The sequence below is a fragment of the Podarcis vaucheri genome, assembly GCF_965113315.1.
Source record: "Podarcis vaucheri genome assembly, chromosome: Z".
Classification (NCBI taxonomy): Eukaryota; Metazoa; Chordata; class Lepidosauria; order Squamata; family Lacertidae; genus Podarcis; species Podarcis vaucheri.
The window spans coordinates 49,455,721-49,724,617 of record NC_138758.1 but is presented as its reverse complement, the minus strand read 5'-3'; the positions used below and the strand labels follow the sequence as shown (position 1 = coordinate 49,724,617).

The following is a 268,897-nucleotide window of genomic DNA, read 5'->3' as shown; positions in this document are numbered from 1 at the left end:
CTATGGTTTTCCCAGTAGTGATGTATGGAAGTGAGAGCTGGACCATAAAGAAGGCTGATCGCTGAAGAATTGGTGCTTTTGAATTATGGTGCTGGAGGAGACTCTTGAGAGTCCCATGGACTGCAAGAAAATCAAACCTATACATTCTTAAGGAAATCAGCTCTGAGTGCTCACTGGAAGGACAGATTGTGAAACTGAGGCTCCAATACTTTGGCCACCTCATGAGAAGAGAAGACTCCCTGGAAAAGACCCTGATGTTGGGAAAGATGGAGGGCACAAGGAGAAGGGGAGGACAGAGGACGAGATGATTGGATAGTGTTCTCAAAGCTACCAGCATGAGTTTGACCAAACTGCGGGAGGCAGTGGAAGGCAGAAGTGCCTGGCATGCTCTGGTCCATGGGGTCACGATGAGTCGGACACAACTACATGACTAAACAACAACAACACACTTGATGGGTGTTTGGTGGAGGGCAAGGGGAACCATGGGGCAGGGTCCAGGATGCTCAGATTACTGCCAGCAGACCTCCCCTTTCATGATGTAACCTTGATGTATGAGTGATGTAATTTGGGGGGGTAACATGGGGATTAGCAGCTAATAAAAGTTTGGGGGCTCTTTTGTTCCGGGCTTCCATCTTATTTCACCTTGTGGCAGGTGGGAGTCCTGTTGCGACAGTCTTCGGTAAAGACCAAGGCTACTGGCTGCTGTTTTGCTCTGGTATTCCTGGGTGGTGGTCTTGTTTTTTGTCCAAGGGAACCCTCAGATTTCTCCGTTAACATCCCTCTCGCGGTTTTGTCCTCACAACAACCCTGTGAGATCGATCATGTCGAGAGAGTCTGGCCTGAGTGGGGAGCTGAGCCCTGGTCTCTCCCAGGTATCTCCAGCGCACTCTGACCACTGCACCAAACTGGCTTACGGAGAGATGGAAGATGTGTGAATATTTTTAAAATAAAAGTAAATGCAACATAGATTCATCTGCTTGTCTTTTACAACTTTTATTTCATGGAATTGTAGTGTTGGAAGGGATCCTGGGGGTCATCCAGTCCAACACCCTGCAATCTCAGCTATTTTATTATATGCCTGTGTTGTAAACAAAATAGCAGCCAGCTGCAACAGTTTAATAAAGATCAGGATTACTAGCTGCTTTGTTTCTCAATATTCTCTGGTTGGCCTCTGTTATTTTCTCCTACCGATGGAGAACCTGCAAAGGACTCTGTAAGGGCTCTTGTATACCCCATAAGGGAATAAGGACAGATTTTGTTTACTCCTGCTACTAAGAAGTATCTGAGGCAACTTGCAATATTAAAGTGCTTTTAATTATACAGTGGTATCTCAGGTTAAGTACTGAAACTGTTCTTAACCTGAAGCACCACTTTAGCTAATGGGGCCTCCTGCTGCTGCCGTGCCGCCGGAGCCCGATTTCTGTTCTTATCCTGAAGCAAAGTTCTTAACCTGAAGCACTATTTCTGGCTTAGTGGAGTGTGTAACCTGAAGCGTATGTAACCTCAAGCGTATGTCACCCGAGGTACCACTGTATATATCTCAGAAAACTCCCCACAACATGGGAATTTACCATGTTGATAGAACTGCAAACCTCAAAATGGGATTTTGGATCACGCTGATTGCTTTAATATGACACTCAGCACTTTATGTTTATTATCTGTTAAGACACTTATCTATACCCAGTCTTTCATCATAAACCAGGAGTGACTTATTTGTGGCCCTCCACATGTTGGACTACAATGCTCATCAGCCTCAGCCCAAACCTGACCCGTCAGGGTTGAAAAGAGCTGTAGTCTATAACATCTGGAGGGTCACACGTTAATCCTGACCTAAAATAAGTTATTATTGCCCATTCCATCAAGCAGCCTTATGTTGACCAGAAAGCATGGGCATACATGCCCAGAATTTTTTTTCATCTTTGGCACTATGGTGGAATGCTGCTAATTAGCAGAATGCTGCTAATTGGCTCATGGAAAACATACTGCAAAAGAAATCGGACCACTAATGGACAGGAAGGGCTCTGGATCCGTGTTACAAATCGGTAACTCCTCAACTCTTCACATGGCACTGCAGTGTCTGACCTTTAAAGGACCTTAGTTTTCCATTTGCAGATCTTCTGATATTGCTCACATTTAAAAGCTTTATTTTGGCAACTAAAATTTTAAACTTTAAAAAGTAATTATGGCTGCAAACCTTTTTTTTAAAAAAAAAAGCTCTATAAATGTGGGCAGTATCAGCTGATATGTGAAGACAGAAGTGGCAGAGCAAGATTTTCAGTGGGCAAGAACCATCAGAAGCCTTGCCCTTCCGTTGGCTAGCAAGAAGAGAATAAGTTGCGCAAAAAAAACAACAACAAATACATTATGCAAGCTGTCATGATTTGTGTCATTTACACAGCTGAGCCTTTCCTTGCCACCCAATCTGGGAAGGCAAGTGATCCTGTGTATATATAGCTTCCACCCACCCACCCTGCATCCACGTCTAGGGAAGGAAACTAGTAAACTATGGAAGGGCAACTGATTTGGGGGTTGCTAGGGCTGGGCATTGCAACTCCTCTTGTTGCATTTTCTATCTGTGTGCCAGGTCTCGGGAGTAGGGCCAGTTTTGAAACACAAAAGGCAAGCTAGACTTTTTAAAGCACTTTTAATATGCGAAAATTCAGGCAATATAGGGTTTTCATCACCTTCTTCCAGAACATGTATAAAGCAGCTTTCCCCAATGTGGCACCTTCAGCTATGGTTGGATTTCCATCAGCCCCAGTCAGCATGGTCACAGATTAGAGAAACTGTAGTGTCCTAAAACAACTAGAGGGTACCAGATCAGGGAGGCCATTAATCAGTATCAAAAGACGGTTTGGGGATAATTAAAAAGGAGAAAGAAAACAATGCACTCTGCTACACAAAGATGTGTGAAGAGGGAAGCTTTCAGCTCAAGCTGAAAACACCAGATTCAAGATGGCACTGCCAAAATAGATGCAATTCCGATCCTGTCTCTTCCGCAGTCAGGGCAAGACTTCCAAGATGAGGCAAGAGATTCTGGACACAGACAATGCCTTTAACTTTGAGTGCATAAAGTTCTTGCAAATGCAGATTTAGGTAAGCACCGTTTGCTCTTCACTGGAAGCTTATCTCCAAGGTCTGAAGCAGAGAGCTTTCTCCAGACCTACCACCTAACATCCTTTTAAGTGGAGTTGTCCATAATCAAACATGGGTCCTCCTGTTTGTTCTGCCACTGAGTCATGCTCCTCCAAGATAATACAGAGCCCCTTAAACCAGCATTGGTAAATCATATCTATGGAATATGTACAGCACTATTTAGAGGTTCCTCTCAGCTATCTCCTGCCTCTCTGGTTCCTTTGAGTGTTGACACCAGCAAAGAATTCCATCCCCCGGGGCTGCCTCCAATTTCAGCATTACACACAAGGGGCCTCTCAGCCATAGTAAGGATGGTGGGTCTTATTTCAGACAGCTCTTTGAAAGTTGCAGAGAATGCTATTGGGACAATCAATAGGCAGAAAACCATCAAGGTTTTCAGAATCAATTGGGACAATCAAGGGCAGAAACCATCACTCTCCAGGCACAGTGTGACCTAACAACCCCGCCCCAGAAGCAGAAAAGTTAGAAGATTTCGGCTTTATAGTATCATAAACACTGATAGTTTCTCAAAATTATTCTTCTCTTAATTACAAAGCAACAGTCAAGCAAAAAGATGGTCGCAGAGGACAATCTTCCAAGTTGGGTCTTCATTCAATTTCTTGTTAATGTTTCTGCTTTGGTTTCATCGAGTAGAAAAGGTGACTGGAGGTCTTTGGCTTTCAGGTACTTCTCTAGTCCCTGCAAAAGAAAACAATTTTGAGCCGAAGGCCACATTCCCTTATGGACAAGCTTTCAGAGTTCACATGACAGTGATGGTCAGGGCCAGAGATGGAAGTGGATGGAGTAACCAATGAGGCTCTTGCTTTTGTAGCTTACTTCCACGGAATATGTCAAGAGGCATCGACACAGTTCAGCATACATTCAAGCCAAGGCAAAGCACTCACATCAGTGGGGCAAGTAGCTTGCAGAGAGTCCTAACGGCCAGAAAAACCTCATGGGTCACATTAAATTCCCAGGCCTGAGGTTCTCCACCCATTTGTAAATCTAAGCACGACTTTTGCCCCTAAGTCAGGGGTATGAGGTATCTGTGGCCCTCTAGATGTCAGACGCCAACTCCCAGCAGCCTCAGCTAATGGTTGGAGATGAAGTCCCGGGGGCCGGATCCGGCCCAATCGCCTTCTAAATCTGGCCCGCAGACAGTCCGGGAATCAGCGTGTTTCTACATGAGTAGAATGTGTCCTTTTATTTAAAATGCACCTCTGGGTTATTTGTGGGGCATAGGAATTCGTTCATTATTTTTTTCCAAAATATTGTCCCACAAGGTCTGAGGGACAGTGGACCGGCCCCCTGCTGAAAAGGTTTGCTGACCCCTACTGTAACCCATCTTTCAGCCTTTATTTCCTGTCACATACTTATTCTCCCTTACGTCCCTGCTACCCATTCTGGATTTAAAACCTCTGGAGACAAGGACCTGCCTAAGCTGTTAACTCTAAAAGTGACAGAGGTAAAGGGTAAAGGGACCCCTGACCATTAGGTCCAGTCGTGACTGACTCTGGGGTTGCGCGCTCATCTCGCTCTATAGGCCGAGGGAGCAGGCGTTTGTCCGCAGACAGCTTCCGGGTCATGTGGCCAGCACGACTAAGCTGTTTCTGGCGAACCAGAGCAGTGCACAGAAACGCCGTTTACCTTCCCACAGGAGTGGTACCTATTTATCTACTTGCACTTGACGTGCTTTCGAACTGCTAGGTTGGCAGGAGCTGGGATCGAGCAACGGGAGCTCACCCCGTCATGGGAATTCGAACCGCCAACCTTCTGATCAGCAAGTCCTAGGCTCTGTGGTTTAATCCACAGCGCCACCTGCGTCCCAAAATGTGACATACATACACTTATAAAACAATCAAAAAGATTTTAATAGTAATAATAATAGGGAAGAAATTATTCTTAGCTGCTTTTTTTTTATTATTCTGACACAACAGTATTTTGTGTTTTTTGTAATTATATGTAACCAGCATCACAAATTCCAAATGGAGGAAAGCCTATATAGCTCTGCGGTTCCAGGCTATGGACTCTGCCACAGTTGAAAGACGCTATTGCCTGATCCCTTATGAAGGGAGAGTTTGCTCATGTGGAGTTTTATCCCATATTTGCCATCTTGGCTGAACATTCTTCAATCGCAGGGCTCTACAACAGGCATAGGCAAACTCTGGCCCTCCAGATGTTTTGAGACTACAGTTCCCATCATCCCTGACCACTGGTCCTGTTACCTAGGGATGATGGGAATTGTAGTTCCAAAACATATGGAGGGCCAGAGTTTGCCTATGCCTGCTCTACAACATCTCCAATATTCTTTGCACTGACTCAGAAATAAGAACTTATTTCCTTAGAAGCAGATACTGAATCCTTAACAGGAGTTCACATAAAATGTTGCCCTCACCTCCCCAAAGTAAGAGACTAGAGGTGAAATCTCACATACAGCGGGTGGTTCGTCATCGCCTGATAAACTGAAAAGAGAGAAAAATGAAAATAATGTCTTTCTGCAAACATATGACAAGCCACAGAAAAGAGAGGCAGGCAGCCCAAGGCAACAACAGAAATTGCTCAACGCAGCCCCAGGTCAACTTCACATTTTATATCATCTGTTTGGTTTTGGTATTTTAAAACTGCAATCTACCATGGGTGCTTGGAAGACAAGTCATACATAAATGAAGTAAACTATAAACATAAGCACCAGAGCATTAGCCGAGTGTTTTTCCCTTGCCACCCGAATAATTGCAACCAGAATGCATAACTGCAATGTACTTCTGTAAGCAGGAGATTGGACTAGATGACGCTTTGGGTCCCTTCCAACCATACAATTCTATTATTTTATGGCCTCACACACCTGGGACGGGGAGAAAGGCACCCCAGATCAGAGAGGATGACCTCAATAAGCTTTGAATGCTGAACCCTGTGGTTTATTATTATGCCCCACCTTTAAAATAAAACAAAATAAAACCTCCCCTGTGCCATATTAAGAGTTTGGTCACAGCATGTTAACACAACTTCTCCTAATCTAGTGCCTTCCAAATGCTGCTGGAATACAACATCCATCTTGGTGGTTGCAGCAGATGGCTGAAATCCAGCCCCATCTTGGAGAAAGCTGCTCTATTGCACTCTTCCCCTCCCTGGTATAAACCCCAGAAGACACAATTTATCTCCACAAGAAGATCTCATCTGCGCTATACATTTAAGGCACTATCATACTACAGTGGTACCTCGGGTTAAGAACTTAATTCGTTCCAGAGATCCTTTCTTAATCTGAAACTGTTCTTAACCTGAGGTACCACTTTAGCTAATGGGGCCTCCCGCTGCCGCCTCATCCTGAGGTAAAGTTCTTAACCCAAGGTACTATTTCTGGGTTAGCGGAGTCTGTAACCTGAAGCGTCTGTAACCTGAGGTACCACTGTACTTTGAACAGCCATGAAACCTGGGAGCTGTGGTTTGCTAAGGCTGCTGAGCGGTGTTAGGAGACAACCCCCCACCCCAATTCCCCTCCCAAAGCACCAATTCCCACAGCGGTTTGACAATCGCCAGGGAACTATCTGGATAGCTCAGTTGGTTAGAGCACGGTGCTGATAGTGCCAAGGTTGCAGGTTTGATCCCTGTATGGGACAACTGCATATTCCTGCATTGCAGGGGATTGGACTAGATGATCCTCAGGGTCCCTTCCAACTCCATGATTGTATGAACTCTGGGAATTGTAGCTCTGGGAGCGGGGAGGGTCTTCTCTGAGAATCCTTAACAAACTACAGCTCCCAGAATCCTTTGGGAGAAGCCACACCTGTTTAAAGTAGTATCATAGTGCTTCAAGTGTATGGTGTGGATGAGGCCAAAAATCTGTTGCAAGGATGTTAAACAGATATTTAACGGTTAGTCCTGACCAGACCCCCAGCTATTCCCCACTCAGAACTACAGCTCCCAGAGTTTCCTGGGAAGAGGGCTTGACTGCTAAACCACTCCACAAATTGTAGCCCTGTAAGAGGAGTAGGGGGTCTTCTAACAACTCTCAGCACCCTTAAATAATTCCCAGGTTCCTTTGCAGGAAGCCATGACTGTTTAAAGTGGTGTGATACCGCTTTACTCATACAGTGGTACCTCTGGTTAAGAACTTAATTCATTCTGGAGGTCCGTTCTTAACCTGAAACTGTTCTTAACCTGAGGTACCACTTTAGCTAATGGAGCCTCCCGCTGCCGCCGCACAATTTCTGTTCTCATCCTGAAGCAAAGTTCTTAATCCGAGGTACTATTTCTGGGTTAGCGAAGTCTGTAACCTGAAGCATCTGTAACCTGAAGCATCTGTAACCCGAGGTACCACTGTAGTGCCAATGGGGCCACACACACAGTGTTCACTGTGGCAGCATTCCATGTCACAAATTCATCTAGTGCTCCCTGGCGCCTTGGGGTAAACTACGGTTCCCACAATCCCTTGGGGAGGATAAATAGGAGGAGCCTTCACAGACCTTGGTTCTTCAGGTATCCTCTGGCCATTGCCATTGACAAATCTAGCTCCTGCCTTCACAGCCCAACGGTAGTGTTGGGAGAGGAGTGACCGGCGAGCCGTGATGGGAGTGTCTTTGTCGGCCACATCGGAGTTCTTCAAAGGCGAGAACTCCTCTTCCCTCGGGACCTCAAAGGCTACGAACTTCCTGTTAACAGAAGGGAGAAACTGGAGGCTTAAAAGGGGAGTTTCAGTTGCGGTTGAGCCCTCCTGTATGTGAAGCATGGAGCCATTGACGCCACGGCACGTTCCAGAATCCAGGAAAACGTAACTTGCCATATCCATGAAAGGAATGCATTTGGAGGGAAGCAGGGAGACCTTGCAGCTGTTCTCCAAGCTGCCAATTCCAGTTGGACTTGACTGCAAAAGCAAACTAAAGCCACATCCACACCAGACATTTAAAAGCACTCTTATACCATAGGAACCAGTCTGCACCCTGCGGTCATCATCCGAGGCCCAGGAGGTCTGGAGAGTGGCAAAAGGAGAACAGGGACTTTTCTGTGGTGGCTTTCTGCTTGGAGAAAGCTCTCCCCAGCAAGGCTCACCTGGTGCCATCATTACGTATCTTCAGGCACCAGGCAAAAACCTTCCTTCTTAATCGGGGCTTTGGCTTTTAACCACCTATGGCCTTTTAGAGTGGGTAGGATGTTTTAACGTATTTCTTCTTCCCCCCTCCTCCGGTTTTAATGTATGTACGGTGTGGGCTTTTAAAGTTGCTATGCCCCCCCCATGTGACTGATAAATTTAATTAATAAACAAATAATTTAGCCACCATGCCTTCCCCACCCCAAAAGTAGTCTAAGGGTGCTGACTTCACAGGTCTATAATTCTCAGCACTCTTAACAAAATACAGTCCCCATGACTGTTAAAGCAGAACAGTATAAAAGGTAAAGGTAAAGGTACCCCTGCCCGAACGGGCCAGTCTTGACAGACTCTGGGGTTTGTGCGCCCATCTCACATTTATTGGCCGGGGGCCAGCGCTGTCCGGAGACACTTCCGGGTCACGTGGCCAGCGTGACAACGCTGCTCTGGCGAGCCAGAGCCGCACACGGAACGCCGTTTACCTTCCCGCTGGTAAGCGGTACCTATTTATCTACTTGCCCCCGAGGGTGCTTTCGAACTGCTAGGTTGGCAGGCGCTGGGACCGAGCAGCGGGAGCGCACCCCGCCGCGGGGATTCGAACTGCCGACCTTTCGATCGGCAAGCCCTAGGCGCTGAGGCTTTAGCCCACAGCGCCACCCGCGTCCCTTTTAGAACAGTATAAGGGTGCTTTTAATTTATGGTGTGGATGTGAACTAAATATTTCTAGATAGGTGATCCGAAAAACATGCTGCATTCAAGCTGGGTCTCTGGATTCTGGCAGAATGCAATCAATCACTATCTATCATCTATCTATCTATCTATCTATCTATCTATCTATCTATCTATCTATCATCTACACACATACCTCTACAGCACAATTGGTGTAAAGCACTGCTCAGAAAGCTTCTAATAAAAAAGCTTAAAATTTCACTGTTGTTGGCGGAGCCATCATTGTTATTAGGAGCACAGGAAGCTGCCTTCTACTGAGTCAGACCCTTGGTTCAGCTAGCTCAGCATGGCTTACACTGACTGGCAGCAGCTCTCCAGGGTCTCAGGCAGCGAATCTTTCCCAGGCCTCCTTTGAGATTGAACCTGGAACTTTCTGCATGCAAAGCAGATGCTTTGCCACTGAGCTACCACCTTTTTCCAATTCATGGTGGATTGTCACATTTACAAATTTTGAAGTGTTTTCTTTTATTGAAAGTACCGTATTTTTCACTCTATAAGACTCACCTGACCATAAGACGCACCTAGTTTTTAGAGGAGGAAAACAAGAAACAAGAAAGCAACGCAAAGCCTCCTGAGCGAAGAGGCAGGAGAGCTCCCTCTTCGCTCAAGAGGCTTTGCATGGCTATCCCTGAAGCCAGGAGACCAAGAGGGATTGGTGCGCACCGATCCCTCTTGCTCCCCTGGCTTCAGGGATAGGTGCGCAGCCTGCATTCGCTCCACAAGACGCACACACATTTCCCCATAATTTTTAGGAGGGAAAAGGTGCGTCTTATAGAGCGAAAAATACGGTAATGCAGCCAGGTAAGACGCGGGTGGCACTGTGGGTTAAACCACTGAGCCTCTTGGGCTTGCCGATCAGAAGGTCGCGGTTCGAATCCCCGTGACGGGGTGAGCTCCCGTTGCTCAGGCCCTGCTCCTGCCCACCTAGCAGTTCGAAAGCATGTCAAAGTGCAAGTAGATAAATAGGTACCGCTCCGGCGGGAAGGTAAACGGCATTTCCGTGCGCTGCTCTGGTTCGCCAGAAGCAGCTTAGTCCTGCTGGCCACATGACCCGGAAGCTGTACGCCGGCTCCCTCGGCCAATAAAGTGAGATGAGCACCGCAACCCCAGAGTCCGCCCCGACTGGACCTAATGGTCAGGGGTCCCTTTACCTTAATGCAGCCAGGCAAATAAATTCCAAATGGTTTTCATAGGCAGCCCCACATATAACTCATGGTAGTAATCTAGAGGCTACCGGGGCACACCATTCTGCCCTGTTACAGCAGCTGCACATGTAATGTTCTAATCTACTGACTGCAATAATCAATCCCTCAAAAAAAGAAAATGCTCTAGGGTGCAGCAGGTAAGTGTGCCTGCCATTTTGATTCAGAAAACAAAACCAGAAGCTATCAGAAGTTTGGGAGACACACTGTGTTGTCACAACTCCCTACCCCGTAGCAGCCAGTTCCATTATCATTTAGCAACCTGGTGTGCTCCAAATTTTTTGAACTACAGCTCCCATCAGGCCCAGCAGAGGCTGATGGGAGGTGTAGTCCAAAATGTTTGGCAGGCACCAGTTTGGCCAAGGCCAATTTAGTGAGTCTCCCCAACTCCCGCCCAAAAAAATAGGATACACAGAAATAAAAAAAAGGACACATTTGGTACTAACTTAGAAAACTGGAACACATCAAACACAAACTTCTCCAGCTTTATCCCGTTGGGTTTTAGCGGCGTCACCCGATTGCCCTCCTGGTCGACGAAAGGGACTTTCTTGACAGCCACATGGCGTTTCAAGCGGGGCTCAAACTTCCTGGTGGGCAGGAAGGACAGAGACGTAAGCACACAGGAGACTTCCTCAAACTCTGCTCTGCTAAAAAATGTTGTTGTGCAGCAAGATCGCTCAGGGCTGCCCCAGGTCATTCCTTGCACTGCACAGCTGTGAGGGGAAGGAGCGGCGCCTTCTGCCTTTTCACCTGCCTGAAATCTACTGCCACAATCAATGGATCACCCTTGGATGATCCGGGGTTTCAGTGTTCCATCCAACCGTCTCCCTGCTTCTTTCTGCATTTCAGAGAGCTGGACCTGGTGGCCTTCCCAACTCTACAATTCTATGATTGACAAGTTTAATTTAAATGGGGGGGAGGGAAAGTGGGAGGAAAGCTTCACCCCCCTGATTATTTTGTTTCCCCACTTTTCTGCAGGAGGGGTGGTGTGTCTGACAAACTGCTTGTGGGGACCTTTCTGCTGAGCTGTTTTCATGGAGAAAGGGGGGGGGGACTCTGCAGAAGTTATTTTTGGCAATTCGCTGAACACTTCCTGGAAATCTTTGGGCAATGATTCACTGGTATATTGGGAGTTGTTTCTGTGGGTTTTCTGAAATTTGCCTTTCAAACAGAAGGCAAAGATTTGTCCTAGGACTGCAGTTTAAGAGCTATATGACAGAGGCCGCGGTTTACGAGAGCGTGTAGGTAAGCCGTCTCTTTTTTGGGCTGTCTGGATGACAGCAACCAAGTTTTTGAGTTCTGCTGTTTTCCCAATTACAGGACTACAGTCATACCTCGAGTTACAGGCACTTCAGGTTGCTTTTTTTGGGGGGGGGTTACGGAATGCTGAAACCCGGAAGTACCGGTAGGGTTATGTGATGGGATGATGAGCTGCTTGTGCGTAAAATCGTAGTCCCTCAGAGTTTGTGCAACTCCACAAACCTCTGTGTGTGACAGAGCTCCTCAGACATGTCTGCTCTAGTCACTTGCAGATTCCGACAGTGGTTGTTTTCGGAAGCGCTTCCGGCATAAAAGCTCCTTAACGGAAACACGTCTTCGGGACTCGCGGCGTGACAGCTTCCTGCGAGGAATGAGTCTCCCTATGGGAGCTTCTGACACCTCCCCACTGTTCTCGCTGGACGTGTCCCTGAGCCCTCCCTCTTGCTCGCTTTCCCTCAGAGATCCTCCCCTTTCCCTGCTAGTTCCTGCTTTAGCTGCTGCGTCTCTCTCAGCCTTCGTGAGACTTTCCTCCAGAGACCCATCTCTCCCCCTGCTGGTCCCTGCTTCAGCTGTTGAGTCCCTCCCAGCCTCCGTGAGCCCTCTCCCCACCTGATCCTCCGATGGCAGTTCCCTGACAGATTACTTCTGGGTTTCGGCGGTCGCGCATGCACAGAAGTGCTAAATTGCGCTTTGTGCATGTGCAGAAGCGCCGAATCGCAACCCGAGCGTCCACTGTAATTCCTTTGCATTAGAGTTTCTTCAAAATAAGAACCTAAGAACAGCCCTGCAGGATAAGGCCCATGGCTCCTCCAGTCCTGTTCTCACAGTGGCTGACCAGATGCTTGTGGAAAAGTGCAGGATCTGAGCACTTTCCACTGCTGTGCATTTTCCAGCAACTGATATTCAGAAACATTAATGTGAAGGCAGAGCATGGTCATTGTGGCTGGCAGCCGTTCCAAGCTTTATCCTCCATGAAATAGTATTCATTATAGATTTTATCTTCTGCATGCAGTATTGCTGAATAAAGTGAGCTTAAAAGCCTGCTGAAGCTGCCTGCTATAAAAATGGAAAAGCATCGCTTTAAGAGCTATAGAACGGGCAACCTCTGAAGGTGGTAGATGTTCCTTCGCTGGAGGTTTACACACGGAGTTTGGATGGCCATCTGTCAGGGATTCCTTAGCTCTGATTCCTGCATTGCAGGGGGCTGAACTAGATGACCACTGGGGGGTCCTCTACCAAGTCTAAAGCACTATGATTCTACAGCTTCTAACCAGAAAACTATGTAATAGAATTTTACATATATATACACACATATATATAGTAAATGTTCATAAATGTACCAAGTCTGGAGCAGAACAGGAAGACCTTCCTGAAACCATTTTAACTCCCAAACTGACCAAATGTTTTCTCTGCAAGGAGAGAGGGGGTGAGGGAACCTTCCCATTGTCTCAGGAATTGGGAAATCACCATCTCAAAGGAATGGCCAGACTGCCAGGAAAGGCGATCAGATAAGGCATTATCAGATAACCTGGCAGACAGGAAAAACAACAGCAATCAAATTTCTGTTGTAGACCACCTTTTCTGTGATGTAGGTATGATGTTTGTGGGGGTTGGTCTTGGGTTACACCCCTTCTGTGATGTATGGAGGTGTGGTCTTAAGCTCCAGGGAAGGCAATTTAAAATGTAAATATAAGGGCAGGCACACCTTTGTTCGGGGTCCTCCTCTGTCCTCCTGCGTGTGAGGGGAGCACCCTGTTGCAACAGCTTTAATAAATTTCAGGCTTACTAGCTGCTTTGCTTCTCAATATTCTCTGGTTGGCCTCTGTTATTTTCTCCTACCAATAGGGAGCCTACATAAGGACTCTATATGGGCTCTTGGATACCCCATTGGGGGAAAAGGGCAGATTTTGTTTACAACAACTAGGAGCTCAGTTTGTCACAATCCTGATACAATGCTCAGAAATGCATGCATCCCTTCCCACCCGACTGACTTCCAGGATGCAGATCCCACACTCATAAACTCAGGAACAGGTCATGGGAAAGTGAGCATGCACAACTGCAGGACTTACTCTGTGACAGCCTTCAGGAAGTCAAGACTAAAGAAGTGATTGCAGATATTCCCAGCGCTGTATGTCAACCGTCCGTCCGCGTTTCTCCTCTGTGCCGTTTCCAAGGAGATCTCGCTGTATTCCACCACCTGATATACTCCGTCCACAGAGCAAACCACCCCAACTGGCTCTGTGGGGTAGGCTTTTTCCACTACCTTAACAAAAAGAAACAACAACAACAAAAATTGGGCCAAAGTCAGGTAGCAAGTAAAATAACCGCAGAGTGGATCAAGCAGGTAGAGGGGCTGGGTAATTCTTTTTTCTTTTTAAAAATAATTTTCATTAGAATTTTATTTACAGCAGAACATAAACCCCCCACTCCACCCCAATACAAAAATCCACCCTCATTAAACATGAACATACAGTGAGCATAACATACAACAATACAAACGAAATAAAATACTTCCTTTATCCTGTATCTGGCCTCCTTATTTACTTCTTATAAACTGTTTCCTTTATGAATAATTACTAAGATTTTTCTAATTATAACTTTAATAACCACAAAGTCTCCTGCAGACATTAATCAAAACAAGCCCAGGTATGTATTTTAGGGCACTGTTTTGTGAAGTATTCTCTGCATTCCCCCCATGCTTTTTGAAACTCTTGTCTAGTGTGATCTCTAATTGCCTCTGTTAATCCAGCCAGTTCAATATACCCTAACAGTTTGTCTCTTGCTATACCTGTGTCCAGGTAATTCTTGATTCTACAGATCAAATCCAATTCCGCTCAGAGGATGCTGGATTCAGAAATTCACATGGTCAATTAATTGGGTGCATATGTTTGCCTGTTTAGAATGAGATTACTCAACTGTTGCAGGCCCAGCGAGTAGGGGGAAAGGATCTCTGCCAGTCACCCCCCAATACCCTTCTAAGATTTTACCTAGGCGCTGCCCATAGGTGTTCAAAGTTCATCTAAAAAACTCACTTTTCATGTTTTGTTTCATTTTGCTTTAAGGGTACTTAGAGTTTCATATACTGTCCATATCAGACACTATCTATATTCAACATGTTTATGGTTCAGAGGCAGGCGGAAGACACGCAACACATTACATGGAGGCAAAAGCAGATCTAGATGAGAGATGCTCTACTTTAAAAAAATGCAACAACAAAGAAGAAGGAAGGTTCATTTGAGCAAGAAGGGATTGTTAATCAGATTCCATCTGCAACCTGCCAGACACAAGCAATGCTTTGGGCTCTTCTTTAAAAAAACAAAGATGGGAGGGACATGTGGAAGGACCAAATTGCATTTCCCGCCCCCAATCCACAACAGTTTTATTACCATATTTTTCCATGTACAGTGGTGCCTCGCAAGACAAAAAGAATCTGTTCCGCGATTCTCTTCGTCTAGCAGTTTTTTCGTCTTGCGAAGCAAACCCATTGACAGCTTAGCGGATTAGCGCTACAGCGGTCTAGCGGCTTTTCGTGATCAGCTGTTAAGCGGGTTATCAGCGGAACAGCTGATAGGCGGCTTAGGAAAAGGGGGGGAGCGGGGGAAAACCGCGGGGATGCACAAGATTTTTTCGTCTTGCGAAGCAACCCCATAGGGAAATTCGTTTTGCGAAGCACCTCCAAAACGGAAAACCCTTTCGTCTAGCGGGTTTTCCATCTTGCGATGCGTTCGTCTTGCGGGGCACCACTGTATAAGACAATGCTTTTTGCTAAAAAAAAATATTAGGCAAAAATTGGGTGTTGTCTTATACACGGATAGTGAATGCAGAGGGGGGACGTGCGATTAATGGCAGCAGCAAGCAGAAGATTGGCAGCGGCGATTGGGCAGGTGATTGGTGGCTGTGGCAAGGCCTGCTGGCGATTGGCTGTGGCAATTGGGCAGGCAATTGGTGGCTGCAGCAAGTGGGCTATTGGTGGTGGTGAGCAGACAGACAATTGGTGGCAAGGTGTGCAATTGGCAGTGGCTGTGGCAAGTGATCGGCAGTGGCGGGGAGGCAGGTGAGCGATTGGCAAAAGTGACCTCCCCCACACCCCACAACTAAACAACTTAATTTCTTAATTTTGGGTTAAAAAAAAATAGGAGTTGTATTATACATGGGGGTGTCTTACACACGGAAAAATACTGTAGTTTAACATGCAGTACGACTGCATCTTGTGTTGGGAGCACATTCTGGGAGTGGCGCATATGCACAAAAATGTGTATACCCAAAGCGCCCCCTTGGAATCACCACTGCACAACCATGCTTACCATCCAAGCAAGGAAAACAGCTTTGAAGATGGGGTCTGGGAGGCTCCTGCAAAATCCTACAAAACCTCACAAGAGCCTTCCGGAACCCAGTAAGCAAGAACTTAAAAGCATTTTCCTTACCCCCAATGCAAATTCAACTTTTAAAGCCTTGCGTGTGATTAATTTGTGGGATTTCAGCCAGCTGGCTTTCAACCATGTTAGGTTAAAACTGCACAACTTAATCAAGCGTAAGATGCAATTGTCCTTTACTTACACCCCACCTTTGGGGTCTAGGTACCACAGGGCATACCATGATGAGCAATGGAATTGTCATATGGATGCTGAAAGAACCATCAGATCATGAGTCACTTCTAGCAGAGATGGAGATCTTCTCTCACACACACACTTGCTCATCCTTAACCATGACAGCCCTCCGCCCTGCACACAAGGGAATTGTGCGATCATCCCTGCCCAATGTTTTGTTCTCTTGTCACCTTAGCACCACAATCAGCTCCTTTCGAGACACAGAAACCAATGAAGACGGGATCTGCCATTTTGACAAGGATGTTGTCCACACAGTACACATGGATGTACTGGACGCCACGCCGCTCCATGTGCTCCAGGATCTTGTTGTCCATCAGGGCGCGGTACAAACCACCGTTGCCATCTGCGACATACAAGGAATGAGTTAACTACTAGACAGAAACTGGGTTAGGACCAGCACCAACTGGCCAGCACCCATGCTATCAACCACCTACCTTTGCCTCTCACCTGCAATCTCTGTAACTAGTTTTACCACTGCTGGTGGTGGAGGAATGCATAACCAAACAAATGCACATGTGGCACTTGCAATTTTAAAAATATAGGCAGCTCACCTTCAGGGGTGCAGGTCAAAGGGGAAGATGGTTCCCTGATCTTTCAGGCTGATAAAATATGGCCTTACCCTCGCCTTTGAAAGCTGAGATATATATTTTAGAACACATCCTATCCTCTTGATTGTAATATTCTGTTTTTTATTTTTGATTGTAAGCCTGCAGGTAGGGACTATCTTGTTTTGACTATAAGTAACCTGCTCTGGGAGTCAATAATAATAATAATAATAATAATAATAATAATAATAATAATTTATTATTTATACCCCGCCCATCTGGCTGGGTTTCCCCAGCCACTCTGGGCGGCTTCCAAAAGAATATTAAAATACTATGATTCATCAAACATTAAAAGCTTCCCTAAACAGGGCTGCCTTCAGATGTCTTCTAAAAGTCTGGTAGTTGTTGTTCTCTTTGACATCTGCTGGAAGGGCGTTCCACAGGGCGGGCGCCACTACCGAGAAGGCCCTCTGCCTGGTTCCCTGTAACTTGGCTTCTCGCAGTGAGGGAACCGCCAGAAGGCCCTTGGAGCTGGACCTCAGTGTCTGGGTAGAACGATGGGGGTGGAGACGCTCCTTCAGGTATACTGGACTGAGGCCGTTTAGGGCTTTAAAGGTCAGCACCAACACTTTGAATTGTGCTCGGAAACGTACTGGGAGCCAATGTAGGTCTTTCAAGACCGGTGTTATATGGTCTCAGCGGGTACAAATACTATAAACAAGGCTGAAGAGCAGGGTACAAATACTATAAACAAACAATTTTAATAAATAAATAAATAAATGAAACCCATCCTAGAGCTTCACAGTGAGGAGCAGGTAAAAGATCTAATAAACAATTATAACAGTATGTTTTATGTGGCATGATTGTATTCCCTATACCGTACAAATATTGAGGGACATGGTCACTCACTACAATCAGTATATGCAAATGTCTGGCTCACTTAAAGCTATATAGAACCTTTCAATAACAATGCAACTCACAGGCGGACAATACTTTTATTTTTATAAATCTTCTTTATCTGTAAAGGGAATCTTTGTATGAATTAATACTGTATCAACCCTTCGGAGCTGTGCTTTAACTCTGTACTTTTTTATTTCTATTGTTTTCTTTCCTTTTGTTGTGGTTGCATTTAAAAAAATAATAAATCAATTCTGAAAAAGAAAAATGATACAGCTGTACTGCTACGAGAAAGCTCTGCACCCGCCACATGTGAAGGATTTGCTACACGCAATGTCCCTTTTCACTCAAATATTCAAAACAGTGCCAGTGAGAGGCCTTCAGAAGCTCCCAAGCGGGACAGAACACTTCCCCAAGTTTAGGAAAACTGCTGTATACCTGGCGCCATGGCAATCTTGCCTTTCTCTTCCAAGATCGCTTTCCCATCAAATGCCACGGCCGGGAGCATCCTCTGCTCAAACATGATGATGTTGGACTTCTCCAGGTTAAAGTAGTTGTGCTCCTGGAAGAATTTCTCAGTCGGTCCCAAAGTGAACTCGCTGGTCATAATGTACCTGCAGGGGAGGCACACAGGGCACTGAAATTAGAAGCACCAGCAGGGTTGGATTCACACAACCAAAGCAAGCAGAGAACGTTACTTTGAGACTGACCCAGAAACTCCAGCGGGTGCAGAATGCCGCAGCAAGACTCTTTACGGGGTCCTCGCTGTGAGATCACATTCAGCCAGTGCTATACCAGCTGCACTGGCTCCCGGTGGAGTACAGGGTCAGGTTTAAGGTGCTGGTTTTAACCTTTAAAGCCCTATACGGCCTAGGACCCTCGTACCTACGGGACCGCCTCTCCTGGTATGTCCCACAGAGGACCTTACGGTCTGCAAACAAAAACACCTTGGAGATCCCGGGCCACAGGGAGGTTAGGCTGGCCTCAACCAGAGTCAGGGCCTTTTCAGCCATGGCCCCGATCTGGTGGAATGCTCTGTCACAAGAGACTAGGGCTCTGTGGAACTTGACATCTTTCCGCAGAGCCTGCAAGACAGAGCTGTTCCACCAGGCCTTTGGCCAAGGCACAGCCTGACCCCCTCCTTTGGTAATCCTCATAGAACTCTAGCCCAATGGTTGCCATTAATTTGATTCTGAATTGATTTTAGAATGTATTTCAATTAACAGATTGTGATTTTATGAAAACTGTGTTACTTTTACTGTTGCTCTGGGCCCAGCTTTGGCTGGGGAGGGCGGGATATAAATAAATTATTATTATTATTATGCAGTTGGGCACACCCAGGGCATGACAAGCGAGCATGTCAAGGACAGGCACAAAAAATTCAAAAACACAGAAGTGAACAGCAGTGCCATGCAAAGATCACATCACAGGGGGGGGGACACACCACGTGAAGCCAACCAATGCCTCTACATAGCTCCATCCTTATTTCAGCTATTGTGATATATTTACACATTGTGATGTTTAGGTGGTGGTATATGACAATGTTAAAACCAGGTATCGCCCAGCCCTAAACAGAGCCCTGTTTTCACAGGGCCCAGCCACATGCCTGTGGGAAAACCCCAAACAGGACTGAGAGCCCAAAGCCCTCTCCCCTTCTATGCTTCCAGGAACTGGTCCAGAACCCTTGCTGCCTCTGACTGTGGAGGCAGAGCAGAGCCACTGGGGCTAGGAGCCATTGATGGCTCTCTCCTCCGCCACGAATTTGTCCAGTCCCCTTTTAAAGACACCCAAGTTGGTCACCATCACTGCCTCCTGTGGGAGGGAGTTCCACAGTTTAACAAAGCGCTGAGTGAAGAAGTCATTCCAGCATTCAGCTTCATTGGATGTCCATGAATTCTAGTATTATGAGGGAGGGAGGGAAACTTTCCCCACACCATGAATATGTCGTTTTATAAACTTATATTGTTTCACCCCTTAAAGGTAAAGGTAAAGGGACCCCTCACCATTAGGTCCAGTCATGGCCAATTTTGGGGTTGCGGCGCTCATCTCGCTTTAGTGGCCGAGGGAGCCGGCGTACAGCTTCCGGGTCATGTGGCCAGCATGACTAAGCCGCTTCTGGCGAACCAGAGCAGCGCACGGAAACACCGCTTACCTTGCCGCCGGAGCAGTACCTATTTATCTACTAGCACTTTGATGTGCTTTCGAACTGCTAGGTGGACAGGAGCAGGGACCGAGCAACGGGAGCTCACCCCGTCGTGGGGATTCGAACTGCCGACCTTCTGATTGGCAAGTCCTAGGCTCTGTGGTTTAATCCACAGCGCCACCTGCGTCTCTTACTCTCCTCTTAAAGTGAAAAGTCCTGAATATGCTTCTCCCCTTCTCCGGAGGTACTGTTTCAGTTACATGCAAATTTATGTAGGGTTAACCAACTGATTAGCATTCAGTTGATTATCTGACAAAGATTTCAGGGGACGGTCCTGATATTTTTGGAGCTTTGTAGATATCCTAGTTAAATGATTAACCAGGGATTGGCAAGGTTTACCTCGCCTGGGGCAATTCACTCCAGCAGAGATCCCTCCGTGGGCCGGATCTCCCGCCCGCAATTTCCGGCGTCTGCGCATGCGCAGATGTGATTTCCGGCGCTACAGAAGTGAGTCCCAGCTTGGTACTGCACCGGTTTAGCACAGCAGGCGGGGACTCACCAAGTGGGCAGCTCAGCTCGGGGGCGGCTCAGGGGCCAGTTAAATGACCCCCGTGGGCTGGTTGTGACCCATGGGCCAAAGGTTGCCGACCCCTGGTCTGAACAGACTTTGCCAATGGGAGTCACACTGCAAACCAAGAAGAAGAAGAAGAGTTTGGATTTGATATCCCGCTTTATCACTACCCGAAGGAGTCTCAAAGCGGCTCATATTCTCCTTTCCCTTCCTGCCCCACAACAAACACTCTGTGAGGCGAGTGGGGCTGAGAGACTTCACAGAAGCGTGACTGGCCCAAGGTCACCCAGCAGCTGCATGTGGAGGAGCGGAGACGCGAACCCGGTTCACCAGATTACGAGTCCACCGCTCTTAACCACTACACCACACTGGCTGCAAGAAGAGGACATCAGATTGGCGTAAAGCCACCCTGCCACTCAGCAAAAGAAACAACAGCAAAGAATTCTGGGACACCAAGTGACCACAAGAACCATTGGCCAGTGCCTTAAGACCCAGGAGCCAGCTACCCACCAAGGGACTGTGCAGCGAGTTCCAAACTTATCACCAGCCAGCTGCTCCACTCTGCGGATCCGCTCTGCCTGGATCTGATAGAGGGTCTTACGGCTCGGCAGCCCCACATCATACATGCCCTTCGGGTAAGGCACCCCGAGGCGTGTCCCTTGCCCTCCAGCCAGAAGGAGCACGGCCACTTTGTTCTGGGAGATCTTACGGAGCCCTTGAAGGAGACAAGAGAAAGATCACTGGAGGAAATATATATCTCGTTCAAATCACAGTTGGAAGGGACCACGAGGGCAGTCGAATCTAGTGCAATGCAGGAATCTTTTGTCAAACCCACAACCCTGAGATTAAGAGATTATCAACTGCAGTCCGGGTGGCTGCCCTTGGAGACAGTGCACAGGGCCAGAGGCTCCTTTGGGGCCCCGAAAGCCCCCCACCCACACCCCAAGCAAGAATCATCTGAAAGAGGCACAGGGGTGATGGTGCAATTTCTGTGGACCCAGCTGCCTTCTTTCCCCTCATGGCTGAACAGGTCTGACAGCTCCAGAAGAAGCTTGAAAAACTGAGGCAATGCCTAGGAATTTAAATTATTTGAAGTACTTTTACTCCAACTCGTAAGCGCCCAAAGCAGCTTAAGTCTGTTTCTTCCCTCAGACTTTCCACCAAAAATATACAACACAAAAGGAAAAGGAACTGGGAAGGAGAAGGTAAAAAGCAATCCCAGACAGTACTACTTAGTACAGTGGTACCTCGGGTTACGTACTTAATTTGTTCTGGAGGTCAGCTCTTAACCTGAAACTGTCCTTAACCTGAAGCACCACTTTAGCTAATGGGGCCTCCCGCTGCTGCTGCACCGCCGTCGCATGATTTCTGTTCTCATCCTGAAGCAAAGTTCTTAACCCAAGGTAATATTTCTGGGTTAGCGGAGTCTTGAAGCCTATGTAACCCGAGGTACCACTGTACTTAGTACTTAGAGGCAGGGGGCAAAGCCTCTAGTAGCCCTCGGTCCTGATGATGTCAGAGTGTGCTTTACTTCATCTCTACACATGCCCAGAGGTTCTTTGGTCTTCTAGGCAGTTGGTTGGAATCCTCAGTCCCAAGTCTCTTTGTAAACTGCTCAGAGGTTTTCTGTCCAATAATCAGTACAGTATTTAAATTTTGTTAAAGGTATTAAAGTTATGTAGCACAGGTGCACAAGTACTCTGAACGCAGAACTGGTGTTTGCACGGCACCCAAGGCAAGTTTTTGCCCACCCCAAAGCACACAACATACGGACACCCAGGCATGCCAAACTGTATTTTGCAAACACTGAAGGCTTTGCCAACATGGCGCCCTTAATAAACAGGTGGACTACAACTCCCAACAGCCCTAGCCAAATATTGCCACCAATGGCAACGGGAGATTATCAAGCTGGAGGAAGAAGACTGGCTTACAGGGGGCATCACTCCTTAAAATGTTTTACCCAACAACAGCATTTGGGGCCACAGACAATGCAAGGGAACAGTTTCCTGGTGTCTAAATGTACAATTTTAGGTGGCACAAAACTTATTTTACTGTGTGCGAAAGTTGTGCAATCTTCCTTTCTTTATTCAGGTTGTTTCTACATGGAACAATGGAGAAGAAAAATATGCCGGTTTGTATGTAGTCCACTACAGTACTGTATGTATTCTGCCGAAGAAGGTGCGGCCAAAGGGGCCGGTGGGTGTGTCTGATTAAGTGGGCGTGACCGACCAAGGAAAGGCGGGGTTACAAGAACAGCACCAATAATGTACAGTAGTCCGTTCTCCACACGCCCACTCTCTGAAAATTAAAACGTAGTTAAAGCACTAATGGATAGGACCAAAGGTCCATCATTATCCAACCAGGTGCCTCTGGGAAGCGCACATAGGCGGGCAGGTACAACCACACGCACCCAACCTCCGGCAGTCTCAGGTAGACTACCTTTGCCCCGAGGTTCCACAGCGAGAAATTAACACAGTAACCCACAACGTTCCAACTGCTTGCTCATCCTCCTCCACCTGCAACCCCCAGAGGTCAAAAGGGCTACCAAAAGCCAGGTCTCTCCTGGCCTTACCCTCTTCCTCCCACTGCTCCAAAGTCCGCGGGTCGCTCCTGCAGACGCTGCCGAAGAACTCTGGAGGGACGGGCTCTATCCGGCAGCCCAGTCTTTCCTGGCGCGGCTCTTCCTCCCGCGCGCAGGCCTCCGCCGCCCTCCGGCAATGCTCGCCCAGCTCCTCGGCGTCCAGCTTCGCCAGCGACTCCAAGAGCGAGTCTCGCTGCGCCGTGTCCAGCTCGTCCCAGAAGCGAAGCAAGTGGGACTGGCCGGCACGCTCCAGCCGCGCCCGGATCTCCTCTTCCAGGCACGCCATCACCTCCTCTCTCTGCGCTCCTCGCTGAGCTTTTGCAAAGGGGAAAGAGTCTTTTTTGCAATTTGCAACAGCTGCAAAACTGTCCCTGGGGGAGCGCGCGCCAAAGTTTGTGGAGCGTTCCCCGGTAAGAAACGGAACGTCGCCTCCACCTAGTTCCCCCTGTGAAGGTCGGTTACTTGCAGGATCCTCTCTTGCAACCACAGCACGGAAACCCGTGTCACTTCCAAATTCCCGCCCCGCCCCCCCCCCTTCGCTTGAGCGCACTGATTTCAGGCGTGCACTCGTCCAACCACGCAGGGTTCCCCTTCCATTAGCCAGAGGGGGCGGGGAATAAAACAAAACTGCAACCGATCAAACTTTTAAAAAAGCAACTGGTGGGAGTCAGGCCTCAGGAGGAAGGAGAGGAATGGCTGGAGGAAATTGCAGCCAGCGCGCAGTCCCGCCCCCAGGCATAAGGAACGCCCCCGCTTCTACGTCCTGTTTCCCGCGAGGATGCAAAACTGTTAGCTGTCCATACTGGGCGCTCGCTTCGAACTTGTTTGTCTGAGCTGAAGCGATTCCGCTTACTTGCAGCGTAACGCTGTGTATGTTTATGCACCCTTTAGAGCCCCTTCTCTACCAATCTATGATTCCACGGCTGCCCCAACGCGGTGAATATCCGTGACTCTCTCCTTTAACCTCCTGCAGAAACCGGAGGCTCTAACGGAATGGTCTTAGTAACGCCAACCCCCGCCCTTCCCTGGCAGCCTCACCTGCGGGCTCCACCACAGGATGTCCAAACACAGCACGGCGTGTACTGTGCAAGAAAATGGCCTTGTTCCAGCAGGTTGTCCTCTTTCATAGCAAAGGAACACTTTTCCTCCAAAGCCTCTATGGAAACAGCACTATTTCACGTTTGTCTTTTAGATACCTTTATGCTTGTTTACCAGGTATAATGGGCCCGAAAGAAAAAATCTGTTCCCTGAATTGACCTCACTGCCTCTTTCCTCTATGTAGTTTACATTACTGTACAAAGGATGTTGTAGGGTTGGGTATTGGAAAAGTTCAGAGAAGGGCAACCAAAATGACCAAAGGGGTGGAGCAACTCCTCTTTGAGGAAATGTTGCATTGTTTGGGACTTTTTGGTGTACTATTATTATTACTATTATTACTATTTTTTAATTTATATACCACCCAAATCTGAATGTCTCAGGGTGGTTCACAGAAAAGAGAAGTATAGAGAAAAGACAAGTAAATAGGTGACATGATAGAAGTTTTTGGATGGTACGGACTGGAGAAAGTGGTCAGAAAAAAAGATTTTGGAGGAAGTTGGAGACAGGAATGCTTCTGAATACCAGTTGTTTGAAGCCAGAGGAGGGGAGAGGGCTCTGGTGCTCTCAGTGCTAGAGACTCAAGATATATCAGCTAAGCGCAAAATGGCACCTTAGCTCCAGATTGCAGTTTACCAGGGGGTTGGTCTAGAGGACCCTCAGGGTCCCTTCCAATGCTACAGTTTTATGGCTCTGTAATCTCAGCTACATTGCTTGACTGTATCTTGCTCTTGCAACAATTCACTTGTCCCAGTATGCAAGAAGGTGAAACACACGCAGTGCAAATGGAATAAAATATGGACTAAATTACGGTTACCAGATTTTTTTCAAGGAATCTGGGGACACTTTTTTTTTTGGGGGGGGAGCTAAGTAGCAACAGGGAGTCAGTAGTGGGGATGGTGAGGCAAAAGACCCTGGGCCCAAGCACACATGCATATTGTATAAAGGTGCAAAGGCCTTCTTTCGTACGCTGTGAAACATAAATGCGCAGAGTTTTTAAGAAACTGGGCAACAACCACCCGCCCATGACTCCTGAGCCTCCCCCAATCAGTCAAAACAAAGGGGAAGGGGGCAGGAGACCCGTACTGCCGGACGTCCCTGGTTCCCCTTTGGCAGTGGTGGTGGCAGAGACAGTCAGCAGCCTGGACCCAGCCTGGTAGCACAGTTGGCTCTGGCTGGCTTCAGGAGCTGTTCACTGCCGTGGCGCCCGCCATTTTTCCTCTCCGGAAGTCCCCGTATGATGGGTTGCGCACAAGATATATCATATGGGGACTTCCGCAGTGGAAAAATGGCGGGCTCCACGACAGCAAGCAGCTCCTGAAGCCAGCCAGAGCCAACTGTGCTACCAGGCTGGCTCCGAGGCTGCCGCTGCCACGTTTCCCAGGAACAGATTTGCAGATCTGGGGACATTTTGGGGACGGAATTTGTCCAGGGACAGATTTGCAAATCTGGGGACTGTCCCTGGGAACCGGGGATGTCTGGTAACCCTAGACTAAGATGGAGGTTTTTAAACTGTGGTCACCAACATGGTGCCCAGAAATCTCAGCATAGTTGCAAAACCAGTAGCAAAATGCACCTGATGCATGGGGAGTTTTATATAGTGGTTCAGATCCTGCTTGAGGATTTCGCAGTGGGGCATCTGGATGCTAGACTAAATCGGCCATTGGCTTGCTTGAACAGGCTCTTCTTTTGTGCCTGTTGAATTGTAAGTTGTTGTTTTAAACTGTGATTGCACTGGCAGAAAGTTAGTTCAGTAACCTAATAAAAATAATTTTATTATTTTAAATTATGTATTAAATTTATATACCACCCCATCTATACCTAGAGGTCTCAGGGCCGTTCACAGAATAAAATCAGAATACAAAACCACAAAATACATCATAAAAATAACCTCCCCCCCACACATTTTAAAAGGGCATAAAATAATAATAATTATTGTTTATACAGCAGCATCAATGTAGGAGATAAATTGATTTGCAGGAGTCAACAGAGGCAAAACAAAAACCAGGTCCCTTGAGGAGCTTACACAACTGCACGGTGCCTCATTAAGAGTGATGGGGAGGGAGAGAGGTAGAAAAAAAATCCACAGCTGTGTTTTTTTCTGTAATTTCCCCCCCACCTCCATTATTTCCTAGAACCAATGCAACCACCAACCCAGTTGCTGTGTGGAATTGGACAGCCAAGGGAGGAGTGCCCAGTAATGGCTACCATATACTGAAATTGGAAAGGTATAAGGGAGGAGGTCAACAGTAGGTGGGCTAGAATAAGGTTACCAGATTTTTTTCAAAGAATCCGGGGACACTTTTTTTTTAAGAGAAAAAAAGTTATTAAAAAAGAAGAAGTAATACCTTCTCTTCTGTGGTCTCCTCTGTCGCATGGCCTTCCTGTGGGCCCTGCCTGCTCCCTCGTAGCACTATCTGCCATGGAGAGACTTATGTCAGGCCTGGGTTTGGCCACGTGTCCTTGCCCTCCCAGTGTTCTCCTACCTCTCCTCCTCAGCAGCGGCAGTGGTGCGGCAAGGTAGGGGCTCCCCTCTTTTCCCTATTTTCTCTTTCTATCTCTTCCTTCTCCTTTCCTCCTCCCTGTGTCGGCTCTGGGGTTTTCCTGGCCCCGAAGCGCTGCTGGGCAGTCGGCCAGGCACTCTCCCTCCCAGCTCAGTTTGGGTCATGGGGGGGGGCGGAGTTCCCCCAGTTGACACGCTGGGCGTCCCCAGTTCTCCCTTGGCAGTGGCAGCAGCAGCGGCAGTCTCAGCAGCTCAGAGCCAGCCTGGCAGTGCAGTTGGCTCTGGCTGGCTTCAGGAGCGGCTTGCTACCTTGGCACCTGCCATTTTGCCTCACCAGAAGTCCCCATATGATGTGTCTTGTGCCGTTGAACCTATCACACAACATTCCCTACTAATAAATCTGCAACACTTAAAATATAAATCGGGGACATTAAATGAAATCCGTGGGTGGATTTTGTCCGGGGACATATTTGTTAATCCGGGGACTATCCAGGGAAACGCGGACAGGCTAGAACCAATGGCAGGTATAGCCAAAGTCTGCTTTTCAACCCATTTTCCTTCCTGCTGAGTTCTGCAAGGGCCACTCTGAGATCAGGGAGGAGGAAGGTGGTAGACAGGGTCTTCCCCTGGATTGACGTTGGTGGGACAGGGCCCCATTTGCCTAGGGGACCAGCCTCCACTGAGCAGGGAACTGCCGGGAGGTGACCTTTTTGCTGACAGTTCCCCCAGGATGGCTGCCTTGGGTCTCAGTAAGGGGCAGTGGCGTAGCGTGGGGGGTGCCAGGGGTGCCAGCCGCACCAGGCGCAACATGGGGGGGGGCGCTCGCTGCCTCCGGAGTCACCGAAGAGCCTCGGGCGCAGGCTGTAGCAGAGCCGCATGTCTCGCGGAACCGACGAGCTGTGCGCGCGTCCGGGCTGAAGGCGCCCGGCAGGCAGCGGCTCTCAGCGCTCGCCGCGGAGGACGCGCCAGGCAGCCCCTCTTCACAGCCCCGCCTCCGCCGGTGCTGCTGCAGCTGCTGGGCAGTTGCATTTTCCTCGCCTCTCTGCCCCCCTCCTCCTCCGGGCAAGCGGCGTCATTTGGGCGGCAGCGCCAGCGGCAACTCGCGGGTTAGGGGGGGCGCAAATTACTTGCCTTGCCCCGGGTTAGGGGGCGCAAATTACTTGCGTTGCCCCGGGTGCTGAGAACTCACGCTACGCCGCTGGTAAGGGGCACTGTCTCACAGGCAAGAGATGCCAGGGTGGAGCAGTGAAGAGTGAACTGGCATTACAGACCTCCCTTGGTTAGATTTCCAGCACAATGCAAGTCTCTGGCAAAAAATTATGCTAACACCTTAAAGACTAGCACATCTATGATAGCGTAAACTTTAGTGAACCACAGGTGAACCCTGCTTCCTTGCATGTACAGTTCTGGTGGCCTCACTGCAAAAAGAATACTGTGGTACCTCGGGTTAAGAACTAAATTCCTTCTGGAGGTCTGTTCTTAACCCAAAACTATTCTTAATAGTTAAAGCTATGGTTAAAGCTATGGTTTTCCCAGTGGAGATGTATGGAAGTGAGAGCTGAACCATAAAGAAGGCTGATCGCCAAAGAATTGATGCTTTTGAATTCTGGTGCTGGAGGAGACTCTTGAGAGTCCCATGGACTGCAAGAAGATCAAACCTCTCCATTCTGAAGGAAATCAGCCCCGAGTGCTCACTGGAAGGACAGATCCTGAAGCTGAGGCTCCAAGACTTTGGCCACCTCATGAGAAGAGAAGACTCCCTGGAAAAGACCCTGATGTTGGGAAAGATGGAGGGCACCAGGAGAAGGGGACGACAGAGGACAAGATGGTTGGACAGTGTTCTTGAAGCTACTAACTGAATTTGACCAAACTGTGGGAGGCAGTGGAAGACAGAAGTGCCTGGCGTGCTCTGGTTCATGGGGTCACGAAGAGTCAGACACGACTAAACAACAACAACATTCTTAACCTGAAGCACCACTTTAGCTAGTGGGGCCTCCCGCTGCCGCCGCGCCGCCAGAGCACGATTTCTCTTCTCATCCTGAAGCAAAGTTCTTAACCTGAGGTAGTATTTCTGGGTTAGTGGAGTCTGTAACCTGAAGCATCTGTAACCTGAAGCGTCTGTAACCCGAGGTACCACTGTATTGTAGAGTTGGGAAACGGTCAGAAAAGGGCAACCGATATGATCAAGTGCGTGGAGTGACTCCCCTATGAAGAAAGGTAGCAGCGCTAGTGACTTCTTTGATCCGACAAAGGCAAGTAAGAGGTGGTGTGAAAGAGGCATATAAAATTATGCATAGCGTGAAGAAAGTGGAAATAAAAAAGGTTTTTCTCACTCTCTCTTGTGGATATCCAATGAAGCTGAATGTTGGAAGATTTAGCACAGATAAAAGTATTTCCTCACACATAGTTATAGTCTGGAACTCATTCACCCAAGTGATAGCAATGGCCTCCAACCTGAATGGCTTTAAAAGTGAGTTGGACACATTCATGGAGGAGGAGAGGCTTATCAGTGGCTGCTAGTCATAACAACTACGCTCAGACTCCGCAGCTGGAGCCAGCAATGCTTCAGAATACCAGTGCTGGAAGCCATAGGGGCAGAGGGCTCTTGTTGTGTTCGATTAAGATTGCAGGTTTCCCACAGGCGTCTGATCCGCTACTGTGAGAACAGGATGTGGGCTAGATGGGCCACTGGCCTGACCCAGTAGGCCAGGGGTCTGCAACCCGCGGCTCCGGAGCCGCATGTGGCTCTTTTACACCTTTGCCGCGGCTCCAGGGCAGATACTAGCGAGGGGAGGAGGCGCATTGTGCGCCCCGACACTCCCCACTGTGGCGGGCGCTGTACTGGCTGTAACGTCGCATGGGGGCAGTGCGTGCGTTAGTCACGCACCGTCCCGACGTCACCTTCCCGCCCGCTGTCAGATCGCGGCTCCGGAGATATATTTGTTTTAAATGTTGCAATGGTTTTGCGGCTCCCAGTTTTTTTCCCTTTGGAAACGGGTCCAAGTGGCTCTTTTTGTCTTAAAGGTTGCAGACCCCTGCAGTAGGCTCTTCTTTAGGTACTTTGAGAGCCCTTTCCCACCCAGCAGTGGAGCAACAACTAACCATCCCCTTTTGAAGGGAGAACTCTGGGACCCTCATTTGTGTGGCAGGGCTTGTTTGTTTCATTCTTGTTGTATGAACACATTTTATGTTTTACTATGTGCTTGTTCTATGCATCCGATTCTTAAATGTTTGATACATGAGTCAGTATTTTTAAATGTTGTGTTAGAAGTCGCTTTGAGGATCGGGAGCAGGAGAGGTTTCTTAAGCCATGCGTCTGAGTGTCCCGATCACTCAGCCGGGGCTAGTCCTGGGGGAGCTAAGGGGCCATTTCTGCTTCTTTGTAGAGAATGTAGAAAAAGGGAGAAAAGTATCGTTTTAAAGCTGCTTGAGGGAGGGGGGGCATCGAACGCGTGGAGGCGAAGAAATCAAACCAGCTCGCGAAGCGCCTCAGCCAATCCCCTTCCAGGGCGCTGAGCCGCCGGCCAATGAGCGGGAAGATTTGGTGCCAGTGTGGCTGACGTCACAGACCGGAGTTCCAGCCAACTCTTTGGAACGTTCGGAAGGTAACTTTTGTGTTCCTTCGGAACTTTGTGTAGCAATTTCGGGAGCAGCGATGGCGCCTGAGCGCGGAAGTGATGGGCGCTCGCAGCCCGGCGGCAGCGCTACCGAGGGTCTGCCTCAGGCTTTCTTGCACAGCCTGCGGACCCTCTTCGACATCTTGGACGACCGCCGTCGAGGCTACGTGCACTTGCGGGAGATCGAGTCCCGGTGGCTGCAGCAAGGGAGCGAAGCTGGGGAGTTGCCCCGTGGCGTCTTGGAAGGGCTGCGGCGAGCCGCCCCGGCCAGCGGCTACCTCACCTTCGAGCGTTTCGTGCTGGGCTTGAGATCCTCGCTCCTCAGCCCAGACAAAGGAGGCACCTCACCGGGCCCCGCCAACAAAGGCCCCGGGCGCCCCGGCGCCCCTGCTCCGAAAAGCAGAGGAGAAGCGGAGAGGGGGTGCGGACGCGGCGCCGGCGAGTGCGCCTCCCGGTCCCAGGAGAAGATCGCCAGCGCGCCGGCGGAATGCAAGAGAGCAGGTAAGGCGCAGGAGGCTAAAGGGTCTCGCCCTCCCGGCGAAGACTGAGAACCCATGACTTTTAATTCGCGGGCACAGAAGTGCCTCTGAGCATGTGAGGAATCCCTTTCCCTCTGCCCTAACAGAGAGCCGGTGTGGGTGTTGCGGTGGTAACAGACGGGCCATGGAGAAGAGCCCAGTTCAAATCCCCAGTTGGCTATGGGTGACTCTGTGGCGGGCGCGATATCTCAGCCTAGCGTACCTTGCAGGGCTGTTGTGAGGAAGGTAGGATTGAGGTAGCAGGGAGAGTTCTGTGCGCCACTTTGGGCTCCGTAGAGGAAAGATGGGATAAGAATGTAGATTAATAAAGGAGGATAATGCATGTTTGCCTTGCGGAATGTATACGTGGGTCCAATGATACTTACCTGCTAGTATACTTTTTGGGTGGATCGCAGCCTAACTGCACAACCCTGTGCTTCTTTCTTACTGAGAAATGCATTTCCTGGAGCCTAAGGCACAGTCTACCCACTACCTTCATTTTATCTTCAAAAAAGCCCTGTGATTGGCCCCAAAGTGGGCTACTTTTAGGTTAGTGCATGGGTAGGCAAACTAAGGCCCCGGGGCCGTGGGGGGGTGCAGGGGGGGCCCGGCCGCACCAGGCGCAACATCTGGGGGTTAGGGTTAGGGGGCGCAAATCCACGGGTTAGGGGGCGCAAATTACTTGCCTTGCCCCGGGTGCTGACAACCCACGCTACGCAACTGATCCAGCCTGCAGACGGTCCAGGATTCAGCGTGTTTTTACATGAGTAGAATGTGTCTTTTTATTTAAAATTCCTCTCTGAGTTATTTGTGGGGCTTGCCTGGTGTTTTTACATGAGTAAAATGTATGCTTTTATTTAAATGCATCTCTGGGTTCTTTGTGGGGCATAGGAATTTGTTCAATCTTTTTTTCCCCCTTCAAAATATAGTCCAGCCCCCCACAAGGTCTGAGGGACAATGGACCGGCCCCCTGCTGAAAAAGTTTGCTGACCCCTGGGTTAGTGGTTATGGGTTTGCAGCCTAAGCCCCCTCCCCACACATTTACCAAACTGCTCTCTGTAGCACCTTCCTTTATGCATCACACCTATTTCAGTTGCTCACCTAGGCTGCCTGCCACCTGCATTCCTTCCTCACCTGCCTGCTGCTCCATCCTCATGCTGCGGTTACTGTGGCCATACTGTTGGGAAATACAGTACAGTGGTACCTCGGGTTACATACGCTTCAAGTTACACACTTTGCTAACCCAGAAATAGTGCTTCAGGTTAAGAACTTTGCTTCAGGATGAGAACAGAACTTGTGCAGCGGGAGGCCCCATTAGCTAAAGTGGTGCTTCAGGTTGAGAACAGTTTCAGGTTAAGAACGGACCTCTGGAACAAATTAAGTTCTTAACCCGAGGTACCACTGTATAGAGGGAAATAAATGATAAAAAAGTAGGTATAGGGTTGCAGGCATACTTTCCTGAATTTTAGAGAAGGTTTGAGGGAGGCAGAAATAAACTAGAAGCGGTTTTTCCTTGGTAATTCCCCCCTCTCTCCTCCTGGTCTGGGGAGCGGGGGAGAGGAGACCCAGGATGGCTTAAATTGGATCACTTCCCCTTTCACACTTCTCTCCAATCTACAGCAACCAAAGGTGGCAGCGGTGGTACCCGAAAGCTGGCAGGCCACGCTCAGTACGAGAGCACCTCCAAGCTGGTAGCAGAAGTGCGGAGGCAGCCAAGAGGCCGTGGCGAGCACAGAAGACACACCATCACCAACGGGGTGGACTACAGCATGGTATGAGAGCCCTTTCTTGTCACACATTGGTTGGACGCAGAAGTATGGTGGGAGGCACCAGCTAGGAAACCCCCAAGGAAAGAAGGCTCAGGGCCTGGAGATTGTTGGTGGGACAATGACGAGTGGTCATAGGGGCAAGAAGAAGGAGACTGGGTGTTGAAAGCTGAAGAGGTAACAGGGTTTAGTGAGCAGGGTGAGTCTGTGGCAGAAGGAAGTCCAGAAGCAGAGGCTGGCGAGGAGGGAAGCCAAGAAACCAGGTGGGTAAAGAATCCAGGGGGTCTCCCCCTCCTGCTGTGACAAGCTCCCCTCCCCTCTGGTCTCTTAGACCCAGAAGAGACATGAAAAGGGCAGAGCAGAGGTTGGCTGCACACAGGTGCAATCTCAGATTGCTGGGGGGAAGCCCCTGAGAGGAGGGGACTCAGAAGGCTGTGGGAGGGGAGGGATTTTCAGACATGGCAGCTGATCCAGGGGGCAGGACCTACAGGGAATGAGATGCTCTGCATGTTAGCCCTGACACTCTGCCATGCCTGTGAAGGTTGTGTTTTTGGCAACTCCAGTTTGCATGATGCGATTACTGCCGGCTCGCTCTTGTCACCTGGAGGAGCTCTGAAAACGCTGGAAGCAGTGACTTACTGGATGGGGGCCAGTACATTGAGACTGAATCCTGATAAGATGGAAGTGCTGTAGGTGGGAGGTTCCTATGTCCAGAAATTAGGCGCATAGCCTGTTCTGGGAAGGGTTGCAGCACCCTGGAAGAACACATTCACAGTCTGAGAAGGCTTTTGGATTCCATCTTGTCCCTAGAGTCTCAAGAGATATCTTTGACTAGGACTGCTTGTGCCTGGCTTAGGCTGAGTTGCAGCTGTGGCTGTTCCTGGGATGGGATAGCCTGACCGCTTCTGTCTGGACTACTGCACTGTGCTGTATGCTGGGCTGCCTTTGAAGACAGTCCAGAGACTGCAGCTTGTGCAAAATGCAGTTGCTAGGTTGGTAAGTTGGACCGCCTGATGGCGCTGTGCGTAACTGGTCCTCAAAGTACCATGTTTGCTTCCGGTGAGCTACCAGACCCAATTCAAAATTTAGTTCAAGCATATAAAGTCCTAAGTGGCTTGAGGCCTGGTTTTTATCTTACTACTGACTTCAGTTAGAGATAGCTGTGCTGACTGGCGAGAACGAAATCTACTGCAGAAAGATAATGAGGCTGCTGGCTGAGAAAGGTGCCCCCCCCCGCCACCCCAACCTTTTGGCTTAAAGCCTTGTCCTTCTCACTGGTATGCTGAGCCCCCTGGTCAACAAACCTCATGACAGCCTCAGATCTGTGGAACTCTCTTCCACTGGAGAATTGTCAGAACCCGGGCTTTGAACTAAGGGTTTGTTTGGGGCTGACTTATAAACTGGAGTGGGAGATAATCTCAATTATAGGGTTTTCTGTTCAATCTCTCTCTTTGCTCTCTAGTTGAATATGTGTGTGGATTTTAAAAGGGGGCGATGTTGAAATGACTGGCAGAATCCGAGACCAGGGAGAGGAAACGGTGGAGGAAGATTGGAAGAAATTTAAAATTTATTTGCAGAAACACTGTAAAATTTATGAATGTTAAGGACATTGAAATGAATTGCAGGGGCTTTAGCAACAAAGTAAAATGTAAGATTGGACTAACAACAGATAAATTAGTAAGATATGAATTTGCTGAATTAATTTTTTAAAAAGGGATACAAGAACGGGAGACGTGAGGAAGTCAGGAAAATAAGCTAATTGAAAATGAGAAATTAAGAAAGGGAATTTTTGTTTTTTGTTACTATATGTGTTTTTATCTTTTTTCCCCTTGATGTGTTTAATGTTTGTATTTTTGTATTGTATTGTTTTTTGTGATTTTGTATTTCTTTATGTCTATGTATGCTTGCCTATTGTGAAAACTTAATAAAATATTTATTAAAAAAAATAAAATAAAAGGGGGCGATGTTGACCCCATGAGGAGGGCTGGGAATGAAAAGAAGATTGGAGACCTGCCTTTGCCCCAGATTCTGAGGGGGGGGGTGCCCTCTCACCCCTCTTCCATCAAATCGCCCCATCTGGAGAGCACCTCCTGCATGTTTAATGGCTGCCTGTTTGCTTCCAGGGAGCAGGAGGCATACATGCACATCCCTTGCTCTGATCCGCATTGATCTCCCTCGTGGGGGTCCCTCATAGCTCATTGCAGCTAGGCTGGTCGGGTGGGGGTGGGGGGAGACAGCTTCGCTTGCTCGCTTGTTTAGGTGGCTGCTTCTCCTTCCCTGCCCCCATCTTCTCTTCCCTTCCACCCCCCGGGGAACCTTCAATCAGCTGCAGGCTCGATGCTCCCTTGCCAGCTTTGGGGATGCTGGCCTTTTCTACCCCCCGTCGTCATGGCAATCACCCCCACCTCCACCCACGAAGGCCATTCTGTTGCGGGTGGCTGAGCGAGCCGGATGAGGGCCCTGGCTGCGTACTGCACCCTCGTCGTGCCTCTGGCCAGCAGCCTCCACAGTCCCAAAGCTCTGGATTTCTTCCTGTGGGTATGTCCTGCCCCACGTGGGCTTAGGAAGGCAGGTGCTTCACCTGGTGCATGCAAATCATTTGAAAATCATTGTAATCTGGGGTTGCTGCCTTGAGGGTTTTCTGGTCTCGGTTCTGGATTTGGGGGACAGGATGGCAGAAGGAGGGAGGGAGGGAGGGAGGCGGTTTATGGATAAAGGATCAGGAACACAGGAGGCTGCCTTATTCCCAGTCATGCTGTTGGCCCACCTAACTCAGTACTGCCCAGTGGCATAGCGTGGGGGGTGCAGGGGGGGCTGGCCGCACCGGCCGCAACATCTGGGGGGCGGGGGCGCTCGCACTCGCAGCTCTCTGCCCCTACCTGGCTCGAGTGCTAAACTCCACGGGTTAGGGGGCGCAAATTACTTGCCTTGCCCCGGGTGCTGACAACCCACGCTACGCCACTGGTACTGCCTACACTGACTGGCAGCAGATCTGAAACTGCAGTCTCTTGCATGCAAGGCATGCTCTGGGTGCCCTTGCTGGCACCGGCTTTCCAGGGTTCCAGGCTTTGCCATCAATTTCTGCTGAATCTTCTTCAACCAGAAATTGAACCTAGAAAGTCCTGCTGGCAGAAGGGTGTGGTCTACCTCTCCCGGAGGACTGTGGAAAGACTCCCTCCAGGTGTTTAGAATTACAGCATCTACATTGGCAAAGGGTGTAGGTAACCTCTAAAAATAAAGACTGCTAGATATCATGGTGTATGCATGCATGCGATGTGAGGGAACAGAGCAGCACAGTGTTCAATGCAGCACTTCCTGGGGCGGGGGGGAAGGCTGCTTTTTTGTTTTCATTTAAAAACCAAGCTTGTAGTCCTCATGTTTGTAAATTTGTTTCAAGCTGAATATGTGGAAGGCAGGTGACAGTGAGTCTTGGGAGAAAAGCACTTTAGAGCAAGTTCGGAGGTATGGTTTTCCTGCGCTAGACACAGGCTCTGCTCAACTTGAGTCTTTGGAACATGATTGGAAGTCAAGAGTAGGGGCTGTGAAATGTGGAACCCATGGCCCCACAGAGTTTTTAGCTGAAAAAGATGGGACTTGGAGTGGCGGCTGCTGTTTGTGTGTCGTTGCATTTCTCTTTCCTCCAGAATGGAAACTCAACGAGGAAAACAAAACATGAAAAGGCTACGGGTCACTGTGGGGTGCTTGCTGGCACAGGAAAACCCCTAGAAGTCACAAACCAGGACTTGTTACCAAGTTCTGAGATGTGTGGCTTAGAGTCCACCTTGGAAATTATTCTGGAACTGGAATAAGAGGGGAAAGAGAAATCAGAAATGAACCCCTTTTAATTAATTTTTATTTTAATGCATTTTTATCCCAACTTTTTCTCCAAGGAGCTCAAGGCAGCATGCGTGGACTAGGTCTAGCCGCCTGAGAAACAGTTTCTATTCAAATGCGATTTTGGTTTTAAACGCAGTGTAAGGGACACGGGTGGCGCTGTGGGTTTAACCACAGAGCCCAGGACTTGCCGATCAGAAGGTTGGCGGTTCGAATCCCCGCGATGGGGTGAGCTCCTGTCGCTCAGTCCTAGTTCCTGCCAACCTAGCAGTTCGAAAGCATGTCAAAGTGCAAGTAGATAAATAGGTTCCGCAGGAAGGTAAATGGCATTTCCATGCACTACTCTGGTTCGCCAGAAGCGGCTTAGTCATGCTGGCCACATGACCCGGAAGCTGTACGCCGGCTCCCTCAGTCAATAAAGCAAGATGAGCGCCGCAACCCCAGAGTCGTCCGCGACTGGACCTAATGGTCAGGGGTACCTTTACCTTTTAAGGTAGTCTCTGTGGGTGTATTTAATTATGGGATATCAGAGTTTTTAGGGGGTTAACCAGACTGGGATAGCAGGCTTGTTGGTTTTTGAAAGTCTGATGTAGATTTTTTTCAATTTTTTTGTTCTGTATGGGACAATGACAATAAAGATTATTGTATCGTATCGTGGTTCTTCCCATCTCATTTAATCCCCATGACAACTCTGTGAGGTAGCTTAGGCTGAGAGGCAGCGACTGGCCCAAGGTCACACCCAGTAGGGACTATGTACAAGATGTTTCCTCCCGCCCCCCCCCCCCGCCGGTCCTACTATGGTGGCCATTTTTGTGAGCAAGCAAGGACTCACTGCCTGTGCCTGGGGTTTGTGTCTTGGCAGCTGAAGCAGCTGAAGGAGCTGGAGAAGGAGAAGGACTTATTGCTGCAAGGGCTGGAGTTGGTGGAGAAGGTGCGCGAGTGGTACCACCAGCAGATCCATGCTCTCCAGGAACGCCAGAAGCAGCTGGGCAGCGGCAGAGTTCACATTGTGAGTAACAGGTTGCTGCTGGGTTGCTTTTGTTTTTTTTAAGTGAGTTTCCTTGATTGCTCTCCAAGGAAGGAGAGCAGAACTTTCAGACCGTGTGGAACGGTCACACAGCTCTTACCATCAGAAAATTCTTCCTGATGATGAGTCGGTATATCCTTTCTTGCATTTCCCTTTGTGGCTTAGGGCCCTCGTATCTACGGGACTGCCTCTCCTGCTCTGCCCCACAGAGGACCTTAAGGTCCTTGAATAACCATAGTTTAGAGGTCCCGGACCCTAAGGAAGTCACTATCCTCCACCAGGGCCAGGGCCTTCTCAGTGATGGCTCCAACCTGGAGGAATGCTCTGCCCCATGAGACTAGGGCTCTTCAGGATTTAACCTCCTTCCGTCGGGCCTGTAAGACAGAGCTATTCCACCTGGCCTTTAATTTGAATCCAGACTGATCTTTATTTCCCTTACCTTCTCTTCCCTCCCCCTCCCCTTTTATGAAGATTACCTGCTCTGTGACCCCACAGCTAATTCTCCCCTGGCCTCCTCGCTGGCCCAAGTAGGACCAATTCAGCCAGCTAGTCCTGGGGATTATCTAATGCTTATTCTCCCTAAACTGAATTTTGAATTTTATTGCTATTTATGTTTTTATACTGTATTTTATGCTGCTTTTATAATTAAGTGTTTTAAATTTGTTATTAGCCACCCTGAGCCCGGTTTTCTCATCCGGGAAGGGCGGGGTATAAAAATTATTATTATTATTATTACTATTACTATTATTATTATTTGCTATCTGGGGGTGCTGGCTGCAGGCATGAAGGAGCTATGGTGGAGTGCTGCTGTGGATTGACAGCTGGCCTCGCTGCTCTCTTATATTGCTTTCTCCCCCCTGGCTTTCTCTCACACAGGACTTGTTCGCAGAGGGCACTCTGAGCCACCATCTCCTGCTCAAATTGCAAGCGCTGAATCACTACCTCAGCGAGCTATTGTCTCTCTCAGCAAAGGTGAGAGCTGCGGTACCGGCCAGGGCCAAGGAAGTGGGAGTGGTGGGAGTTGTTAGGTCCTGAGTGGGCTAGCAGAGGCTACTAGCCCTGAGGGCTAGACTCTGCCTTCATACTCTTGAGGTGCAATGCTTCTGAACACCAGAAGCTACAGGAGAGGAGAAGGATTTTGTGCTCAGTTCCTCCTTGCAGGTTTCCCATGGGGGGGGGCATCTGGTTGGCCACTGTGAGAACAGGGTGCTGGACCAGATAGGCCATTGGCCTGACACAGCAGGGCTCTTTAATTAATTAATATCCTTTATTAGGCATAGCAAACCACACATTATCAAACAGACACCGTATACAAATTGTGCAAAATACAAGCTCAACATAACAAGTTTTGTCCCAGTCAGATCTTTAACTCCAGAGAGAATCAATTTGCGCAAATAATACAATGCAACACTTAACACATCACCGATCAGTTAAGAACCACTAAATCTCTTTATAATGGCCCCGTATTTCTACATGGACAGCACTCAAAAATTCAGCCACTATTAAGGTAATTTGATCATTCCTGTCCGAGAGCAGGTCCTGAACTGTGGTACTGTATACAGGTGAAACTCAAAAAATTAGAATATCGTGGAAAAGTTCCTTTATTTCTGTAATCTAACTTGAAAAGTGAAACTAATATATGAGATAGACTCGTGACATGCAAAGCGAGATATGTCAAGCCTTTATTTGTTATCATTGCGATGATCACGGCGTACAGCTGATGAAAACCCCAAATTGACCATCTCAGAAAATTAGAATATTCAAGGAAATCAGCAAAACAAGGATTGAAAATCGAGCAAGATTGGACCTCTGAGAAGTAGAAGCACATCTCACTTTGCATGTCATGAGTCAATCTCATACACTAGTTTCACCTTTTAAGTTGAATTAGTGAAATAATAAATAAGTTTTATGGCAGTCGCACAGAATTTGGCCACCCTTAGCGTAATCTCCAGATCCCTGTCCTCTACAAGGAGTTTTAGACATTGAACCCATTTGGAGATTTTTGTATAACAGGAGTGATAAATACCGAGCATATATCCCTGTAGAAACGGCCGCGTAACAAGACATGAGAGACAGTTTCTACCTCCATCAAGCCACAGGGGCAGACTCGTTCCACGTATGGTTTACCCTCGAATCTGCCCTGCAATAAGGCAGATGGCAGCACGTTCAATCTAGCGAGGGTAAATGACCATCTATATTTGGGTATTTGTAATTCTGACAAATAATTTGCTGGGGTAAATCCTCTCCCATTAACTTTTATTGCTGGGGGTTTATTCATCTTGCTCATGTGGCATTGCAGTTCCACATCCCAAATTCATTGGCGGTTTAATGCTCTAGCAAACATCACTTGGGGGCATTCAGAGTGCTCCCCACTGGGTGACAACAAAGGAGAGGGTATTTTCTGTTGTGGAAACCCTCAATCTGGACCCAGGCATAAGAGCACCCTCTGGGCCCTGTGGCTTCAAGTGACTGTGGAAGCAAAGCATAGCTGCCATGGTTAGTAGCCATCGATAGCTCAGTCTCATCCATGCATTTGTCCAATCCTCTTTTAAAGCCATCTAGGTTGACAGCCATCACTGCCTCTTGTGGGAGGGAGTTCCACAGTTTAACTGTGCTCTGTGTTAGTTAGACACGGGTGGCGCTGTGGGTTAAACCACAGAGCCCAGGAGTTGGCGGTTGGCGAATCAGAAGGTTGGCGGTTCGAATCCCCACGACAGGATGCGCTCCCATTGCTCGGTCCCTGCTCCTGCCAACCTAGCAGTCCGAAAGCATGAAATGCAAGTAGATAAATAGGTACCACTCCAGCGGGAAGGTAAATGGTGTTTCCGTGCGCTGCTCTGGTTCGCTTAGTCCTGCTGGCCACATGACCCGGAAGCTGTACGCCGGTTCCCTCGGCCAGTAAAGCGAGATGAGCGCCGCAACCCCAGAGTCGGCCACGACTGGACCTAATGGTCAGGAGTCCTTTGGTCAGGTGTCAGTCATAGAATTGTACAGTTGGGAGGTACCCAAGAGGACATGTAGTCCAACCCTTTACAATGCAGGAATCACAGCTAAGTAATCCCTGACAGATCAAGGAGTCACCTAAAGACATTCTCGTGTATGAGAATGAGGGATGAAGTGCATTAAGAAAATGGTGGTGGTTTGTCTTTTTGAGAGAGAGTGTGAAGCACATGCAGCCCTGGAACAAACCGCTTTTCTTTGTCTCTAGCCACTGAACCCCAGTTTTGCAATGGGGCATGCGCCACCCTCTGCGCTCACGACCTCCCCTCCTCTCGTCGGATCTCAGCAGGCCTTCAACATGTTGAAGGAGCAGAACCGTCAGCTCACCATGGTGAGTCTGCTATTAAGTCCACCATCGTAATATTGTGCCCCACATCCCTGGCCCATTCAGTCATTACAGATTTCACCTGTCCCCAGCCATGTGGTGGTCTTAACTCTGCCTTTACCCCGCAGGAGGTGACAGACAAAAGCGAGCGGATCACCCAGCTGGAGCTGGAGAAGTCTGCTCTGATCAAGCAGCTGTTTGAAGCGCGTGCTCACAGCCACCACGAAAGCAACCTGCTGGACTCCACCTTCATCTAAGACCATCTTTGGACATTGTGCAGGGCTGCAGGGAGCCACCAGCCCCGGCGGCAAGCAGCTTGCAGGATCCTGTGCAGCCGCAAACAAGGTGGCGACTTACACCTTGCTCTCACTCCTGCGCCATCGGGCCTTGGATCCCTTTTACCTTGTGGCCAAGGCCTGAAATCATGACATTGGGTGCAATTTACTCTCCTGACGGTTGGGGAAAGGAGCGTTGATGTGCAGGCCTGCATTGCTCCAGCCCAACCCATTTCAGGATCCAGATTTGGATTAGCTGCTGTTCCACCCCACCCCACCCACCGGAAATGCTGGTGGTGTTTGGTGTTTTTATTTTAACTCCTGCCCTATGACTCCATTCCACTGAGTGTGGATGTGGATTTGGGGCTTTCACTCCAGTATTGATGGTCCGACCCATTTCCCATGGTTAGAAGTCTCTTCCTTGACGTGAGAAAGGAGATTAATGGTATTTATCTTTAGGGTACCTGCAACTCAATTATCTTTAGAATATCTACAACTCATTGACAAGCATTCCACATTGGGGGAACCGCATGTACTCCATGCTGGACCCAGCGGCAGAATGTAAGCATTCACACACACCCCAGGGTGTTTGTGTGGGGCACCCCCCCAAGGGGGCCTGGGATGAAGGAAGCCCGCTGCGGCTTGCTGATTCTTCTCCACTCCACCCCCGGGTCAGTCCTGACCTAGGAGCAGAGCTTCAAGCTGGGTGCACACTGGAGCCAGGCTCCAGTGGGAGTCTGTTGTGGGGGCACCTGGTCATGCCTCCTCCCAAAAATGTGCCTGGGGAAACACCCCCCCCAACACTCTTTGGCTTAAGGGGAGAGTACTTCTGAGTTCATGCAGAGTGCTCTTTCCTCCTTTGCTGTGGCTGGGCTTTGGGCAAACCTCTGAATCCCCTTCCTAAACCTGTGCCTGTTTTCATAAGAGCATCTCTGCTGAGTCACAGCAGAGGCCAAGCAGACAACATTGGGGATTATACTGCCTCTTATGCGAGAGGATTGTTTGAGCTGTTGCAGCTAATAGACTTCTCATTTCATATCAGGTGGTTGGAGGTTCTCCAGGACATAGATGAAGTAGGCTTATTTTATCTTGCTAGTTATTTTAACCAACTATTTGCAGGAGGTTGGACCAAATGACTCTATAATTTTGTGAACAAAACTCAGCCATCTTTCAAAACTCTTAAATTCTCCCAATTTTGCAAAGCGCAGTTCTCCAGCTGAGGACTGCCTACAAAGATGCACAAAGCGAGAAGAAGTATACATAGAAATGCACTTATTAGTGAAAATAACATACAAAAGAGGCATTATATTGGGGGGAAATTGCTCTGTGAAAACATGTGGATATTAAGTAAAATTGCATAAGAGCATCTGTAGAATACTAAGGGTTGGGAGGGACCCCAAAGGTCATCTACCTCCACCCCCTGCAATGCAAGAATCTCAACTGAAGCATCCAGGACAGAGGGTCATCCAACCTCTGCTTAAAAACCTCCGAAGAAGGAGAGCCCACCAGTTCTTGTGGAAGTCTGTTCCACTGTCAAACAGCTCCTTCCGTCAAAAAGTTATTTCTGATGTTGAGTCAGAATCTCATTTCTTCTCGTTTGAATCCATGGTGGGAGACACTCAAACGGAAAGGCAGGTGAGTTTCCATGACAACCTTTTCTTTAAATTGCTAGCTAATGTGGAATGGAAGCCTGGCAAAACGAGAAGCTGAATATGGACATGTAACGCTGGGGGAGGGATGTGGGTGGCGCTATGGGTTAACCCAGTGTTTTTCAACCCTTTTTGGGCAAAGGCACACTTGTTTCATGAAAAAAATCACGAGGCACACCACCACTTTGTGCGGAGAGGGAGATGTCAGAGCCCTGCTGCTCTCTATAGGGAATCGGATGAGAGCGGACCGCCTGTCCGCTCTCATCCGATCCCATCTGATCTGATCCCCACCCAGGACGGATGGAAAATAGGGTGGACACAGTCCGGCGCCCGCCTAGTGGGTGAAAATTTGACTTTTTTTAAAAAAAAAAAATCTTTCGAATTTTTCAATTTTTCCCACGGCACACCAGGCAACATCTTGCGGCACACTAGTGTGGCGCGGAACAGTGGTTGAAAAACACTGGGTTAAACCACAGAGCCTAGAACATGCCGATCAGAAGGTTGACGGTTCGAATCCCCGCGAGGGGGTGAGCTCCCATTGCTCAGTCCCTGCTCCTGCCAAACTAGCAGTTTGAAAGCACGTCACAGTGCAAGTAGATAAATAGGTACTGCTCCGGCGGGAAGGTAAACAGCATTTCCGTGCGCTGCTCTAGTTCACCAGAAGTGGCTTAGTCGTGCTGGCCACATGACCCAGAAGCTGTATGCCGACAAATGCTGGCTCTCTCGGCCAATAAAGTGAGATGAGCACCGCAACCCCAGAGTCGGTCACGACTGGACCTAATGGTCAGGGATCCGTTTACCTTTACCTTTACTAACGCTGGGGGAATCCCGCCCACTTTTCACCACTGCTGTTTTGACTTAGGATGTCTCTGCAAAGAGCATCCCCCCCCCCCCCGTAATCAGAATTGTAGAGTTGGAAGGGACCTTGAGGATCATCTAATCCAGCCCCCTGCAATTCAGGAATATGCTGTTGTCTCATACAGGGATCAAACCTGCAACCTTGGCATTATCACCACCATGTTCTAAGCACCCGAGCTACCCAGGCTGTGGTTAAGATGCTATGTGACTCCCCTCTTCAAATATGTTTACCCTCCCCAAATAGGTTTACATCTGAACACTTGTATGCCATTTTTGTATGTAGCATTTTTTTACCGGTAACTTGTTTGAAGTTCTTCATGTATGTACATGTACACTTGTTTAAATGTTCTGTGACCATGGAGGATTGTTGGTTCCTTTTTCCTCCCAAATAAAAGCTGAAATGAGCCTGAAACCATTACTGCTTCTGTTGTTATTGTGACTGTTGTTGTTATTGTTATTTATCATGCTAATTGATGCTTTTGAATTCTGGTGATGGAGGAGACTCTTGAGAGTCCCATGGACTGCAAGAAGATCAAACCTCTCCATTCTGAAGGAAATCAGCCCTGAGTGCTCACGGGAAGGACAGATCCTGAAGCCGAGTCTCCAGTACTTTGGCTACCTCATGAGAAGAGAAGACTCCCTGGAAAAGACCCTGATGTTGGGAAAGATGGAGGGCACAAGGAGAAGGGGATGACACAGGACGAGATGGTTGGACAGTGTTCTTGAAGCTACCAGCATGAGTCTGACCAAACTGCGGGAGGCAGTGGAAGACAGGAGTGCCTGGCGTGCTCTGGTCCAGGGGGTCACGAAGAGTCAGACATGACTAAACAACAAAAATCGCATGCAGGGTGCAGGTCTCTGTCCCAAGGGCCTTACAACCTACAAATGGTCCCAAGGCAACAAGAGTGGGCTGTGTGACTTCTCACCTAAGAGCATTCATTATTATTTATTAATAAAAGTATTTATATAGTGCTAAATCACAAGACATATCAAAGTGGTTTACAACATTGAAAAGATTAAAACCACACGTAATAAAAGCTGTAGAAAAAAATTAAAAGCCATTTTAAAGCAAAAATGTGTGTTAAAAACACACATCAGTCAACCATTTTGGGAGTGGTATTTCCTGCATAAGCCTGGTGGAATTAAAAAAGTTTTCAACGGGCTTTTAAAACTTGGTACAGAGGGCACCTCCTTTGATGTGGCCAAAGTTTCTGCAGAGATGTCCTGCTTTGGTCCACAAGAGGGCCCTGCTGTCCCACTTAGAATACATTAGGTTTTAAAGAGCAGCATTAGCACACAGGCCACATGGGGTTGATTAATCTTTTTAGATTTATTTCACATATTTATAAACTGATTCACAGACTGGAGCCACTGAAGCAGCGTACAACAATATAAACATGAGGGGGCGGGGGGAGATTCCCAAGGTGGAGACAGAGGCAATGAATTTTACAGATCTGCCTCTGAGTCAGTCTTTGGCCTCCCAGGAGGACACAGTACAGTAAGATCACATCTTGTGTGCAGTTAGCTTGCATTCTTCCAGCCAGGTTGGAAGATAGCCTGTTGAAATTGAGAAAATTAAATGTATGCAAGTTGGAGAGCTTAAAAGGTTTGGGGTTTTTTGTGTGTGCCAGGTTCTCCCTGCATAGCCCCTTCACTGTGCCTTGCTCACTTGCGTGCAAGCTCTGGAATGATGCAAGCATGGGAGCAGTTTGAGTAAACACATTTATGTGCCATCCCTGGAACATACCCCACCCCATGCAAGATGCAATCATACCTTACTGAAGGACACCCCCCCCCCAATTTTGGCTGAAGGTTTTAATGCATGTGTAGGCAAACTAAGGCCCGGGGGCCCAATCACCTTCTCAATCCGGCCCGTGGACGGTCTGGGAATCAGTGTGTTTTTACATAAGTAGAATATGTGATTTTATTTAAAATGCAATTCTGGGTTATTTGTGGGGCATAGGAATTTGTTCACACCTCAGGTCTGAGGGACAGTGGACCAGCCTCCTGCTGGAAAAGGTTTGCTGACCCCTGTTTTAATGCACAAGTCACGTGGGTACATAAGTCAGGTGACAAAGCTCTCAGGTCAATGGGTGCCGCAACCGATGAGGTACATGGCCAGGAGTAAGCCAAGACATTCCCCAAAATCTCTGCTCCTGAAATGGTTGGCACCCACAGAACTGAGAAAGCAAGCAAGCAGGCACTCCTCTGAGCAGGCTGAGTTTGCCAAGTCTGTTTGCACCAGCACAGCCATGTCCACATCCTTGGTGATGGGAGACAGAGTTGATAGGGCCAGCTCACCATGTGATGGAATCCCACACACTTCTGCTTTGGCATAGCACTCATGACCAATTCCGCCAGGATGTCTCTACCAGACCAACAACACTTTGGCAACCGGTCCATTTCCCACTTGCACCCAGGACTTTGTTGGGGGGGGAGGACTTTTGTTAGGTAGGCAGAACTGATGTGATTGGCCAGTTAGTTAAGTATTTCTATTGTTTTACTTGATCTAGGGGGGAGCAGCTGCTCGTCCCTACCCCCCCCCCGGCTACGTCTATGCCACTGGGGATTGAACCTGGAACCTTCTGCATGCAGAGCAAGTGCCCCGGTACTGAGCTACATACAGCCCCATCCCCTGAAACCATTAGAAATCCCTTAAAGAGTCGCACAGTCTCTAAGGGGAATAAATGGTATGAAAGGTGGATGCCACAGATATTGTCTGGACTGTAGTCGCCCTGCCATCCTGGATTTCCCTCACAAGATCGGAAAACAGCACAATTATGGAAAGGTCTGGCCTGGGGGTTTAGGCCCTGTATATGAAACTGTGTACACCCTGGTCTGCTTCTGGTTGTCTGCATCCCTATTCTTAGGTCAGGGTCACCTTCTGTGTCTTGGGCTCTGCATTTCAATGAATTGGGTAGAGTGAATGGTTACTGAGGAACTTGGTATGTTAATAACGTTTACCTTCATAGATGCTGTTTTATTTTTGCTGTGTCGAACACAGCAAACATACAGTGGTACCTCAGGTTACATACGCTTCAGGTTACAGACTCCGCTAACCCAGAAATAGTACCTCGGGTTAAGAACTTTGCAGCAGGAGGCCCCATTAGCTAAAGTGGTGCTTCAGGTTAAGAACAGTTTCAGGTTAAGAATGGACCTCCGGAACGAATTAAGTACTTAACCCGAGGTACCACTGTATATTGAACAGATATATATATAGGGAAAAAATATTGAACAGATGGAAAGCTCTTCATTCTGAACAGGCTGAAAGCAAAGAGTAAGGTTACCATAACTTCTGTCATAGAGCTTCAGTATGCAGATGACAACGTAGTGTTGGCGCGTTCAGAGGATGACCTCCAAACCATCCTAAATATCTTCGCAGAAGCTTACAAAAAGCTTGGCCTATCACTCAACATTCAAAAAACCAAAGTGCTGCAACTGCAAGTACAAAATAACCCTTCTGGCAGCGCCACAAATCCAACTCAGTGGTGTAACGCTGGAAAATGTCAATCACTTCTCCTACCTGGGCAGTTATCTTCCCACAAGGGCCAACACTGATGCCGAAATCCAGCATCGCCTGAGCTCTGTGTGTGTGGCTTTCTCCCGATTGAAGTGCAGAGTGTTTGAGGACTGGGACATTTGCAGGGAAACAAGAATGCTTGTTTACAAAGCTATTGTACTACCAACCTTATTGTATGCTTGTGAAACATGGACCACTTATAAATGCCATCTCCGACTCTCCAACCAAGATTCCATCAACGGTGTCTCCGGAAAATTTTACACATCACGTGGGAAGACAGGCAAACTAATGCCAGTGTACTGGAAGAAGCAAAGATCACTAGTGTTGAAGCAATGATTCTTCTACATCACCTTCGTTGGACTGGTCATGTTGTGCGGATGCCTCACATTCATCTTCCAAAGCAACTACTCTATTCCGAACTTATTCCGAGCCTATTCCGAAGATTCGGTAGGCTCTACTCTTAGTGGCCCAGGCATTGTAATTAAGAAGTTTTGTGTTACGTTGTGATATTCCAATGCTATGTGTGGTGTCTCTCAGCTCTTTTAGGATTCTTTTGAGTGGGAAGAGTCTTACAAATGCCATTGGTCCATTTCTGAAAGGGGGCAACCCAAAAAGGCACAAGGAAAACAGCAGTTTATGAAACATCAGTCCATAAATATTTTTTATAAATAAATAAAAGGTGGCTTGGGGAAATTCCTGAGCTCCTAATGCCTAAAACAAAGGTCAGCACACAAATCTTGCATTGCTGGCAAAGTTAAGCTAACATCTCTGGTAGGGAAGAATGGCAAATGGTCACATTCGCTCTCTAGGTTTCTGAGATGGTTAGGGATCCTTTTTCACTCTTTACCTTAAGGCGTGCTTGTGCTGCGTGATGTGCTGCCTGCTTATATTGTGATATTACTGTCTGAAGGCAGCACCCAGTTACTCTGTCACTTTCATTTCATGCAAGTTTTCAGGAAACTATGCTTCCTTTATTTCTCTGGTATGTGAATTCTTTGGGGGGCGGGTGGAAGGCTGAACACGGGGACACATATTCATAACAGGTGCCCTTTTTTAACTCCAGCAAAAGATCCTTCGCCTCTTGGGAGTGTGCATGGCTTGTGGGTTCAACATACACATTGCAATGTGGGTAGACAGGGTCAGCAATGGAGGAAAGTGGTTTTAGAGGCATCTGGGTGGTCCTGTGAAACTGCTGCATCAGGCCGGTGTGGTGTAGTGGTTAGGAGGGGTAGTCTTGTAATCTGGGGAGCTGGGTTCTTGTCTTTGCTCCTCCACATGCAGCGGCTGGGTAACCTTGGGCCAGTCACACTTCTCTGAAGTCTCTCATTCCCACTCGCCTCACAGAGTGTTTGTTGTTGGGGAGGAAGGGAAAGGAGATTGTGAGCCGCTTTGAGACTCCTTCGGGTAGTGATAAGGCAGGATATGAAATCCAAACTTTTCTTCTCCTCCTGCTCTGCTGTAGGTCATGGACAGCTGAGTTGCTTGCCAGACAGCTCCCTTGCCCCAACAAACACCTGGCCCACAACCCATCCATCCCTTTTTAACCAAAGACAGGCCAATTTTTGGTGTCCATCCCTGTTAAACTCCCTGCCCAGTTTTGCCTTTTAGGATCCATGGGGTGTTCTCCCCTTTAATTGAAGGGGCTGCAGAAAGCATCCCTGTTCTCTGCCATTGCTCATAACTGCCTATGCAGGCAGTAAATGCTTTTGCTGTTGTTGCCGCTCAGGGCTGCCCCAGGACATTTTGGCACCTGAGGAGAACCACAAAATGGTCCCTCACCCATCAGTGAAGAAGAGGGTGGAGTGAAGATCTACATCGGGAACAAGTGGGGAGTGAAGTTCTACTTTGGGGACATCTGTTTAGCATAGATTGGTCTACTCTGACTGTCTTGTACCCCCTGGTGGCAAGTACTGCTGGTGTACACAGTATGTAGGGCTGCTATATGTCTGGGAAATCCCGGACATTTCCTCTTTTGGGGGGCCAACAGCCCCATCTGAGGGGATTTTTACATTTTAATGTCCGAGATTTTTTGGGGGGGTGTTTTGGGTCTTTTGGCTTGGGCACAGGCGGCTCAGGCACAGGCTAGGCTGTGGACTGCTCTGTATGCTGCAGCTGCTGCCAGGCCAAGCTGTAGGAGGAGGTGTGCAGGTGCTATGGCAGTAGCCCCACAAGTGCGTGCCTATGCACCTCTTTCCCCAGCTCGGGCTGGCAGCAGCTCGGGCTGTTCTCTTTTTTGCTCTTCAAATTATGGCAACGCAAACAGTATGTCAAGTCAGCAGTTCAACAGTCAGGAAATGCAGTCCAAAGTCAAACCCAAAGCACAGTCCTGTATCAGTCCTGGAGCAGCCAAGCCGAATTCCATTAACATGGGCAGTTGAGCAGACTGAGCGCCTCTGCTTCCCTTTTATACCTTGCCTGTTGATAGATCTGTCTGTCTGTCTGTCTATCTATCATCTATCTATCTATCTATCTATCTATCTATCTATCTATCTAATCTATCTATCCATCTATCCATCCATCCATCCATCCCTCTATATCTATCTATCTATCTCTCTATCTATCTTCCCTGTTGATTGTAGCATCTGGGCTGGGCGAGGCAGGTGACCCTCACTGGTTGTGAGCCCACTCCAGCTGGGGAATCACACACCGCCTCCCTGAGCTAATGAGCCCCACTTGGGCTGGGGGCCCTTGCCTGCCTCAGTCTCCCAGAGTGTAATCTCCTGCTGCTCCCTATGTCTCAGAGCCCACCTTGAGCATGGAGATGGGGGCCTCTGTGGCTCTGATGAAGGGTTCTGACCTGATCTTCTGGTCCCTGCACACTAACCCCCACACCGTCCTCTGCCACCCCATGTGTATTTTCCACACTCCCCTCTCCTAGCCGCAGCTTGCCCCAGTGGGTCCCAGTCATGGCTGCACCCATCACCAAGATCCTCTTACTCTTCTCTGCATTTCATGGCACTGACTGGCAGTGGCTCTCCAGGATCTCATGCAGTGGCCTTTCCCAGTCCTACATGGAAGTACTGCTGGGTGCTGCTCAAGGTGGGTTTTGCCCAGGGCTGTGGTTGTTTGGAGCAGTTGCCAGGAGAAGGCCAGCAATAAATTACACAGCATCAGTGAAGTTAACCCTTTATTCAAGGAAACAAGGCCAGCTCAGGAGGCCAGGTCTAATGAGCACAGCAATGTGTTTCAGTAGATCTTGCCCTTATGTGGCAGTTGTGGGGACCTTCCCACAGCTCCCTAAGTCTCCTCCTCTGCTGGTTCCTTCCTGAGCAGTCTGAGGCTCTTTTCTGTCTCTGCTCTGGCCTCTTCATTCTTCTTCTGGTTCTGAGTGAGGAGAGCTTGTTGCAGCAGAAGGGAGGACACCCTGACGTCTTCAGCAGCCTGACTCCTCTCTTCCCACTTGGCCTCCCTCCTCTCCAGCCTCCCCATTTGCCTCTGGTTCTGGACTACTGTCTGCCACAAACTCCCCACACTCGCTAAACCCTGTTGCCTCTTAAGCTTCCCACACCTCCTCCTCCCCCCAGTCTGCTGCCTCTTGTCCCTGTGACCACTCATCATCACCCCACCACCAACCCCTGGCTCTGAGCCTCCCTCCCTTGGGGGTTCCCCAGTGGGTGCCTCCCACCGTTCCTCTGCATCCAGCCAGTCCATGAAATGGGCGCTGCTCAAGGTGCCTTGATGGTGGCCCAGGCATGCCTGTGGCATCAGGCTCAGTTGGCAGCAAAACCAGCCGAATCAGAAGCTTTGATTTGGGGGAGGCTGGTGGGCCACCTCTTGGGGCAGGCCCTTACTCCATGCAGGAAATCGAAAGGTTAGAGCATGGGGAGTCCTCTGCTCTAAGTCAGGAGTCAGCAAACTTTTTCAGCAGGGGGGTGGTCCACTGTCCCTCAGGCCATGTTGGGGGCCAGACTATATTTTTTTTTTGGGGGGGGGGAATGAACCAATTCCTATGCCCCACAAATAACCCAGAGATGCATTTTAAATAAAAGCACACATTCTACTCATGTAAAAACACAAGGCAAGCCCCACAAACAATCCAGAGATGCATTTGAAATAAAAGGACACATTCTACTCGTGTAAAAACTGTCTGCGGACTGTCTGCGGGCCGGATTGAGAAGGTGATTGGGCTGGATCTGGCCCCCGGGCCTTAGTTTGCCTACCCCTGCTCTAAGTAGTTGGTCAATAATTGTTCCAGTAGGAGACATTTGCTGTGTTTTGTGAAAACACAGGGCCTTCTCAGTAGTGGCACCTGCCCTATGGAACGCCCTCCCACCAGATGTCAAAGGGAAAAATAACTACCAGACTTTTAGAAGACATCTAAAGGCAGTCCTGTTTAGGGAAGCTTTTAAAGTATAATAGGTTATTGTATTTTAGTGTTTTGTTGGAAGCCGCCCAGAGTGGCTTGGGAAACCCAGCCAGATGAGCGGGGTATAAATAATAAATTATTATACAATAAATTATTATTATATAATAAATTATTATACAATAAAACGTATTATTTAAAACCAATAAAATGTATTATTTAAGAAAAAGTGGTTGACCACTGCTCCTTGCATGAAGGCGAGACACAGGAGCTGCAAGACTGGCTCCCAGTGTTTTCATTCTAACCAGAAGTGGGGGTAGCAGGGCGCAGAGAACTGGATCGGGGCAGGGGCAGAGAGGGGAAGAGCAATTCACCCTTCCCTTTTGCATTATTTTTCTGATATAAATCACTCCCTGAAACTGCAGAAACCCCGTGATGGAAAACGTATGTCAGCAAAATCTTGAGAATCGTTTCCTGCACGATGGATCTCCCCAGTTTTTTGTTCACTCCAAAGGCAAAGAATCTCTCTCTCTCTCTCTGAGTGGGTTCTCCACTTCCCCATCCAGAATTATGGGTCTCTCCACCCCACACCGTTCCACTTCCTCTGTGGATGCCCTTATGCCCTTTTGGTTTTAACCACCAGAAGTTCCCTGTAAGCGTGACTCACACCAGCCCCTCGCAGCAGCCAGGATTTTCGATCCTTCCCTGTAGGCAAGACTGGAATGCCTTTCTAGAACTGGCAGCTGTGCACTTCAGCACAAACACATATGGGAAACAAAAGCCTCCAGAAATCCTCCCTAGAATCTGCTTCCCAACAGTTTAAATTTCTTTTCCCTATATATATATATATATAAACCGTATATTTTAAAATCCCACTTGCAACCCTGCCTAGTCACCTTCTGATTATTTATATCCTGCTTTATTTACACCAAGTTTTCACAGTGCATTGGTTCTGATTTGTTTGCAAGATTGTTAGATGACTTCACACCAGTTCAGTTATCCCATAGTTTCCAGTGAATTCCACCCGCCCGCCCCCCATCATTGAGGAGAGGTGTAGTCCCAAGTAGGGTCGGATTTAGGTTTGATGTGGCCCTAAGCTCCTGAAGGTAATGGGGCCCTTTATATGTCCAGCTGTCCTTTGTCAACAACAAATGGTCGCTGTTTTTGGTGTTGCATATATGCTATATGGTAATTGATGGACCTAATAGGTATTTAAGGGACGTGGGTGGCGCTGTGGGTTAAACCACAGAGCCTAGGACTTGCCGATCAGAAGGTCGGTGGTTCGAATCCCCGCGACGGGGTGAGCTCCTGTTGCTCGGTCCCAGCTCCTGCCAACCTAGCAGTTTGAAAGCACATCAAAGTGCAAGTAGATAAACAGGTACCATTCCGGAGGGAAGGTAAACGGCGTTTCCGTGCACTGCTCTGGTTTGCCAGATGTGGCTTAGTCATGCTGGCCACATGACCTGGAAGCTGTACGCCGGCTCCCTCGGTGCACTGCAACCCTAGAGTCGTCCGCAACTGGACCTAATGGTCAGGGGTCCCTTTACCTTTACCCCTTTAAACTATGGAACTCACTTGTGCAGCTTAGATGGCTTTAAAAGAAGATTGGACAAAATCATGGGGAAGATAATGCTACCAATAGCTACTAGCTATGATGACTCTGTCTCCACAGTTGGCGGCACCAATGCTTCTGAATATCTGAATACCACAGGAGGGGAGGGGTTCTCTTGCACTCAAGTCCTGCTTGCAGGTTTCCCACAGTGAGCATCTGGTTAGTCACTGTGAGAACAGGATGGTGGAACAGATGGGCAACTGGCCTGATCCAGCAGGAGGGCTTTTCTTACGTTCTTAATTATATGAATAACTGTAAACTAGTGTTTTTGTTTGTTACTTTCAAAGATCAATAGTTATTTTAAAAAAAACAAAAACTCTAACCTAACTTAGGCCACTGCAACCTGTAGTTCACCCTTTTTGTTCACTTTCCATGAAGTCTGCTGCCTGGTGACCTTTCCCTCTTTGTGTCTTCAGCGCCAGTCATAAAAAAAAAGATCCGGTTAATCCCAAAACAGTCGAATGAATGTAAAAGATGAACAAAGCTGTCCTGTCAATAGCTTCTTTCATTTCATTTTGTTGTCTTTTCTTTATCCTTCCTTCCCAACTGTGAGAATCAACATGTTAGGGGTGGTGTTTGGAGGCAGGGACATTGCCTTTGTAAGATTTCCAGGATCCTGCCCTCTTCTCCACAAAGTGCTCAAAGAAACACAACAGCCTTGCCTGCCTTGGAAGAACAGATCATTTTGTCCTTCCAGGAAAGTAGGGTATATGCCACAGCTGAACCTCTGTGTATTTATTCCCTATTCAGCTGCACTAGTGTCTGGAGTGTCTAATCTTGTTTGCTAAAGCAACAAGGATAATTTGTGTTTCGTTTCATTTGTTTTAGTTAGCGCTGCAATCTTTTCATATCTTTGCTATGAGGATAAATCAGCTGAAGTCCTGGCATCAAGGAAAACGTTTTGCTAGTTGTTAAAGAATACCAGAAGAACTCTGCAGCTGGATCAGGCCAAAGGCGTATCTGGTCAAGCCACCTGTTCTTACAGTGGCCAGCCAGGTGACCCAATGAGAAGCATACAAGCAGAACCCTAGCACAACAGCTGTCTCCCCACCTGTGATTCCCAACAGCTGGTATTTGGAAGCCTACTGTCTCGAACAGTGGATGTAGAACATAGTGATCATGGCTAGTGGCCACTGATAGCCTCCTCCTCCTCCTCCATCCATGTTTGTTTGTTTAGTCATTTAGTCGTGTCTGACTCTTTGTGACCCCCTGGACCAGAGCACGCCAGGCCCTCCTGTCTTCCACTGCCTCCCGCAGTTTGGTCAAATTCAGTTAGTAGCTTCAAGAACACTGTCCAACCATCTCGTCCTCTGTCGTCCCCTTCTCCTTGTGCCCTCCATCTTTCCCAACATCAGGGTCTTTTCCAGGGAGTCTTCTCTTCTCATGAGGTGGCCAGAGTATTGGAACCTCAGCTTCAGGATCTGTCCTTCCAGTGAGCACTCAGGGCTGATTTCCTTCAGAATGGAGAGGTTTGATCTTCTTGCAGTCCATGGGACTCTCAAGCGTCTCCTCCAGCACCATAATTCAAAAGCATCAATTCTTCAGCAGTCAGCCTTCTTTATGGTCCAGCTCTCACTTCCATACATCACTACTGGGAAAACCATGGCTTTAACTATATGGACCTTTGTCAGCAAGGTGATGTCTCTGCTTTTTAAGATGCTGTCTAGGTTTGTCATTGCTTTTCTCCCAAGAAGCAGGCGTCTTTTAATTTCGTGACTGCTGTCGCCTTTTGCAGTGATCATGGAGCCTCCATCCATATCCTCCAACATTTCTCCGATGAAAAAAGGGACGTCCCATTCCATAATGATAATTTTGCTGTTTATACCCTGCACATCTTACTGGGTTGCCCAAGCCACTCTGGGCAGCTTCCAACATATATAAAAACATAATTAAACATTAAACATTTTTTAAAAAACCTTCCCTATACAGGATTGCCTTCAGACGGCTCGGGGGGTCAGATAACTCCATACCCTCCAACATTTCTCCAATGAAAATAGGGACATCCTAAGGAAAAGTGGGACATTCCAGGATTGAATCAGAAACTGGGGCAGCTTCTCTAGATCAGGGATGTCCCTGGAAAATAGGGACAATTGGCGGGCCTGCTTCATCCAAGATGGTGGCCATCTCTACATCAAATGGGAACAAATTCCATAGCTTAAATACGTGCTGTATGAAGAAGTGCTTTGGGTTGTATTCAATGTTGGCCCTACTTAAGCCATTGAAGTTAATGCCCGTGAACTTGGGTTCATCAATTTCAATGAGAAGAACTTAGTTGGATATTCTTTAGCATTCCTGCAAAGCAGGGGTTTTTACTAGATAACCCTTTCCTTTAGACTACTTCCAACTCTAAAATTCCTATGGTTCTGTAATCTGTTTCATTTTGTGTGTCCTGCATCTTCCGGCATTCATCTTCTCCAGATGTCTTCAAGGAGTTCTAAAACAATGCAGGACAAAAACTCCCTTCTCCTTGAACCATGCATACCCATATATTACCTCCTCTCTTCCTCTCCTTTTCTCTAAAGTCTAAACCAATAACTCTCAAAGGCTGCAAAGAGCATCCATCACCATTGCCAAAGTTTGTAGGGCACAGTTGGTCTGCCAATGGGCCTGGTGCCTGAAGTGTGTGTGTACACACACACACACACACACACACACACTAAGCAGCTGTATGGATGCCATGATCTACACCTTGGGGGGGCAGTGGAATTACTAGGGGGTTGCTAAGGGGCAAGTAGGGGGCAAGGGGTGCTGGATGTAGAGTTGGAAAGGACCTCAAAGAACTATCACACTTTGAAAAGCTGGTATCACTGGATAAAGTTAATCAATTTTGTTGAATTTTGTTAGTTTTAATTGGATTTTGAATAAATGTGCTATTAATTATTGCTGTTTTGAATTTTGTTGTTCGTACAAACGCTGGTGGCGCTGTGGGTTAAACCACGGAGCCTATGACTTGCCGATCAGAAGGTCGGTGGTTTGAATCCCTGCGACAGGGTGAGCTCCCGTTGCTCGGTCCCTGGTCCTACCAACCTAGCAGTTCAAAAGCACGTCAAAGTGCAAGTAGATAAATAGATACCGCTCCGGTGGGAAGGTAAACGGCGTTTCCGTGCACTGCTCTGGTTCGCCAGAAGCAGCTTAGTCATGCTGGCCACGTGACCCAGAAGCTGTACGCCGGCTCCCTTGGCCAATAAAGCGAGATGAGCGCCGCAACTCCAGAGTCAGTCATGACTGGACCTAATGGTCAGGGGTCCCTTTACCCTTTACCTTTACTATCTTTTGTAGGGTAGCAGGCACTGAAGATGAGTTCATGGAAGCAGGGGGTGGTGAGCAGAAAAAGTTCAGGAAGCACTGATCTACAGCAGTAAACCACTTAAAAGGTCCATATTGGCACATACTGTCACGTGATAGCCACATGCTGAACTTCAGTCAGCGGAAACACATGGGGCCAAACCTCAAGTGTAGAAAAGAGTGCTTTCTAAGCACAAGTCTGATCAGTTTTGCCTTTGGCTCACTGCTTTCCCCCAGAAAACCTGTGCTTAAATGCTGGATCAGAGTATTTGCTAAATCATCAGTGCTACAGGTTTTCCGGGCGGTGGGGAGCGTTGAGTGAAACAGAAGTGTGGGTGACCCCAGAGTGTCAGATTCTGGGGACATACCATTAAGCCAGCCTTCCCCAACTTGGGCTGCCCTCCAGATGTTCCAGACTACCATGTTCACCAGCCAGCACAGCTGTACAAGGTCACTGGAAGTGCTTGGTTCAAATGTTTTGAGGGTACCAGGTTGGGAAAAGCTCCAATAAGCCCATCTTCTGGGTTTCTTGGAAGCTTCTGGCGAAGACCCATTGAGAACAGAACGTGGGAGCAAAGTACCAGTGGTTCTGTCTAGTGGACATTTTGTTCTGTGCTCGTATGGTGATGGCGGGAGGTGGTGAGTGAAAAGCCTTCTGATCTTCTTCAAACAAATATTTCTCAGTTTCTGCCATCTTTGCCGCTGGGCACACTTTGCCAGATGTCCCCTTCTCTTTCTTGTGTGGTTGGGACATTAAGAACTGTCATCTTCCAGCCCCAACAGACTGGCCTTCTGGGACCTTTTAAAATGCCAACCGAAGGGCAGCCTGTACAGTCTGGTGGGGGGTGGGGCAGGGGATTTCTCCTTCTTCCTCTAGCAAATGATTTCCACGAAGGCCACTTTCAATGAATTGCGGAGGCCATGTGTTTGTCAGGCTAATTGTGGAAGAGGAGTAAAACAAAGGAAGATGCTAGGAGGAAATGGCTATAATTAGTGAGTCTGTTATCCACCCCCCCCCACTGCCCCACACAGGGAGGGATATTTAGTGTGACAAAGCCTTTTCTGTTCTCTGTCCTTGTTTTGGGGGGTGATGGCCGACTCCTTGATAATCCCTTGGGCATGCGTCATTTGTTCCAGCCGAAATGCTTCAGAAATACAAATAAAAGGCCACATTCACACCATGCATTTAAAGCCCCACAGTACCACTTTGGCAGTCATGGCTTCCCCAAAATAATTATGGGAGCTGTAGTTTGCTAAGGCTGCTGAGAGTTATTAGGAGACCCCACCCGCATTCTTCCAGAATGCTTTAACAATCAGTCCCTCTTCCCAGGGAACTCTGGGAATTGTAGCTCTGAGAGGGGAATCATCATCATCAGCAGCATCACTTTTAATTTGTATAGCGCCTTTCTATCTTACAATACTCAAGGAGGTTTACAAGCTGAAGAGACAAAGAATGTATACCTTATAACAATCTAATGCAATACAAAAATGTGATAATAAAACATGGCTTTAAAATAAGTAATCTACATCAAATAAAGTAGCATTCAACAATCATTAGAATAGTGTAGAATAATAACATCGTCATATAACAATTAAACAGAAACCCACTCTTAACAATTACAATAAATAATTTCGAAACTACAGTGGTACCTCTGGTTGCGAACGGGATCTCTTCCAGAGGCCTGTTCGCAACATGAAAAGCCCGCAACCTGAAGTGGCGTAACTGCGCAGGTGCATGGCGCGATTTGGCGTGTATGCACGAGTGGTGAAACCCAGAAGTAACCCTTTCCGGTACTTCCGGGTCGCGGCGGGACGCAACCTGAAAAAACGTATCATGAAGCAAACGTAACATGAGGTATGACTGTACAAGCAATGAAACAACGGCAAGCCACAGTGCATAAAATAATAAAATAAAAACTAAGAAGCGGCGACTGGAGGGTGGGGCAAGGCAGGTGGGAAAAGGCCTTGCCTGATGGAGTCTCTCTCCTCCTAACAGCTCTGAGCATCCTTAAACTATGGCTCCCATAATTCTTTAGTGAAGCCATGCCTGTTTAAAGTGTTATCATAGCACTTTAAATGTATGGTTTGAATGTGTCCAAAAATCTGTGGCAAGGATGTTAAACAGATCTTTGCTGCCACATATACCCGGACAACACCATTACTGGCCCCAACAACATCACACATACCATCTCGGGACTATTTAATTGCTCATTGTCTAACATTGTGTATGCCATCAAATGCCAACAGTGTCCTTCAGCTCTCTATATTGGACAAACAGGCCAAACCTTACGCCAAAGAATAAACGGACATAAATCTGACATCAAGAATCACAAAACAGAGAAACCAGTAGGAGAACACTTCAATCTCCCAGGACATTCTATACAAGATCTCAAAGTAGCTGTTTTACTACAAAGGAATTTCAGAAATAGACTGGAAAGAGAAGCTGCTGAATTGCAACTCATTACCAAACTTAAAACCATGGAGAGACCTGGTCTGAACAAAGACATTGGATTCTTATCTCATTATACATGACTAAGCCATTTCTCACCTTCTCACCCCCTGCCTTTTCCTGTAAGACCTATTACAGTCGTTAAGAGTCGTCAACAGGCTCATCTCAGCTATCTGCCAATCTCCCATTCCCACCACCCTTCTGAGTAATACCCCTCCCCACCTTCTCACTATATAGAAGGATCTGGCAACTTCTGTTTCAGTGTATCTGAAGAAGTGTGCATGCACACAAAAGCTCATACCAAGAACTAACTTAGTTGGTCTTTAAGGTGTTACTGGAAGGATTTTTTTAATTTAGATCTATAATAGTTAACCTGTGTGTACAGTCCAGCATGAACCACACTATGTACAGTACAGGCATCTCTCCACTTATACATTCAACTCACGCATCCCCACAACACCTACTCACTATGGGCCCCACTAAAGCAAAAAGTCTAATTGGTCAATGTCTAAAAGATATCGAGCATCAGAACAACCTGGCCGCTATAAGGAAATTCTGCCCTTGGTATGTTCATTTTCCACCTCTCCATTTTGATTCTCTGGCCCCATATCTACACAAACTTATTATCCCAAAGTACAGACGTGCTTTTACACTTGCAAGACTGGATGTTTTGCCATCTGCGGTACTTGAGGGTCGATTTCAAAAGATCCTGCCTGAGAAACGCCTTTGCCCCTGTGGAGATGTTAGCACCGAAACAGTGGCACATGTCCTCCTGTCTTGTACTCTCTACGAAGACCTGAGGAACAAGATCATCACCCCACTCGTACTAACCATCTCAGGGCGCTCAGCCACTGCCACAATGTCCTTTCTTCTATCAGATCAAAATGAGCAGATAACAGCAAAGGTTGCTAGGTTCATAGCAGGGGCACTCAGAATAAGGGCCACTAACTGACTTTAAATCCAGGACTTTAAATTGTGCTCTTATATCAAATTTCCCTTTCTGCATATACTGTAATGTTTTATTGTTGCTAAGGCCATTGTCTAATGCGAATAAAGTTTTATCTAATTTTTTTAAAAAAATCAACTCATGCACAACCATATATATGTGCTGCACTATGAAATAATTGAATAAATCAATTTAAACTTCTAAAAGGTGCAGAAAGGGTAAAAATGGCCCTGTCCTGAACATCAATATATCCAGAGAGTAGTCGGACTGTTCAAATGGTCAAATAATGGTCCTGGCTCAATACAATGAGTAAGGTCCAAAGTCAGTCCATAAGGTCAGGTTCCCACCTTTGCAGAAGTTCCAGGGTTGGAACACCTGGAAACAGTCCCAAAGTCACAGTCCAGGAGAGTCCCCAAAGCAGCTGAGCTGTGATCCATCAACAGAGAAAGTTAAGTCTCTGCCTTGCAAAGGAGCCAATTCCTGGGGGCCGAGGGGTCTTTTGCCCCCCAATAAAATATTTGAGGGCCCCCTTCAAGTTGATGGGCATTGCCATTCAAATGGTGTGTGTGTGACCAAATCATGTGATTGATTGTGAGGGGTGGAGTTTACCTGCTCCCCAAATATTTTATTCAAGTTGGCCCCTCTGACGTCTTGCTTCCCTTTTGTCCTTCCCAGTTGTGATGGCTGCACCTGAGTTTGCTCCACCTGTGCAGCTGTTCCTCCCCGCTTGGCAAAGAATGTGGTCTTCACCTGCCCTGCGACTATAAACCTTCTTCCAGACCCAACAAGCCCCATGTTCTCCACTTGGTCCACTAGTGAGCTGGGCTGTGTTCCCTTGCCTGCCTCAGTCTCCTGGAGTGCACTTCCTGCTGTTCCAGATGCCTCAGAGTCTGTGTGTCTGCAGAAACAGGGGCACCTCTGGTTCTGGTGATGTGTCCCCCTCCCCTGGCTCCCACTGTCCACTACCCCCTTAGCATCTTCTAATGTCCATGGAGTACCTCTCAAGCCCTCAACCTTTTCAGCTTTTCTGGCTTGTTTCAATTGTGGCTACACCCTTTGACGGGATCCTCTTCCTTGTTGTCCTGGCAGTTCATGACAGGTCTGGAAAGAATGGCGAAAGTGGAATGAGGAAGAATGAGAGCCACCATTGCTGCTGGTTTTTTAAAGAGGTTTTCAAATGTTTACAGGCTTTTGCTAGCTTGCACCCAGTTCTCCAATCTGTGAAGGTCATGCAGATTTGATAAGCACCCCCACAACAACTTCATCCAAGTAAAGACAGTGAACAACAATGGGCCCGGGTCATCAGAGACTGTGGTTCCATCAGGATATATGGCTTTATGCACACATATTTACAACCTGAGCATAGGATGCAGGGGCTCACAGTATCAACACCACAACACATCTTGCTTCCCCAGTAAAGTTTCCAGGGGAGCCCCAAGTCCACCCTAAAGCAAGCTACATCTCTAGGTCTCCAGCTTCCGGCATCAGCCAAAACTCGCTCACACACAGCCCCCACCTCCCAACCTATTGTTAGTAGCATAGAATTGGTGTGTTGGAAGGGACACCAAGGGTCATCTATTATCATTATTTTATTTATTTATTTATTGAATTTATATACCGCCCTATACCTGGGGGTTTCGGCAGTTCACAGAATAAAATCAAGATATAAAACCACAAAATACCTAATAAAAATAAAAACAACAACCCAATACAGTGGACGCTCTGAGTTGCAAACGTGATCCATGCAGGATGCACATTCACAACCCACAACGTCTACAACCCGCAGCAGCACATCTGCGCACGTGCAGGATGTGATTCGGTGCTTCTACGCATGCGCAAAGTGCGATGAGCGCTTCTGCGCATGCGTGACCTCCGAAACCCAGAAGTAACCCGTTCTGGTAATTCCAGGTTTTGGCAGTCCGCAACCTGAAAAAAACACAACCTGAAGCAACGTATGTATGACTGTAGTGCCCCCCCCCCAGAAACACATTTTAAAAGGGCATAGGATGTAACTCGGATCAACCAAAGGTCTGGTTAAAAAGGAACATTTTTGCCTGGCACCTAAAGGTGTATCAGGGATATGCCAGGTGAACTTCCCTGGGGAGAGCATTCTACAGACAGGGAGCCACTGCAGAGAAGGCCCTGTTCTCATGTTGCCACCCTCTACACCCCTTGTGCAGGAGGCACATGAAGGAGGGCCTCTGAAGGTGACCTCAGAAAGAGGTGGTCCTTGAGGTATTGTTGTCCTGAGCCATCTAACCCCCTACAATGCAGGAATGTTCTCCATCCTAAGATGACTTGGCATCCTGCCACGTGAGATGGGAAAGGCTCACCCATTTGTCTCTGGCAACAGAACTCACTCTTTTAAGATGTGAATGATGGGTACTTAGTTGAGCTTTTAAGGCCATCACCTTGATGAAGGAACTGGCCTCGCTGTTTTAGCAACCTTTCTTCTCTCATACACAGGATCACACATCTGGAAAGGACCCATGGATGTCATCCAGACAGGCTTCCCTCCCACCCCACCCCACCCCCACCCCTGTGTGTGTATTAGTTTCTTTTCCTTCAAACCAGCTTCCACCCAGTTTGTGAGTGGAGGCCACAGTTAAAGCGTGTGTGTGTGTACATCTGAGCAGTCATTGTGCATGTACAGTGGTACCTCTAGTTGCGAACGGGATCCATTCTGGAGCCCCATTCGCAACATGAGCAGAGCACAACCCACGTCTGCGCATCTGTGCATGCTCGGGTCGTGATTCACCGTGTGACGTCATTTTGAGCGTCTGCGCATATGTGAGCGGCGAAACCCGGAAGTAACCTGTTCTGTTACTTCCAGGTTGCCGCAGGACGTATCCTGAAAGAACGTAACCTGAACCGAACGTAACAAGAGGTATGACTGTACAGATGGCAACACAGGTACATAGAGCAGCTTCACTGAATAGCAGTTCAGCATGGGGAAAGAAATTGGGTAATGTGCATCAAGTGAGGAATCACTTCCCTGCCTCCCCTACGATGTGTCCTGTAATATTAAAAAATCAGCTTGCAACTCAGTGGGGAGAAATGACCCAGCTGACTTCTGGGTATTGCAGCCTGGCTGGGAAATGTCTGGGAGAGTCTTCCTTATCTCTCTCTGCCTGCGTGAAGAATGCAAGGCCAGTCATGATGCAGACTGCCAACGGAGGTACAGAGCTGTCAGCAAGAATTATCAATAAATGCTCTTCTTATCCAGCAACTGGATTTGTCCAAACAGCAAAACACATTCTGCCCACACATGGAGAGGGGTTTCATAGCTTTTTTTTAGTTATAAAAAATACTTTTAATTAATTCTGCAGAACATGGCGTTGTGCAGAACAGGATCTTGCGACAAGATACGTAGTCCATATGCACTAAAAGATCATCGCCGAAGGAATACAGACATGAAATACAACCAAAACAGATAAACCACAGGTATGCGTCAAATGTAGCAACTAAAACTCTATGTACCATAGACCTTGTGGTTAGACAACACAAGGCCCCTGTTATGCTGACAGAGAGAATTCAAAGTCACTGTTTCAGCGATATCAGCTTGTAGGCCAGGAGGAGTCCTTGACTATGTTCCTCCTTGCTTCCAAGAGAAATAGACTCAGACTAAACAGGTATGAAATCCTGATCCTCAGATTTTTTGGGCGCCTGAGAACAATAACTTATTAGTTTTCCCAGCAGAAGATGCCAGATACTACCAGTTCCATTTTCCTAAATTGGATGGGGCATCTGCAGAAGAAAAAGTGGATCCTCCCCACCCAAAACAACCACCATAAAGGATGCCCTGTGTCCCTGTAAAGGTAAAGGTAAAGGTACTCCTGACCGTTAGGTCCAGTCACGGACGACTCTGGGGTTGCACGCTCATCTCGCTCTATAGGCTGAGGGAGCCGGCGTTTGTCCACAGACAGCTTCCAAGTCATGTGGCCAGCATGACTAAGCCGCTTCTGGCGAACCAGAGCAGCGCACGGAAACGCTGTTTACCTTCCTGCTGGAGCGGTACCTATTTATCTACTTGCACTTTGACGTGCTTTCGAACTGCTAGGTTGGCAGGAGCTGGGACTGAACAATGGGAGCTCACCCCGTCGCGGGGATTCGAACCGCCGACCTTCTGATCGGCAAGCCCTGGTTTAGACCACAGCGCCACCCGCGTCCCCTCCAGTGTCCCTGAGCCTCCACTAAATCCCGCAAATTGGACCCACTCTAGCGACATGCCCTCTTTGTTCTGCAGGATCCTCCACAATCACCGCCTGCACTGCAGGAACAAAGATGGCGATGAACCTCAGCAGAAGCCAGTTTTAGAAGGAAGAGTCTCCTGGCAGTGCCAGTCTCTCCTCCCCAATGCTCTGTGGCTGAAGGTCAAATCTCACTTAGAATCATAGAGTGATAGAGTTGGAAGGGACCAAGAGGGTCATCTAGTCTAACCCCCTGCAAGGCAGGAATCTTTTGCCCATCGTGGATGCTTTGTTGTGTTGGAGGGGTCAGTAGCTCCATGACTTTTTCCAGAGCAGGAGCAGTGAGTGCCAGAGAAACTGAAAGGCAAGTGAATGAGGTGATAATGAGTCTTTCATGTTGGTTTGCAGCAGATGAGCATAGACCAGTGGTTTTCAGCCAGTGTGCCATGGCACCTTGGGGTGTCGAGGGCAGCACTGGCCTCTGCCCCTCTTTCCTTCCCTCCCTCCTCTGCTGCCCTCTCTGTCTCTGCTTGTGCAGCTGTTTGTTGCAGCAGCACTGGCTACAAGCTCCTCAGGGGAATGGTGGCTCTGGGGCTGGCCAGGGGATGCTTCCCAGGCCCCTGTGGGGCAGTGTGAGGAGGCACCTCTCTTTGGGGCGGGGGGGGCAGCTCAGAGACCAGGGGCAGCAGCAGCAGTTGCTCAGAGGACTCCCAAGGGGAGAGGAGAGGAGGCTGAGGGAACTCTCCACAAGGGAAGGTGTTCGAAAAAGGGTGAGAGGCTGCCAGCTCTGCAGGCAAGGGGGGATGTAACTGGGCTCCTGAGCCCCACAGGGGTGCCGTAGAAAGAATGGAGTTGGTCAAGGGAGATGTGGACCCAAAAAGGTTAGAAAATGCTGGCATAGAAGAATTCTGAGATGAGGGAAATCACCCCAAGCAGAGGCTGGAAAACAGTGGTGAGGTGTGAAATGAATACAGTGGTGCCTCGCAAGACGAAATTAATTCATTCCGCAAGTTTTTTCGTCTAGCGAATTTTTCGTCTTGCGAAGCACGGTGTTGGAAAAGTTTTGGAAAAACTTCAAAAATCACCAAAAACCTCAAAAAAGGCTACCACACCGCGTTCTATGAGTTGCTCCTCGAAGTCAAGTCGCAACTGTATTAACGGTGTTAAGAAAAAGGAAACAAACTTGCAAAAAACGCAAGACGTTTTCATCTTGCGAAGCAAGCCCATAGGGAAATTCGTCTTGCGAAGCAGCTCAAAAACCGCAAAACCCTTTCGTCTAGCGAGTTTTTCGTCTTGCGAGGCATTCGTCTTGTGGGGCACCACTGTACTCAGATCTTTGGGATGGAGGCAGTACAGTGGTACCTCGGGTTACAGACGCTTCAGGTTACAGACTCCGCTAACCCAGAAATAGTACCTCAGGTAAGAACTTTGCTTCAGGATGAGAACAGAAATTGTGCGTCGGCAGTGGGAGGCCCCATTAGCTAAAGTGGTAACTCAGGTTAAGAATAGTTTCAGGTTAAGAATGGACCTCCAGAACAAATTAAGTTCTTAACCCAAGGTACCACTGTACTTGTTGCTGGCTCTGCTGTTAAACTGGGCTTCAACAGCCGCTGTGACAGCGACTCTCATTTTTAAAAACTATTGCTTTATGGCTGTATTTGTGTGGTTGATGTCAGTTGGAAAGGTGGGATATAGAACTGACGAAATAAACAAATTTGAAGAAGTGTCCATGTGCTTGGAATGTTCTTTATGCTTTGACAATTTCAAAGCCAGTCTATTTTCCAAGAAAAGTATGGATGGTGGGTTTCTGTTGGTTTTGTTTACATTCCTTAGTCCATTGCTGTTTTTGATGTTATGCTTTCTTTTCTTTTTTTAATGAGCCCTTGGAATGTTGGTTCTTCAGTGTTACTTCACAGAAATGAGGTTAGTTAGTACACAAGTTTTCTCAAGGTAGAAATGAGGAAAAGAACTTGCCAAGGAAGGAAGGAAGGAAGGAAGGAAGGAAGGAAGGAAGGAAGGAGAGGAGAGGAGTCTACTTCAGACACAATGGTGGGGAAATAAGGTCCCTGCTCCTTTAATTGCATAAGATACCAACTTCGTGGCCATGAGACCAAGCTATGAATCAAGACGAAACTCTGAGTTCAAATCTTGCCTCTGCTATGAACGGGGACAGAGGGTGGCGCTTGGGGTGGAACTGTCGTCACGCCACTCCTTGGTGTGTGGAGTGCCGCAGGGTGTGATACTCTCCCCGATGCTTTTAAACATCTTTATTCGCCCCCTTGCTCAGCTTGTCCGGAGTTTTGGGCTGGGCTGCCATCAGTATGCTGATGACACCCAACTCTATCTGTTGATGGACGGCCATCCTGACTCGGCCCCAGATACACTGATCAGATGTTTGGAAGCTGTGGCTGGACGGTTACATGGGAGCCAGTTGAAGTTAAATCCTTCAAAGGCAGAGGTCCTTTGGCTGGGTCGGGACGATATGGGATTGAGGGGGCAACTCCCATCTCTTGCAGGGGTGCTATTAGTGCCAGCACCGTCCGTTAAGTGTTTGGGTGTAATCTTCGATACCTCCCTCTCTATGGAGGCGCAGATGACAGCTATAACAAAGGCAGCATTTTTTCATCTCCACCAAGCTAAGCAGTTGGCTCCTTACCTCTCTCGCCCTGACCTAACCACTGTGATCTATGAGACGGTCACCTCAGACTTGATTATTGTAATTCGCTCTACGTGGGGCTGCCCTTGAGACTGACCCAAAAACTCCAGCGGGTGCAGAATGCCACGGCAAGACTCCTTACGGGGTCCTCACTGTGGGATCACATTCACCCGGTGCTATACCAGCTGCACTGGCTCCCGGTGGAGTACAGGATCAGGTTTAAGGTGCTGGTTTTGACCTTTAAAGCCCTATATGGCCTAGGACCCTGGTAACTACGGGACCGCCTCTCCTGGTATGTTCCATGGAGGACCTTACGGTCTTCAAATAAAAACATATTGGAGATCCTGGGCCACAGGGAGGCTAGGCTGGCCTCAACCAGAGCCAGGGCTTTTTCGACCGTGGCCCCGAGTGGAACGCTCTGTCACAAGAGACTAGGGCCCTGCGGGACTTGACAACTTTCCGCAGGGCCTGCAAGACAGAGCTGTTCCACCAGGCCTTTGGCCACGGCACGGTCTGACCCCCTCTCTCCTTCTGTAATCCTCATAGAACTATAGTCCAATGATTGCCATTAATTTGATTCTGAATTGATTTTAGAATGTATTTCAATTAATTGAATGTGATTTTATGTAAACTGTGCTATTTTTACTATTGTTAGTCGCTCTGAGCCCAGCTTTGGCTGGGGAGGGCGGGATAGAAATAAAATTTATTATTATTATTATTATTATTATTATTATTATTAGTTGTTGTTGTTTAGTTGTTTAGTTGTTTAGTCATGTCCGACTCTTCGTGACCCCATGGACCAGAGCACGCCAGGCCCTCCTGTCTTCCACTGCCTCCTGCAGTTTGGTCAAACTCTTCTTCTTCTTCTTCTTCTTCTTCTTCTTCTTATTATTATTATTATTATTATTATTATTATTATTATTATTGCAAGCTGGCCTCCTGTACACCACTGCTTCTCAACCTCACCATCCTTCATCTGTGATATGGACATGATGATGATGATGATGATGATATTTGTATACCACCCTATCCCCACAGGTTTCAGATATAACGATGCTTGCCTTGCATTTTGAGGCTGTTCTTCCCCTGAGCTGACACACATAAGGTGCATTGAGTACTCAGACACTATACATGTCCTGCATTTAAGTGCCATTCACTTGAATTAAACTTAAGTAGGATAGGAATGGCTGGATGAAACTTGGTCACCCAAAGGGCTGCCTCTGGGTGGCCCGCAAGCAGGCCATGGAGCGGGTAGTCCTCCCTGTTTGCCCCCAACATCTTGTAGGCAGCTGGAGGCAGACTGTGTCTGGGTATGGAGTGCTTGTTTAGATGGACCAGGAGATCCATCTGGTCCTCTCTGAGTTTCATCTGCAGGGGAGGGGCATTGCCCATCCCCAAAGTGGTGGTGTCTTGACTTGGGAATACACTTTCCAATTGACTCATCTAACCCGCAGGACAACTCTTTGAGGTGGGTTAGGCTGACAGAGGCAGTGGCCGGCTACCAAGATAACACACTGTAAGCCTCATGCTGCGTGAGGATTTGAACGCTGCTCTCTCTTAGGTTCTAGTCCAATACTCTAACCACTATGCCACACTGACTCTCTACTGCTTAGCAACACCAGCCCCATAAAAGGCTGTGGGAATACCATCAGAGGAGTGTGGTGGAATGCTTAGAGCACGGATGGCAAGCCCCTGCGGTCCTCCAGTTTTTGCTGGACTCCCAAAAGCTAGGAAGGACTCTATGAATTGAAAGCAGAGACGCTGTATGTGCCTTTGTTATACAAGAAAATATTTTACTATCTATCTATTGGTGTGGTGTGAGCAAACTTTTATTCTGAAAGTGTGGCCCAGGTAAAAAGTTTGAGAACAACTGTTCTGGTGTATAGTATATTGGTGTGTTTTTTTTAAATTGTGCTAATACTTGATCTTTATATACCCTGTCCTGAAATTCATGCTTTGGATGACTACACAGTTTAGACATCTTCAGAACAAATAAATGGTCACATTTTTATGGGACTTAGTATTTTTTGCACATGTATCCTACTACCTTGGGATCTTGAGACAGCTGATGGGCATCTTTCCTAAAAAGTACATAACAAATGAAGAGTATCTTGGCACCTGAGATTCCCACAGTGGTGTTTCAGATGCCTCTGTTGGGGCAGGGGGAGCCCACAAAGAGGCTCATCCATGAAAGCCAATTTTATGACATTTACCGGTATAGCCCACTTTCCCTCCCAGGGACGCGGGTGGTGCTGTGGGTTAAACCACACAGCCTAGGTATTGCCGATCAGAAGGTCGGCGGTTCGAATCCCTGCGACGGGGTGAGCTCCCGTTGCTCAGTCCCAGTTCCTGCCAACCTAGCAGATCGAAAGCATGTCAAAGTGCAAGTAGATAAATAGGTACCACTCCGGTGGGAAGGTAAACGCTGTTTCCATGCGCTGCTCTGGTTCGCCAGAAGCGGCTTAGTCATGCTGGTCACATGACCCAGAAGCTGTACGCCGGCTCCCTTGGCCAATAAAGCGAGACGAGCGCCGCAACCCCAGAGTCGGCCATGACTGGACCTAATGGTCAGGGGTCCCTTTACCTTTTTATCTTCCCTCCCAGGAGAGCTAGGCAGCCCTTCACTTCTTCACAACAGCCCTGTGATGTAGGTTAGGCTGAAAGACAGCAGTGGGCACAACAGCACCCAGAGAACTTCCGAGATGGCCTTGGATTTGAACTTGGATCCCACTCCTTCTTCCTAGGCTGAGGCTCTAACCTAGGAATACGTACAACCTCCATCAACTTTGTTGGACTGGTCATGTTGTTCAGATGCCCAATTATCATCTTCCAAAGCAACTACTCTATTCCCAACTTAAAAATGGAAAGCGAAAAGCAGGTGGACAACGAAAGAGGTTTAAAGACGCTCTCAAGGCAAATCTTTAAAAAATGCAGTACTGTGGACACTCGGATTGCAAACGTGATCCATGTGGGAGGAGTGTTCGCATCCAGGCAGCGCCGTGTGTGCGCACACATGGGTTGTGATTCAGTGCTTCTGCAAAGTGCGATTTAGTGCTTCTGTAAATGTGCAACCACCAAAACCCAGAAATAACCTGTTACGGTACTTCCAGGTTTCGGTGCGTCCGTAACCCGAAAAAACGCAACCTGAAGCATCTGTAACTCCAGGTATGTCTGTATAAGCATGGGAAATTGGGAAACACTGTCCTGCGAGCACTCCAGTTGGGGAATATCCTTTACCAATGTGTATTGCACTTTGAAGAAGCACAAACTCAGGACAAAAAGAAGAAACGAGATGATGATGATGATGATGATGATGATGATACCCCACCCATCTGAATGGGTTTCCCAAGCCACACTAAGAGGAAGGTATGTTTGGCAGACTCTCACCGTGATCAGCTCCCACTCGGAAACCTATGTCCCCACTGTGGAAGGAGGTGTGGATCCAGAATTGGCCTCCACAGTCACTTATGGACTCACCATTAAGACCGTGTTCATGGAAGACAATCTTACTTGGCTACGAGGGATCGCTGAAGAAGAAGAAGAAGAAGACAATCTCCACCAATCCTAACCATTGTGTGCCACCCTGAGCTCCTTGAAGAAAGGGTAGGATGGAAATGAATGGAATCTATCGGATTTCTTTACCCCATATATGCCCACTTGACTGCTTTGATTGCCAGAGTGGGCACTGTTGTACCTGCTGTACCCATTCCGTACTGTAAGTACTCAGTCTTTTAGTGAGGCAGCACCTGTACACTTTGGACAACCCTGCCTGTTGATGGTGCTTTCACCTTACTCTTTGTGGCACCTGCTAAAAACATACTTGTTTAAAACAATAAACAATAGTCTAAAACAGATTAAAACATCTGGGCAGCCAAGAATGCTTTTAGCAGAATGTTTTAGAAAATGTAACTTTCTGAAAGTTTTAAAGTGCTGTTGTTAGTTTTTCCTTATTGTTGGTTTATCTTTTTTGTAAGTTGCTTCGATGTTTGTGTGCTGTTGCTGCTGTTTTAACAGTCAAACGGCGTACAAATTTTATGAAACAGACACATTAGCACATAAATCGGCGGTAGCCTGCGCCTGCACAGAGAGGTTCCACCGACTTGCCATCCCCACGCGTGGGGCGCTGATACTTCCCAGGAAGCGCGGTCCAAGCTGACTTGGCGGCTTTGCCAGGAGGAGGAGGAGGAGGAGGAGGAGACTCTTCCCTACCTGCCCAGTCAGGTCCCGCCCCGCCTTCCTTCTTTGGCTGCGCCAGCCTCTTAAGCCGCCCGGTCAGGAAGGAGGAGGAGCTGAGCTTCGGAGCAGCGGCGGAGAACAGGCGAGGCGCATCAGCTCCGGTTTTCGGTTTGCAGCTCCGGTTTTCGGTTTGCCAAAGCCGCGAGATGGGCAGCGGCGGGACCAAGAAGGTGGCGGTGGTTCTCGGCGGCCTGGGCTTGGCGGCGTTGGCGGGCCTCCTGCTCCTCTGCCTGCCAACCAAGGACCTGCGGGAGCCTCCGGCTTTCAAGGTAGGCAGCGCGCGTGCAGCGCCCGGCATAATCCAGACGCCCGGCGTAGCCTCTGCTGCAGCTGGCGTGGAGGTGGTGGGAAGATACCTGAATCGGGGCACAGCTCTGTCTCCTCCAGGAAAAAGAGCATGTGCAGAGGCACTCAGCTTTGCAAACTGAGCGGGCTAGGGACAGCGTTCTGCAGCAGAGCATCTGCCTTATGCGCGTCAGGTCGCAGGCGCAGTTATTGGCATCTCCCAACAGAGCTGGCAGCCTCCCTCGTCTAAGAACTTGGAGAGCTTCCGCCAGCCAGAGCTGGCACTGGCAGCGCTAAGCGCGGCGGACCAGTGGCCTGAACCCAGTATAAGGCGGCTTCCTAGAGTTCCATTCTGATCCAGCTCTTCATTCAGAACAATGGGGACCGGAGCCTTATTTTAGTAGGGGACAGTGGCGTAGCGTGGGGGGTGCAGGGGGGGGGCGGCCGCACCGGGCGCAACATCTGGGGGTTAGGGTTAGGGGGCGCAAATCCACGGGTTAGGGGGCGCAAATTACTTGCCTTGCCCCGGGTGCTGACAACCCACGCTACGCCACTGGTAGGGGAAGAGCTTTAGGTCAGCCTCAGAGCGCTCGCTTTGCGCGCAGGAAGTTCCTCGTCCGGTCCTTGGCGTTTCCAACGGGAGTCACACGGGGCTTCTGCCAGTCAGTGTCAGAGGACCAGTTCCTCAAGCAGGGAGATGGGATGGGATGTTGTTTCTAACTTCCACTTTTCTGCGGGTGGTGGCAGCGCTTCTCCCCGCCTCGAGTTTCCGAACCCATTTAATGACCTCCAGTTCAAGTCCGAACTCTTGAGCTGAAAGCAAACCAACTTAAAATGTTTTATCCAATTGAAGAGTTCAGAAGATGAAATAAAAGGGCCCCATCCAGGATGCAAAGTTGGGAGAGAGCTCAGTGTATTGCACAGTTTCCATACGAACCTCTTCATCTTTCTGTTCAAAAGTTGTGAAAAAGTATTTCCAGTTTGTTTTTCGTTTGGGGTGTGTGTGTGCGCGCGCGCGTGTTGAGAGTCATTCGGGACAACGCTCAAATTTTCTGTTATCCTTATTGCTGTTTATTAATTAGCCAACCCCTCATGCTAAGGCTGGCGGGTTACAGCATTAAAACCAATACTTAAAACAACTTAAACTCTTAAAGCAACTTGCAACCATAAAAATATGTTGGGTCCTAAAAACACGCGCCTCGAGTGTTCTAAAAGCGTTGGTCCTTCATGGGCGTGGGGACGTCTCCTTGCTTTGCGTTCTATTGTCGCGGCGTTTAAGGGTTTGTCGATTTAGATGCGTTTTCCAGGTGGTTTGATTGGAGGCGGGCAGGGTTCATGGGGTTGAGGAGGGAAATGGGTCGCTAGGGAGAGGGGATCCCTGACTTAGCATCTGCCTGGTGCAATTGGAAGTTCATCCCCACTCCCGAAAATTGTCATTGATTTTGTTCTTGAACGGGTGGTGGAGGAAGGGCCAGTGGCGTAGCGTGGGTTGTCAGCACCCGGGGCAAGGCAAGTAATTTGCGCCCCCTAACCCGTGGATTTGCGCCCCCTAACCCCCAGATGTTGCGCCCGGTGCGGCCGGCCCCCCTTGCACCCCCCACGCTACGGGCAGGTTCCTCCTGGGCAGTTTAAAGTTTAGCTTTCTGGTGAACAAGTCTTTGCACTGTAATTCAATGGTAGCAATTTTTAGGAGTTTCGTTGGAACCCAGGGCTGAGCCCCAGGGGCTGAATCCAATCTCTCTTCATGGAGCGCAACGAAATATGGTCCTTTAAGGCCCTGTCTGTTCTTGGCTCTGGCGCCACCTATTGTTGGTCTCTCTGCTTTCTGGCTTTCTGAAAGTTTTAAACTGTTGCTGTTAGTTTTTCTTATTGATGATTTTATAATATTGTATTTTTTGTAAGCTGTTTTGAGATTTGGTTGTTGTTTTAACAGTCAAGTGACAGGCAATTTTTCTGGGCGGCCAGCCAGCTTAGCTGAGAAGTGGTGGCTAAAAATGTAACAGTAGCTCTGAGCATATCCAAAGTGCCACCCTACTTACTCATGCTCTGCTTATTACTTTTTTTTAATCATCTGTGTTTTAATATGCTTCTGAGATTTTGTACTTAGCTGAGATGACAAAGTTAATGTGTTTAATTAGAGAAAAATATTTACTGGCATTTATTCAGGACTGGAAACTTCTTATGGACTTTTTGTATGAAATAAAATGCTTGTAATATCTGGATTTGAAGATTTAAAAAATGGTTTATAAAGATAGAATGGTTGGAAATTAATGAGTAAAAACTATATTTACCTGCAGAACAGAGAACCGGGAGTCTTTTTCATAGAGTATTTCTTTCCTTTTTCACTTTCTCCCTTTCTTCTTTCATTTATTTCCCTTTTTTCTTCTTCTTTCTGCCTTTATTCCTTTTTAGATTAAACATTTATTTCAGTGTATTATAAAAAGATATTCTGTACTGGGTATGAACTTTTGTATATCTTTGGGCAAGTATCAATAAATATAATTAAATGGGGGGAGGAAAAAATGTTTTGAGATTGTTTGCTTACATGTTTCATTTTCTTCATTTTCAGCTTTTTGGCTATAACCAGTATTTGGCTGACCAATAAAAGTTGTTGTTGTTGAATAACCACACCCAACCTGCAACCATCTAAAATCAGAGGCTAATATTTCTGAATGTGACAGAATAATTTGAGTACAGGATTGAATGCCTATAATCTCTCTGTTGTATTAATTAAATAGTTTGTGTTCTGTGGGGGGGGGGGAGGCGAGGGTCCTGGATGGCTTTCCTGGGTGCTAAAACTGGGGTATGTCTAGGGAGCGAATCATCTTCAGTGACAGGAACTCTGAATTGGTACCTTATTTTTCAGCACCTATAACAAAAAACAAACATGGTACAAATCTTTCAGACTGCACACCACACTTTTTCAAAGCAGAAGGGGTTAAAATGAAGTAAAAGGCCACACATTGTCTCCAGCAAATTGCCACTGAATGTGCCCATTAATCTAGCATTGGATATTACCCATATTTACATCTCCTGGTTAATATTAACAAGCTGAGATATTAACAAGAACAACTTCGGGGTGAGTGTTCTTTTAAGAAACAGTGGAAGGGATAAAAAGGGATTGCTGGGTGGACCTAAGGACCCCTGCCCTTGTCCACCCACCCCTTTTGAAACCAATTATCAACAATTTGAAGGTGGTGTGTGGGGGGGAAATCTTCTAAGATATATTAATGGTCTGAGTGACAATGCACTTTCTTGCTATCCCCGCAAGGCCTTCAGGGCCTTTGGCACCTGGCGAGGGAGACACAGGTCAACTCATTTAGTCGCAAAGCCTGCTAGGAAAATTTAATGTCCTGTTTTGGGGGAACCCAGTACTGTTGGCCTCCAGTTCCCATCAGCCAGAACTGCCAATGGTCAGGGGTGATGGGAGTTGCCGTCCAGCAACATCTGAATGGCCTCAGGTGTTCCTCACACCTGGCCTAGTGGGCAGCTTCGCCCTGTGATAGAAAAATCCCAGTTTATCACACAGCAGCTTTTTCAAGATCTTTCAGTGGGCCAGGGTTTGCACTTGACCCTCCCACCTCAGAAACCAACCTCCTCCCAATACTGGCATGGAGTAACGGTCACAATCTTTCTTCCTTTCTACCTCCCTGGAGAGAAAGGCAATCAGCCAGCTGAAGCGCTCCAAAACACCTTAAGAATGCAAGGGTCATCTGTTTAGATCAGGGAGGGCAAGGACTTTGCTGGCATAGAACATCTGCCTGGCATGCTCAAGAGCCCAGGTCTAAGGCCTAAGACCACCTTGGGAAGCTGCTGACAGTCGGAGGAGGCTGGATGGACAAAAGGTCTAACCTTATACAAGGCAGCGCCTGATGCTTAGAACAAGCAATCTGTTTGCTGGAAATACTCCCAGTTTCCGTGCCTCCCTTTTTACGGTGGTTTATTGGATTCGTGTGAGGTATCTTCTTGGGCAGTTTGTAGTTTCTGCTTTGGAGAGATGCCTGATTTTTTTGATTATTTTTTTAAAAGGCAATAGGAACCATCTTCAAATATTTGGAACGCTGTTCTCTCTTGTCTCTTGTTCCAGAGGATAAGAACCCAGATTAGTGATTTCACATTGCAAGAAAAAGGGCTTTGAACAAAGTGGTAGGCAGTGGAACAGAATGTGGTTTCTCCTCACTGGAGGTTTTAAAGCAGAGGCTAGATGGCCTCCTCTCAGGGTTGTTGTATGAGGAGATTAAAGGGGTGAGGGTTGTACTAGATCCATGAGCTTAGCCCCTCACCCATAGCTCCACCCCTCTCTTTTCACAATACAGTGGTACCTCAGGTTACAGACGCTTCAAGTTACAGACTCCGCTAACCCAGAAATAGTACCTCGGGTTAAGAACTTTACCTCAGGATGAGGCGGCGCGGCGGCAGCAGCAGGAGGCCCCATTAGCTAAAGTGGTACCTCAGGTTAGGAACGGACCTCCAGAACGAATTAAGTTCTTAACCTGTATACAGTGGTACCTCGTGTTAAGTACTTAATTCATTCTGGAGGTCCATTCTTAACCTGAAACTGTTCTTAACCTGAAGCACCACTTTAGCTAATGGGGCCTCCCGCTGCTGCTGCGCCGCCGGAGCACGATTTCTGTTCTTATTCTGAAGCAAAGTTCTTAACCCGAAGTACTATTTCTGGGTTAGCAAAGTCTGTAACCTGAAGCGTATGTAACCCGAGGTACCACTGTATACTCATCAAGGTTCTGCTTGCTCCTTTCATATCTATCAACAACAAGAACACAATAGCAAATATAACAACATAAGCAGCAACAGTAGCATTTCAATACTATAAATACTACGAGATTGCATCAATCTTTCCTCACAGAGTTGCTCTTGCTCCTTGGGAACCTCTTCCTTGAAACCTTTTCCATCTAGGCATCTGGGTTGGCCCTTTTTTGGGTGCTGAGCACCGTGCCAGACAGGCAAGATGCCTTCCATATGATCACAAATTTCCAGTTACGTTTAGGGCCTATCTGTGTTCCCATCAGCAGGGCAGGTGCAATATCTGCTGCCAGGGAAGATGAGGTGAGGTTAGAGCGGGGAAGCCCTCTTGTGTCATCCACACTGTGGAAACTGTTGCCAAACATGCCTCGTTCCACGTGCATTCCTGCCATAAATAAACACAGGGCAGTGTAGGAGTTCTCCGCCTACCCTCCTGGTTATTGTTTAAATTGTTTGGGGCACTGCTCCTTATGCCCTCCCCAGAGGAAAGGAGGCAAGAGAGAAAGGTAACCCAGCTATTTGGCAACGAGGATCTATTGTGAAATGGCAATGTGAGCTTAGGAAATGAAGTGGCACATTTAGGCAAGGTCAGGTTAAACATTAAGAATATATATACTTGCTGGTGCAGTTTGCAAATGGAGCGAGGCTGTGTGGAGAGATTGCGAAAGAGACTTCCTTGTAGTCGTCGTTTTCTTCTTTGACCACATTTTTGCACCATGGAAATCTCATACTGTATCTTCCTTGTAGGGCACGTACCGGACATGCATAAATGTAAGCAGATCTGCTAGCATTTCCTTTTGTTTATCTTGCTGCCCTCCATCGTGATGGAGGCCATTTAGGTGGCTTTCGATGTAGAGAGAGAGAGAGAGATGGTTAGATGACGTTGCTGGGCTGGAGCTCCCAGTGTTCCTGATCATTGGCCACATTAGCTGGTGCTGATGGGATCTAGGTCTGGTCTTGGACTGGGTGGGTGACCACCTAGAAGCCACGTCCACCTTGGCTTCTATGATAGCAGCGTCCAGTATGGTTTCAAACTGGATGGGAAACTGTGTTGAGATCCCTACCTTGCAGGGAATTGGTCTAAATGACCCTCTACAGTTTTATGATTCTACGGAAGAAAGATTCTATGGATCTTTGCATTTATAGCCAATCTTTCTTCCATAGAATCAAAGTATTGTAGAGTTGGAAGGGACCCTGTAAAATGAAGCGGACCTTCCAGATGTAACCTTCCAGATGTTGCTGGATTGCAGCTTCGCTGTTCCCCACCCACTGCTATGTTGAGGCCAATGCAAAATGGATTCCACGGAGCCGCAGAGGGTTGAAAGGTAAATAGAACTTCCACATGCAGGGGCAGTCTACCTCTAGAACAGATAGGGCAGACAAACAGTAGATCACCATCAACTGCCACCCCCTGCTTGCCCCTTTTGGGACCTACAGCGCTGGCTAAGTGAGATCATTGCTTCCCGCTCTGTTTGTGGTTTACCCACTTCCTGCCTCTGGCAGGCTGACATCTCCTGCTGATTTCTGGTGGCACTGCCACGACATAGGCTCACTCTTTTATTATTTCTATTTAAAGGTAGTCAAGATTTCCCACCTGTGAACATGGGATCTGTGGATCCATAGAAGGGGGGATGAAGGACAGAGAGGGAGAATTGTGGGTGGTTCATATCTTGCTTCCAGCATTCTTGCTCATCATCCCCTTTAATCTGCATCATGGGAAGAGTCACACTGACCTGTGTTACACAGTCACTGGAAAGCTGTTTGAGAAAAGTGAAATAATATAGAGATTGTTCAGGGGAGTTTCTGCTTTTGGTTACATGCATAAGCTGGGTTGCTGTGGGAGCATTGCATTTGGAGAGTCTCCTGGTGGGGGGGGCAGGGGGAGGAGAGGAGAGGCACGGTCTCCGCATGGGCATCGTGCCTTCCATGCTTGGTATGTAAATCTCTTTAAATCCCTTGGCACCACAGCCAAGTCTGAGAGTGCTGCTTTGCCAGGGCAGGAGAGAGTCTTTTAAGAAGCCTGGGAACAATCTTGCACAATTTTGCTGAGGCCTGCATCCAAAAACCTGCCCTGCATGCACAGAAGCCTTTTGGCACCTTGACTTTGCTGGAGGGGAGATCAGGAAAGCCATGGGGCTAATTCGTGGACTGCATTTGCTAGAGACACTTCCAAGTCGTTTGCAAAGTCTAAATCCACAGCAAAGGATGAGTGGTTTGTATTAACCATGACCCCCTAATGCATTCTCTTTCAGCATGGTTACCTCTCAGCAGTTCTCGACCTATGGGTCCCCAGATGTTGTTGGACTACAACTCCCATCATCCCTGAGCTCTGGCCTTGCTAGCTAGGGGTGATGGGAGTTGTAGTTCAGCAACATCTACATCCACAGGTTGAGAAAGGCTGCTCCAGATATTACCAGACTCCAACTCCCATCATGCCTGATCATTGGCCACACTGGCTAGGGCTGATGGGAGTTGGAGTCCAACAAGGTTTTAGGTACTGTTTACAGAGCCTTGAATAGCTTTGCTCCAGGGTACTTAAGGCACCACCTGAATATTTGTATCTCATCTCAGTCGCTGAGATCATCTGCAGCAGCACTGCTGGTCATTCTCACTGCTGGAAGGGCGTTCCACAGGGCGGGCGCCACTACCGAGAAGGCCCTGTAGCTTTGCTTCTCGCCAGAAGGCCCTCAGCGCTGGACCTCAGCGTCCGGGCAGAATGAATGGGGGTGGAGACGCTCCTTCAGGTATACTGGGCCGAGGCCGTTGAGGGCTTTAAAGGTCAGCACCAACACTTTGAATTGTGCTCAGAAACGTACTGAGCCAGTCCTGTGGAACACTCTACCACCAGAGAACCAGCAAATTCCTTCCATTTCAACTTTTAAATGTCCGCTGAAAATTTCTATTCCTTCAGGCTTGGAATACCTATTTCCACAATAGTTAGCTGATTTCTGATTTTAACCTTTTGATATGGTTTTTATTGTATGCCTTTACGCACAATTGTTGTAAACGGCTCTGATATATTTAGGAAGAAACAATGAAGGGTAAGAGCTGTTCAACAGTGGAATGGTCTCCCTTGGGAGATGGTGGTCTCTCCTTCCTTGAAGGTTTTGAAGCAGAGGTTGGATGGCCATCTGCCATGGATGCTTGAGCTGAGATTCCTGCATTGCAGGGGGTTGGACTAGATGACCCTCAGGGTCCCTTCCAACTCTACAATTACATATGATTTTAAGAAACATCATATGTAAATATTTTTATAAACACCTGAAGGGCCACAGGTTGCCGTATGGAGTGCTACTTGATCAGGGTCTGAGCCATTCCAGTCAGCCATACCCCTGTTCTCCATCCCCACTCTGTCAGTCAGTATCCTTTGACTACTGACCACGCTCGGTCTTTATTCAGCAGTTTTTAGGGTTTTCTCTTTCCACCACTCCGACTGCACTGGGGGTTTTTTTTACTGGGTATTTTTGTACTTCTCCAAACTTTGGGGCAGCCCCAAGCGTCTTGACCTCCTTCTTCTGTGTGTGGGGAGGGTGATGTTATTTTGCCTACCTAAACCTTGACTCTCATAGCCTGAATCCATCAGTTGAAGGAATGATTTGGAACCATGTTCTGTGACCTCCCAGGACTGATCTCCTCCCATTCCCTTCTGCTCGTTTCTTCCTTCAAGTTTGATGATGCCTCCTCTGGCGTTTCTTCTTCCTCCAGATTAGCATTCAAGTCACTCAGGAGTTATATAAATGCTGTGCTCTTTCCCTGCTTTCGTTCCTACTTTCCAGCTGGAACTCTCCCTGACTCTCCTGTAACTTTGCCAAAGTGTGACTTCATCTGCAGCCTCTGAGCAATCCTGAAGCCCTGTTTCTCAATCTCTCTCACTTGGAAGCATTGGCGGGTAGAGCTTTGGGAAGTGACAAAATGTGCTGTCACAAACTGACATGATATCTTAGGAATACAAGGAAGAGCTGGGTCAGGGAAGGACTGTAGCGCAGTACTAGGGCACTTGCTTTGCCTTCAGAAGGTCTCAGATTCCCCTAATGACATCTCCAGGTAGGGTGAAACCCTGTGTGAAACGCTGTAGAGCTGCTGGCAGTCAGTGTAGTGATACTGAGCAAGATGCATCCAGTGGTCTGATGGTATAAGGCAGTTAAATGACTACACCCCAGAACAGTTGGCCATAGAGCGAAGCAGAGAGTGGGGGGGGGTGACCCTGGACTGAGCCTTAAGTGGTCCCCAGGGCTTGGTGCAATATGTTAACTGTTGCTGGACCGATTAGCAAGAGTGATCACAGAGCCATAACTTCACATATGTAAATGGACAACTTCCACTAACATTCATATTTGACTTCAAAAGTGGAAAGCAGAAATAGCATGGCTTCTGCAAAGGCAAGCCATGTCTCATTAATCTTTTAGAGTTCTCTGAGAGAATCTACAGGCACATAGAGGTGACCCAGCTGAAATGGCGTACTTTGTCAAAAGATTTTTGAAAATCTAAGCACCTCACCCAGGACTCCTGAGTAAGCTTAGCTGTCGCGGAATGAAAGGTGGGGTCTTTTTTGTGAACCAGGAGCCTATTAAGAAACAGGGAAATCAGGAAGCAAAGAGTGGGAATAGATGGACAATTCTCTAAATAAAGAGATGTAGGAAATGGAGACCCCCCCAAAGGATTGGTGTTGTGACCTCTGCTTTTTAACTTGTTCACAAACTATCTACCTGTATATGTAGGGATGAGCAGTGAGGCAGCCAAGTTTCCTAGTGCTACTAAATTGTTTAAAATAAAAAGAGTGCGAGGAGAGCTCTGATAGGACTTCTCCAAACTGGCTGAGTGGGTGGTAAAACAGCAGGTGCAATTCACTGCACACAAGCGTAAAGTGAGACACACAAATGAAATAGTAATATCGATTTCATGTTTATGCTCCCGGGTTCCAAGGAATAAATGTGGCCCTCTAGACGCTGCCTTGCAACAAGTCTCAGCATATTTCTGCATTGCAGGGGACTGGAGTAGATGACCCTTGCAGTCCCTTCCAAATCTACAGTTTATGATCTACGAGCTGCAAGAGTCAAGCAGCATCTTGGAGGGCTTGCAGGAGACTCCAGGTCTTGCCCTTCTTTATTTCAAATCAGGACACAGAGAAGCTGCAGTCAATTCTTCTTCTTGTTGTTCTTCTTTCTGGGAATCCCAGAGATGTTCTTTGCAAAGGTCATTCAGCTGCTGCCAGAATGAGCCCCTGTGCGCTTAGAATAATTCTTCTCTGTCCGGCAGATTGAGTGCCAGGACTTCTCCAAGAGACTATTGGGCATGACTTGGGCTTTTTGCAATGCAGCAGGGGCTGTTTTAAGGAGGATCTCTTGAATTCATTCTCTCTCACTGGTGTTTCTCTCTCTCTCTCTCTCTCTCTCTCTCTCTCTCTCTCTTTCTTTCTTTCTCCCCCCCCCTCTCTCTGCCTCTGTGGCTATTTCCTTTCTCAGAGCTTCAGATAATGTTTTCTGCTCAGAGCTCTGGTTGCACCATGACATAGGTGCAAACTCCTAGGGGACAAGGGGTCTTCGCTCCCCCCTTAAAATATTTGAGGGAGCCCACCCCCACCCCCCACTGATGGGCATTGCCAGTCAAATGGTGTGCATGTTCCACATCTTGTGATTGATTATATGGGGTGGGGCTTACCCCACCCTGTATAGTGTAGTATCAAAATAGGGCTCCTTTTTTGGCACAATATAGATAGACGTCTTTTCAAAATTTGAGGAAGAGGCTTGGCTATATTTTACAAAAACTATACCAATCAGTATTCCATTATTGATTCCATCAAAACTTATTTATACTGTTGAATTTATCTTAATGCTACCAGCATTTTCAGCTGTACACAATTACTTTCCATACATTAAATAAACGTTTTCCAATCTTCTTTAAACACATGTTCTTCTTGTTGTCTTATTCTATGTTAAGTCTGCAAATTGTGCATATTCTGTCAACTTAAGTTGCCATTCTTCTTTGGTTGAAGCAAATTGCACAGCATTTGATGCATAAGAAAGATTACTCTCAGGCTGAAGATGTCATTAATATATGCAGGTTGACAGGCCAATGCAGTTTCTGAAAGTTGAGGTTGTGTACTGGGAGGTGGGGGGTGGTAATGGTCAAGAGCAGTCTTTGCCTATGCTGACTGGGACTGATGGGAGCTGTAGTCTAAAACAGTAGGAGGGCACCAGGTTAGTGCAGGCTGGTCAAGAGGGTAGCTCAGGTGACCCATGTAATGTTGGGGTTTCTTTCACCCCAGTTCCTCCCATTCTTAGAGCCAGCCAATTAGACGGCCCATTGTCTATCCTGCCATGACAATGAATTGCAATGGCTTGGTCACTGGGTGTGGGCAAATGGTTAAAAGTTTGAGCTTGGAGTTCATGCAAGCACCTTGCAAAATTTGCTATATAAGGGCATTCTCTGAAGCGGAAACCCAAACCCACTCTGCCACCTCTAGCTTTCAGTTTTAGATGCATTGTGAAGATGAAAGGAAACATTTTCTTGGTGGTGTAAAGAAATTCAGACTCTGGTTTTGGGTCTCTCTCTCTCTAACTACTGATTGTTTTCTCTTCTTGGGGGGGTCTCCTGAGATCCTTCTGCTGCTGTTTTACAACCCAAGGCCCCCCCCAAGGCCCCCAATGATTAGAGTACAGCAATTCAAGGAAAACCAAAACCTCCTGGGGCCACTGTTACTCACAGCTCAATACCAAACCATGTGGGAAGTTGTCTCCCCTGTGGCTCTGCGAAAGTTGCTGCTCTGAGTTGGCATCCGTTCAGTTGCTCTCCTCCAGGAAGTGGAAGCTTCCAGGAAGTGGGGAGACAAGTCTAACACGCTCCACATTCTAAGGATAGATCACAACTAATAAATGCTTTTTGCATTTATGTTGATGGGGAAGCAGCATTTCCTTAGATTTGGACGTGCTAGCCACAAAAGAAAGGTAGAAATGCTAATCGTGGACCCTTCTGCATTTCCAACTTTACTATAAGAAGACATTATTTAAAGGATACCCTTCAAAAATCTAAGGGCATATTGGCATTCCTACCACCACACATACATACATGTCCCCTCCCCACCCTGTATCTTGCATTCCCTCCAGCAATTACTGTATTTTTCGCTCTATAAGACGTACCAGACCACAAGACGCACCTAGTTTTTGGAGGAGGAAAACAAGAAAAAAAATATTCTGAATCTCAGAAGCCAGAAGAGCAAGAGGCATTGCTGCGCAGTGAAAGCAGCAATCCCTCTTGCTGTTCTGGCTTCTGGGATAGCTGCGCAGCCTGCATTTACTCCATAAGACGCACACACATTTCCCCTTACTTTTTAGGAGGGGAAAAGTGAGTCTTATAGAGCAAAAAATACGGTAAGTGATGGGAGATCACAAATGCAACTAAGGGCAGACAGGGTCTCTAGGACCAATCAGACTGCTGCATTTTGGATCCTATCCAACTCAGTACATAACAGGGTCATGTACCAGGGGAGGCAGATTCATGGAGCAGAGGTCTAGCCATCATAGCTAACAGCCATTGGCAGGTGGAGCCTCCAGGCAGTATGCCTTTTGAACATCTACTGCAGGGGCCAGATCATTGATCCACCATGCTCACTGTTGTCTGCACTGACACTCTCCAGAGTTCCAGCTTGTGGCTGTTCCCAGCCCTGCCTGGAGATGCCCAGGATTAAACAGGGGAGGATTTTCTATGCCAAAATAGTTGGCCATTGTACAAAAACAGGATACTGGACTAGATGTCCTATTCAGCAGGGCTCGTCTTACACCCTTATGCTTGTTAAATGGAGCCTCCATTTGCAGAGGCAGTCTGCCTCTGAAAGCAGATGCTGGAAAACCAGCGAAAGGAGGCTCTTGCCTTTCTGCCCTGCTCATCCTGATTGGCTGCTGGAGGTATGGGTTTAGATGGATCTTTGGCCAGATCCAGCAAGGCTCCTCTTAGGATATGTTGTTGTTCTTTGCACACACACCCCTCTCCTGAAGGCGTAGGCTTTCCAAGAACTCTGTGATCTTTACTAGTCATGCATCTGGCAGTCCGAAGCATGTATTGTTTTGGAATTTGCAAGAGTCCAAGTCCCAAAGTCCCAACTCTAGATTTTTCCACCTAAAGGAGGGTGATAAAAAAACAGACTTCTCTCCAGGCTCTTTTACGGGGGCCTGTCAAGGAAGGGGGGGTGTTGGAGGGGTGGGTGTTCCTGGCTGAAGTTTGACCTACATATGTGCAGGCTGGGGAATGGGCTGCTCTCTGTTGCTGAGCTCACAATACGCTGTTTACGGAAAAATTGGCCTTGTGAATCTTGTAGCTAAATGAGCTCCAGGGGAGCCTTGCTTAGAACTGGGAGGAGAGGCTGGACTGTGGAACAAGGCGGGAGGCCTAGATGACTATCAGATGTACAAGGGAACATGGGCTGGCTGTCGGTCTGAATGTCCCCTTTTGGCTTGGAGTGGTCAGAGGTTATGGGAAAGAGATTTCAAGTGGCGGATGCTGGTCCAATAGGCGGAGCCAATGTACAAACTGTGGAGGCAAAGCAAGCGAGCTGCTCTGAGTTTTTAATTCCCTCCGCCCCTGACTCCAGCCAAACTGCTTTGGAAATCATAGAACTGTAGAGTTGGAAGATATCGGTCATCTACTCCAATCCCCTGCAATGCAGGTACCAAAAATATATATATGAAGAAGTCTAACCTCCTGCATGAAACCATCACCATTTGCATGCACACATTTTACACAAATGCCCCGGAGTGTTTGCAAACATTCCTCTCAGGTGTATGGTGTCTGTCATAGAATATTGGCCAACTGGAGGCTGCTTCTGTGAGTTTGGATATAGCTGTCATGAATCTTAAATCTGAATTGGATCTTAAGTTCAATTCCACATCAGCCTGCTATTTGTTCTTTAAGTTCTCATGAAAATTTATTGGTATTTTATTGCCAATTTCTGCTAATATATTCATCTTTATACACAGCTTTGCCCAACATTTTTTTTTCTTTTTTTGCAAAGCACATCTTCTCTAATGTTTGGCATCTTGGATGTCACTGCTACGAATACAGGCACACTGTTCCACACACTTTACCCAGTCTTATGCGATTTTGTGCACATTGCTGGACTGGAGGAGGATGGGATTGCAAAATTCAGAGGAACATAAATTTTGGAGGATGGCTGTGTTTTTGTCTGCATATTTTTCGAGGAAGCAGAAACTGGGCAGGCTCACCTTTAAAGGTGATCTGGATGGAATTTCTCCCCCATCCTGAATAGTTGTCAAGACAGAGCCAGGCACTACTAGGGTAAGTGAGGTGCCAGGACTTGTTTGGAAGGAAACTGAAGCAGCGTTACCAGTTACAAGGCATTTTCTGCTTGCTCTGGATACTGTCATGTTGTCTGGGCAGCCTCTTTAGGACAATCAAGTTATTGCTTGAATGCAAACCGGCGAGTCTCGCCCTAGAAAATTAACTGCCCTTGAGGTGTGTATTAAGTAATCATAAGGCATTAAGAAAAAAAAAAACCCTTTTGCAAGAACCTCCACCAGATTTTTGACACAGAACTGGATCGTCCAGGTTCTCTGCAAAGTGGAGGGTGAAAGGCTGGTGCTGTGTGTGCATTGCTGCAAATTTGAGAACGTTATCCTAAGAAGAGCCCTGCAGAAGCTGGATCAGACCAGAGGGGCCCCTCATTATGGGAAGTGTGCAAGCAGGGCCTGAATTCAACAGCAGCTCACTCCCCACTTGCAATTCCGAGCAACTTGTACTGCCTACAATACAGTGGCGTAGCGTGGGGGGTGCAGGGGGGCCGGCCGCACCGGGCACAACATCTGGGGGGTAGGGTTAGGGGGCTCAAATCCCCGGCTAGGGGGCGCAAATTACTTGCCTTGCCCCGGGTGCTGACAACCCACGCTACGCCACTGCTACAATAACAATGATGGGTTTAGTTTGGATGTAATCTGAGGGGTCCCTTATAGTTCTGTGATTCTTGGCTGTGTTTTGTTCATCAGGAGAGGGTTTACAGAACAAGGAAGACCTCTAGGGATTATCTTGCTGGTTCTGAGACAGTGTTCAGCTGCCCTACTTTTTGACATGGAAGCATATTCCATCAACAGTTGGGCTCTTCTGAAAGGAGGTCATTTGAGAACCAGAGAATCATAGAATTGTTTTATTGTTGATGACTTCTGGGAGGAAGGAATGGCAGTTCAGCTGTCTCTCTGTTAGCTCAGTCTTCTGGTGTAGGGAAAGCAGACTGAGAGGTTTTTTGCTCATCCTACTAAAAAGAAACATTTTACCACCCTTGGCGGGAATGCATTCCAATATGAGGGTTTTGGTCTGATGCGCATAAGGAACTGCTACTGGTGCTACAGGTGATGATACAGAATTATTTTTGCTGTCTATGTTTATGGGGCATAACAAAGATATCAGGTCTAAGGACTTGATTCCGCATTTGCTAATTGCAGCTGGATGAGCCACCGCTTGACACAGGTAAGATTTTGATAACCTAAACTTACTATCCTGGTACAGAAGGATTTGGACTTTAACAACAGCAGAGAAAATGATGCAGTAAATCAGCTTTATGCAAGGAAAAGGAAAACCACAATAATTTTGCCTGTAAGTCAAAGACTTACAAAACACACAACAATGGCAGTTATGAACATTTGGCAACTTTAATATACCCTTAATGTGAACTCTGGAACTGTTTGATCTTTTATTCTTTGAGGTCGTGGTGTGCCTTGTCCTTTTCTTGTATTTCCCCCCATTTTAATTTCTATTTTATTGTTCTTCTTTTGGATAAATAAACTGGGGAATCCAATGAAGGTGAATGTTGGAGGATTATGGACAGACAAAAGAGAGTAGTTGTCTCAGGGCAAAGTTAAACTCTGAACTTCCCTCCCAGAAGGAGAAGGGTGGCTTTAAAAGGGTGTGTGTGTGTGCACAAATTCATGGAGGATCAGACTCACAGAGGCAACCAGCCACAATGGCTGTGTTCTACTTCCACTGCCAGAGGCTGCATGTCTGCAAATGCTGGGACTTGCAGGTAGGGAGGCTGCATCTCTCCAAATGCTGGGACTTGCAGGTAGGGAGGCTGCATGTCTCCAAATGCTGGGACTTGCAGGTAGGGAGGCTGCTGTTATGCCGAGGTCCTACTTGTGGGCTTCCCATTTGGCTGGCCAATATGACAAGAGGATGCTGGGACTCAGATGGGCCATTGGCCTGATCTGTGAGGGATCTTCTTCTGACGTTCTCATGTTTCTGAGTCAGACTACCGTTCCACCCAGCCAACCATTGTCCCTACTCTGCCTGGCAGGGCGGTGAGCAGAGAGAGCAATTTCCAGAGCCGATGCAGACATTGAACGTGGGACCTCTTCTGCTTGCAAAGCATGTCATCTGCCACTGAGTGCTAGCCCCAAATGAGGGCTGGCAATCATGAGTTGGCACCACTGGAAGCTTCCCAAGGCCCACACCTCCAAAGGGGGGCCGCTGCCTCTCATTGTTGCTGCCTGTTTCTCACTCTGAAGTAGCACAGGAGGACCCAGAAGGTGAGGAGGGTCCTTGCCATCTCTGAGCTTTTCTGTGGACTGGACAGCATCAGTGGGGGGAGGTTCACCTAGGAAGAGCCCATCCATCTCAAAATCTGGAGCTGGCCCTGTCCCAAATCCCGCTAATGGAGCTAGTTCTAGATGCCTTGGCAGTGTGGTTTTATCCTGAGAGGTCAAGAGAGGGAGTTTTCCAGATGGCTTTGCAAGGCTTTGGTCTCCATATCACTAGTTGACAGAGAAGAGCCTTCTTTGCACCCTTGGGTTCCGCGGGGCAGCCTCATTGCCTTGTGGAGCTGGACACTAGCCAGCCACCACCATCCTTCAGTGGCAAAGCACAAGCTGCTATTTCATTCCATTGTGCGCTGTTACTTGTTGGAACGTGAAGGCTTATCTCCCTCCCATTTAATAATGCTTTTTGTTTCTTTCATGTAGAGCACTTATGTCTCAAGTGCTTGTGCTAGCTGGCCAGAAAGGCTCTTTTCTTTTCTTTTTCTTTTTGTGATATGATACTTTATTTAGAATTCAACATTAACAAAGGAAGAAAAAAACCACAGTAGTTGCTACACCAATTCCTTTACAATTAACCAATTTTAACAATATATAAATAGTAATAAAAAAATTACATAACATCACTTTTTAACTTACGGAGGTTTTCATATTACACTTTTGTCTCTTTCTTAACATATCAAAAAGAGAAAGACCAAGAAGGGAAACAGAAAGAAATAAAAAAGAAGAGAAAGAAGAAGGGGGAGGGAGGGAGGGGAAGGGAGAGGGGGAAAGAAGAAAAATAAAACAGAGCTCTCAGAGTAGCTGACACACACTCAGTTAAAACTAGACAGTCCCTGTCCACAGGCTTGCAGTCTAAAGAACAGAATATAAAGGACAAGGGGGTGGGAATCAAACTCAGGCGCCAACTCTTAAACAGTTGTTCCTGTAATGATCAAATGCTGGCGCTGTTCAAGGGAAGGAGGTGCTTAGTGCAGCTGGTCTTTGGCAAAGCATCCCATCTCTCCTGCTGAGGCAGCCTGATGGAATGGCTGCCCCAGGGGATGGCTGAGGGAGAGGAGGAAGGAATGTGTGTCCAAGGGTTACGTTCATGCTGATGGTATGAGTTGTTGTTGTTGTTGTTGTTTTCTTAATGGGCCAGGGCAGTTTTCTGTGGTTCCATGAACAAAAGCCTGCGGCCCTCCTGATGGCTGTGTTGGCAGGGGCTGATGGGAGATGTAGTCCAAAATGGCGGTGGGTGGGTGGGGACTCCAAGTTGGCAAAGGCTGGAAGAAACCTGCCCATTTGACTCGGGAGCAAACCCAAATACAGAAGAGCAACCAAGTAGTGAAGTATTGGGTTTCTGATTTTATGCTGTAAGATTCCCAAGAAATGTTTATTGTTGGGTAGCTAAATAAAATAATAGAATCTTAGAGTTGGAAAGGACCGCAAGGGCCATCTAGTCCAAACCCCACCCCACCCCAATGCAGGAATCACAGCTAAAGAATCCCTGACAGGTGGCCATCCAAACTTTCTTTGAACATCTCCACTGAACTGTTCCATTGTCAAATGGACCTTACTGCCAGAAAGCTCTTCCTGGTGGTTAGCCGGCATCTCCTTTTTTGTTGTTTAAATCCATTGGTTTGGGTCCTACCCTCCAGAGCAGCAGAAAACAAGCTTGCTCCCTCCTCCCTGTAGATATTTGAAGATGGCTATCTTGTCACCTCTCAGTCTCCTCTTTTCCAAGCTAAACATACACAGCACCTTCAGCCACGCCTCATAAGCCTTAGTTTCCAGACCCTTGATCATCTTGGTTGCGCTCGTCTGCACAACTTCCAGTTTGTCATAGAATCATAGAATAGAATCATAGAATCATAGAGTTGGAAGAGACCCCAAGGGCCATCGAGTCCAACCCCCTGCCAAGCAGGAAACACCACCAGAGCACTCCTGACATATGGTTGTCAAGCCTCTGCTTAAAGACCTCCAAAGTAGGAGACTCCACCACACTCCTTGGCAGCAAATTCCACTGTCGAACAGCTCTTACTGTCAGGAAGTTCTTCCTAATGTTTAGGTCAATATCCTTCTTAAATTGTGGTACCCAGATCTGGACACAGGACTCCAGGTGTGGTCTGACCAAGGCAGAAGAGAGCAGGACTAGTACTTCCCTTCATTTGGATGCTTCTATTGATGCAGCCTAGAATTGCATTGGCCTTTTAAAAAATTTTGGTTACTTTGAGTTGCCAGCAACATTCTGCTGCCTGTGCCTTACAAAGTTCAGCTGATACAACAGCAGCAAAATTGAGCCAGTGGGTCTCTTCCTACATTCCCATATGCCCCACAGGACAGATAATCTGAATTTCTGAGAAGGGGGAAACAGAAGGGTTAACTGGGAAGAAAATGCTCAGATGCTTCCGGTTGCTCCCTAGCATGCCCCTACAGGCAGGGACCTCTCTTTTTTTAAGCGATCTGTTCCTTTGATGGTAGCTTTCTAAATAAATAATAGTTTATCTTTCTGTGTAAGTCTTTAAGTTGCCAATAATGCAATTGTGGCAAAATCTTGAGGGCCGTTCTTCTAAGTGGGGAGGGCAATTTGAAGCAAGTGCATTTCATTATGTATTCTTCTGATCAGGGAGAATGATTTGATGCAAATGCACTTGATGATAGAATTGTAGAGTTGGAAGAGACCCAAAGGGTCATCTAGTCCCACTCCCTTCTTTCTACCCGGCCTTTTGGCAGACATTGCTGAACTTTGCCATCTGGGAATGGATCTGAGATTGCCTGGCAAATGGAATCTCTCCTACCCCCTCCAAGCTTCTTATCATCACCATCATAATTTATTATTTATACCCCGCCCATCTGGCTGGGCTTCCCCAGCCACTCTGGGCGGCCCTCAACAAAGTATCAAAACACAGTAATGCATCAAACATTAAAAGCTTCCCTAAACAGGGCTGTCTTCAGATGTCTTATAAAAGTCTGGTAGTTGTTCTTCTCTTTGACATCTGGTGGGAGGGCGTTCCAAAGGGCGGGTGCCACCACCGAGAAGGCCCTCTGCCTGGTTCCCTGTAACTTGGCTTCTCGCAGTGAGGGAACCGCCAGAAGGCCCTCGGCGCTGGACCTCAGTGTCCGGGTAGAACGATGGGGGTGGAGACGCTCCTTCAGGTATACTGGACCAAGGCTTATCAGTGTCCTTCCTATCCCACTTGACATAAAACTGGTGAGGGCACCTGCACGGTAGTGCCTGCTAACTCAGGGGGCTATCAGGGAGTTGTGAGTTCAGCACCACAATCTGGTTGCATGGCTTTGGTGTGTCAAAGGCCCGTGCACCACACAAGGAAATTCTCTGGGCAAACGCCCTCCACTTCCCAAACAGTTTAACACCAAGTAGTAATAATAATCAATTATTCCCTTGCTGTTCTTGTGCTCATCGCTTCTCTCTTAGCTTCGTAATATAGGTGTGTGGATCAATTCAGGGGCATTGTTGCCCTGCCCTCTTTTTCAGTGGGCACTGGATCCCTTGCCCCTTCATCCCTTTAGTGGTGCAACTCCTGCTTTGCATAAAAAGCTCACAAGTTCAGCCTCCAGTGGCCTCTCTAGGCAGTGCTAGGAATCTCCCTGCCTGATGAGTCCCTGCCAGTCAGTGTAGGCAATACTAGCTGTATGGACTGCATAGTCTAATTATTGACAGTGCAGCATAATTTTTTTATGCCCTCATGAAAACTCAACAGTGTCTTAGTGCTCCTTTCTCCTTAATATATCCATTTCTGTATGTAGTTTCCCTAATACAATGCATTTTGTTTTGTACGTTACAATATGAATTACTTAATGCGAACTTCCCCCCTGATATATGCATATTTGTGCATGGTTTTCACTCTGGCCTTTTTGATTGGCCAAAAGGCTGCACTGCAGGATTCAGGGAAACAGAGGTTGTGATGCACAGCTCTGTTTCGGTTCTCTTCTTGCTTCGGGAAATGTGAATTGGGTAGGTTTGCATTTACATGAGGACCGAATTCCTTTTGCATCTCTCATTGGTGATGGGTGTTCCCCTTCTCCACCCCCTGCAGAAGCCTTGTGTGTTTCAGTTCCCTGTTCTTCATGGGCATTTGGTGGGGTTTGCCTTGGCAAGCAGGAGGGAGAAGAAAGGACCTATTTATAGAATGGCTGTTCGGTCCATAGATGGTCAAAAGGACAGGAACCGTTGAGAACCCTGCCGTTCTCCTGCCATGGTCTGTTTTGAGAAGGAGCTGTGGGTCTCTCTGCTCAGGTGACAGCTGAATCTTTCCTGACGCTCTCTGGCAAAGAGCAAAGTCCAGGATATCAGCTCTGAAGTGAGTAGCCTTGTAATCCCTGTATGGAAATCCTGCACTTGAAGCACAGTTAAGTGTGGGCAAAGCTCAGTTTGCATTTTAAAAGACAGGGGTGTGGCGGCTCCATTCCCCATCCCAAACCAACAGGAGTCCTGTCGCTTAAACCAAGATATATGAGAGCTGCCTGCTGGTATTCAGAAGAGGGATGGTGGCACTTTGCATGTGCTCAGAGGCTACTCCCCTTGCTCAGAGAAACACAATGGGATCCAGCCCCCAGGGGATCCACATTCAGTCCTGGTTCCTTTCTGTGTGTACATTTGGAAAGCCTTTACCTATAGCCTCCCTAAATTAAATTAAATTAAATTAAATTAAATAATTAATTAATTAATTCAAATTCAATTAATTAATTCTAATTTAATTAAATAAATTATATTTATTTTATATATTCATTAGTATTTTTTAACCCTACCATCACTCTTGGGGCTGCATGCATAGTTTTCATAGAACCATAATGTTAGAAGGGACCCCAAGGGTCATCTAGTCCAACCCCCTGCAATGCAGGAACCACAGCTAAAATATTCATGACAGATGGCCATCCAGCCTCTGTTTAAAAGCCTCCAATGAAGGAGAGGCCGGGAGGTCATCAGGTACCCACTTCACTTCCTCATATCAACCCTGCAAGCTGGGGGGCAAGAGAGAAAATGAGTGACTGTCCTAAATGTCACCCAGTGAGTTTCATGATTGAGGGAGGGACAGTAACAGTAAGGGTGTGGGCTTTTAGGGGATAATCACCATCCAGGAATTATACTTACCCCCAAACACCTGTCTTAATTTTTATTTTCTCTCACCATTTGCTCCTAAACTGGAAGTGAAAGAGGCTCTGCAAGGCAGGGAGGAGGACTGAACCCAGAGATTGCTCTTCCACCGTGGTTGAAAATGTACTGTATTTTTCGCTCTATGAGACACACTGTTCCCCTCCTAAAAAGTAAGGGGAAATGTGTGTGCGTCTTGTGGAGCGAATTTAGGCTGCGCAGCAATCCCAAAAGCCAGGAGAGCAAGAGGGATTGGTGTGCACTGATCCCTCTTGCTCTCCTGGCTTCCGGGATAGCCATGCAAAGCCTCTTGAACGAAGAGGGAGCGCTCCTGCCTCTTCGCTCAAGAGGTTTTGCATTGCTTTCTTGTTTTCCTCCTCTAAAAACCAAGCGCGTCTTATGGTCAGGTGCGTCTTATAGAGCAAAAAATACGGTAATATTTATGAGAGCAGAAGGAGAGCCGGCTGGGTCCGGCCAGGGGCCCCTCCAGCATCCTGTTCTCACAGTGGCCAACCACCAGAAGCCCCAATGGAAAATCCTGCAAGTAGGACCTGAGCACCAAAGCCCCCTCCCCTTCTGTGTCCCCCAGCCATTGGCATTATTCAGAAGCATTCCTGCCTCTGGCGGTGGAGGCAGAGTAGAGGCATGGTGTCTTGTAGCCTTTGATAGTCCTCTTCTCCTCCTCCTCCATGAATTTGACTGCTCCTTTTTTTAAAGCCACCCAGGTTGGTAGCCCCCACTGCCTCCTGCAGGAGGGAGTTGCGTGGCGAGTCCCCCCCCCCAAAAAAAGTGGAAATAATGACACATGACACAATTATTAAGGTTAATGGGCTAAATAAGGGCACAACTTTTATTGGTTACAGGTGATGAGCGGTATTGGCTTAGGCATTGGTCCTAAACAACTATATCCGGCTTCAGCCCATCCACTTAAAGTCCGGGAAGGGTTAACCACCAGTAGGGAGAGTCCTGCTGATGCACATCAACTTGGAACCCCCCACCCCCATCACCGCTCGGGGGCGTGCCTTAGGCCCTCACCTCCATAGGCTTTGGACAGGGCCACGCCCCCCGGAATCCTTTATCGGACTACCCTTCAATATGCAGGGCAGGTGATGGCGCTACCTCCCCTCTTCCATCTACAGAGCAATACCAATGCCTAACCGCCAATACCCAGAAAGTTGTGACAATTTGCTACGAGGTAGGTGAAAACCAAGTGGCTGGTGCCAATTTGCCAAGTGGAAAAATTCCTAACTGGCCCCTCAACGGCGACCAACCAAGGTCCATAGCAAGGTCAAAGAATGAAAGCCTTAGAGGGCGGGAAAAGTAGGAACAGCTGGTAAGTGGCAAAGAGGGAGATCCCCGGCTGCGTCCTGCTTTAAATAAGGCAAGCCACATGCCCAGAGCCAGCCGATTGGTTGGCCAGGAGATGCCGCGACTGGGAATCCCCCCAATCGCCCAGAGGGGCCATGAAGCCCGCAACTCCACCTCCTCCGAAGGGCAGAAGTGGCTTTCCACAGTTGGACTTTGCACTGTGTGAAAAAGAACTTTCTTTTATCTGTCCTGAACCTTCCAGCATTCAGCTTCATCAGATGCCCACCAGTTCTAGCATTACGAAAGAGACAGGGAAACTTTTCTCTTTGTGCTTTCCCCATGCTATGCATCGTTTTATAAATTCCAATCCTGTCTCCTCTTGTAAGGTGTTTAAATATAATACTTACCCATTGATCCCCATTTGATGACACACCCATGCCTGCTACCTCTTGGTTGGGTCGGACAGGTGGGTTTTTCCTCTTGCTGGATCTTCACAACAGCCCTGTGAGGTGGTTTAATTTGTGAGGCAGAGAAGCCTCTTATCAAGAGTCACCTTTTGAGTTTCAGGGCTTGGCCATCTGTAATCCAGAGTTCCTTCTGACGCTAACACACACACACCCTTCTCTCTTTGTGCCTAGTATGGAATTGTCTTGGATGCCGGATCTTCCCACACTGCCATGTTCGTGTACAAGTGGCCTGCAGACAAGGAGAATGACACTGGGATCGTTAGTCAGCACAGCATGTGCGATGTAGAAGGTAAGTGTGGCTTGTGCGCAGTTAGGCATCCCAGCCTTCAGGGGGCGCTCTACCTTTACTGCAACTCCCATCATGCTGTTAACAGAATGGGAATGCATTGTAGAATTGGGGTGTTGGGGCATCTGGCTGGCAGCTTACCTTTAAAAATCATTTTGAAATTAGAGGGTTCTGTCTGCAATTAGAGGCAAGAACGGTTTGTTGGCAAGTTAAGGTACTGCAGGTCCTAGGTTTCGCAAGCTGCAAGCAGATTACCTTAAATCTTAGCTGGTCAGCTGGTTAGGCTTACGAAAGATCTGCTTGTTGCCACAGCCTGGAACTTGTTACAGGATCCTCCTTTAGCTCAGACCCACATGTATCTTTTCTGCACCAAGGAAACCTATTTCTCAAAACAGAATTAAGTCTCACTTTAATTACGCAATTAAAATTGAAGCGATGGTCTGCTCTTGTCCTTGAAAAGCTCTCTGGCGCAGTGACAGAAAATGACCTGCCCCAGGAGAAAGCAACCTCCTGCATTTCTATCTGAGGGGAGATAGGAGAGAGCAGTGACTCATAGAGGGGCAATGGGAACTCTGATCAGAAATCGCCATTCTTCTTAGTAGGGCTCAAATTGCCTCTGAGTAAGTGATGTGGCAGAATTATCTGCAGCCCTAATTGGAAGACACTTGCAAAGATGCAGTAGACAATGGCCTCTCCTGGTCTGCCCCGCAGAGGAGCTTAAGGCCCATGAATAACCATAGTTTAGAGGTCCCGGGCCCTAAGGAAGTCAGACTATCCTCCACCAGGGCCAGGGCCTTCTCAGTGATGGCTCCAACCTGGTGGAATGCTCTGTCCCATGAGACCAGGGCCCTGCAGGATTTAACTTCCTTCCGCAGGACCTGTAAGACAGAGCTATTCTGCCTGGCTTTCAATTTGAATTTAGCCTGATCTTTTATTCCCTTTCCTTCCCTCCCCTTTTTATGAAGATTACCGACTCTGGGATCCCACAGCTAATTCTCCCTTGGTCTCCTCGCTGGCCCAAGTAGGACTAATTTAGCCAGCTAGCCCTGGTGATCATCTAATGTTTATTGGATGGATTCCCCCCCCCCTAAACTGATTTTTGAATTCTAAATTTATTGTTATCCATGTTTTGTACTGTATTTTATGCTGTTTTTCTGTTGCATCCATTAAGCGTTTTGAATTTGTGGTTGGCTGCCCTGAGCCCGGTTTTCTGAACCAGGAAGGGCGGGGTATAAATAAAAATTTATTATTATTATTATTAAGAGCACAACTCTGGGATTCCATCTTGCGCAATGTGGCACTTGTTCCTTCGTGGGTCAAACTGGTGGCGCCTTCCTTGGGAGTGTGTTGTGGCGGCTGGCTCTGATCTGGCCATTGTCTGAGCTTTCCAATCTGGCTTTTGTACAGTGGGCATGCCACAAGAGAAGCTGGGTTGGCCAGTCCACCATTTTCTCCCTTTCCCTTTTCCCACGGAGCGCCAGACAAAGAACCAGCCTCGCCCACCTGCTTTGAAATCTTTAGTGCCAACTTCCTTTTCTTTTTTTAAGGCAATGTGGTCTCTGTTCCAGAGCTGGCATCGGCCGGGCAAATGGCACAAAAGGGCCAGGTGCTTGTTTTCAAAACATAAAATAATATGTCACAATGGGAGGCCAGGCAGAGAGCCAGGTGGGTGCTCTGCCCGTGCCAAACCAACAAATGGTTTGGGGATCCAGAGGGTGGCTCAACAGGGCGTGATTCGGCAATGTAAAGGGCACAAGTTAATCCCCTGGCCATTTCATGCTGGCTCTACACAGCTTTGGGGAAAGCTAGGAGGACTTTGGGATGTGGGTGGCACTGTAGGTTAAACCACAGAGCCTAGGGCTTGCCGATCAGAAGGTTGGCAGTTCGAATCCCCCTGATGGGGTGAGCTCCCGGTCCCAGCTCCTGCCAACCTAGCAGTTCAAAAGCACGTCAAAGTGCAAGTAGATAAATAGGTATCGCTCTGGCGGGAAGGTAAACGGTGTTACCGTGCGCTGCTCCGGTTCACCAGAAGTGGCTTAGTCACGCTGGTCACATGACCCGGAAGCTGTACGCCAGCTCCCTCGGTCAGTAAAGCGAGATGAGTGTCGCAACCCCAGAGTCAGCCACGACTGGACCTAATGGTTAAGGGTACATTTACCTTTCCCTTTAGGAGGACTTTATCCAAATGGTGGTGTAGTAAATTTCGTCAAACCATGCCACTGGGATGTTTAAGGCAACTTTACTTGCTCAGAGCAGTGGCCACTGGGAACCCACAAAAGTGGAGCCCCCAGCCCCATAAATTACACAGGTTTATACAGAGACATTCCCTCCATATGGTGGGGAGGGCCAGGGGTGCTGTAGCCCTGGGCACATGATTTTGAGGGGGTGCGAGCCAGGCTACCCCACACATGGATCCCCGCCCTGCCTGACGCCAGGGGTCCCTGGGCCCTGAAGCCTGCTCTGGCCTTACTGCTGGGCCCTCCAGCCCCCTGTAGATATCAACAAAGGTAAGTTTGATCAAATGAAGTGTCGGTGATGTTACGTTCAAGGGTTAGATAGCAACGAAGATAAGATATCAACGTTTGATCAAACTTACCTTTGTTGATATCTACAGGAGCCTGGCTAAAGGAACTTTAAAGACCGAATCTTCCTTTTGGACACAATTTGAATGAGTTTTCTGTTTGTGGCTTCTGTAGTAGATCTTGTACATAGCTCTCTCAATTTTTGGATTATTAATAAAAGATTTAGAATGTAGAACGGTTTGTTAGCATCTCAAAGTGGGGCTAGGAGAGACTCCCTTTCTGAAACCCTTGAGAGCTATTGCCAGTGAGTGTAGACAACACTGCGCTAGATGGACCAATAATCTGACTCTGTATGAGGCAGCTTTCCATGTTCTACGGTAATCTATATACCCAAACAGGAAGCTAAGGGCTCATCCACACTTCTGCTCGTCCCACTGCTTTCCCCCAGGAAAACCCATTCTTTACCACTGAATTGGAACAAACATCAATCAGGTTTCCCCACAGATGAACGTTTGCTCCGATTCAGCTCCAAAGAGTGAGTTTCCCCAGGGAAAGTGGCGGAACAAGCGGAAAACTGCTTGGACATGTGCTTTCTAGGCCAGGGACCAGAGGAAGTGTGGATGAACCCTAACACAGAAAGTCTAACTTCAGATGTTCTTTGGAACGCTGTCTCAAGGGGATGGCCATGGCTCAATGGTAGAGCAGAAGGTCCCAAGTGTTCACTCCTCAGTGGCATCTCCAGGCTCCCTGTCTGAAATCTTGGAGAGCCATTGCTGTCAGTCAGTGTAGACAATACTGAGCTAAATAGACCAGAAGCCTGAGCTGATTCAAAGCAGATTCCTATGTTCCTGCTTATGCCTACGTCAATACGGCCACACACCACACCACCTGCCAGCCACTTGATGTCACCAGTGGCACCAGACGATTGACACCTGCGGAGTTCAGTGGCGGTCACTGTGTGACTGGAAGTGACAGAAGCCTCCTCTGAAGATGGATTTTCTGTGCCATTGGCTGATTGGCGCTGGGAATGCACTTCCAGAGAGGCTCCCTGTGACCAATGACCAACTGGCATGACCAGTACCACCTTCTCCTTTGAATGCCCATCCCCCACTGTGCCCCTAGACTGGGAATGATGGCTTTGTCTCTGGTTGAATCCGCAGGTGGTGGCATCTCCAGCTACGTTGCAGACCCCTCAGCTGCTGGACGGAGCTTGCAGGCGTGTCTTGACCAGGCCCAGGATGATGTTCCGAAGGAGAGGCATGCAGCCACCCCTCTGTACCTGGGAGCCACGGCCGGCATGCGACTGCTCAAGTGAGAACTCCGTAGCCTAGCCTGGCGCCTCGGGGCATTTTTTCATGCTTCTATCATTGCCAAGCCATCCTCATCACTGGTTGTCATGGCTGCGGCTCCCCAGGAACTGGCTTTCAGAGGTAGACTGCCTCTAAAGCTGGGGGCTCCAGGCAACCATCATGACTGGCTGCTCCTCCTCCCTTGAATTTGTCTAGTCTCTTTCTGAAGCCACCTAAGCCAGTGGTATCTTGTGGCAGTGAGTTCCATTGTTTGCTTGAACCTGCTGCCCATCAACTTAATTGGATGATCCTCAATTCTAGTATTACAAGGCGGGGGAGGAACTTCTCTCTCTCTTTCTCTCTCTCTCTCTCTCTCTCTCTCTCACACACACACACACACACCCCTTTCATGCATTTTAACTTTTGAATATCACATGCATGCTTGTGTGTTTGCATGTGTGTTTAAAATTTGCAATTGTAACCCACTTTATTATTTTGGAGCATGATTTATCTCTGCCACATAGGATTACACATTTATTTTATTTATTTTGTTTCATAAAATTTATACCCCGCTTGATTGTAAAACACACACACACACACACACACACACACACACACACTGCAAAACAGTTCACAAAAAAAGAAAAATCAATAAAATTGTCAATAAGAAAAACAATTTAAGACTTTCGGAAAGTTAAAATAACAATAGAGTAAAAGCAAATCAAAACTTTGCACCAACTCTCTAAACATCTGGGTAGGCGTAGCTGTGCTTTCAGAAAAGCACAGTGACAGTGAAAGTACCTGCCAGATATCAATAGACAGGGAATTTCAAAGTGTAGGTGCTGCCACACTAAAAGATCCAATTGCTACATTTGCACACGTAGCTCTGATCACAATTTCTCATGCCCACAGTTTCTTTGAAGAGTGTTGACCATCACCAGTGCCCAGTGAGTAAGCTGTGTGCATATGAGCAATCAGTGTGTGTGCATTGGGGTTCTAACAGACCCCCAAAACGGTTAACAATATGCTTATGATAATATTTTATTCTCTTGTTAATTAGGCTCATTTTATATTTGACTTCCTTTCACTTTGAATCTTTTAGATTATATTTTAGTTTCCTGTTGCTTTGAATGTTGCTCTGAATGTTTGACTTTCTTCAGCAGTGTTTTATTCTGGATTGTTTTATTTGATGCTTCAGTGTGGTAAACGGCACTGAGGTCCCCCCCCCCCAAAAAAAAAATTTATAACAGCAGAGAAATGAAATGAATGAACAACAACATCAACAAGACAACACTGGCCATCCAGTTCAGTTTGGCCTGCTTTGCACTATTTGCTGTTGAGTAGGGAGAGATGCAGGTGGCGCTGTGGGTTAAACCACAGAGCCTAGGACTTGCCGATCAGAAGGTTGGCAGTTCGAATCCCCGCGACGGGGTGAGCTCCCATTGCTCGCTCCCTGCTCCTGCCAACCTAGCAGTTTGAAAGCACGTCAAAGTGCAAGTAGATAAATAGGTACCACTCTGGCGGGAAGGTAAATGGCATTTCCGTGCGCTGCTCTGGTTCGCCAGAAGCGGCTTAGTCATGCTGGCCACATGACCCGGAAGTTGCACGCCGGCTCCCTTGGCCAGTAAAGTGAGATGAGCGCCAGAACCCCAGAGTCGTCCACAACTGGACCTAATGGTCAGGGGTCCCTTTACCTTTACCTAGGGGGGGTTGAAGGAAGGGCCTTAGTTCAGTGGTAGCATCTGCCCTGCAATCAGAAAGTTCTGGGTTCAATCCCTGTCATCTCCAGGTAGGGTTGTGGGACACCCCCTGCCTGAAACCCTGGACAGCTGCTGCCAGTTAGTGCAGACAGTACTGAGTGAGGTGGACCAATGGTTGGACTCAGTATAAGGCAGCTTCCTATGTTCCCATGTTTCTGCACCCGTGAATCTAGCTGGCTGCTTGGGTCACTGGTGTCCAACTTCCAGCCTGATCTAAACAAATGTTCTTGTTTTTTGGGCAGTCTCACTGACCCCGAGGCTTCGGACAGGGTCCTTGCAGCTGTGAGCTCCACTATGAAGCAGTACCCCTTTGACTTCCGTGGAGCGAAGATCCTGAGCGGAGAGGATGAGGGTGTGTTTGGCTGGGTCACAGCTAACTACCTCCTGGAGAACTTCATCAAGGTAGAAGAGTCTTTCTTTCTTTCTTTCTTTCTTTGACCCCTTTTTACTATATTAAACGTGAACTGAAGTCATTCCCTGCCAGGTGTGGAACAGTGAGACAGTGGAACAGTGTGAGACAGTTCAGTTTCTGCCCCAAAGGCTTTGCATACAATGGTTAAAGCCGTAGAGGTTCTGCTGGACTCCAACTCACATCAGCTCCTGCCTGCAGGCCCAGTGCTATGGGGTGAAGGGAGTTGGTCCACCAACATCTGCCAGGGCACAGGTTCCTCATAAGAGAAAAAAGCATGCCTTGTAGAAAGGATGAGCATTTGGGTGCTCTGGTAAACTAAGTCAAGAGCCACCAGGCCAGTTCCATTAAGATGACCATTCCTGTTCCTTTTAATGCAGTACGGATGGATTGGACAGTGGGTCCATCCCAAGAAGAAGACCGTGGGCGCCATGGACCTGGGAGGAGCTTCCACCCAAATCACCTTTGAGACACCACAGTTTATCGAGGCACCTGCCAACGAGGTGGTGCTGCGGCTGTACGGACAGACCTACAAGGTCTACACACACAGTTTCCTCTGCTATGGCAGGGACCAGATCCTGAAGAGGCTTTTGTCCAAGGTGCTGAAGGTAAGGGAGTAGGGTTGGAGGTGAGACATCTGGAGGCTGCCATCCTAGTTCAAAATTCCTGGACTTTCCTTCATTGGCTGTCTGCCAGGGATTCTTTAGTTGAGATTCCTGCATTGCAGGGGGTTGGACTGCGTGACTCTCGGAGACCCTTCCAACTCCACAATTCAATGATAGTACAAACTCCAGGGGACGCAGGTGGTACTGTAGTCTAAACCACAGAGCCTATGGCTTGCTGATCAGAAGGTCGGCGGTTCGAATCCCTGCAACGGGGTGAGCTCCCTTTGTTCAGTCCCAGCTCCTGCCCACCTAGCAGTTCAAAAGCACCTCAAAGTGCAAGTAGATAAATAGGTACCGCTCCAGCGGGAAGGGAAACGGCATTTCCGTGCGCTGCTCTGGTTCACCAGAAGCGGCTTAGTCATGCTGGCCACATGACCCGGAAGCTGTATGCGGACAAACACCGGCTCCCTCGGCCTATAGAGCGAGATGAGTGCCACAACCCCAGAGTCGTCCATGACTGGGCCTAATGGTCAGGGGTAAAGGTAAAGGTAAAGGTACCCCTGCCCGAACGGGCCAGTCTTGACAGACTCTGGGGTTTGTGCGCCCATCTCACATCTATTGGCCGGGGGCCAGCGCTGTCCGGAGACACTTCCGGGTCACGTGGCCAGCGTGACAACGCTGCTCTGGCGAGCCAGAGCCGCACACGGAACGCCGTTTACCTTCCCGCTGGTAAGCGGTACCTATTTATCTACTTGCCCCCGGGGGTGCTTTCGAACTGCTAGGTTGGCAGGCGCTGGGACCGAGCAGCGGGAGCGCACCCCGCCGCGGGGATTCGAACCGCCAACCTTTCGATCGGCAAGCCCTAGGCGCTGAGGCTTTAGCCCACAGCGCCACCCGGTCAGGGGTACCTTTACCTTTATTTTTTACAAACTCCAGAGAATCCCAAAGGGCCTGGTGTTTTGTTGGTTGACTCAGACTGGTTATTTTCACCCACAACAGGCCGAAAGGTATGTTCTCCAGGTGAGCAACCCCTGCTGGCCCACAGGATACTGGAAGAACTTCACAGCGGCGACCATCTATGACTCACCATGCACCGAAGCGGAGAAGCCGACTAGCTACTTCCCCACCGCTATAGTCAACATGAGCGGCTCTGGAAATGCAGCCAAGTGCCAGCAGCACGTGGAGAGCCTCTTCCAGTTTACTCCGTGCCCCTATTCCCACTGCTCCTTTGACCAAGTCTTCCAGCCAAGTGTCACAGGGAACTTTATCGTGAGTAGCTCGAGGCGGTGGAATGTCATGGGAGAAGGGAGGCCTACTTTGAGCCTTGGCTCAGATAGCAGGACCAGTATTCAGAATACACAAAGTACAGAAGGAAAAGGGTACCTCTGGGCATGTGTAGAGCACATTGCATTTGCCGCCAATTAATCAGGGTCTTGCAAAGGATTTAAGGGGAAGGGCTGCGGCATAGTCTTAGAGCGCTTGTTTTGCATGCAGCAGGTCTCAGGTTCAGTCCCTAGTGGGATCTCCAGGCAGGACTGGGAAAGACCTTGTCTGAAACCCTGGAGAACTGCTACCACTCAGTGTAGGCAAGATTAACTGGTCTGAATCGGTGTAAGGCATTTTCCTATTTTCCTTAGAGGAAGGGGGACAGTGACCTGCATAGTTCAGCCTTCAGCCCTCCACCCTGATCTGGCCAAAACTTCTATGACTACTCATATTTTTCCTAGTTTCTAATCTTCAAATTCTGTGAACCCGAACACTGTAGTTGTTAGATTAAACCATAGCTGCATGCTTTGCAGGGGGCCAACTTGAATAAAATATTTCAGAGGTGGGGGGAGTCCGCAGATAAACCCTGCTCCACATAATAAATAACAAAATGCAGTGCACACACACCATCTGAATGGCAACCCCCATCAACTTTGGGGGTGGTGGTGGCCCTCTCAAATATTTTATTGGGGGGCTGAAGGGACCTTGGCCCCTAGGAGTTGGCTCCTATGGTGCTTTGTTTTGTGTGTCTACTTTTATTGGTCTGTGACTGTATGAACAATTCATTCATTTGGATTTCTTAAATGAATACCTGCCTCTCTGTTTTCTAGTTTCAGGGATTTTGTAAACTACTGCCCCCTACTGGGGAATGTTTGAATAACACCCCATTTCCCCCTTAACAATTTGGTATATTGTTTGCTTGCACCATTGGTCCATGTGGTGTGCACCTTTCCACCTGCTTACAGGATTCTGACCTGTGGCCCATGGACCACTGGTAGGCCCCCGTAGACTTTTAATTCTTAAATTTGGAAGGTGGGAAGAATACATGGGCAGAGGGGGTTATTTAAGTACATTTATAAAACATGCAGCATTATAAAACAAAAAGCATCTCAGTAAGACACCTCCATGAATCTTTTCTGTAGCCGTGGTAACATTTTGCCAAATTAGTCCCTTCCTTCTGGAAATGTTTTCCAAACTCTCTTCTGCGTAAAATGCATTTAGCTAGAAAACTTAATGGATTCTAGCATTTCCCAAAACTTACCATGACAGTTATTGGCTGTCAGGCCTATTTATGTAATGAAAACAACATTTTGCCATCCATATATTGGCAGCGGCCAACGGGTTTAGATAATAACCTCTGCTCAATTTGGATGGTTTCAGCAACTTTGTGGCTGATTAAGCCAATAACTGGGTTGAAACAAATAAACAAAAAACACAGTACAGTCTATTGCTCATGACAGTGGTCTAGCGGGGGGGGAGAGAGCAGGGGGGCTGTGTCCCCAGGCGCAGAATCTGGGGGGGCGGAACCAGGTGCCCCCTTCATGAGCTTGGCGTGCAAGCACCTGGCTGCCAGGTGACTGGGGTTGCGTGAACACAGACAGGTGGCCGCTTCCATGCCAGGCAGGGATGGAGCAGAGGGTAAAGAGACCCTCCGTGTTGTGCCCCCGTCTAGTGGTGGCAATGGTGAGGGCTGGGTAATCAGGCTCCATCCCCGCCCTGGGGGGGGGGGTACACACTTGCTCCCGCCCCCCCAGACTATGTCAGACAGTACAACAACCCTGGCTCATGAGTCCTAACCTCAGCGTACAACCACAAGATATTAAGTAAAACCAGGGCATTAGAAGAGCGTGCAGCCCATCTAGTGCAGCATGGTGTCCTCAAAGTGGCTGAGCAAAATAATCATAATATAATAATAATTTATTATTTATACCCCGCCCATCTGGCCGGGCTTCCCCAGCCACTCTGGGCGGCTTCCAACAAAACACTAAAATACCATAATGCACCAAACATTAAAAGCTTCCCTAAACTGAGCTGCCTTCAGATGTCTTCTAAAAGTCTGGTGGTGGTTGTTCTCTTTGACATCTGGTGGGAGGGCATTCCACAGGGCGGGTGCCACCACTGAGAAGGCCCTCTGCCTGGTTCCCTGTAACTTAAAAGTCTATTACGAGAAGCCCACTAGCGGGACCTGCGTGCAAGAGCCGTCTCCCCTTCTGTGCTTTCCAGCAACGTGTCATGGACTGGCTGGATGCAGAGAAGTGGTGAGAGGCAGGGGAAGAAGGCTCAAAGCCAGGGGATTGGTGTCAGGAGGACCCTGAGTGGTCAGAGGGAGAAGAGGGAGCAGACTGGGAGGAGGAGGTGTCAGAAGCAGAAGGGGGGACTGGGTTTGGTGAGAGGGAAGAGGCGGTGGCAGAGCACAGATCAGACTCCAAGGCAGTAGCTGATGCCAGGGAGTCTCCCACTCCTGCTTCCCCTCTGGTCTCCTAGAACACACAGAGAAATGCAATGTGCAGAGACACGGCCTGAGACTGTGTGGGAAATTTCCTGGAGAGGAGGAGTCCTAGTGGGCCCCTGGGAAAGGGGGGGGGGACCTTCAGTCCTTGCAACTGCTTCATCAGGGCAAGACCTCCTAGAAAGCGTTGCTGAGACCACTGGGCTGGAGCTGTGGTTTGTCTCCCTGAATGAAGAATTAACTTCGCTGGTCTCATAGCATTTATGGTACTGTTGCTGACCTACACCTGACTCCGGCCCTGACACAACTGGTATTCAGAAGCATTTCTGCCTCTGACTGTGGAGTCAGAGCATAGTCATCATGGATAGGGGCCACTGATAGCCCTTCTCCTACATGGATTTGTCCTCCTGTAAGGCCATCCAAGTTGCAAACCAACCGTGCCTCTGCTGGAGGGAGCTCCATGGTTTAGCTTGGTGCTATGTAAATAGGTCCTTTTTTAAAAAACAAAAAAAGAAATAATAAAATGAAATTGATCATTATAATGACCAGGAAGTGCGATCAGTGGTATGCCACACCCTCCTCACCTTCATCTTCTCCTTCCTCCTCCTCCTCCTCAACAGGCCTTCTCTGCCTTCTTCTACACTGTGGACTTCATCCAGTCGCAAATGAAGAGACATGTGGCCACCCCAAGCGACCTGGAGCAGGCTGCTAACGAAATATGCAGCGCAACTTGGTCCGAGGTGGGTTTCCTCGTAAGGGGGGCTTTTCCAATGCAAACTGAAGCATGCACCGGACATTTAGGTCCTGGCGGTTTAAGAAGAAATCTGATATTTCAAAAGGTTTCAGTTTCAGCTGTAGGGTAGCATGGTGTATAGTGCAGATACATCCAACCTTCTTAGACCCAGGACCCAGTTTTACCAAAACATGCATTTGGGGGACCCATATCTTAGTCTTTTATCTTATATTTCTGCTGTGATCCTCCTTGGATCAGGCTGTGACCCACTGGTAGGTCCCAGCCCACCAGTTGAACACCAGTGGATAGTGTTGGGGCAGGATCCTGAGCTGCGAAGCTCACATTGAGTGACTCACTCTCTCACTCACTTAGCCTAACCTACTTCCCAGAGCTTTTGAGACAAAATGGTTTGTGGGTATGGGAGGGAGAGGAGGAAGAGGAAGAGGAAGAGGGAGAGGGAGAGGGAGAGAGAACCTTGTGTGCCACCTTGTGTTTCTTGGGGGAAAGGCAGAGTGTAAGTGGAGCAAGGACCATACCTGTTGTGATTCCTTCATCACAGGGGTTTAAATTGGTGGCCCTTTGTCTCCATTCCACCTCTTCAATTCTGTGATTCTATGGTTGCTTTCCTTCAGGACCAGGAAAGAGGCAAAAACAGAGACAAAAGAAAGATACAGCCATGCAAAATTATGAAAAGGGCAGAGGGCTCTGCAATGCCCCTTTCTGGATGGCTGGAGATGTCCTGGAAGCTGGGAGTGACATAATTCTGTGGGTGACATAACTGGGATTAGAAGACAGCTCTTAACGCAGCAATGAGGGGTCTTTTTCAGCCAGATGGCTGCATTTCCTCACAGGAAACCCCCAGGCCAGTGAGTCTGGGATAGGAGAATGTGTTGAGCAGGAGGAGTACCCTGTGAAAGCCAGGAACAGCCTCCCCTCAGGCAGGACAGGACCCAAGAAGGTTGGGAGGGGGCAGTCAGAGTTGTGCTTTGCATTTGAGAAGAATATCAAGCCTTTTCTCTTCCCTCCTCTCTTCCTGCCACGCTTCTGTAAATCTAGCTTCTTGAGAAAGCACCAGGCCTAGAGAAGAGGCTTCCTGATTACTGTTCAGCGACCACCTTCATCTACCTCATTCTCACACGGGGCTACAAATTTGACAACAGCACCTTCCCCAACATCGCCTTCCAGAAAAAGGTAAGAACCTAAGCATTCCTACCTCTGATGATGCAGAGCAGACCCATCCAAATTGGTGGCCATCACTTCCTCCTGTGGGAGAGAGTTCCATAGTTTAACTAGGCACTGCGTGAAAAAGGACTTCCTTATATCAGTGCTGGATCTTCCAACTTTCAGGTTCATTGGATGTCCACGGGTTCTGGAGTTATGTGAGAGGAATAAAAGCTTTTCTCCATCCACTTCTATCATGTCCCCTCTTACTAGGCTTTCCTCTAAACTAAGGAGTCCTGGGCCACCATGCCATTAAAACCCTATGATCCCACTTTAAACAGTGCTGGCTTCCCCAAAAGAACCTCGGGAACTGTAGTTTGTTAAGGGTGCTGAGAGCTGTTAGGAGGCCCCTATTCCCCACCTCAGAGCTACAAGTCCCAGAGTGGAACTTGAAGGTGGTGGAACACCGGGAATTGCAGCTCTCTGAGGGGAATGGAAGGGTCTCCTAAAAACTTCCAGCACCCTCAATGAACTACAGCTCCCAAATAATTCTTTGAGAGAAACCAGCACTGTTTAAAGGAGTATCGTGCCTCTTTGAATATATGGTGTGAATGTGGCCCAAGTCTATAATACATACACAAAGCACATAATTTGAATTTAGATGTAGACCTAGGTAGAGAATGATCTATATTTAAATTAAACATGTTCATTCTGTTTCCTCCTAAGTTTATCTTTTGCTGCTTGCTATCTGTCTCAGATTCCAACCAACATGTTTCAATAACCAATATGAGCCTCCCCACCCCCCAAAAAAATCCCCAGTTGTGCTTTTGGTAACGTGTATTCTGCCTGCAAAAAAGCAGTTATGTTCTTAGCAACATGAATTCTTCTGGAACATGCAGAGCTCTGTTGTTTGATGCTGATGGAGGGAGTTTTGAGAGGGGACCTGCTGATCGCTGTGGGGCTCAAGTGAGGGAGCGCTTTGTAGTGGAAGTAGCCACAGGAGAAGCGTTGCCAGTTGTGTGAGTCTTTTTACAACAGTTTCTTTGTTCCTACATGCAGGCTGGCGACACATCCATCGGCTGGGCCCTGGGATACATGCTGAACCTTACCAACATGATTCCGGCCGAGGAGACCGGCTTCTGGAAGGGCACAGCGTACGGCCCCTGGGTTGGCGCGGTCCTCCTCTTCGTTGCCATCATCCTGGTCACTGTGGCAAGCATCTTCTGTCTGCTGAGATCCACCAGGGGACGGGGAATGATGTAAGGGGTTTATGTGAAGGTTTATGGTGGGGTTTATGTGAAGATGGCGGGTCTTCCTGGGCCACATCCAGTGTCCAGCCTGACCACACGGCTTGTTGGCTTGGATCCCCTGTGGAGATCAGAACCCATTCCTCACATGCCCCACACCCCAAACCACAACTACAGCCTAGAGGAAGAGGAGATGGAGACTGATGCTGGACAAAAGAACTGTTCATCTGAGGCTTGTGACGAAGCCCTTGTTTTCATCCAAGACTGCTGCAGTCTGAACCATCGACTTCCCTCATTTCCTTCCATTGTTGAAGAGCCAGTGAAAATCACAAGGAGTGGTTGTGGTTGTTCTTGTTTTCTTTTCATAAGGACTCCAGCTGAAAGCAAGGTTTTTCTGGACTTCCACCCACTCCTCTGCTCTGCGCTTGCATATCTGTTACTTATTGAAGCTCAGGGACTTATTGAATCTGCCACGAATGCTTTGTTCTTGGTGAGGCTCCAGCCCTGGGAAGAAATGTTGGGTGGGGGGTTTGGGGGGAAAGCTCAACTTTTTTGCATTACAGATAGACCAGTGTGGCTGAAATCTGGCACTGTGGATAAGCACCAGGCGTGGCACAAATTGCACCAGTGATGTGGGCACCTGTGGTTCTGCTTTCTTTGAGCTCCCCCAGGGCCACCTTACCATTGAGCAAAGCAGGGCAGCAGGTGCGGGGGACTGAGAGGCAGCAGAGACACCTGCGTGCAGCTCAGCGGTAGAGCCTTCTTTACATCCAGAAGGTTCAGTCCTTGGTTACACCTCCATATAGGACTGGGAATGTCCCCTGCTGTCAGTCAGTGTGGACAAGGCTGAGCTAAGTGGATCAGTGACCTGACTCAATAGAAGGTCGCTTTCTAAGTTATTGGCCGCTGAGCCAACTTGCTGCCCATGGGAGGTTTGGAGAATGCTGCCATGGTTGAAGTAAGATGGGACAGCCACTCTAGTCAACGATCCAGGAGTTGGCTCGCTTGCCTTTTACCTCAGGCAGCAAAATGTCTGCCCCCACCTGACTTCTTAAAGCTTCTTATGGTGGTCTGCTAACATTGCATTCAAGAGTCTCATCCAAAATTAAACACCAAAGACAAATTTTGAATTTGAAGCCTACCCATAGTAGAGACTTACCAAACTGGTTTAGTCCTCAGTCCTGAACAGTACTCACTTACCTGGGCATAAGCTCCACTGAACTTAGTGGGACTTGCTTCTGCGTAAATGAGGGTAGCAGGAATGCACCACTGATTTTTTAAAACAACTATTATTATTGTTATTGTTATTTGCTTGCTTTCCTGGAAACTCTGAACTGTGCAGATGGAGGTGAAAGTGGGTTGAAGGTCTCTGAAGGAGGAGCTGCAATTCCAGGATAAGGAGATCACTATTTTTCTCATGAAAAATTGCTCCGCCAAAATTCCAGGTGGGGGAGCTGGGAAATTGCATTTAAATATACTGTACTAACTTGATTTGAAGTAATTTGATGAGGGGTGGAGAGAGAAAACATCTCCCCACCCCTTCACAACTTTTGGCTGTTTTTACATTAAATATGCCCCCACATGTGGCTCATTTATTCCAGGATCCTGGTCTCACCTTGGATAACTGGACCTTGGTGCAAAACAGGCAAGCTTGCATTGGTTTCTTCCCCACCCCAATACTCCTTAGCATATTCTGCACTCTTAAAACAAAATGCAGCTGTATGTGTGTGTGATATATTCCATCTGTTTTCCTTTTAAAGAAAAACACTGCACGTCTTAAAAAAAAACACACAAATAAAAACATCTCATGCAGTGGCGTAGCGTGGGTTGTCAGCACCCGGGGCAAGGCAAGTAATTTGCGCCCCCTAACCCGTGGATTTGCGCCCCCTAACCTCAACCCCCAGATGTTGCGCCCAGTGCAGCCGGCCCCCCCTGCACCCCCCACGCTACGCCACTGGCGAGCACCTCCTAAGCATGTGCAGAGCGCCTCCCTCTGCCCCCGCCACGTGGAGCTCAGCCTGCGCGTGGGCAGGCCCTTTGCATCACACGCGCTTGGCAATCCCCGGCACCTCTCCTCTCCTCTCTCTCTCCCTGGAGAAATGAAGCAGTGACCCGACAAGGAGTAGCAAAGGATGGGCGTGTTTTGTCCCTGATCCGGATGAGATCAAGGCGCCGGCAACGGGAAGGAGGCGGGGGAGAAGCAGGAGCAGGCCAGCCGGGGCTGCTCCAGACCCCCCCATCTCTCCCATCACTGCTGGATGGGTCATGGAGGCACTGAGCCCGGGAGGCGGGTAGCCAGCCAGGGCGCACCTACCCAACCTCGCCGCGCCCAGGCGCGCTGCTCTCTCCAGCTTCCTCCCGGTCGGGCCAGCGGCTCCACCTCTTCCTTTGCCTCTTTGAGCCACTTAATTCCCAGCAAGCGATTAGCAGGCTCGGATCAGATCCTGCGGCAGGCAGCGCCTCCACCTCCACCTCCTCCTCCTCCTGGCTTTGCTGCTGCTGCTGCGCGGCTCTTTTCCCTCCACCGCCGGTGCGCTGCGCCTTGGAGAGGTTCCCGCTTCCTTGAGGGGGGCTGGCCAAATGGAGACGACGATCCCCCACCCCAAACAATCCTCGATTGCTTGTCCCTTCCCTCTGGACTCGCGCCCCCCAGATGTTGCGCCCGGTGCGGCCGGCACCCCTGGCACCCCCCACGCTACGCCACTGATCTCATGGATACCAACATTTGGCGTGCTCAGCTGAGGAGTTAGTTATTGATCATTGTGAGCCCCTGGTTTGCCTCCAAGCAGCGACTTCAGCATCAGGAGAGTGGCAAAATATTTTCTACCATTAGAACCCAATGCTTTTAGGGCTGGTTTCCAGACAGATTCACTGGTGTTGTGGAAGAAGGGAGCCTGTCGATTTCAGTTGCTCCCCATTTCTCATTCCCTTCATTATGTTGGATTTGCTCCATTTTTGCATGTTTGTGATTTGTTTATTAAAAAACACATTAAAAATTCATATGCATTTGTGTTTCGTTTCTCCTGACAGAGATTTTTTAACACAATCTTGCCTAATAAAATGCACTGCTGAATCTTACTACTCCAGACATTTCCCTGATGATGATGATGATGATGATGATGATGATGATAATGATTTATTATTTATACCTCGCCCCTCTGGCTGGGTTTCCCCAGCCACTCTGGGCAGCTTCCAACAGAATATTAAAATACAATAGAGTGGTACCTCGAGTTACAGATGCTTCAGGTTACAGACACTTCAGGTCACAGACTCCGCTAACCCAGAAATAACTCGGGTTAAGAACTTTACCTCAGGATGAGAACAGAAATCGTGCAGCAGCGGCAACAGCAGCAGTGGGAGGCCCCATTAGCTAAAGTGGTACCTCAAGTTAAGAACAGTTTCTGGTTAAGAACAGATCTCCAGAACAAACTAAGTTCTTAACCCAAGGTACCACTGTAGTCTATTAAACATTAAAAGCTTCCCTAAACAGGACTGCCTTCAGATGTCTTCTAAAAGTCTGGAAGTTGTTTTTCTCTTTGACATCTGGAGGGAGGGTGTTCCACAGGGCGGGTGCCACTACTGAGAAGGCCCTCTGCCTGGTTCCCTGTAACTTGGCTTCTTGCAGCGAAGGAACCGCCAGAAGGCCCTCAGCACTGGACCTCAGTGTCCTGGCAGAATGATGGGGGTGGAAACGCTGCTTCAGGGATACTGGACCGAGGCCATTTAGGGCTTTAAAGGTCAGCACCAACACTTTGAATTGTGCTCGGAAACATACTGGTAGCCAGTGTAGTTCTTTCAAGACCGGTGTTATATGGTCTTGGCGGCCGCTCCCAGTCACCAGTCTAGCTGCCACATTCTGGATTAGTTGTAGTTTCTGGGTCACCTTCAAAGGTAGCCCCACATAGAGTGCATTGCAGTGGTCCAAGCGAGAGATAACTAGAGCATGCACCACTCTGGCGAGACAGTCTGCAGGCAGGGAGGGCCTCAGCCTGTGTACCAGATGGAGCTGATAAACAGCTGCCCTGGACACAGAATTGATCTGCGCCTCCATGAACAGCTGTGAGTCCAGAATGACTCCCAGGCTGCACACGTGGTCCTTCAGGGGTGCAGTTACCCCATTCAGGACCAGGGAGTCCTCCACACCTGCCCGCCTCCTGTCCCCACAAAACAGTACTTCTGTCTTGTCAAGATTCAACCTCAATCTGTTAGCCGCCATCCATCCTCCAACCGCCTCCAGACACTCACACAGGACCTTCACCACCTTCACTGGTTCTGATTTGAAAGAGAGGTAGAGCTGGGTATCATCCGCATACTGATGAACACCCAGCCCAAACCCCCTGATGATCTCTCCCAGCGGCTTCATATAGATGTTGAAAAGCATGGTGGAGAGGACAGAACCCTAAGGCACCCCACAAGTGAGAGCCCAGGGGTCTGAACACTCATCCTCCAACACCACTTTCTGAACACAGCCCAGGAGGAAGGAGCAGAACCACTGTATAACAGTGCCCCCAGCTCCTAGCCCCTCTAGACGGTCCAGAAGGATGTTATGGTTGATGGTGTCAAAAGCCGCTGAGAGATCCAGCAGAACTAGGAAACAGCTCGTACCTTTGTCCCTAGCCTTGGTTGGTTTCACTCATCCAAGCAGCCTGTCCACATCCTTGGAGGTAACAGATTGGAATTGACCCCACGCAACTTGACTAGACAGGACTCTAGCCCTCTCCTGAGTGGTTGCTGAACAACTCCCAGCCCTGCTCCCATGGTGGAGTCTACCTCTTCCCAAATCTGAGCGACTTTACGTGCAAAAAAATTTGCAAAATCATTGCAGGAGATCATGTGGCCCATACTGGGCCCCGATGTATGTGGGTGAACATATCAGACGACACAGCGATTCTTCAAACAGCTCTTCTTTATTCAGAGGCCAGAACAGAACTGAACTGAAGGGCTCAGTCAGCCTGCTTATATAGAGCTCCAGTACTGTAACAACTTTCTAAAACTATCCAATCACTGAACATAACTTTTGATCCTTCATTTGCATGACTATCTGCAGTATCCCCCAACTGGCCCAGGGTGAGAACTTCAGTATATAACACAGGTGGTTCCGCTAAATTGCGAACCACCTGAAAGAGTCTCCTGCTGCTGTTTTCTGCAGATGCAACAGAGGCGGTGAAGAAAGTCCTCTTCACTGCCGCTATCGCCACTTGGTAGGCTCAACGTTGAGCTCTAACCTGTGTCCGGTCAGCTTCAGAATGGGTCATCCGCCACCGGCACTCTAGCCATCTCAGTGAGTGTTTCATTGCCCTCAGATCCATGGAAAACCACGGGGCTGTCCGGGCTCCATGCAATCGGAGAGGGCGCTTCGGAGCCAAACAGTCAATAGCCTTGGTTAACTCCACATTCCAGCGGGCCGCCAGCGAATCAGCTGAAAGGCCATCAACATGGGATAAAGCATCCCCTACTACTCTCTGGAAACCATTTGGATCCAGTAAGTGGCGGGGGCGGACCATCCGAATTGGTCCCACCTCCCTGCAAAGGGGAAGGGTCGCGGAGAAGTCAAGTTGCACCAGGAAGTGATCTGACCATGGCACTTCTTTAGTTCCGTTTTTACTTAGTGTCAAATCACCAACATCCATAGAGGTGAACACCAGGTCCAAGGCATGTCCGCGGCTATGGGTTGGGCCAGACTTATTCAGGGACAGCCCCATGGAAGCCATGCTTTCAATGAAGTCCCAAGCGGCCCCTTGTAAGGTCGTGTTGGCATGAATAGTCCTCAAACTATGACTAAACCTGCCTCCTCGGTAATGACATGGTCTGGTCTTAACTTAACTCCTCCTCCTACCTGTGATCACTGAGATCGGTTGTCCCAGAGCATCCCCCCCGTAGAACCTGCCTCAGCCATTTTGTTGGCTGGGACCCACTTCCAGGCAGCCCTGACCCCTTCCCTTAAGAACAAAATAAAACCTAAAACAACAACACACACACACACACACACAATAAAACAATACAAACCAAAAACAGTAAAAATTACAAGAATACCAAAATTAAACACATTCCCAAACCTGACTAAACATCCATTCCACCCCCCCACACCAAAACCAAAAATTTTAAAGGGGAAAAAAGAAATTTAAAAAACATTTTTAAAAGAACTCTGCGCTGTTCTGAGTCCTCCTGGGCAGCAGCAGCGGCAACCGTCCTTATGATGCCTATCAGGCCCTGCCCTGGGCCAGGTGGTGAGTGGCAGGAATGGAGCCATCAGGCACTCAAGCAGGGGAGTCCTCCTGGGCAGCAACAGCAGCAGCGGCAACCGTCCCTGATAATATTTGGTTGGCAAAATGGATCACAAAGTTTAGAAAATATCCCATGGATTTTGAAAGAGAGCTGTGTTTCAGTTCGTGCCCATGAATCGGTTCAGGAATTAGTTCAACTGTGAACTGAAACGTATTTCCCCATCCTCTCCTAAGCAGATACCTTTTGCAATTTGCAAATGCGTAGTGGGGCATGCCCTGATTTGGGGTTTGCTCCAAGAATGCGCTTCTAAAATCCTCAGAATGCTGTTGATGGAATGGCTGAAGGGTGAAATGCAAAGTCCAAGTTGGCGCTCTTCAGGCCCCTGACCAGGGATTTGGGTCAGGGTCTTATTCTGTAAGCTGGTGGTGCTATAAGTTGAACGTGGAACCTTTGCCTGCAAAGCAGGTTCTCAACCACAGACCCTTTCCAACAAATCAGGTTACAATTTCACAGTGGGGAACCTTTTCTGAGATACCAAGGGCCACAATTCCTCCACAGTCAACCTCCTGTGACACCACATGCCAATGGTGGGCAGGGCCAAAGACAAAAGTGGGAGGAGCAATGGATGTGACTTTTGCCCCTGGGTGGTATTCTACATTCTAAGAGGTTTTGACACATGTATGGATCTCTCCAGTGTGTTGTAGTGGTTAAGAGCGGTGGACTTGTAATCTGGGGAACCGGGTTCGCTTCCCTGCTCCTCCACATGCAGCTGCTGGGTGACCTTGGGCCAGTCACACTTCTCTGAAGTCTCTCAGCCCCACTCACCTCACAGAGTGTTTGTTGTGGGGGAGGAAGGGAAAGGAGAATGTGAGCCGCTTTGAGACTCCTTTGGGTAGTGATAAAGCGGGATATCAAATCCAAACTCTTCTTCTTCTTCTTCTTCTTCTTCTTCTTCTTCTTCTCAAAGGCACATTCCTGCCAGGCAGATAGACTTTGAATAAATAAAATTAAACAAAACAAAAAAGTGGGGGAGGGATGTCTCAGGATGACCTTAGCCTCTGGGCAGTGCGGCAATTGCTTTCAGACAAATTTGAAACTGACATTTAAGATGTGGTGAAGGATTTGTCCAGTTGGGCTCCTTCAGGTCCTCTAGATCTGAAGCTGGTGTGGAGGTTTTTGGCCATAAGATGGCATTGTTATGTTACGCTGTAGGAAATGAACTGTGATTTAAGAACGGGTGGGCTCTACAGTCTAGCGGTTTTTGAGTTGCTGCTCATATGCAGCAGGTATTCCTGTTTTAGGAGTGGGGTGCATTGTGGGTAACCATGATGGTGACGCAATGTCCCAGCTTGCCTTTGATAGCAGAATGGTACCACTTTTATAAATAAAAAAACAATGCATTCCTTTTCTTATTATTGAATTTGTTTTTATCTTGCCCTTCCAATGAACACAGGACAGTGAGGCTGGCTCTCTCTCACTCCTCCATTTCACCATCACAACAACTCTGTGAGGTGGGTTCCTTAGGGTAACAGTGGCTGGTCCAAGGTCACCCAGTAAGCTCTGGAGCTGCGTGGGCTTTGGATCTAGATGGCCACAGGCCTAGTCAATGAGACTAGCCAGAGTATGGTTACCAGACGTCCCTGTTTCCTGGGGACAGTCCTCGGATTTACAAATCTGTCCCTGGACAAAATCTCTCCCTGGAACGTCCCCAGATTTCATTTAATGTCCCCAGATTTAAGGTATTTTTTGCTCTATAAGACTCACTTTTTCCCTCCTAAAAAGTAAGGGGAAATGTGTGTGCGTCCTATAGAGCGAATGCAGGATGCGCAGCTATCCCAGACGCCAGAACAGCAAGAGGGATTCAGAATATTTTTTTTCTGTTTTCCTCCTCCAAAAAAATACCGCATTTTTCGCCCTATAGGACGCACTTTTTCCCCTCCAAAAATGAAGGGGAAATGTGTGTGTGTCCTATGGGGCGGATGCAGGCTTTTGCTGAAGCCTGGAGAGTGAGAGGGGTCGGTGCGCACCGGGCTTCGCGCAGCTCCCATGGTGCGCACCGGGCTTCGCGCAGCTCCCATGGCTTCCGGAGAGTTGCCTGAATGCTGACCCCTGGGCACACTGAGCTCAGCGCGCCCAGGCTTCAGCATCCAGGCAACTCTCCGCAAGCCGTGGGAGCCTGGCGCCGGGCTCCCACAGCTTACGGAGAGTTGCCTGCTCTGGGGGCTGGGGTTGGGGGAAGCTCAGGCTTCCCCAGCCCCAGCCCCATGCCTGGGGGAAAAATATTTTCCCCCCTTTATTTCCCCCCCAAAAAACTAGGTGTGCCTTATGGGACGGTGCGTCCTATAGGGCGAAAAATACGGTAGGTGCGTCTTGTGGTCTGATGCGTCTTATAGAGCGAAAAATACAGTATATTTTAAGTGTTGTAGATTTAACAGTAGGGAATGGTTCAATGGCACAAGACACATCATATGGAGACTTCCAGCGAGGCAAAATGGCGGGCGCCACAGCAGCGAGCAGCTCCTGCGCTACCAGGCTGGCTCTGGGCTGCTGAGACTGCTGCTGCCATTGCCAAGGGGAAACCGGGGACGCCCAGTGCGTCAACTAGGGAAACCACTGAACACTCCTCATGAGCCAAATCGAGCTGGGAGTGAGAGCGTCTGGCCACCCAGCAGACTGCCCAGCGGTGCTCCAGGGCCAGGAAACCCCTGGGGCTGATGCAGGGAGAAGGAGGAGAGGAGAAGGAGAAGGAAGAGAGAGAAAGAGGAAGGAGAAAAAAGAGGGGAGCCCCAACCTTGCCACTGCCGCTGAGGAGGAGAGGTAGGAGAGCACCAGGAGGGCAAGGACACGGGGCCGAGCCCAGGCAGGACCCAAGCCTACTTCACGGCGGCTAGCACTCCAAGAGATCAGGCTGGGGCCCAGAGGAAGGCCGTGCGACAGAGGAGACCCAGAAGAGAAGATATTACTTCCTTTAAAAAAAAACAACACACAACTTTTTAAAATAACTTTTTTTTCCTCTTTTTTTTAAAAAAGTGTCCCCAGATTCTTTGAAAAAAAATCTGGAAACCTTAAGCCAGAGCACAGGAGCCAACTTTTAGGGGCAGAGGGGTTTCCATGCCCACCCCAATAAAAGCCCCTCCCAAAGGTAATGGGCACTGCCATTCAAATGGTGTGTGTGCACTGCATCACATGACTGATTATGCAGGGTGGGTCTTACCTCCCCCCCCCCAATATTTTATTCAAGTTGGCACACACACAACCACAATTTTAAACAGTATTATTTTAAATTGTAGTACAGGTTCCTAGCACTTTTAGGCCCCCATCCTATATAGACACACACCTAGAAGGAATTAAATCCACTGAACAAACCTATTTCTCAGTGGACATGAATAGAATTGCATTATTAGGTACTCTGAAATATACTAATTTTTAAACATCTGAATCGTTAATAACAATGATTAATAATAATTATTATGGGATGTGCATCAATATTAATCAACCAATAATCATTAATAACAACAGAATAATAATTAGAGTATTTCATTTTTATTGCTAATGACTAATAACACTGGTCAACAACAAATTTGTTGTCTGCGTTTTTTCAGCTGATTTAGGACAAATCTGATGCGCTGAATCCAAAAATCACATTGGTTTTGCTCAATCAGGTCAAGTTTTTGAGCTATAGCCACATGTCATTTTTTTACGTTTTTGTTCATATGTACGCTTGTGTGGAGCATTTTAGAAGAAGTTGGTAGGGGTAAAATGCCATGTCGAATAATTGTTTTGATTGGAAATGGTTATTTTAATGACAAGAAGTATTCAGGTCCGATAGTTCTGGGTGATTATGTCGAAAAGGGATCAGTTTGAAGTCATAAAACATCGAAATCTTCCATAAATTGGTGCGGCAAAGCATAAAGTTGGGGGATCAAAACCCCTGGCTCACTCGAGTACACTTAAGGAGAACTATGAAGGGGTGAAGTATGTGCTGGAGAAAATTGGTTATGATCAGCGTAAGTGGTTTATTTGTGTTGACCTGAAGATGGTGAACTTTTTGTTGGGACAACAGTCCGGCTTCACCAAGTACCCATGTTTTCTGTGCATGTGGGATAGTAGGGACCGTGCTCAGCATTATACGAAGAAGGACTGGCCTGTGCGGGAGGAATTGGTGCCTTGCAGAAAAAAGGAACGTCATCAACGACCCTCAGGTGGACAGAGACAGAATACTCTTCCCACTGCTGCACATCAAGCGCGGCTTAATCAAGCAGTTCACCAAGGCTCTGGACAAGGATGGTGACTGCTTCACTTACTTGTGCCAGGCTTTTCCAGGATTGACCATGGAGAAGTTGAAAGCTGGCATCTTTGATGGACCTCAGATCCGTCAGCTCATCAGAGATCCAGAGTTCGGAAACTCAATGAACGAAGTGGAACTGGAAGCGTGGAAGGCATTTGTTCTGGTAGTGAAGAACTTTCTTGGCAACAATAAGGCCAGAAACTATGCAGAACTTGTCAACAACATGCTGACTGCTTTCAGAAACCTGGGCTGCAACATGAGCGTCAAGATGCACTACCTATTTTCACATATGGACCGGTTTCCTGAGAACCTGGGTTCAATGAGTGACGAGCAGGGGGAGAGATTCCATCAGGACATGAAAGAGATGGAGACCAGGTATCAGGGTCGCTGGGACGCAGTCATGATGGCTGACTACTGTTGGACTCTGAAGAGAGACCTCCCTGCTGCTGAGCATTCCAGGAGTTCCAAGAAACGGAAGTTCAAGCCCTGAAGTTTGAAAAACGGTGAAGCAACATGCAATTTACGTGTACTTACCTTTATCAATGCCCACCATTCAGTTTACAGTAATTGATGTTTCTATCAGGTAATCAATATATATTGTTGGAAAAACATTTTTTCTCTTAAAAACATATTTAGGATGATATGTGTTGTCAAAAATCAGCTGATAATGCCACAAAAATGTAATCGATTTTGTCACAAGATCTGATTTTTTTCATTTTTTAAATAATATTTTATTAAGTTTTATCAGTAAAGAAATTCAGAAAAATACAAAAACAGAAAAATACAAAGTTACAATATACAAAAATACAAACATTAAACACAAAAAAAGAAAAAAGAGAAAAAGAAACACATAAAAAAGAAAACAAAACTCCCTCTTTTTAAATTTCTCACCTTTAGTTAACTTATTTTCCTGACTTCCTCACGCCTCCCTTTTTTGTATCCCTTTTTTAAAAAAAATTGGTTCAGCAAATTCATATCCAATTAGTTTATCTATTATCAATCCCATCTTACATTTTACCTTGTTGCTAGAACCCCTTCAATTCATTTCAATGTCATCAGCATTCAAAAATTTTGCAGTGTTTCTGTAAATAAGTTTTAAATTTCCTCCAATCTTCTTCCACCAACTCTTCTCCCTGGTCTCGGATTCTGCCAGTCATTTCCGCCGGTTCCATATAGTCTATTAATTGCGTTTGCCATTCTTCCAGAGTGGGTAAGTCTTGTGTCTTCCAATGCTTGGATCTGATTTTTTTCAAATCAACATAGCACAAAAACCTGAGCTGATGGAGAGAAACAGATGCCATTTCCTGATTCAGCAGTGCAAAAATACCCTAAATCAGTTGTAGAAATCTAGACAACATTCAAAAAGTAAAAAATTATTGCCCAGTGTAATAACAACAGGGCATGCTGTAGTATTAAATAAGCCAATAATCATTAATAACAATAAAATAATAAGCGGAATATTGATTCTTATTATTCATGGCTAATAACAGCAGCAATAAATATTAATCACTGTAAGTTCGGGGAGTATTTCTTTTTTATTATCAGTGACTAACAATAATAATAAGAGAGTATGAATATTAACCAACCAATTAATAATTAACTGTAAGATGGTAAGGAGAGTGTTTCATTTTTATTATTTATGGCTAATAATAATTAAAAAGATGTTTCAGTATTAAATAAACCCATCAGCATTAATAGCAATAAAAAAGTCGTGCGGGTATTTAGTGTATAGTATTAATGACTACTACTACTAATAAAAATAATAACAGATCATGCTTTAGTATTACGCAACTGACCATCATCAATAACTATGAAATAACGGCGAGAGTATTTCTTTTCTTCATCAGTACTACTAGAGTATGCTTTGATACTTTGACATTAAAAAAAAAAAACATGTCCCGGGGTTTAAGCCCCACCAGCGCGGCCAGGTGGAGGCGGCGGGGGCGGAGCTTTGCGCGCTGCGCTCGGCACCCGCCTCGCCCTTTCCCTCCTGCGTCCCGGGGCGATTGCGAAGCCCGGTTGCACCTGCGGCCACTCGCGGCTACGGCCAGGTGGGCGGCGCGGGGCGAAGCCTGCTGACCAAAGGAGGGCTGCCATTGGTCCCTCGCGCGCGCCCGCCCCCTCCCCGCCGGCTGGCCCCGCCCGGGCTCTGCTTTGCTCATGCCAGCGCAGCGCTGCTCCCTCGGCTCCCCTGTGCCGCATCGCCAAGCAGCCGCCGCCGTCGCCGCGATGCTTCGCCGGGCCAGCCGCTGAAGGATGAGCGCCGCTCCCTTCCTCCGCCTGCTGCTCCTGACGCCCCTCGCCTGGGGCCTCCTCAGTAAGCCCCCTCCCCCTCTGGGGGTCTCTCTCTCTCTCTCTCTCTGGGCCTCCCCCGCCTGCGGGCTTTCTCTCCTCCCGGTCGCTGTGCCCCCCCCTTGCACCCACCCCCTCCTGGATTTTCTCTTCAGTCCTAATCTCCCCCACCATTACTTTTTCCCCTAGCCAGAATAACCCCCCCAACCTTCCTCTTCGCTTCGCTTCACTTTGTCCTTCGCCCCCCTCCACACCCCTTGTTCTCCTTTAGATACGCCCCCCCCCCACCCGTCCTTTCCTTAATTAACATTTATCTTACTAGGGTTCAATCCCATTCCTCCCCGCATTTCCTTCATGACCCCCCCCCCCGCTTTATTTTCCTAATGATTCTATTCCGAAGCTTTAATTCTCTCCCCCTCCATTCTATCCAACCCTGATTCTGTCTGGCTGACCCCACCCTGCCCGAATAATTTCCTCTTAGTTATGTGCTGCCATTTATGCACTTTGTTGTTGCTAGTGGGGGCTTGGGGGGGGTATTCCACCGTTGGCAGTTCTTTCTGAGGTGGACTGGCTTATATTGGGGGCTGGGAGTTTAGCTGCAGGACTGGATAGCTCCTGCCAAAGTTATACAGCACAGTACAGTCGTACCTCTGGTTACGTACTTAATTTGTTCCGGAGGTCCATTCTTAACCTGAAACTGTTCTTAACCTGAGGTATCGCTTTAGCTAATGGGGCCTCCTGCTGCCGCCACACGATTTCTGTTCTCATCCTGAAGCAAAGTTCTTAACCCAAGGTCCCCTTTCTAGGTTAGCAGAGTCTGTAACCTGAAAGGTATGTAACCTGAGGTACCACTGTACTGATATGTGGCCTCAAGGCTGTTTCCTTGGTGTTGTTTTTAACGTGAGTGCTCTTATTGTGCCTTACTTCTCGGTCGATGTGTCTTGCATGTGTGGCCTTGGAGCATAAGCTCCTGCTTAGTGGTGGATTTCACACCCTGCCCCCACCCCACCCGTTGGTGTTCACTAAAGGAGAAAGGCTTCATTCCTTCCCACTCTGATGGACGGAGCACCTAAAACCATGTGTCATCCAGTAGAGAAATAGATTCTGGGAAAGAGGGCCCTCTTTTCTTGTTGTGCATAATGGACAGGTAGCTTTTTTGTTGTTGCTAATTTACCATTTAATCTTGGTATGGAATCAGACCCCATTGTCTGTGTTGCAAATGCTGCAGCATAGCAGTCCTTGCTAATCTGGGGCACCTCCTGATGTTTTGCACCACAAACCAGCACAGTGGCGTAGCGTGGGTTGTCAGCACCCGGGGCAAGGCAAGTAATTTGCGCCCCCTAACCCGTGGATTTGCGCCCCCTAACCCCCAGATGTTGCGCCTGGTGCGGCCGCACCCCCCTGCACCCCCCACGCTACGCCACTGAACCAGCATAAGCCTGATGGGAGTTGTGGTCCAACAGACCCGAAGAGCACCAGATTGGCAAAGACACCACCTGCACACTCACCCTCCTGGTACCTGAGCTGGTTTTGCAACTTCTGACTCTCACAAATACAACCTTGGACACATCACATAAGTCACAAAGCTCCTTGATTGATTGATTGCCAGGATGCCCCGATAGCAGAGATGCTTCCTGCGTTCCCAGTAGTGTGTCAGGATTAGGGTTGCCCAACCTTTGGAAGATGCTGCATGCTGTTCATCTGCATGAGTTACTGATCCGCAGCAAAGGCTCCTGCAGAGAGACAGAGGGCAGCATCCACTAAGGGAGGCCCACTGTCACCACCATTGCACTGGTGTGGCAGAATCAGCCATTTAGACCCCTTGAAGAGGCTTGGCGTGATTGGAAGGAGGTGTAGTCAGAGCAGCAAATCGGCCAGGGTTGCAGTCTGCATCTTCTTTGGTGGGTGACTGTTCCTGACTGTGAAAATTTAATGAATTCCTTGCTCACTGGGTGGAAGTTGTTGTGTAAGAGATGCAATAAACTTTCCCCCTTCAGCTGTTTGGGTTTGTGGACTTTGTGAACTGTCTGCTACCTTTACGCGAGGAGCTGCCGCTCTCTTCAGATAGCAGCAACGCTCTTGACTTTCCTCAGTCAATGGATTGACACATCTTGACTTTTACCTGAAGTGGCTAGAAAGCATTATCTCAAGAGGGGCGGTAGGATGCTAGAATCTTGCAGCGGCCCTTCTCTGTAGTAGCAATTGTGGATGTACTTCTCAACTCTATGAGGCATTCAGGCCAGTCAGTCAGTCAGTCAGTTTTATTGCACATAGCCAAAGGCTGCCGCAATGTACACAGAATCATTCAACAATTAAAAGAAAATATACTGGATTGATACAAAAAACTTAAAACATTTATATTATGAAGACATTACCTACTCTAAACAGAGCTATAAAAGTACCTTAATATACAAGTTAAGACATTAAAAAATAAAATTTGTAAGCTAAAGGTATCACATGGCCACTAACAGATTAAAAAATAATGTTAATACAATGTGCAATTATATTCAGAGTTTGGTGATAAAGATAGAATATAGCTTGATGTAGATAGGGTCAAATAAATTCATCTCCTTTACAGTTGGGGGCTACCTTGGCTATATAATTTGCTCTAATTTTCCTAGCGGCAGTTGGAAAGAGTGCTACACGCCAGGTCACATCCTTATCTGTGTCTGCGAGGAGATATAAAAACACATCAGAGGGGTTATGGCCAGGGATCCTTGTCCTTATAGGTGCGAAAAATCATTCTCTTGCTTCATTATATAAGGGGCAGCGCAAGATATAATGCATAAGGTCCTCTACTTCAGGACATCCCCTAAATTGTGGGTGTACTGCTCAACTCTGTGGGGCATTCAGGCAGTGGATGTGGAAGGCAGTTTAGAGCAAATGTTTTAGGTGTCCTCTTGGGTGTTTGGCCTTCATAATAATGCTGAGGCCATCTTTGCATCACTGAAGCACGTAATTTTGGACAAAGCTGTTGCTGCCCTGGCATAGTGCAAAATTAAGGAGAGCTGCTGTGCTAAAATGTGGGATTGCTCTCTTGCAACTCTGGCCCCGGTCACACCATACAGTCAAGGCATCTAAAGCAGTGTGGAGTAGTGGTTAGACTGCTGGACTGTGACTCCACCATGAAGCTCAGTGGGAGACCTTGGGCCAGTCACCTCATCTCAGCTGCACCCACCTCGCAGAGTTCTTGCAGGGATTAAATGAGGAGGGGGAGAACCTGAGCTCCTTGGTGGAATGAGTGTGTGTAATAAATAATAAATAAAGAGTCATGGCTTCCTGCAAAGAATTATTGGAAGTTTAGTTTAAGGGTGCTGCAAATTGTTATATCACTATATTCCCCTCCCTGAACTACAATTCTTAAAGTGATTTAGCAATCCATCCCTCTTCCCATAGTCACTGCTGGCTGGCACCATAAGGGAAATGGGGGGGCATTGTCCCCACTTTGCTATTTTAAACACGCTTTGCAAGCAGGAATTAAATTGCTTTAACTGACAGTTTGGCAAAAAGTGAGGGGGGGGGGAAATCATTGACTTGTTGGCATTCATCCAGGGCTGCCTATCCTCTACGCAAAGAATTATGTGCCAAGAGAAACTGAATTCTGTGATTGGCAAAAATTATGCAAATTTGGCTTGTTTTGCCTAATTTATTTGGCTTCTACTGACTGTCATGGGGAAGAGAGAGATGGGATAAGTCTCTCTCTCTCTCTCTCTCTCTCTCTCTCTCTCTCTCTCTCTCTCACACACACACACACACACACACAGCAGGTAGCCCTGCTCAGCTCCCCTCTTGCTCTTGAGGTTTTGCCAGGTACTTCCACATATTTTTCATTGTTATATTTGCTGGTGATGAGGGACAGGACCTTTCCTCTTTATTTGTCTTTTAAAAGTGAAAGCTGAAAATGCAATTAAAAAACAAGCAAGCAAGCAATTGGTGGGATTGTTTGGGCTTCAAACCACCAATTAAGAGCCAGATTGTGGCCAGGTGCTATATGGGAATTGACTAATTAAAGGGTCCTTAGAATCCTAATAGTTGGAAGGCACCCAGAGGGTCCAACTCTTCAATGCAGGAGCGGGGGAAAGTGGAGCCCCAGCTGAACAGGGCTGCGCAGATGTCCACTGAGACCTCAGCTGTGGGGGCTTGTCATTGTGGAAACGCTCTGGAGAATTTAGCCCCAAGTTAAGCATTGTGCAGATATGCTCTTCTAATTCCAGATTCCAAGCAAAAATAGTCTCAGAAGTCACTCAGATTCAGTGGAGCAAAATGTATGCATCTTGATGACACTTTGTCAGCCCTAAATCAGTTTTGAAAATGACGAGTTAGAGTTATTAACATAATTATTCTTGGGCAGCTAAATAGGTATAGCCTTCCTTAGCTTGAAGGCGTTTGGCTGAGCATATCTGGGACGCATCTATTCTCCACCCACTCCCATTCCATTACACAGTAGTTGATAAGACTGTAGCTTAATAGCTCGGTTTTACGCCTGTGTCCATGTACTAAATCACACATTCAGAATAAGAGTCTTTAATGGCCTGTACCACTTCAGAAGAGCAATTGGGTTCGTTCCTTTTTTAAAAAAGAGTCCATACTTATAGAAAGCTAGTTCATCAGGGAAGATATTTCTTTCCCACTCCTTTATGTGGTATTTCTACATGCAGGAAGTGCATGTTGGTGCAGTGTAAAGTGATAATTTAGAAAGGACCCTCCTGTTTACATTTTATTGAGGGAAACTTTGCAAATACTAAACAGTAATGCATGCATTATTTTAGGTATGCCCATAAGGGGCCATTTGAATGGTGTCCATATGGTCACAATTTGAAACCTGAGCTGGTTTGAAACCATTTTGACTATTAGTATCTTATCTCCTGTGAAGGACACTCTGGTAACCATGATTTGGGTAAAGGAGTTGAGATATCAGTTTTAACATCACAACTGATGACATGCCTTACTGGTTTGTTTATTTTTAGTACATTTGCTTTTCATATGTGTTTTGATACATTTATTCCCAGTCGTCCCCCCCCCCCCCAGATTCTCAGGGCACAGTGCGTGGTTTTTCATCTTCTCTCAATCTCGATTTTATATTCTCAGCAACCCTGCGAGGTAGTTTATTCTGACAGAGAGTGATTGGCCCAGTTTCAGCCAGTGAGTTTCATGGCTGACTGGGAGGGTTGAACTTGGCTTTCTCCTGGGCCATGTTATTGTTGTTGTTTAGTCATTTAGTCGTGCCCGACTCTTTGTGACCCCATGAACCAGAGCACGCCAGGCACTCCTGTCTTCCACTGCCTCCCGCAGTTTGGTCAAACTCATGCTGGTAGCTTCGAGAACACTGTCCAACCATCTCGTCCTCTGTCATCCCCTTCTCCTTGTGCCCTCCATCTTTCTCAACATCAGGGTCTTTTTCAGGGAGTCTTCTGTTCTCATGAGGTGGCCAAAGTCTTGGAGCCTCAGCTTCAGGATCTGTCCTTCCAGTGAGCACTCAGGGCTGATTTCCTTAAGAATGGATAGTTTTGATCTTCTTGCAGTCCATGGGACTCTCAAGAGTCTCCTCCAGCACCAGAATTCAAAAGCATCTCCTGGGCCATAGATGGGAAGTTTCCAGATGTTGCTGGACCGCCCAGAAGCCAAGATGGCCAATGGTCAGGGATGATGAGAGTTACCCACCCCTGTCCTAGGTGGTCTGTCTATCCAGGCACTGCAGTTGTCTTCTGTCAGTTCCCCTGCCAGCACTGCTTCCCTTGCAGCTGCATTAGTGCCGCATTGGACGGCGCAACAAAGGTTGTGTGCCTGGAGGTGGTGTTGTCAGTATTTTGGGTCTGTGCTGCAGGCATCTGCTTAGGGGTGTGGTGGTGTTGTGGGGAAAGTCTGTTTGCTGTCCATTCCTGAGTGGCACAGCGCATTGAGTCGAGGTGCCATGGCTGCAGGCAAGGGTGGCACCGAGTGCAGCTGTAGCAGATAGAATGCTTCTGAACCTTCTGAATGGCTATAGTGATGCACAGTCCTGTCAGGATCAGCTCCCAGGATACTCCCCCTTGCAGGGAGGACCAACGTAGTCCAAAACATCAGGAGGTCACCAGGCTGACATATGGTGACGCTGTGCAAATGAGCACCTAGAACAGTGGTTCTCAATCTGTGGGTCCCCAGATGTTGTTGGACTACAACGCCCAACATCCCTGAGCTCTGGCCTTGCTAGCTAGGGGTGATGGGAGTTGTAGTCCAACAACATCTGGGGACCCACAGGTTGAGAAAGGCTGACCTAGAACAAGGGTAGGCAATCTAAGGCCCAGGGGCCGGATCCGGCCCAATCACCTTCTAAATCCGGCCTGCAAACAGTCTGGGAATCAGCGTGTTTTGACATGAGTAGAATTTGTCCTTTTATTTAAAATGCATCTCTGGGTTATTTGTGGGGCATAGGAATTTGTTCATCCCCCCCCCCAGCAAAAATATAGTCTGGCCCCCCACGAGGTCTGAAGGACCGGGCCCCTGCTGAAAAAGTTTGCTGACCCCTGACCTAGAACCTCGGATAATATCAGAAGAAAGGGGGTTGTGGAGACCATTTCCCATATACAGACTACCCTGTAATAACTTATTTCCCAACTGTATGATACGTTGCTTGATTGCGGTCTCCACTGGGTGGATAAGCTGCATGTTCCGTTTAGTTCTCAAAAGGGTGTTTTGATTTTTAGCACTCTTTGCTTGTTTCCTGATCTTCCAGCTAGCATCCTCTCGGGTCTGATCAGGAAGCAAACGAGATTTATGAAGCTGAGGTCTTGTGGGCAGACTGAATGGGCTGTTTCAGGGATGTAGCTCAGCAGCAGAGTCCCAGGTTCGCTCCCTGGCGTCATCCTTCTATGCTGAGGAAAGATTGTTGTCGAAGGCCCACAGAGAACCACTGCCAGTTCATATGGGCAGAACTGAACTAGGTGGACTAGTGGTTGGACACCATATAAGGTAAATTCATACATTTCCAGCGAGAAGAGGGTTAGGGCCCAGCAGTTCACAAATTTTGATCCTGGTGAACATCCACTAGCATTTTACTGCAGCTTTCTCCTAATAAACACATTTTCGTACGCAGTGCTGACAAATATACACATCTTTGCAAGCAGTTTCCTGTAAAATAATGCATTTCTGTATGTTCTTTTCACCAGTGTATCCATTTTTAGGTACGTCATCTTAGCATGTTTGCACCCTTTTTTTTTGTTTGGAGGACATCACTGCAACATTCAGAGAAATGTGATTTTCAATGTATTATTATGACTCTGAGTGTTTAAAGCCCTTTGCGTAAAACCTAGATATACATATACCTGTACACATATGTATACCGGTATACAGTATATACATATATGTTTAATCAAGCTGCTGCTTTGATGGTACTGGCCTAGATAATTTAGAGTCCTCCCTGTGAATAAGGAAACAGGGGCAGATGTTTCTTTACGCTTATCTGGATTTGAACATTGCGGGTTGCCAAACCAGCTTTTCCTGAAGCATTTCACAGGAGGCCAAAGGTTTGCAGCCAGAGAAATGCGTCCTGGGCTTGCATGTGAGTGACACGATTTGAGGACAAGGAACATGTGTTGTTATTATTGTTAATGGCTGTGGTTCAAGTGCTGCCTCTTTGCTTGGCCCTGGCCTGCAGTATGCTGATCACTAGCTCAGGGTGATGGGAAGAGACCAAGACCTTGCAGGAACAAAATTTCTGTGCTAAGTCCATTAAAGGGCCAATGGGAGAGGAGTCAGAAGTGGAGTGGAGGCTTCGTGCTCCCCAGCTGAGCTGCCCCATCCCGCTCCTACTTGTGTGCAAGCAGGAGCAGGGGGGGTCTCTCAGCTGGGAAGCACCAAGCCTCCACTTCTGAGAGATCTCCATCCACTCTTGCTTGCACGCAAGTAGGAACAGGATCGGGGATCTCAGCTGGGGAGCGCCTGGCTGCCCTCAGGTGGTGCAGGGGCTCTCTGACGTGGCTTCCAAGCTGCCTCCACCTTCCCCAACCCCAGCAACTATTCATCCTGGCTGCCTTCATGGGGTTGCAGGGGATCTGATGCGGAGGTGGGGACTCTTTTAAGCTTCTCCCTTGAGGGGAGTGCAGCCGTGAACCCCTCAGTGGGAGGTGTGAGAGAGCCTGTACTTCCCCAGCTGAGCAGCCCCAATCCAACTCCTGTTCCCGTGTAAGCAGCAACGTTGCCTAACAGAAAAGCCCAATCCCACTCCTACTTGCCTGCAAGTAGGAGCAGACCAGTATAAAGTAAGCAGCACACAAAACACTACCAAACCATTCTACGTTATAAATCTTATATTAATAATCCAAAAATTGAGAGAGCTATGTACAAAAAGCCATTCAAATTGTGTCCAAAAGGAAGATTCAGTCTTTAAAGTTCCTTTAGCCAGGCTCCTGTAGATATCAACAAAGGTAAGTTTGATCAAACGAAGTGTCGGTGATGTGTGGCACTCACAATGGAAGTTATACTCAGAATAGAGCATGTTTGGCTTCCGAAAAATGTTCCAAAACTGGAACACTCATTTCCGGGTTTGAAGTGTTCAGGTTCCAAGTAGTTTGAGAACTAAGCTGTTCAAAAACCGAGGTACCACTAAATTGCTCCACTTTCTCTCCACATGGATGCGCCAACCTCCCCTTCTAAACTAAAATCTCAGTATTCAGGTTAAATTGTCATGTTGGCAGTTTGTGATACATAAGTGGGTTTTGAGTTGCAGCTTGGGCACTCTCTCTCTCTAAAAAGCTCGCCATCACTGCCCTAGCTAAAAAGCCCCAAATGTTGTGACCATTCCTCATAGGGGAGTTGTTGCAGCTTCATAATCATTCTGGTGTCTCTTTTCTTCCTGGACCTTGAGATGAGCTTTTCAGTCCTTGCTCTGACATCAGGTGAGCAGGGGGAAAGTAGCATGGCTTTTTCAGTGTTGGCACCACGGTTGTGGAACTTGTTCTTGGAGATCTTCCAAGCTCTCTCCCTCTTTCCACCTTCAGCTGGATGATGAAGTCTTTCATTTTAAAGCCAAGCTAGCTTTAAATAAGTGACCTGCTGCATTTGTTGTTCCTTCAATGACGTTTTGCATTCTGCTGTATCATTGTGTTTTAATGGATGTTTGGTTTTATTGATTTTGTTATATTTAAAAAACTGGGTTCGTTTTGGATAGGACAATGGGCCTGCAATATTAAAGTGAAATGAAATGGATCTTTTAAGTGGAGGTGCTATAGGATTGAGCTGGGCATCTGCAGGCAAACAGGATTATGAGCCCATCAGCCGAGGTCTCTGGCCTGTCACTGTCTCTGTGTTTCAGCCAGCCATTTGGCACTGAGAATTTGAACCCAAGGCTTTCTGGCAGGCTCTGCTGTTGAGCTGCGGGGCTTTACCTTTCAAGTGTGCCAGATCCTCATTTTCCTCCTCCAGACTTTTTTTCCTGTTAACTGAATGCAAAATTTTGGGGGCAAGGATACGGACCAGTGAAGCGCCTTTAATCTAAACATCTGCAGTGTGTTTGATTCTGCTACCCCTGGCAGTAGGAAGGAAGGAGGGGGAAATCCTGAACCTATTATGAAGCAGCGTGGCCAGGGTGGGGGTGGCCAGGATTAAGAATGGGGAGAAATTCGGTTAAGTTCACATTGAAAGATGAACCTACCTAAATAACACATTCTGAAATGATATGAGAATGAAACAAAGTTCACCCTTCTCCAATTTTTGCACTGCTGTTCTGCAGCCAAGTAACATGAAAAAAATTGCGTATAGCAAAATCTCAATAAAATGCATATTTTATTGTAAATATCATGTACAAATGCATTGTTTTAGAGGAAGTTTTTTTTTTTTTACAAATGTGTGCATTAGTGAGATAAATTTGCACTAAAATGCTAATAGATTTTCATGAGCACTTTTTTTTAAAAAAAAATCACAAACTATGTAACTTTTACATTGTAAACCAGAGCTTTCCAAACTTTTCATGTTGGTTACAATGCTTTTGTAGACATGCACCATATTGTTACACAGTAATTCAGTTTTACTAGCAAACCGGAGGTTAAACTAATCCCTTTTCAGCCACGGAAGGAACACATGGAGTGTTCGCACGACACACCTACACACTGCAGCTGGCACAACAGAGAATTGAACTTTAAATTGGAAAAATGAGAACCCGGGGGAAACTGAAATCTGAAGCATCTCCCAACCCTAGTCAGGATAGCCTAGCTCAGGCCTCCTCAACCTGCGGCCCTCCAGATGTTTTGGCCTACAACTCCCACGATCCCTAGCTAACAGGACCAGTGGTCTGGGATGATGGGAACTGTATTCCAAAACATCTGGAGGGCCGAAGGTTGGGGATGCCAGGCCTAGCCCAACCTCCATCAACCTGGTGCCTTCTGCATGTTTTGGACTACAACTCCCAAAGGCCTCAGCCAGAGTGGTTGTATGATGCTGTGGCTGATGGGAATTGTAGTCTAAAACAGCTGGAAGGCACTAGGTTGGTGAAAGCTGGATGGCCTAGTTAGTGCCTCTTAAAATATCTGTTCCCCCTTCCCCCGTGCAGCTGCCTCATTTGATTAGGTGAGCTGATTTGACATGGTGGTTGAGAGCATGAGCAGTGAGTGGGAAGTCGTGGGCTACAAACTCAGTTTACTAGCACAGGAGGTGCCCCTAGATGATTGTGAGTTGGGGCTCTAACCTTCTCCCCCCCCCCAACCCTAACATATTACAATCTTCATTTGTAATATGGTGATAATCATGCTGATCTACCCTACCGGGGGCTGGTTGAGACTGATTTAAGTAAATATTTATATCCCATCTTCGTAGTGCTTACACCCCACTTGAGGCTTCAAACGATAAGATTCTCTATAGCAGCCTTTCTCAACCCTAGGTCCCCAGCTGTTGTTGGAATACAGTTCCCATCATCCCTGACCACTGGTCTTGCTAGCGAGGGATGATAGAAGTTGTAGTCCAACAATATCTGGGGACCCAAGGTCAACAATATCTGGGAACCAGTCAGTGTAGATAGACTATTGGCATAGGTCTCTGCTGTTCCTGTATCATATATTTGACAAACCATGAGCACCTTGTGTAGTTACAGATAGGTAGCCGTGTTGGTCTGCCATAGTCAAAATAAAAAAATTCCTTCCAGTAGCACCTTAAAGACCAACTAAGTTAGTTCTTGGTATGAGCTTTCGTGTGCATGCATGCATGTGTATCTGAAGAAGTGTGCATGCACACGAAAGCTCATACCAAGAACTAACTTAGTTGGTCTTTAAGGTGCTACTGGAAGCAATTTTTTTATTTTCACCTTGTGTAGGTCATGCTCCCCTAAATTCTCTTCTTTTTCCTTCCCACTTCCATTGAGGTACAGTATTGGGAAATCTATTTGGGATGGAGGAGCAACTGCTTATAGCTGCCTGGATGTTGGAACTCCCCAGCCTTTTGAAAACTTGTCAAGTACCTCCATGTGTGGTGGTGGTGGTGGTTTTGACATTTTTGTAGCCATTCAAGGTGAAACACTGATAAGGCGGTTGAAAATTTAACACTCCCTGTTGCTAAAAACCAAGAGCAAACAGAAACCCCTTATTTTGCAGAGGTCTTCATCCCCAGTAGCTCTCTGCAGATTGCCCTGTTCTGACAAATTTGTGCTTGGGGAGCCCAAGGGCCTTCTGCGTCCGAGATTCTCTTCTTCTTACCCCCAAATAAGCATCACTTTAATAGCGCCTGGTGATGGCTGGCTCTGCTCGAATAATCCCTTAAGCTGCCCTTAAGGAGCTGCCTTTCCTGGAAGTACTCCCAAGGCTGCTTCGAAAACCCAGTTTCTAATCTGGAGCTAGAGCTGTAAGCACTCTGCATCCTGGACATCTGTGCTTCAAGGGCAGGCCTGTAATCCCAGGGGGCGGGGAAGGGGGGAGCTTTTGGGAATGGGTGGTTATATGACCCATTTGAGCAGAAGCATCTTCAAATGCTTGGTATCTGGAGGAGAAGAGGTTTTTTTTCCTTGAGGAGCTGGGGTGCAAATTCATTCCTCCTAAGAACTTTCCTTTTAAGGGGCAATCAATGTATTTTTATTTTTAAGGCATGTGCCGTTCTTCAACAGTGTTCCCCTAACAATGAAGTTTTAAAATAAAGGCATGGTGTCTCTGGTTCAGGGGATCTCAAACCCCTTGGAGCTGAGGGAAATTGCCCTCACTTCTTTCAGGAGCCCAGGCTGCCCGTTTTCTCCCCACTGGATCAGAAAAGCTGTCCTCGTCATGGGGGAAGGTAGATAGCCCCACCAGCTCCTTGATTCTCCACCTAGGGTCAGCTTCTGCCTCTTTGGCCTCTCCCCCACTCTGCTGTAGTGGCTTCCTCTGGGGCTTATAGGTCAGGGGTCAGCAACCTAAGGCCCATGGGCCACAAGCAGCCCACAGGGGTCGTTTAACCAGCCCCGAACCAAGCCGCCCTCTCGGCAAGTCCCCACACACTGTGCTAAACTGGTGCAGCGCGGCATGGGGACTCGCTTCCGCGGTGCCGGAAATCACGTCTGTACATACTCAGACGCCAGACGTGTCTCTCCTGGGTGTGACATGGTTGCTCGGGCACCTGCAGGCTCCGTGCTGCCCAAAACGGCAGTGTGGGGCTTGCATCTAGGCTAGATCGGACATTGGCCTCATCCAGCAGGGTTCTCCTTATGTCTCCACCCCCATCGTTCAGCCTGGATACTGAGATCCAGCACTGAGGGCCTTCCCTCATTGCGAGAAGTGAGGTTACAGGGAACCAGACAGAGGGCCTTCTTGGTGGTGGCGCCCACCCTGTGGAATGCCCTCCCTTCAGATGTGAAGGAGATAAGCAGCTATCCTATCTTTAAAAGACATCTGAAGGCAGCCCTGTTTAGTGAAGTTTTTAATATTTAATGCTGTATTGTTTTTAACACTTGATTAGGAGCCGCCCAGAGTGGCTGGGGAAACTCAGCCAGATGGGTGGGGTATGAATAATAAATTATTATTATTATTATTATTATTATTATTATTATTATTATTATCCTTCTTCACCCATTGTATTTTGTATCATACCCTCCCTTTCAAAGAGCTCAGGGTTGTAAACATGAGGGTTATCCTACTTGATCCTTGTAACAACCATGTAAGTCAGGGGTCCCCAAACTAAGGCCTGCGGGCTGGATAAGGCCCAAGGGACTTTTTTATCTGGCCTGCGGTGACCCCCGCCACCCGCTCTTACCGGCACTGTGCAGCTTCCCACTTCCGGGTTGGAGCACCAGAAATAGCTTGTGTGCATGCGCAAACATTATTTCCGTTGCACATCCGGGTCAGAGGAGGCCCCTGCACATGCGCACAAGCTATTTCTGGTGCTCCTCCGAACCGGAAGTGCGCTGGAAATAGCGTGTGCGCATGTGTATGGGCATGTGCTCCCCCAGCCTCTGGCCCACCGCACGATCAGCGCTGGAGATACTGGCCTGAGGTGCAGTAAGTTTGCTGACCCCTGATGTAAGGCATGTAACAAGCATGTAAGGTGGGGAGTTTAATGGAATAGCCATAGCTCAGTGGGTAGAGGAGGTCCCAGGCTCAGTCCCCAATGGCCTCTCCGTGCAGGGATGTCAGAAACACAGGACAGCCGCTGCCCATCAGGGCGAAGGAAGTTTAATCGGCACCCGGTGCGGGGTGTCGGGGGTGGGGCAAACCGCCCGGCGGCACATGTGTGTGTGTGTGCTGTACATACGGCGCACACGCAGCACCACTATGGGTGGGATCCTCTGCTTGCAGCTGCAGCTCTGAGAGCTGGAGCTGCAAAGCTGCATGCAACCAATAGCTAGTGGGTAATAATAATAATAATAATAATAATAATAATAATAATAATAATAATTTTTATTTATACCCCGCCCTCCCCGGCCAGAGCCGGGCTCCGGACGGCTAACACCAATAAAATCACAGTAAAAACATAAGGGGGGGAGACGGGGGGGAAACCAATTTAAAATACAGGTTAAAATGCAATTTAAAATGCAGCCTCATTTCAAAGTAGCCGATAAATCAAGACCATAAGGGGAGGGAAACATAAGGGTCAGACCAAGTCCAAACCAAAGGCCAGGGGGAACAGCTCTGTCTTGCAGGCCCTGCGGAAAGATGTCAAGTCCCGCAGGGCCCTAGTGTCTTGTGACAGAGCATTCCACCAAGTCGGGGCCAGTACTGAAAAGGCCCTGGCCCTACATGAGACCAATCTAACCACCTTGCGACTTGGGACCTCCAAGGTGTTGTCATTTGAGGACCTTAAGGCTTGCCTTGCGCACCGCTGTGCAGCTCCCCCTGGCTTGCTGTAGGCTTGGGAGTCGTGGGCGGGGGGGGGGGGCAGAATGTCTCCCCTGTCAGGATGGCACCCAGAGCGTGCCGCACCCGCCGCACTCACCGTGCTCCGCCTCTGCTGCCCATCAGTGTAGACAACACTGAGCTAGCCTCACTTAGGATGAGGCAGCTTCTTACATCCTATGGCGATGGTGGTGTTAGCTTTGATACCAACAGCAAAAAAGATGATTTCAGTCATCAAGCTTTTGAAACGACCTTTGGAAAACCTCAAGGTTTTGCCTTCCAGCCTTGCAAATGAGCCCACAACTGTACTAGCCTGCAAACTTCCTAATTCTGAGCTAGGTAAACCATTGGTCTGACTCGCTCTTGGCCTTGCCCATTCGTTTTCCTTTTCCCATAAGTAATGAGTGCAGACTTTAACCCAGGCTCCTTGCTAGACCCAGTGGCGCAGTGCTGGTTGCCGGTGCCTGGGGTGGGCATGCGCGTGCAGACTGGGTGAAGTGCATGTGCTGGGCAGGTGCCAGCCAAGCCCTCATGCCTGATGTCACTGGAGCAACCCCACCCCTGCTGGAACAAAGTGGGGCTGCACTGAGCTGCTCGCATGCACAGGGTGGAGCCCAGATAGCCGATGCAGACTTTGGTGGGTGGAGAGGAGCTGCACTGGGGGCACCTGCATAGGGGTGCCTGGTTCGTGCGCCCTCAAAAATTGTGCATCTGGGGCCACAGCCTCCTGGCGGCACCACCCCATGTTATGCCCCTGGTTAGACCACACCACCTGTCTCTCACTCATCCTTGTTCCTGTTGTGCTTCTGACACCTGTGCCATGATAAACTCTTCTGAGACAAGTCAAATGGAAGCTGGCAGAGGTGTAGGCTCTAGGTCTCTCTCTCTTTCTTAAAACCTTCTCTTCTGCTGCTCTTTCCTCTCTGCCTGTCCTCTCCCCTGCTCTTTCTCCAGCCTCTGGGATTGCCTCATAGAGCATCTATCTGTCTCGCAAGCAGAAGAGGATCCTGGCTTTTGCAAGAGCACCTGCCAGAGGGAGGCACAGGTGGGTGGAGTTGGGTAGCAGGAGCATCTGTTGTGGGGAGGGAGGCGGGCTGGATGGCCTGGCATGGGAGGAGAAGGCTGGTTTAGGTCTCTTGCTGGCACCCCATGTGGCGGTGGGAACCAGGGTTTATGGCTGCATGAATCATGCAAGAACAGCTCATTGTGTGTGGAAGGCGAGCATCTGTAGCCTGGCTCCTGAGCTGCCTCTGAGTACCGTTTGCCTCCTGAAAGCATCTTCAGATTTTGCATGGCTCATGCATCTTAGCTCAGCCTTTTCCCAGGCTGGTGCCCCAGGCTAGATATTTTGTTCTGCTACTCCCATCAGTCTCAGCCAGCAGAGGCTGGTGGGAGTTGTAGCCTGAAACAGTGTGGGGACGGGGAGGATGACAGGACACCAGGTTGGGGAAAGATGTTTTTGAGCCTTGGAGATCTGTGCTGTGCCAAAGGTGAAGGCACCTTTGTGAACCCACAATGTGTATGACTTTCAGTTTGAGGGCACCTGGTTTCATCTGTGAAGGGAAAACCGCCTGTCCTTTTTGCGTGTGTGGTGCAAGGGGTGGGGGGTCCGGACTAAAAAATGGGTATATGAGCACTGACCCATCCGCTGGGCTAGATTTAATGATGACTAATTTTTATGTGCCTATTTAAATTTATATTCTCCGCTTCACCCTAAGGTCACAGGGGCAGGTTACAGCATTGGGTAAACGCAAAGGGACCCCTGACAATTAGGTCCAGTCGCGAATGACTCTAGGGTTGCGGTGCTCATCTTGCTTTACTGGCCAAGGGAGCTGGGCGTTTGTCCGCAGACAGCTTCCAGGTCATGTGGCCAGCATGACTAAGCTGCTTCTGGCGAACTAGAGCAGCGCACGGAAACACTGTTTACCTTCCCATCAGAGCGGTACCTATTTATCTAATTGTACTTTGACGTGCTTTTGAACTGCTAGGTTGGCAGGAACAGGGACCGAACAATGGGAGCTCACCCCGTTGCGGGGATTCGAACCGCCGACCTTCTGATCGGCAGGACCTAGGCTCTGTGGTTTAACCCACAGTGCCACCCGCGTCCCACACAGCATTGGTTTTCTCTTGTGCCTATTTATTACATGCAGCATTGCGTACCATATGTAATAAATAGGCACAAGAGTAAACCAGTTGTTTTTTTTAAAAAAACCAAAACCCCTGGAATCTGTTTTAAGTCAGACAATCATAGAACTGGGCAGCAGTCGTTTTTTTTACCTGATTTCTCAGCACCAGGGAGTAACTTTGCCAAACATTTCCATCTTGGACACAGCCTTGAAACATACACTTTTTACCATATGTTTGCATGGTGGTAGTGTTCTTGTTATAACCCACCTGGGTCAGCCTGCAGACCACCAGGAGGTCCCAACCCACTACATGGACCAGCAGTGGCTCTCTGGGGTTTCAGACAGGCGACATTCCCATTAGGGACTGAACCTGGGAGCTTTTGCATACAAAGCAGAGGCTCTGCAACTGGGCTGTGGCCCTATCCTGACTTCATGTAATCTGTAAGCTGACCTCATTACTATAAGACCCAACCTATTTTTTTCCTCTCCTTTAAAACATTGATTTTCCTTGTTCTGGCAGTACTTTATTTACAGGCTCCTCCTCACCCACTTAGGTGCAATCAGCTTACGTGTGACTTGGTGTATGCACAGCGCCAGAAAATAAATAATTCAAACCCAGAAAGGGAGGGAGAGATTGAGAGTCATTGTGGCTCACAAGGAGACTCTCCCTGGAGCCCGGAGAGGATGTTGGTGAGGGCGGAGGAAGCCCCGAAGAGACTGGAGGCAGAGCTGAACCTTTTTAAACACTGTTCAGCCTTCCCATCTAACAGCTGATGTGGCGCAGCAGAAGCAGCAGTCTCAAGGTTCCTGCCTGTCCTCCAGCCTTTTGCAGGACCCAGAGCTTCAATTCTAGTTACTGTATTTTTTGCTCTATAAGAGTCACTTTTTCCCTCCTAAAAAGTAAGGGGAAATGTGTGTGTGTCTTATGGAGCGAATGCAGGCTGCGTTCCTAGAAGCCAGAACAGCAAGAGGAATTGCTGCTTTCACTGTGCAGCGATCCCTCTTGCTCTTCTGGCTTCTGAGATTCAGAATATTTCTTTTCTTGTTTTCCTCCTCCAAAAACTAGGTGCGTCTTGTGGTCTGGTGTGTCTTATAGAGCGAAAAATACGGCATTTTGGACACAGTGGTTTTGGTATTGCTTGAAGAGAGAGTGGCAGAGAGGGTGTTTAGAGGGAGCTCCCCATTTTACACAATTTCAGTTATGCGCATAGGGGCCTGGAATGTAACCCCCACACAAGTAGGGATTCAATTTAGGCATTTCTTTTGACGAGGCACCATGGAGCGATTTTACAACACCATAAAAGCATACAGAGATTGATTTGCAAACCGCGTGTTTCCTGCCAAGGAGTTCTCCTTCCTCCCCATCTTACCCTTACAACAGCCCTTCAAGGTAGGCTAGGCCAAGGTCACCCATCAATCTGCATGATTGGTGTGAGAATGTTCAGTACTGTACTGTCAGAAAGCTGCAATGGATCTCAAATCCCTCCCCCCCCCCCCACTGCAGCACTATATAGGAGGGGATTCCCTTGCTCTTAGGGAAACATCAGTGCTTGGGTTTTTTTGTGTGGGGTGGGTGGGCTTGCTTTTCCTGGTGGGAAAGATGAAGGGGGGTACAGTCCTGCCTTGTTCATTAAGAGGGAATCTGTGGAAGGGCCCCCTCTTCCTGCCTGTTTTGGAGCATTAGAGTATAATCTGCTTCTAAATCTGCCTTGTGTGAATTTAGCTATAGGTGCCTTTTTCGGCTGAGGAAGAAAGAGATTTAGTGTTTATTCCCAGCTACTGTAAATCTCCAGCTTTAGGAGCACTACAGAGCTCATATTTCCCCCCTCCCCCCCTCCCCCTTATGTGCTGCTGAACTGGATATAATATTTAAAGAGGAGAGATTAAGTTATTTAATGCAGAGGCTTGGCGGTGATGGCAGGGAGTGGGGCTAATGTTTATGAGCTAATGGTACCAGGATCAGGGCTTGGTGTGTTACCTAATTTGTTTTTAATTACAGTTACAGATAGGTAGCCGTGTTGGTCTGCCATAGTCAAAATAAAAAAATTCCTTCCAGTAGCACCTTAAAGACCAACTGTATCTGAAGAAGTGTGCATGCACACGAAAGCACATACCAAGAACTAACTTAGTTGGTCTTTAAGGTGCTACTGGAAGGAATTTTTTTTATTTTGTTTTTAATTACATGAACGTTGCTGGTTTGCTTGCTCTGAGTTTAAAATGTGTCAGAAAGGTGTGTGTTATTAAATGAAATTACTGCTAACAGTAATCATTGTGTTTCTGCCTGTATTGTGTAATGTGTAGCATTTGGTGCACAATTCAGTTTCCTATCAATGTTTTTCCCCCTCCCTCTTCTTCTTCTTCTTTCTTTCTTTCTTTCTTTAGCACAGTGATCGCAAGTTGTCTGCCTAGGCTATGGGTTTGCTGTGCTGAGTGGATAAAATTAATTGCCATAGTGATAACATTCATTTATAAAGTGTGTGGAGGATACTCCAGGCGGTCAGGCCATGATAGCAGCTGTACTTTTCTGTACTTTTTGTTATGGGCAAATAACAAAGCCAAAGCTATTCAGCATAGCTGAAATGAGTTTATAATCATAACCCCTTTGAATTAAAAAAAACTAGTCATTGACCAAAGTGATACTTGAAGGACACTTACCTGACTACAACAGCTGTCTTTTCATAAACTGCTCTGTGTAGCTTGTTTTTTTCCAGTGGTACCTCAGGCTACATACGCTTCAGGTTACATATTCTTCAGGTTACAGACTCTGCTAACCCAGAAATAGTACCTCGGGTTAAGAACTTTGCTTCAGGATGAGAACAGAAATTGTGCGGCTGCGGCGGGAGGCCCCATTAGCTAAAGTGGTTAAGAACAGTTTCAGGTTAAGAACGGACCACCAGAATGAATTAAGTTCTTAACCCGAGGTACCACTGTACAGTGAAGCTGTATATAAATGCAATGAAATATATAGAAAAATAAACTGCTGTCTTATTTGCCTGATGATGGTTATGGAAGCTCAGCCTTCCCCCCCCCCCCAGCCAACCTTAGGGTTGGACCTTCAGTCCAGTGGTTTCCAAAGCAGGTGGTCCCTCCCCCTGGGATCCTCTAGTGGGGCTCTAAGACGCAAGCGGGTAGCAGGGAGCGCTGGAGCTGCAAACGACTATCACACTGGCATCGCTGGATCAAGTTCATCAAGTATCGATCAAAGAAAATCATTTAAATCGGATTTTGAATAAACATGCAATTAAAGGTTACTGGTTTCAAAACAAATTTTCAAAACAGCGTCGAAGCACAAAATGCTGTTTTCCAGAACAAATACATGTACAGATGCAACTGTTTTGAATTTGATTGTGCTGTGGGTGCTGCAAACTGCTATTCTGAATTAAGCTTTTTATAGGGTAGCGGGCACTGAGAGAGAGTTTATGGAACTAGGGGTGGGAGGCGTAGGGGCCAAAACAGTTTGTGAACAATTTCTGGAGACCCTCTACCACCTTGCATTTATATTTTAACTTTTTAAAGAATGTTTTACAACTCTCTTTAAAAAAAAGTTTTGTTATTGCTGCGCCTGCCACTCTGGGCTCCTTCGGAGAGGAAGGGCAGGATATAAACTGTAGTAATAATAATAGTAGTAATAACTCTTTTGCTGTGAGTTGTGGCTTCACTCCAGCAATGACCAGGCACCTGGGCTAGTGAAAAGGGTGCAGCTGCTTGCCTGTGGTGCATGGATTGCTTTGCTTATGCTGGCTGACAGAGGGTGAAGGAGGAGAAAGGCCGCCTACAGAATTCACAAAAGCATAGAATTCTAGGCTGGGAAGGAACCCCTGCGGTCATCTATCCCAGCCTCCTGTAATGCAGAAATCTTTTTGTCCAGCATGGGAACCCACATCCCTGAGATTAAGAGTCTCATGCTTTACCAGAGGCACCCAATTGTGAGGGCGATTGGGGGTGGGTGATGTCAGGGTGTTAAGAGGAGCTGGGAATGGAGCCAGACACAGGGGACGGGCGACTTCAGTGGCCAATAGCTCCGCCGCCACCACCTGGTTCTGCCACTGGTGGGAGGCTGATTCCATCCTCCTCCTCCTTGTGGCAAGAGGAGGAGCCAGTCGCTGGAGCTGCGCCACGCTTGGTTCTGCACTCAACCTCCTCCATTATTGGGAGGGTGCCCCCCCCAAAAGCCACACCTTTCCTAGAGAAACTGGCATCTGAACCAAGTGCACCAGCTTGCTCCTGCAGTTGAGGGGACTGTGACCATGTGACATGCTCTTGCCTCGGTCCAGTATACCTGAAGGAGTATCCTCAGGTATCCTGGACTGAGGCCGTTTAAGGCTTTAAAGGTCAGCACCAACATTTTAAATTGTGCTCGGAAACGTACTGGGAGCCAATGTAGTTCTTTCAGGTCCGGTGTTATATGGTCTCGGTGGCCGCTCCCAGTCACCAGTCTAGCTGCCGCATTCTGGATTAGTTGTAGTTCCCGGGTCACCTTCAAAGGTAGCCCCACGTAGAACGCATGGCAGTAGTCCAAGCAGGAGGTAACCAGAGCATGCACCACTCTTGTGAGACAGTCCGTGGGCAGGTAGGGTCTCAGCCTGCTTACCAGATGAGTCTGGTAGACAGCTGCTTCCTGAAGTGCTGCTGTACTAGTGCTGCTGTTGTGTTGTGCTTGTGTGGCTGGTGGCTGGAACAGCCATGCTGAAACTTCTGGGGAAACTGTGTCTCAGTGTTGTTTTCAAATGAGTAATAAAATAAATGCACATGCAGTTGGTGGATGACAGGAGAGTGGGTGATTCAGCTGCTATGGGATCGCATAAGGAGGGGCTTCTGGATCAGGAAGGGCCACTGGCCTGTCCTGGGCGTGAGGGCGACTTCCTTCCTTCCTTCCTTCTGTGGCTGCAGGCAGATCTGACAGTCAGACAAAGATGCTTCCCAGGCTGTTATATGATGGGCTGCCAGCTCCATATTATTACAAGAGCGGGCGGCTAATGTGATAAAGGATCCTTAATGGGAGGCAGCAGGATTGCAATTAGTAACTTTCTCCCTGTCTCACTTCCCGTAATTGGAAGGAACAGGAGTATATTTCATTCCTGGGTAGGAACAGTTCCTGTTGCAACGGAGGAAATGTTGTGCAAAGCTTCATGTGTATTCATGGAGCACAAGCAGATTTCATGAGCCTGAGCAAATATTGGAGCAGCTGAGTCAAAAGAGATACTGGGACCCAGAAGCATAACCTTCACCAGAGTAGCTGCAGCTGGGCTAGCTTGAAAACCAGCAGCTCATTTCGTTCTCCAGTGACTGGAGTAGAGCCTGCAAACAGGTTGACACAAATGGGGCTTCCATGTTCAGGAGCAATATATCCTTGTGTATTGGAGGGAAATAGGGAATAGCCATAGTGAACTGTTAAAGGAGAGCCTATTCATCAGTGCTTTACTAGTCATAAGGAGTGAGATTGGCAACAAAATGTTGCAGCGTAGAGCACTCTTCTTCAGGGTTCTCCCCTGTGAGGCACAACATCTCATTCATTAGAGGCCTGGCTGGTGGATCAGACTAGTGACCCCCCTAGACTAGCATCCTGTTCTCACGTTGGCCAACCACATGCCTGTGGGAAACCTGCAAACAGGACATAGGCACAAGGGCCCCCTGTGCACTCCAGACACTGGCATTCAGAAGCACTACTCCCTTGGACTGTGGAGGCAGAGCAGAGCCATCCTAGCTAGCAGCCTTTGACAGCCATATCTCCTCCACAAATGTGCCCCATCTTCTTTTAAAGCCATCTAGATTGGCAGTCACCGCTAACTCCTGTTGGAGTGAGTTCAAAAGTATAACTATGCACTGCGGGAAAGAGTTTCTTTTGTGCACTTGCTAACCATTGTACTTTTTGGGGTGGGGCGGGGATTCCTCTAGTTCCCACCCACATCTTTAAAGATTCTCACTTCTGTGAACCTCAGGGCTCCACAAAACCTTCTGATTCTTCCCTCTTGAGCATCAGAATGACATCTAAATGGAACCTCCACATTCAGAGGTAAAGGTAAAAGGGCCCCTGACCATTAGGTCCAGTCGTGGAAGACTCTGGGGTTGCGGCACTCATCTCGCTTTACTGGCCGAGGGAGCCGGCATACAGCTTCCGGGTCATGAGGCCAGCATGACTAAGCCGCTTCTGGCGAACTAGAGTAGCGCATGGAAACGCTGTTTACCTTCCCGCCGGAGCGGTACCTATTTATCTACTTGCACTGTGTGCTTTTGAACTGCTAGGTAGGCAGGAGATGGGACTGAGAAATGGGAGCTCACCCCATCGCGGGGATTCAAACCGCCGACCTTCTGATCGGCAAGCCCTAGGCTCTGTGGTTTAACCCACAGTGCCACCCGCGTCTCTACATTCAGAGGTAGCATAGCCCTGAATTCCAGCTGGATGGGGAGCCCCACCCCAACCCCAGGTGAGGACTGTTGCTGTCATTCCCTGACAGTGGATTTCTCTGGAGGCATCCCAAAGCCCTATGAATTCACAGACTGCTTCCTATTTTGAAAATGCAAGTGAGAGAGAACCTTAAAAAACAAAAAACCAACAACAAATGCATCTACTCAGCTACTCAGCTACTACAATGGGTGTCAAAGGCTAGGCTGCTTCCTCCCTTTCAAAGAGTGCTTTGATGGCTCTGAAGGTTACCTTGGTGGGGGTTATTTCTGTTTTGCTCTTTTGCCGCTCCTCAGAGTTGTGGAGAACACCATCAATAATTCAGCACTGCTTACATGGCAGAGAGAGAGTGGGACTGTTGCCGTTGGCAGAGCAGGGCTTATAATGGGAGCTGCTCAGGGCCTTGCAAAAGAACAAAGAAAGGGGTGGCTCAGCCAAATGGAAAAAGGTCACCCTTTCTCCTTTGTGTCATTGGAGGTGGTCGGGGGCAATGAGCACAGCAGTGCCTTCTCAGTCACAGGTGTTCCCAGCATAGCTGTCAAGCGTCCCTTTTTTGGCGGGACAGTCCCTTATCTCAGCGCCATGTCCCACTGCTGTCCCTTATTGATGATGTCCCTTAAATAAGCTACTGAAGGTAATGGGGCACTTTCTATGTCCAGCTGTGCTTTGTCAACAACAAATTGTTGCTATTTTTTGTGTTGAATATATGCTATATGGTAATTTATGGACCTAATAGGTATCTAAAGCCATTTGCACGCAACAAAATATGTATTTTATCAAAGTATCTGTTGATCCCTTATTTTGACTGCTGATCCCTTATTTTCAAGGCTGCTGGTCCCTTATTTTCAAATCTGTAAGTTGACAGCTATGGTTCCCAGGCCCTATTTTAAGAGAGCTTAGCAGAAGAGGAACTTGGCTGCGGAATCAGGCCACATTCACACCTGTGACTTTGTTAGGAGGGCCCCTGTTCCCTTACCTGAATTCCCAGAATTTCCTGGGAAGAGGATTGTCGATTGTTAAACCCCTCTGGGAATGGCATCTCTTTGCAATTGCATCTCAGCAGAGCTGAGAAACAACCTTCAGCACCTCCCACAGTGCTTTGGGGGAAGCCATGACAGTTTGAAGTGGCACCACAGTGTTTAAAATGGAATGATTGATGGGTTCCTGGAGAGAGGACTTTATTGGTCATGCCCTCAATGTGGACTGGCACCCACATTGTCATTCTTTGGGCATCAGGAGAAGACCTTTATATTTCCCAGTTGTTTGGGGTTAGTCTTCTAGTACTTTCTTTGTATGGCTTGGTGATCTTATTTCTTCTGCTTATGCTGTAGTGATTTGTTTGCTTTGTTAATTAGGGAGGGAGGGAGGTTGATTTTGTGATTTGTATTGATCAGCACCCAGAGAAAGCTAATTTATTGGTTGGTATTCAAATGTTGTAAGTAAATACAGTGGTGCCTCAGGTTACAGACGCTTCAGGTTACAGACTCCACTAACCCAGAAATAGTGCTTCAGGTTAAGAACTTTGCTTCAGAATGAGAACAGAAATCGTGCGATGGTGGCACAATGGCAGCGGGAGGCCCCATTAGCTAAAGTGGTGCTTCAGGTTAAGAACAGTTTCAGGTTAAGAACAGACCTCCGGAACAAATTAAATTCTTAACCTGAGGTAACACTGTAAATGAAATAAATAAGTGAAGGTAAATGTGAGATTCCTTCCCCTGATCCCAGGTCCAGAAGTGATGGAATTGTGCATCAGAGCGCCTGAGCGAAAGTTATTTGGATGTTACCTTAAGGGTTTTCCTATAACAGTCTGGTCTGATCCGCGGCTTCTGTGTACCCTGAACTGTGCTGAAATGGGGACACTTGAGTACAAATTGTGTCCGGATCAATTATTCAAGAGGCTGGGGATTTCACTGCTTGAAGCAAGTGGCAGTGCTTACATGAGTGTGCAGAGACTGCTGGGGTTGTGAGTGCATATGGAACCTTGGAGCAGTAGGGATGAAGTGAGTTTTGCACACTCACACCCTGAGTGATCTGTTTATGTCCTTGTTTTCCTCAGTGGTGCAATCAGTGTTCCAAGTTTATTTTCCAGTTTAGGTTGTCCCTGCACTTCAGAACAGAACACCCTTTTCTGCTGTTCCCCAAGACTGCTTTCATCACTTCTTCATACATAAGATAAAAATGTAACACTGTCGTCATGCCACAGTTTGCATGGCCACCTACGGGCAGCGCGTGAGCAAGCAGCGTGGGTGACAGGCAGCCCAGGCAATCTGTCTAACAGAGGGTAAGGCATTTCACTGCAGCCCCCTCCATTAAATGTGGCTAAGGCAAGGTTTAATGGAGGAGGGTAGGCATTTCAGAGAGTGGCTTGACAGGAAAGGAGCTTGGATAGGAGCAGAGGGAGGAGGGGTTGGCCAGGTGTGAGGGAAGGGGGCTAGAGGGTGTAGGCAGGGTTATCAAATGGAGGAGGGAATACAAATATAAATAGGTACAAATTAAAGGTAAAGGGACCCCTGACCATTAGGTCCAGTCGCAGACGACTCTGGGGTTGCACCGCTCATCTCTCTTTATTGGCCGAGGGAGCCGGCATACAGCTTCCGGGTCATGTGGCCAGCATGACTAAGCCACTTCTGGTGAACCAGAGCAGTGCACGGAAACGCTGTTTACCTTCCCGCCGGAGTGGTACCTATTTATCTACTTGCACTTTGAGGTGCTTTCGAACTGCTAGGTTGGCAGGAGCAGGGACTGAGCAACGGGAGCTTACCTCGTTGCAGGGATTTGAACCGCCGACCTTCTGATCGGCAAGTCCTAGGCTCTGTGGTTTAGACCACAGCGCCACCCGAGTCCCTTTAGGTACAAATTACAGCAACACTAAAAACTGGCGTGCCAAACAGAAGCTGCACTCCTAAACAGTTTCACATGGTTTTATGATCTCACTGAAACTGAACTTGGAAATCCTGGTAAAATGAAAAAGAGGGTTCCCTGGCGTTGAGAGGTGACAAAAAAATGTGCCACCAGGCAAAATGTCCTGGGGTGCTGCTGGTACAAGGTTATGTTATTGCTTGACGCAGGATAGCAAATGGAGCAGCCTCAAGCAGAGAGTGTCCAAGGCTCAGTCAAGTGATTTTTTTGCACCCGAGGCTGTTCTCCCTGGCTTAAAAACATAATAAATTAAATGGTGCCCCCTCCGCAAACTGACTGTCCTTTCTGACACCCGATATCAGGTGCCCAAGGCAGTCACTTCTCTTTACCTAATGGTAGGATGTGTTCTGGGGAGGGTGCACCACAACTGGAGCATCACCCCAGAGAAGACCTGCTTCTGGCCTTGCAGCTTTCGCGCCTCCGATGGTAGGGGCACCTGGAGGAGGGCCGGCACTCACACAACACTTTGAGGAGTGCAATCCAAACCAAGTTGGTTGTTGGAAGTGAGCACTGGTGCTTCCTATTGCACTGCCCAATATTTCTGGGGCTGTCTTAAGTACAGTGGTACCTCGGGTTAAGTACTGCTGTACTGCCCAGGACAGGATGGGGTTGTGCAGGGTTGTTAAGGCAGCAGAGAGCATTGTTGGCTGCCCATTCTCCACCTTAGAGCAGATTTATGCCACAAGGTGCCATAGGAAGGCACTGGACATAGTAAAAGATCCATCGCATCCTGGTCACTGTCTCTTTGAGCTCTTGCCGTCGGGACGGAGATACAGGACGATGAAGACAAGAACGAGCCGTCTTAAGAACAGCTTCTTCTCCAGAGTGATCTCGGCCCTGAATGGGAAGCCCGGACTTTGAAAGTCATCTAATCTCCCTTTCTGTATTATATTGTATTGTTTAATTAGTGTTTTTATGGAGCAGTCAAGTAATTTCGTTGTCCCCGAAGGGGGCAATGACAATAAAGATATTCTTATTCTTATTCTCTTAATTCGTTCTGGAGGTCTGTTCTTAACCTGAAACTGTTCTTAACCTGAAGCACCACTTTAGCTAATAGGGCCTCCCGCTGTTGCTGCTGTGCTGCCGCAGCACGATTTCTGTTCTCATCCTGAAGCAAAGTTCTTAACCTGAGGTACTATTGATGGGTTAGCGGAGTCTGTAACCTGAAGCGTATGTAAGCCGAGGTACCACTGTACAGTCATACCTCATGTTGCGAACACTGCGGGTTACGTCTTTTCAGATTGCGTCCCGCAGTGACCCGGAAGTACCGGAAAGGGTTACGCCGTTCGCGCATGCGCAGACGCGCAAAATAACATCACACGCATGCGCAGAAGCAGGTTGCATTCCGTTCAGGTTGCGAACGGGAATGGATCCCATTCGCAACCAGAGATACCACTGTACTGCCAATATATGCTTTCAAAACCTGTTCTGACTTAGAAACCAAGGAAAGTGTATAAAATATACCAGACTTCCCCAGCCTGCTTCCCTCCAGATGTTTGGGACATAGTTGCTGAAGGAAGAAATAATGCACCCAAGTTTCTCTGCAAAATTCAGCTCCCCATTGCCCAGATTCTTTAAAAAGAGCATTTTAATAAGGGGGGGGGGCGACACATCCCACATCCCCTTCCCTCCAACCCCCAGTTGTACAACTTTCATATCAATCTCGATATACAACTAAATACCTACATTGCCCAGATTCTGACTTTGAAGGCTGAAGAGACCTACCCTTGTGTCACAGTTACCAAAACTGTTATTTGTGTTCCGATCTCAAATGCCACCCCTTCTACTTGCCATCTGATGAAAGCGCTTTCTTCCTTGCCGTGGTTGGCGGGCCCTTGTTTACTCCCCTGTGTGTGTAAAACAGACTCCGCTGACGTGTCCAACTGCTGCCGCACAGCTGAGAACACCCTCTGTGAGAACCTGCAAACCTGTTGTTTAATTTCTCAGTTCCCTGGGTTTTAAGCTCACAGCCTCTTTGCAGCCGGCTGAGGCGTCGCAAGTGGTGTTTAAACATTGCACACACATTTTTAATTCTTTGAAAAGTGGAGCATCGATGTCTTTTTAAAACAAAGTTGGGGTGCAACTGTTGTTTTAGTGCAGAACTGGAGGCATGGCCCCTGCTATAGCAGATGTGCTCCAACTTACTGTGGAGAGTCCTAGTTTTTATTCTTGTAATTTGTGTGTGCACTTGATAAATATCTAAAAGATTAGCATCCACTTTACCTTCTTTGGGGTGGGGTGAGGGAGGATACTTGTCACCAAGTTTGTAAGTGTGCATTTGTATGGTAGGAGTTTTTCAGAAACAAGACTCTCATGTTCCTCCACTTCAGTTCTATGTTTGACATAGGAGTGCAAGAACAGCCTTGTTTGCTCCAGCATTTACCGTATTTTTTGCACCATAATGTCGAGAATCCAGCTCGACATCAGTAAGAAAATCAGTCTCACACCAAGATGACTTGAAGAAAAAGCTTTGGCTACCGCCGTAACGTTTATTGTGTGCAGTAAAAAATAGATCATCCTCCCTCCTCCAGCACTGCGCTTGCTCTGCCTGGTACTCAAAAGTAACAATCAAAGGAATGCAACCTTGCCCTTGCCCACACAGACAAAGAGAGTGTTATGCTACGTGAGCCAATCATTAGTCTAGCATGAGGTGTTCACGTGCTCATCATGCTCTTAGCAATATCTCGTGCTGTAAAATCACTCTGCAATAATAAGAACTCTGCTCATGCTCTTATGTACAAGCAATCATTTTCCCACATGCCCTCTTTTCTTGTTTATAAGAGGGACGCTTAATCAGAATCATATTCCCATTACCTAAGCATTTATACTTTGCAACATAAATTCCCCTTGTAATCCCTGTGGTGGGCCGTGGTCGGTACCACCATGCAATACATTGGGAAATCAAAAAAAAGCAAGCATTGAATACAACAAACATGCAATTACAATCAATAATAAATTTCTTAACCATAATCCATTAGGTAACCAAGAAGACAACCACTCCCATGGATCAAAACCTTCAGGTGGATTCAAAGGATTATGGGTTATCATTTGTTCCATATAATCAATAGTAGCGGAGATATTGGTTGATTGATCAGTTATATACATGCAACAATGAAAATGAATTAAGGCACAAATTCCACCTTTAGAGGCAAAGATTACATTTAAAGCATAAATTTTTTTTATAAAACAACTTCTCTCATTTCTGACTTTTTTTTTTTTGTTAATTATTTTTAAAACAAAGATGGTAAAATTAAACAAAGCTTCGGTCCAATTTGCCACAGAATAACCATAAATTAGATTGAAGCAAACATGTAGATTTACTGCTCTTTCTCATCCAGTTGAACCAAACATAAAAATCTCTACACGCAGCCTGTTGGTCATAAGTCATGTAGGTTGTGACATTATTAATTAAAACTTTTGGCCTATCACTCATAGTTGTAACATTAAGAAAACAAGAAGATCCATTAACATACTCATAGGTCCAATTACAATATGGATAATGACCTAATTTTTTTTTTTGCTATCATGATTAAAACGAAAACAATAAGGCACTATTTCTGCAAGCAACAAAACACAGGTGATAAACTTATACGATTGTCCTTCATATTATTGCTAATCTTAAATGAAGCATTTACTGGAATGCTAGAATACCACCACCAAAAAAAAAAAGCTCAAAGCTTTTTAAAGCTTTTCAAAATCATTTTTCTCAGCAGCTAAAAGGCAATAGCCAAGCATATTCCGCTTGCTGTAACTAAAAAGATTGCAACAAGGTCGAGAACAGGGCCCATTGTCTTCGTAGGCCTTGCTAAAGAACCATATTGCAACTTTCTTTCTGTCCAGGAACCATGCCAAAGCACAAAAATGAAACAAATTGAACACACTAAAATCCTCTCACCCCCTCCCTTGCCAAAAGTCCACAATAGTTCCAAGACAGCCCTCTGTACATGCTCAGGGGAACACAACATAGGGCAGGACTCCTGAGGGAGGAGAAAAAAAATATCTGGGGGGTAAAATCCAAGTGATGCCAATAAGGATGAGAATGGTAAATTAGTCCAATGGCTGTTTATGAGCAACCTGCGTGATATTTCGTGGTTCGATTATTGGCATGTAAAAACCACAATCCAGAAGAAGTCACACAACCATTTCTGCAGATACAGGAGCCCATTTGCTGTAAATAAGTCTGATGTATTGCTCCTTGTACTGCTGAGTCAAAAAAGTCCAAGCCCAGTGAAGTGTGATGACACAGATGGGATGGTTGCTATTAGGAGGCAGCAAAACTGTAATGATGTTTGGTGGTTGAAGTGGCTTCCCAAGAAAAAGGGGGGCCAATGCAGTAGGGGTGAAGATGGCCTTTCAACGTGCCAGGAAACACTGGAACAGCTGTGGAAGAGCCTCTTCCATTGCAGAGGTGATTGTGATCTTGTCCGCTGGATTCTTGTGTCCTTTAAGGGCAGAAAATAGTGGAGACAAAGTGGAGGTGGGCAGGTCCAAATAACTCTTTATCCAATTCAGCTGTCCAAGAATTTGTTGTAAATCCACCAATCTAAGATAACCAGGAAACTGTAGTTGAGGCGTAACTGGAATGGCTGCAGATGCTGTCAGCTTGTGTCCCAGGTACGTAATGGGTAAAGTCCGCTGGATTTTTTCCTTAGCCACTGTCAAGCCAACAGGTTTTATCCTTTGCAGGATTTTGGGACACGGCAGAGGACAAGGCTGTGGCTAGCAGGCCGTGGCTAGCAGTGCCCACTGACTGGCAGGCTTTAAGCATATCAGCAATGGCTATATTTGATGTTGCCATTAGAAGGCGCAGCTCTTGCGTACAGTCCTCACTTGCATCAGCAAACGCAAGCTGGCGTACAATCAGTTCTTGTGCTGCCAGGTCCTGAACTTGCCGCTTGAAGGTATTATACAAGCGATCAACAAATTGTCCATAGGGCTTTGTAGGGCCCTGTCTGACGCTGCCCCACCGGCCATTGCACTCAGTCTTGTCATCAGGGACAGAGGCCAGAGCCTCTTGGGCTGAGGCTGTGGTGGCTGCCCAATACATAGGATCAAGGGCCAACTGTTGGGCAATAGGAAGAAAATTGCCTCCTCCCGTCAGCCCATCGAGAACATCGGTTTGGGTCAGCATGACGGGGGCTGGGAGTGCAGGAGCAATCACAGGAAAGAGATTTGGAGTATCAGAATCAAAAGGCAGCAACGGAGCTGCAGTACAAAGAATCTCTTCTTGGAGAGGAGTGGAGATGGGGGGTGTGGAATGCGAAGAATGCAGAGGAGGGACGACAGGAGCCGAAGGAGGAAAAATGTCTGCCTGTTTAGGAGGCTGATAGGACGGTACTTCTGAAGGCAGCATGAGGACTGGGAGGGGGGGCAAAGGAGCTGAAGCAGCGGCCAGGAGGAGATTTGTAGGAGTTAATCTTGAGATAGCCTTATAAACCTTACAGCAGGCATGCAAAACTTTGACATCAATCTGAGGATGGTTTTGGAAAAATTGTCCTATTTTTTCCCAGTCTTTTAAATGCCAATTCCCCTCCTGAGGAAAAAACCAGGGGCAGTGAGTATCCAATGCTTCTATAAGTGACTGAAGGTCAGCATCTGAGACAATGAAGCTGTTGCTGGCCAAAATAAATTTAAGGTCTTCAAAAAACTTTTTCTGTGGTGGAGAGAGAGACTGCCCCATAATGGCAAAAGAAAGGGGGGGGTCGGGAGCACTCACCAGGGATCCACTAGGTGGATGAACGACGCGTCTGCAGCCCTTGCCGGGCGAGATAAGTGCTGATAAGTCCTTAACGTAGTCCAGAATCACATACACGGGGTACCAAGGGAGCACTCACCGGGATCCATAGCGGATGAAAGACGTGTGGTGAGCGCTGAACGATGAGAAACAACGTGGAGTCCGAAGGTAGTCACACGGGGCACCAATTGTCGAGAATCCAGCTCGACATCAGTAAGAAAATCAGTCTCACACCAAGATGACTTGAAGAAAAAGCTTTGGCTACCGCCGTAACGTTTATTGTGTGCAGTAAGAAATAAATCATCCTCCCTCCTCCAGCACTGCGCTTGCTCTGCCTGGTACTCAAAAGTAACAATCAAAGGAATGCAACCTTGCCCTTGCCCTTGCCCACACAGACAAAGAGAGTGTTATGCTACGTGAGCCAATCATTAGTCTAGCATGAGGTGTTCACGTGCTCATCATGCTCTTAGCAATATCTCGTGCTGTAAAATCACTCTGCAATAATAAGAACTCTGCTCATGCTCTTATGTACAAGCAATCATTTTCCCACACCATAACACTCACTTTTTTCCTCCTAGAAAGTAAGGGGAAATGTCTGTGCGTGTTATGGAGGGAATGCCTACGGGTGGCTTGCCTACGGATTTTCCTCCTCTAAAAACTATGTGCGTGTTATGGTCGGGTGTGTGTTATAGAGCGAAAAATACAGTACTTTTTGGGAAAACAGAAAATAGAGAAGGCTCTACGTGCCAGAGGCTTGCAGGTGGACTACTTTGGAAAACTGAGGTTCTATTCAGCTACCCAGACTAGTAGCCATTCGTAGACCTCAAATCCACTTTTAGCTAATTCCCATACTCCAAGCTAGCAGCAATTTTACAGAATTGTAGAGTTGGAAGAGACCTCCTAGAGGGTCATGTAGTCCAATCTCCTGCAATGCAGGAATCTCAACTAAGACATCCATGACAGATGGCCGTCCAACCTTAAAAACGCTCAATGAATGAGAGCCCACCACCTTCTGAGACAGTCCGTTTGATTGGCTGACTCTTACGGTCAGAAAGTTCTTCCTGATGTTTGCTCGGAATCTCCTTCCTTGTAACTTGAAGCCATGGGTTTGAGTCCTACCCTCCAGAGCAGGAGAAAACAAGCTGGCTCCATCCTCCATGTGACAACCCTTTAGATATTATTAATAATAATAATTTATACCCCGCCCATCTGGCTGGGCTTACGCAGCCACTCTGGGCAGCTGCCAACAAAATATTAAAATATAGTAATGCATCAAACAATAAAAGCTTCCCTAAAGAGGGCTGCCTTCAGATGTCTTCTAAAAGTCTGGTAGTTGTTCTTCTCTTTGACATCTGATGGGAAGGCATTCCACAGGGTGGGCGCCACTACCGAGAAGGCCCTCTGCCTGGTTTCCTGTAACTTGGCTTCTCACAGCGAGGGAACCACCAGAAGGCCCTCGGCGCTGGACCTCAGTGTCCAGGCAGAATGATGGGGGTGGAGATGCTCCTTCAGATATTGGAAGATGTCATCTTTCCTCTCAGTCTCGTCTTTTCCAGTCTAAACATACCCAGCTCCTCATAAGGCTTGGCTTCCAGAACCTCAGTCATCTTGGTCGCCCTCCTCTCCACACTTTCCAGCTTGTCAATACCCTTCTTAAACTAGACACAGGACTCCAGGTGGGGTCTGACCAGGGCAGAATCGAGTGGTACTTTTACAGTCGAATATTTTTTAACAAGTACATGGCACATTTCCCTCCCACCTGCCTCCCAAAGCTCATTCAGTTTCCCCTGTTTCTTGCTTGCTTGCTTCTTTCTTTTCTTTCTTAGAAGGCTGACACTTTGTAAAGCTTGTTTGCTTCTCCGCTTGAAGACAACAGGGCTAGCAAGGCTTCACCTCTGACGATAACCTGCTGTCTGTGAGCCGGGGGACATAGTTTGCCTGGGACAATAGCAGGATGGAGGGCTTGGCTCTGCCTCCTTCCCTCTTAGCTGTTGCAACCCTCAGAAGGACGTCACAGCCTCTCCCTGGCTTTCCGGACTGTGTTAACGCTCTTAGTGTTTATTCCTCCTGCCCTCCCTTGCTACCAGGAGTTCGGCTTGCTTGTAGCAGCCATTATATAAGGCCTTCTGGAAGGCAGGCAGACAATTTTTAGAACTCTTCTTTTTTTCATTTGCAGCAGAAGGGGGGAGTTCTGATTTTCCTTAGTGTTTGTGCGGCTTGACTCCTGAGCAAGTAGTGATCAGCAACATAACCACTAGATGAGATTGCTAGGAGCCATCAATTGCCCTTTCCTCCTCTATGAATTCATCTAATCCTCTTTTAAAGCTTTCGCGGTTGGTCACTGTCACTCTCTCCGATGGATTCCATAGTTTAACTATGTGCTGCACATCGATCCTACTGCTCCTGAGCTTGCTGTCCAGTCTGCCTGGCCAAATTTTTTGAAAGCCTCTTGACCTAGTGTCCTTGTGGGATTTTTCTTTTCAATTTAATTATTTATTTTTTAGCAGTCTCTGCTTAATGGTTGTGGGTTTTTTCCTTCCAGTTTGAAAATTTACAATGAAATGATTAAAACGTAAGGCTGATAAAATAGTGCTCAATGAATTATAAATTATTTGGAGGCTATTATAAATGAAGGCATGGAAGACCCAAGCTCAAATTTGTGCTGGTTTGTAAGATTTGTATTGGCCATTGGCCAGCCATTTATCTCTTGGCACCCCTTTCCCATCTGTGAAATGGGCATGTTTCATGCTTGCTTCATAGAGTTGTTGGGCTGTACTGAAGCCAAAGAGCAGTGCTAAGGATATCCTGTGCGGCGCTCATCTTGCTTTATTGGCCGAGGGAGCAGGTGTACAGCTTCCGGGTCATGTGGCCAGCATGACTAAGCCGCTTCTGGCGAACCAGAGCAGCACACGGAAATGCCGTTTACCTTCCCGCCAGAGTGGTACCTATTGATCTACTTGCACTTTGACGTGCTTTTGAACTGCTAGGTTGGCAGGAGCAGGGACCGAGCAATGGGAGCTCACCCTGTCGCAGGGATTTGAATCACCGACCTTCTGATCGGCAAGCCCTAGGCTCTGTGGTTTAACCCACAACGCCACCCACGGCCCTTCTGGGTCCCTAGGGGTGCACAAATCCGCATAGAGGAATTGGTATGTGTGTGGGTGCCACTGGGCAAATGAAGATGAAGGGTGACTGATGCTTTGCAAGGTGCCTCCCACACCACCTCTGGTCTGAGAAGAAGGAGGAGGAGGAGGAGGAGGCAGTGCTGGAGATTTGAAACTCAGAGGCCTGGATATACTCCTAATGTTCTGCTCCCCTGTACACCCATGTCTCCAAAAGAAAACCAGGGTTCACGGTTGTTCCTCTCTTCTGTTATCTCCACAACAACTTCATAAGGTAGTTCAGGCTGAGAGATAGTGATTGACCTAGATTACCCAGTGAGCTTCAGGGTTGGAGCTGGTTTTTGAACCTGGGTCCCCTTGCCTCTGTTTGAGCTTTTGGGACTGGTGTAGGCCACACATCCCTCCTTACCAATTCCTGCTCTGCACCCTCCTTTAGTTCTTTTGGCCGACCAGAATATGTCCTTAACCTGGTCAACGTAATCCTCTTGCTTGCTAGGATAGAGGGGTGGGTTGCGTGCATTTGTATGTGCACACATATACACACTCACACATACATGCACAGAAACCTATGCCTTACCCGAAAGTAAGATTCACAACCTCTGCTTAGCCCACTCTTGCCTCTGGCAAGCCTCCTCCATTAGACTCTCCATGAGGAAATGTGAAAAAGTTTCCCTGTTTCCTGTTCTTACCCCCATGCTGAGAGTCAATGTGACATGTTTGCAGGTGGGCTGCCTCTGAGTGTGGAGGCTTTGCTTATTTCAGTTTTGCCTTCTCTGGAACTCAAGGCAGTTTTTGTGGGGTTCCAAGCTGGTCCTAGACTAGACCCTCAGATCTGCCTGGCATCTTGCGTCACCCCTCTGTGCCAGGCAGGCTCTGATTCCATTATAGCAAACATGACTAATGGCACCTGATGGAAACAATTCTTGGCAAATGTGTCTAATTCTTTTCCAAGGATGTGCAGAGCAGTTCATGTTTACGAAAATCTCAGGTGCTGGTAAATGAGGCCAGACTTCCTTCCCACCCGCTGCCCTTCTAGAAATTTCCAGCACCGTTAACCACCAACAAATGGGAGTTTAATTGCATCGTAAGTAGCAGTTGCAACCGGAGACTGTAAGTGGCAGCCGATAACCTTATTGGAGCTTTAATTAGATTGAGAAGTATCTCTCTTGCTGCTTAATCCTTGTTGGAAGGAGGGAGAGGGAGGCAGAGCAGAACTGCGCCAAAACCTCCCAGAGGGCAAAGCAGAGGCAAGATGGGTTTGTTGTTAGCAGGAAGCTGGCGACAGCTGCAGGGTCCTGAGAGCTTCGCTTGGAGAATCCCCTCTGTCGGGAGGAAGGGTGTGAGGATTCTCTCCTGTTAACCTAAGATGAACTTTCTGGACTGGGCCCGAAGGGGACCCACCTAGTCCAGCGTCCTGTACTCAAAGTGGCCAACCAGGTGCCCCAATGGGAAGCTCAGAGGCAGGACCTCAAGCACAGTAGCAACTTTCTCCTTCTGCGGTTTCCAGCACAGAAACCAGCACTTCTTTGGTGTTCTGGCTGGCCAACCTTCCTGGCCCTGAAGGCTTCTCAACAAGTGGTTTGCGGCTGTTGCTCTTTAATAGCAGTATCAAAGGAGAGAGGCCATCATTATAAAATCAAATTCTACACAGGGCAGGAAAGGCAGTCACTTATCACATTATTCAGCTGTACACTTTAATTTTAAAAGAATGCTTTAAAACAGCTAGGAGATACGTGAAATGGATGTCCGGTGTGTGTGTGTGTGTGTGTGTGTGTGTGTACGCAACTAGAGGAACTACCTGCCCACCCCACTGAAAACTTCATCTCTCTGCCACCAGCATTTTGCCGGCCCAGCACCTAAGCCAACGAGAGCAATCATTGGGTTTCTTTGCAAAACCTTTCTCTCTCTCTCCTCTGCCAACCTTCCAGTCCTGTAGACAGGTAGCCAATGGTCCTGAGATCTAGCTCAAAGTCACCACGTGCAGCCAGGTTGTGTCTGCAGTGGATGGAAACTGCTCCTGTGTTGTTGTCTCCCCTCGCATTACCACCCTGTGACCTTTTTTTTTAATTAAAAAAAAAAAAGCTTCTCGGTTCTTTTCAATCAACAAATTCTCAACATTCTCTCCCTGCCCCCATGCTCATCATTGCTTTGCAAGAAGTACATAGTAAACCCTCCTTGCTTTACTCTTCTCTCCACCCCACTGATAACCCACAGTATGAAGAATATAGTCACCTGAGGCAACACCATCACATCACATTCTCCCTCTGCTGGCAGGCTGGGCATGGGTTGTTTGCTTTTCAGGTGGGGGGAGTTTCAGTCTACACACACACACACACACACACACACACACGCCCATTTAAACAAACAGTTCCTGGAAGGCAGCAGGATGTCAGGGCAGGCTCCAGCGTCCTGTGAGTTGCACCTTCTCCTGGAAGACTCTGGAGCACTTTTAAGCTGGTGTGTGGCAAGTGACTGTGTGAAAGGATGGCAGATCCCATCAGTCTTGGTTGCTGTCACTTTTTCATTTTTCCAGTCTTAAATCCACAACACCCAAATCTGCATTGTTTGCTTTTTTTTTAAGTTACACACACACACACAAAAATCACATGCTATTTCCCTCCAATATACACGGGGTAAGTTGATTTTGAAAAGGCCAGTTATGCAAAGCTCTACATTCTAGTTGGGGAAAGAGGAATGGGAATCCACACAGGGCAGTGGAGTGGTAAGTCCTCCACTTAGGCGAACCCAAATCCCCAGATTCCCAGCTTTCATTTTTCGAAAAATATACATACAGTCATACTTCAGGATAAATACGCTTCAGGTTAAGTACTTTCAGGTTGCGCTCCGCGGCGGCCCAGAAGTAACGGAGCGCGTTACTTCTGGGTTTCGCCACTCGCACATGCGCAGTCAAAATGATGTCACGCACATGCGCGGAAGCAGCGAAATGCGATGCGCTGTCGTGTCATATGTTCTGTTCAGGATGCGAATGGGGCTCCAGAACGGATCCCGTTCGCATCCTGAGGTACCACTGTATCTGTAGATGTGTAGAATCTGAGATATGGGTGAAATGTACTGGTGGTATTAATATTTTTCTTCTGAGAAATTAGCCTGCTCCCCACAGCCTTTTCAGTGCTTTGTTCTGCTGCTGGGGAAAACTTGCAGACAACCATGGTGTGTGTGTGTGTGTGTGTGAGAGAGAGAGAGAGAGAGAGAGAGAGAGAGTGATAGAGACTTATATTGGCCCCCCAGCAATACTAGAACTTGGGAAGCCGGTGTGTCTGCCAAAAATTGGGTGGTAGATTCAGGCTAAATAAAGGAATGCAACATTCATTTCACTGCCACAGTGTTGCATTGATTTATGCAACAACGGGATGGCCACTAACTAAGGTGATTTTTTAAATGGAGTCTCCATGAAGTTCAGCCCAGGGCTGTTGGTGATGTTGTCCCTGTTTAGCAGTGATATGTAGCTGGGTTGCATCTGCTGGGGGAGTGGGAGGGCTGGAGCCCCTGTGGCCTCTGTTTGGGGGGCATTGCTCTGCCCGAGCCCCACCGCCGCTCTTGGCCTTCCTTCTCCGCCTTCCATGCCTGACCCATCACGCACCGCTTCCCCACCCCCCCACCCCCCCGAAGAACCAACAACTCAGGATTCATTGAAAAAAATCTGGTAACCTTAGCTCCGCTACAGGTGTAACTTGAAAAATTAGAATATTGTGGAAAAGTTCAGTTATTTCAGTAATTCAACTTAAAAGGTGAAACTAATATATGAGATCGGCTCATGACATGCAAAGCGAGATATGCTTCTACTTCTCAGAGGTCCCATCTTGCTCGATTTGCAATCCTTGTTTTGCTGATTTCCTTGAATATTCTAATTTTCTGAGATTGTTAATTTGGGATTTTCATAAGATGTACACCATGATCATCTCAATGATAACAAATCAAGGCTTGACATATCTCGCTTGGCATGTCATGAGTCTATCTCATATATTAGTTTCACCTTTCAAGTTGAATTACAGAAATAAAGGAACTTTTCCACGATATTCTAATTTTTGAGTTTCACCTGTAGAACAAATAAGGCTTGACATATCTCGCTTTGCATGTCATGAGTCTATCTCGTATATTAGTTTCACCTTTCAAGTTGAATTACGGAAATAAAGGAACTTTTCCACGATATTCTAATTTTTTGAGTTTCGCCTGTAGGTCACGGTGGTGCTTTTGTCTTATCTAGCAGTGGCACTGGGGGTGACAACTTTGTGCAAAATGCATACAGATTACTAATGGGTTCTCTCTCTCACACACAGAGTCTTGTCCTCGAAGTCTGGAATGTGCTTTGCTGCGCCGTGAGTTCTGCCTCCCCGGATCGTATTCCTGTGGCCCGTGTCTCTCTCAGTTCATCGAGGATGAAGAAGGCCAATGTATCCCCAAGGCACGGACGGCCAGCGGTAGGTAGGGCTGGGTGCAGAAAGCATCAGCCAGAACAATATTGCCAGTTCTCTTTCTGCAGTTGAAACCCAGTAAAGCTCTATGCCAGAATCAGAAGTCTGGTGTCCATGTTGCCCTCTACTGTTTCATTTTCTGTTTGGAGGAGAGGCCCCCATCCTCTGCTGCCATGCTGTTTCCTCAGAGCAGCATTCCCTTGGGAGACTTGTAGGCAGCTTCCATGCTTTGGTGTGAAAGGTGAAAACCGTTAAACCCAGACAAAGCATTTGAGTGTTAAAAAGGAGTTGTTGATGTGTTGTTGTTGTTGTTTTTGTGAACACAAATAAAACAATTGCAACTCATGACAACATAAAACCAGGATTCCTGCAGCATGAAGAAACTTGCTGAAACTTTCCTCCTAGAAAATTTATGGGGAGGAGGTCCAAATCCTTGCAGTAACACATTTGTTGCATCAGTATTTGACCTGTTTCTTATTCCTTTGGACCTCAGCAGCTCCAGTGATAGGCCACACATCTAGATCGGCCCTCCCAGGGAGAGCAGAAAGTGTTAATTTTCTCGGGGCTTCCCACCCCCACCCCACCCCCAGTTTTGTAACTCAGTGGTTCATGTTAAGCAATAGCACCATCTCTAGGCAGCTGATGATGATAACTAAAAAAAGGTCTTCAGTGCACTTTGGTGCTACTCATTCTAGCCTAATGCAAAAGCTGGTTTTGGAAGTGCAAGTTTGAAGATCTTGCCACCTGTTGCACAAGGAACCTATTTGTCCCAGGTGAATGTACTGGACCCATGTGGGTACAGTTGTCTTCCACCTACCCACCTTTTGAAAAGTGAGGAATGGTGTTGGAAAGGAATGCAGTTTGTACACTGTGGTTCTCAATCTCCTGCCTGAAACATGACTTCATGCAAACTGATGATTCTTAGCGACAGATGGGAGCTTACATAAGAGCTTGGTTGTTAACGGATTGGTGTTCGGACTGCATTTCAGTTACCCGGGGAGATTATGTACTGCAAGTGGCACATCCTTTTCCCTTTAAAATGCTGGAGATCTTGGGCTTCTCTGTTCCTGCGCTGTTTGTCATTTCCTTTAACACTCATGCAGTGGGTTAACTTCTAATGGAGTCTCAAGAGAAACAGCTTGTCCTAGACAACTCATTCCCCCTTACTCATCGCGCAAATGAATAACAAACTGGATTATCTGAAGGTGGACCCACATTTCAGTCCCAAATGCTTTCGGAGAATGCCTGAGGCACACCTCTTTACCCTGACTTTTAATACACGAGGGGCATAGTTTTAGGCCTCACCTTTTTTTTATGGTTGTAAGTTGCTTTATATATTTTTAATATTGATTTCAATGCTGCAACACATAGGTGAAGGGCAGATAATAAATGAACTAACAATAATAACAAGTTCACCACCACAAGTGCACAAGGAGGAGGTAGCAGTTTGCAGAAGTCTAAAAAACATTTAAGGGGTGGGAACATAACACGTATTCACAAAACAGCCTAGTGGCTGACTGGGGGACAGGGAAGAGAGATGAAACAGAGCCAGCTCTTCAAAAGTGGTGGTCCATGGATCAGTGCTGGCCCATAATAATAATAATAATAATAATAATAATAATAATAATAATAATAATTTATTTATATCCCGCCCTCCCTAGCCGAAGCCGGGCTCAGAGCGGCCAACAACAATAAAAGCAACATAGTTCACATAAAATCACAATCAATCAATTGAAATGCATTCTAAAATCAATTCAAAATCAAATTAATGGCAACCATTGGGCTACAATTCTGTGAGGATTACCGAAGGAGGTGGTCAGACTGTAAAAGTATGTTTAATTACTGTTGAAAATGATATGTTAAAAAAACGAATAAAAATTATATGTGTGTGTGTTTGTGTGTGTGTGTGTGTGTGTGTGTGTGAATGATACAGTGAGAACAGTATATTGGTCTAGATGGGCTACTGGCCTGCAGCAGACTTTTCTTATGTTCTTATGTACTTTCCCACACTCAAGAGCCCAAAATTCTGGATACCAGCATTCCTTTGCGGGGGTGGGGGGTGGGGGGTTGTCCACTACCCAGGGTACACCTTGTGTCCCATGTAGACCCTGTGTTACTATTTTTAGAACTCTGTGAATATTTCATGACTCCGGCAAGCTTTCCCAGCTTTTTATTGCTTGGGACATGAAAAAGTGTCTTTAATAATGCAAGCACATAGCACAGAACACACACAACCGAGGAGAACGGCACTCCTTTTCTCTCTCTCTCTGCCTGCAGCTCTAGGCTTGGCAGAGTTAACAGGCTTCTTTGCTCTGAAAAACCAGTAGAAACAGACTCGCCAGCCAACCCAGCCCTTCCTCAGTTCACATTCTCAACCCTTGAGGCAGCTTCCATCAAAACATCACCGGGATCTCATGTTAAGATTTATTTGCTTGGAAGCGTCCATAAACAGTTTCACCAAAAAAAAAACACAACAATCTTTGAGCAGTGTACATAAGCACAGTATAAAACAATCACTGGTAGTACACAAATAAGATCAGCCACATTTTAAAAATAAGTGTAGCCAGCTAGATGGTGTGCCCTGGTAAGGTTTGCTGAGACAAAACTTCCAGGCATGTGAAATCATGCAAGGGGGGCCAAATCTGAAGTGTCCCACTCAACCTTGGCTATAGTGGAGTCCCTGCAGGCCAGCATCTGATCTTGTACCTACAGGACCACCTCTCCTGGTATGTCCCACGGAGGACCTTAAAATAAAGAGAGCCTTGCAGGCAAACACTTGATATCTGGGGGAAAGTGATGCAGGGGTCAACATCTAAGATGCTGGGTTGGTGGTGAGGGAAATGAAAGCTACAACTTCTCAGTCATGTTTTGAATCAGGATTTCATGTCAGTCTGGGCTGGGAGATATTGGTGGCCCTACAGGTGTTATTGACCAGTAGTCTGAGATGATGGGAGTTCAACAGCATTTGGTTCCCCATCCCTGATGAAAGGATTAAGAACTAATGCCATGTAGTAGAGTTTTCTTCTCTTTCCTTTTTTTTTTTTTTTGTAATCTGCTTTGTAATAAAACCTAAACCGGGGAGCATTTAAATTTTGTTAAATAAAATAAAGATTAAACAATAAGGGACAGGATAAATTGAACCTATTTATGTCACTTGGAACCTTGTGGTTACTGATTTGTTACGTTTTATTCTGGTATGTAAATTTGTTCCTTTATGTTTGGTTCTAGATATCCTCTTCAACTTTTGCTTAATTTTATTTGTCATCCGTTTTTGTACTTTATGTTTTATTATGAAAAAAATATATGAAAAAAGCAACTGCAAAGTAAAATAGATTGAGTATGAAGTTACAAGTCCCCAGTTCAAATCTTACTAAGTTGCTTCTGGCAAGTCTCTCTATCTCTCATCCTCTCCACCAGGAATAATATTAGTGGCCTACCTGCAAGGTGGCTGTAATACATGTCAAATGCTTGGCAGAAGTCTACAGACAGTGTGGCAGCTTTTCCCCCAACCTGATGGCACCGCTGTGCTGGTTGGGCTGATGGGAATGATAATCCAAAATATCTGGAGGGCAGATTGAAGGAATCATAGAATTGTAGAGTTAAAAGGAACACCAGGGGTCATCTAGTCTAACCCCCTGCAATTCAGGAATCTCAACACATGGTCCATCTAATCTGAAACTACCAGACCCTGCTTAGCTTTGAAAATGTGGTAGCAGTTTTCTTGCTCTAGTACTAGGAGTAGGCTGGCATGTATAGGCATTTCTCGTCTACACTATTAAAGGTAAAGGGACCCCTGTCCATTAGGTCTAGTCATGACCGACTGGGGTTACGGTGCTCATCTCGCTCTATTGGCTGAGGGATCTGGCGTACAGCTTCCGGGTCGTGTGGCCAGCATGACTAAGCCGCTTCTGGCGAACCAGAGCAGTGCATGGAAACGCTGTTTACCTTCTCGCCGGAGTGGTACCTATTGATCTACTTGCACTTTGACGTTCTTTTGAACTGCTAGGTGGGCAGGAGCAGGGACTGAGCAATGGGAGCTCACCCTGTTGCGGGGATTCGAACTGCTGACCTTCTGATTGGCAAGTCCTAGGCTCTGTGGTTTAACCCACAGCGCCACCCACGTCCCATCTACACTATTAGGGTGGGGTTTTTTTGTTTTTTTGTTTTTTTTTTGTTAAAGAAAACTGCTGGGAATGTGATGCCAAAGCCAGCTAGCTGCGCTCCTTGACCCTCCCTCCCCCATGCCAGCTCCCTCCCACACCCTGCGTACAAGAAACCCTGGCAATCATTCACTCTGATCTGAGGACGCTTAGCTCCTCCGGCAAACACCATAATTGCCACTCAGGGAACTGCATCTAACTGAATTTGAAGAAGTGACCTGGAGGGGAGGGAGAGAGAGAGAGATCTACAATTCCATCCTTTCAAAGAAGCCTGGCTTCATAGGCGCCGACTCCATGGGGCTTGAGGGGGCCCGAGCCCCCTCAAAAATTCGTTTGGGGGGGCTCCGCCCCCCCAATAATCTCGGGCGCCCCTCCAGCAGAGCGCCGTCGCCACGCTGGCTCTGCCTGTCGACGCTTGGCGCGTCCGCGGCTTTTATAGGGCGCCCGGCGCGCACCAGCTCGATAACGGGCACCGGCGCGGCGGGGGGGGCGGGGGGCGGCCAGCCTGTCTCCTTGTCAACCCCATTGAGCTGTGCCGGCTCCCCCGGGAGGGCCATCCCCCCGCGCCGCCGATCGCCAACACCGCCGACGCTGTGGCTGCCGGAGCCCGGCAGTCAGTCAGTCAGTCAATCAGGAGCCCAAGCCCAAGCCCGTCAGGAAGGAAGGAAGGAAGGAAGGAAGGAAGGAAGGAAGGAAGGAAGGAGAAATGGGGAGGGAGACGAGGGAGGAAAATTGCGCGCAGGGTGAAGAAAGGAGAAGGGCGAACGAGACAGCTTCCAACCCAAAAAAGGGCTGGAAGACTTGGAGGATGAAGGATCGGGAAAGAAAGCGATGCCTTCCCCGCCCGCGACGTCGCCCACTTGTCATTGGCAGCGCAGCGGGCGCCCAGAGGGGCTGGGCACCGGCGCAGGGCCGCTCCGCAGCCGCGGAGGACAGCTGCGCGGCTAGCAAGGTGCGCCGCGTAGAGCGCAGCCCTTGTGTGGCCCGGTGGCCACGCAAGCTCGGGCGGGGACCCCCATGCAAATCTAAGACGGGAGAAGAGGGCAGAGCAAAGGGGGTCCCTTCCCCAACCTCCGGCTCTGAGACTTCCCTGCGCCCCAGAAAAGCGAAAGGATTTTCTCTCTCTTTTTTTTTTTAATAAATATTTTATTAAGTTTTCAAATACAAAGTTAGAAACATACACTGAAGAAAAAAGTAAAAGAACAAGAAAAAGAAAAAAAGAAAAAGAAGAAAAGAAAACCAACCATTCAACACATTTTTTATATAACTAACTGGACTTCCTCGCATCTCCCTTACTCTGCATTCTTTATAATAAAGATATCAGCAAATTATTACCTTGTTTCGTACCTTATTTTGTACTTTTCAAATACTATACCTCTAAATTTAACATACTTTTCATCAGTTACTTATATCTTAAATTAAACATAGTATTACCTTAGATTTTGACCTTTTCTTACTTAAAATATAATTTCCTGTTTCCCAAATCTAATTGCTGAAGCTATAGTTTCCGAATCGTGTAAATTCGTACAACTTATATTGTTTTTGTAAATAGTCCTTAAATTTTTTCCAGTCCTCTCCCGTTGTTTCTTCTCCCAAATCTCGGATTCTGCCAGTCATTTCAGCCAGTTCCATGTAGTCCATCAATTGCGTCTGCCACTCTTCCAGTGTGGGCAAATCTTGTGTCTTCCAATATTTTGCGATAAGTATTCTTGCTGCTGTAGTTGCATACATAAAGAAAGTTCTATCCTTCTTTAACCCTTTCTGGCCAACAATGCCCAAGAGGAAGGCCTCTGGTTTCTTGGGAAAGGTATACTTAAATACATTTTTTAACTCATTATAGATCATTTCCCAGAAGGCCTTCACTTTTGGACAAGTCCACCGGAGGTGAAAGAATGTCCCTTCAGCCTCCTTACATTTCCAACATTTATTATCAGACAGGTGATATATTTTTGCAAGCTTGACTGGGGTCATGTACCACCTATAAATCATTTTCATAATATTTTCCTTCAAGGCATTACATGCCGTGAATTTCATTCTGGTGGTCCATAACCTTTCCCAGTCCTCAAACATTATGTTATACCCAATATCCTGAGCCCATTTTATCATGGCTGATTTGACTGTCTCATCCTGAGTGATTTTCTCTTCAACCTGCCCTCCATCCTCTTGCGGAAAACTCTTTGCCTGCCCTGCCCGTATCTCGTTTTTGCTTTTTAATTCCACACACGCACCCTTCGGACTTCGTGGCAATCGGGCGCGCGGGTGCATTTCCTAAGAGAGTGAGGACCCCCGCCTCCTCCCCACCTGCTCCCTCGCCAGCCAGCCAGCCAGCCACGCGCCCTAGCCGGAGAGCCCCGGTCGTCCCCGTCGCGCAATCGGCTGGATCTCCCTTCAGCAGGCCGGGCTCACAACTCGGCCCAGGGACCCCCCAGCAGCGGATCTCCGGCCCAGCTGAAGAATCCGGCAACAAGCCCCCTCCTCCCCAATCACTCCGCCGAAATACGCTCCAAACCCCCCCAGATAGGCCGCCGGCCGCCAAGTCTCGTGGCGCCCTGAGCGAGGGTCTCTCCCCAACACCGCCACCTCGAACTGCGTTCTCCCGGCTACCCGAGCGAAGCAGCGGCAGGACCCCGGTATGGGCCCCCCCAATATTTTTTATAAGTCGGCGCCCCTGCCTGGCTTTATATAATTCCTAGCAACATAGGAGAAAACTCCCTAGGGGCTGAGGGGTCTTTCCCCCCATAAAACATTTGAGGGGGCCATGCGCCCCCCCCCCCCAGAGTTGACAGACATTGCCATTGGAAATGGTGTGTATGCGCTGCTTCATGTGATCAGTTATGCAGGGCAGAGCTTACCTCCCCTCCCCTCCCCCATATTATACTCAAGTCTCCCCCCCCGCCCCCGCTTAGCAGAGTGTGTCCAGTGTTGCCCGAGATTTTTTAGAAACCGAAAAATATTGCATTTTAAAAAATGGATAGTGTGATTTGTGAGTTTGGACCCACCACAGCAAAAATTGGGTGAAGTCACGCCAGTCATGTTTTGGTCCGCCATCTTGGTTTGGAATTATGTTCTCACATCAGTGAAGACTCCCACCTTAATGATCTTATTGAGTGGTGATCGAACCTATGCCAAAAAAAAACCCAGGTGAAGTAACACACACAACTTTGCCTGGATATTTAATCATATTCACATTTAGATGTGCCACTGTCTTCCAGAAGCAAGCGGACTAGACTTCAGTATGGGAGAAAATCCAGTTCACATCCCCAAACCTCTGCCCCCAGCAGACAGGGTTGTTGCGAGGGTGAAATGCCACTAGCTGGGGGGAGGGGGGAGAGAACAGGATGCAAACATGTCAGCCACAAGTCCAACGCTGTTCGATTGGGGAAGAAACACAGTCAATCTTACTTTTAGCCTATTGCTGATTTTATAAATAATTTATTATTATTTTTTACACATATTTTCCAGCATAACATCCTTTTAAACATCATTTCGAAATTTTCGGCTATCGCAGCCTGAGACTTCCTTCAACCTTGACTGATGGTTTTCTAAAGTCTTTCTAATTATGCATTTGGTTACTGCTATAGTTATTGCTATAAACTCAAATCCCCAGTACATCTATTCTTAATTCTCTTCACAATAATTTATAAATTGCTCCTTATGAAACTTCTTTCAACCCTACAAGCGATGTCAAGCTTATTGTTGGTTTTAATTATTATTTTTGAACGTTTTGCATCTTTTAAAACTATTTTTACTGACAATTATCAGTAAACCACCGTGAGGGTTTATTTTAAGCAGTTGTCTGGTCTATAAATTTATGAAATAATCTGTTGATAACATTTCTTTGGATTTGTTGTCCCCCCCCCCCCCCAATATCTTCTGTCTTCCTTCTTAGGGCGAGCCAGTGCTCCCAACCTAGAGGAAGAAGTTGATTTAGTGGCAGATGCGCTGTCCAAACAGAATAATGCTCTCCAGGATGGTAAGTCTCTCCTGTGGACCAGTTTCCACTCCGCACATCTTGGATGAAAGATTAGGGTTGATACTTTCTTTCTTCTCACATAGCGTGAGACCGTCCAGGGGTGCATGTGGGTTGCCCTTCTGCATGAATTAATTTGTAAAGAAATATACAATAATAAGAGTACAGGTAAAACTCGAAAAATTAGAAAATCATGGAAAAGTTCATTGATTTCAGTAATCCAACTTGAAAGGTGAAACTAATATATGAGATTGACTCATGACATGCAAAGCGAGATGTGCTTCTACTTCTCAGAGGTCCAGTCTTGCTCCATTTGCAATCCTTGTTTTGCTGACTTCCTTGAATATTCTCATTTTCTGAGATTGTTAATTTGGGGTTTTCATCAGCTGTACACCATAATCATCTCAATGATAACAAATAAAGGCTTGACATATCTCGCTTTGCATGTCATGAGTCGATCTCATATATTAGTTTCACCTTTCAAGTTGAATGACTTAAATAAATGAACTTTTCCACGATATTCAAATTTTTCGAGTTTCACCTGTAGAACAAATCACGGCTTGACATATCTCGCTTTGCATGTCATGAGTCTCCTACTTTGGAGGTCTTTAAGCAGAGGCTTGGCAACCATATGTCAGGAGTGCTCTGATGGTGTTTCCTGCTTGGCAGGGGGTTGGACTCGATGGCCCTTGTGGTCTCTTCCAACTCTATGATTCTATGATTCTATGATTCTATGAGTCGATCTCATATATTAGTTTCACCTTTTAAGTTGAATTAGTGAAATAAAGGAACTTTTCCACAATATTCAAATTTTTCGAGTTTCACCTGTACATTCATTGGTAAAAAAGGAATATAGAACGGGATAGACAGGAAGTCCAAAGTGTTTGTAGATATATGATTTTGGAATAGTTTTTTGTCCTTGTTTCTTTTATTTAGGTATATAAACTTTGTATACATGCTGAAAATTACATTGTGATGTAATATGAAAATGTTTGCCGATGTAACATAAGAACGTTAATAAATAAATAAAACTCAAAAAAAGAAGAAAAGAAAATCTTTCGCCCTCACCCCAACCGTTGTGGACATGTTTTTGCCTTACACAGAAACCCCAGCCCCCACAGGCAGGAACCCCAGGATCGGTGCGTCGAAGTCAGTGTCCTGGCCAAAGGGACAGGCAAGACGCCCTCCTGCAACGCCTTCCCTTCGCACAGAAGCAGTCAAAAGTACCCCAGTGAAAACCTCACTCTCGTCAAATGACGCTCTCATACTGGGTAAGCGGTTCAGCAAGGCAACTGGGTGTTCCATATATGGCAGAATATAATATAACAATGGAAGACTATATCAATCCAAATTTCAAACGCACAGCAGTGAGGCAAATAGTTGTTTCCACTTGGGGGGGCTCCCCCTCCCACCACAGAGTTTTGGACCCAATCCGTGTGGAACTTAGGGAGCACTTCCAGAGCGCTTGGCTCACCACCAGAGGTGGATAAGAGGAATAATAAAGAAAGATGGGTTTGACTTGGTAGGGTCTCAGCTTATATCCTTTATTAACAATAGGAGAGCCTCTTCCATCTCAGTCGCAGGAGCCACTATGGAGACATTATCTTAACGCTTCAGATTGAAGCATAATCCTGTGGATGTGAGCTAAACCTAAAACGTAAAAGATTTTCCAAGTTTGTTTTGATGCCATGTGGGTAACTACATATTAAACTTAATAGCTGGACATGCATTTGTCTTGGAAGACAGCAGGTTGTTCGGTTGGTTGTTTTAATTGTAATGAAGTTTGTAAAGAAAAATGTTTAATAATAATAATAATAATAATAATAATAATGAAGTTCGTAAAGAAAAATGTTTAATAATAATAATAATAATGTTGCTTTTACTCGGTGTACAGTAAAGTTGAAAAGACACAATGAAGATAAATCAATTTAAACTCAACCACAGAGTTACAAAACTTGCTGAAATTGTCCACTGAGGTGGAAAGGACATCTCCAGCTGCCAGAAGTCTAATAGGGAGGGGACTCCTCTGATAATAATAATAATAATAATAATAATAATAATAATAATAATAATTATTTTTTATTTATAACCCGCCCTCCCCAGTTGAAGCCGGGCTCAGAGCAGCTAACAACAATAAAAGTAACACAGCATTCTAAGATCAATTCATTCTAAAATCAATTCCGAATCAAATTAATGGCAACCATTGGACTAGAGTTCTGTGAGGATTACAGAAGGAGAGAGGAGGTCAGACTGTGCCTTGGCCAAAGGCTTGGTGGAACAGCTCTGTCTTGCAGGCCCTGCAGAAAGATGTCAAGTCCCGCAGGGCCCTAGTCTCTTGTGACAGAGCGTTCCACCAGATCGGGGCCACAGCCAAAAAAGCCCTGGCTCTGGTTGATCTCAGCCACGAGAGAGTTCCACAGAACTGTCCCACAATGCTGAATGCACCACTGGTTACTGATTTGCGGGTAGTGATGTTATGCTTCCACCTGCAATGAGGGGCAGTGTATGAACACTTATAACAAGGACAGTGTTCAAGCAAGCAAATAAAATGCCAATGAAGAAAATAAAACCATAAAGGCTGGAAGTTCTTTGACGATGTTTCACCTGCCATCATCCCGGGAGGTCACTGCTGGTTCCTTCCCCACTTCCTTCCTTCCCTGGTGTGTCTCTGTACAAACTTTCCACCTGTGTGTCTCTGCAGGGATGATAGTCGTGTGTACAGCTGCAGGAATCGCAGCTCTGGTGGTGGCAGCTGTGTGCTGGTGCAGGTAGGCCCGTGCAAAACCTTTACTTGGCAAGAGGCCAGCAGTTTAATTTTGTGCTTCCCCCCACTCCCACCCCAAAACACCATTCTTGGGAACCACCAGGAGGGGTGGAGATGAAGGTATAACAACGGCTAGAATGAGGAGCTGCTTAAGAGCAGCAACAACTGCAATTGTTTATTGCATTTGCATCCCACCATTTTCTCTATGGAGCTCACGGCGTCACCCATGGTTCTCCCCTTCTTCATTTAATCACTACAACAACCCTGCGAGGGCTGAGAGTGAACGAGTGGCCATGTAGGGATTTGAACCCTGCTCTCTCCCAGGTTCAAGTCTTGCACTCTAAGCACTAAACAAGGCAGCCCTGGGTACCATGCTGTGCTGTAGTATCAAGGGCTGAGGGACGTGGAATGTTGCCCTCAAGCCCTTCTTATGGGCTTTCCAAAAGCAGGCCACTGTTGGTAACAGGCTCAGCCTTTCTCAACCTGTGGCTCCCCCACATGTTGTTGAACTACAACTCCCACCACCCCTAGCTAGCAAGGCCAGAGCTCAGGGATGATGGGAGTTATCGTCCAACAACATCTGGGGACATACAGGTTGAGAACCGCTGGCACTAAATGGATTTCTCACCTGATCCAGCAAGCTGCTGGTGTGTCTAATTATTCGCTTGCTTTCCTCTTCCTAGGCTTCAAAAGGAAATACGCCTTGCTCAGAAAGCAGACTACCCAGTTCAGAAACTCCCGGGCCCTCCATCGTATGACAAGATCTCAGTATGTCCTTTCCTCTTTGATGCCTGTTTGCTGGCTATGCACTAAACTTGATGCTCTTCACTGTTTAAAGGGAATGTGGGGGGGGGGACATTTGTATGCCTAATTCCAGGCAATAATGAGCCCCAGTTACCCAGCCATAGCAGGGGGTTGCCTTTGCATCTCTGTATCATACACCGTTCTGGCCTCCAAATACATCTCTGCTAGCAGGGGCAAGTCATTCTGCATGTTTCTGCACTGGATGCAGTTAATACAATTGCTCCTGGGGCATAAGAATTTACCTTCCCTAGGGAGGAGTCTGCACATTGCTTCCCTTTGTAAGCAACTGCTGTGGACTTGGCTCCTTCTCAACAGGAAATACTTACCTGGACTGTGATAATTTCTGCATGCTCTTTTCTTCCAAACTCACTGCAACTTGGGCTAACTTGCAATGTTATGTACACTGTGTCTGTTTTTCTCTCCCCAAAGCCCGGCGATAAGAAGTTGGCACAGAGTGCCCAGATGTACCACTACCAGCACCAGAAGCAACAGATGCTCTCCATGGAGAAGTGAGTAGCACCTTTTTTCACCTGTGTTTTTAGCAGTTTCTTCAGACTGCGGCTTCCACACACCCCGTGGCAACAAGTTTGCTTTATTAAAATACTTTTATCTCACTCTTCACCCTAAAAAAAGAGGGAAGTCCTCTTAGAGCAGCTCCCCAATGTCATTGATGAGACAATTCCCTGCCCCTCAGGCTTACAATCTTTAAAAAAGGCATAATATAAGAGAGAGAGAGGAACGGATTTGGATGAAGTAGGAAAAAAGCAAACTCAGTTAGGCCTCTTCCTTTCCATGCATGGTTCTGGGACTGGGTTCCTGTGGAGGGTGCATTTCAAAAACTTCTGCCCGAGAGAACTGGAACAGCCAGTCCACAACCTTGCATCCACATCTTTAGTGTATTTTTAATGTGGACTCGGGTGGCGCCGTGGGTAAAACCTCAGTGCCTAGGGCTTGCCGATCGCATGGTCGGCGGTTCGAATCCCCACGGCAGGGTGAGCTCCCGTCGTTCGGTCCCAGTTCCTGCCCACCTAGCAGTTCGAAAGCACTCCTAAGTGCAAGTAGATAAATAGGTACCGCTTTATAGCGGGAAGGTAAACGGCGTTTCCGTGTGCTGCGCTGGTGCTGGCTCGCCAGAGCAGCTTCGTCACGCTGGCCACGTGACCCAGAAGTGTCTCCGGACAGCGCTGGCCCCCGGCCTCTTAAGTGAGATGGGCGCACAACCTAGATTCGGACACGACTGGCCCGTACGGGCAGGGGTACCTTTACCTAATGTGGACTCACTTGGGAGAAGAAGAAGAGGAGGAGGAGGAGGAAGTTGGATTTGATACCCGTCTGTATCACTACCCTAATGAATCTCAAAGCGGCCTACAATCTCCTTTCCCTTCCTCCCCCACAACAAACACTCTGTGAGGTGAGTGAGGCTGAGAGACTTCAGAGAAGCGTGACTGGCCCAAGGTCTTCAGCAACTGCTTGTGGAGGAGCAGGGAAGCAAACCCGGTTCACCAGATTATGAGTCCACCGCGCTTAACCACTACACCACACTGGCTCTCTACATTCCTTTGGCCTATGTGATGTGGCCTCTGACTCAGATAGCCTCTTTAAAAGCTTAGGTCAGCCTCTCCCCAACCCAGCAAGCCTCCAAACTGCAGCTTGCACCAACTCCTGCTAGCTAGCACAGCCATGCTGGATAGGTGGTGCAGTTAAAACACCTGAAAGGTACTAGGTTGGGGAAGGCTGGTTGGATTTTGGGAAGATTCAGGACAAAAGAAAGTGCTTATTTACACATCACATAGTTAAATTATGGAACACCCACAGGAGGCAAGGATGGCCACCAGCTTTGGGCGCCAGGCAAAAACATTTATCTTCTCGCAGACCTTTGGCCAATTAAACAATATGTTGTTTTTTTAAAATGGCGGAGGGTCTTGTTTTTGTTATTATGCTATGTGTTTTTGTGTTTTTGCATTGTAAACCACCCTGTAATCTTTGGATGAAGGACAGCATGGAAATAATAATAATAATAATAATAATAATAATAATAATAATAATAATAATAATAATATTTCCATGCTGTTCTTCATCCAAAGATTACAGGGTGGTTAATAATAATAATAATAATAATAATAATAATAATAATAATAATAATAATTTATTATTTATATCCCGCCCATCTGACTGGGTTTCCCCAGCCACTCTGGGCGGCTTCCAACAGAACACTAAAATACAATAACCTATGAAACATTAAAAGCTTCCCTAAACAGGGCTGCCTTCAGATGTCTTCTAAAAGTCTGGAAGTTGTTTTTCTCTTTGACATCTGGTGGGAGGGCATTCCACAGGGTGGGTGCCACTACCGAGAAGGCCCTCTGCCTGGTTCCCTGTACCTTGGCTTCTCACAGCGAGGGAACTGCCAGAAGGCCCTCGGCACTGGACCTCAGTGACCAGGTAGAATGATGGGGGTGGAGACGCTCCTTCAGGTATACAGGACGGAGGCTGTTTAGGGCTTTAAAGATCAACACCAACACTTTGAATTGTGCTCTGAAACGTACTGGGAGCCAATGTGGATCTTTCAAGACCGGTGTTATGTGGTCTCAGCGGCCACTCCCAGTCACCCGTCTGGCTGCCACATTCTGGATTAGTTCTAGTTTCCGGGTCACCTTCAAAGGTAGCCCCATGTAGAGCGCATGGCAGTAGTCCAAGCGAGAGACAACCAGAGCGTGCACCACTCTGGCGAGGCAGTCCACGGGCAGGTAGGGTCTCAGCCTGCGTACCAGGTGGAGCTAGTATACAGCTGCCCTGGACACAGATTTGACCTGCGCCTCCATGGACAGCTGTGACTCCAAAATGACTCCCAGGCTGTGCACCTGGTCCTTCAGGGGCACAGTTACTCCATTCCGGACCAGGGAGTCCTCCACACCTGCCTGCCCCCTGTCCCCCAAAAACAGTACTTCTGCCTTGTCAGGATTCAACCTCAATCTGTTAGCTGCCATCCATCCTCCAACCGCCTCCAGACACTTACAATTAATAATAATAATAATAATAATAATAATAATAATAATAATAATAATAATTGTTAAGTTGTGGGTTGACATAGCAGCCGGCACAGCGATTTCTTCAAGTAGCTCTTTTATTCTGGTAAGCTGGAAATAAACTGACAGCAAACAGCTCAGCCGGCCTGTATTTATAGTCAGCCGGCTGTCAACATTGTAACCATAACAGCTCAGAGTTCCCGCCTAAAATAACGGACGCGGACCTGAGTGAAAACTATCTACAGACCTGAGTGAAAACTATATACAGTATCCCCCTGTTGGCCCAGGGTGAAACTACACTACATAACACCCCTCCCCACCGAGATAAGGCGTTAGTTACAATCGTAATGGTTTCCTTATATACAGCACTACGCGTAATGGTTCAATTAGGCACAAAAGCATATCGGTTACATTTCCCCTACTTAGACCAACAGTGATACCTGTCCAACAACATAGTCCTTTAAATAAGTTGGGCGCTTGGAAACTCTGCCAGACCGCCGGGGACTGGTAGCCAAGTCCGGAGGGCCACACAGTTCTCGCTGAGGCTGTGGTGCGACCCTAGGTGGCGTTGGAACCAACTCCCCTGGATCCGCTGCTGTGGGTGGAGCCTCCGCAAGTGGAGTGGTCTGAGTCTGTTCTGAAACGGCTTGGTTCGGCTCCACGCTGGCAGTTTGCGAGGGAGGTGTAGGTGGGGCCTCGCCATCTGTACGTGTCTCTTCCGGAGCCGCAAGCGCAGTTGAGGGCACCTCGGTAGTGTCCAAGTCCCCAACCCTGCGCCTAAGCTGGTCTATGTGCCGTCGCCACAAACGTCCGTCTTCGAGTGCCACCTGGTATGAGCGAGGTCCAGTGACTCCCACTACTGTGGCTGGCACCCAAGGGATGTCCCCCACATAGTTCCGGGCAAAGACCTGGTTTCCTGGGACAAATGACCGTGGTGCGTTGGCACAGCCTGGGGGTTCAGCCACGGCAAAGTCTGGGTGTAGCCGGTCGAGCGGTGACCTGAGGCGGCGGCCCATAAGCAGTTCAGCAGGGCTCCTCCCTGTGGCCGCATGAGGGGTGATGTGTTGCACGAACAAGTATTCGGCGACCCGCTCATGCCAGTCTCCCCGATCCAGGCGCGCCAGTGCCTCTTTTGTCGAGCGCACCATTCTTTCTGCTTGCCCGTTGCTGGATGGATGAAAAGGTGCCGTTAGGGCATGGCGGATGCCCAGTCCCAAAAGATACCGCTCAAACGTGCCTGACGTGAACTGCGGTCCGTTGTCAGAGACCAGGACATCAGGACACCCATGCGTTGCAAACAGGCCTCGCAGCACCCGGATGACAGCTTCGGTAGTGGTGGAGGGCATCAGGGCGACCTCCAGCCATTTGGAATAGGCGTCCACCACTACCATAAAGGTCCAGCCGTGAAAGGGGCCAGCCAGATCGATGTGCACCCTCGACCAGGGTGTCTTTGGCGTCTCCCAGGTGTGTCCCTTAGCTGCCGGTGGTGCAGGCCTCGACTCTTGGCACGCTTGGCAGGCGGACACCCAGGCAGTGATGGCATCGTCCATATTAGGCCACCAGACGTAACACCGAGCCAACGCCTTCATTTTGACAATTCCCGGGTGGCCAACGTGCAGAGCCTCCAGGACGCGCTGACGGAGTCCCTGGGGAATCACGACGCAGTCTCCCCACAGCAGACAGCCGCGATGAGCTGAGAGTTCATGTTGTCTGGTTGCGAAGGGCTGGAACTCCGATGCAAAAGGCCCTTGTGGCCACCCCCTCCACACCCAGTTGAGCACCCGGCTGATGGTGCGATCCTGGGCAGACGCGGAGGCCACAGTGGCAGCCGATACAGGCGCTGTCGGAAGATCCTCAATCAGAAGGAGCGATGAAGCTGGAGCCGGGTCTTCCACAAATGCTGGAAGAGGGCAACGGCTGAGGGCATCGGCATGGCCCATCGATTTCCCCGGGCGATGGATGAGCCGGTAGTGGTAGGCAGCCAGGAAAACAGTCCATCGCAGCATGCGTGGTGAGAGGACCGGTGGAGTTGGACGATCACCGGCGAGGAGGCCCAGGAGTGGCTTGTGGTCAGTGATGAGGTCAAAAGTCCTGCCATAGAGGTATTCATGGAACCTCTTCACTCCAGCCACAAGTGCCAATGCCTCCTTGTCGAGCTGGCTGTAATTCCGTTCCGTCGGAGATAGTGTCCTGGAAAAGTAGGCGAGCGGTGCTTCTCTTCCATCTGGAAAACGGTGACTAAGGACAGCACCGATGCCAAAAGGTGAGGCGTCGCAGGCAAGGACCAGCGGCCTGGATTCACTGTACTGTACCAGCACACTGTCTGAAGAAAGGAGAGCCTTGACCGCGTTGAAGGCCGCCGTCTCCCGATGACCCCAGGCCCAAGGCGTCTTAGTGCTAAGGAGTCGGTGAAGAGGCTCAGCCACTGTGGCTTTGTGGGGCAGGAACATGTTATAAAAGTTCAGCAGTCCCAGGAATGCCTGCAACTCCGTTTTGTTTTTTGGGGTGGGGGCCTGCTGGATAGCGCGGATCTTGGATGTGGTTGGATGAAGGCCGGAGGCATCGATAAGATAGCCCAGGAACTCTACCTGTGAAACGGCAATCTGGCACTTCTCCCTCTTTACCTTGAGCCCGGCCTCCTGGAACCTGGTCAGCACGGCACGGAGGCGCTCGAACAGCTGCTGGTGTGAGTCTGCAGACACCAAGACGTCATCAAAATATGGTACCACGCCCGGAAGCCCTTGCAGGAGACGCTCCATAAGGCTTTGGAAGATGCCAGGAGCCACACTCACCCCGAACTGCAACCGGCGGCAACGGAATGCTCCCCGGTGGGTGATGATCGTCTGGGCCTCAGCAGTGGCATCATCGACAGGCAGTTGTTGATAGGCTTGGGCAAGGTCCAGCTTAGCGAAGACCTTACCCTCACCCAGGGAATGCAGCAGGTGTTGGACAACAGGAACCGGATAAGCGTGCTGCTGAAGTGCCTTGTTGATCGTGCACTTGTAGTCAGCGCAGATTCTCACCGACCCATCTGGCTTGACAGGCGTGACGATGGGGGTTTCCCACTTTGCGTGGTCAACCGGCTCCAAAACTCCTTGGGCGATCAGTTTGTCCAGTTGTTCGTCCACCTTAGCCTTGAGAGCAAAGGGAACCCGGCGTGGCTTTAGCTTGATGGGGGCGACTTGTGGATCAAGGCTAAAGGAGATGGGCGTACCTGTATATTGCCCCAAGGTGCCGTCAAAAACCTCGGCAAAGTCTTTGACCAGACCCTCAGTCTCTGCGTTAGAGATGCAGTTGATGCCGGTGATTTCCAGGCCGAGGGCATCAAACCAGTCTAGCCCTAGGAGGCTTGGCCGCTGACCTTCGACCACCACCAACCGGAGCAGGCCCGAAAAATCCTTGAAGGCGATCCGGAACCGGCCAACGCCTACCACGGGAATGTCGTTTCCCTGGTAGTCTCTCAGGTGTACGCGGTGAGAGTCGAGTTGCCTTTTGGACACTCTGGGTACCAGTCTTTTGAGGGTGCTCCATGACACGATGGACAGGGCAGACCCGGTGTCGATCTCCATGTCACATGGAGCTCCTTCAATGAGCACCGTGATGTTCAGCTTGCGTCGCGTCGACGAGTCGGTTTGGCCAATCGTGGTTCCAGACGGGCAGCGGCAGTTGGTGAGAGCGAAACAACTTTCCTTGGCCGACTGGAGTGAAGACTTGGACTTGCGAGTCGATGAAGGGGGGGTGTCAGACGGAGCCGATCGGCAGACCTTAGCGATGTGGTCCCTTCTGGAACACTTCCTACAGATGGCGTCTCTGAATCGACACTTGGCACGGGAATGGTTGCCTCCGCAGCCAGCACATTCCGGTTGGCCCTTGGAGTTCTGTTGGAACTTCCTGCGCTCCCGCTTTGTCTGGTGCACATCATCGTCTTCACTGGAGGATGCCTCATCACTGCTGGCCTCTTCATGATGCACCGGAACTGGCTCCCTAGCAAGACGCGGGCTGCTGGACTTGCGGATCTCCTGAGCGGAGTGTTCAGCAGCTTCTGAGGCCACAGCCTCCTCAATGGCTTTCTGTAGCGTGAGGTCTGGCTTGGCTAGGAGACGCCGTTGCAGATGGATGTCCCGGACCCCGCAGACGATTCGATCCATCAGGGCATCATCTAAGTCTCGGAACTCACAGTGCATTGCAGCCTGTCGCAGGGCGGTGGTGTAGTTGTTGATTGACTCCCCCTCTGCCTGGTTCCGGTGGTAGAACGCATGGCGGGCAGCAATCTTGGACGGCTTTGGTGCGTAGTGGCTGCGGAGCTTCTCTTGGATCGTGTCCCATGGTGTTTCCTGGACTGCTTCAGGCGCAACCAATGCTCGGGCCGTCTCAAACACCTCAGGCCCACAGAGGCTGAGGAATAGGCCCCGCTTCCGATCCTTTGATACTGCTGTCAGCTCGTTGGCTTGGAGGTAGCAGTCGAACCGAGCGAGGTAGGAGTCCCATGATTCAGATGCTGGCGCAAATGGCAGTAGAGGCACAAGTGAAGCCATGATTCTGATGCCGGCGTGAAGGGCGATGGATGGAACACAGTGCTCCAGCCAGAACAGTCAGCTCTGAATTGGTTCTGCCCAGTGATTTCGCTCAGTGATTTCGCTCAGTGATTTCGCTCTGTGATTCAGCTCAGTTCAGAGGCTGGCCGCATCTGGCTGTGCTCTGATGTCCATCCATCCCACCTTCGTCGCCAGTGTTAAGTTGTGGGTTGACATAGCAGCCGGCACAGCGATTTCTTCAAGTAGCTCTTTTATTCTGGTAAGCTGGAAATAAACTGACAGCAAAAAGCTCAGCCGGCCTGTATTTATAGTCAGCCGGCTGTCAACATTGTAACCATAACAGCTCAGAGTTCCCGCCTAAAATAACGGACGCGGACCTGAGTGAAAACTATCTACAGACCTGAGTGAAAACTATATACAGTATCCCCCTGTTGGCCCAGGGTGAAACTACACTACATAACAATAATAATAATAGCAATGCTCCTGAATAACAGTTGCTGGAAACCACAGAAGGGGCAGAGGACTCTTGTGCCCAGATCTGGCTTGCAGGTTTCCCACAGGCATTTGGGTAACCAATGTGAGGACAGGATGCTGGCCCAGGTGGGCTCCCTTTGGCCTGATCCAGTAGGGCTCTTGTCGGGTTCTTATATGACGGCTTTTGGAAAGGTATAGTTAAATTGATGGAAGGTCTGTGTATACACCTGAAAATTGCCAAGTGCAGTCTTCTGTGTTCAGAGGCAGGGCACTTTTGAGAACCAGGTGCCAAGGTCAAAAGGGGGGGGAGTAGCAGTCTCACTTTATTACCTGCTTGCCAAACTTTATCCTTGGTGGCTCCCATTAGAAGAGAAACCCTGGACCAGGTGCCCTGTGGGCTGACCTAGCAAGGCCAGTTGAGTTTCCCCAACACACCTAGCCAAGTTTCAGAAACGTGTCGTGTCAGAGTGCCAGAGTTCTGCAGATGGCTAAGCTTGGAAATGCAGCTTTTGATATTCCAGGGTTTCAACACAGGACTTTTTAAAAGCCTGGGAGTGGCTCCAGCTAATTCCTGGAGCTTCTGAACCACCACCACCCACCAAAGACATTTTGGCTCCCTGTGTGTGGAGTCATAGAATCATAGGACTGAGTCAGAAGGGACCCAAAGTCTCCTGTAGCCCAGCTCTGTGGGGAGAGTGGGTTGGGTGTTCTGAACTGGTGAAAGGCAGCGGTGTGCCGGTATTGTGTGCTACACTCTCTCCCTTCCTGCCCTGCCACCATCTCACCTCCTCCACCCCATCAATAGGAATAAAGAGGAGGCCAAAGTTCCAGAATCTGCATCATCGGATGAAGAAAACGAAGATGGAGACTTCACCGTCTATGAGTGCCCAGGCCTTGCTCCTGTGAGTGTTTCCTCTTCCACACACCAAAGAGTGCCCTTGGCCCTCTGACAGCTTTTCTTACTCTTTCTGTGTGCTTCTTGATAACTAAGTTCTGCTTGTTTTATTGAGTAATGGCTCACAAACTCAAATTAGGATAAATTATTGATGTTGCACTTAACCCACACCTCCAAGCAGTGTTGGAAGTGGCCGGAGGTTCCTGCACTTAACCCAGAGTTCAGTTTCCTTGGAATGAGGATCAACAGAGACATCGGTGTCTTTAGGAAACATGGTTTTATTTACGGGTATATACAACCTGGGACGCAGGTGGCGCTGTGGGTTAAACCACAGAGCCTAGGGCTTGCCGATCAGATCAAATCCCTGAGACGGGGTGAGCTCCTGTTGCTCGGTCCCTGCTCCTGCCAACCTAGCAGTTCGAAAGCACGGCAAAGTGCAAGTAGATAAATAGGTACCACTCCAGTGGGAAGGCAAACGGCGTTTCCGTGCGCTGCTCTGGTTCTCCAGAAGTGGCTTAGTCATGCTGGCCACATGACCTGGAAGCTGTAAGCCGGCTCCCTCGGCCAATAAAGCAAGATGAGCGCCGCAACCCCAGAGTCAGTCACGACTGGACCTAATGGTCAGGGGTCCCTTTACCTTTACCTTTACAACCTGAGCATAGGATGGAGGGGCTCACAGTATCGGTGCCCCAGCAGATCTTGCTACTTCAGTAGGTTTCCAAGTCATAGCTTTGGGGTCCAGCGCAGAGCAAGGTGTGCATCAGTCTCCCCAGCTTCAGGCATCAACCCAAACTCACTCACACAACTCTCAACCCCTCGCACTTAGCCTATTGTCCTCAGGAAAGGCACACCCATTTGTCTGTACGGCAACAGAGCTCACTCTTTCAAGATGTGAATGATGAGTAGTACTTAGCTGACCTGCTAAGGCCATCACCATGAAAAAGAAACTGATTTGGCAGTTTCTCTCTTGCAGAACATAGCTTCACAGATACAGGATTGCAGGTTTGGGAAGGAACCCATGGTATCCTCCAGACTGAATTCACAGACTAATAATTATTAATACAGGTGATTCCTCAATTATACGAGGATTATGTTCCAGGGTTCCATCATAAGCCCTCAGTCCTCCACCCAGGCAAGCCAGAGCCAAGATTGCTGTTTAAGGACAACTTCCACCCAGGCAGAAATCCTTGTGGAGAGCGTAGAGCTGGGCGGGTGAGGGGGAATGGCCTCAGAAAAGGGGATTTGAACCCTTGGCTCCCTGGTCTGGTCTTCTAACCACACACTGACTCTTGAAGGGGAACAGCAAGTCTTGCTCTGTTGTGAGAGAGCATTTCATTTGTGTGTAAGAACTCTTGAGCTCTTCCAGTTGAACAGTGTAGGGCAGTAGATTTTTTAAAAGGAAATGCTGAAAAAACTGGGGGTTGGGGGAGATGACTAAAAATTCTTGAGGCAATTAATTTTTGCTGCTTTTCACATCTTCTCCCTTCTCTTTCCCCCCTCACCTGCGCCACCCTGGACTCCATGCAGACTGGCGAAATGGAAGTGAAGAACCCTCTGTTTGATGACTCCTCGCTGCACTCCCCACCCACCAAGTTGCACCCATGACCTCTGGCCGAGCATGTTGTGGACTGTGTCTGCCGAGCCTTATGTGTAGGAATGTCCCAACCTGCCGACATCCTCACTACCTAAAGAAAGAGTCTCCTTTGCAGCACCTCCAGATGCCCGAATGTGCATCTCCCCTCCCCCCTCCCCACGCCAACAAATGAATCTCTGAAATGAATGCACATTATTGGCTTCTGGGGAGGGCGGGTGGGGGGGCTTCACTCTTCAGCTCTTCATTGCTACCACTGCAACCCCCAACTCCTCTTAGATACAACAACCTAGCACTATTTAGATGATTGGGCACGTGAATTGGGGTGGGGGGGAGGAAATGCCTGTTTGCTGTTTTGTTGACTGGGGTGGGGGCGGAGTGTGAGAGAAGGAAGGGGAGTTCCCTGACTTTTTCACCCACTCCCAACTCCTGAAAGGGGCCCTTGTCCTGGGGGCCAAGTCGTCTTGTCAGCCCTCAGAGCAAAAGCCCGAAATGAGAGTCCACCCAGCATAAAATGCTATAAATCTATTTTGAATCCAGTGGTGTCATCCCTCCAATTTGTAATATATAAAAATACATGCGGATATACCTTGCAGTTCTTTATTTGAGCAGTATGGTTGGGGGATCATGCCAACGATCTGTATTTTGTGGAGATTGAATGGGAAGTTTGACCTTCCTACCCAATAGTACTCCTAGGACATTAAAATGCCCATTTTAAAGGTGGGAAGGGGGACAAAGTAAGGCAGAAGGATAACGGCATTCATGGTAGTGAAACAATTTCAAATCACTTCTGGGCTTTTATCTGCCAGGCAGTTGGGTCCTCAGCTGTTGAGTTGTGATCTACAGCAAGGTCCAACCTCATCCTAGGATGAGTTATAGTCCCTTTGAGAAGCCTATCTACATGCCAAAAATAAAACACTTTTAATGCCCCTTTAACACTCAGGATGTCTCCCTCCCAAATAAAACTGGGAATTGTAGTTTTAAGACTGCTGAGAACTCCAGAGGTTCCAGCTCTTCTGTGCAGAACTGTGGTTAACAAGATTGCGTTCATTATCATGGCCATGTTGTGGGATAAAGAAACTTGTGGGCGAAAGGGAGAGTTAACGCAAGTGGAACAGCTTTAAAACATAACAGTGCAGTCCTGCGTCCATTTACCCAAAAGTAAGCTTTGCTGCACTGATGGGACTTTCTCCCAAGCTTGGGACTGTGCCCTTAAAGTCATCAAATCACTGTGCTTTAATTGAAGCACCGGGTGCGGGGAAAGCACTGCATCTGGTCTTCACAGATTGCCCCACCTGGTGCTGCAAGGGGGCATGGGGTGGCAGTGGCAAATATGCGTTCCCTTTAGAGTCTAGAGAACCCACCCTGCTAGCAAGAGGGGAAAGTTCAAAGGTGGCTGACCGGGCATTTCAGACTGCCGGGGGTAGGAGTGATCCAGGCTATGAGCTTTAGCAGGAACCAAATAAAACATACTGGTGTTCACAGGGGGTTCCTTGAGTTTAGGCACAGTGGTTCTCACCTGTGGGTCCCTAGATGTTGTTGGACGACAACTCCCATCATCCCTGAGCTCTGGCCTTGCTAGCTAGAGGTGATGGGAGTTGTAGTTCAACAACATGTGGGGACCCACAGGTTGAGACAGGCTGGAGGGGGTTGCCAAGCTGGACAGTGCTGGGTGTCTGTGCGCTGGGTGTGCAGCAGTCAGGCCTGGTCCAGGATGTTCTGAGGCAAAACAGAAAATCTGCCCCAGAGAGGAGCAGGTGGGAGCGTGGATGTGGGGTGGGTGGGCGGCAACAAGCAGAGGGGGAGGTGAGATGGGCGCTCCTCAGGAGCCCTGATGTGCCACCCATCTCAGCTGTCCCCACCCTGCTGCCTGAGGCGCCTGCCCCACTGAACCGCATGAGCAGGCTGGCCCTGACAGCAGTGCAAATTTGCTGCCCAAAACATTGGCTTCTTCCCCCCTCTTTCACCACACAGTAGTGCTGACCTCCCTGTTTCTACCCTAGTTGACAACAGGGGTGTGACAACTTCTGTTCTGTTGCTTTTCTTCTACCCCACTAACCCCCAGTACCTCTGGGGCATCTAACTGATGAGGGATACCCCTGTCATTCTTTGTGATAAGCGAGAGATTATTGCCAGGGGGCGGGTGTGTGTTTGTCCTTGGTAAGATCACTTTTGCAGCCAGTTCAGCCAAGAGCAGGTCCACTGTGGCTTCTGAAGTAGCTGGAGACCCCTTTGTTTTGTACCCAGAGGGCTCCAAGTTAAAATCGCATAGCATTATGGGTCCAGTAAGACTGGGAATGACCCACGTGCAAAGCCCTGGACAGCCCCTGCTGCCAGTCAGTGTAGGCAGTTCTGAGCTAGATGGAATCAGGGTCTGAGTCAATTGTTCCTGACAATCATGCCCCTGGGCTGCACAAGAACCAAAATGGGTCTATTCCTCGTGAATTTGGGATGGAGCCAAGTGCTTCTAAAAGTTCAAACCCTGATTTTTTTTGGGGGGAGGGGATTTTCTAATGCTGATTCTGAGACACTTTAAAGAAAACAATTGAAAACACGATTTTTGAAAGTTTTCCCTCTCCTAATTTGCTGAACAGAGGAAGGATGAGGTTCCTAACTTTGGGGTAACTCCGTTGTTTTGCATTAAGAGAAGACTGGGGTGAGAGAGACCTCAGTTCATAAAGCAGCCTTTGTAAACCAGATGCATTGGACACATTGGACTGGGATGGCTCAGTTGGCAGAGCATGAGACTCTTAATCTCACGGTTGTAGGTTCGAGCCCCAGCATGGGGTAAAATATTCCTGCATAAAGAGTTGAGTCTGGATAGATTCTTAAAATCAGACACGAGATAAAGAGAGCCTCATATAGCCACACCTGTTTTGTGTTTTATTTCCCCTGGTCCGAAGGCATTCCTGAACAACAACATCAGGAACCTATGGCCCTTTAAAATTTTGCCCCAGTCATGAGGTCTAGAAACTTGGGTTTCTTAATTTTCTTTTAATGCTTAGCTGGTTGGCATGGGGAGGGAAGCAATGCTGGAAACAGGAGTGTACCTCTACAACGCTGACCCCTTGAATATCGTCTTGCTCAAAGACTTCTAAGACTCATGCTTTATTTGCAGGTCAGAGGCATTAGGGAGCTTTGCCAAATGTGTACCTGAGGTTCAACACTGTGTGTGTGTGTGTGTGTGTGTGTGTGTGTACACATATATAGTCATGTCTGTGGGGTTTCCTCCCACCTGCTATGGCCCGTGGAATGACAGACAAGATCTACCGGGAAAAGAGATGGCAAATTTATACAATTTTAAATGCACAAAATTGGAAGAGATCTGATGTTCCACACCCTCTTTCCTTGGAAGCCCCTGATGCAAGAGAATCCACAGCTCCTTCTGTAGCTGCTGGACTGATTTTTAGTTCAGATGTTTAAAATATACCATTGCTGGTTATCCCTTGTATCCCTTGTACAGTGTAAGAGAGCCACACTTTTAAACTGCAGAAGGGATTGGAAATTGTCATGGAAATGTATTGATGGAGGGTGGGGGGGTTAGTATAAAGTTATCTGAAGGTAATACACCAAGAAAACCCGTGGGGTCTTATATGCAGCCTTCATTGATTTGAAGGCTGCCTTTGATTCAATTTCACAAGTAAGACTCTGGGCCAAATTGAATACATCCAGTATAGATAAAAGATTATTATTTTTTATTAATGGCCTATATAAAGATACTGTGTTTTACGTAAGATCCTCCACAAATGGCCAACTCATAGGCCCTGTACCAGCCACCAGGGGGGTTAAGCAAGGCTGCATTTTAGCCCCAGCTTTATTTAACAATTCAATGACATGGTTAAAAGCTTGACATCTCCGGAGTTCCATGCTCCTAAATTGGCCACAAAACCAACTCAGTGCTTTTATGCGCTGATGATGCGGTCCTCCTATCCTGAACAAAAATAGGCCTTAAAAGGTTGATGGGATTTATCTCAGCATATTGCAGGAGAGAACAGCTGGAGGTAAACTATCAGAAAACCAAAGTCACGGTTTTCGCAAGGAAACATAGATCACATAGATGGAGGATGGACAGTCACCCTACTGAGCAGGTTAAAACCTTTAAATACCTGGGCATAGTCTGAGGGTCAGCCATCTTGTGAATCTTAAAAAATCCCCCCCCATGCCCCCATAGCATCTTTGGGACAGTCCCTTCTGCTTTCTATTGCTTGGCTTTGAATTTAGCAAAGTACTCTTTAACTTATTTTCCATCATGAGAGCCCTGCAAAGTAGGGCACTGTCTCCAAGTTATAAGTTGCCTGAGGCTATACAGCTCGCTGGCGTTTGAACCCAGACTGTGCAGCTCAGAGTCTTAACTAGCTGTGGGGCATTCAGGTTCCTAAATCATAAAGTGAGGGAAGAAGGAAGGAATCCTTGATTGTATGCTAACATTTTTTATAGCTCTACAGTATTAAGTATCCTGAGCACACACACACTGCTATTGAGAAGGCACTGCATTCTACCTGCTCCTTGTTTGGCATTTGCAAAGAGCTTCACAGAATCACAGAATCACAGAATCATAGAGTTGGAAGAGACCACAAGGGCCATCGAGTCCAACCCCCTGCCAAGCAGGAAACACTATCAGAGCACTCCTGACATATAGTTGTCAAGCCTCTGCTTAAAGACCTCCAAAAAAGGAGACTCCACCACACTCCTTGGCAGCAAATTCCACTGTCGAACAGCTCTTACTGTCAGGAAGTTCTTCCTAATGTTTAGGCGTGTGTGTGTGTGCGCGCGCGCGCACACACACGCGCACACACACTGAGTCTTACGGGGGGGGGCTATGCCCAGGGTGGGGGGTGGAGATATCCAATTTCTCTGATTTATTTCTCTCTTCTTCTTCTGTTATATGTGACTCCTCCAAACTAATTTTATTGTATGGACTGTGCTTAGTGTTACTTTAAAGAAGGGGAAGTTTTATTAAAGGACTAAATTTCAAACCAAATCATGATTTCCTCTTCTTTCTTAACCCACTCGCGCTCATAATATAAGCTGGTTTCTAGGTCTTTGGTTTAAAGGACATATTTAAGGAGGTATGTTGGATTTCCATATTGGGGGGACTGGACTCTCTTCTGCCTTGATTTCGATTGCCAAGTAATATTTGTGCCCAGAGGATTCTGGGAAGTGTTTCCAGAGTGCACCTTTGGGTCATGTGAAGGTCTAGTGCCGACTATAATATACAGGATGCAGTGGCGTAGCGTGGGTTGTCCGCACCCGGGGCAAGGCAAGTAATTTGCGCCCCCTAACCCCTAACCTGCTGCCGCTGCCAGCTTCTTCTTGCTGCTGCCTGGGCTGGTCTGGTGTGGTTCTCTCCCGCGCTCAGCGCTGCGCTGGGCGGCCGCTGCACTGTCCCTCCCCCAGATAGTCCCTCGCTCTTTCTCCGCACCGCACGCCTGGCACCCCCCCCCCCGCCTCCACAGTGAGCGGCGACCCGGCGGCTTGGATCGGATTTGCACAGCCATCACTGCAGTGAGAGAGAGTGAGTGAGCCTGGTAGGGGCAGAGAGCTGAGAGTGCGAGCGCGCCCTCCCCCCAGATGTTGCGCCCGGTGCAGCTGCCCCCCCCGCACCCCCCACGCTACACCACTGACAGGATGCTTTTATCTAACCATTTTGAGCTCTTGGGGTATCAATGGAAACTGCTTGTGTCTTCTGCCATAGAGACATAGGTTGAGTCTCAGTATCAGATGAGGCAGGTTAGACACCTGGCCCAGGTAGCATCCGATGGGAACGTGGGTAGCAATGATGATGATGATTTCATATATTTTTAGCCTGCAGTTTGGGGCATTAATGCTTCAAAATGCAAATATTGCTGTAAAAATGTTGCATTCAAATAACAGCAGCAGTCATTGCCATTCTTTAAATATAACACCTGTACAGTTACCACTCCGATGAGGAATATGCATAGCTGTCAACTTACAGATTTGAAAGTAAGGGACCAGTAGCCTTGAAAATAAGGGACCAGTAGCCTTGAAAATAAGGGACCAGCAGCCAAAATAAGGGACCTGCAGCCTCACCTGTTCCAGGCACTCCAGTCTTCCTGTCCTCCTGCAGTCTGGTCAAACTCATGCTGGTAGCTTCGAGAACACTGTCCAACCAACTTTGTAACCAGAGGTTCAACTGAATAGAATCTGAATCACATGCACCACAAGGTCTATGCAGCCTCAACTTAAGATGGCTCCCCGGCCTGGCTTTGCACTGCAAAGTTTGGAGCAGCACGTGCAACAAAATGGCGTCCAGCATTAAAAAAAACCCTCAGCTTGCATTAACTAGCCACACAAGAGGCATGCAAGCTCCACCCCCCAGTCGTTCTTAGACTTTTTATTGGGTGAGCAACACAGCCAAGCAACACAGTTGGAGCCTCCCTCCTCCCTGGCCGGCAGGGAGGGAGGGAGAGGAGCTGCTTCCTTTGAAATTTAAAGGACATCCTTTAAGGGACATTTATCAATAAGGGACAGCAGCAGGACATGGCGCTGGAATAAGGGACTGTCCCTTCAAATAAGAGACACTTGACAGCTATGGAATATGGAGTTTAGGCAAAGCTTCTTTTCGCCACTTGTCTTTGGCCTTTATACAGTCACCATTGTGGGGGGAACCACAGGAAGGAAACAAAGTTCACCTGAAGCTATTTGTGGTACTGCAACTCCTAACTTGCCTTGCTCGGTGATATCTGACTAATGTTATGGCCGCCATATTGTAGATTTCCCTTTTCTTCTCTGTCCAATGCCACTGGCTGCTAATAATAATAAAAATTGTTTGTTTGTTTGTTTATTTCCTGTCCCACCTTTTTCTCTGAGGAGCTCAAACTGGAACACATGGTTCCTCCCCACTCCTCATTTAATCCCCACAACCACCCCCTCTTTTAAAACACTCCCTCTTTTAAAACAAGACTTTTCTCCTATACCATTGGCACCTGTTCCCACTGCCTCCCCCCCTTTCCATCCTCTCTTTTCTTCTTCTTCCTTTTCCCCTCCTTCCTTTTCCTCCTCTCTTTTTCTCTCCCCCCTCCCTCTCTCTATCCCCCCTCCCCCTCTCTTTAAAGGAAACACATACACACACTCATATCACCGTATTATACTTTGCTATACCCCTCATACTATAGTTAAAACTACCACTGCGATCTATTACCGCTGATATTACTCTACTATCTCTCCTCTCTCTTTCACCTCTCTTTTTGTCTCTCTTTCTCCAATTTCCCTCCTCCCCCCGCCTCCCCCCCTTTTCTTCTTCTTCCTTTTTCTCCCTTCACCCTTTACGTATAGCCTATTTGTCTGGTTCTGTTTCTGAACGCATTCCCAACCCCACCTTCCACCTTAACTGGACCCCAGTACCCCTTTTGTGTATATACAACCCCCTCCTAAACACACATTTCCCCTGCCCCCCCCTTTGATCTCTCGCATCTCTACCTGCTAACCACCCCCCTCCACCTTATGTGAACTGTCTGTTGGTCTATCCGTCTCTGCTTACCTGCCCCCCGCTCTGGCGGCACCACTGAGGCAACTACGGAAACCCCAGAGAAGTTCTTAAAACACAGCCTAGAAGTGACACAACTGACCACCTAATCCGAACGCTCTGTAAAAGCCACTGGTCAACAACACCTGATCATCTCAGCAACCCAACAACACCCAGGAACCAGACAGCCACAACTCCTAACCACCACACACCCTACTCCAAGAGCAGACCTCAAACCAAAACCATTTAATCCCCACAACAACCCTGGGAGGCAGGTTAGGCTTAGAAACAGTGACTTGGCCCCCCAAGGTCACCCAGTTACAGATAGGTAGCCGTGTTGGTCTGCCATAGTCAAAATAAAAAAAGTCCTTCCAGTAGCACCTTAAAGACCAACTAAGTTAGTTCTTGGTATGAGCTTTCGTGTGCATGCACACTTCTTCAGATACACTGAAACAGAAGTTGCCAGATCCTTCTATCTAGTGAGAAGGTGGGGAGGGGTATTACTCAGAAGGGTGGTGGGAATGGGAGATTGGCAGGTAGCTGAGATGAGCCTGTTGACGACTCTTAACGACTGCAATAGGTCTTACAGGAAAAGGCAAGGGGTGAGAAGGTGAGAAATGGCTTAGTCATGTATAATGAGATAAGAATCCAATGTCTTTGTTCAGACCAGGTCTCTCCATGGTTTTAAGTTTGGTAATGAGTTGCAATTCAGCAGCTTCTCTTTCCAGTCTATTTCTGAAATTCCTTTGTAGTAAAACAGCTACTTTGAGATCTTGTATAGAATGTCAAGATCTTGTATAGAAGATCTTGTATAGAAGGTCACCCAGTGAGTTTCACGGCTGAGTGGGCATTTGAACCCTGGTCTCTCCTAGTCTGATGCTCTAACCACTCTTTCAGGGAACACCAAGCCACGTGTTTTAGAGTACAGCACCAATCATTACTAATAATTGACTTTGCTTGCTGGGGCTGATGGAAGTTTGAATCCAGCACATCTGGAGAGCTGCCCCTGAACTATATGCATCAATGGCTCTCCAGGGAGACATCCACCTGGAAAGCACAGGTATTCCCCAATCTGCATTTTCAAAGCATTCTCCCTTCGAAGCTCTCTTGAATATTTCTTTGCAGATACAATACGATACGATACGATAATCTTTATTGTCATTGTCCCATACAGAACAATGAAATTGAAAAAATCTGTATCAGACATTCAAAAACCAACAAGCCTGCTATCCCAGCTAACCCCCTAAAAACTCTGATACCCCATAATTAAATATAATATGGTCCCACAGAGACTACCTTACCCTGCGTTTAAAACCAAAATCGCATTTGGGTAGAAACTGTTTCTCAGGTGGCTAGTCCTGGTCTTTATAACCCTGTACCTTCTTCCAGAAGGTAGACACTGAAAGAGATCATTTTCGGGGTGTGCACTATCCTGCGCTATCTCTGCAGCTTTCTTATGGCACCTGGAAGCACAGATTTAATCCAATGTGGGAAGAGGGCACCCAATTATTCTCTCTGCAGTCTTTACAACCCTGGACAGCATTGTTTTTCCCCTGACCGTGCAGCTCCCAAACCACACACAGCTTCACAACACTTAAGAACTGTAGAACTTCTGGAAAACAATATTAAGACTCTGTCAAAATGTATAACTTGCTCCTAGAATGGCGTACAAAGGATGAACAGCTTAAATTGGTTATGATAAACTGGGCAAAGGACTTAGGACACAACATACAAATGGCAGATTGGGAGAGGCTATGGAGAATAGAACTGAAATTCACAGCATGTTGTATGCTGAAAGAAAATTACAGTGGTACCTCAGGTTACAGACGCTTCAGGTTACAGACTCTGCTAACCCAGAAATATTACCTCGGGTTAAGAACTTTGCTTCAGGATGAGAATAGAAATCGTGCTCCGGTGGCGCAGCAGCAGCAGGAGGCCCCATTAGCTAAAGTGGTGCTCCAGGTTAAGAACAGTTTCAGGTTAAGAACGGACCTCCGGAACAAATTAAGTACTTAACGCGAGGTACCACTGTATATGAAAATGACTCCTACTAAGTTATCCAAAATGTATAGAACAAGCTCCAATATTTGTTGGAAGTGTAAAGAAAAGGAGGGTACCTTTTATCATATGTTGTGGTCATGTCATGTAAGATAACAAAGCTTTTTGGGGAATTGATATACAATAAATTGAAAAAAAAATGTTTAAAATAACATTAGTCAAAAAGCCTAAAAAAACCCTAAAGCTTTTTTACTAGGAATTACAGGTTCCGACATCCCAAAAGACCAGAAAATACTGTTTATGTAGGCGACAACAGCTGCAAGGATGCTACTAGCCCAAAGATGGAAAGAACCAACAGTTCAGACTAGGAAAGAGTGGCAAGCCAAACTGTTGGACTATGCAAAACTGACTTGGGAGACTCAAGAATCAAGAAGATAATGACTTTAAAAAAGAATGGAGAAAATTCATAACTTACTGAGGAGACCATTGTAAACAAATAAAAACATTAGCTGGCCTTGTAACTTGTAAAGAAACAAAAGACCTGGATAATTCAGAGAGATGAAAAACTGTGGAGAACGTAATGATAAGTAGTCTTTGGAAAATTACCAGTATTTTAAGGACCCATGCAGGGGCCAGGGGAAGTCACAAGATTCAGAGAATCTCATATATGGATATGTTAAAAGTTTTTCCTCATTATTATTTTAAATTTGTTCTTGTAAAAACTAAAAAAATAAAAATAAAAAAGAACTATATGAGAAGTTTGTTCCCTGCAGGTTAGGATAGTCCAAGGTCACCCAGTAAGCTTTATAGCTGAACAGGGATGAGAACCTGGCTAACCTAGCCAAACACCCTGAATCTCCACCAGCACCCCCACAACCCAACCTGATGGGTTCTGATGTTTTGATCAAATAGATGTAAAGGTCTACAGAGCTGAATAAAGCCCCAGCCAGCGCAGGTATGCTCCCACCAGCCCCAGTCTCATAGGAATGATGGGCATTGTAGCCCCAAACAGCTGTAGGGCACCATGTTGAGGAGCGCAGATCAATTCTGTAGGGTTGGGAGATCTCTTTGGGAAGGGGTGTAACATGTACTTGGGTCTTACATTTGGCTGCAGGCTCCTTTGAAGCTGCCAATAATCTGGAAATGCCCCATTTGTTTTGATGGATGCTTGAACTAAAAAGATATTTCCAGCCATTGGGTGGAGCAAGTGAACCATGCATTCTGCAATTGAATGTTACGGATGGCGCTTCATACCACACCTAAGTCACACTTCCATAAGGTGCAGCTTTGAAAAGCTTTGAAACGAGTGTTCTCCCCCTCCCCCTCCCCCTTCTTAAAGGTAAAAGTAAAGGGACCCCTGACCATTAGGTCCAGTCGTGGCCGACTCTGGGGTTGCGGCACTCATCTCACTTTACTGGCCAAGGGAGCTGGCGTACAGCTTCCGGGTCATGTGGCCAGCATGACTAAGTCGCTTCTGGCGAACCAGAGCAGCGCACAGAAACGCCATTTACCTTGCCACTGGAGTGGTACCTATTGATCTACTTGCACTTTGATGTGCTTTTGAACTGCTAGGTTGGCAGGAGCTGGGACTGAGCAATGGGAGCTCACCCCGTCGCGGGGATTCGAACCGCCGACCTGATCGGTGAGTCCTAGGCTCTGTGGTTTAACCCACAGCACCACCCGTGTCCCATCCCCATTCTTACTCCTTCATTAAATTATCTATCCATGGCTACAAGTCAACATGGCATAGAGAAGCTACACAGAAGTTTTTCTCCCTCATAGCACTAGAACTTGTGGCCGTCCAAGGAAGCTGATTGTTGGAAGATTTGGGACAGAGAAAAGGAAGTCCTTTTACATGCACCACACAGTTAAACTATGGAGATCACTCCCACAGGAAGCAACTGTGTCCATGGAGATGGATGACTTTAAAAGAGAACTGGGAAATGTGATGTGGGATATTGATCAAAGGCTCCTGGCCACAATGGCTACGTTCTGCCTCCATTGTCTGAGACAACAATACTTCTGAATACCAGTTGCTGGAATGAGCCTCAGGATGGGAGAGAGTGCTTGTTCACAGATCCTGCTTGTGGGGTTTCTTAGAGGCAGCTGGCAGGCCACCAGACATCTCTAAGATGCTGGACTAGAGGGGTCACAGGACTATGTTCGTATTGCTGCATGCCCCCTAGATTATTGGAGGCAGTACGTCAACTGCTGGAGTTCACAGTCAGGAGGCCAGTGTTGCACTCATGCCTGACTTCATTAATTAATTCATTAAAATATCAACATCTTTCCTTCCCAGGAGCCCTACGTAGTTTACAGAATGAAATTCCAACTAGAAAACATTTACGTGTGAGTTTGAAATATATGTACAGCAAACAATGATCAATGGTACATTGAGGATGTATACAAATACTAAAACAGGTCCATAACCTTTCTGGGTAAAGTCTGAGCAAAGAAATGTGTTTTCAACAGTCTTCAGAAGTAGCCCAGAATGGGTGGCTCCAGTAAATGACCCAGAGGCATATGTAGGAAGACAGGAAGTGACTTCACTGACTGAGTCAGCCCATTCATCCTTCTAGCTGGGTACTGTCTACACCAGGGGTCAGCAAACTTTTTCAGCAGGGGGCCAGTCCACTGTCCCTCAGACCTTGTGGGGGGGCCGGACTATATTTGGGGGGGTGAAGGAATTCCTATGCCCCACAAATAACCCAGAGATGCATTTTAAATAAAAGGACACATTCTCCTCATGTAAAAACACCAGGCAAGCCCCACAAATAACCCAGAGCTGCATTTTAAATAAAAGGAAAGGACACATCCTACTCATGTAAAAACACACTGATTCCCGGACTGTCCACGGGCCGGATTTAGAAGGCACGTGGGCTGGATCCGGCCCCCGGGCAGTCGTTTGGCCACCCATGGTCTATACCAGGCATAGCCAAACTTGGCCCTCCAGCTGTTTTGGGACTACAATTCCTATCATCCCTGACCACAGGTCCTGTTAGCTAGGGGTGGTGGGAGTTGTAGTCCCAAAACAGCTGGAGGGCCAAGTTTGGCCTTGCCTGGTTTACACTGACTAGCAGCAGCTAATCAGAGTCTTGGGGTGGGGGAGTGGGATTCCTAGCCCTACCTGGAGATACTGGGGATCAAACCTGGGACCTTCTGGATGCAAGGAAGTGCTCTATCCCAGGGCTATGGCATAAGCTTGGCCACTGTGAGAAATGGGAAGTAGACTACATATGCATTTGGTCTGGTCCAGCTGCAAGGGCTCTTCTTATATTAAACTGGAAATTCTTGCTTGGAATTGCCTAGATTTGCAGCCTTCTGTGTGAAATCTGCTAACTGTGTGGGTCACCAGCCCCCTCTAGTGCCTGCACTGTGCCCAGCAACACTTCCCAAGGTGCTTCTCACGCTGAATTAATTTAAGGGCAAGAATGAGGAGCCTTCCCCATTTGGCATGTCTGCAGGAGATACTCATCTGTGCACAGCTGTGGTTGAAAGGAAACAAATCCAGAATATTGACTCAATAGAGGTCAGCAGCCAACCTTTCCTGAAGCTGCAACATCTTTGCATGGAGAGTGATTGAATAATGTTAGATGGAGGAAAGGGAACAGAACAACCTATACTGCACAGAGGCTGAGCTGGACAGAGGCAAATCCGGGTGGCAACTCATGCAGAGATGCGACAGAGAATCTCCTCTGAGAGAAAGTGACTCTCAAGCACTCAAGTCTGGTGTGGCTTTGGTTGCGTTAATAAGGAAGACTTAAGCTTGTCTCTTCCTCCAAGTTCTCAGGACATTTGGAACAAATAAAGCGCAGCTTAACTCTGATCTTTTTTTACTCCATTTTCTGCATTTACTATGAGGACTGCTTCTGGCACCTGTTTTATTCTACACAATGTAAAGTTTTTATATCACTTTACCTTCTGATATCTTAAGTTATAGTTAACATGATAACACAGTTCCTTTGCATTAGACCCATAGCTGTCAACGTTTCCCTTTTTTTAAGGGAAATTCCCTTATTCCGAATAGGATTCCTCACAAGAAAAGGGAAAAGTTGACAGCTATGGATTAGACATTAGTGTGCAGGCTCATAGGACTTAAGAGACACTCCTGTTGGCATGTGACATTTTGATGTGCCAGCTTATGCCAGCCTTTTGCCTTTCCTCCTTCCTTCCTTTTTGCCCTTTCTTCCCCTCTTCTGTTTCTTATTCTCTAAACTAAATAAACATGGTCACAAAACCTGGTGCCGTTGCAATTACATTTTGGTGTGTGATCTCTGCCACCAAGTCCGGCAAAGGCTGGTCCATTGGGGCAAATGGGCTGCTGTCCCACCAGCCTCAACCTGCCCTCAGCCTTCTTGCTTGCAACTGGCCATGGGGTGGGTCTGTGTCTTGCCCTTGACTCTGACTTGACCAGCTGTTGGTCTTCCTGTCTCCCTTACTACACAAAATGAGTTCCAATGAACAACAAATTAAGGGCAAAGTAAGAATAGCAGCTGCAATAAACCCCAAAGATTGAAGCTTATTTCTGCAGTGGCTTAAAAAAAACCAACTGAGCTGAAACCCTGCAAAAGCAGGAGCAATGCTGTCATCTGCCAGAATACCAGGGACTTTCCTTGGCCAGTGAATAAGATGATATTGATACTTTCAAGTTGTTTTAGAACAGACTGGCATAGAAGAAGTCGTAGAATGAAGAAAACAATCAATTAGAGGCTAGATACCTCTTTGCTTTTCTTTGATAGGGTTCCCACTTCATGCTAGCAGCTTAAATTGTACCCTTTGTCAGCAAGACTTTTTGTATTTTCAGTTAAAAACTAAAGGTCTGGCTCAAGATCCTTGTTTAAACCTCAGAAGAATCAATGCATTCCAGAAGCCAGCACTGCCGATTTCAAAGGAACGGAAACCTAGGAAACAATGCACAAGAGTGCAGTCATGTGGATAGGGGTGCTTAACTGTTTACTCCTCTGCCGCTAATCAGACACCTTCCAAACTCATGGGCTGCATGAGGTAGCATGGAAGGTGAGTGGCGGGGGGTGCTGAATTTTGGCATTGCACAGGGCACCACAGAAAATTGAGACCCCCCCCCCAAGTCCACCACTGCTCACTCCCCCAAGAGGCAGTGATGGCCAACAACTTGGATTGTTTTAAAAGAGGATCAGACAAATTCACAGGGAAGAGGGCCATCCAGCGGCAGAGCAAGTTGATTGGGCACCTGGGGCAGCACCCATGCCCTGCACCCAGGGGTAGGGCCAGCCACCCACGGGCATAGGCGCCGACTCCATGGGGCCTGAGGGGGCTCGAGCCCCCTCAAAAAAATTTTTGGGGGGCTCAGCCCCCCCAATAATCTCGGCCGCCCTTCCAGCAGAGCGCCGCCGCCGTCCCCCGCCTCCTCCCCACCTGCTCCCTCGCCAGCCAGCCAGCCAGCCGCACGCCCTAGTCGGAGAGCCCCGGCCGTCCCCCGCGAGATTAGGGAATCCCCGGGGGCGGGGGCTCCTGCCTCGCTGCTTCGCAGCACCACCGCCACTGCCAAGGCACTGCCGGGGGAAATTTCCTTCCTCCTGGCAGTTTCAACGGTTTAGGGCCGGAGCGGAGGGGGCTCGCCCTCTCTTCTCCGGCTAGCCCCACGTTTCCCGCATATCAGCTGTTCCGGAGCTGATTAATAGGCGCAGCACGCTCTCCCCTATTCGCTCACGAGGAGGCGGCGCCACTTTATTTGCATATTCATGAGCTTATTTATTATTCATGAGCTTTCCCGGCCCCCCCCCCTCCAATATTTTTTATAAGTCCGCGTCCCTGCCCACGGGGGCAGGGCCAGTGGGGGCAGGACGCTCTGTGGGGCCTCCAAGGAGTCTGTCTGCCTTCTCCCACTCAGCCGCCCTACAGCTGGGGGGAGGCAGCAGGCGAACTGTTTGGGCAGCGCAGAGCCTGGGTACACCCCCAAACCACTGCGTCCCTCCCAGGAGAGACGCGTGGCTCAGTTGCGCTGGCAGCCCCGCGGTAAGTGCTGCGCAGCATTTTGTCACCCCCCCTCAATGGTGACATACGGGGCGACCCGCCCCCACCGCACCCCCTTCCTCCACCCCTGGGGCTATCCATGGCTACCAGTCTGAAATATACTCGTAGTGATTTCATGCTCTTTATTGCAACTCGTTAAACAGTGATTGAATTGCCCCCCAAATCTCAGGCTGGTATATACAGTGGTACCTCTGGTTGTGGGATCCGTTCCAGAGGCCCATTCGCAACATGAAAAGAGCACAACCCACAGCAGCATGTCTGCACACGCGCGGGTTGCGATCCGCTGCTTCTGCGTATGCGAGAGCGGCAAAACCCAGAAGTAACCCTTTCCAATACTTCCGGGTCGCCGCGGGAAGTAACCAGAAAGAATGTAACATGAAGCAAACATAACATGAGATATGACTGTACATTATTTACAGAATGAGTCCCATCTGATTGGCGGATTCTGCTTCCTTCCTGGAGCCTGATTGGTCTTCTCCTGTAGGCCAATCAGTTGTTGCATTCTATGATCCTACCAGCCTAATAGGCTGATTAATTTCCTCCTGAAGTCTGATTGGTCATTTCCTGCAAGCCAATCAGTTGTTGCATTCTAGTACATTTCTGAGCACAATTCAAAGTGTTGGTGCTGAGCTTTAAAGCCCTAAACGGACCTAGCCCAGTATACCTGAAGGAGCGTCTCCACCCCCATCGTTCAGCCCGGACACTGAGATCCAGTGCCAAGGGCCTTCTGGCAGTTCCCTGACTGCGAGAAGCAAAGCTACAGGGAACCAGGCAGAGGGCCTTCTTGGTAGTGGCGCCCGCCCTGTGGAACGCCCTCCCACCAGATGTCAAAGAGAAAAATAACTACCAAACTTTTAGAAGACATCTGAAGGCAGCCCTGTTTAGGGAAGCTTTTCATGTTTAATAGGTTATTGTATTTTAGTGTTTTGTTGGAAGCCGCCCAGAGTGGCTGGGGAAACCCAGCCAGATGGGCGGGGTATAAATAATAAATTATTATTATTATTATTATTATTATTATTATTATTATTATATCCTACTTGCCTATTGTTCTAGGATCCAAGCTTAGTACATAACACAGCCACAATGGCTATGCTCTGCCTCCTCAGTTTGAGGCAGCAAAGCTTTCAAATACGAGTCGCTGGCGCCACAGAAGGGGAGAGGGTCTTGTGCCCAGTTCCTGTTTCCTGGTTTCCCTTTAGGTCAACTAGCTGACCACTGTGAGAAGAGGATGCTGGACTGGATGGGGCCCCTGTGGCCGGATCCAGCAACACCTTCTTATGCCCTTGTGTTCTCCTGCCCTGGAGATGAGTTGTGGGGTTGTTGTTTTTTAAAGTGGGGCAGGCACAGCTGCCCTCCTTTTCCTGCCCAGCTCCTGTCAGCTTACGTTGGGTAAACAGGAAAGGAAACAGGTCTCACTGCTGAGCAAGGTGCTCTCTCATTTCGAGCATGGCGTAGGAGGGGTGCTTCCTTCCTCTCCCCCCTGTCGTTCCCCCCCCCCCGCCGCCGCAACTTTGTGGTAATGAGAGGATCAGATTTATTTCCTTGATTGGTTTTATTTCAACGGTTCTCGCCTCTAAGCGAAGTCCAAGTGATGAAACCAAGAAATTGTCTTCACATTCAATTCTGGCCACACCCCTGAATCTCGCTGCTCTCCATTTGGCATTACTTGCACAGCTTGAGAAGCTGTAAGCACCTCAGGGCAGAGACCTGCCATCGCTGCTTATATTACTTTGTGAAGCATCTTCTATGTACCATCCTTCACACACACCCCACCCATGCTTTTCTTACCCCCAGTGCAAATGAATAAGAAAGAGCTGCATTTGTATTTTGTTGTTGTTTAGTCGTTTAGTCGTGTCTGACTCTTCCTGACCCCCTGGACCAGAGCACGCCAGGCCCTCCTGTCTTCCACTGCCTCCCGCAGTCTGGTCAAACTCATGCTGGTAGCTTCGAGAACACTGTCCCACCATCTCATCCTCTGTCTTCCCCTTCTCCTTCTGCCCTCCATCTTTCCCAACATCAGGGTCTTTTTCAGGGAGTCTTCTCTTCTCATGAGGTGACCAAAGTATTGGAGCCTCAGCTTCAGGATCTGTCCTTCCAGTGAGCACTCAGGGCTGATTTCCTTAAAAATGGATAGGTTTGTTCTTCTTGCAGTTCATGGGACTCTCAAGAGTCTCCTCCAGCAGCGTAATTCAAAAACACCAATTCTTTGGCGTCTGTATTAGCAAGGGGTAATAGCAAGGGGTATTGCCTTGGGGTCCGTGTGTGTGTGTGTGTGTGTGTGTGTAGATACCACCTGCACAGATAAGACCAGCAGGAAGCAGTGGAGAGGAAGTGGCGAAGGAGGCTGTGAGGGCATTCCCATTCCAAAGCTATAGGACAACTCAGGGAGGGATAGAGGGAATGAGCTGGGAGATTTGGGCATAAGAGACGTTTGCTGGCAGAGGAGGAAGTGTGTGAAAGGGTGGGGGAGGGGAGAGGTCCTATTTATTTATTTATTTATTTATTTATTTATTTATTTATTGCATTTCTAGCACGCCATTCTCTCCAAGGACCTGAAGGTGGCATCCATGGGTCTCTCACCTCCTCATTTAATCCCAACAACAACCCTGTGAGGTGCATTAGGCTGAGAGGCAGTAACTGGCTCCCAAGGGATTTGAACCCTGCGCTCGTGGGGCCTAGTCACAACACTATGCCACAATGAGGTGGCTGAGGGTTTTTAAAAAAATATTTTTATTAAGCAATTTCAACAGAACAAAGTATCAATCCAAATAGTCAATTACATTGTGTGTGTTTTTTTCCTTTCCCCCACCCCCATGCCTCCCTCTCACACACACCCCAACCTGGGACTTCCCTCAGCTCCCCTCTCTGATTTATTTGCACATATTATTCTCTGCATATTAAAAATTGCACGTATCATTGCTTTATCCATCATTTATTCTATTAATGAGGTGGCTGAGGTTTGAGGCGTGGCAGAGAACTGAATTTACAGGTGCAACAGGTACAGAGCTGCTGCCCCATCAGCTGTTTGCACATACCCTTCAATGAAAATAGAGGTGTCTTATTCCATAATAATAATAAAAAATACAATTTATACCCCACCAATCTCACTAGGTTGTCCCAGCTACTCTGGACGGCTTCCAACATACATAAAAATATTTTTGAAGAATTAAACATTTTGAAACTCCCCTATACAGGGCTGTCTTCAGATGCCTCAGGTGTCAGATAACTCCGTACCCTCCAACATTTCTCTGATGAAAATAGGGACGTCCTAAGGAAAAGTGGGACATTCCGGGATCAAATCAGAAACCGGGACAGCTTCTGTAAATCTGGGACTGTCCCTGGAAAATAGGGGCACTTGGAGGGTCGGCTTGCATGGCATGAGCTGTTAAATTCATTGTCAGCTAACTAAAAGGTTCAGATGGCGATTTGTTTTGGTTTTTTAAAAAAAAATATTCAAAATTAAAACAAAACATATTATCCAAAAACATACCATCCTTGTCCCCCCCCCATTTTTCCTCCCTCCCCCCACCCTCCCACACAAAACCCACCCATCTCCACCCCTGACTTCCCACAGTTCCAGTCTTTGGTTTCTCTGAGAATGCTGTTTTCTGCATGTTACAAAGTTGTATAGATCCTCAAACTATTTAGCTGATTATTATCAATAAAAAGTTTGTGAATGTTTATTCAAAGCCAGCCAAGGAGTCCAGTTCACTTTGTTGCATCTTCAAATACTTTGTAAAGGGCTCCCATTCATTTTTAAAGTCACAGTTATCCTTGTCCTGTAGATTATATGTCAGTCTTGCCAGTTCTGCATAGTCCATCAATTTTTCTTGCCATGATTCTTTAGTTGAGGTTTCATCAGTCTTCCATCCTTGTGCTATTAGGACTCTCGCGGCCGTTGTCGCATACATGAAGATGTTTTTCAGCTTTTTTGGCAGGTCTTTCCCTACAATCCCTAACAAAAATGCTTCAGGTTTTTAAACAAATGTTAAATGGAACATTTTCTTCAATTCGTTGTATATCGTTTCCCAATTTTTTAAAATTACATTACAATCCCACCACATATGATAAAATGTCCCCTCCTTTTCCTTCCAACATATATTTGAACTAGTTTTGTGCATTTTCCCTAACTGCACTGGTGTCGTGTACCATCTGTACATCATCTTCATGTAATTCTCCATCAGTAGGGAACAATCTGTAAATTTTATATCAGTTTTCCATATTTTTTCCCAATCTTCCATCATAATGTTGTGACCTAGGTCAGATGGCAATTTGTGTCAGATGGTCAGTTTGTGTCTGTGTGGGATCAATCCTCTCTGTGATTTCAGATTAAACAAGGATGGCAGAGATAAAGAAGAGAGAAAGCGCTTAATCAGCACTCTCTCCCCCTCTTTCTGTGTTCTCAGTCATCTTCTGGAAAGCTATACTGTATATTCTTAGTTCTCAGTATCAAATCTTTGAACCCTTATGCACTTTGTGATTCAACTCTGCCAGCCTGAGGCTTCTTCAAGGGAGCCTTTTTCATCTCCTGCCCTGGCTCCTCTAATTTATTGGAGGCTGAGCCAGCCGCAGAGTGACTGTTGAAAAGGTGGTACAAGACCTGAACCTTGGTATCCAAGTCATAGAATTGTAGAATTGTGGAGCTGGAAGGGACCCAATGTGATATCTACTCCAGTCCTTGCAAAGCAGGAATCACAGCTCAGATGGCCACCCAATCTCCGCGTGTGCAGAATAACTTCTCAATGAGTTTGTTTCGCTCCCTGGATGGTCCAGATGTCAAAATGCTAAACTTTCACCCAGCCACCTAGGCAGCAAAGACATAAAACGGTGCCCAGTCAGACATACAACCACCACCTGGTGTGAAGCAAACAAAACTCTGCCCACCTACAGAGAGAAAGCATGTACCAGTTGTGGAAAAGTAACAGGGTGAAAGGAAACCCCTGTGTCTTGTACAGCCTCAAGCTAGCTGATGAGCGGAGATGAGAAAACTGTTAGGAACACCCCTGCCTGCTTGTGCCTGCTGGGCCGCAGGCAGCCAAGCTCACAGGAGTGATAGGATTGGGTCAGGAGCCGAATTCTGACGTTCATCCAGATGCAGGTCCAATAAAGAGGCAGAGGAAATTTGCAGGCACTGGGAAGAGAGGGCTGAGTCAAGAAATCTGTCTCGGGCAGGGTTTGGAGTGCAAGAACAAAGGCACAGGCAGTTGTGGAGCAATCTGATGGTTTGCCCAAGAAGGAGCCTGGCATGACATCACTGCCGCTGCTACGAAGAACGATTTGGAAACAGGCCACGTCAGAAGAAGCTTGTGCAAAACAACAGTGGAGCAATAATGGGGCTCTGAGTCCCTCTTCTTGCAGGCTCATCCTAACTCTTCACAAGGAGGACCAAGCCCAGGGTGCTCCTTGATTGAATTCAGCAGCTGGCATTGTTGGCATGTGTGGGTGGCCCCTGGGTCCTTTGCACTGGGCTCCAGAACTGCTGCCTTTCTGTCTCCCATTCAACCCTTTCTTTCTTTCTTAATGCTTGCAGGGGATCTTTCCCTCTGACAATTAGCCTAAATTTCCATGCACACCAACAAATCAGTATATGCAAATTTGGGCCCATGTGCCCCAAGTCCTGCAAGGACTACTACCAGCCATGCGAGTTCAGCCCTGCCTCCACAGTCAGAGGCAGCAATGATTCTCTTTGTTAAAAAAAATATTTTTTATTGAATGATTTTGTGTTACAAAAAACATTGCAACTATACTACCACAAAATAGAATTGAGAAAAAAAATTACATACATCAATATTTTGTTTGTTATTTGTTATCCACCGTCTTATTTCCTCCCAAACATTCCATACAAAACATACACCCACACAAACACACAAAAGAATAGCGATAATAATGAAAATAAATATTTCTCCTCCTTTTATCTTACAAAATCTTTTCTTCAGTTTTGACTTCCTGTCGAGTCCCTTCCCATATATTGTATCTTACCACTGAATGTACACAAAACAACAAACCTTTCTGTATAGATTTTCCAATACATTCAGAAAACATAATAAGTCCTTAATTGTTGTCCACCTCCTTTTACCTCCTTTGTCACTCGAACGCTAGCACGGAGTCAAAACTATTTTAGTAGTTTTGAACGTATCTTTTATAACCATCCCATTTTCCCGCAAACTTTTGCTTTGAGTTGCCTCTGAGTTTGCTAGTCAATTGAGAGGCAGCAATGATTCTCAATGCCAAATGCTGGGAGACCCAGGAGGGGAAAGGGCTCTGGTGCTTGGATCCTGCTTGCTGGTTTCCCTTGGGGGCATCTGGCTGTCCACTGTGAGGACAAGATGCTGGACTAGATGCCCCCCCCAAGCACACTTTGGCCTGATCGAGAAGGCTTTTCTTACCTGTTTATGGAACCCCTCAGTGTGGAGTCAATATATTCCTATGGCCTCAGGGGCATTTGGCCAAGATGCTGGACTAGATAGGCCATTGGCCTAATCCAGAAGTCTCTTCTTAGGTCCTTAGGTTCTTAAGCACCTAGCGAGGCCCCTGACCTCAGCCCACCCTGATTGCTAACTCCAGAACCACTTCTCCAAACTGTAGTAGACCTTCCCTTGGGGCAGGCTGGGGAAACACTGGCAGATGGTGCAGAACCTCTCTGGCCAGCTATCATGCAGCTTCACGGCAAAACTCCTCTTCCACTCAAAGAACCTCTGGTAGCGGCTCTCATTCATACTGAGCAGGAAGTCTGCAAGTTCCTTCACAGAGCCAAAGTCGTCTACGTGGATGAAAGCATCACCAGGAATGAACTGCTGGTAATTGGCTCGGGGAGGCCCCATGACCACAGGCACGGCTCCAGCTAGGAGGGAGTTCCTCCAGAGCTTCTCAGTGATGTAGTCCCGGTGGACAGAGTTTTCAAAGGCCAGATAGAACTTGTATTTGGAGATGGTGGGCAGTAGGCAGGCTGGGCAGAGAGGCTTCTTGTTTGCCCTCCCATACACATCAACCTTGATGTACTTGGACAGGTTCCTGAACAGTTGTGCTCTCTGTTGGGTATGGTGGTGGTGGCTGATGACCCATGACACAAGGCCAGATTTCTCTGGGATGTCCACCTCATCTGATGGTTGGGCAACGAGCTCCCCATAAGGGATGAAGATGTCAGAGTCCCGCCTGAACGTCATGGTCCAGTTGAAGACTCCATCCCACCTGGGTAGGTCTTTGCTGTGCGTGGGGGACTCCAGGGAGAGCCACACCCACTTTTGCCCTGGGTGGGGCTTAGATGCAGGGGGGCGCGATCTGCGGTGCTGGAGTGCCCAGTGGTGGAAAACTACCACATCTGCTTGGTTGTACAGGTTGCGGTTCCAGGTCAGCTGGCAGCCCTTGATGGAGCAAAGCGTGGCACAGGGATCGCCGGTGAGATTTAAGGCATGGCCATAGGGCCAGTCCCAGATCAGGACCATCAGGGAACGGTTCTGTGCTTGAGTTCTGCTGGGGTTATGGAATGGCTGGGCAAGGAACATCAAGTTTAAGAACACAGCGCCAAGCAGGAACATCGCGCCAGCAAATCTCTTCATGGTTATCATGGAGTAGGAGGCCATTGTGCAGGCAGGGGCCACCATCATCTTGCTCATTAAGCATGTGCTTAATTCTCCTGAATTCAAAAGTCAGCATTTATTGTCCTTCAGTCAGTGTGGGCATTAGAAAGCTGCAACAGAGAAGAGAAGAGGAGAGTCAACTCCAGGGAAACAAGTCCAAGAAAGAAGCTTCCATTTTTGTAAAGTTCTGACTGTGTAGAAAGTTATGAGAAACTGCCTTAGACCACAGTAGTCTATAGTTGCCCATCTAGTCCAGTATTGTTCGCACACTGGCTGGCAAAACCTGTGCAAGCTTCGCAGGGGAGGGTCTTTCCTAACGTCTGGTATCTGGTCTAAGTTTTGAAAATGAAGATGGTGGAGATAGAAGAATTCCCCACATCATGCAGAAACAAGCTTTTGGTTCTTCTTTCCAGCTTCCCTTGTGAAAGGGCAACGAACTGTTGAAATTCTTTGTTTGTTGCAATGAAAAATGGGGTCGTGTGCATCTCTCATGCTTGCTGGGTGACAAACGAGGAAGTCCTCAGAGGTTTTGCACTCACTGTGAACTCACTCCTGTGGTGGCCAGAGGGGACATAGAGATGGACTCTTGGACTCAGTTTCCCTAATGGCAATATAGCACTGATTTACCCTGTAAGGTTTTTGTAAGGATTATAGCAAAGTGTTTTGCTTTACAAGTATGCTGTACATATATGGAGATCCAATCAAACCCAGTCCCTACCATGGATGAACCAATGTATTAACGATCACTGAATCTCCTAATCAAGGTTTTAATTTGTTTAGCAGCAGCTCAGTGGAAGGAGGAGTAGATCTGAAGCAGTGAAAACCATAGGCTCAAGACTAACTGGGACAAACCACCCAGTTTATTAGTGTAGAAAGTGCAGTAGTTATCATAGAAGTGTTTAGAATATTTAATATCAAATATCTGAAGGGACATCACGTGCAAGATGGACCAAGCTTGTTTTCTGCTGCTCCAGAGGGTAGGTCCAGTGGGTTCAAATTGCAAGAAAGGAAATTCCGACTAGGAAGAAATAGGAGATTCCGACTAGGAAGAACTTTTAGACAACATTTGCTGCTCAACAGGGGAATGAACTCCTTTCAAAGGTGGTGGGGTCTGTTTCACTGGATGTTCTTAAGCAGAGGTTGGAGGGTCCTCTATCAGGGATTCTTTAGTTGGGATTCCTGCACTGCAGGGGGTTGGACTTGATGGCCCTGGGGGCCTTCTAACTCTACAGTTCTATGATTCTATGAATTGATAGGAAATAAAACAGGCTTCATGGGATGAAATATTTGAAAATAAAGCAATTTGCATATAAATTGATTTAATCAGCGTAAATTAATTCAAGTTTTAGTAATGGTTGTTGTTGTTGGCATCTGTTTGTGAGAAAGGCTTTGGTGTGAAAGTGGTGTGGACTACTTAATAGCATTGATGAGACAATCAGTCTGAGTAAATGACATATCTTCTCCTGACTGCATTCAGCCCATCTTGCTCTGACATATTAGATCAAAGAAAGAGTTGTGGACCTAGCAGTCCAAGTCCATATAGTTAAAGCTATGGTTTCCCCAGTAGTCATGTATGGAAGTAAGAGCTGGACCATAAAGAAGGCTGATCGCCGATGGAGGGCATAAGGAGAAGGGGATGACAGAGGACGAGACGGTTGGACAGTGTTCTCGAAGCTACAAACATGAGTCTGACCAAACTGCGGGAGGCAGTGGAAGACAGGAGTGCCTGGCGTGCTCTGGTCCAGGGGGTCACAAAGAGGCGGACAGGACTAAACGACTAAACAACAACAACAAAGCATTGGAAGGCAATCAGGAAGCCAGAAAGAAGAAAGGAACATGTTCCACCCACGCAAAAAGAACTAAGAAAACATCATTCCTGAATACAGCTTTCATAAGGATCAGAACTGGCCAGGGAGCCGGACTTCTCCATGTGAGCATCGTACATAGGCTCTACTCCAACTGGGAAGGGGAGCAAAGCAACTGGTCTCAGCAATTTTGAACAGTGACTGCTGTTTCAGCACTTTGCTACACTCAGGTGGGGGCTCACCAGAACACATGACACTTTCACTTTTCCTTTGGGCTTCATGACCTGTTTGCTGCAACTCTCTACCACGATGCCTGGCTCTCAGAAAGTAACTGCTGGCACAGCAATATGACAGTGTTTCCTCCTTCTTACTCCTCCCACTATGTGCATTAAGATTACGGTCATAGCTTGGGTTACAGCCGCTTCAGGTTGCGTTTTCTCGGGTTACGGACGCGCCGAAACCTGGAGGTACCAGAATGGGTTACTTCCAGGTTTTGGTGGTTGTGCATGCACAGAAGCGCTAAATCGTGCTTTGCGCATGTGCAGAAGCACCAAATCACAGCCCGCGCATGCGCAGATGCGGGTTGCAAACGCTGCGGCTTGCGAACGTGCATCCCGCACGGATCACATTCGTAACCCAAGTGTCCACTGTACTATAATTCAGGAGTGCCCAAACTTTTTTCAAAGAGGGCCAGGTTTGATGTAGTGAACAAAGGCCGACACAGGTTTCTGAGCTTTTTCTAGGATTGAAGTTTGTTTTTTAAAATGATTTGTCCCCAATAAATAAACTGCCACAGAGGCTGGATAAAACCGGACGGGGGGGCCCCCCAAAAGAGACTTTGGACATGCCTGCTGTGATTGCTGACTATGCAAGCTAACAGGGTCCCCAATCAACAATGCAAAGTATATATTCTTTAAAAACTTGTGAATTTGGTTGTTTGGCTTGTTTATTTGCTCCTCCCTAATTTAGGGACTCTTTTGGCTGAAAAGTGGTATATAGACTGTAGTGGTATCACTCAAGAGGTATCGGTACATTAAAATGTGATACAAAGCTATAAGAGCGTATGGAAATGAGTTCCAGAGGATGGGAGCCACTGCAGAAAAGGCTCCATCTCTACTGAATTCCATTTTAATTGAATTCTAAATGGTGGCCTCCAAAAACAACTGTAAAACTATTGGCTTCATGGGAATGTCAGAAGCCACCTTATACCATCAGACCATTGATCATCTGAACTCAGTATTGGCTACACTGACTGGCAGCTGCTCTCTGAGATTTCAGGTAGGGAGCATCGCCAAGCCAACCTGGAGATGCTGGGATGCTGAGGATTGAAAATGAGACCTTCTGCATGCAAAGTGAGCTAATGAGCTATTTGCTTTCCGGTTAGGACTATAGAGAGCTGCCTTATATCAAGTCAGACCATTGACCCCATCCTTCTCAGTACTGTTTACTCTGACGGGCAGTAGCTCAATATTGTCCACCAGGCTCTCCTGGATATCCGGCCCCACCTGGAGAGGCTAGCGGGGCTCAAACCGGCGACCTTCCCTGATCTACAGCCCTTCCCACCCATACAGGTCCCCAAAGTAGCTCACAAGCGCAATAAAACAAGGTAAAACAATAGGACTGGGTTAAAAACCAATAAGGAAGAGCAATAAGCCATCAGCACCATTGTAAACCAAGACTCTGAGGATCAGAGATTTTAAATAGAAGCCTGCTCACACATTTCAAGCGAAGGCTGCCTTTCTGAAGGCCAGGCGGGAAGGAAGTGGTGGTTCCAATGAAATGCGTTGGCTATATTAAGTGCCGAGGCCCCAAAACAGATGGAGGGCACCAGTTTGGTGAAGGCTGATTGTGGCATAAAACAAGCAGAAGGCTTGTGTAGAATGGGAATGTTTAGGTGCATCTTCTGAATCAAGCCATGGTCCTACTTACGGTAGTTCCTGCTTCCTAGCAAAAAATAATAATTGTCTCCTGCCTAATGGGCACTCTTTAAAAAAAACAAACCCAAAATCTTAATCGTACGGAAAAACACTTTAATGCATGAGATCTAAAGAGGAAAGCAGAGCATTGCACACTGACACAGCTCAATGAGAACATACCAGCAGCCGCCAAAAATATACCGTCACCTGCTATAATCTATATACAGTAGAAGGAACCACACCCTTACAGCAAAAGTTATTCTAACCCTCCTTTGTACTGTTAATAACATTCCCAGCTGTCGACGTTTCTGGTTTTGACTGCAATTTCCCCTGGAGTAAGCCCCTCTAAGCTCAGTTGGACTTATTTCTGGGTGGACAAGAATCAGTTTTCACATTCAGAGGTTTTACACCTGAGGTCCCGCACTGGGGTTTCTTCTGACACTTGCCTCTTAAGTTGATTGTGGTTTTTATTGTTAGGTTTCCACTCTCTTTTTGTTTGTATGACACCTAGAGAATTTGGTGTAGGAGGTGTCTCGTAGATATGATAACAGAATGGTGTCGTGCTTAAGAGTGCTGAACCTGGGACACAAGGGTTCAAATCCCCACGCAGCCATGAGGTTCCCTGGCTGAGACCTTGAGCTAGTCACTGACTCTCAGCCTGACCTACCTCACAGGGAGGGGGGGATATTAACGCAATTTTCAAAAATGCAATTATCAATGTCTTTTTAAAGGGCATCTCCAGATGATCTGTATAAAGTGGTACCTTGGGTTAAGAACTTAATTCATTCTGGAGGTCTGTTCTTAACCTGAAACTGTTCTTAACCTGAAGCACCAGTTTAGCTAATGGGGCCTCCTGCTGCCACTGTGCCACCAGAGCATGAATTCTGTTCTTATCCTGAAGCAAAGTTCTTAACCTGAAGCACTATTTCTGGGTTAGCGGAGTCTGTAACCTGAAGCGTCTGTAACCTGAGGTACCACTGAATTGAGCATTCATCCTGATTTGTTTTCAGGGAGTGATCAGATGAATTTAGCTATTTATTGAGCATCTGTTCTGATATTTTTAATGCAGAGGTAAAATGATTTTGCAGCAAAGCAACTGTTATCCCACATTTTCCAGTGTATTTTCCCATCACTTCCCTTATCTTTTTTTTGTCAAATCTTTTTTATTAAGTTTTACATTGCCACTTTACAGTCAAACCTTAAACATCAACATCATCATTTAGGATTCCTTAAATCCTTTGACTCGCCTCCGCCTTTCCATGGTGACCACTATCAACCGTTTTTCACCTGCTTCTCTTATTTTCTTTATTTTTCTTAAATAGTCAATTTTTACCATAATTTTTAGTACGTTACAAGCATTACTCAAATCCTCTCAGAGTTTTTAGTTGTTTACAGTGTTCACTTAAATACTTTGTAAATTATTCCCATTCCTTCTTAAAGTTCTTCTCTTCCTGTTTTCTGATTTTCCCAATCAGTTTCGCCATCATCATATTCCTTATCATGAAAGTTTGGGTGTGTGCTGTTTTTGGGTAGGGGAATGGGCTTTTTTGCACAAGAACCCCAAATCAACTATAATAGCACAACCTGAATTTGCTGGTATGTGAATGAATCTCATTCACAAATAGCAACAATGCAGAAGTAACCCAAATGTGTAAGATTTGGCAATGTTTTAATCCTTACCTTAAAAAAAATATGAAAATCTCTCTCCAAAATATGAAAATGAAAGTTTCTCCATCTGAAGCCTTAGCTGCAAATTTGGCAAAGGATGCTGGTTTTCAAAAGTGTGCAAAATGTGCCCATTCTAGAGGTAGACTAATGAGGACATGGAGGGGAGGGGAGTTTGTATATGTGGCATTCAGGAAGCAGTGAATGGCTGAGAATGTCAAGCTCATGAGTCAAGATTAGCTGAAGTTAGATGGAGAGATTTATTTTCTCCTTCCTTCAGCTTTTCAGCTTATCATTTTAAAACAACACTGTCCTAAGAAAAAGCAAACAGGCAGCTTGATAAAATTCTTACCCCTAGCAACACAAAATGCAAAAAGTCAGAGACAGTAAAACAGCAGAAAGCAATGAATCAAGTGCCACATAAAATCCTACTTTAAATTTATATTAAAAAAACCAAAGTAGCACACAACTGCTAGCCCTTGGTTAACCAAGTGCAAAAAACCAAACAACCCCAGGGGTCTCTTAGAACTGTGTTAATCTTTTTTAAGAAGTAATTGCAATTCATTTTGATTTGATTTTTTAAATAAATAAATAAATCTGTCTGGTTGGGGTTCAAGGCACCTAAACAAAAATATCAGGAAAAGCATTCCCATCAAACAACATAACCCCCCCCCAACAGCTTAATTACCATTTTGCCCTCCTTGTCATAAGATGCTCGAAACCTCACGGATCCTTTCTTTTTAAAGAGGCATTTTTTCTGTGGAAACAGCAGCAGAGGGAAGCAGCAGCTGAGTAGAGGATCACATTCTCTTTCCTTTCCTTCTTCTTTTTCTCTTGGTAAGATTTCATCACCGGCGTCTTTCACACCCTGCTTCTACAGCGGTTTCCTGAAACTTCACATTGCGTTTTCATGTGGTTGGACACCCTGGCACACCAGTGCCTGGTCTTGCATGGCAGCACATGGCGGGGGGGGGGGGAGAACTTAGGCAACACTCAAAGGTGGAGTGGGTCTGATTAAGATAACTTAGGGTGGGGGCAGCAGTGCTAGATCAAACCACAAGATTTTGTGGAGTGAGAGAACGCCTAGTGTATTTCCCCCTCACTCACTCACTCACCCACCCACTCTCTCATAATGCCAGAGATTTGTGACATCCAACAGAACAGATTCAACCCAGACTTCTTCAAAAGATTAGTCTATGAAAGGAAACTCCCACCATCCCTGTTGGTTAGGCTGGCGGGGGGGGGGGCAGGTGTTGGCAGACCCAAAACATATGGGAAGATGCAGTGCCCTATTCCTGGTCTATTCTGACTGACAGCATCTCTCTGGGTTTTACAACTGGATGGGGCCATTCAGAGAAGCTCTGAAGGGAACCCAGATCAGTTACCCCAGATGTAGAGGTTGCTGAGATGAGGCACTTCATGGATTCGCAGAATTGTAGAGTTCAAAGGGGTCCCAAAGGTCATCTGGCCCAACCCCCTGCAATGGAACGGGCTGCCTTGGAAGGTGTTGGGCTTTCCTTCTTTGAAGGTTTTTAAGCAGAGATTAGATGACCACCTGTCATGTATGAGCTAGCTGAGATTCCTGTGCTGCAGGGGCTTCGACTAGAACAGGGTCCAGCAAACTTTTTTAGCAGGGGGCCGGTCCACTGTCCCTCCGACCTTGTGGGGGGCCGGACTATACAGTGGTACCTCGGGTTACAGATGCTTCAGTTTACAGGCACTTCAGGTTACAAACTCCACTAACCCAGAAGTAGTACCTCAGGTTAAGAACTTTACCTCCGGATGAGAACAGAAATCACGTGGTGGTGGCGGCAGCGGGAGGCCCCATTAGCTAAAGTGGTGCTTCAGATTAAGAACAGTTTCAGGTTAAGAACGGACCTCCGGAACGAATTAAGTTCTTAACCCGAGGTACCACTGTATTTTGAAAAAAATAATGAACGAATTTCCATGCCCCACAAATAACCCAGAGGTGCATTTTAAATAAAAGCACACATTCTGCAATGTAAAAACACCCTGATTTCTGGACCATCCGCGGGCTGGATTAAGAAGGTGATTGGGCCGGATGCGGCCCCCGGGACTTAGTTTGTCTACTCATGGACTAGATGACCCACTGGGCCCCTTCCAGCTCTGTGATTCTGTGCATTCCATAGAAGTATCCCATATTTCAAACACATGTGAACTGGGAGCCCCAACATAGTGTTGTAAACAATCTGCCCTTCTTCCCTTATGGGGTATCCAAGAGGCCGTATACAGTCCTTAAGTGGGTTCCCTGTCGGTTGGAGAAAATAACAGAGGCCAACCAGAGAATATTGAGAAGCAAAGAAGCTAGTAAGCCTGATCTTTATTAAAGCTGTTGCAACAGGGTGCTCCCCTCACACGCAGGAAAGGAGGAGGACCCTGAACCAAGGTGTGCCTGCCTTTATATAGACATTTTAAATTCCCTGCCTTGGAGCTCAAGACCACCCCTCCATACATCATACATACACCCCAGAAGGGATGTAACCCAAGACCACCCCCCAGATACATCATACCTACATCACAGAAAAGGCGGTCTACAACAGAAATTTGAATGTTGTTATTTTCCTGTCTGCCAGGTTATCTGATAATGCCTTATCTGATTGCCTTTCCTGGCAGTTTGGCCATTCCTTTGAGATGGTGATTACCCATTTCCTGAGACAATGGGAAGGTTCCCTCACCCCCTCCCTCCTTGCCAAGAAAACATTTGGTCAGTTTGGGAGTCAAAATCGTTTCAGGACAGTCTTCCTGTGCTGCTCCAGACATGTGGTTTATATATTATTTATGTACGTGTTTGCTTGGTACATTTATGAACATTTATTATATATATAAGACCTTTAATTTTTTATTAAAATAGTGTCTGCAGAATGCACTCAGACACACATTGTGGGGCCTGGTAAGGCATGCTAGCCACCCCATTATTATTATTATTGTTGTTGTTGTTAAAAGTTTGGGGCGTGGGGTCAAGACTCCCCTAAAATCTTTGGATTCATTAAAACTCCATAATTCCTGGCTATAGTAAATGTCAGAGTTTAATCAATGGATTTAGCAGTGTAAAAATAAAGACTGGACTTGTTTTCCTGGCACAGGCAGAGTCATTAAGCAGTCAAGAAAGCCATCAACAAGGCAGACACAGAGCGGGGAGACCCCACCCTGAGCTCTGGGTAATTAGCAAAAGGCAATCCCTGAGTTGGGGAGGGCGGGGAGTTTCTAGAATTGCAGTAGGCAGTGTTGTAAATAAAAATATGCCCTTTTCCCTTATGGGGTATCCAAGAGCCCATATAGAGTCCTTGCATAGGTTCCCTATTGGTAGGAGAAAATAACAGAGGCCAACCAGAGAATATTGAGAAGCAAAGCAGTTAGTAAGCCTGATCTTGATTGATCTGTTGCAACAGGGTACTCCCCTCACACGCAGGAGAGGAAGACGACCCAGAACAATGGCGTGCAAGGGCTTATAAAGACTTTTGAAATTCCCATCCTCTAGATCAAGACCACCCCCAGAAACATTATGCATACATCACAGAAGGGGTGTAACCTAAGACCACCCCTCAGATACATCCCACCTACATCACAGAAATTTAAATGTTGTTTTTCTCTTGTCCTTGTTTATCTCCTGTCTGGCAGGTTGCTTGATTGGATTTCCTGGGGAGCCTGGCCATTCTTTTGTAGTGGTAAAATGCTTATTTCCTGGGCCAGGTCACAGGCTCACACCTTATTCATATCCTTGAGACAGGATTTGTGAGGAAAGAGACAATGGGGAGGCTTTTCCAGTTTAACCTTGCAGAGAAAGGATTTGGTCAGTTTAGGAATCAAAATGGTTCCAGGATGGTCTTCCTGTGTTGATCTATGTATGTGCAGTTATGAACATTACCATATATCTAAGGCCATAAAATTCCTATCACAGCAGTGAGGTAAGCGAACAGGGGCAGGGAGGAAATGTCCCTTTGGCAAGCCAGAACAGGAGGCAGGCAGCCTGCTTTATGCTCCACAAAGGGCCAGACATGATGTTTGGGGTCTCTTGTAATCGGAGGCTGCCGCAATGAGAGGAACAGGATCCTCTTGGGATTTGAATGCTCTGCACTCTCTCCACAAAGATGCAGGTTGTATATATGCATAAATAAAACCATATACCATAAAGACAGCACGGATTCTGTTGTGCCTCATTGTCCAAAGAAAATACAGACCCTCATGGTGATTGTTGTTGTTTAGTTATTTAGTTGTGTCCGACTCTTCATGACCCCATGGACCATGCCCAATACCCCTGGAATTTGTGTGTGTGGGTTTTGGGGGGGGGGAGAAAGAGTAGCCTTTGTGAGGGTTGAAGTTCTAGGTGTTCTGCTTGCTTTTGGGAAGTGAGTCTGAGCATCCCCAATCGTTCTTCTGTGAAATGGGTATTTTGTAGTGTCCACAAGAGTTTTCTAGACTTCCAGTTCCACCCCCGTTCTTCAAGAGGTTCATAACCACAGCACTAATGCCAATATTATGATGAGGGTGTTTGGAAGAGGTGCATGCAAAAGGATAGCAGGCTTTAAAAAATCAGGGTTTTATTTTGTTTCTTTTAAAAAGAGGCTTAAAACCCCCCAACCAGATTTGTATCCTAGCCAGCTCTAAGGTGCCACTGTGAAAAGAAAAAGAGAGAACTTAGGGAACACTAAAAGGTGTCAGAGAGCCAGGTAAAGGTAAAGGTACCCCTGACTGTTAGGTCCACTTCGCTCTATACGCCGAGGGAGCCGGCGTACAGCTTCCGGGTCATGTGGTCAGCATAACTAAGACGCTTCTGGCGAACCAGAGCAGCACACGGAAACGCCGTTTACCTTCCCACTGGAGCGGTACCTATTTATCTACTTGCACCTTGACGTGCTTTTTTACTGCTAGGTTGGCAGGAGCAGGGACTGAGCAACGGGAGCTCACCCCGTCGCAGGGATTCAAACCGCCGACCTTCTGATTGGCAAGTCCTAGGCTCTGTGTTACCAGGGTTCAAATCCCCACCTGGCCACAAAGCTCACTGAATGACCTTGGGCCAGTCACTGCCTCTCAACCTAGCCTACCTCACAGGGTTGCTGTGGGGATTAAATTGTGGGGGGATCATGTAGACCAACTTGCACCTGTTGGAGAAAAAGGTGGGATATAACTGTGCCATGAATAAAGTAAGTTTCATGAATTTCAGACGTGAGAGAGAACTTGAATCACTGTCCTCAGATTAATCGCTGGTTCCACATTTTGGAGCAATATTTCCTCCCTGCAGCTGCCCTTGAAATGTTGACCATTGATGACAGTCCTGGTCAGGTCATCCAGATGAAGCAGACGGATTTTTAATAGTAGAGTGTCATGATTCTTTTGCCAGTCACTGGCATTTCCTACCATTCCCCCCAGGAGGCGCTCTTGTTCCTGAATTCGGCATTCAGCTCTAACAAAAGTAAGCCGAAAGTGGCAAATTCATTGGCAAGAGCGCCACCTGCGAGAAAGAAGGGGGGAAATTCCCTGTTTTTCACAAAGAGTGCTAAAAACTGGGTCTGCATTTGTTTGTTTGCTTTGTTTACCCCTGATTTCCCTTGCACTGTTGTTTCCAAGGCGCTTGGATTTCGAACTGCAAGTTCCTGGGGCAGAGAACTATTCCCTTTTGCTCTGTTAAAAGGGTCATGCGCACTGATGGCCCTACAGCAACATTTTTTAAAATGACATTTCTGGGGGGTGCAGGGAGGAGGAAAGTATGTTTGCAGTGGCAACCCTTGAAAACTTGCCGGGATGTGCCCCTCTTTATCCTCTAGCACCATTGTTTAATCTCACGAGGGTGAATCTTTGCCGGATGCAATTTCTTCTTTATCAGATTCCCCAATGAGAACAAAAATGCTGCGCTCACGCTGACCCTTCTGCCGCCCTCCCCTCCAGAGCACGAAAAGCAAAATGCCACCGCAAAGCCACCACAGCTGGCCTTGCCTGCTGCAACATCCCGGCCATATCCATCATTCTCTGCCCAGGTGGGTCACTCCCCAGGGTGCCCACTCTCTGGTTCCCTGGAGGACAAGTCTCTTCTGCACATGATCTTTTACACCTGACCCAGCACTTCAGCTGGGCGCCTAAGCCCCCAGAGAGAATAGCAGCTGGGAGGACATGTTTTATGACTGCCCTAAATTGGCTGCCGAAAATCTGGAGGAAACACGTGAAGGTCGTGTATGACCTTAAGATTATTTTTAAGAAGCGCCTGCCTGGGTTGGATCAAATATCCACCTGGTTTCCAGCTGCTGCCGGATATCTCCAGTCCAGAAAGTTCCTAGTCAAGGATTAATCAGACATCCATCCCTGCTCTTTCCTCCTAGCACCTGCTGTTTAGGGTATATTGTATAAGAACCTAGGAAGAGCCCTAGTGAATAGGGCTGGAAACCCACTGAGTCCAGCATCTTGCCCACACAGTGGCCAATGTCAAGCCAGCAAGCAGGACTTGGGCACAAGAGTCCTCTCTCCTCCTGTGGGTACCTGATACAGTGGTACCTCGGGTTACAGATGCTTCAGGTTACAGACTCCATTAACCCAGAAATATTACCTCGGGTTAAGAACTTTGCTTCAGCATGAGAACAGAAATTGCATGGCAGCGGTGCAGCAGCAACGGGAGGCCCCATTAGCTAAAGTGTTGCTTCAGGTTAAGTACAGTTTCAGGTTAAGAACGGACCTCCGGAACAAATTAAGTACTTAACCCGAGCCTTCCAAAGAATCTGGGAACTGTAGTTTCTCCATCCACAGAGCTACAATTCCCAACATCCTTAACGAAGCACATACAGTGGTACCTCAGGTTACAGACACTTCAGGTTACAGACTCCGCTAACCCAGAAATAGTACCTCGGGTTAAGAACTTTGCTTCAGGATAAGAACAGAAATCGTGCTCTGGCGGCACAGCGGTAGCAGGAGGCCCCATTAACTAAAGTGGAGCTTCAGGTTAAGTACAGTTTCAGGTTAAGAACGGACCTCCGGAACAAATTAAGTACTTAACCCAAGGTACCACTGTATTCAGAACCATTGCTGTCTCTAACAGTGGAGACAGAGCAGAGCCGTCATGGCTAGTGGCAGGGCTTTCTTATTTTTATTTTTTGCTGGAACTCACCTGGAACTCAGTTCTGGCACCTCTCAGGTGGGTACTGTTGCCATTACAAGAGAACGAGGGAGGCCTTCATGCTGAATTCTGGCACCTCTTTTTTCTAGGAAAAATAGCACCAGCTAACTAGTGGGCACTGATACCCTCCTCCTCTGTGAATTGGTCTAATATTCTTTTAAAGGCATCCAAAGTTGTTGGCCACTGCTGCCACTTGCGGGAGCAAGTTCTGTAGTTGGAATATGCACTGTGTGAAGAAGGACTTCTATCTGTCCTGAACTTCCCCTATTCAGCTTCATTGATTGACCATGGTTTCTAGCATTGAGAGGGAGAAAAGCTTTTTTCTGTCCACTTTCTTCATGCCGCATTTAATTATATACACTCCTACCAGGTCACATTTTACACACCTTTTCTCTAAACTAAAAAAGGTCCAAATTCATTTCCCCATAGGGGTGTCGTTCCATCTTCTTGATATTTTTGTTTACCCATTTCTGACCCTTTTCTAACTCTTTAATAGGCATTCTGCGGTACCTCTGATCATGGACATGAAGGCCTAAACAACTGTCCTTGTTTGAAGGAAGGGATTGAAGGAATTGTTGTCTGCACCACAAAATACCCATTTCACAGGAGGAAAAATGGTGATGGCCAGGATGCTGTAATGGTTAGAGTGTCAGATGATGACCTGGGAGACCAAGGTTCAAATCCCCACAGCCATGGAGCTTACTGGGTGACCTGGAGGGACCAGTTATTGCCTCTCAGCCTAATCTACTTCACAGGGTTATTATGGGGATTAAATGAGGAGTGGGAGAACCATGTGCCACCACCTTGATCTTGAAAAGAAAGTGGGATATACATGCAATGCAATGGTGCTCAGAACGCCTCCCTTACAGCAGGCAAAACACCCCCAAAACAAACAGACAGCAGCAAACACAGGGGAAACAAGGACACCTTCCCCTCTCTACCCCCCCCCAAAAAAGAGGGACTCACGCCAAACCACACACCAACCTACTCAATTAAGAAAAAATAGTGTTGGGCAGGGGGTTTTGGTGGGTCCCCAAAAGCTATATGTGAGCTCACTGTGGTAGCCAGTGGGTGCCACGTTGGAGGCTACAGAACTGGAGGCTGTACTTTGCTGTCGTGACCAGTAACCATCTCAAATCTGGCAGTTCTCAACTGGGAGAGAGTGAATCTGGTTTAATACCAGGTTGCTTTTCGTACTACAGACAGAGCTTGAATGTTCTCCCCCCACAGCAGTGGGGGAGAGTTTGACTTTTAGAAAAGGATGCCAGCGTCACTTAGCTGTGAAGAGCCTCAAATGCCTCTGTTTTCGAAGTGCAAGGCAGTCCACAAATCCCCAAATGGCAATAATATCAGGAACAAATAAAAAAAACATGTTTTACCTTTTCCCTCCATCATCATCATCATTATTTTGTTAATGTTTATTGCTGAATTTTGTTCTTCCTCTCTGCTGCGTTGAGGATAAGCATCTGCAGACACAAGTGAGAAGCAAATAATGAATTGTACTAATAGATAGGAAGGCTTGCATGATGCTCACTGCGATGTTCTCCCAGGGCCTGGCAGAGGCATTCCCACATTCCCATTAGTCTGGTTCTTCCAGTGCAGTGTGAGCAGGTTGCAATCAGGCATTTGGATGCTACATTTATTTTCATGCTGGCTGGGATTTGGTTCTGCTTTCGGTTTTAAATTAATATTTATAATGGATGCAGTTTTTCAAAAGGTTCCCCCCCCCCAGAAAAAGCACTCCCTTTTAGAGTATTATTAATTTAGAATTCCTAATAAAATAAACATTAACCAGTATTATAAATATAAATTATCATCCTTATCAATTAAACAACAATTGCAGGGGGTTGGACGGGATAATCCTTGGGTAAATTCAACTCAGCAGTTACATGATTCTAATTTAGAAGTACAGCAACATTAAGAATGAGCTGTGTATGCAACGCAGCTATATTTAAAAGTAAACCCACTGAAAATATATATAAAAAATTTAAAAATTGTCCAGTAGCACCTTGTTGTTGTTGTTGTTGAGTTGTTTAGTTGTGCCCGACTCTTTGTGACCCCATGAACCAGAGCACGCCAGGCACTCCTGTCTTCCACTGCCTCCTGCAGCTTGGTCAAACTCATGCTGGTAGCTTTGAGAACACTATCCAACCATCTCGTCCTCTGTCGTCCCCTTCTCCTTGTGCCCTCCATCTTTCCCAACATCAGGGTCTTTTCCAGGGAGTCTTCTCTTCTCCTGAGGTGGCTTCAGGATCTGTCCTTCCAGTGAGCACTCAGGGCTGATTTCCTTCAGAATGGAGAGGTTTGATCTTCTTGCAGTCCATGGGACTCTCAAGAGTCTCCTCCAGCACCACAATTCAAAAGCATCCATTCTTCGGCAATCAGCCTTCTTTATGGCCCAGCTCTCACTTCCATACATCACTACTGGGAAAACCATGGCTTTAACTATACGGACCTTTGTTGGCAAGGTGATGTCTCTGCTTTTTAAGATGCTGTCTAGGTTTGTCATTGCTTTTCTCCCAAGAAGCAGGCGTCTTTTAATTTCGTGGCTGCTGTCACCATGGAACCCAAGAAAGTAAAATCTCTCACTGCCTCCATTTCTTCCCATTCTATTTGCCAGGAGGTGTTGGGACCAGCGGCTATGCTCTTAGTTTTTTTGATGTTGAGCTTCAGACCATATTTTGCGCTCTCCTCTTTCACCTTCATTCAGTTGCACCTTAGAGACCAACTAAGTTTGTTCTGGGTCTAAGCTTTTGTGTGCATGCACACTTCTTCAGATACAGTGAAACGAAAGTCACTAGACCCTTATATATAGTGGGAGGGTGGGGTGTGGTTTTTCTCAGGAGGGTAGTGGGAGATGGATGATTGACTCAATGGTAAACCTGTTGATGACTGTTAAGGACTGCAATTAGTCCTACAGGAAAAAGCAAGGGATCGTATGCAGATGACTAGCATATGAGACGGGAATCCAATATCTCTATTCAGACCAGGTCTCTCCATAGTTTTCAGTTTAGTGATAAGTTGTAATTCAGCAACTTCTCAAGTCTGTTTCTGAAATTCTTTTGTAATAAGAACCCCAAGTGAATCATGCCCATTCAATGGGTCTACTCTGAGCAACATTATCATGTACCACACACCCAAACCTGCACAGAAGATTAAATATGGATCTGCACATTAAATTCAAAGCACAAGTCTCTGCCCCCCCCCGCAACCCTGGAAACTGTACAGTGGTACCTTGGGTTAAGAACTTAATTCGTTCTGGAGGTCCATTCTTAACCTGAAACTGTTCTTAACCTGAAGCACCACTTTAGCTAATGGGGCCTCCTGCTGCCGCCGCGCCGCCAGAGCACAATTTCTGTTCTCATCCTGAAGCAAAGTTCTTAACCCGAGGTACTATTTCTGGGTTAGTGGAGTCTGTAACCTGAAGCGTCTGTAACCTGAGGTACCACTGTATGTGCTTCGTTAAGGATGTTGGGAATTGTAGCTCTGTGGATGGAGAAACTACAGTTCCCAGATTCTTTGGAAGGCGATGAGGAGTCCTGGTCCTTTATACGGGGCCGTGGTTCTACCTCAACCACCTAAAAGGGTTCTAGCACCTTAAATGCGAACTCGTTCCCTATTAGGGCAGAAGCTTCCTTTTGCATCAGCCCACGCCATCAGAAGCAGGATGGGTTATTTAATTAGCAGATTAATTGTGACATATAATCTTTCAGGAGAGAGGGAGAAGCGGGCGGCGGAGCAGCGGGTATCTGCAGGAAATGCTTTTTAAACAGGGCTGCAGAGTGAGAGTCAATCTGTTCCTCTCCCGCCACCAGGTCTTTGTCGGGGCGGAGGGGGGTGACGCCGGCTGGTAATCCACTCGGTGATCCAGGAGCGCAAATCTTCCTTTATCCCTCTCCCGGAGTCCGCGCCCCCGCCCAGCTGAGCCGGAGCTGCTGCTGCTGCTGGACTGCCTCTTTAAGAGGCCGGGGCCTGGCGCTGGGATAGGGGCGGGCTAAGAGGCTTGCAAGGCAATGCAGCGGCGGCGGCAGCAGCAGAACACCGGAGACTGGCAGGCGCAGGCAGGCAGATGTGTGCACGGTAATGCAAAGGGGAGATAGCCAGGGGCCCCGCTTCCTTGGAAAGCGAAATGGACCGGCAGTTTCTCAATTGCATGCTAGCGGGGTTGGCTGTTTGGGTTGTTGTTGTTGCTGCTGCTGCCTTGCACCGGGTTGCAAAAGGCTGATTCCCAGCTCTCCCAGCCCCGCTCCATTTTTTTTAAAAAGGGTGCCTGATAATATCCGCTTTCCTTCCCACCCCTGATCTGCAGGAGACAAAGCCGAAAGCTCGCCAGGCCGCCGCTATTGCCGCTGAATCAAAAGCCGGCTTTTATTTCAATTTCGGGCGGGGGGAGCCGGGGAGCCTCGGCTCAGAAGACCTCTCGGTAGGCCGGGCTGTGCCCCCAACTTCTCTCCCCACCGATTTGCCTCCACTGCCCGCAATGCTTTGCAGCTGATGCCTCGCCGGAGCAGCCAAGATGGGGTTTTTGCACCAGTTGTATCTCTTGCTATGGAAGAATGTTACCCTCAAGCGACGGAGTCCGGTTAGTAGGGGGGGGCCCGGGGGGGAGTTGGCGGAAGGGTTTTCTTTTCTTTTTTTGGGGGGGGAAGAGTTATCTTCAAAGAGCTGGGACTCGAATGCTGGTGGGAGTGGGCGGGCAGGATTGGAACTCACCCCCCGCAACACCGTTCCTATTATTTTTAAGGACCAGGGCTGCAAGGCCCCCGGTGGACCGGGAGGGCTGTGAGCAAGTATGGTTTGCTTTTTTTTTTTTTCCTTAAAGACAATTTTCTACTGGGGTTAGGAAAGACCCTTCCCCTAAAAAAGCCACAACTCCATTAAGGCCGCAAGCGGGGTAATGGGGTGCTGAGAGAAAGCCGCCCCTTCTGATTAGTCTGTGTTTGGGACAGGGGTCTCTCACCTTCCGCCCCCCCCCCCCACTTCTGGTTTGACTACAAGAAATGAGATGATTCTTCCATCCCTACTTTGCTTTGGGTGCAGGAAAAGCACTCCTGTTTTCTTGATTAGGATGAGAGGGGGTGAAGGACACCCCCCCTTAATTGGGAGGTGGTTAGGAGCTCAGTGCTGTTTTGGGTGTTGGGGGGGTGCTCCTTGCTTCCTCAATAGACCCTGCCCTCCCCACCACTAATTTTTAGTTATTTATTGCAGTTGTTGCGGATTAACCTGCAAAAGGTTGGTTGAGGTTGAGTCTTCCAGTTGCGGAATGTGGTCATTCAACATTTCATCCACATCTGGGGTGTGATTTCTCCTTGCTCCCCCCCACACACACTTTTCACCTCCTAAATGTGAGACAGAAAGGTGAACAGGGCTGAAGAAGGCATTTCCTTGCACCACACATTGTTAACCTGTGGAACAGCTTGCCCTGTGGTGCTTACGTGGCTCAAAAGAAGAGATAGATGGGGTTATTTTGGGGAGGGGTATCTACTAACTGCACAGTTCAAAATGTATCTCTCTTAAAATATTTGTGGGTTAAAAAATAAAATAAACATATCCAACCATTTTTACCCCACTCTCCTATGTAAAAGGTATGAGAAGCATGTAATGGGTGCATTCCAGTTACTTAGCTCAGTTGGTAGAGCATGGTGCTGATGAAGAGTCTGGGCTACGCTAGGCAGTGTCTGAATGGGGTTCTTTGGGTCCCTTATATTGTCTTGAAGAATACTGGGGTGCACCATTCAGATAGCTTCACTGACACCTTTAAAAGTTGGGTCATTTTAGGAGGATGGAGGCTAAGGTGAGATTTAAATCCAGTTTCCCCCCTGGACTGGGTCTATATTTAGACTCGCTGGCATGCAGAACTCCTTGCCACAGGAATTCTTGATTGCTTGTAAAATTCATGTGCCTCTTTAAATAAAGGTTAAAAGGAATAGTCATATCAGCAGCTTCTGGTTATGATAACCTTCCAGTCTCCTTTACCAGAGAGAGTAAATTTTCTAGTTACTAGTTGCTGGGCATCAACAGCAGCATGGGATGGATATTCCCATCATGCTTTGCTTGTGAGCCTCCCTGGGGCATTTGATTGGCCAGTGTCTGTTGGCAGAATACCGATCAGATGGACTGCTGATCTGGCTTAAGAGTGCCTTTTTTTTAATGAGGGATATATAATTCTCCCTCTTTTAGAAGGAGTTGCCTGGCCTTCTAAATATAAAAAATATAAAAATATGGAGGCATAGGTTCTGTGGTTTCCTTTCCAAAAGTGAAGCCCAACCAGCCCAGATCCCAGGCAGTTGCCCTGTCTCGAGACAGAGCAGGATAGCGCAAGGCTGTGGAAATTTTCCTGTGGCATGCCATGGTTGAGATTTTGGCTGTGATCTGTTTCCCTCCCTCTGACGGCACAGCGGCCTGGTGGCTGCTTGGCCTCCAAAGCCTGGCAGGTGGTCTATTTATAAACAATATAGGATAAAGGGTGGGGGCAGGGAGGCTGCTAGCACCCATCCATCTATCCATCCCAATCGCTGCTGTGGGCACCACCTTTGCAAAAGCAGTGCTCTGGTACTACTGCAGCTCTCACCTGGTGCAGGTGTGCCCCTCCTCAGATTATCAACATCCTCTTCCATATGTTGTTTGGAGAGAAATACTTTCTGTTGCTGCACAGATTGGGCTGGCTGTGACCAGCTGCGGGTCCCTGCTCTGGGGTGCCTCTTAACTGACTCATCTCCCACGTCCCACCTGCCCAAGCAGCCAGGTCTCATTGCTCCACCGCTCTCCCCCCACCCCCCAAATTCCCTGACTGTGACAATCTTATGTGGGTCAGGTCTGTCTCCCTCCCTCTCTCTCCATTTATTTTTAAAAATTTCTTCTTTCCCTACTTGTCAAACCATCCAGTCCAGCTTTGCTTGACGTTATATATGAGAAAGATTGAGAGAGAGGTGGGAAATGATTGGGGCTTTATCCTGACCCTTGCTAGATTCCTCCTTCCTTTCGCCCCCACGCCACCAAGTGAATGGATTCATTTTGAGAGGGGGGTCTATCTTGTCCCACATTACTTTAGTCGGCAACCAAATTTGCTGGAAGGCTGTTTTGAGAAGGGGGATTGTGGGAAGTGGGGTGGGGGAGACGAGGGACAAAGCCCTTCTCAAACTGCCCCCTGGCAAAGTAGCCTGCCGAGGCTGCCACTTTTCATACTTACGTTGATACCTCTGAGTTGGCGCCACCAACGCCTTTTAAAGGGGCTGGATTTGTCTGAAGAGTTTATGACCTTCCATTTGATCCAAAGTATGGGGGTCTCAGGGGTTAGGAAGAAGAGCTCTGTGCATCTGCACTGGGCACTCGAATAACAGGGCAGGGCTCAGCCCTTGGTGTTTAAAAAGAGATTCTAAAGCTCAGGTGTTGGCCTTTCTTCCAGTGGTTTCTACCTGCGTCCTGTATGAGTCTGGGGTACTGCCACATTTCCTAGTTCAGCCTTCTTGTCACTGCGCTGGAATCCTCTGCTGAAGCGAGGCAGCAAGGGGCATTGATTTTCCTTTCTTCCCTTTAATATATGTGCATTCTAATGAAGGACTTTTGCAGGATGAACCCAGATCTTCCTAGGTAGCCAGTGTAATATTTTGCTTCTGGGGTGATTAACTCTGTGGAGAGCTTGTTAACAAAACAAAAGTAGACTGGGGCCAGGCCCTCGGGGTTGGAATCTGTTTCTGGGGCCTGGTGGTACAGAGAAAGTACCTCTGAGCATGTTCTGAGTACCTTGGTTTTGTCGTTGAATAACTCCACACAGCTAGAATGTGGAAATGGTGCTTGTGAGTCTGACTGTGGCTTCCAGGAGGGTTTGATCATAGAATTGTAGAGTTGGAAGGGGCCATGAGGGCAATCTAGTCCAACCCACAGCAATGTAGGAATCTTTTTGTCCAGTGCGGTGCTCAAACCCACAACTCTTATACTACATCTCATGCTCTGCTGACTGAACTATTCCCATAATTTATTCTCTTGGAATAAACCAGTGGTCATAACTGCGCAGTGATGGTTCAAGCTTGTCTATGTTGTTAGGTAAAGAGGCATTATTACCGAAAGACACTCAGTTGCTGCTTCAGCTAAGAATACATGGTGGCCTTGTTGCCCAGAGATCTGATTTCTTATGATTTTTTACTTCTTCATAAATGATCCAGAGTTAGGGGTGAGCAGTGCAGTGGCCTGGTTTCCTGGTGGCACCAAATAGCTCGTGGTGGTTAAAGCAAAAAGGAATTGTGAGGTGGTCTTATCTCCAAACTGAGTGAAAGAGTAGCAGAATGGCAAATACAATTCATTGTAAGCAAGTGTAAAGTGATGCACATTAAGACACACAAAAATTACCTAATTTCACTTACACACTTGTGGGGTCTGAAGTGGTGGCGACTGACCAGGAACGAGACCTGCCAGTATTAGAATTATATAAATCTATATAATTGCACTTGGAATGCTGCGTACAGTTCTGGTTGCCCTGTAGGTGCAGGAAAGAGCGAGCAAAATGATTCAGGGGAATGTTTGACGCTTTTCGGCTTAGGTGTGGGGTGTAGAATGTTGAGTAAGCCTGCGGTGGAGGGTTGGAGGTGCATGATGTAAGTAAAACGATGCGTTGTGTGGAGAAAGCCAAGAGGGGTAATATTAAAACCTAGCTGGGGCATCAATTAAATCAATTAGCAGTCAATTCAGGACAGGTGAGAGGAAGTTCCTCTTCACACAACACATAACTACAAGTAGAATGCGAAGATGCCCTTTTGCCCACATTGTGTGTTTTTGTGTGTATGGCAAGGTGTATTTACCAGCAGTAGCTGCAGTGTAGAAGTTGAGCCTTCCTGTGCAACACATTGCCTTTGTGGATGCAACAGGGGCCTACTGCTATATTGGGTTTTCTGCCTATTGGTAGGTTTTTATTCTGTTTGCTGACTTGGCGCGTTATTGCATCCGCGAGAGGTGGTGCGCTCTCCTTCCGTGGAGGTTTTTAAGCAGAGGTTGGATGGCCACCTGCCATGCAAGATCTAGTTGAGTTTTCTGCATTGCAGGGGGTTGGAACTGATGACCCTCAGGGTACCTTCCAACTCTACAGTTCTGTGGTTCTGTTCTTCCTCCCTCCTGCGGTTTCCAGGAACTGGCATTCAGAAGTGCCACTGCAGGGGTCAGCAAACGTTTTCAGCAGGGGGGTGGTCCACTGTCCCTCAGACCTTGTGGGGGGGCCGGACTATATGGGGGGGGATGAAGGAATCCCTATGCCCCACAAATAACCCAGAGGTGCATTTTAAATAAAAGGACACATTCTACTCATGTAAAAACACGCTGACCATCTGCAGGCTGGATTTAGAAGGCAGTTGGGCCGGATACGGCCCCTGGGCCTTAGTTTTCCTACCCATGTGCTACTGCCTCCGACTTCAGAGGCAGAGCACAGCTATTGTGGCTGGAAGCCATGGCTAGCCTTCTCAGTGAAATTGTGCAATCCTCTCTTTCAACCATCTGAATTGGTGGCCTTCACTGCTTCCTGTGGGATGGGAGTTCCATCATTTAACTATGTGCTGCGTGAATAAGTCCTTTCTTTTGCCTGTCCAAGATTCAGTTGCTTCATTGGATGTCTCTGAGTTCGTGTGTGTGTGTGTGTGTGTGATTGCAGTTTGATTTAGGTGCTAATTAATTTCTGTGTGAGATATTTTTTGCTGGTTTCGCTAGCAAACATGTGTGGTGGAGTTAGCATTGCAGGGTTGGGCACTAGCCAAGTAACAGCTACACCCCAGCAGGGGGGCCCTTTTTGCAAGAGTCCCTGGGATCTGCTTCAGAGAGCGCACCGACCCCCTGAGAGACGGCACTGACCCCCAGGGAGCGGGGCCTCTTGCAGGGGTCCTCCAAGCATGAGTGAACAGTGTTATGCAGCAGCAAAAAAGGCCAGTTCTATTCAAGGCTGCATCAATAGAAGTCTAGAACCCAGGACAAGGGAAGTAATAGCACTGCTCTATTCTGCCTTGGCCGGATCACACCTGGAGTTCTGTGTCCGGTTCTGGGCGCCGCAGTTTAAGAAGGATATTGACAAGCTGGCAGAGGAGGGAGGCCGGGATAACCAAGGGTCTGGAAACCAAGCCTTAAGAGCCACGGTTGAGGGAGTTGGATTTTGTTTTGCCTGGAGAAGAGGAGAGGCAAGAGGATAGCTGTCTTTAAATATCTGAAGGACTGTCACATAGATGATGGAGCAAGCCTGTTTTCTTTTGCTACCGAGGGTAGGACCTGGATTCAAGTTAGAAGAAAGGCAATTCTGGTTAATCAGTAGGAAGAACTTTCCTACAGTAAGAGCTGTTTGACTGTGGACTCCCTTGGAAGCTAGTGGCCTCGTCTTCATGGGATGTTGTCAGTGATTCTTTGGCTGTGAATTCCTGCAATGCCAGGGGTTGGACTAGATGACTCTGTGGGTGCCGTCCAACTCTACACTACTGTATGGAATGCTGGAGCCGCCACTGGAAAGGAGCCAGTATGCCCTGAGAGCAGGTGAATGTGATGGGGGCCCTCCTGAGAGAGCGGCTGGTTGCAGCGGGGGGGTGGGGAGGGGAGTCCAGCCTCTGCTTCTGATGCCTTTTGAAGGGAACACCTAGGGCCTGGCCTGGCCTTGCATCCCAGAGGTGAGATGGCTGTGACCTTGCTGTGCTGTCACTGTTTGTGCTGCCTCCTCTCCCAGAAGGACCCTGGGGCTCACTCCACAGTGGATTCAGGCACGCATCCTGCTGCGACAGCCGTGTCCTCTCTCTCTCCTCCAGCACCGAGGTGCAGCACTGAATGCATCAGGACAGGACAGGCTGCAGCAGCAGCAACAACCAGGCCGCACAGCAGCTTCAGCTTGGAGACTTTTCAGGGGTTTCTTTATACTTGAGAAATCAGGGAGTCAGGACGCCTGATTTAAGTTCAAGAAGAGGATGTAGTAGTTGTAGTAATGGAATAACGTTTTTTAAAAGAATTTTTATATTGCTGTTTCAGAAAATACCAAAGAAGTTTACATTAGAGCAGCAAAGAAGTTCAAATAAAAGCAAAAGGTCTTAATAACACCAAGGGCGATGGCAGAGGTTGGGTGGCCATTTGCCAGGGATTCTTTAGTTGTGGTTCCTGCATCGCAGGGGGATTGGGCTAGATGGCACTTGGGGTCCCTTCCAACACTACAATTCTGTGATTTTAGGAGCCTGCAGTAGTGGGTCAAGGGGAAGACCGCTGGTTGAATAGAGGAGGTTTTAGTGGATGGCTAACCACCCAGCTGTTGGTGCTGGCTGAATCCCAGCACGGGGTGTTTTCTATGTTGCAGGGGCCACAAAATACAAGGCCCTTGTATGCAGCTTCCCACCCAGTGGACATCTGCTTAGGCGCAGTCAAGGAGGGCACCTGCAGACCGTAGTGGATAATTTAGTCTTCCCCTCTCTCACTGCTCCTGCTCTCTAGAAGTTCATAGCATCATGTAGAAAAGCAGGGGCATGCTGAGAAGTGTCCCTGGAGACCAGAGAGCGATTGGAGGCTCAGGGAGCTAAGTGGGGCTACGCTGAGTTTGGTCTGGAGGCTGTAGCAGCTGGTACAAAATACAGAGGCAAGGTTGATTGTGGGGCCCTACTATCACCAGCATAATAAACCATTGCTTGTGGATTTTCAATGGCTGCCAATTTGCGACCGGGCCAAGTTCAAGGTGTTGTTACTAACATACAAGGCCCTAAACAAATCAGGTTGCTTGAGAGAAAGGCTTATCCCTTTATGCACTCAGTGAATCGCTGTGGTCTGTGGGAGTCTCTCCTGTAAGCTCCAAAGACCTCAGGAGCCAACTTCGCAGTAACTCGGAGCAGGGCTTTTAGTGTGGCTGCCACTGTCCTGTGGAACGGCATTCCTGTTTGAGGAAGTGGGACAGATTTTTGTTCCATCAGGTTTTCATCCCAGCTGCATGAATGGGTCTTCACCATGTGTCCTCTGGTTATGGTTTTAGCCTTGGTTGAAATGTATTTGTTCTTGTGTTTTTAACTGTTTTTAATAATCCCATGTGTTAATTCAGGCATGTCCTAATCCGGTCCACCAGTCAATTTAATCTAGCCCCCGTGGCAGTCTACCTCCTGGGGTAAAATCCTAAAAAAAAGCTTAAGAACTTTGGTCGGCCCTCATGCATGTTCACTTCATCAAATCTGGCCCTCTTTGAAAAAGGTTTGGGCACCCCTGTGTTAATTACATTGAGAAGTTTAGAAAGCCATTATTAAATTAATTGTAATAATAGCTTTTAACAGGAGCTACAAGGAATGGCAAATGTGCCTTCCTGACTCTTAAAATCCCTTTCTCTCCATAAAAATAGTAATCAGCTATATCCCTGACCTTGCCAATGGCCTCACACACTCCCACTTTTAAAGTGGGGGACGGCACTATGAAAAGAATACGTATTTCAAACTCTTAAGATTAAGGAGTTTCTGCACCATCTGCTTTTGACTTTGATAAGGGAAGCTGAGAGCAGGGTCTTGGTACAAACAGCCCCTCCACCCCACTCAGTGTTCTCCTCCTCCTCCTCCTCCTGTTCTTACAAAGCCTGTTTTTATTCCAATAGTCAGGGTTCGGTAAGCTGGTGCTAGATGTTTAATAAGCTTGGGACCCAGGACCATGACACAGATTGGTTTTGAAAATGTGATTTTGCTGGTTTAGATGAAAAAATAGGTTGAATTTTGGGGAGGGGGATAAAACCAAGATCTGGCTAGCAGAGCTTACTCTGATGAGATGCCAAGAGGATTTCCTGGACACAGTATGCCGTATGTGGTGGATTGGGCCCCCTGCCCCGCGGTCACTCTTTTAGCCAGAACTACTAATTACATCCACAGACTTCCTCTGGGCAATCCAGAGGTCTCAGTGGGCATCACTTTTCATTTGCAATGCATCTAGTTACCCTGGAAGCATCTCACAGATGCCCACCCAACCTCTGTTCAAAAGCTTCTAATGAGGGAGAGTTCACCACCTTCAAAGCACCAGAAAGTTCTTTCTACCATTTAGTCAGAATCTCTTTTCTTGTAATTTGAATCCATTGGTTCGGGTCATACCAACCAGAGCAGTAGGAAACTAGCTTGCTCCATCTTCCATGTGACAACCTTTCAGATATTTGAAAATGGCTAGCATATCACCTCTCAGTCTCCCGTTTTCCTGGCTAAACAGACCCAGCTGCCTCGATCGTTCCTCTTAAGACTTTGTCTCCAGACCCTTGATCATCTTGATTGCCTTCCTCTGCTCACCTTCCAGCTTGTCAATATCCTCCTTAAACTGTGGTGCTCAGAACCAGACACAGAACTGCAGGTGGGCCTGACCAAGGTGGAAGAAGGTGATACTATTTCTTCCCTTGGAAGTATTTGCTTTCTACCTGAACGTACTTAGGGATTAAACCTGGGGTTCTTTGAATGGAAATTGTATGCTCTTCCAATGCACTTTGGCCCTTATACGTCCATGTATCTTGCACTTTGGCCCTTGCACGTCCATGTATGTTATGTGTTGCTGTTTTGCATGCAACCTCTGAAAAGTGCCCTAGAAATAAATAGCAAAGATGGTAGAGATTTGAAAGCATTCACCAGCTTGAAATGAGTCCCTTTGTTTGGTTATTGTTTTTATGGAGGTGTGTGTGTGGGTGTTTGCTAAAGTTGGCTTGGCAGCAAGGACAAAAGAAGATTTGTTTTTACTTGAGGCAGCAGTAACTGCAGCAGTGGGTCCTGCCCAGTTCTGCCAGGGCAGCTCGTGTGGGTTGTTAAAGGCACACTGTGTGTTTGTTCCGTGGGCTCTCTTCCCAGTCAGAAAGCCGAAAGCATGAGGCTTTGAAGCCATTAAGTGGAGTTTCTCTGTGTGGTTGCTGCCTGGTGAATTGTTATTTATCTAAGGGGTGTTCGAAATTAGCCAGCGCCAGGTGCATTTGCGACAAAGTGAAAGATGCCTGGGTGTCAGGATGGTGCCTGACATCTCCACCATCTGGGGATCATTGGATCTGGACTGTTTCCAAACACTAGCGACACATGCTGTAGAATTCTATCAGTTCTATTTTATCTGTACAATCAGAATGAATTTTTGGAACCAAAATGCTTTTTCCGTGCAGCCTGAGCAGCAGCAATCACCATTAAGAAAAAGAGGTCGGAATAGGCCAATATATATGCAGACTGGCCCTGGATCAAGTGACTTTTCTTTAAGTTCTCAAAGTTCCCAGCCTAGCTCAAGGTTGTCATCTGAACTAGCCAAGTGTTTAACTCAGTACACCGAGCATCAGAAACAGCTCTCTGCCCTGAGGAGCATCCAATCTAAGCTCTGGTTTGAGGTGGGGACGGGTGGGGCAAGTGCAAAGTCATGTTTCATCTGAGGGTGATGAATATGGGATTAATTCATTGTTCCCCTAACTTTTTCAGGCCATCAGCCTCTTGGTTCCATGAACTCATCCCTAATGTCCCCTACTTTATAAAAAGCGTTGTTCAGAGTACAGTCGTACATTGGTTGACGAACGCCTAGCGACTCAAACGTTTTGGTTCCTGAACGCCGCAAACCCAGAAGCGAGTGTTCCGGTCTGCGAACTTTCTTTGGAACCCGAACGTCTGACACGTTGGTTTCCAAACGTTTTGGAAGTTGAACGGACTTACGGAACAGATTCCGTTCGACTTCCGAGGTACGGCCTTGCCTCTTAGCCCCTCAACCCCCCCCCCCCCGCAATTATTCCCCTGCCCACTTTAGAAAGCACTGGATTAACATATGTACAGTAACTGTCTTTAACCAGATCAAGCCAATTCACTTCTTTAGCCTGGTATTTTGTACCCTGACTGGCTGTGACATTCCAGGGCCACAGGCAGAGAAGGGTCTCCCCACCCCCCACCCCCGGTCCAATCTTTTTACCTGGAGTTGCCAGGAATTGAAACAGCGACCGTCTGCTTCCACAACAGGTGCTCTGCCACTGAGCTACAACCCAACTTCCTTACGACCACATTTAAAAGGGGAGGGGGGGTTGAAGCAGGAGAAACAGTGGCGAACCATTTCTGGTCAGTGCCCAACTGGGGCAGATAGCTGGTTCATTCTCTCTTTCCCCCTGCAACCCCCTTCCCCAATTGCAGGAGCAAGTCACACCAGCACTGGGCCCTATTGCGGTCTGAATGGTTTGACTTTCCTTGCTGGTAATGAGCCAGAAGGTCGAAGGCAGTTTTAAAAACAAACAAACAAAGGAATTTATTCATAACTCTTGGAGAGTTGATTGTACCAATACTTGGTCCCTGTGAAATAGAGGCACTGAGTTCTGTGTGGCATACGTGTGTGATGTCACACATGCAACATGTGTGATGTCACACACATCAGAAGGAGGTTGTGAGGCCCAACAAGTCCCTCTGCTGCAGCGGGAAGGCCCGACAGGACCCGGCACCTCAAAATTTGGGGTGGGCTCAGCCCTGTCCCCACATACTGGGGGAACAGATAGACTGAGCTGTCCTCAGCCCCATAGAGTTGGCCTGTATGCTGTGAAATGCCCTTAGGGCTCCAACTGAACTTCCTTTATTAAATTGCTAGTGACACCCTTCTTGAGTTCAGCTGAAGTTGGTAGTCAGGGGGGTTAGAGAACATTTCCTGAATGGTTTTGAAGACTGGAAAGCAGTGCACAGGACTGACTTGTGGGCTCTGGAGCAGGGGAAGCTGCCTTATACCAAGTCTGACCAATAGTTTACACAGTGTGCACCAACTGCCCGTGATTCTTAAAAGGTTTCAGGCAGGGTTCTCTCCCAGCCTGGAAATGACTGGGGTTGAAGCTGTAACCTCCTGCATGCAAAGCAAATGTTCTACCACTGTACCACCTAAGAACACAGCCTGGCTGAATCAAGCCAAAAGGGGTCTATCTAGATGAGTATCTTGTTCCCACAGTGGCTAACCAGATGTCCCAGTGGCAAGCCCACAGGCAGGACCTGAGTGGAACACAGGCCACATTCACACCATTTACATAATGCACTATGTTGCCCCTTTAAACAGCCATGGCTTCTCCCAAAGAATTCTGGGAGCTGTAGTTTGTTGAGAGTGCTGAGAGTTCTTGGGCGACACCTGTTCTGTTCCCAGAGCTACACTTTCAGAGTTACCCACAAAGAGAGATTGATTGTTACACTATTCTTCCGAACTGGAGTCACCAAACAACTCTCAGCACCCTTAACAAACTGCAGTTCCCATAATTCTTTGGGAGAAACCATGGCTGTTTAAAGTGGTACCATAATGCTTTGTGAATGTGGTCCCAGAGGGGAGTATAGTCAACTGAGTGCTGCTCATTGAAATTTAATGGATCTAAGTTGGCCATGCCCATTACTCAAGAGGTGTGCTCTTGAGTAGGACTCGCACTGTTTGGGCCAACTGCTTTCTGCTTTTGCACAAAAGAGCCATTAACTTTTATTACCACATTGGCCCAAATACAAGCCGCACCCAAATATAAGCCGCACCTTTAAAATTGCGGGTGGGGAGGGGGAAAAAAGAAAAAATACCTAAACTCTTGGCACTGTTTGCCCCACACTCCTACCTGCATACTGTAAGGTTGCAAATATAAGCTGCATTTTAACTTTCCATGGTCGGAATTTGGGGGGAAAGTGAGGCTACAAGCCAGGCCAATACAGTACTTTAAAAACCAGGACTGTTTCTAGGTCGGGGTTCCAGCTAAAAGGCATTGAACACCTGACTTGTTCAGAGGAACAGGTGGCCTAGGGTGGGCATCACTCTCCCCATGCTGTTCCCATGGAGATGTGGGAGGGAGTTTTGAAAAAAAACTGTCACTTAGTAGATGTCCATCTCTTCTCCTCCTCCCTTCTGTGTGGGAGCTTTGAAACCACTTCTGCACCTCACAACAAAAGTGGAACAGGTGCCGACTCTGGGCGTTGGTTGAGGGAGCAAAGGTGATGTTGTTTTGATAGGAGGGGGTTTTCCCTGGGCGTGAACTGGCTTAGGAACAAGGAAGGGAATGTTTATCACAGCCCTGTCTGCAAGCGAAACGGGGTGAAAAGGCATGCTCATATTGCAAAAGGGCGACCTTTCTCCGAGTAGAGGTGACATATTGAAAATCAGGCATTTGCCTTTGCCATGCATGTAACATCCACTAGAAAATACTTAAACGGAAACAAAAACCACTCAGCTGGATGAGACCAGCATATCTTGTTTCTCACTGCTATGAACTTTGAACCTCCGGGGAGCCCAGAAGCAGAGCAAAAAGGCATCGTCTCTTTTCTTGCTGTTTCCCTTCTGCAGCTGGCATTCTGAAGTAGACCACCTCTGAACCTGGAAGTCTCATTTTCTCATCACAGCTATTTTCTAGTCTGTATCATTCTTTATTGAATTTATATCTCACCTTTGCTCCTCTTGAAGGCACACAACTATTACAAAGCAAAAACAAAGCAAAATCATTCTAAAACAGATCAAGAGGTTCTAAAAGCAGTTGCAGATATCAGGGTTGGCTGGAACATGCTTTTTCAGCTACCAAATGCCTGGGAGTGTTTTTAACACTCCACTCCTGGAAGTCAATAATGATGGGGACATACGCGCAGACCTCACTAGGAGAGGGCATTCCACAACTGGGGAGCCACCACTGAGCAGGCCCTGTCATGGGTCAGTGACAACCTGGCAGCCTCTAGTGGTAACTCCACCAACAAGGCCTCATCTGCTGATTGAAGGGTCCAAGGCGGTTGGTATTGGAAAAAGTACTCTTTTAGGTATCGCTACAGATAAAGACTTCCTCCTCGGTTTGAATGTGTCCTGCTCCTTTGCCAAAGCAGTGTGTTCCGTAAGTGAATTGACTGGAAAGGTCTTTCTCTTTTTTTGCCCTAAATCTACTGCAGGTAAATCTTTCTGGTGCTGAGACACTAGTTACAGTATTGCAAGTTTCCCCAGGTGGATCTGTCTGGCCCTTGATGGGGGACGAATGCAGAGCTAGATGAGCTTTTGCTTTAATTCCAGTGAATTACAGTACTACTACTATTATTTAACCACAGAGCCACCCTACCTCCTGTAGCCTCAGAAAGGGGTGGGGAGGCAGAGGAAATACCCCAAATCCTGCTATTTTCCTCCCCACCTTTCATTTTGTTTTGTCTTCAGAAATAGCATCCTGTCTAGAAGGGTTTCATCCTGCACCACCTATAGGGTTGACAACTTTTTACTGGCCACTGCTCCTGTGTACTTAAACAGCACCTCCATCTACAGCCATTATCCAGGCATGGTGGCATCTCTCTATGTGCCAAGAACAGCGTCACCTGATTTTGCACAATTCAAGCAGCTGTTGCAGGCACATGAACAAGCCTGGTCAGTAATTCTTTTGGTCAGTTGGCAACCGTGCCCACCTCTCTTCTCTGCCCTCCTTTTTTTTTGCCTTATAGATTTTTTTGGCAGTCTAATACCAACTTGACACACCATGTGATTTCGTGCGTGTGTGTGGTTGTGTTGTTGGTGATGAGTGTTGTGTGCTTGTGCTGCTTGCAATTCTAAACCGGATTCTGTTGCTATGGAAACGCAGCAAAGAATATCTTCTTTATAAGGCTGGGGCTTGTTTTGCAGTGGGAGCCAGCAAGAAAAAGGGTTCGGGGGGGGGGATTGGTGGTATGGGGAAGAAAACAGGGTCAAGAGTTGCTGTGACCTGAAACAGACACTTTTTTTGTCTGGAAGGTGTATTTGTGTCCATTCGCTGCCAAAACAGTTTCACTTGAACATAGACAGCAATTATCAAAGTTAATCAATAAGATGATGGAAAATTCTTAGCTTTGGGTTTATGCAAAGCTCTACTTTTTCCACATTTAAAAAAAAATATGAAAAAGTTTCCATTCTCCCTCCCCCCTGGTTTGGGTCCTTGTAGTGCAGGGTTTTTTTTTGGGGGGGGGGTCAAAGAAGCCCAATTCCAAACAAACAAACCCCCAACCAGACAAAGATCCCAAACACATCTAAATTCCAAAAACACACCTTATGTGTTTGTTTCTAGAAGTAAAATATTTATAGAAAGAACTGCACAATGTGGTGTTTTTCTTTTGTTAAAGCAGCCTTTGTGAAAACTTGACACACATTTTGAGGGTGGCCTACTTGTTCTCTCTCTCTCTCTCTCTTTTGGTGCAGTGAAATGGCCTTTGTGGAGAACTGACATGTTTTCAAACATGGGTCCTAAACTGGCGATTTTTCCATGTAGATTTATGGGGTGGGTGGGTATTTGTACATATGAGTGTATCCACAAGTCCAGTTCTACCACATGGGTTTTGAAGGTTGGATTTGCCTCAAGGTTGGGAACGATTGCTCCTCTTCACAGTTTTTTTTTCTTCTCCCCATCCATGGTTGTGATAAGCCAGTCCTCGGGCATCCATTTTAAGGTGTAAAAATCATGTGAAATTAAACACATTCATGAGCTGCGACACGGTTTCCACATCCTGTGGAAATCTTGCCTTGTGGTTTCTTCGCTGTTTTGGTTGCCACTTCAAAAATCATACCTGAATCCTCCGCATTAAGAATGCCACAGATTTAAAACTGATTTAATAATCATTTCTTCTTCTGTGAGAACTGTAGCTTTTTTTTGGGGGGGGGGAGAGATTTCTGCCAGAAGAGTCTCAGCAGCCTCATCACCAGGGTTGCCTTCTCCATTCCCAGAACCCTTTGGGGTGGAAGCCATGTTTTCCTCCCTCTTTTTATTTGTTTGACACATGGAGACATTGCTTTATGAGGGGTCCCATAAATATGAAAAGTGCCATTGGAGCTGGCAAGGCATCTTTTGTGACCATTTTGGCAACTTGTTTCTCACTGCCCATGGCAGCCATTTTGTGCTGACACCCCCACCACTTTTATCAGTACATGGGTACTGGCATCTCAAACCCCCACCCCCACCCCCCAAAAAAGCATAGGGAGCCTAGTATAAAAATTACTAGCACCTCATAACTACAACCACTACTTGTATTTTAATAGGTTTGTTTGTGCCTAGTGCTTTGCCAGCAGAATTTTATCATGTGCTCGTTAAAAGGTTGACATAGTTAAAGCGGGAAATGCTGTATCAATATATTTAGTTATATATGGACGGGGTCAGATAATAAAGTTGTTGTGAAGAAGACAGAAATGAATTGGACAATGTGAACCATAAATAGCTTTCTGTATAAACTGTTGCTTCATATAAACATTGTTTAAATTGATCATGCATCTGTGCTTAACAAATCTCCCCATAGTCGTTAGATCCAGCAAATTGCTAAACTTAAATCTATATTTTTCTTTTCTTCCTGTATTGGGGGGGGGGGTAAGCGATAAAAGCTTAAATTGTTTTAAATCTCTAGATGTGTTAAATTTTTCCTTCTCTGAATCGCAGATAAATTATGTCAGTCCTAAGCGCTTCATTTCTCTTTTCACTTCCATGTAACTGGAATTTTTCAAGTACTGAGTTGATATTATTAAATGCTCAGCTTGGTTATCTCTGTTCCTTGCTAGGATGTTGCAAGGAATAGAGATATGTGATATGAGGCCATGATTATCCCCATATCACAGCTGTGGCTGACCCAAGAGGGGTTTGTGCCAGCAAACACACAGATTCAAGGCCTTTGCAGGTCACACTGCTTTGCAACTCCAGCTCTGGGGATGCAGATCAAACCTTGCTTGCCACGTTGGAGTATATGGCAGATGACCCCATGGGAACTGTAGCTACGTACACTCTGGGAAGTGTGCAGTTGGTTTGTTGATTTTGTTTATACCCCACCTTTTTCCAAGAACCGGGTCTCAAGGAGGCTTACAAAGAATTAAAACGAGCATGGCTAAAACGCAGAAAGCCAGAAACATATAAAAGATGGTCGTTTAAAAGTAATTAAGCTACAGTGGAAGTAACATAATGTAAAGCCTGCCCCCCACAAATCTACAGTGGTACCTCTGGTTACGTACTTAATTCGTTCCGGAGGTCCGTTCTTGACCTGAAACTGTTCTTAACCTGAAGCACCGCTTTAGCTAGTGGGGCCTCCTGCTGCCGCCGTGCCGCTGGAGCACGATTTCTGGTCTCATCCTGAAGCAAAGTTCTTAACCCGAGGTATTATTTCTGGGTTAGCGGAGTCTGTAACCTGAAGTGTATGTAACCCAAGGTACCACTGTATTAAAATACAGATAGCGAAAACAAGTGGTGGACATTGCTTTAGTGACCATCTGCAACAACCAACATAATCCGCTCCAGATGGATGTTTATTTATTATTTATTCGTTGCATTTATAACCCTCCTCTTTCTCCAGGGAGCTCAAGTTGGCGTACATGGTCCTCCCCCTCCTTGTTTAATCCCCCAACAACCCTGTGAGGTGAGCTAGAGGCTACCCGGTCAACTTCATGGCTGAGTGGGGATTCGAACCCTGGCCTCTCCCAGGCCCTATTCCAACACCCTTAACAACTGCACCACACTGGGCTACAACTCCCATTAACCGCTGCCATTATGATCTATTGCTGGGGGGGGGGGGAGTTGCAGGCCATTGAAACTTTCTCTGTCCTTCCAATATCATTTTCGTGTCCAGATTATGGTTCCTTGTGGGAGTGTTGCTGGGTGCTTTCAAGACACGGGAGCAACATGCCTGTGGCGTATTCTAGTTTATATGAGAAGGTGCAAGTTTCGGCTGAAGCTTCTATTTATTTTTATTCCATAAAATTTATATACGAATTGATTATATAACACACGCAAACACTGACCGCTGCCAGAGAAAACTCCTCAGAGTGGATTATGGAAAGCATTTCAGTGGGAGAGAAAATGAGAAACCCTGGCTTCTTGCTACCAGCACATACCATTCAGTGGGAGGTGCTTTCAGGATTTTCTAGGTACACTGTAGTGGATCGGGCCCTCTGCCCCATCCGCAATTTGTTGGCAATAACCTGTTATGCGCAAGTTAAAGCTGGAAGTCTTGCCTGGCATCTTAGCATGATTCCTTTCTCACTCAAGCTCTGCCTACCCTCTGCACCCAGCTTTTGCACACTCAGTATTTACAAGGCTCCTGTGTACAGCAACCACAGACCAGAAAGCAAATTTAGGTGGTGTGCAGTCCAGCCACCTTGTAAGCCATGCTGGTGTTGCTTTAAAAGTTGAGGGGCGAAGGGACAGGCTATCCAGAGCTCCACACAAAAGAATGGGGCACCCCCTGCATTGGCCCTGTCTCCCTGCATCTTGTGACTGTGTAGTGAATTGGCTCCTCTTCCTTATACACCTGCCCTGGACCCTTAAAGTCAAAGAAGGTAGGAGGTGGGGGAGGGCCTTTTCAGTAGTGGCCCATGGTTACAGGGTGGCCTCCCCAGAGAAACTTGCTTGGTGTTCACATTGTGGTCTTTTGGGTGCCTGGTGAAGATTTTTGTATCCCACCAGACATTTTACTGAGGGTTTTTTTTAAAAAAATTATTTGCACTGTTCTTGTTTTCTGTTTTAAGATTTCACAGGGAACCTTTTGTTAATGAGTAATGAATAACAGTGGGTAGGAAGAGAAACCTCTTCGGTCAGTGAATGAGGCTGTCCTTATGTGACTAATCACAGATGCAGCCACTGTATTATAAAGCATGGTGTTTGCAGTTCTGGTGACTAGGGGTAACCTTTTCCCAGTTATTCTGTGCTCTCTGTAAAATATTGGTCTGCCTCACAGGCTTGTGGATAAGTCGTTATCATTATTAGTCTTGGTAAAACCTTCTTTCTTGCTTTTTCAAAAGCTAGAGCAGAAATACTAGTGACATCTCTGAAATCTCAAAGCAAAACAAGTTTACCCCACCCTGAACTTGACACTGCCTGGCAGAAGCTGGCAAAGAAAATGGTTGTTAATGTTTCATGGCACAGAGTGGCAATTGTCAGAGAACTCTCCCCTCCAACAACAAGTAAACAAGGGGCCGGGCAATCTCCAAGAACAATGGTTGACACCCAAGCTGGGCTGGTTGCAGAGAGGAGCGGATTCTGCTTCCCTGGAGGAGACTTTGGAAGGAGTTTGCCTCTTAGGATGCAGGCCAGTTTAACAATTATGCCAGCCAATCTGCATGACTTCTGAGTACAGTTTGCTCCAAAACTAACATAATGAACACCAATAGGTACAAATGTAAGGTTCTATATTTAGGCAGGAATAACCGGCTGCACAAATATAAGATGAGGGACACCTGGCTTGACACCAGTGTGTGTGAAAAGGATCTAGGGGTCTTCATTTTTCCACCTTCGCTGCATCAAGCAGTTGGTCCCTTACCTTTCCCGCCCTGACCTGGCCACAGTGATCCATGCGATGGTCATCTCCAGGCTTGACTACTGTAATTCGCTCTACGCGGGGCTGCCCTTGAAGCTGTCCCAGAAACTCCAGCGGGTGCAGAATGCTGCAGCGAGGTCTCTGCCATGGGAGCATATTCACCCAGTGCTTTTCAAGCTGCACTGGCTCCCGGTGGAGTACAGGGTTAGATTTAAGGTGCTGCTTTTGACCTTTAAAGCCCTTCATGGCCTAGGACCCTCGTACCTATGGGACCGCCTCTCCTGGTATGCCCCATGGAGAGCCTCAAGGTCCATAAATAGCAACACCCTAGTGGTCCCGGGCCCTAAGGAAGTTAGATTGGCTTCAACCAGAGCCAGGGCCTTTTCAACTCTGGCCCCGGCCTGGTGGAACTCTCTGCCTCATGAGACCAGGGCTCTGCAGGATCTGATTTCTTTCCGCAGGGTCTGTAAGACAGAGTTGTTCCGCCTGGCCTTTGGCTTGGAGCCAATTTGATTCCCTCCCTCCCTCTCTTTTTTCTTTTCCTTCTCCTGCAATGAGGCTACATTTTAATATTTTAATGTTCCATTATTTTAATGTATTTTATTTTTGTTTTTAAGTTGTAATCATTCAACTTGTTTTTATTATTGCTTGTAAGCTGCTTTGAGCCCAGCCTTGGCTGGGGAGGGTGGGGTATAAATAAAAAAAATTATTATTATTCATAGATCACAGTCTTGACATGAGTCAACAGTGTGATGCAGTAGCAGAAAAAGCTGATGCTATTCTAGGCTGCATCAACAGAAGTCTAGTGTCCAAATCAAGTAAAGGAATAGTATCACTCTCTTCTCCCTTGATCAGGCCATACCTGGAGTCCTGTGTCCAGTTCTGGGTACTGTAATTTAAGAAGGATGTTGACAAGCTGGAAGGTGTGCTGAGGAGGGAGACCAAGATGATCAAGGGTCTGGAGACAAAATCTTAAGAGGCATATAAGATGGGGGAACACCTGGCTTGTCAGTTGTACATGAGAAAAAGGATCTAGGGGTCTTGGTGGACCACAAGCTTAACATGAATCAACAGTGTGATGCTGTAGCAAAAAAACCCCATGCTGTTCTAGACTGCATCAACAAAAGTATAGTGTCCATATCAAAGAAAGTAATACTACCCCTCTATTCTGGTCAGACCACACCTGGAGTCATGTGTCCAGTTCTGGGCACCACAGTTTAAAAGGATACTGACAAGCTGGAAGATGTGCAGAGGAGGGAGGCCAGGATAATCAAGGGTCTGGAAACCAAGCCTTATGAGGAATGGTTGAGGGAGTTGAGGATGTTTAGCCTGGAGAAGAGAGGACTGAGTGGAGATATGATAGCCATCTTCAAAACTGGAGGGCAATCCCATGAAAGATGGAACAGGTTTGTTTTCTGCTGCTCTGCGGGGTAGGACCCAAACCCATGGATTCAAATGAAAAGAAAGGAAATTTCAGCTAAACATTAAGCAGAACTCTCTGATGGTAAGAGCTATTCAGCAGTGGAACAGACTATCTTGGAAGACTTTCCTCAATTGGAGGCTTTTAAGCAGATGTTGGATGGGCAGCTCTCGTGGATTTTTTAGATGCAATTCCTGCATTGAAGGGGGTCGGGTTAGATTACTTTTGGTATCCCTTCCAGCTTTACAATTCTATAATCATATTCTATAATTATTCTATAAATATGTTCTCCATGCACACATCTACTTTGTAATCCCCTGGATGCACAAAACATTTCCTCATAGATGAATCGGGAAGAGTTGGCTTTCTTGCGGCATTCTGCCCTTGCCCTTGCCTCCCCTTGCCCTCTGGCTGAACCTCGCAATGATTTCATCGGTGTGGAGGGCAGCATATAAGATAATGCATCCCTTCCAGGCAGGAGAGGGAAATCTGCACCTGTGTGTTGCATCTGCACATGGGAGTACGAGGTCAGGGCAAGGAACAAAGTCACACGCAAAGATTCCACTAGCCGCTAATCTTGCAGATGTTTCAGAACAAGCATGCAAGGCTTTCTGGTAATTTATCTTCCTGCCTCTGGCAGAGTCCTCTCAGATAAGAGATCACAGCACTTCTGTTGTCTTCCAGGACGGATAATTCCTTTTCTCCCTCACAAGTACTGACTCAGAGGATGGGCAATGTGCTTTCCTGTGTCATCAGTGGGAGGTTCCCAGATTTGCCATATTGTTGGACATCTGCCTTTCTTTACTGTCCATCTTAACAAGTGCCCCTTCAACTGCCTCATGAGACTTGGCCAGATAAGAAAATAGGAAACGAATTATCCCTCTGTGTTCTATTGGTTTACACATTCCTGGAGTTTAGATGGCAAATTATTGCAGCACCTTATACTTAGGGCTTCCTTTGAAGATGGTTCAGAAAGTTCAGCTAGTGCAGGATTTGGCAGCCAGGTTTCTCACCAGGGCAAGACGGGTTGAACATATGACACCGATCCTGGCCTGACTACACTGGCTACCAGTTAGTTTCCAGGCCCAATTCGAAGGTTTTGACCTATGAAGCCTTCAATGGCTCAGGACCACAGTACCGCAAGGACTGCGCCTCTCCATGTGAATCTACCCAGAACCTGCAATCATCCTCTGAGGCTCTTCTTTATGTGCCCCCCTCCCTAAGAGGTCCAGAGGGTGGCAACATGAGAAGGGATCTTTTCACCACTGGCTCCCCATTTGTGGAATGCTTTCCCTAGGGAGGTTCGGCTGGCGTCTCCATTGTACACCTTTAGGCACCAAGCGAAAACATTCCTCTTTAACCAGGCCTTTGACTGATTAAACAGTCTATGGACGGGGTGGGGTGTTATTGTTTTTATTTGTTATTATGTTACATATTTTGTGATTTTATATTGTAAACCACCCTGTGAACCTCTGGTGAAAGGTGGTATAAATTTTTATTAATAATAATAATAATAATAGCTGTCACCTGTCAGCAGTCATTCCTTCAGCTCTGCTGAAAGACCAGCTCCATCAGACACCTCCTTCCCCCGATCTGTTTTTATACCACCTGTCCATTATAAGTACTACTGTTTAAGAACTGGAGCCCGAGCTTGCTTTTTTCCTCTTCCTTCTCTGCTCCCTTTTCCTTGTGTGTTGTGCTGCTTTAGATTATAAACCCACAGGCAGGGAATGCCTTGTTTTAACTGACTACACTTTAAGCCACTCTGAAAGCCTTTTCGGCTGAAGAGGGGGGAGGCGTGTTGGCTGACTCAGTGTCTCTCCTGAGAGTACCTGTAGGTGTATGGGAGGGGATGCAATGTCTTGAAAAGAAAGCTATCTTTCAAAGTTAATCCAACAACCAAGCCTGGCAAATCCCCCAATGTCTCTTCACCCCACACACATACATATTTCCGGAAGGCATCTTAAAATCACCACCTGCTGGGGAAGTGGAGCAGGATTGGGAGGGGTGGGAGAGAACTTTCTGTATTAATTACAGCAAATAATTCTGTGGCACTCTTAGAGACAAAAGTTTATGCTATGATGAAATCTCTAAAGACTGCTTCCCTGCTGCTGCTGCTTCTTTGCAGGTTGGATTCAAACTCACACCGGCAAAATCAGGTGCCCAGCTGAAGTGCATCAAGCACTCTTTAAACTAAATCCATTATTTTTTAATTTGCACTTGTAACAGAAAAAACCCTAATATAATAATTGTGATAAAAATAATGATTGACAAAAAGCCATTACCAGCTGATGTTAACCAGAAAATGTTCCATCAGTTACGTGAGAGCACTAGAACTTTTGAGTTGGAAGGTACTCAGAAAGATCGTCTTGCCCAATGCAATGTAGGAATTGCAGCTAAATAATCCCTGATAAATGGTGGTCCAATTTCTGTTTAGAAAGTTCTAAATAGGAGAGTGCATGACCTTCCAATGTGGTCTGTTCCACTGCTGAACAGCTCTTACGTTAAAAAGCTCTTCCGAGTCTCAATTTTCTTTTCTTTTGTGTGTGTGTGTAGGAAATTGGGTTTGGGAGGGTGCAATTTAGAGGCTCCATTTTTCAAATGAATAGAGAGCAGTAGATGTAGAAAACACACAATGAAAACAAATTTTTGTCGCTCAGTGTGGGAAGAGAGTTTTGTACAGTATATCTGAATTTGATGTGTAAGAAAAGAAACCCCTCCAAACGGCTTAGAAATGTTCCGAGTCTTCCTTACCCTTAGAAATGCGTGATTGGTGAGTTGTTTTCACTGCAGTAAATCAGAGTCCACATATTCTTGCACTGCACCGAGACATTTTAAAGTCCTGCGGTGCTTTCCAATTACGGAGTGAAGAGGTTCTCTCATTATAGCCAACACCCACGTAAGAAGTTCCTTAGGAACATTGCTGTTTGATCATCCCACAAGTTGAGAAGGGCAAGTTGTGGGAGGCTTGAACGGGGCATGTAAAAGTTCATGATACCTCTTCAGAAACAGCAGCCCAAAATTTGCATGCCAGAGGACATTCTTTCCGTAAGTGGAAACTTGTCCTCTGCAGGGAATCATTTTGTCCAAAGCAGCACCCCTTGCATTTAGAAATCAGAATTCTGAATCTCAATAGGCCTTGATAGGAAAGTATTCTGGATTGCAATGCAGAGGTGGAGAACACCCAAATTTATCAGGTTGACATTCCTATGCCAGGGATTCTTGTGAACCCCCACTCCCAGGGCATATATACGGTAGTTGTTTTTTAAATGAACAAAAAATGATGCGCTGGTACCCCTTACTTGGTGAGTACTGTCACAATCTGGATATATGGTGGTGGTTCTTTGACTCTGTGCCTTGGCAGCATGAAGTGATTTGGATAAATGTGCTGAGTCATCACGGCAGTGCTCTTTAATGTGTCAGGATATTCTCCTCCCCCGCCTTCTGCAAAACATGCTCTGAATTATTTGGCCTGTGCCACACACAACACCTCGTTTACTTATTTATTTAGAAAACGCGTTCTTCCCCCCTCTGTTGCGACACTAGCTTCTCTGTTGTGGCTGGGCAGGTCCCCAAAACTGACCCACTTAACCAGTAGCTGTCATCATCCATTTAAAAAACCACCCAAGATTAAAAGGCAACACAAAAGGCACATGGCCAGTGCCAAAGTGTGGGTCTTTTTTTTTCTTCTGTGTTTCTTCTTGTCCAGTACTGTACACAGCTGGAGATACCACTGAAGTCATGGGCATCCAAGGAAACAGAATGGATGGCTTGGATGGCTTTAAAAGAGGATTGAACAGATTCTTGGATGAGGATGATAATAATAATAATAATTTATTTATTTATACCCCGCCCTCCCCAGCCAGAGCCGGGCTCAGGGCAGCTAACACCAGTAAAATTACAATGAAAACATAATAGGGGGGAAGGGGGGCAATTTAAAATACGGGTTAAAATACAATTTAAAATGCAGCCTCATTTTAATAGTGTCCCATAGAACAAAACCATAAAGGGAGGGAAGCATAAGGGTCAGACTGAGTCCAAACCAAAGGCCAGGCGGAACAGCTCTGTCTTGCAGGCCAGGCCCTGCAGAAAGATGTCGAGTAGTGCAGGGCCCTAGTCTCTTGTGACAGGGCATTCCACCAAGTCGGGGCCAGTACTGAAAAGACCCTGGCCCTAGTTGAGACCAATCTAACCACCTTGCGACTTGGGACCTCCGATGTGTTGTCATTTATGGACCTTAAGGTCCTCTGCGGGGCATACCAGGAGAGGCGGTCCCGTAGGTACATGAGTCCTAGGCTGCATAGGGTTTTAAAGGTCAAAACCAGCACCTTGAACCTGACCCTGTACTCCACCGGGAGCCAGTGCAGCTGGTAAAGCACTGGATGAATGTGAACCTGCTGCAAGGACCCCGTAAGGAGCCTTGCTGTGGCATTCTGCACCCTCTGGTAGGGTTGTTGATGGCTCCTAACCATGATGGCTTTCTTCTGCCACAATGGCTGGAGGCATCAATGCTGCTGAATACTAGTTGCTTGAAGCCACAGGAGGGGAGAAAAGGGCTCTTGTGCCCAAGTCTAGCCTGCAGGCTTCCTATAAGGGCATCTGGTTTGCCACAGTAAGGATGCTGGACTAGGTGGGAGATGGCGTGGCGACATACTGTGCACTCTTGCCATTGCATGTTCTTGGCGGGATGCAAATAGGGGTGATTCATTGCTGGCGGAGTTCAGGAGTGGTTGTGGCGATGCACTTACCAAGCATTTTAATTTCGATAAGTGAAGGAAAGCAAGAAAGTTGACAAAGTTTTCATTTTAGCTAAAAATGAAAGCTTTCTATCTTATTGGTTACCTTTGAGTGTGTTGATCTTGCTTTGGGTCTGTGTAAACGATATGTCAGAAGCTTCAGGCTGGGAATTGAGATGGGATCTGTTAATTACAGCACAATTAAAATTAGCACTTAAGTGGGAGCTTCTGATGGTCCCAGCGGCTCAGGACTAGCTGGCGAAGCTTCGGGAGATGGCAAAAGAAGTGAAATCAGAACCACTGAGTTGGAAAAAGAAGAGACCAGGGTTTGATTGTCCTTGTACTGTGCGTGGACTTAGCTGCATCTGTGGGGGCAAGGGAACCTGGGAGGCTGCCTTACACTGAATCGGAGCATTGGTCAGCCAAGGTTAGTATTGTCTACACGGAGCGCCCGTAGCTCTCCTAGGTTTCAGATGAGGAGGATCTCACAGTCCTACTTGGAGATGCCAGGGATTGAATCGGTGACCTTCTTCATGCAAAGTGGACATTCTACCACTCAGCTATGGCCCTTCCCCATAGGAGGGGCTTGCTTGCTATAACAGCCACCATAAAGTTAAGGGAAAAGGGTAAAGATAGCAGATGGGTTCACCAAAGGTCTGTCTAGCCCGATGTCCCATTTCCCGTAGTGGTCAGCCAGTGGGTTGGAGAAGACAGAAACTGGGCAGGGGAAGCAACAGCCCTTTTCTCCAGCACCCGCTATTAGGGGATAGACCGCTCTTGAAAAGGAAGGCTCCATGCAGCTGTCAAGCCTAATACTCACAGATAGATCCTTCCTCTATGAATTTGTTTAATTTCTGTGAGCCAAAGGCCTTCACCATGACTTATGTCACTGAGTTTTGCAAGTTAACAGTTTGCATTGTGTGGAGCAATTCAGTGGTTTACTTAAAAAAAACAAAAATATTTTTATTGGTTTTTAAACAAATACAAACCACTTGTATTAAACACTTATCCAGCAGTACATCTAATGATGCTTGTTCTATCCATTCTTTTCCAAAAAAAATATTCATTTTATAACACAAATAAAAAACACAAACAGAAAAGACAAACCATACAAACAAATTATTATCATAACCTTATTTTTCTAAACATTGTTAAGTGGGCTTCCCCAAGTTCCACCTATCTGATTTTCATTTTACTTCATCTTTAGCAGTTTACATATATCATAATTTCTAACCATCTTTTTTTTTTAATCACACTTAAAATAACTTAACATTTTATCACTTACAAATAATACCCTATCTTTTACTTCTAACCCTACAGCCTATATCCACTTCCAAAGCTATTCTAAGCTTGTTCTATCCATTGGCTTTGACATACACATTCAATGTTCAAAGATATTACTTAACCACTCCACTGGAGGAGGGGAGTAGTCCAGATCCCCTCCCATTTGTGATCTTCAGTTGGGTGGCCTAATTCTGTTTCCTGTACAATTCAAAGGCCATGAGCACCCGCCGCTTCATGATCAATTAGATTGCTCTATATTAGGAAAGTGACTTGCTTCATAAGGATTCAAACAAAGCAAGTGTTCTAGACCACCTCCCCTGCGCTCTAAACGCTGTGCAAGAGAATGAGCCTGAGCTACCTGAACCCAGGTAGTATGAGTGCCTTTTAATTTACCTTGTAGTTCCTCTTTGGAAATTGCTTTCCCTTTGGGAAGCAGGTCACAGATGGTGTGAACGCCTATGTCTTCCCAATTCTAGAACTGCTGATATTTGTATGTGTGTCTGAAAGCTGGATGATTCAGGAACAAGAACAGTGGTAAAGGGTCAGGGACCAGTGTTTCTCCATGTTTTCCATGCCATAACCATTGAACTTGTAAACAGATTGTCTGCTTTCCTTACCTCATTCAAGGACAAATGTGAGAGTGGGTGGCCTCTTATTGAAAGTTTGGAAGGGACCATTTTGAGTTGGGCCCAATAGTCCTCTGTTCTTCTCCTGAGGGATGGGATCAAGTATATTTGATTTGAAAAGCAGCATAATATAACATTAAGTTAGGCATTCCCATCCCTCCTTTTGCTTTGTCTATAGAGAGTTTTGTTGCTTATCCTAGAATGCAATTGTTTACTTGAGATATTGTTGTTTAGTCATTTAGTCGTGTCTGACTCTTCGTGACCCCCTGGACCAGAGCACGCCAGGCCCTCCTGTTTTCCACTGCCTCTTGCAGTTTGGTCAAACTCATGTTGGTAGCTTCAAGAACGCTGTCCCACCATCTCGTCCTCTGCCGTCCCCTTCTCCTTGTCCCCTCCATCTTTCCCATCATCAGGGTCTTTTCCCAAGAGTCTTCTCTTCCCATGAGGTGGCCAAAGTATCGGAGCCTCAGCTTCACGATCTGTCCTTCCAGTGAGCACTCAGGGCTGATTTCCTTCAGAATGGATAGGTTTGATCTTCTTGCAGTCCATGGGACTTGAGATATAGGTATCTGCTATTTCTGGGGTTTTTAAACTGTTTTTGGTTACTGCATCTTATGTGTAAATCCCCTCTACAATTAATAAATTAATTGTTAATAGTAATTAAAAATAATGAATGAATAATGCTTTCCTTTGTCTTCTTCCAGGCAGTTTCACTGAATGGAAGTTCAAATACTATATATGAGCTGGGGTTGGGGAGAGAAAAACCTGACACTCTTTGGCTGTGTCTCTTTTGTACAGATCTGTGCTGGTGGTGGTTGGGGGGAAGGCCCTGGCAAAGTTTCGGGTGCTGCTACTCCTGCTTCTGGGTCTCTTTGACTTATTTCACCTCCTCCTCCTTTCCTCAGTGGGTGCTGGCTTTCGAGATCTTCATCCCTTTGGTCCTCTTCTTCATTCTGCTGGGGCTCCGACAGAAGAAACCCACCATCCCTGTGAAAGAAGGTAAGCAGCCCTCTGGTGCTGGGGTCAGCAGACTTTTTCAGCAGGGGGGGCCGGTCCACTGTCCCTCAGACCTTGTGGGGGCCAGACTATATTTTGAAGGGAAAAATGAATGAATTCCTGTGCCCCACAAATAACCCAGAGATACATTTTAAATAAAAGGACACATTCTACTCATGTAAAACCACGCTGATTCCCGGACCATCCACGAACCAGGTTGAGAAGGCGATTAGGCCGCATCTGGCCCCCAGGCCTTAGTTTGCCTACCCATGCTCTGTGGACCTGGAAAGAGACCCCCCACATGCCAACCTTGTAAGGTTAACCACCCCCATGTGGAGCCCATCATCCTCAGTGAATTTGCAGTGAAATTTGAGGCTTTTCCATTTTCTCAGATCCAGCTGATCCCTTAATCCACAGGTGCAGTTTGCCTTGAATGTAACGATGGATAAATCAGCAGGGTAAACCTTTCTCACCTGCTTGCTGGAGGGAGATGTGCACTTCATGGCTCCTTTGTGCATATGCAGTGGCACTGTGCCAGAGTTGCCTGGTTATGAGAGCGAGATATTTGTAGGAAGTAACAGAAAATACTGGGCTGTAAAAACAACCACCACCCGAAATAGCATTGTTAGCAGTTGCTGGAAGCCCAAACCTTTGTGCTCGGGTCCTGCTTGTGGGTTTCCCATAATGGGCACCTGGCTGGCCACTGCGAGAACAGGGTGCTGGACTAGATGGGGCATAAACCTGATCCAAAAGGTCTCTTGTTATATGATCGTTCTTTAGGTGTTTTCAGTAGAAACAGCCAGAGGTTTATGATGGGAAATGTTTAGTGGATTACATATTCACGGCAGCAAGAATACAGATGGTTGGAAATTAGTGGGGGACACACACACCAAAGTCTTAAAATGTACAAATAAAATGCTACTATGTAATTTGGGAGAGAGCACTTTATGTGAAACTGACTCAAAAACTTCATGTGGCTGTAGGGCAGAAAAGCTTTTACGGCTGACTTGTGGCCGCTTATCCAGCATGCAAACAAAGACTCTGCGGGACAAACTACACCTGCTGCATTGCCTAATAGATGGCTGTGGTCATGTCTTCCTTTATATTGACATCAACAGTGTTCAGCTTCCCTCCCTGTGAAGTTTATTATTATTATTATTTAGATCTGAAATATGCCTTCAGATTGGACAAAAGGGTGGGCTGTTTGGTCATTTTTCTTTTTCAATATGTAACTCAAAGCGGCGTGGGTTTTCTTGCAACCATAAAACTCAATAAATGTATTTGAAAAGAAACTCCAGGGGTAAACCCTTTTTCACAGTGCTACCTCTGTGAAATGTTTCACACCTGTTCAGTGTTTGCCTGCAAAAGCCCAAGTTTGCCCAAGGAGGGGAGAGGAGGTGTCAGTAGCAGCCTGAAGACAGAGGAGCTTGCAGGTTCCTGAATTTTCGTTGGAGAGGAGTTCTCAGTCTCTCTTCTGGAATGCTAAAACTGATGAAGCACCTCTCTCTGCACAAGTTAAGGGCCCTGGGCCTAGATACTGAATAGAGAAGAGTGGGCAGCAACTCACACAGAGGCATAATGATCATCCTTCTCCAAGAGCGGCTTGTCGAGCTGGTTGAACGTCTCATCATTCCACAGAGGGAACAGAAACACCCACTCTGCTTGAAGTGGACTGGAAACTGAGCACAGAGAAGGCGTGAGAGGAGCCCAAGGCCTCCCCTACTGTGGTGCAGGAAATTATTAAACTATGCAAGCCAAGGAGAGAGTGGATGGATAAGTTTTTCTCCCTCTCTCACAACTTCATTGCTAACATCCAGTGAAGCTGAATGTTTGAAGATTCAGAACACTTTTTTTTTTTAAGGACTTATTAGTACAGTGCATAGTTAAACTATGGAACTCACTCCCTCAGGAGGCTGTGATGGCCACCAGCTTGGATGACTTTAAATGAGGATTGAACAAATCCATAGGAATGTGTGGTTCTTGCCGCCTGGTATGTTTGCAGACCATTGGAGCAGTTGCCAGACCCTTAGGATGTCTGTTGCTTTCAGAGACCATAACATGCCAAGAAGCCAAACCAAATCGTGGAAGGTCATAACCAGCTGTGTAGGCCCTCCACTTAAAAAGAATCTCATATAGCAGGTGATCCTGAGGAGCTTGGAGCTTTTGCCAGCTGAAACTGATCAGATGCTGGACCAGCTCAGAGGTCTGACTTCCCAGAAAGAGTCGCACATCAGTAGAAATCTCTTCATGTCTCAAGATCAGCATGGTGGCAACCACAGCTGTAACGGTTGTCCTTACATGGAGTTGAAGGGACAGGTTACCCCATCTAGGCCTGTGTAGTCACCCCAACTAGGCCCAACTAGGCCCCAAGACTTCCCAATTCCCATGCATTTTAGGTTTGCATCCTCAAAGAAAGAATTTGGGAAGTCTTGGGGCCTAGTTGGGGTGACTACACAGGCCTAGGTGACTACACAGGCCTAGGTGAGGTAACCTGTCCCTTCAGAGTAAGGCGCCCCTTTGAGTTTAAGTAACCGCTTTGCAACAAATCTTTTTGGCACTACCTTCCATGCTTCAGTTGCTTGGAGAGCTGCTTTGCCAGAAAGCTACACATGCAGATGCTATGAGGTCAAGTGGGAAGGCTAGCTAATATCTCATAAGGTAGAACCAGGGTTCAGTACGACCGTAAGATTGGAGGACTGGGCCAAAAAATAACAAAATGAATTTAAATAGGGACAAATGTACAATTGCACATCAGGATGGGGAATTCTTGACTTGACAGCAGGACGTGTGAAAAGGATCCAGGGGTCTTAGTAGACCATGAGCTTAACATGAGTCAACATTGTCATGCAGCAGAAAAAAGGAATACTATCCTAAGCTGCATCAACAGAAATCTTGTACCCCAATCAAGTGTAGTAATAGTAACACTCTAGTAATAGTATCACTCTCTTCTGCCTTGGTCAGACGACACTTGTAGTACTGTGCCATTCTATTTTCTAGAAAAAGAGGAGCTGGAACTCACAATGAACACCTCCCTTGTTCTCTTGTAATGGCAATGCCGCCCACTTGAGAGGTACCAGAACTGAGTTCCAGCGAGTTCTGGCTGAAAAATATCCCTGGTACTGTGTCTCATTGTGTGCACCACAGTTTAAGAAGGATATTAACAAGTTGGAATGTGTGCAGAGGAGGGCGACCCAGATGACCAAGGGTTTGGAAACCAAGCCTTAGGAGGAGCAGTTGAGGGAGGTGGGTACGTTTAGCCTGGGAAAGAGGAGACTGAGAAGAGATACGATAGCCATCTTCAGATATCTGAAAGGCTGTCACATCACATGGAAGATGGAGCAACTTTGTTTTCTGCTGCTCCTGAGGGTAGGACCTGAACAAATTGATTCAAGTTACAAGAAAGGAGATTCCGACAAAACTTTAAGAATAACTTAGAGTAAGAAAGTTTAAGAGTGGGATGGACTCTCTCGGAAGGTGGTGGACCCTCGTTGCTTGGAGGTTTGTAAGCAGAGGTTGGAGGCCGTCTGTCAGGGATTATTTAGCCATTGCTTGCATTGCAGGGGGTTGGAATAGATGACCCTGGGGTACCTTCCAGCTCTACAATCTATGTTTCTAAGCAGCCATTGTCACCTTTCAGTTGTATCTCCATAAAGCCATTATTGTGATGTTTATGTTTTAGAATGTTTTACTTTATCTCATACATTTTTTTCTCTCCTCCCCACCCTCATTTTTTCTTTCTCCCCGTCTTTGAAATATGCTTTGTGTCTCCTCTAGTCTGTAAGTTGAGTTTCCCTTTTCTTTTTCTCTCCTCCCCCTCCTTTTGCTTTGCCCAAATTATTCTGGGGAAATGTGGCCGTATTGACTCAACCCAGCTTTCACCAACCTGCTGTTCTCCAGATGTTTTGGACTAGAACTCCTATCAGCCTCTCCAAGCACCCCCATGCTTCCAGCATCATCTAGCTGTGCTGCCTGAGGCTGATAGAAGTTGTACTTCAAAACATCTGGATGGCACCAGATTGGCATGAGCTCATCTAACCCTTTGGACTTCTGCAACTAATATATAACTCAATTTAACCCTCATTTTTCTCACCCTTCCACTTCCTTCTTAACTTGTTGGGATGCTATTGAAATCATAGTGCTGTAAATTGTGCACCTAAGCGGAGCAAAGATCTCTGCAGATTTTAATCTGCAGCTAAGCCAGATTCAGTCATCTGTTTGCAACAGTTTGATACCAAAGAGCCTTAAAATGGTATCCCACTGTTCACAATATGGTTTGCTCACCATACTCTAGATCCACCAGCCTTTTAGTTCCATTTGTGGCTTAGCTTTCCTTCCTCGCTTTGCATTCCCCATCCTCGTTTTGTCTCCTGACTAGCTGCAGTTTGGGGAACTAAATACATATACAGATCTACAAGTGATGGGCCAAAGGCTATACGGAAGGCATAGGGTGGTTTGTGGTGTGCTTATTCGTCTCTTGCTATTCACCAACCTTCTTTCTCTTTCCTTCTAACCTACCTTCACCCTAGGATGTTTTTAACTGGCCAGCCAGAGAGTAATGCTCCTTTGAAAGGGATGGAAGGTCATTGGTTGCCTCACTCTCCACGGAAGCAAACAGGATTTTAATTCATTAGGCTTCAGGGATCTTTTTCTTCTTTGACTTTAAACCTAGAGAGTAGCAAGTAAACTTAGTGTTGAGCTCCTAAACGCGCTCAGTCAGAAGTAGATGCAGACTGGAGCTACCAAACTTGACACCGTCAGTGGTGTCTGGTGAGTGGATCTGTGCACATTGGCACAATGGCATCCCTTAATCCTCCTTTTCTTCCTTTGCGTCATGCTTGCTGGCGTCATTTGGCAGTTTGAGGATTGTGTGCTATTAGTTGAATTGCCCTGTGGATGCCTATAATCCAGCAAGTTTTTAAAATAATCAGTTTTGACATCAATTTCAGACATTTGGGGGCTGCAAATGCTCTTCCATTATGACTCAGAAATAAAGAGGTTTTGGAGAAATGTTAACCTTTGAAATTTGGAGAGCAATGGGCTTAGCATCTGAATAAGCACTGAATTCTGAAATGCAAGGGAGAATTTTGTCTTGATTCTATGCCCCACTTTGTAATGAGTTTGCACCGTCACGCCACATGGGTTTTGTATGTGGGTGTGGGTGCAAATAGCCATTCAGTATCTGTCTGTTGACTTTACATCATGAGCTAAGTGGAGAGGATGACCTCTGACCCTTCAATCCTCTGAGCTGCACTCTCTGAATACTGTTTAACTTAACTGAAGAAACTTAACTAGCTGGTACTGATCCAGCACGTGTGCTACTCTCTGAACTACTTGTGGGTCTCCCTGCCCTATAAATTCCCGCCTCCCCTCCTCTTTCTTCTCCCCTTCTCTAGCATACTACACAGCAGCCCCTCTCACCTCTGCTGGGATCTTGCCAGTGATGCAATCCCTGTGTCCCGATGGACAGCGAGATGAATTTGGCTTCTTGCAATATTCCAACTCCACGTGAGTCCACCTCTTTGTTTCCTAACTTACGCGGGAATCGTCTTCCATCTGAAGGGGGCACCATGTTGGCAAAGACTGCATTATACAGTGGCCTGCTCAAATAAGAGAGAAAGGCTTCATATATACAGCAAATGCACCTTCTCTGATGCCAATAGGCGGGGAGTTCCAAAGTTTGGGTGCTGCCGCATTAAAATATTTGATTTCTTACAACTGCAGGACAGTATTGTGTGTCACCTGTAACAGTGTCTGTTCCACTGATTTATACATTTGAATGGGGACATAGCCAATAAGGTTATCTTGCAATGATGGTCTTTTAGGCGGGGCATTTAAAATTCCATGTGCATAATGCAAAGTCTGTGTGCATACACACACACACGTTTTAGAGGAGTACAGTGGTGCCCCGCAAGACGAAATTAATTCGTTCCGCAATTTTTGTTGTCTAGCGAATTTTTCGTCTTGCGAAGCACGAAATCCCATAGGAATGCATTGAAAATCAATTAATGCGTTCCTATGGTCAAAAAAAGTCCAAACAAAGCCAAATTTGGTACAACAACAGTTTATTAACTGCTCTTTAAAGTCACACATACTGTAAAGAGCAGTTCAAAAATTTAAGGGAAAATAAATTAACTTTATAAACAAAACATGTCTTTGTTTTTAGTCAAAGAAAAAAAGTCGCGAGACGTTTTCGTCTTGCGAAGCAAGCCCATAGGGGAAATTCGTCTTGCGAGGCAAATCGCGAACGGAAAAAACTTTCGTCTAGCGAGTTTTTTGTATTGCGAGGCATTCGTCTTGCGGGGCACCACTGTATTGACATAAGCAGCTAAGTGTCTGGTAGGTAGCAGCAGAAGGTTTCATGGGCATGGACTTTGTGCTACCAGATGCAGGGCCTGTTTTCCTAAGCTGACACATATGGGTGCAGAAGGTGGAAAAATCATAAGAGGCAGGATTAAATTATGATAAAAGCCAATGGTGATAAAATGTAAACAGCACAGTCTGTGCTAATTTGATGAAAGGTTAAATGCATGCAAATTAAACACAGTGATGATTTGTAACAGCAGTTCTTGGAAGTAACATTATTATTGCTAAGCTGATCAGCACCTGTAATCAGCGGCGTAGCCAGCAGCTTGGGCACCTGGAGCGGCACACATGCCGGGCACCCAGGGGCCGCTCATGGGGGCGATCAGCGAGGCAATCTGCGGCGATCCCTGCCCAGGGGGGATTTTGTCACCCCCCTCAGAGATGGCACCCGGGGCGCACCACACCCACCGCACCCCCCTTTCTATGTCTATGCCTCTGCCTGTAATGGAGCAGGAAGTCACTGGTGTTTTTTATCCAGCGGTAGCCCTGCTCAGAGTAGACCCACTGAAGTTAATTGGCATCACTAAAAGGCTCATTAATTACAACAAGTCTACTCTGAATGAAATTTAGTCGCATGCAACCCATTGTCTCAGTTCAGGCCTGAACACCCAGAACAAAATTTTATCATTCTTAGTTTCAAGGCAGCTGAATTTCTCTGTTAGAGAAAACTGCAGTGTCACAAAGAGTTGCAGCCCAGCTGATTTGCTCCAGGTGCACCTGTTGGAGGTGTGGTGTTGACACTTCCTCCTTCCCCGCTCAGTGCCCCCTCCTTTGCAGCTGTGATAACTCTTGGTTGGTTGGTCCTTTCTCTTAGAGTAACACAGTTGCTGGAGCGGCTCAACGAAGTGGTGGAGAAGAGTAACCTGTTTGATCCAGATCATGCTGGCCTAGAGGAGGAGCTGGAGTCCTTACGGCGCCACCTGGAGTCTCTCAGCAGCAGTGAACCCAACACCATGGAGACTCATTTCAGCAACCGGGCAGGTGAGGTCCAAGGCTGGACCTTGCAGGGCGAATATCTGTAGCTCAGTGGCAAAGCACATGACTGAACCTAGAGTACTGTAACATGTTATTAGATTTTGGGAACTTCTGCTAGTGCAGAATTTGGCAGCCAGGTTGCTCACCGGGGCAAGATGCTTTGAGCTAATTGCACCAATCCTGGTCCGATTGCACTGGCTTCCAATTACTTTCCAGGCCCGATTCAAAGTGCTGGTTTTGACCTGTAAAGCCTTAAAGAGCTCAGGACCACAATACCTGGGGAGAAAATAGTAAAGATCTGATGAAGAGAGCACTTTTTTTTGTTTTTTGTTTGTTTAGTCGTTTAGTCGTGTCCGACTCTTCGTGACCCCATGGACCAGAGCACGCCAGGCACTTCTGTCCTCCACTGCCTCCCGCAGTTTGATCAAACTCATGCTAGTAGCTTCAAGAACACCATCCAACCATCTCATTCTCTGTCGTCCCCTTCTCCTTGTGCCCTCCATCTTTCCCAACATCAGGGTCTTTTCCAGGGAGTCCTCTCTTCTCATGAGGTGGCCAAAGTATTGGAGCCTCAGCTTCACGATCTGTCCTTCCAGTGAGCACTCAGGGCTGATTTCCTTCAGAATGGAGAGGTTTGATCTTCTTGCAGTCCATGGGACTCTCAAGAGTCTCCTCCAGCACCATAATTCAAAAGCATCAATTCTTCGGCGATCAGCCTTCTTTATGGTCCAGCTCTCACTTCCATACATCACTACTGGGAAAACCATGGCTTTTACTATACGGACCTTTGTTGGCAAGGTGATGTCTCTGCTTTTTAAGATGTTGTCTAGGTTTGCCATCGCCTTTCTCCCAAGGAGCAGGCGTCTTTTAATTTCGTAACTGCTGTCACCATCTGCAGTGATCATGGAGCCCAAGAAAGTAAAATCTCTCACTGCCTCCATTTCTTCCCCATCTATTTGCCAGGAGGTGATGGGCCCAGTGGCCATGATCTTCGTTTTTTTGATGTTGAGCTTCAGACCATATTTTGCGCTCTCCTCTTTCACCCTCATTAAAAGGTTCTTTAATTCCTCTTCACTTTCTGCCATCAAGGTTGTGTCATCTGCATATCTGAGGTTGTTGATATTTCTTCCGGCAATCTTAATTCCGGCTTGGGATTCATCCAGCCCAGCCTTTCGCATGATGAATTCTGCATATAAGTTAAATAAGCAGGGAGACAATATACAGCCTTGCCGTACTCCTTTCCCAATTTGGAACCAATCAGTTGTTCCATATCCAGTTCTAACTGTAGCTTCTTGTCCCACATAGAGATTTCGCAGGAGACAGATGAGGTGATCAGGCACTCCCATTTCTTTAAGAACTTGCCATAGTTTGCTGTGGTCAACACAGTCAAAGGCTTTTGCATAGTCAATGAAGCAGAAGTAGATGTCTTTCTGGAACTCTCTGGCTTTCTCCATAATCCAGCGCATGTTTGCAATTTGGTCTCTGGTTCCTCTGCCTCTTCTAAATCCAGCTTGCACTTCTGGGAGTTCTCGGTCCACATACTGCTTGAGCCTTCCTTGTAGAATTTTAAGCATAACCTTGCTAGCATGTGAAATGAGTGAAATTGTGCGGTAGTTGGAGCATTCTTTGGCACTGCCTTTCTTTGGGATTGGAATGTAGACTGATCTTCTCCAATCCTCTGGCCACTGCTGAGTTTTCCAAACTTGCTGGCATATTGAGTGTAGCACCTTAACAGCATCATCTTTTAAAATTTTAAACAGTTCAGCTGGAATACCATCACTTCCACTGGCCTTGTTATTTGCAGTGCTTTCTAAGGCCCATTTGACTTCACTCTCCAGGATGTCTGGCTCAAGGTCAGCAACCACACTACCTGGGGTGTACGAGACATCCATATCTTTCTGGTATAATTCCTCTGTGTATTCTTGCCACCTCTTCTTGATGTCTTCTGCTTCAGTTAGATCTTTACCACTTTTGTCCTTTATTATGGTAATCTTTGTACGAAATGTTCCTTTCATATTTCCGATTTTCTTGAACAGATCTCTGGTTCTTCCCATTCTGTTGCTTTCCTCTATTTCTTTGCATTGCTCGTTTAAGAAGGCCTTCTTGTCTCTCCTTGCTGTTTTTTGGAAATCTGCATTCAATTTCCTGTATCTTTCACTATCTCCCTCGCATTTTGCTTGCCTTCTCTCCTCCGCTATTTGTAAGGCCTCGTTGGACAGCCACTTTGCTTTCTTGCATTTCTTTTTCATTGGGATGGTTTTAGTTGCTGCCTCCTGTATAATGTTGCGAGCCTCCATCCATAGTTCTTCAGGCACTCTGTCCAGCAAGGTAATATTTTCTGAGAATCCTCCAGAAAAAACAATCTCTCAAAGGACCTGTTGATGGCATTTTACCATTGTACGGTTGAGAGTATTAACTTATGGTCTGTGTGTGTGGTTTGGGAGCTGCACGGTCAGGGGAAAAACAATGCTGTCCAGGGTTGTAAAGACTACGGAGAGAATAATTGGGTGCACTCTTCCCACCTTAGATCAGATCTATGCTTCCAGGTGTCATAAGAAAGCTGCAGAGATAGCACAGGATAGTGCGCACCCTGGAAATGATCTCTTTCAGCTTCTGCCTTCTGAAAGAAGGTACAGGGTTATAAAGACTAGGACTAGCCGCCTGAAAAACAGTTTCTATCCAAATGCGATTTTGGTTTTAAACGCAGTGTAAGGTAGTCTTTATGGGAGTACAGTCATACCTCGGGATAAATATGCTTCAGGATAAGTATTTTCAGGTTGCGCTCCACGGCAACCCAGAAGTAATGGAGCGCATTACTTACGGGTTTCGCCACTTGCACAAACGGTCAAAATGACGTCACGCGCATGCGTTGAAACGGCAAAACGGGACCCGCACACGTGCAGATGCGTCTTACGTTCCATTCGGGATGCGAACGGGGTTCTGGAACAGATCCCATTCGCATCCCGAGGTACCACTGTACATTGTATTTAATTATGGGGTACCAGAGTTTTTAGGGGGTTAACCAGGCTGTGATACCTGGGTTAGCAGGCTTGTTGGTTTTTGAATGTCTGATGTAGTTTTTTTGGCTGGTTAACGTTCTATGGCCTTTTAAATGTGTTGTGGAAACGGGGATTATTGGTTTGTGTTTGTTCTTATTTTTATTGTATATTTTGTGTTTTTTATATTGTAATTTTTTGTGGTGAGCTGCCCTGGGATCTAAGGATGAAGGGCAGAATACAAATATAATAATATATAATAAAATAACAACCTGAAAAATCTGCAGGTTCAGTCCCCACCATCTCCCATTAAAAGGGTAGAGTAGCGGATTAGAGGGAGGTGCTTGGGGTGGAACCCACAATGCCTTGCATACAATGCTGGTGCCCGACAGCTGAGTGGCAACCCACTGGTGACAATCCCTGCCTTCCCTTCAACTTTATCATTTTTGCTTTTCCTCCCCTGACCCTGCAGCCCCCGGCTTCACGCTGGACTCGACTGCCAAGGACAAGCTGGAGTTCCAGCGGTTCCTGATGCAGAACCTTTCTCTATCCAACGAGACTGCTGAGCTGTTGGCAGGGTCCAAAATTAACCTCAAAGAGGTATGTCATTATTATTTGGCAGTGGGTGGGGAGGAGGTATCTGGGGGGAAGTTGCAGTTCCTGAAACCAGAGCTTGACACAGCGTTTGGCTGCATGTTAGGATTGGTCAGGCAGTTAGAGCTGCACCTTAAATTATTGGTTGTTGTAATTATCCAATGTGTTCATGTTCCACATTTCTCCCAAGTTGGGATTCAAGGCAGCTGGAGAACATTTTTTAAAAGGTAATAAAATGGTTAAAAGCGATAGTTAAAATGCATTAAACACATACATTAAAACATTTAGGTGGGTATATTTCTTCTTTTCTTATACTCTCTTTTTTCTCTGATCCTTTGATTTGAAGTTTTGTTATCCCACCCTTGTTTGTTTTGGTTGTTTTGCTATTGTTCCATTGGTTTGATTTGTTTTACTTTTACGTACATTATACACAATGATGTAAAAACTTAATGTATTTAATGTATTAAAATAGGTGTTTTGTTTAAAAACAAAACAAAGCAAACTTTAAAACACATTTGGAAGCAGAATTGAAATAGAATTTGGCCTGACAGCCATGGTCTGCACCTTAATTTTCAAACACCTGTCTGAATACGAAGATCTTGGACTGCCAGACTGAGCTTTAGATAATTTTTGGCTCTAAATTTGGTATATTTATGGCCACCCCCTTAGCTTACTTTGCTGCTGCTGCCTACATTATGGCCCTGCTAGGAATGGCAGACATTATTTTCTCTCCTCCCCCAGGAGTTCCCCCCTCCCCCAGCAACCTTCCCCAACCAGCTGCAACTCCAGTCAGTGGTCAGGGATGTTAGAAGTCAGAGGAAGGGCCTGTGATGATAGAGTGTTGGTTCTGAACACCGTCTAAGTGAGAGTGGTGCTTCCTGCCTTCACTCCAGGATGGCCAACAACCTTCACTCTAGGATGGCCAAAAAAACAAGAAAAAGGGCAATTGCCACAATTGTCTTCCAGGGAAAGCAAACTTTATCCAATCCATGCCTGGGAATTTTGGCTCAGCCTTTCTTATTATTACTACATTTATATCCCACCTTTCCTCCAAGGAGCTGAAGGTGGTGTCTGTGGTCCCCCCCTTTCTATTCTACCCTCACAACAACCCTGTGAGTTAGGTGAGGCCATGCTGTGTCTCTAGAGTCATGTCTCTGGAGCTGCAAAATTGATTCCATGCTCTCATCTTGGGCACAGATTCTCTGCCAGAGGAGCAAGAACAACAGTTGCAAACCCCAGAACACACTGAGGTAGCAGTGGAAGGCGCAGTGTACAGAACAATTCCTGTCGCCCCCTAGAGAAGAAAGAGACATGTGGTGGTGACATGTGACTCTCTTCAGAGGGAGATGGAGGCAGCAGTGTATGGAGCAGCAGTGTATTCATTGTTTCAGGTTTCTCTATACTAATGCACAGCATATGAGAAACAAACAAGAAGAATTCGAGCTCTTAGTACTGGTTGACAAATATGACCTAATAGGCATTACTGAAATCTGGTGGAATGAAACTCATGAATGGAATGTAGAAATTGAGGGGTATTACCTATTCAAAAGGAGGAGAGAGGAGGGGAGACTACCCCTGTTGGAATGCGAGCTCTACCAAGAATGTAAGGTGCCAGAATGATCAGCTAACTATTTCTCCACTTCAGGTTTACCGACTGTTTTTTGGCACCTCTCCGGTCTCCGCAGAGGGTTTCCATGAGCCATGGGACCAATTCAGCACAGCTGAGAAGCTTCTTCACTTGGAGGTGAGATGGTTGCCCTGTGGTCTGGTGTAGACAGGAACAGACCACAGTGGGTTGCCAGTTGATTTTGGATGAGTCACATTCTGCCTGCCAGCTACCAGGGTTCTTACATAGAAGGTTGGGCTATCTGGGCCCTTTGGGGCCCCTCTGGGTGTCTGAAGCGTGTAGCCAAGATCCACTCATTGCAGACTAGCTGTGCCTTTAACTCAGTGATGGGGAACTATTTTCAGCCGAAGACCCGCATTCCATCACAGACAAGCTTCCAGAGTGGTTGTTGCATGAGTGCTGGGTGCGGCCAGAGGCAAGAATGGGCAGGGCAAGAGGCAAAAATACAAACAGAAACAGATGTGGCTCAGTAGCCTGCATTTCAAAAGTCAGAGCCATCTCTATCCAAGCAAACAAGCTACATGTTCACAATTGAAGGGCCCATTCCAGCAAGGCAAAAGCTCTCAAGGATGTTGTGGAACAAGGCCGGTGAAAAGTGTGGTCCTGGGGGCCAGATAGGGAGGCTTGAATGGGACCTCATTCAGTCCCTGGGATAACCCAACAGCCTCAGCTTTTGCAACTGGAGTCCATCCGTCTGTCCATCTGTCTGGGACCCTCCCTCCCCAGCCAAGTGAAAAGGAACAAGCAAGGCAGCGAGATTTTAAGGCTTTATTCTTCTTGTTAATCTCCCTCACCTCTTTTCTCTTTACCAGGAAAGTCTTCTCGGCAGCTGGAGGACCGTGGAAGATGGGCTGGTCCGCCAGGCCTTGCGCCATCCTCAGAAGGGCTCCCACAAGCAGGCCTTCCTGCACCTCCTTTCTCACGCCTTGGGCCTTGCTAGCCCTACCACAGAGTCTTCCAGTACCTACAGCCCCCAAACCTTTGTAAAGGACATGGAGGTGAGAGACTGAGGCAGGACATTGTGTTGGTTGGTGGGAAGTAGCCAGGGTGGGGGCTACTGGTACCTCCTGGGCAGGATAACCCAACAAACTACCATGGGCTGGAACTGAGTGGTGGATCCAAGTTGGTGGTTTCTATTTGGGGCATAATCCGTATAATTCAGTGTAGTTTCAGCTACATCTTGCAAACTACTTTTTCTTTTGCATGGGACCTGTTGCAAGGCCTTCCTTCCTTCCTTCCTTCCTTCCTTGTTTGTTAAGGTGCTTATTTATACCTTGTCCTTGGGCTCTCCAATTTGGAGGTGCTCAAGACAGCTTTATGTGAGAAACTAGTGAAAATGACAGCCAAAGAAATAAAGATCTGACCCCCTATAACTTGCGACTGGTTTTTATTTATCTTCCTCCAGAACAGAGTAAGATCAGTTTTTGTTTTCAAGCTTCCTGCATTTAGGGAACTTGAAAATCAGTCGTGTTTTAGTTGAATACACAGAAAGGACAAAAGAGATTCCTCTGCAAAAAATGTCATCACTGTAGACACACCTTTGTTTAAAGCAACCTTTTTCAACCTGCTGTCCTACAGATAATTCGGAGTACAACTCCCACCTGCCCCACCTTCACACACAGGCCAGGACTGATTGGAATTGTAGTCCAAAGCTTATAGAGAACACCAGATTTGGCAAATGCTACTAGACAGCCAAATAATTGCAATAAAAAATAAAATATTTGTTGCTCTATTTTTGCTATTACTGTATTTTTATTGGGGGGGGTTAATTGGATGGTATGCAGCTAAGTTTTACTTATTGAAATTAATGGACCTAAACATAGTCATGCTCATTAATTGCAGTGGGTCCATTCTGAGTAAAACTTCATAGAATACCACCCCATCTATGGGCTCTTTGCAATGTAGTCACCCACTGCTTCCATACACACGAGTCCTGCTTACCCAACACAATGTGTTCCTTGGAAATGGTTTGTTAGAAGAGCCTTTGCTTAAAGAATTGACAATTTCCTTTTATTCTGATGGGGAAATTTCTAATGCGTTCCCAACCACACAATTTTAGCCCCAAAAGAACACACCCAGGAAAACCCAGGGAAAAAATGCTCTCTGATTTGTCTGATAGTTCCCCCTCCCTCCCTCCATTCCTCAGCCAGCCAGCCAAAAGCAAACAAGGAAGTAAGAAATGCTCTCTCTTTGAATATCTGAATCTGTGGTGTGTACTGTATCGTGAGGTTTGGATACTAATTCATCATGTTCGGAGAAGTGAATTTTAACTTAGCAAACATTTATAAAGCAGGATCTGGATGTAATTACTTAATCATTCATTCACATTGTTTTCATTACATATCTAATTACTTTTTAAACCATAATCTTTTATATGTCATTAGTTCTGCGTGTTTCATCTGCATTTCTTTTAATTTTTCTTAACCTGCCTTGAGTCCCAGTTCTGAGAAAAAGCCAGGCTATCAAGAAATAGCAGCAGCAGCAGCAACAATAAATAATTTATTAATATCCCTCCTTTCTCCCAAGCTGGGACTCATAGCAGCTGTTCTGTAAGCCTTCCCTGGCTCACCCTTCCCCAAGTTTAAAAAACTTCACTGACATTCTGCGACATGACTGACATTCTGTCAGGGCGGACCCTCCCATTGGGTAGAGTGGGATAGCTGTATCAGGCAATAGACATGGGAGTGGGCAGGGATCAGCTGCAAGGTGTTGGGAGGATTAGATTTGTGCGTGCCATGCATCTTCTGTTCCTTATCTCCTAAGCTAGCATTATTTCTGCCTTTGGGTGTGACAGAGGGCACTGTCCTGACTCCAGCACTGCCATTCAGCTGCTTCTGTATACTGGCAGGTTAGCCCTGAATCCTACTATTGTCTTCAGCTGAGGAGTTAAGGCCCAGGTTGTGTTGAGGGCTCAAAGTGGCATAATCTCCAAGTGGGGCAAACCAGAAATCATTGCCAAGCACTGCAGGTAAAGATGTCCTTCATCTCTTCCCTTTCCCAGAGCATCCTTTTCACGGCAGCTGTGCTGGAGAGCCTCACCTGCCAGCAGAACCAGGATGAGCTGAGGCGCATCCTGATTGTTCCAGAGAGCCGGCTCCCCCTTCTGCGAGCATACCAAGCCACCGTCTGCAATAAGAGCACCAGCCTGCGCAAGGAGTATTTTGGGCAGCTGGCTGCCGAGTTGAAGGAGCAGCTGGATGCTCACAAAATCATCAGCCAGGTGGGTGCAGGATGGAGAGGGATCCTCATACATACACCACCCCAGGTTTCTGGCAGCAGTGACAACATGGGTCTGTGCCCGCGTGGATGAGGTGTTTGGCATCTCATGCAACTTTTCTGCTTGTCAGCTCAGATGCTTGATTTCCAGTGTGTTTCGTCAAGGGGGTTGCCTTCAAGCTAGACTGCAAACCACTGGGAAATTGTTAAGATCTGTTAGCTTGATTCTTGTTCCTGGCAGCCACCGGCACTGTGGTTCAAGGCTCTCCAGGTTTCATACATGCGCATTAATGCTCCATTTAAAAATAAACACGTGCTGCGTGATTGGGCCAGTGGTGATTGGGCTAGTGGCCTATCTTGTCTGACACCCTCTTTTCACACAGGCCAAACAGATGCCCCAATGGGAAGCCTGTAAGCAGGACCCAAGCGCAACAACACGCTCACTTCCTGTGGCTTCCAGCAACTGGTATTCAAAAGCATAGCTGCCTCTGAATATGGAGGCAGATCATGGTTATTGTGGCTAGTAGCCACTGACAGCCCTCTCCTCCAGGAATTTGCCTCATTATCTTTTAAAGCCACCCAAGTAGGTAGTTATTGCTGCCTCCCTGTGGGAGGGAGTTCCATAGTTTATGCACTGCGTGAATTTTCCACTATTCAGTTTCATTGGATGTCCATGACTTCTAGTGTTATGAGAGAGGAAGAAACCCCTTTTTCTATCCACTTCTTCTATGCCACGCATAATTTTATGAATTTCAATCATGTCGCCTCTTTCCCTCAAACTAAAAATTCCCAAATACTGCAAGCTTTTTTTATAGAAGGGTCACTATATCCCTCTCAGATGCTGCTTGACTCCTATCCACCGTGGCCAGCATGGCTAATGGGCAAGGACTGCAGGAGTTGCAGTCTAATTTGGCTAATCTGGAGGGCAACAGATCACCCACCCCTGTTTTACACTATCCAGCAGAATATCCCTGGGCAACTCATGAGCAGGGCATGGAGGCAGCAATTTCCCCTCCGCATACCTTGTTCCCAGCACCTGGTGCTTGAAGGTATAATGTTAGCATATGTGGAAGTCCCATTAGCTCTCACAGTTAATAACCACTGGCTAGAAATCTCCTAAATTAATTTGTGTAATACTTTTATATCATAAAATGTATATATGGCTTGATTGTAAACAAAAAACCTCAAAGCAGTTTACAAAAAGAATTGAATGATAAAATTATCAGTGAAAACAGTTAAAAAGAACTGTTTAAAACATTCAGAATACAGTGGTACCTCTGGTTGCGAACAGGAACCATTCCAGAGCCCCGTTCGCAACCTGAAAGGAACGCAACCCGCATCTGCGCATGCGTGGGTTGCGATTCACCACTTCTACGTATGCACATGTCATGTGCATGCGCGAGTGGCGAAACCCGGAAGTAACCCTTTCCGGGACTTCCGGGTTGCTGCGGGACGCAATCTGAAAAAAGTATCATGAAGCAAACGTAACAAGAGTTATGACTGTATAATTAAAATCAGTGATAAACTAAAACAGATTCAAATGCACAGCAGCATTCTGTATGCCTGGGTAGGCTTGTCTAAACAAAAATGTCTTGGGCAAGCGATGAAAAGGGTTACAGTGAAGAGTTTGCCTGATGTCAGCAGGCAGGGAGTTCCGAAGTGTGGGTGATGCCACACTAAAAGATCAATTTCTTACAAATGCAGAACAACTATTATGTGGCACCTGTGCCAATATGCAAGTTAACATAAATCAAAGCAGTCTAGTGGGCACACATGGGGTAAAGCGATCCATTGACAGATCTGTGAAGGATATTCCCATCAATGGCTATGTGGAACATCCCATGTTTAGAGGCAGTCTATTGCTAGGGCACTGGCAGAGGCTTAAAATAGTCCTGGTTACGGGCTGTCTGTCAAGTGGTGGTGGTCTGTGGGTAATGTCTGCTGCTCAAGAGGGTCCCATGAAGCCCTGCTGAGCTCTTGTGGGATGGAGCGGGGCAGGAATCTGCTCTGTGAAAAGGCCAAAATCCCGTGGCGATGCTGACTCCTCCCTTGCCCTTCTCACGCAGCTGAAACTTGATGAGGTGAACAGCACGGCGGCCAGGAACCGTCTCCACACTGTGCTGGAGGACCTGATGGAGATGGAGAACGTCTTGAAGGACGTGGACATCCTCTCGGCGCTTGCCAAGCTCCTCCCCAAGGGGGCCTGCACCTCCAAAGCACCCACCACCAGCTCCAACAGCACCAGCTCCACCGGGAACTTCACCTCCAGCACCAATTCCAGCGCTGAGGAGGGCAAGGGGGAGAGTGAGGCACCCACAGAGAACCCCCAAGGGCAGTGCTCGGCCTTCGTCCAGCTCTGGGCTGGCCTGCAGCCCATCCTCTGCGGCAACAACCGGTAAGGCCAAGTGGCCCGGAGACTGGCAAGACTTTTCACAGGCTTCTAGAGGATCTGTAGTTGCCGGTGCTTCAGCCCCGCCTGTCAGCTCAGCTGTTTCGTTTATTTTATTTACACAGGGCAATTGCAAGTTGTGCAAGGTTTACGTTATATCCCCAGGGGTTGCTCGTAAAGGAAAGTCTGAACAACCCCTGGAAAAGCCCTCCTATACTGAACAGCCCCAATCTCGCAAGACCTCAAGACAGCCCCATGAGATCTCACAGAAGCCTCCCAGAGCCTTTGGATGACTGTCCAAAGAACCTCATAAGCAAGGCTTAAGTACAGCCCTTCACAGAAGCAGGTATTGAAGCCCCTCTGCCTTACTTACCCAGGCTCTGGGACAGTTATGCAAGGTCTTTGGAGGCTTCTGCGAGATCTCCTGGGGCCATCTGGGATCCTGCAAGAGTCTCCAGAAGCCAGTAAGCAAAGTTTTCATGCCCCCTTTCTGTTGATCGAGTGAGTGATGATCTGTGTAAAGTTGTGATTACGTAAGTAAATGCATTTCATAAAATTTAAATGTCACTTGATTATAAATGGAGCAACCTCAAAGTGGTTCATGAAACAGAATAAAACAATGACATTGTCAGTTTAAAAAAGAGTTAGATATTTTAAAGCATTAAAAGCCACGTCTGTTAATTTCAGTGGTTCTGCTCTGAGTAGGACTAATGTTGGTTACAGCCCTTAAATTGTTGGAACCTTCTGGGCTGTGATATGCCGCTGAAATTGCTGCACACATGTATTATTATTATTATTATTATTAACAATTAATGTATTATCCACCTTCAAAACCACTGTCTCAAGGCATTGTACACGTAAGGTAATTAAAACACTGTTATGCAGTATGGCAACCATTTCATTTTCGCTGCATGAAGACCAAACAAGAAAGCCACCTCAAACTCACAGGAACCTATGGAGAGATCCACTGGATTAAAAACTCAGGTTATTATTGCGTCTGCCTTTCACATGTCTATGGAGATACCAGGTTGCCTATTGTGATATTCTCAACAGAATGCACAATCAAGTCACTTCTGTTTTGTTACATGGTTTGTGCTTATTTGTTATTGCACATATGTAAAAATGCAGCAGCAACAACAACAGACGCTCCTGATAAAGACCCATTCATCCAGCTGGGATCAAAGCCTGTTTGAACAAAAATGTCTGCATCCATAAAATACAGTTAGTAGGTGCCTGCAGTAGGGTTGCCATATTTATGGGTTTTCCTGGACATGTCCTCATTTTTAGGGCCAGCATCCCATCCAGGGGGATTTTTTCATTTTAGATGAAA

The 268,897-nt window shown here is 47.2% G+C and overlaps 6 protein-coding genes and 1 long non-coding RNA gene across 7 annotated transcripts in view; 4 read left to right on the top strand and 3 right to left on the bottom strand.

Moving 5' to 3' along the window:
- Positions 1-2,627: 2,627 nt before the first annotated feature.
- On the bottom strand, positions 2,628-23,469 carry UAP1L1 (UDP-N-acetylglucosamine pyrophosphorylase 1 like 1). Its single transcript, XM_082208945.1, has 10 exons — positions 22,742-23,469; positions 20,680-20,884; positions 17,894-18,069; positions 16,184-16,356; positions 13,476-13,669; positions 10,593-10,733; positions 7,596-7,781; positions 5,531-5,597; positions 3,549-3,834; positions 2,628-3,492 (listed from the first exon to the last, which is right to left on the bottom strand). Exons 1-9 carry the CDS (start codon positions 23,034-23,036, stop codon positions 3,748-3,750), a joined length of 1,524 nt encoding a protein of 507 aa, XP_082065071.1. The 5' UTR covers positions 23,037-23,469; the 3' UTR covers positions 2,628-3,492; positions 3,549-3,747.
- Positions 23,470-29,946: 6,477 nt separating this feature from the next.
- Positions 29,947-41,765, top strand: SAPCD2 (suppressor APC domain containing 2). The gene is made up of 6 exons (XM_082208980.1): positions 29,947-30,466; positions 32,104-32,255; positions 36,946-37,092; positions 37,987-38,082; positions 40,319-40,441; positions 40,564-41,765. The coding sequence occupies exons 1-6, from the start codon at positions 30,004-30,006 to the stop codon at positions 40,690-40,692; spliced, it is 1,110 nt and encodes a 369-aa protein (XP_082065106.1). The 5' UTR covers positions 29,947-30,003; the 3' UTR covers positions 40,693-41,765.
- A 28,689-nt stretch (positions 41,766-70,454) lies between these two features.
- On the top strand, positions 70,455-109,379 carry ENTPD2 (ectonucleoside triphosphate diphosphohydrolase 2). Its single transcript, XM_082208947.1, has 9 exons — positions 70,455-70,683; positions 94,033-94,150; positions 97,830-97,980; positions 99,961-100,120; positions 100,508-100,735; positions 101,732-102,001; positions 105,068-105,187; positions 106,237-106,371; positions 107,401-109,379. The coding sequence occupies exons 1-9, from the start codon at positions 70,561-70,563 to the stop codon at positions 107,602-107,604; spliced, it is 1,509 nt and encodes a 502-aa protein (XP_082065073.1). The 5' UTR covers positions 70,455-70,560; the 3' UTR covers positions 107,605-109,379.
- A 10,869-nt stretch (positions 109,380-120,248) lies between these two features.
- On the top strand, positions 120,249-182,605 carry NPDC1 (neural proliferation, differentiation and control 1). The gene is made up of 9 exons (XM_082209015.1): positions 120,249-120,418; positions 159,254-159,394; positions 167,438-167,521; positions 168,622-168,789; positions 170,220-170,286; positions 170,966-171,050; positions 171,516-171,595; positions 179,924-180,020; positions 181,541-182,605. Exons 1-9 carry the CDS (start codon positions 120,358-120,360, stop codon positions 181,616-181,618), a joined length of 861 nt encoding a protein of 286 aa, XP_082065141.1. The 5' UTR covers positions 120,249-120,357; the 3' UTR covers positions 181,619-182,605.
- A 20,953-nt stretch (positions 182,606-203,558) lies between these two features.
- FUT7 (fucosyltransferase 7) lies at positions 203,559-219,240 on the bottom strand. Its single transcript, XM_082208987.1, has 4 exons — positions 219,192-219,240; positions 218,563-218,649; positions 210,752-210,956; positions 203,559-204,787 (listed from the first exon to the last, which is right to left on the bottom strand). Exon 4 carries the CDS (start codon positions 204,711-204,713, stop codon positions 203,655-203,657), a length of 1,059 nt encoding a protein of 352 aa, XP_082065113.1. The 5' UTR covers positions 204,714-204,787; positions 210,752-210,956; positions 218,563-218,649; positions 219,192-219,240; the 3' UTR covers positions 203,559-203,654.
- A 1,969-nt stretch (positions 219,241-221,209) lies between these two features.
- The window catches only part of ABCA2 (ATP binding cassette subfamily A member 2), a 103,408-nt gene continuing 55,720 nt past the window's right edge, over positions 221,210-268,897 (top strand). Inside the window, exons 1-9 of the mRNA XM_082208731.1 lie at positions 221,210-221,765; positions 249,317-249,410; positions 254,801-254,912; positions 256,585-256,751; positions 260,214-260,341; positions 261,981-262,079; positions 262,775-262,960; positions 264,964-265,182; positions 267,245-267,573. Of these exons, the coding sequence (XP_082064857.1) occupies positions 221,700-221,765; positions 249,317-249,410; positions 254,801-254,912; positions 256,585-256,751; positions 260,214-260,341; positions 261,981-262,079; positions 262,775-262,960; positions 264,964-265,182; positions 267,245-267,573 (1,400 nt within the window). The 5' untranslated portion in view covers positions 221,210-221,699. The remainder of the gene's footprint in view (positions 221,766-249,316; positions 249,411-254,800; positions 254,913-256,584; positions 256,752-260,213; positions 260,342-261,980; positions 262,080-262,774; positions 262,961-264,963; positions 265,183-267,244; positions 267,574-268,897) is intronic.
- Positions 245,033-248,629, bottom strand: LOC309524426. The gene is made up of 3 exons (XR_014215912.1): positions 248,403-248,629; positions 246,608-246,684; positions 245,033-245,544 (listed from the first exon to the last, which is right to left on the bottom strand). It is a non-coding gene; the product is annotated as an uncharacterized lncRNA (long non-coding RNA).

Excerpts from the sequence above, each read along its gene's own strand:
- ENTPD2 (XM_082208947.1), top strand. The coding sequence starts at position 70,561 with ATGGGCAGCGGCGGGACCAAGAAGGTGGCGGTGGTTCTCGGCGGCCTG. Across the intron at positions 105,188-106,236 it reads GCAGCGCAACTTGGTCCGAG|CTTCTTGAGAAAGCACCAGG; the intron begins GTGGGTTTCCTC and ends CTGTAAATCTAG. Across the intron at positions 106,372-107,400 it reads ACATCGCCTTCCAGAAAAAG|GCTGGCGACACATCCATCGG; the intron begins GTAAGAACCTAA and ends TCCTACATGCAG.
- NPDC1 (XM_082209015.1), top strand. The coding sequence starts at position 120,358 with ATGAGCGCCGCTCCCTTCCTCCGCCTGCTGCTCCTGACGCCCCTCGCC. Across the intron at positions 170,287-170,965 it reads GCAGCTGTGTGCTGGTGCAG|GCTTCAAAAGGAAATACGCC; the intron begins GTAGGCCCGTGC and ends TCCTCTTCCTAG. Across the intron at positions 171,596-179,923 it reads CAGATGCTCTCCATGGAGAA|GAATAAAGAGGAGGCCAAAG; the intron begins GTGAGTAGCACC and ends CCCCATCAATAG.
- UAP1L1 (XM_082208945.1), bottom strand. The coding sequence starts at position 23,036 with ATGGCGTGCCTGGAAGAGGAGATCCGGGCGCGGCTGGAGCGTGCCGGC. Across the intron at positions 18,070-20,679 it reads ACTCGCTGCACAGTCCCTTG|GTACATTATGACCAGCGAGT; the intron begins GTGGGTAGCTGG and ends CCTCCCCTGCAG. Across the intron at positions 10,734-13,475 it reads TTCCTGAAGGCTGTCACAGA|GAAGTTTGAGCCCCGCTTGA; the intron begins GTAAGTCCTGCA and ends CCTGCCCACCAG.
- FUT7 (XM_082208987.1), bottom strand. The coding sequence starts at position 204,713 with ATGAGCAAGATGATGGTGGCCCCTGCCTGCACAATGGCCTCCTACTCC.
- SAPCD2 (XM_082208980.1), top strand. The coding sequence starts at position 30,004 with ATGGCGCCTGAGCGCGGAAGTGATGGGCGCTCGCAGCCCGGCGGCAGC. Across the intron at positions 38,083-40,318 it reads TATTGTCTCTCTCAGCAAAG|CCACTGAACCCCAGTTTTGC; the intron begins GTGAGAGCTGCG and ends CTTTGTCTCTAG. Across the intron at positions 40,442-40,563 it reads AGAACCGTCAGCTCACCATG|GAGGTGACAGACAAAAGCGA; the intron begins GTGAGTCTGCTA and ends TTTACCCCGCAG.